General features: G+C 45.3%; 5 protein-coding genes, 2 long non-coding RNA genes, 1 other non-coding gene and 1 pseudogene across 24 annotated transcripts; 5 read left to right on the top strand and 4 right to left on the bottom strand.

Moving 5' to 3' along the window:
• The first annotated feature begins 21,204 nt into the window (after window positions 1-21,204).
• On the top strand, window positions 21,205-52,226 carry DCTN1 (dynactin subunit 1). Of its 8 annotated transcripts, none has more exons than XM_030828303.1 (32): window positions 21,206-21,750; window positions 35,151-35,396; window positions 35,665-35,743; window positions 35,922-35,956; window positions 36,624-36,644; window positions 39,047-39,064; window positions 40,450-40,470; window positions 41,668-41,859; window positions 42,235-42,432; window positions 42,590-42,794; window positions 42,871-42,949; window positions 43,070-43,229; window positions 43,346-43,450; window positions 43,926-44,117; window positions 44,203-44,319; window positions 44,531-44,683; window positions 45,280-45,440; window positions 45,548-45,716; window positions 45,992-46,060; window positions 46,305-46,367; window positions 46,480-46,629; window positions 46,791-46,952; window positions 47,036-47,167; window positions 47,394-47,519; window positions 47,755-47,897; window positions 48,172-48,338; window positions 49,751-49,765; window positions 49,952-50,085; window positions 50,202-50,385; window positions 50,654-50,733; window positions 51,244-51,333; window positions 51,743-52,226. In XM_030828303.1, exons 1-32 carry the CDS (start codon window positions 21,286-21,288, stop codon window positions 51,878-51,880), a joined length of 4,269 nt encoding a protein of 1,422 aa, XP_030684163.1. In that variant the 5' UTR covers window positions 21,206-21,285; the 3' UTR covers window positions 51,881-52,226. The 8 variants fall into 8 exon arrangements, with proteins under 8 accessions (XP_030684164.1, XP_030684163.1, XP_030684165.1 ...); XM_003268688.4 differs by lacking the exon at window positions 21,206-21,750 and adding an exon at window positions 33,045-33,390; XM_030828304.1 differs by lacking the exon at window positions 49,751-49,765 and having other exon boundaries at window positions 21,205-21,750.
• Window positions 21,463-28,268, bottom strand: LOC100585953. Its single transcript, XR_004033407.1, has 6 exons — window positions 28,004-28,268; window positions 27,055-27,166; window positions 26,725-26,932; window positions 22,317-22,402; window positions 21,945-22,082; window positions 21,463-21,555 (listed from the first exon to the last, which is right to left on the bottom strand). It is a non-coding gene; the product is annotated as an uncharacterized LOC100585953 (long non-coding RNA).
• An 18,101-nt stretch (window positions 52,227-70,327) lies between the features above and the next one.
• On the top strand, window positions 70,328-199,985 carry SLC4A5 (solute carrier family 4 member 5). Of its 6 annotated transcripts, XM_012502680.2 has the most exons (30): window positions 70,328-70,852; window positions 74,416-74,464; window positions 79,082-79,232; window positions 85,541-85,607; window positions 99,664-99,744; window positions 110,295-110,486; window positions 129,010-129,139; window positions 149,141-149,301; window positions 150,118-150,270; window positions 152,181-152,276; window positions 154,768-154,823; window positions 158,477-158,634; window positions 159,242-159,329; window positions 160,824-160,978; window positions 161,576-161,785; window positions 163,449-163,623; window positions 165,265-165,398; window positions 166,444-166,715; window positions 172,046-172,104; window positions 174,646-174,846; window positions 178,989-179,102; window positions 180,644-180,805; window positions 181,531-181,709; window positions 182,871-182,943; window positions 186,614-186,682; window positions 187,357-187,530; window positions 189,486-189,641; window positions 191,515-191,599; window positions 192,970-193,037; window positions 195,619-198,155. In XM_012502680.2, exons 5-29 carry the CDS (start codon window positions 99,666-99,668, stop codon window positions 193,002-193,004), a joined length of 3,366 nt encoding a protein of 1,121 aa, XP_012358134.2. In that variant the 5' UTR covers window positions 70,328-70,852; window positions 74,416-74,464; window positions 79,082-79,232; window positions 85,541-85,607; window positions 99,664-99,665; the 3' UTR covers window positions 193,005-193,037; window positions 195,619-198,155. The 6 variants fall into 6 exon arrangements, with proteins under 6 accessions (XP_012358134.2, XP_030683567.1, XP_030683566.1 ...); XM_030827707.1 differs by lacking the exons at window positions 191,515-191,599; window positions 195,619-198,155 and adding an exon at window positions 199,901-199,985; XM_030827706.1 differs by lacking the exon at window positions 191,515-191,599 and having other exon boundaries at window positions 172,073-172,104; window positions 195,619-196,366.
• LOC115838430 lies at window positions 94,275-94,377 on the bottom strand. The gene has a single exon (XR_004033456.1). It is a non-coding gene; the product is annotated as a U6 spliceosomal RNA (small nuclear RNA).
• Window positions 106,867-108,259, top strand: LOC100585269 (annotated as a pseudogene).
• On the bottom strand, window positions 196,863-215,714 carry MTHFD2 (methylenetetrahydrofolate dehydrogenase (NADP+ dependent) 2, methenyltetrahydrofolate cyclohydrolase). Its single transcript, XM_003268686.4, has 8 exons — window positions 215,541-215,714; window positions 208,438-208,622; window positions 206,518-206,640; window positions 205,617-205,769; window positions 204,272-204,379; window positions 203,033-203,125; window positions 202,463-202,588; window positions 196,863-200,297 (listed from the first exon to the last, which is right to left on the bottom strand). Exons 1-8 carry the CDS (start codon window positions 215,639-215,641, stop codon window positions 200,134-200,136), a joined length of 1,053 nt encoding a protein of 350 aa, XP_003268734.1. The 5' UTR covers window positions 215,642-215,714; the 3' UTR covers window positions 196,863-200,133.
• Window positions 215,715-234,933: 19,219 nt separating this feature from the next.
• MOB1A (MOB kinase activator 1A) lies at window positions 234,934-258,136 on the top strand. 2 transcript variants are annotated; one of them, XM_003268684.4, is made up of 6 exons: window positions 234,934-235,535; window positions 241,668-241,834; window positions 247,286-247,379; window positions 249,045-249,178; window positions 254,070-254,233; window positions 256,966-258,136. In XM_003268684.4, exons 1-6 carry the CDS (start codon window positions 235,522-235,524, stop codon window positions 257,041-257,043), a joined length of 651 nt encoding a protein of 216 aa, XP_003268732.1. In that variant the 5' UTR covers window positions 234,934-235,521; the 3' UTR covers window positions 257,044-258,136. The 2 variants fall into 2 exon arrangements, with proteins under 2 accessions (XP_003268732.1, XP_030683579.1); XM_030827719.1 differs by lacking the exon at window positions 234,934-235,535 and adding an exon at window positions 235,860-236,081.
• A 6,735-nt stretch (window positions 258,137-264,871) lies between these two features.
• LOC100593687 lies at window positions 264,872-266,143 on the bottom strand. Its single transcript, XR_001114796.1, has 2 exons — window positions 265,603-266,143; window positions 264,872-265,382 (listed from the first exon to the last, which is right to left on the bottom strand). It is a non-coding gene; the product is annotated as an uncharacterized LOC100593687 (long non-coding RNA).
• Window positions 266,129-278,763, top strand: BOLA3 (bolA family member 3). Of its 4 annotated transcripts, XM_030827723.1 has the most exons (5): window positions 266,219-266,303; window positions 266,892-267,881; window positions 268,831-268,945; window positions 269,077-269,199; window positions 278,523-278,763. In XM_030827723.1, exons 2-5 carry the CDS (start codon window positions 267,849-267,851, stop codon window positions 278,657-278,659), a joined length of 408 nt encoding a protein of 135 aa, XP_030683583.1. In that variant the 5' UTR covers window positions 266,219-266,303; window positions 266,892-267,848; the 3' UTR covers window positions 278,660-278,763. The 4 variants fall into 4 exon arrangements, with proteins under 4 accessions (XP_003268730.1, XP_030683582.1, XP_003268731.1 ...); XM_003268682.2 differs by lacking the exons at window positions 266,892-267,881; window positions 269,077-269,199 and adding an exon at window positions 271,742-271,830 and having other exon boundaries at window positions 266,129-266,303; XM_030827722.1 differs by lacking the exon at window positions 266,892-267,881 and having other exon boundaries at window positions 266,205-266,303.
• The last annotated feature ends 1,601 nt before the right edge of the window (window positions 278,764-280,364 follow it).

Raw genomic sequence — 280,364 nt, 5'->3', positions numbered from 1 at the left:
TTCTCCTTCTCCTTCTTAGCCATCAGTGAAATAAAACATATAAATGAGGATCAATTAAGGTAGCTCCAACTAGCAAGTAGAAGAAAAGCAAGGCAAAACTCCAAGCACTAATATGAAAGAAGAAGAAGATCATTAGGAAGGCAGCTAATAATGAAAATGAGGTCCCAGCTAACATTAAGCTCTCCTATGCCTAGCCCAGGTTTCTGGATATGGGCCCCACTGCCCCTTCTTAGAGAGCCCTGCTCCCCTATCTTCTGGAGAAGCAGGTTGGGGAGTGAGCATGGGAGTTTACTCTAGAACTTGGATTGAAGGAGTGTGGTCCCTCCCATCTCTACCCAGGGGCCCTACAACGGGCAGGGTCAGCCCCAGTGGTGAATGTGTCTTCCATTCGGCATGCACATGGGTACATTGATGAGGGGCACCTGACAGGCTGGAGGCCCTTTGACCTTTAACCAAAACTATGACTGCAGCAAACTGCTATTGACTTCATTCACTGGAGAGCTTGCCCAGAGACTTCAAGGAACAGGTAACTGCCTCTGACACCCCTTACTCCACTCCCAGCACCACCTCCCAACCTTTCACATCTCCTTCCAACATGTCCTGTCCATAAAGTACTCCCAATGTGCCCCAAACCAGCATTTTATTACACTCCAACTATCATCTGTGTACCCTCTATTTCTCTCAACCCTGTATTCACATCATTTCAACCTTTTCCCACTCTTTTCATCTCCCACAATATTTCTTTCCTGCTGGTGTTTTCCAATACCAGCATCGTCCATCATGTTCCTCCTACAGTTCACCCAACACTTCCAATACCCATCCTTCCTTACTGGCTTGGATACCATTAAGGTGAGCTATGGAGCACCAGTGTCCCCTGCACCACCCTCAAGTCACTGGTCAACACTACCCAACAGTCTTGGTAGGACCCTTCCCTTATTTGCACACTGCTGAACTACACTTATATCAGTCATCCTCCTCTCTCTTCACTTTGCACTCTCCTTGTGTCTCACCTTCTTAGGAATGACTGTGAGTGCTGTGGAGCCTGGTCTTGTATACATGGGGATTATGAGGCATTTCTCTTAGCCATACCGCTTCCTCTTCTAGCTTGTCAGCTTCTTCATGATGGTGGGTGGGGGAAAGAACTGGTTTGGCCTAGAGCAGTGGGGCAGAGCTCAACTTCTCAGTGTGTCCCAGCAGGCCAAAGTTTGCCTGGCATGACTTCTTTTTCACTTCTCCCTCCCAACAGGATCTCAAACAAGGTGTAATCCTAGTCCTCTACTTGAGCTTGGCAGAGGAGCCGGATGGTATTTCTGGAAAATATTTCAGCAGTTCCTGTGTGATAACTCTTCCCGTTAAAGCCTGTCAGGATCCTCTTGTTGCCCAGAGCCTCTGGAATGCCTCAGTCCGACTGACAAGCCTAGTCAAGATGGACTGACCCTCTGTGACCTCTGCCCTAACTTGCCACCCTGCCTCTAACTTCCAGCACTTACTCTGATTATGCCCTTTGTTTGCTGGCTTCTAGGACCAATTACTGTCCAGTATAATGACCACTTCCTCTGCCTGTTGGCTTAGTGATGACGTGAGAGCCAAGAATAGTCAGGGGCCAGCTGCGATGGCTCACAACTGTAATCCTAATGCTTTAGGAGGCTGAGGTAGGCAGATTGCTTGAGCTCAGGAGTTCACGACCAGCCTGAGCAACATGGCAAAACTTCATCTCTACAAAAAAATACAAAAATTAGCTGAGCAGGGTGGTGTGTTCCTGTGGTCCCAGTTATTTGGGAGTGTAAGGTGGGAGGATTACATTGAGACCGGGAGGTCGAGGCCGCAGTGAGCCATGATGGTGCCACGGCACTCCAGCCTGGGTGACAGAGCAAGAACCTGTCTCAAAAAGAAAAAAAAAAAAAGAATAATTCACACAGTTTAATCTTCCACTTTATTGCCAGCTAGCTGGTGGAAGTATTCATCTTTTGGGCACTAGGATCTCCCAACCTACTGAGTGCCGTGGCGGGTTATGGTGACTTGAAGTAAAACTCCTTCCAGGGAGTATTAGGGGTACCAGTAAGAAGGGAAACTTTGATTTGTACCTCTTGATTCCCAGACCTGTGCTTCTTGCCTATGGGGAAGACAGCCCCACACAGTGACCTCTGGATTAAGGCATATACCACATCCTGTAGCACAGCACCCCAACCTCACAGGGAGTTGTCTCCCAGCTAGTATTGTACTCAGCCTGCTGTGGGTGATGAGTCATAAAATCCAGTTAATTTAGGGAGTATGAGCCCATTGCTCCTTTTCTGGGATCTTTGTTCATGTATATAAATTTTAGAATCAGCTCTTTGAATTTCACACACACACACACACACACACACACACACACACGCACACCCTGTTGGGGATTGCATTGAATCTATAGATCTACTTGGGAGGATTGACATTTTTATGAGATTGAGTCTTCCTAACCATGGACAAGGTTGACTCTTATATCTATTTAAATCTTCTAAATACCTGTACAAAACTTTAAATAATTTTATCCACAAAGATCTTGTACAGAAGTTTTACTGCATTTATATTCAGGCACTTTCATTTTTATGCTATTATAAATGATATTTTAAAATGTGTATATCTGTTGATGGCTGTGTGAAACCTCAGTTCTTAGTTTAAAAGAATTTAAACAAGGGACACACAGCAAAAGAAGTGCAGCATAGAGTAATTTATTGCAAAAGAAAAAGAATATTTTGAAAGGTAGGTGCAGAACAGACAGTACACCGAGAGAGAGAGAATTTAGGGCAGGCTGCTCATAAGGATGAGACAGCAAAGACTGGCACTAGGGAGACTCTTATGGAAGCCTGACATGATTATTCATGAGGTGGGAAGAGGTATTACTAGTAAGCATGTTCTGGGTGGTCCTCTGGGTGTGGATGCACAGTAGCTGTATATGCTTGTTCATATGTCACATGTCTCATTAGCATCTTCAATATCCAGGGGTGTGCTTTTTAATAATAAAATGAGCAAAGGGTCAGTTTGAGGACAGGTAAATCAAACTGCACATGCTGTCTACAGGGGAAATTCCCTACGGAAGATAGCTTTGCTTGAATGAGCTCAGTTACAATGCATATGCTGAGGTTTATTGTGTTGATTGTACAGTCACCACTGTTGCTGCCTTGACTACTTGGTCACTTCCTTGACGACCTCTCCTGCCTCATATTGATCTTACATCAAACAACTTTATTAAGTTATCTAGTTCTAATAAGTTATCCATAGATTCTCTTGGTTTTTCTACATGGAAAATCACATCATCCAGGAATAATCACAGTTTTACTTCTTCCTTTGTAACTATTCCAACTTATATTTCTTTTTCTAGAAAACTTTAATAGATTTTCTAGTATTGAAACAACCTTACATTTCTGGAATAAACCCAACTTTGTAATAGTGTTACCTTTTTTATGCATTGCTAAACAGCCTGCTCATTTTTGTAGAACTTTTTACTATGTTCATAAAGGAGATTGGCCCAAATAAATAAAAAGAAAAAAGAAAAAATAATAAAGGAGATTGGCCTGTATTTTTCCTTATTTATGTGGAAATTGCCTAGTTTTGCTGTTATGAGTACATTTTTTTTTTTTTTTTTTTGAGACAGTTTCTCTCTGTCACCCAGGGTGGAGTGCAGTGGCGCGATCTAGGCTCACTGCAACCTCTGCCTCCCGGGCTCAAGCAATTCTCCTGCCTCAGCCTCCCGAGTAGCTGGGATTACAGGCGTGAGCCACTGCGCCCAGCCTAGAATTTTTAATCTACATATTTAACTTAATGTCTTTAATCAATATCTTCATTCGTCTTTAAAACAATTCATAGATTTTAGAGTTCTTTAACATTAATAATTCTCTTTGAATTTATACATTTTTGTAACCCTATATTTTAATTCTACTATTTTATTAATCTCACAAATCAGATATTATTATTTTTTTTTTTTTGAGACTGAGTTTCGCTCTTGTTGCCCAGCCTGGAGTGCAATGGCGCAATCTCGGCTCACTGCAACCTCCACCTCCCAGGTTCAAGCAATTCTCCTGCCTCAGTAATCTCGAGTAGTTGGGATTACAGGCATGCACCACCATGCCTGGCTAATTTTTTTTTTTTTTAGTATTTTTAGTAGAGACAGGGTTTCTCCATGTTGAGGCTGGTCTCGAACTCCTGACCTCAGGTGATCCGCCCACCTCGGCCTCCCAAAGTGCTGGGATTACAGGCGTGAGCCACCACGCCCGGCCACAAATCAGATATTATTTTAAATAGGTGATACTTGTATAGGTTTGCTCATATGTTTAATATTAATACTTAATATTGCTTGCTCTTCTTTCTTGTATCTCAGATCTTCCATCTTGGGTTATTTTCCTTCTACCTGAAGTACATCTTTAGAAGTTACTTTAGGTCAGGCTTAGTGGCTCATGCCTGTAATCCCACCACTTTGGGAGACCGAAGTGGGTGGATTGCTTGAGGACAGAAGTTTGAGATCAGCCTGGGCAACATGGTGAAACCCCATCTCTACAAAAATGCAAAAATTAGCCGAGTGTGGTGGCACGTGTGTGTAGTCCCAGCTATTCAGGAGGCTGAGGTGGGAGAATCACCTGAGCCCAGGAGGTCAAGTCTGCAGTGAGCTGTGATCACGTCATTGCACTCCAGCGTAGGCAACAGAGTGAGACCTTCTCTTTCTCTCTCAAAAAAAAGTTACTTTAGTGAGGATTTGTGGTAGACAGAATGCTAAGATGGCCTCCAAACTTCTCATCTTTTGTTTATATACCCTAGAAAATCCCCCTTCCCCTTAAGTCTGAGCAGAACTCATGAATATGATGGGATTTCTCTCCTGTGATTATGTTATTTACCTGACATAAGGGATTTTTCTGATGTAGTTAAAGTCTCTAATCAGTTAATCAAATTGGTGATTATTTTGGGTGGACCTGACTTAATGAAGTGAGCCTTTTAAAAGGCTTCGAGCCTTTACAGAAGTGAGAAAGATTCTCTCCTTTACCTTAAAGAAGCAAATTGCTACATTGTGGAGAGGGCTACATGGCAGGGATGGCAGGTGGCCTCTGGGAGCCAGGCCTCAGTTCTACAGTCACAAGAAATTGAATTCTGCCAATAACCAGTGAGCTTGAAAGAGGACCCTGAACTTCAATGAGCTTTCAGCCCTGGATGACTTCTTGATTTCAGCCTGGTGACCTCCTGAGTGGAGGACCCAGCAAACATGTACCCAGACTCCCGACCCACAGAAACTGTGAGATAATAAACGTGTTTTCTAAAAAATAAACATATTTATTATATTTTTTAGAGACAGGGTCTCTCTCTGTCACCCAAGCTGGAATGCAGTGGCATTATCATAGCTCACAGCAACCTCAAACTCCTGGGCTCAAGCAATCCTTCTGCCTCTCTGCCTCCCAAGTAACTGGGACTACAGGAGCATGCCACCACTCTGGCTAATTATTCTTTTTTTATTTTTTATTTTTTCAGAGGTAATCGAGTTAGAATTAAAAATTTTTTTCTTCTTTAGAGACGGGGATTCTTGTTATGTTGCCCAGGCTGGTCTCAAATTGCTGGCCTCACAGGATCCTCTTGTCTTGGCCTCCAAAGTGGTGGGATCACAGGCATGAGCCATCATGCCTGGCCTATGTTGCTTCACCCACTGAATTTATAGTAATTTGTTATGTAGCAATAGAAAACTAATGTAAGATCTAATATAATAAACTTCCTCAGTTTTATTTGTTGGAGGATGTATTTATTTCACCTTAATGATGGGGTATCAGTTTGCTACTGGCTAAGGAATTATAGGTTGACAGTTTTTGTTGTTGTTGTTGTTTTGTTTGTTTGTTTTGAGACGGAGTCTTGCTCTGTCGCCCAGGCTGGAGGGCAGTGGCGCGATCTCGGCTCACTGCAAGCTCCGCCTCTCGGGTTCACGCCATTCTCCTGCCTCAGCCTCCCGAGTAGCTGGGATTATAGGCGCCCGCCACCACGCCTGGCTAATTTTTTGTATTTTTTTTTTTTTTTAGTAGACACGGGGTTTCACCATGTTAGGATGGTCTCCATCTGCTGATCTCGTGATCCGCCCACCTCGGCCTCCCAAAGTGCTAGGATTACAGGCGTGAGCCACCGCGCCTGGCAGACAGTTTTTGTGTTTTTTTTAATCCTGTTAAATATAGTATTTCTTTTTTTTCTTTTTTTCTTTTTTTTTTTTTTCCCGAGACGGGAGTTTCGCTCTTGTTGCCCAGGCTAGAGTGCAACGGCGCGATCTCGGCTCACCGAAACCTCCGCCTCCCGGGTTCAAGTGATTCTTCTGCCTCCCGAGTAGCTGGGATTACAGGCATGTGCCGCCACGCCCGGCTAATTTTGGATTTTTAGTAGAGATGGGGTTTCTCCATGTTGGTCAGGCTGGTCTCGAACTCAGGTGATCCGCCCGCCTTGGCCTCCCAAAGTCCTGGGATTACAGGCGTGAGCCACTGCGCCCGGCTTTTTTTTTTTTACTTTTTATTTTATTTTATTTTATTTTATCTTATTTTTTAAGATGGAGTCTTGCTCTTGCTGCCCAGGCTGGAGTGCAATGGCGCGATTTCGTCTCACTGCAACCTCTGCCTCCTGGGTTCAAGCGATTCTCCTGCCTCAGCCTCTCGAGTAGCTGGGATTACAGGGGCCTGCCACCACGCCCAGCTAATTTTTGTATTTTTAGTAGAGACGGGGTTTCACCATGTTGGCCAGGTTGGTCTCAAACTCCTGACCTCAGGTGATCCATCGGCCTCGGCCTCCCAAAATGTTGGGATTACAGGCGTCAGCCACCACCCTCGTACAAATATAGTATTTCTATGTCTTCTGGCTTTCATTGTTATTGAGAAATTGATGTTAATCTAACAGTTATTTTGCAGGGACTTTGCCTTTTCTCTTTTGCTCCTTTTAAGATTTTATCTTTGTCATTGCTTTTCTAGTTTCATTGTAATAAACTCACGAATTTATTACATGTGAATTTCTTTTTATTTATTCTGGTGGGAATTCCTTGGATTTCCTGAATCTGAGGATATATATCTAACCTGTATTACTCTTTAAATACGATCTCTTCTTTATTACCTTCCTTTCTTTCCTTCCTTCCTTCCCTTTTTCCCTCCCTCCTTCCTTCCTTCCTTCACACCCCCCACTTTCTCTCTCTCTCTTTTTTTTTTTTTTTTGAGACAGCGTCTTCCTCTGTCATCCAGGCTGGAGTGTAGTGGCACAATCCTAGCTCACTGCAGCCTCAAACCCCTGGCTTCAAACAATCCTCCTGCCTTGGCCTCACAAAGTGCTGGGATTACAGGAGTGAGCCACTATGCCCAGACCTTTTTCTTCTCTCTTTATAGAATTGCAATTTAGATAAAAGCTAGATTTTCCCACTTTATCTTTCATGTCTCTTAATTTCTCTTTCATATTTTCCTTCTCTATATATGTTAAAGCTACATTTAAGTTCATTTTTTAAAAGCTCTATTTGGGCCCCCAATTCGAACCTTGGCCAAATTTCTGCAATAAACACTTCTAGTTCAAAAAAATCTATTTTCCAGTTTACCAATTTTTTTCTTCAACCATGGCCAATCTCTTGTTTATTCCATCTAGTAACCTTATGTTACCAATCATTATTTTTTAAAATTAATTATTATTTTTTTGAGACAGAGTCTCACTCTTGTTGGCTAGGCTGGAGTGCAATGGCACAATATCGGCTCACTGCAACCTCTGCCTCCTGGGTTCAAGTGATTCTCCTGCCTCAGCCTCCTGAGTAGCTGGGATTACAGGTATCTGCCACCATGCCTGGCTAATTTCAGTATTTTTAGTAGAGACAGAGTTTCACCATGCTGGCCAGGCTAGTCTCAAACTCCTGACCTCAGGTGATCCACCTGCTTTGCCCTCCCAAAGTGCTGGGATTATAGGTGTGAGCCACTGTGCCCAGCCCATTATTTTTTTATTACTAGATTTTATAATTGGTTATTTTCCAATCTACCTGGTCAATTTTGATACTCTCCTGTTCCTTTCTTATATTTTAAATCCTCCTACATGTTTTAAAAACATACTTAGCTTATTCATTTTATATACTGTAACTGCAAATTCCAGTATCTATAATCTTTGCAGGTTTGAACAGTTTATGGTGGCTTGTTTCCTGTGTTTTAAGTGACTGTAAACTCATCCTTCTTGGAACTATAGCTGTAGAAATTATTTAAGGGTGGAATTAAAGTGCATTCCCTCATTACATTTCATTTGGCCAGGTTCCCAGGAGTACTAACCAACTTGGTACCACTTAAAATTAAATATTTGTTTTGGGACTTTAAAATATATATATATATTCCGGTCCCAAACTTCTATGAGTACAAGTTAATTATTTGAATAATCAGAGAAGATTTCTTTTCCTCACCACTAAGATAGGCTTTTACCCTTACTGTTTCCCTCTGGAAGGGACTCTTTTTTGTTGTTTTTCACTCTCTGGAGGATGTTACTCTTTTTCCTGGCTTATGTGTGTGGCAGGGGATAGTTCTCCATTCCAACCATCCATGATTTCATTTTCTGTCCCTATCCCCACTTGGAGATAGTGTTTCGCTGTGTTGCCCAGGATGGTCTCAAACTCTGGGCTTAAATAATCCTCCCATCTTGGCCCCCCAAAGTGTTAGGATTACAGGTGTGAGCCACCATGCCCGACCTTCTATCTACTTCTTAGGGACTTTTAAACCCAGGTTCCAGACCACCAGAGGCTGATTACTTAGCAAACACTGGCTCCAGTGATCACCTGTGTTTTGGGATTCATATTTTCCTATCATCTCTATACTCTGAAGAATTTTCTTACTTTCCTACCAGTTCAGTCAGGCAATATAAATAGTTGTGTGTGTGTGTGTGTGTGTATGTGTGAGTTTGTGTGAGTGTGTGTGTGTGAATGTTTTGTTCTGCCAACCTGCAGCTGGAGTCACCCCAAGTTGACCCCAAAGCAGGGGAGTTCCCACAAGGGAGCGCCCCAAACCATCTCGAGATGGGGCTGGTTGGGATTCCAAAGAAGGAAGCACTAAAAGCCTGGGGTATCGGTTCAAAGCATTTATGTGAAGAACTTACATATAGAGTGCTGCAGCATATTTTCAAGATGGACAGAGAAAAACGGGATGTCTTACCTAGGTATGTCCACAAGGAGGGGTCAGGGTATGGAGTTTAAATGGGGGTTTAAGAAATTTGGCTCAGGGCTGGGGCCAGTTTCTTTCAATATTTTGGGCAACCTAGATACCTTTAACAGGGCCTGGAAATGTACAAGGCCCCAGTTTGGGTTAAAGCTTGCTGGGAAAAACCTGTAGCTGGCGGGGTCACAGAGTGACTCAGAAAGTTGAGGTGGTGGACTGGGGATCCCTATGGTGAAAGAGTGTGTGTGGTTGTTAAATATTATATCCAGCATTTTTAGTTGCACTGTATCAGGAGAAGTTTCCATAATATTTAGTCCACAGTAAGCACCAGAAATGGAAGCACTCAATTTGTTTCTCTCTCCCTCTCTCCTTCCCTCCCTCTTTTCCTTCTTTTATTCTTTCCTTTCTTGCTTGCTTTTGCATTTGAATACCTAATTGTCCCAGCACCATTTTTTGAATGGTGTATCATTCCCTCACTGATCAATAACACAAATTTTGTCATATATTAAGTTTTTGGACTGGTGTGGTGGCTTGCACCTGTAATTCCAGTGCTTGGGGAGGCCAAGGTACGGGAATCACTTTAGGCCAAGAGTTCAAGACCAACGTAGGCAACATGGCAAGACCCTGTATCTACAAAAATAAAAATAAAAACATTAGCCAGGTGTGGTGATGCGTGCCTGCAATCCTAGCTACTCAGGAGGCTAAGGCAGGAGGATTGCTTGAGCCCAGGAGTTAGAGGTTACAGCTATGATCACACCACTACATTCCGGCCTGGGTCACAGAGTGAGAACCTGTCTCTAAAATAATAATAATAATTTTAAAAAACGAAGTTTTTGTAGGTATATGTTTTAGTTTGTTTTTAGATCTAGACTCTTTCTATCCCTACATCAATACTACATTGCTTTACTTAATAAACTTTAAAATAAGCACACACACACACCCCCACACCCTCAACTGTCTTTTTTTTTTTTTTTTTTTTGAGATGAAGTCTTGCTCTGTCACCCAGGCTGGAGTGCAGTGGTGCAATCTCGGCTCACTGCAAGCTCCGCCTCCTGGGTTCACGCCATTCTCCTGCCTCAGCCTCCCGAATAGCTGGGACTACAGGCGCCCGCCACCATGCCCGGCTAATTTTTGTATGTTTAGTAGAGACGGGGTTTCACCGTGTCAACTGTCTTCTTTTTTTCGGAAGTTTCTTGGCTAATATTTTGCCCTTTGCTTTTCTCTACAAAATTACTAATTTGTTGTCAAGTTCCTATAATATCCTGATAGAATATTGATTGGCGTTATCTCAAATACGTATTATTAATACAGGGCAACTAACTTCTTTATGACTTTAAATTTTCCTATGCATAAGTGTGCTATATCTCTCATTCATTTAAGCTATCTTTTTTTTTTTTTTTTTTTTCAGATGGAATCTCGCTTCTTTGCCCAGGCTGGAGTATAGTGGCACGATCCCTGCTCACTGTAACCTCTGTCTCCTGGTTCAAGCGATTCTCCTGCCTCAGCCTCTCGGGTGATTACAGGCGGGTGCCAGCACACCCGGCTAATTTTTGTATTTTTAGTAGAGATGGAGTTTTGCCATGTTGGCCAGGTTGGTCTCGAACTCCTAACCTCAAGTGATCCACCGGCCTTGGCCTTGCAAAGTGTTGGGATTACAGGCATGAGCCACAGGCTATCTTTAATATATGTTTCCAAAGATAATTTTGTAATTTTGAGTTGTGCACATCTCTCAACTCTCTCTCAGTCTTTTTATTTTTTTGAGACAGAGTCTCTCTCTGTCACCCAGGCTGGAGTGCAGTGGTGCGATCACGGCTCACTGCAGCCTCCACCTCCCAGGTTCAAGCAATTCTCCTGTCTCAGCCTCCCGAGTAGCCGGGGTTACAGGCACGAGCCATCACACTCAGCTAATTTTTGTATTTTTAGTAGAGACAGGGTTTCACAATTTTGGCCAGGCTGGTCTCAAACTCCTGACCTCAAGTGATCTGCCTGCCTCAGCCTCCCAAAGTGTTAGGATTACAGGCGTGAGCCACCCTGCCTGACCACCCCTCCCGGTTTTTTTTTTTTTTTAAGACGGAGTCTCGTTCTGTCACTCAGGCTGGAGGGCAGTGGCACAATCTTGGCTCACTGCAACCTCTGCCTCCCGGGCTCAAGTGATTCTCCTGCCTCGGTATCCTGAGTAGCTGGGATTACAGGCGCGTGCCACCACGCCTGGCTAATTTTTGTATTTTTAGTAGAGACGGAGTTTTACCATGTTGGTTAGCCTGGTCTCAAACTCCTGACCTCGTGATCTGCCCGCCTCGGCCTCCCAAAGTGCTGGGATTACAGGCATGAGCCACTGAGCCTGGCCGGGTTGTGCACATATTTTGTTGTTTATTACTAGGTGCGTCAGTTTCATTTCAAAAATTATATAATTTAACTTTTCATTGTTGGTTAGAGAAATGCAATTGAGTTTTGCATGTTGATTTTATATCTAGCCACGTTGCTAAATATTTTCTAATCAATCCTAAGAATTTACAGATTATTTTGGCTTTTTTTTTTTTTTTTTTTTTTGAGATGGAGTTTTGCTTCTTCGCCCAGGCTGGAGTGCAATGGTGCAATCTCGGCTTACTGCAACCTCTGCCTCCCTCCCAGGTTCAAGCAATTCTCCTGCCTCAGCCTCCCAAGTAGCTGGGATTACAGGTACGTGCTAGCATGCCCAGCTAATTTTTGTATTTTTAGTCATGACAGGGTTTCACCATGTTGGCCAGACTGGTCTTGAACTGCTGACCTCAAGTGATCCACCCACCTTGGCCTCCCAAAGTGTTGGGATTATAGGCGTGAGCCACTGCGCCTGGCCTATTTTGGTCTTTTCCATGTAAGTCATCATATCATCTGTGAAAAATGACAGTTTAATTTCCTTCTTTCTAATCTTTATGTCTTTTATATATGTTTTTCTTGCCTTGATGCACTAGTTCAAATACAGTGTTGATCAGACTCAGAGATATTCGGCATCTTCGTATTCCTGATTTTAGAGAATCTAATGAGATCTTACTTTCTTTTCAAGGATCTGTATTTGTTTTAACAAAAAGCTTTCATCTGTAGATGATTTTCTTTATTATTTCTACAGTGATTCACTTGTTTCTTTTTACTTTTGAAAATTCTTTTACTTTTTAAAATTGCATGGTCCTAGGTCCCCATTGTACTTTTTATGGTTGTTCTGGGTTATCCTACATTGCGGATTCTTCTTATCACACAGTTTTCAAGGAACCCCCAGTGGACCACCCTCATGCTGTTCCCTACCCCACCTCAGAAGGAAATGGGGTAGAATAGGTCAGGCTCTCCCTAAGCCACCTTGTCTCCTCATACTCTACCTGTATGTTATAATGAACCAGGCAATGAACACACATGTGGTCCTTTCCTGAAGGGCCAGACCCTCTCATAAAAGTGTAACAAAGCAGGGAGAAGAAGGAGTGAAGCGCTATCTCTGTACTGACCGATATGGTAGCCCTTGGCCACATGTGGCCATTGAGCACTTGAAATATGGCTAATGTAACTGAGAAATGGAATTTTAATTTTAATTTTTAATTAATTTTATGTTTAAAAATGTATACATTTAAATATTCAGTTCAGTTATTGGAAAACATATTAAAATGTCTGAAATAAGTTGCATACCTGAATCTACTTTTTCAGGCTGAGCCTGGTGGCTCAGGCCTGTAATCTCAGCTTTGAGAAGCCAAGGCAAGAGGATCATTTGAGCCAGGAATGCAAGACCAGCCTGTCCAACATAGAAAGACCTTATCTCTGACATGAATGAATGAATAAATAAATAAATAAATAAATAAATCTACTTTTTCAATTGTAAATTTCATGCAGTCTAAACCAGATCAAGGATGTCCCATAAAAACTTAGCATCTGAATAGAGATGTACTACAAATGCAAAATACAGATTGCATTCTAAAGACAGTGCAAAAAAAGAGAATGTAAAATGCCTTATTTTTGTATTGATTACATGTTGAAATGATAATATTTTGAATATTCTGGGTAAAATAAAATATGTTGTTAAAATTAATTTCACCAGGCTGGGCAACATGGCAAAAACCCATCTCTACAAAAAATATAAAAATTAGCCAGGCATGGTGGCATATGCGTGCAGTCCCAGCTACTTAGGAAGCTGCAGTGGGAGGATCGCTTGAGCCTGGGAGGTGGAGGTTGCAGTGAGCTGAGATCATGCCATTGTACCCCAGCCCGGGCAACAGAACAAGACCCTGTCTCAAAGAAAAAAAAATTAATTTCACCTTTTTTTTTTAACTTTTACAAATTGTCGCTACTAAAAAATTTAAAATTATATGTGTGGCTGGCTAATATAAAATTTTATTTTGGCTCGCACATGTAATCTCAGCACTTTGGAAGGCCAAGGCAGGAGGATCATTTGAGCTCAAGAGTTCAAGATCAGTCTGGACAACATAGTGAGACTCTGTCTTTCCAAAACAATTTTAAAAACAGCCAGAAACGGTGGCCTTTGGTCTCTCAGCTATTCTGGAGGCTGATGTAGGAGGATCACTTGAGCCAGGGAGGTTGAGGCTGCAGTGAGCCATGATAGCGCCACTACACTCTAGCTTGGGTGGCAGAGCAAGACCCTGCCTTTAAAAATCAAGTTTTCTCCAGAAATTTTCTTTAAAATTTGTTAACCTATTTCTCAACTAAAAACAATTTTAAAATTTATATTTATGTCTATTGGGCAGTGCTGGTATAGCTAATCTAGATGCTTCTCTCTCCCACACATGTCCTCCCCCGTGGCTTTGTCACCTTTGATTTGCTCTCTATTGATTCCCGTCTCCAAGCTTTTCAGTCTGAAAACCCACCTTCTCCTGAAAAACAGCATCCCTTTCCTCAGGGGGAGGATTCTCCCATGGATTCTTCCCCACATTCTATAATGCCTAGGATTCCACCCAGGTGAGCACAGATGTTCTTCTCTGTTCAGCATCACAGGCTGGGGGGAAGGGCTCTAGTTATGTGAACAGGAGTTTGGGGGTCCTTGTTCAGGTTCCCCACTGGAGGAAGCCAAAGGCAGGCTGGGTCTCTTACAACAGCACCTATGAAGAAAAACACAGGACAAAGACAATATTAATTTTCCTTGAAGACCACTCAGCCTAATCAAATGTAAAAAAAAATCAATATTTCTCCTATTAGCATGTCCTGTCCTTACGATTCAGTAGGATCCCTTTCATGATGCTGAGAAACATTTGGGTCTTTCCTGAATCACTACCCCCATCCCACCTGAGGCCTGGCAGCTTTATACAAAAAACTTAACACACAGTTTTTTTTGTTTGTCAAGACAGAGTCTCACTCTGTCACCCAAGTTGGAGTGCAATGGCATGATCTCTGCTCACTGTGCAACCTCCGCCTCCTGGGCTCAAGTGATTCTCCTGCCTTGGCCTCCCAAGTAGCTGGGATTACAGGTGTGCGCCACCATGCCTGGCTAATTTTTTTTGTATTTTTAGTAGAGACAGGGTTTCACCATGTTGGGCAGGCTGGTCTTGAACTCCTGATGTCAAGTAAAAACTCAGCACACAGGTTAAATGTTAAAGTCACTCAGAAGGAGATACATTCAGTAGTTGCTGTGTATCCATCGGGGATTGGTTCCAGGACACCCCTTGGATACCAAAATCCATGGAATGGTATAGTGTTTATATATAACCTACACACATTCTATCATACACTTCAGTTTTTTTGTCAGATCATCATCAGTATCAGTTTCTTATAGGAGCACGAACCCTACTGTGAACTGCACATGCAAGGGATCTAGGTTGCTTATTCTTTATGAGATTCTAATTCCTGATGATCTGTCACTGTCTCCCATCACCCCCAGATGGGACTGTCTTGTTGCAGGAAAACAAGCTCAGGGCTCCCACTGATTCTACATTATGCTGAGCTGTATAATTATCTTATTATACATTACAATGTAATAATAATAGAAATCAAGTACTCAATAAGTGTAATGCACTTGAATCATCCCAAAACCATTTGCCCAACCCAGTCTGTGGAAAAATTGTCTTCTCCAAAACACGTCCCTGGTGCCAAAGAGGTTGGGAACTGTTTCTTTAAATAATCTCAGGTTATGTATAATACCTAATACAATGTAAATACTTGTTATACTGTATTGTTTAGGGAATAATGACAAGGACAAAAGTCTGTACATGTTCACTATGGACACAACCATCTATTTTTCCCCTAATATTTTCAGTCCAAGGATGGTTGAACTCACAGCTAGAGAGGGCCAACTGTATTTTATTTCATGGCAGATCAGTATGTACTAATATGGACAACTTCTAAGATATATTGTCTGTATTAGTCCGTTCTCACACTGCTATGAAGAAATACCTGAAACTCGGTGATATGGTTTGGCTGTGTCTCCACCCAAATCTCATCTTGAATTGTAGCTCCCATAATTCCCACATGTCATGGGAGGGACCCAGTGGGGGGGTAATTGAATAATGGGGGCAGGTCTTTTCCATGCTGTTCTCCTGATAGTGAATAAGTCTCATGAGAACTGATGGTTTTATAAAGGGGAATTCCCCTACACACCCTCTCTTGCCTGCCACTATGTAAGATGTGACTTTGTTCTTCCTTCACCTTCTGTCATGATTGTGATGTCTCTCCAGCCATGTGGAACTAGGAGTCAATTAAACCTCTTTCCTTTATAAATCACCCAGTCTTCGGTATGTCTTTATTAGCAGTGTTAGAACAGACTAATACAGTAAATTGGTACTAGGTAGTGGGGCACTTCTGTAAAGATACCTGAAAACGTGGAAGTGACTTTGGAGCTAGGTAACAGGCAGAGGTTGGAACAGTTTGGAGGGCTCAGAAGAAGACAGGGCAGTGTGGGAAAGTTTGGAACTTCCTAGAAACCTGGAGGGCTCAGAAGACAGGAAGATGTGGGAAAGTTTGAAACTTCCTAGAGACTTGTTGAATGGCTTTGACCAAAATGCTGATAGTGATATGGACAATAAAGTCCAGGCTGAGGTGGTCTCAGATGGAGATGAGGTACTTTTTGGGAACTGGAGTAAAGATCACTCTTGCTGTGCAAACAGACTGGCAGCATTGTGCCCTGCCCTAGGGATTTGTGGAACTTTGAACTTGAGAGAGATGATTCAGGGCATCTTGTGGAAGAAGTTTCCAAGCAGCAAAGAGTTCAAGAGGTGTCTTGGGTGCTGTTAAAGCATTCAGTTTTATATATTCACAAAGATATGGTTTAGAATTGGAACTTATACTTAAAAAAGAAGCAGAAGAGAAATTCAAGCCAGCTGGAGGAATTTGCATAAGTAATGAGGAACCAAAAGTTAGTCAACAAGACAATGGGGAAAATGTCTCCAGGGCATGTCAGAGACCTTCACAGCAGCATCCCCCATCACAGGCCAGGAAGCCGAAGAGGAAAAAATGGTTTCATGGGCTAGGCCCAGACCCCCCCTGCTGCATGCAGCCTAGGGACTTAGTGCCCTGAGTTCCAGCCTTTCCAGCTGTGGCTAAAAGGGGCCAAGGTACAGCTTAGCCCATTGCTTCAGAGGGTGGAAGCCCCAAGCCTTGGCAGCTTCCATGTGGTATTGAGCCTGCAGGTGCACAGAGGTCAAGAATTGAGGTTTGGGAACCTCTACCTAGATTTCAGAGGATATATGGAAATACCTGAATGTCCAGACAGAAGTTTGCTGCAGGAGTGGGACCCTCATGGAAAACCTCTACTAGGGCAGTGCAGAAGGAAAATATGGGATTGGAGCTCCCACACAGACTCCCCACTGGGGCACTGCCTAGTGGAGGTGTGAGAAGAGGGCCACCATCCTCCAGACCCCAGAATTGTAGATCCACCAACAGCTTGCACCATGTGCCTGGCAAAGCCACAGACACTCAACCAGCCTGTGAAAACAGCCAGGAGGTGGCTGCACCCTGCAAGGCCACAGGGGAATAGCTATCCAAGGTCATGGGTGCCCATCTCTCGCATCAGCATGTCCTGGATGTGAGACATGAAGTTGAAGGAGATCATTTCGCAGCTTGAAAATTTGACTGCTCCACTGGATTTTGTACTTGCATGGGGCCTGTAGTCCCTTCATTTTGTCCAATTTGTCCCATTTGGAATGGAGGTATTTACCCAATGCCTGTACCCGCATTGTATCTAGGAAGTAACTAACTTGCTTTTGATTTTACAGGCTCATAGGTGGAAGGAACTTGCCTTGTCTCAGATAAGACTTTGGCCTGTGGACTTTTTGAGTTAATGCTGAAATGAGTTAAGACTTTGGGGGACTGTTGGGAAGGCATGATTGGTTTTGAAATGTGAGAACATCAGATGTGGGAGGGGCCAAGAGTGGAATGATATGGTTCTTCTCTGTCCCCACCCAAATCTCATCTTGAACTGTAGCTCCCATAATTCCCATGTGTCATGGGAGGGACCCAGTGTGAGGTAACTGAATCACGTGGGCAGGTCTTTTTCATGCTCTTCTCATGATAGTGAATAAGTCTCATGAGATCTGATTTTTTTTTTTTTTCTGAGATGGAGTCTCTCTCTGTTGCCAGGCTAGAGTGCAGTGGCATGATCTTGGCTCACTGCAACCTCTGCCTCCCAGGTTCAAGCGAGTCTCCTGTCTCAGCCTCCCGAGTAGCTAGGACTACAGGTGGGCACCACCACGCCCAGCTAATTTTTTTTTTTTTTTTTTTAGAGACGGGGTTTCACCATGTTAGCCAGGATGTTATCGATTTATTGACCTTTTGATCCGCCTGCCTCGGCCTCCCAAAGTGCTGGGATTGCAGGTGTGAGCCACCATGCACGGCCTGATCTGATGGTTTTATAAAGGGAAGTTCTCCTACACACCCTCTCTTGCCTGCTGCCATGTAACACATGACTTTGATCTTCCTTCACCTTCCACCATGATCGTGAGGCCTCCCCAGCCATGAGGAAGTGTGAGTCCATTAAACCTCTTTCCTTTATAAATTACCCAGTCTTGGGTATGTCATTATTAGCAGTGTGAGAACAGACTAATATAATGGGTGATTTATAAAGGAGAGAGGTTTAATTGACTCACAGTTCCACATTGTGGGGGAGGCCTCAGGAAACTTACAATCATGGCAGAAGGCAAAGGAGAAGCAAGCACCTTCTTCACAGGGCGGCAGGATGGAGTGAGTGCAAGCAGGAGTAATACCAGATGCTTATAAAACCATGAGATCTTGTGAAAACTCACTCACTATCACTAGAATAGCATGGGGAAAACTGCTTCCATGATCCAATTACTTCCACCTCATCCTACCCTTGACACATGGGGATTATGGGGATTACAATTCAAGGTGAGATTTGGGTGGGGACACAGAGCCAAACCATATCATTGTCCAATGGGGATAAAAGCAAGATTCAGAACAATGTTTTATAGGAAGCTGCAATTTGCATTTAAAATGCTTGTGTTCAGAGCCTAATTCTGGAACAGCACATAAGAAACTGGCATCAAGAGTTGATTTGGGTAGGAATCTTGGGTATGGAATAAGTGAGAAATGCACTTGTTTCTAAAAAATATGTGCACACGTATTTGCAATGGCTAAAAGGTGTGTTAAGTAAAATTGATGGGACTCCATTGATTTGGACGGAGCTCCTGCATTAGACTCCAACAGACCAAATGGAAATGGAGTTATTCAACTAAAGTTCCATGTCACCAAACCAAAGTTAAATTGTTTATCTGATTTTCTGAGAAATCAGAAGAGAGATTATAGCCAAATCCCCAAACAGGCCAGTTTTTAACCGGCTTGATAAGGAAATCCCTTCTGCTTTAACCCTTATAAGGAAAATAACCTGAAGTAGCCTGGTGTTAACCAATTTGATTTTTAAAAAGTTATGCTGGCCAGGTATGGTGGCTCATGCCTGCAATCCCAGTACTTTGAGAGGCTGAGGTGGGAAGATCACTTGAGCCCAGGAGTTTGAGGGTAGCCCGAGCAACATGGCAAAACCTTGTCTCTACAAAAAATACAAAATTACCAGGGACAGTGTTGTGTGCCTGTAGTCCTAGCTACTCGGGAGGCAGAGGTGGGAGGATTAATTGAGCCAGGAGATTGAGACTGCAGTGAGCTGTGATTGTACTCCAGCCTTGGTGACAGAGCAAGACCCTATCTCAATATAAATAAATAAAAATAAAAAATAAAAATTAGGCTGTTTCCTTGTTTCTACTTAAGTTACTTTATGAAATTCGACTGTTCTGCCATGCCCAGTGGTATTCCTGTCTAAATCTTTAGTTGGGATGCTGTCCAATTCTTGAATCACTAATGAAAGCCAAAGAGATCTTTAAATCCAATTTGTTGAAGTTTTGTCTTTTGACTGGCGGAAACAACCCAAATGTCCTTTGATGGAAGGAATAGATAAAAGAAAATATAGCATATCCATATAATGGAATACATTTTCGCCATGCTACAACATGGATAAACCTTGAAGACACTATGCTAAGTGAAATAAGCCAGACACAAAAGGACACATATTATATGGTTCTACTTGTATGAGGTACCTAGAACAATGGAATTCATAGAGACAGAAAGTAGGATAGTGATTACCAGGGGCTGGGGAAAGTGGAGAATGGTGAGCTAGTGTTCAATGGGCACAAAGGGTTTTGTTTGCTTACTTGTTTGTTTTTGGTACGGAAAGGTGAAAAAGTTCTGGAGATGGATAGTGGTGATGATTGCACAACAATGTGAATGTTCTGAGTGCCGCTGAACTTAAACATGGTTAAAATGGTAAATTTCATGTTATGTATGCTTTACCACAATTAAAAATATGTATATGCAGTATCTTTTAAAGTCTTTATATTTACTTTTATATTTATTTTTCTTTAATTGAAGGAGATGGAAGACATTTCTACTAAAATTATAGATACATTTATTATTTGACCAAGATGTATCCTACAGATATGCCTGCTCACATATGGAATGTCATTATGTTCAAAGTGATTCATTGCAACATTGTAATACTAAACGACTGGAAATAAAGTATGTAACTAGAAGAAACCGGTTAATAAATTATGTGTATCCATGCAATAGAGTACTAAGCAGCTGAAAAACAAATGAGGAAGATCTCTAATTTATTTATTTAGAAAGATTTTCAGGATAGGTTAAGTGAAGAGAACTTATGCCAAGTGTATCTAGCACACTACATTTGGCATAAGAAATGAGAGGAGTAAGACTATATATTCATATGAGCTTATATTTGCACAAAACACTGAAAAGATAAACAAGAAGACACTAATAACAAGCGTTACCTGTAGCAGGCAAGGGGGATGGAGTCGATGGGAACCAGGGTTGAAGGGAGGTTTCTCTGTGTATATTCTAAAATAGTGTTCTGATTTTTGAACCATGTAAACGTATTATCTATTCAAAATAATAATTATACATATTTAGAAGGTGAAATAGGGAAAAGGGGGGAGTAATAAAGGGGATACTCAATGCGTCCCTTCTACTGCTTACTGCCTCTCACATCAACTTTATGAATTTTTCAGTTTGTTTTAAATCTGAGATTAACTGAAATAAATATAACATTACAATAGTTATATTTCTGGCTCTTTACATGGATTAACTTAATCCTTCTAGCAACATAATGAGATAGGTACCATCATTAACATTCTCACTTTAACAAATAAGAAAACAGAGGCACAGAGAGGGTAAATAACTAACTCTAGATTTCACACAGCTAGTAAATTGCAGTTAGAATTTGAACCTAGGCAGGTGCGGTGGCTCATGTCTGTAATTCCAGCACTTTGGGAGGCCAAAGCTGTTGGATAGCTTGAGCCCAGGGGTTCGAGACCAGTCTGGGCAACATTGTGAAACCCCGTCTTTCCAAAAAAAACGAAAATTAAAAGGGCATGGTGGTGCGCGCCTGCAGACCCAGCTACTAGGGAGGCTGAGAGGTGGGAGGATCGCCTGAGCCTGAGAAGTCAAGGCTGCAATGAGCCATGATTGTGCGTGCTACCGCACTCCAGTCTAGGCAACAGAGCGAGACCTTGTCTTAAAAAAAGAAAAAAAAGAATTTGAACCGATGTCTAAAATTTTAAAATGCCATTATGTAAATTTGTATTTTACATTCCCATCATAAGCGCATAAGAATGCCTGTATCCCCATATGACAGGTAACAACTGAGTAGCAGCAAAATTTAATGTTCTCCCCCAGGCTAATGGAGGAGATATTGTTTATCGCTATTGTTTTAATTAGCAGTTTAACACTTGCAAATGAGTCCTCCAGACCTTCTGCGCTTTCTCCCCTCTGCCGAAAGAGGGCACTCGCCACGACACGCCGATTTCTTATGGTCCTAATAGGCTTCCCAGGCACAGTGCGCGTGCGCTTATCCTGTCCCAGGTGTCCAGCTTTGTGCCTGATTGATGTAATCCCGGCTGCGGTCGGCGCGCAGTTTTCAGTCAGGGCGAAACTGCGGGAAAAGAGCGTTCACTGGACCCAGAACGCCTCTGGGCCTCCGGGCCGAAGGGTTCTGGGAGGTCCTGGAAGGGTCTGGCGGCGAGTCGGGCAGCCCACGAGGGCGGGGAGGGCGGGGCCGGACCCGCAGGGTCCTGGGCGTCGGTCGTCGGTGGGGCTGGAGCTGGGCGCGGAGCCCCTGACAGTGCAGGTACGGAGACGCGACCCTGCCAACCGTCTGCTCCGCCGGCCCCCTAAGTGTTCGTGAGGTTGCCGGCGGTGGGCTGGGGACCGAGTCCGGTGTGCGGGGCGGGGACTGGCAGGGATGGGCTGGAGCAGGGGTGGGCGCTTGCCGGGGTCTGGGGGCTCCGCCCGAGCGTTTGCCCCGAGGCCGGTCTGACCCACCTCAGCTCTCCAGCCTAGCAGTGTCCTCTTGGGATCAGAGTGACTGCGCCTTAGAGTTCCTCCAGAACTGCAAGGGTCTCCCCTCCGTTCCTGCGAGCGTCTGAGGCGCCCCTGAATCCATACTGAGCTACAGGTTTCCTGTGGGCACATGGTTGAGAAATTCGTGTCAAACGGGGAGTAAAATCGTAAAGGACTCACAGCATGGGAGTCTGGATAGGGCTTGTGTGTGTGATCCTACTCCTGGGGTCCGCCTTAGCTGGCAGGATGATCCTTGAGGTCATCTTGCGCATCCCTTGTCTTTAGACAGAACCACAGCTAAATCACACAGATAAGGATCTCTGCTGTTTTAGAGGCAGGGATTTGAAAACTTACCCACATTTATTGCAGTGAGGAGAGCAGCAAACCCATGTTGACCACTGGCTACTCAGGTATACTTAAAAGTACCGAGAGGCGAAGAGCTAGGAGGTAGAGATTGACGTCCTTTACTTAATGTATTGCCAAAGCCTAAGTAAGCTATGAGATGTTAAAAGAGATAATGATAACTTTATTTTTAAAAAAGCATTTTGTTTTCAAAAGCTGTTGGAAAATTCGTGGTTAAACTTTACTACAGAATATTGCAGAGCCTTTAATATGCTAAGAATATTTACCATGAATCTCCAACTGGGGGTATGGTTTGTAGAATTTCGAAAATTTTACTAGGATATACTGTTATTCTTGGGTGATGCCTCTGGCTAACATGTGGAACCGTTTGGGAATTGGAGTTCCAGAATTAGAAATTCAGGATTTAGAAGGGGCAGTATGGGTCAGTGCGTTTTGAGTTTTAATGGCGTGCACATGTAATGAGATCTCGTTATAGTACAGATCCTGATTGGTTCTGCATTTCTAACAAGTTCCCAGGTGATGCTAATGCTGCTGGCCCATGGAACACAACTGAGTAGCAAAAATGTAGATCACTGGATTGAAAGTTAGAGACCATGTTTTCCAGAACAGATGTGCTGCCTTGAGAGAGTCACTTTATCTGTCCAGGCCTATAAGACAGGAGTCTGGACTACAAGATCTCAAATATTTCTTTCAGATTTAAAATTCTGTGAGTCTAGTCGAGTTATCCCTGTAGTGTTGAATTCTATCTAAAATATTCTTGCCAATTTGGCAAATTTTGCAGCTTGGCTTGAACATTTAAAATAATGGGGAATTATCTACATATAGGGCATCCCATTTTATTCTTGGAATAGCTCAAGAAGGAAGTTCTTCATGTTGCTGAAATACATCTCTGCAACTTCCATGCTGTTGGTCCTAGATTATCTCTTAACAATCAAACAAAAAAAGTGTTACCTGTCTTCCTAAAAAGTTGACTCCAAGTGTTAGATGACAGCTGTGCCTACTATGATTTTTCTAAGCGGAATTGTATTTAATTCTTCCATTATGTTTAAGAAATCCCTTTCTTAAACTTGTCTTTGTTCTGTGTGGAGTGTAGTGGGGCTTTGGCTGGACTTTGAAGGATGGGTGTGGCTTGCAAGACTAGAAAAGTATCTTAAGCAGCTGACAGTGGTGCAGAGATGGGACTGCATCTGTTGAATCCAGGGTTGTTTGATTACAGTAAGAAATGAGATTATCAATGAAAGATGTCTGGCAGATGGGTGTAGGGACAAAGCAGTATTTTAGCAGATGTATGTGCTTTAATGTGATGTATAGGTGGTTGTAACTAGGGAAGGAGGGGGAGACAGGGAGCTGGATAGGCTTCACATTAGCCATATTAGAGAATTTAGGTTGATAATAATAATGCCTTATATTTATGTGTGACACTTTACAGAACTTTTCGCAGGCATGATCTCATTTGATCTAATATTCCTACGAGGTAGGCAGAGCAGCTGTTATGCTGTTTTGTAGATGATGCACCAAAGAGGGTAAATGATTTGCCTTAATTTTCAAAGCTATTACATGGCAGACTGAAGTAGTGATAGTGATAATGGAGGAGAAAGGAAAGATGCAGGAGGCAGTACTAAGGACGATTGATAAGTGGGGCCTGACTGACCATGAGGGTACAAAGGAGAAGAAATTGTTAGGAGTCAGAGTAGTTGGGTGAATCATAATACCATTGACAACTGCCATTCTAGGTTTTACTCTGCCAGCTCTATCATTGCTAGCAGCTACTTGGAGTTATAGGTTGAGAGGGATTGTAGATGATTCCCAGGTTACTTGGCCTGTCTACAGCTACTAGGTGATACTGGGGGCACTTGGGCTATCCGTCCCATACCAAGGAAAATAGGAACTCGGTCCTCAGTGTCCCCTGAAGAGGTAAGAGCTGGAATATTGCCAGATTCATATCTATATTAAGGTCCTTGCCATCCTGGAGACTCTGACTTTGGCTTTGTATCATTTTCCTTTTGAAATTCAGGCTGATGTTAGTTGAATGTGGTCAAGGGACAGGTTAGCTATTTAGTCTGGCCTCCCCAAGGGCTTCACTACAGCAGAGCATGGGCCCTTGCTGCCCCAAATCCTTCCTAATGCTGTTTCCCAGGAGATTTGCACCTCAGCTAGAGCTGTCTCTGTGGTTCTTTTACCCTGGAAGTATACGAGATTGAGATTTAGTGTCACTACCGAATTCCCCAGGACCTAGGGCTGTTCCTGCACTTTTAGTTTCTTAGGCTTCTATCTGGAGTGGAAAGAGCCATGTTTACTGAGGACTGGGGGAGAGATGTGTGTGTGTATGTATATGTGCACGAGTGGTGATTTCCCCAATGGTGGTGGTCTTCAAGAGTGGAGCTACTCTCAGGGAAAGCTGTCAGAGCCAATTTATATCCTGAGTGTGATGTTGGTACAGGCATCTATTCAACATTGAATACCTTCTCTGTGCAAAGCCCTATGTCGAGTGCTTAGATACTGAGATGGATACAATCCTCTGTCCTGGAGAAATTCATAGTAGAGTAAGAGATGATATTTTAAATAGAATGTGGTATTGAAAGGGAGATATGTCTCAAGTGCTCTGTGAGTGCAGAGGAGGGAATGATTAGCTCCACACGGAGAAGCCAGGAGAGTCTTTAGGAAAGAGGCGAGAATTGGGCTGAACCTTGAAGGATGAGGAGGAAGAATTGTCCTGGTGACATTTGTAATATTTGCAGATGCATAAAGGAAAAAGGCAGATAGATCCAAGTGGCTGGAATAAAAGAAAACTTTGGTGATTGATGTGACCAGATTCATAATGAAGCCACATTGTTTTATTTTGTTTTGTTGTTTAGAGATGGGGTATCACTATGCTGCCCAGGCTGGAGTGCAGTGGCTATTCACAGGCAAGATCATCACGCACTACAGCCTTGAACTCCTGGCCTCAAGTGATCCCCCTCAGCCTCCTGAGTATAGGTGGGTCTGCAGGCTGCTGTGCCAGTTTGAGGCCAGTTTTGTTTTGTTTTGTTTTTGAGATTGAGTCTTGCTCTGTCAGCCGGGCTGGAGTGTGGTGGTGCGATTTTGGCTCACTGCAACCTCCTGAGTAGTTGGGACTATAGCTACTACAGCTGGGACTACTCAGCCTCCTGAGTAACTGGGACTATAGGCATGCACCACCATGCCCAGCTAATTTTTGTATTTTTAGTAGAGACAGGGTTTCACCATGTTGGCCAGGCCAGGTCTCAAACTCCTGGCCTCAAGTGATCTGCCCGCCTTGGGCTCTCAGAGTGCTAGGATTACAGGTGTAGCCACCGTGCTTGGTCAAGGCCAGGTTGTTAATGGCCTGTAGTGCAGTGCTAAAAAGATTTCATTTTGTGGGCAGAGAAGCCACTGGAGACTTTTAGGCAGGAAGATGACATGATTGTATTTTGGGAAGCTAAATGTGGAAATAGACTGAAGGGGAAGAACCTGGTTCAGGGACATCAGGAGACTCTTGTAATATCATAGACATGGTTTAGGGCTGAGCTAAGGATTAGGTCAGTGGGGATAGAGAGGACAGGATGAATCTGAGAGATATTGGAGAAACAGAATTAACCAGACATAATGACTAAATTGGTTGTTGAGAACAACAGAGGGAGTTGTTGCGGATGACTCAGTTTTCTATTTTGAGTGGATGGTGGTGCCAATAGCAAAGAGAGAATATAGAAGAGGAACTTTTTTTGTTTTTTTTTTTTTTTGGTGGGGGAGATACCAAGTGTGTTTTGGGTCATATTGAACTTGAAGGCTCTGTGGCAGTTAGCAGACAGATATGAGTCTGAAGTTCAGAAGAGCTTCTGTCTAGGGGCAGTAAGTATGAGTGGTAGTTGAAGTGGGAATGGCTGAGGTCTCCCAGCCACGCTTATAGAAGGCTGAAAATAATGACAGAGGAGATGAGAAGGATTGACGTGCAAGGGTAGGAGAGAATGTTGCCCAGGAAGCTAGAAAGGAGAAAATTCCAGGAAAAGGATTGACAATCTCAGTTGCTACAGGGGAGGTCAAATTAGGATGAGCTTGGGAAATGCACCTTGAGGTTGTGTAGAACATTGGGGTCACCAGGACTCTTTTAAAGTGTGAGCAGCGGGGGGAGGGGGGAGGGACAGCATTAGGAGATACACCTAATGCTAAATGACGAGTTAATGGGTGCAGGAAATCAACATGGCACATGGATACATATGTAACAAACCTGCACATTGTGCACATGTACCCTAAAACCCTAAAGTATAATAAAAAAAAAAAGTAAAAAAAAAAAAAAAAAATAAAAAATAAAGTGTGAGCAGCTTCAGTGGAGTGGTAGGGATGGAGCCAGATAGCAATGGATCGAGAAGTAGATGGGAAGTGAAGATAGAGAATGTGTACTCACTTTGAGTAGTTCAGCAGAGAAAGGAAGAATACAGAATGGTGGCAGCTTGTGGAGGAGGTAGCAGGGACTTGTTTTTCCTAGAATGGAAGAGTCTTGTTTATGGGTTTTCTGATGCCATGTAAGATCCAGTAGAGAGGGTGCAATGAAGACACAAGAGAAAAGACGATTGCTAAATCAGGTCCTCAGAGGAGAGGGGAAGGAGTGGGCCCTGAAAAGAAGGAGATACCATTTTCTTTAAAGAGGAATGTTGGAAGAAAGGAAGGAATTTAGGAAGAAAGAGATAATGACATATGCATGCAGATATATCTAAATTTGCAAAGAAATTCTTACCTAATAGGGCCAGTTTTCTTTTTCAGCAAGGTTATCTGCTGAGAGGTGGGGATGCTGGTGTTGGCTTGGGTGGGAGTAAGGACTTGAAAATGGTAAAGGAAGTTTGAAACACCTGTTAAGAGGAAAGAGGAAGACAGTGGAATTGAAATAAGCTCCAAGAGTGTTGAGTACCCTCTGAAGTGAAATCCTACACTATAAGCCTCGCCTTCATCTTTCTCATAATAATAATGGCTGACATTTATTGAGTGCTTTATACGAGGCACTGTCCTAAGTGCTTTTCAGGCATTCTCATGTGATTTTTACAACAATCCTGTTAGAAAGTTATTGTTATTATCCCTTTCTTCCAGAAGAGGAAATTGAGGCATAGAGGATCAGTAGCACTTGTATTTGATGAATCTCTTACCTCTGCAGAAATGGATTCCTTTTCCTGAGGCATCAGAGAAGACAGAAATTTAATCCCAACTCCCAGTTTCTGGACCTTGAGAGCCTAGAGTCTAGGGTTGCTAAGGAGGGAATCTTACCATGCCAGTTTGTGGGCATGATGGTGGCATGGAGGGGGCAGGACAGTGGGATCAATGTTGCTGTCAGCTTTTGACAACTACATAGGGAAACTCGGATATTCTTGAGTGATTTTTCCAGCATCCTGACTGGAAAGACAAGTGACTGATAGTGATTTGTCAGGTATTGTGGGCTGAGATTGTGTCATCTGAGAGGTGAATAAGAAGAAAGACCTTGTCCCTGTTCCAATCGCCTAGAAAAGGATAATTTTTTTCTTGGCAGAGAGACTAGGCAGATCTAAAACCTTATATAATAACATAATGATTATTAACTCACCTTATGTGTTTTCTCAGTTTGTGTGACAGATACAATTTGTAGGTAAGCTGTATACCTGACTTGAGTGAAAGGAGAGAGTGATGGGATGGCGTGGATGGAAGAGAAACGGACTTACCTTTTCCTGCTGCAGCCACTGAAGCATCATCTCTGTGTCCTTCCTTTTGAGGTTGCCATGGATACGCCTTTGCATGGTGGTTTGAGGAGATTGATTTCCATTATGATCAGATGATGACGTGGGTTTAAAAAGAGAAAGGATGGAATGCTCTGCTTTTGGGGAGTGGCCGGCGAGCTGCCCAAAAGGCAGAGCCCAGTACAGCCGATGGGGCTGTGGCTTTGTTGGCTGCTTTGGCTTTTGCTGAAGTTGTGAAATGGTGCATCTCTCTCTTTAGAGCGCAGGCTCAGAGTTCCCTGTCTACAGGGTCCTAGTGCCAGGAACTTGCTGGTTGATTCAGGGGGAGGAATCATCAGGAACTTCAAACAGCCTAAGTAGGACTTCTGATACTGAGAGGATTGAGGTTCTTGAGTGCAGGGCTGAGTGCCTCTTGCCTTCCTGCAGAAGTTCCTATATTGAAGATAAGTGAAGCGTATAGCATAGCTTTTCTTCTTGACTCTTAGAGGTCTGGGCCCTTGGAGGTGGGCCTGGAAGTCACTGGATATTTCTGGGGAAAGGGGACATTTTGAGATGGAGTAGAGCTGCATTCAGAGTGGGAGTGGGTTTGTAGACTTTTTTTAGGGTAATGAGGAGCTGGAGAAGGGAAGGAAGTCCGTTGAGTGTGCAGGCCTTATCTATGAAATCTGTAAGGCAGATACTGAGTAGGACCTAGGAACAAAAAGCTCTGTGCATGTTGTCTTCTAGGGTCCTGTGAATATCTGGAATCCAGCTTTCCAAGCTTCCAGTCTCCCAGCCTCCATTTACCACTCAGTAAGCAGACCTTTTCCTTTCTGACTCCTGAAGGACTTAGGTCCACGCTTATCTCTTCCTTACTAGTGCTTTCAGAGATGTATAGTTTTGCCTTGCTGTCAGACTGCCTGGGTTTCGGACAAGCTCCTCTAGGAGTGGGAAAGCAGGGAAAGCAGACAGTTGGGTTAGCCCAGGATCAAGGTTTGATAAGGTGAGACAAGAGGAGATCAAGGTATCAAAGGATGCTGGGGTGCCAGTAAAAGCGAGGCAGAAATGGTTCAGACGGGAGAAATGGTAGAGATGGAAAAGAGGCTTTTCCTCCTCACTTTCTCCTTTTTCATTCTCCAAAATCTTATTTTCCTGTAATTTCCTGAAATTTCTCTAAGACTATTGGCAGCTTATTTATCAGAGATTTTTCCCCTCCTCTCTTCTCATTTTTCTAGATATTTTAGTGGTATTTAATATCATTGGAGAGGAAAATGGATTAGAAATCCAAGAGGTGTCTGTCTCCTCCCTGGCTGGGATAACATTAACCCAGGATTGTTCTATGGGATATGGGCCTGGGCCCAGTAATGCTGTGGAAGGAGCACCTACCTGTAGAGATATTCAGATGTGCCCCGCTGCCGTTTTTTGGCTGTGAGACTTGGGCAAGTCATTTGACTTCTGAGACACGGTTCTATCATCTGTGGAATGGAGAGAATGGAATCTGTTTTGGCTACATCACAGGTTCATTTTTGAAGGAGATAGTGAAGTACATGTATTCGTGTATACAATTAAGTTTTCCCCAGAGAAGGCCCTAGGAACAGGACGCATTTTCTCTCTCCTAACATGTTGTTTCCCCTCCCATTTTTTCAGTTCTGTTAATGTTTCAATTACTGCATTTCTCATTCTTGAAAACTCCTGAGTTTATTTATTCATTTACTTATTCATGCATTCATTGACCCATCCATTTATCCTTGCAGCATTTGAGTTCCTACTGTGCGCAAGTCATCATGGATAGTCCCTTAAAATAATGAATGAAGATGTTATCTACCATTTGTTGAGCACACAGACATTGTGCTAAATGCTTTACTTAAATCTTATTTAATCTTCAAAATGTCCTTGTGAGGTAACATTATTTCTTCCTTTTTGCAGTTGAGGTAACCGGGACTCAGGAAGTTAAATATCTTGCTCAGAGGAGAACCAAAGGTGTATTCAGATCTGTCTCCAGAGCCCATGTAGGCCTGCTGCCTCTTTCCTCATGTTTGATCTATTATAGGGCCTTCTCAGGGCTTTTTTGGTACTGTCTCTGAATTGGCGTCTTTCTTCTCCTCCTGATCCTGGTTCAAACCTTCCTTACCCTGTGTGAAATATTGCAGCAGCCTCCTTGCTGTTATTCCTGTCTTTGCCAGGTTGCTCCTGCCTGCACTCCATCCTGCAGGTGTCATCAGTTTGATCTTCCTAAAATAGTTTTCACTGTGCAGTCTCCTGCTCAGGAACAAGACTGCCTTCCTGTTGTTCCTGGATCAAGTCCATCTGTGTCGGCCTGATGTTAAACTCCTTGCCTACCCACAGTTACCTCCCAGTACATTGCAATGTTAAGATGTTTATTTATTCGATAAATATTTGACCATGAGCTACTTACTGGCTTTTGATCATAAGTAGGAAAAGGTGTGGGATATGCTTCAAAAGGCTTATAGTTTGATGGAATAACTCATCTAGAATTCGTTACTTCAGCTAAGCTAGTGTTCTTTACTATTCGCTAGTCAAGCAAAGTTATTTCTGCCTCTGTTCATACTGTGTTCACAACTTACAGGGCTTTGTAGGCCTTTCCACATATTTTTTAAAATCCCCATAATTCAAGGCATGCTTAGGTACTGCCTTTCTTTCTAGTTCACCTCTCTCCTGTCTATAATTTCTTATAATATTTATTGTGTAGATGTATATACCATTTTACCATTTAGTATCATGTCAGGTAATTCTTTGCACTTCTATAATTTCTGTACTTTTTACAAGGTACTTTTTTTTTGAGTCCCAGTCTGTTGCCCTGGTTGGAGTGCAGTGGTGCAAACTTGGCTCACTGCAACCTTCACCTCCTGGCTTCAAGCGATTCTCATGCCTAAAGTCTCTCAAGTAGCTGGGATTATAGGCATGCGCCACCACACCCAGCTCATTTTTGTATTTTTAGTAGAGATGGGGTTTCACCATGTCGGCCAGGCTGGTCTTGAACTCCTGGTCTCAAGTGAGCCACCGGCCTCAGCCTCCCAAAGTGTTGGGATTACAGGCATGAGCCACCACACCTGGCCTACAAGGTACCTGTATGTGCTTTAGCTTTTTTGAACCTCATGATACTGACGTAGATATGGCAGATATTATTTCCATTTCATAGGAAAATAAACAGATTCCAAGAAGTTAGGGGACTATTGATACCTATGTGGTTAGTGAGTTGTGAGGCTATTTTTAGATCTGAGCTCTTTTGAATTTTTGAAGGCAGTGTGGCCTACAGGAAGAGCAGGGCCTTGGAAGCCTAGATATGTTTGTGGTAATGGTGAAGGGTAGTAGAAAGCACAGAGGGCTCTGGGTCAGGTTGTTTCCAGTTTTGGCTCTACTCCTCACAGTCTTTGTAACTTCAGGGAAGTTGCTCAGTTCTCAAAGCCTCAGTTGCCTTGTCAGCATCATCCCTGGTCAACCTCTCAATGGGGTTATTGTAATGTCTATATATGATGACATTGTTCTTAGCTAACTTTTATTTAGCACTTATTAAATACCAGGCGGTGTCCTGGATGCTTTGTATGGATTATCTCAGCTAATCCTCATGATACCTCTCTGAGATATGTTCTTTGTTACTTCCCTATGACAGATGAGGAAATTGAGGCATAGAGATGTTAAGTAACTAGACCAAGTTTATGTAGCTACCAAGTGGTAAAGCCAGGAAAGTAGCCTGAGTCTAGAACCGGTACTCAACCGTGGTTCTATAAAATGTCTTTTTTAAAGGTGTCCTGTAGACTGTAAAGTGCCCCGAACATGTGAGGTCCAGGCTGCAAGGTTGTGCCTGGCTCTGTCCACCTGTGTAATGGTGAATAGGGAAAGGAGGGGGCAACATGGAGATTTTGCAAAGAGGAGAGAGAGGATTTCCTAGGGGGTCTGGCCAGGACTGAAGATATGGAATTGTGTTTTGGGGCCACATTTCTGAATGTTGGCTATCATTCTACTGTTGGGCTACCTGGCCTATTTTAAGAGGGTAGAGCGGGGTAAAGTCACTGTTCTGCCAGTGAAGTAAGCCCAGTGCAGAAAAGACAGGCCTCCCTAGGCTCAAGGGAACTAGATCCATACCATACTCAGTGGAGCCATAGGTCAGACCCCAGGCCAACCTTGTTGGCTGTGTAGGGGCAGGGACCCTGGTCTTTTGGTTCCTAGCCCAAGATAGATGGGCCAGTGAATGAAAGCAGTATGGTTACATAGTCCCTTGGAGACCTCTCATTAGAATGCATAATCTCATTAAATTTAAACATTTCTAATTATAAAAGTAATACATGGTTATTGAAGAATTTTTGTGAAATACAGAAGCGTAGAAAATAAACCATTTCATTGGGTCTGAGATGCTAGGAGGCAAGGCCAAGAGTACAAGGGGCAGATGACTGAGGTGGACTGGGCCTTGTGCTACAAGAAGAAAGAAGGGCTCTCTGCTTTTGACTACTGCCTTTAGTAATCCAGTTAAGTCTGATACTCTTGGGTTTTATAACCTGGCCCCTTATAACAACCATAAAGGGTGAAGGGTGACTATGGCAACCTTTGCCAGCCTTGTGGGAGGGGGCCAGGGTACTTGGCTTGCTTTGCTATGTGTGTGAAGTTGCCTCCATTAGTGCCCTTCCCTTGCTGCCTATTGGGCAGGGCCTGCGCCTCCTCTGGCTCAGTGTGAGATTGAAATCCAGGCTCTAATCACATGAATTTGGACCCTGAGTCCAGAGTTTAGAGAGGGGAGGGAGAGAGAAGAGCACCAGAAAGGTAGATGAGAGACCCTTATTTTGGCTGTGTGGAGGCCCTAGGCAGCTGATCACTTTGAAGTGTCACTTGATGCTTATGGGCCTACTGAGGCCTTACATCCTGGGGGAGAGGGAAACAGTGATGGTGAGTGGGTACAGACTAGGAGGACCTGTCAAGACTGCTTCCAGCCCTAGGACAGTGTACTGAAGAGTTCAGTGCTGAGGGTCTGTGGTGTAGGCCCAGCCCTTAGTTTCTGGCCCAGGTGAAGCAGGGGGGCACTAGGACCCAGAGGCTAGCACGGTTCCTGACAAGTCTAGAGCAGCACTAGCGCAGAGTGAGACTCATCAGCTGGCAAGCAGGATTCTGTGTCTCTGGGTTCAGGAATCCTCAGGCAGCAGAGGGGACTTGCTCCTCAGCCCCCATCACTGCCCCCACCCCTACCCTTGTAGGCCACCGAGTGAGGCCCATGGACTGGGGAGGGCTGTGCCTGACGACTCCTGTGTCCCTCTATGAGGGCCCAGCGCCCTGACCCTCCTGCCTAGGTTTCTACCTTTTCTCTCTGTCTTTGGCCAGCTGGGGGAGGGGGTAGAGGCCGGGTAAGCAACATGGCACAGAGCAAGAGGCACGTGTACAGCCGGGTAAGTGGCCCTAATCTGGGATGGCCCTGGAGGGCTGCTGGGGAAGGCCTGGGTGCCTTTGGACATCATTGCTGTGGGGGCTGGGGAGATAGGCTGGAGCTCAGCTGGGGGCACTCAGACTGTGTTTTCTAAGGAGCCCTCGAAGCCCTGGTGGTGTAAGGCTGGACAGGCTTCCCTTTACAGAGTTGATCCCTAAATGGGGACTAGCAAGGCCTGACTTCTGATTCTAATTGGCCCTCATACCAGGGGCTCCTGAGGGGATCCAGACTATCCTGGGGACTCAGAATGGGGATGATGGGTCAGAGAAGTCTTACAGTGAAGCCTTTCTTAAGAGCTGCTTTGTTATTTGTTACTTGCTTGCTTTCTCTTCTGAGATTGAATCTGTAGCTACTGTTGTGGCCCCCTGGTACTGAGAGGCTTATTGGGGTTGGAAAGTGGGGGAATCTCTGACTTTGGGTTCAGCCTTTTATATCACTGGCAATTCCTTTTATTGTCAGGTCCATGAGAGCCATCCTGCTGTTCCAGGTGTGATTTGGGGTCCTGGAACCTCTGGGAACTACATCCTCACCTTCCTGGATGAGCTGTTTGGGGAAGGGAATTAGGCAATGATAGGCTGGGAGGTGTCCTGGCTCTTCCCTGGCTCTGCCAGGGCTCCCTTCTGAAGCTATTATAAATGAGAGTATCAGAAGGGTCTCCCATAGAGTCTTTAGGATGATGGTACCACTTCATCATGCCTCATTCATCTGTTTGCTGCAAGGCCCCTGGTTCATGGAGTTGCTATTGCTAAAAATGACTTAAGTGTGATTTTCTTCTAAACCATGGGCCTATTTGGGACCTAATTTTCTATTGTGTTCAGTCATCATGGGTGTGCCAGAAGCTGAGAGCTGCCCAAGGACAGTGTCTTAGTCTGTTCTTTTGCCTTGCCCATCTGTGGAGTGATAAACCATTCATTTGGACCACTGAGCAGAGTCTTGGGGACAGAGTGAGGGGTAGATCCACCCAATTTACTTGGCCTGTGTTTTCCTTTTTATAGCAACATAGCATGGAGAAGAATCTCCAGAACTTGGGGATAGAGAGTTGACCAAACAAGACCAAACAAGAAGGGGAGTTGAATGGTTGAATGGGCTGTGGTGAAGCATCTGGGGTTTCATGGTGGGTTTGTGGATGGGGGTGGGAGGAGTCAGATCAGGAAGGAGAGGTGGTGACTTAAGGGTCTGGAAGGAGGCACAATTGTGTGCCTCTGGAAGGGTGAGGCCTAAGAAAACCATTTGAAACACAGAAGAGACAAATGACAGTGGAAGGGGAAACAGGATTCTGTAGGATCACCCACTGAATTGCCTGTCTTCCCAGCTCAGACTCCTGAGTCAGGGCATTGGGTTGTGGGGAGCCTGGTCTAAACTGAGTTATTTGCTTGAGCTTAATTCCCCTCCTGAGAAAAGAATTAAGGAGGCAGTGCTCCTGAGAAAGCAGCCATGTGGTGACATTCACAGACTGGTCAATGAATTCTGATTTGTTATAAAAAATATAAACTTAAAAATTCTAGCAGATTCCAGAGGAATTTGGAGAAATCTTAGAAGAGAATATCACTGACATTCTTTCAAAGGGGAATTTGGGGGTCCACCCAATTCTGTAAATGGGGTTTAAGAAAATGACTCTGGTTGTTTTTCAGTCCAGCGTCTTGGCTGAGGCATTTCTTATACGTAAGAATGCCACCTTTGATCTGAGGCCTCTAACTGTCTATGTTTACCTGTGTCTTTCAGACGCCCAGCGGCAGCAGGATGAGTGTGGAGGCAAGTGCCCGGCCTCTGCGGGTGGGCTCCCGTGTAGAGGTGATTGGAAAAGGCCACCGAGGCACTGTGGCCTATGTTGGAGCCACACTCTTTGCCACTGGCAAATGGGTAGGCGTGATTCTGGATGAAGCAAAGGGCAAAAATGATGGAACTGTTCAAGGCAGGAAGTACTTCACTTGTGATGAAGGGCATGGCATCTTTGTGCGCCAGTCCCAGGTATTCACGCCCTTCTTTGTGTGCATGTGTGCACATGTCTGTCGCATGTGCAGCTGATGTGTTGGTACTTCCTTTTCCTGAGCATGGGCATAAGCCTCTGGTTGGGAGAGTGGAAGGTAGTGGGGGAGGGAAGATTGGAGATGCATCCTTAGGGAAGCTGTCCTGTACTCTTGGGTTGCTTGGAGCCTGGGGAGGGGCCCATATTACAGCCATCCTTGATCTGGCTATATTGAATCTATTGATCTGGCTATATTGAATCTGGCCTCAGATCCAGGTATTTGAAGATGGAGCAGATACTACTTCCCCAGAGACACCTGATTCTTCTGCTTCAAAAGTCCTCAAAAGAGGTAACAACCACCCACTTAAAGTTGCCTCCTTATAGCCAGGAGGAGTCCCCAGGACTTCTCATAACATGGGGCCACCGTAGGTCCTACGATTTTTTTCCATCACCACCATATTCCCTTACTATATCTCCCCCTACCTCTCTATACAAGTACACACTTTGTTTCTGTTTGCTTTCTACAGAGGGAACTGATACAACTGCAAAGACTAGCAAACTGGTGAGTGGTTTGGGGGTGGGAATGGGGAGTAATAAAGGGAGGGGAAGGAGAAAGAGGGGGGATACCCAGTGCTAGGCAGGTAGAAGTAGTAGGTGAGTCTGAGTTGCCTTCTAGTCTCTCCAACTTCCCTAAGAAGGAGGCTTTCTGGGGATTAATTGCTGTGTTAGAGTTACAGTAAAGGTGGTAGAAGGGAAAAACTCATAGGCTCCAGAAGTTCAGGGTCAAATGAGATTGAGCTGAGGGTGATAGGAAGGACAGGTCTGACCCTAGTAGTGTAGCCAACTTCCTACCTTTTGGTACCCAAAGATGCCAACATCTAAAGGGTCTGAGGGTAAGGTTAAGGTAGAAGATAGAGGAAGAAGCAATCTCCTATTCACAAGTGAATGGCAAGGAGCTGGGCCCTCTGCCTCCTGTTTTAAGCTGGATGCAGAGGGTGCTTCCTAGTTCTTCTCTGCTACTCTGTGCAGGATGTGTGAGGTGGGGCTGCAGACTCTGCAGCTTCTCTGGGCCAAGGTGTGAACATCCTGGAAGCTGATCTTTGAGGGACTATTCATCTCACCCTGACTCCCCCCTACCCCCGCCTAACCTGTGTAAGCCCAAGTTGGTCTTAACACCTATGCCCAGGACATCTGTTCGCTAACTCTGCCCTTTCCTACTCCTCATGCAGCGGGGACTGAAGCCTAAGAAGGTGGTGTGTTTACTATTTGTGCCTGGGTGGATGGGGGCCATGAGCCCCTTCCCCAGCTGTCCTGCATGTCCCTGGGCTGCTGCATGCATGTGTGTGTGACCTTGGGCTGGGATGGCCAGAGGAAATGGTGACCTTGGCTTTCAGAGTTCCTTTGAAGGGTGCAAGAACATCAGGCTCAGTGTCCACACCCAGGTAGCACTCATTAGGGATGATTCTCTCTGCCCCAGGACTCCAAGTCAAAGATTCCCCAGTCAAAAACTATAAGCATTTGACTGTAAATAGCAGCAGTGTAAAATAGATCATTTCCCGGGTTACAGTGTGTTCTCACTTAGCCCGAGCTTGGACAACTGTGGAAGGATAGACTGGGGGAATGGGGCTGAGGAAGGTACCAAGTGAGGGGGTTTTGCAAGGAGATGGGAGGTCAGGGAACAGAGCATAGGAAGAACAGTCCCAAGTTGGAAAACCTAAGAGCCTTCATGTGCCTGCCTGTGGATGGGCACTGCCATAAATATCCCCAAACCCCACAACTCTGCCCCATCAGTCTGTCCCTGCCTCCTCCTTCCTCTGGTGGTGTACCTGAGGCCTACCTCCTACCCCTTGTAGCCTTTCATCAACCATCACTGGAGTGGGGCTCAATCATGTCACCTCCCCTCCCCTTCCCACCACAGACTCTTTAAACTCTTAGATCACTGCCATGACCACTTCCTCGTACCAGCCCCTGCCTTGGGCCTCTGCCAAAGCTGTTTTTGACCTGCATGTGCCTGTCTGGCCTGTATGTACTGTGCTGTATGTACAATTCTGTGATTTCCTTGTCATCAGCCTATCTCAGGCCATTCTGACATTGCATGGAGAGCTGCTGGATTGGGGCTATGGGAGGGGAGAGGAAAACATCTCCTTTTCCAGGAGGAAACCAGCTCCTGGTTGGTAATGGGTCCTTTGGAGTCCTGCCATGGTAGAGACCACATGCTGGTACTTGCTTTGGTTGGGAATGGGGATATAAGGAAAATAATGCTGTGAAGGATCCTGGGCCCATTTCAGAGTCATAGAAACTTTGCTTTGTCCTTTGATTATTGTCTCCTGGTTGGAGCTTCCATTTCACCTCAGGCCTTGAATAGAGAAGAGCATGAAACTATGGTCTGATATTTATGGAGTTCTGGCCACAGCCTGGTCTCACCCTGGGCTGGGGCCTGAGCAATGCCCAAATCCAGGGGCTTTGGCAGCTGCCTAGGGAAATGTGAGAAAGCCCAGCCTAGGCCACCCATGCTGCCCTTCTGCACTCATGTTGGAAAGTGTCAATCAGACAGTTGAGTGCCCCCACCCCGGGGCACCCCAGTCTTCCTCTCCAGTAGTTTTTTCAAAGCAGAGGGCCCCTGCTCTCACCGATGTGGATCAGGGGGCTGGTTCCAGAGCAAAAGAATGTGCTTTGAAGGGGAAGGCAGAAGAAAACTCAGATGTCTCTGCAAAGTGCTTAGTTCTTTTTGGAAACCCTTTAGAGACAGGCTTTAACCTGTCTACAACCAGGAGATGGTTGGAGAGGAGCCCAACAGTCATTAGAGCTGCTACTGCCCAGATGCGTGTTCCCCAGGGTTTCTTAGTCACTGTGTGTGCTCCTCAGAGCTGAGGCCTGTTGCTGGAGGGGCACTCTAGATGTGTGTGCCAGATGAGAAGATTGTAAGGGTGTTGCCAGGTTGTATAAGAGACAGAAGTGGAGTTAATGGGGATGTGGGTGGGTGGGTGGGGGGGGGACAGAATGTGAGTATGATGAGAGAGACTGCTGGAGCAGAGAGGCCCTATGTCCCTCCCCAGTGGTGCCCTGGCCCCATAGAATGCCATTTCTGGGATAGCCCCTGGCCCAGTTTTTTGGAGCACGCTCTTGGTGGGCAAGGGAGGGAAGAGAGGAGCCAAAACCTGTTCTTTGGAGAAAGAAGCAGGACAAGCTCTGCGCATGACTGTCATGAGGAGGAGGAGCCAGCAAAGCCCTAGACGGTTGCTAGGTGACTGAGGAGCAGTGGCTCCACCCCCATGGAGCAGAGGAGGGTGGGTGCATGACGTCAGGTGGAGCTGGTGCTGCGGCCACTGAGGCTGCCATCAGCCTAAGCTGGTGAACTGGGCCAGGCACCGCTCCGGTGCCTGCCGGAGCCTGGCGATCCAGCTGCACGTCTGCTGGGGCCTCTGTGTCAGAGCGGCAGCCGTTTGCAGGCTGGGAAGCTGCCGCACCAGGAAGCTGAGGCTGCATTGTTGGGATTTGATGCACTAATCTCCTGTCTCCGCCGCCTTTCCCTCTGTTCGGTCTCTTGCCCTCCCTCCCTTCGTCTGTCCTTCCTCCGTGTGTTTGTCTATCCTCCTCTGTCCCTCCTCTTTCCTCTCCTTGCTTTCTTTGGTTTTCTGCAATGATGAGACAGGCACCGACAGCCCGAAAGGTACTCTTGCTTGCTCTCGTCCTGCTGCTGGGTTGCCAGGGCAATGGTGGCAGCAGGCTGCTGGGGTGGGGGTGGGGGCTGATTGACTTCATCTGTCTACCTGGTCAGGGGAGGTGGGTGAGGACGAAGGTGGGTTAGGGAGAGGTGTGTGTCACCACTATGCCCTACACCCTGGGCATTTGCTTACTGCCTTGCCTGCTTTTGGCTCTGCCTATGTTCCAGGCCTTATACCCAGTGGCCTCACAGGCTTGGGCTTCAGGCAGCCTCTACTGCATACCGGATCTGGGAGGGTTTCCTGTGGTAGAACCTAGGGAAGCAGGCCCATGTATCTCAGTGCCTCTAGCGGGTCTGCCTGCCTTACCCAACCTTTGCTAGAATACCTCTTGGTTGTTCTCCCAGTATCCCCCAATCCCCAGGGTTTGTATCAGGGCACTTTACCAGAGTGGGATGGGGACCCTAGAATAGTTTTTGACCCACAGCTATGGAAGCTTAGCCCAGGGTAGGAGGGGTGGGAATTGGTTTTCTTGGCCTCAGTGTATCCTGGAAATAGGGCCCAAAACAAATCTTGTCTTGGCTAGAGCAGTGAGATGCTGGGTAGCAAGAACACTATTTGGAAATTGGAGTTAATTGTCCACTTACCATTTTGCAGTAAGCTGAAGGGGCTGTAGTTTCTCTGTGCTGCTGCCCACCCCCACCTCCTTTCCTACAGCTGGGTGGGGTTACTTTGCTGAGCTCTGGGCTTCTGCTAATGCAGTATTCATGGTCCTGACACCTGAGCCTTCTTCCCTAGTGATCGGGACTGCTGCAGGATCTGGTTCTAGGGGAAGGGGGTTGGGGGGAGGGAGGACAGCAGCATTGTTCTGCCCCAGGGACCTGATCTCCCATTTCTGGGCTTAGATTACTCTTGTCACATGGAGTTTCTAGGGAGTTCTGTATAGAGTCTAGCACTTGAAGGAAGAGGCTGACCTGGGAAAGTCCTTGGGAGTGGTGGCTAGGCGGGGCCTCTGGCTCTGGACTGGAGTAGGAGAGATGGTTCGCAGGAGGACTGGTCTCTTGGGATCTTCTCACTAGCTGCTGCTTTGTTCTGTGGCTCAGCCTAGAGATGGACTTCTGGGATTTCTGGGGTGTCTGAAGGGGTGAGGCCTGCAAGGATTGGACAAAAGTGGGAGCAGGAACCAAGGGGAACAGGAATTCTGGGTTCCTGAAGTAGGAATACAGTGATTCACTGAAGGGAGAAGGGGATGGGATGGGGGGGAGGGTGGCTAACTGTAGCCCCATTCCTGTTACTTCTTCTGCTCTCACTGCTGTCCCTTTTGCTCTCTGTCTTTCTGCCATTGTCCTTTCTTTCCTGACTACTTCTCTTCTGGCTCCTGTTGCCTGTCCAGACCACAGCTCGGCGACCCAAGGTGAGAAAACAGGCCCCTGTGTGAGCCACTGCTGAGTGTACACACACGTTTCAGGCGTGTGAATGTATGAGGGCACGTGTATGAGCAAGTGAAAGTTGGTCATAGTGCATCCTGGGTTCTCTTCAGAGGAAAGGGTGGGTTCGCAGTGCTGGCAGGCGCCTCCTAGGGAAAATGGCTTTTGGCTTTTAGGAGGTTGTCTAAGCCAGTAGCTTGAATGCAAAAGAGAAATGAATGGGGTTGTGGTGGTTAATCAAAGCAGGCTTTCTTGAACAAGGGAATTTTGACCAGTTTTGAGGGGAGGAATTGGAAGAAAGATGAACTTGGCCATGTAAAATGTCAGGGGATAAGGAGGTGAGTGCGTCTGTGACAGGCCTTGGGTGGGGATCTCTGAGGATTGCACATGGTCTCTGAGCGTCAGCTCACTGGGAGACCTTGGTCTCAGCACTTTGAGCACATTGGCAGGCTTGTCTGCTCCAGGGCTTGAACTTCAGGTCAGCTCCTCTGCCCACCTTCTCCCCTGCCCCACAGGGGCCTGGATAGTGTTGCCAGATCGGGGGAGATGACAGAAGGGTTGTTTCAAGGGGAAGTCTAGGGGTACAACTTTCACCTTGGCTCTTTTACCTGCAGGGTCCCCTGAAATAGACTGAGAGAGGGAGACTCAGCTTGACCCCCAAAGAGGGCTTAGCAGGGGTAGAGAGCCTGACACCCCCACTTTTGGCCCAGCCTTCTCTGGAAATTACGTTGTACTTTTTCCATCTAGGGGTGGAGGGCATAGACCTGGAGCAAGGATGGGACTGAGAGTATTATGAAGTTGCTAGAATGATCACAAATGGATCATAGACGGGGGTTCTAGGGAATAACGGATTCTGCTCTTAAGGGTAGTGCCAGAGCTAGGAGGAATGTGGAGTCAGTGCCAAGCGAGGAGCCTTATAATCTTATGTCTTTCTCTTATCTTTCCCTCCCTCTCTCCTCGGCCTCCATCCTCCCCCTGTCTTTTGTCACTGTCTCTCTCTGCCTCTCTGTATCGTTTTCCTTGTCCCCTTCATTCTTCTTTTCTCATTGTGCGTTGATATTCTCTTTCTGCTTTTTCCCTTTTCTGTCTCCTTCCCTTGCCATATTCTCATATTCTGTTTCTGTTCCTCTTACTACCCCTATCCTCTGCTCTCTTTCTGGTCTGCCTCTACCCTCCCTGAATAGCCCACCCGCCCAGCCAGTACTGGGGTGGCTGGGGCCAGTAGCTCCCTGGGCCCCTCTGGCTCAGCATCAGCAGGTGAGCTGAGCAGCAGTGAGCCCAGCACCCCGGCTCAGACTCCGCTGGCAGCACCCATCATCCCCACGCCGGTCCTCACCTCTCCTGGAGCAGTCCCCCCACTTCCTTCCCCATCCAAGGTAAGGCCTGGGGTAGGGGTAAAGGAGAATCAAGACACCCAGAGGCTTGTGGCTACCTGCTGTGTCTTGAAAATTTCCTGGGGTTGGCAAAGACCTAGAACTTGGATCAGAAAGGGTGAGGACGTAGCCTATGAATATCTTGCTACTGACTGAGCCACCCTTTCCTTTCTTGCCCTTATGCCATACTTTCCCCATATATACTTTCCCCATATATACTGTGCCACGGTTTCCTCTCAGATGTTCTTATGCCACTGACTTTTGGCCACCCCGGGGCTGGGTGATGTTTGCACACTTTCTTGTGTTCTTTGCGCCAGCTCAGTGTTGGTGGAGAGGAGGGGTGGGCTGTGCACAGACCATGAGGCCTCTCCTTTGCAGGAGGAGGAGGGACTAAGGGCTCAGGTGCGGGACCTGGAGGAGAAACTAGAGACCCTGAGACTAAAACGGGCAGAAGACAAAGCAAAGCTAAAAGAGCTGGAGAAACACAAAATCCAGCTGGAGCAGGTGCAGGAATGGAAGAGCAAAATGCAGGAGCAGCAGGCCGACCTGCAGCGGCGCCTCAAGGAGGCGAGAAAGGTTTGACTCTGGATGAAGGGGGTGGTTGGGGCGGCCTGAGACCTAAGGAAGCATGCTGGAAACTAGACTGGAGCTGGAGCCTGGAACACACTGTGAGAAAGGGAGGCCTGGGGCATCTCTGTGCTTGTACCCCCTCCCACCTCCACCTCTTCCTCAGGAAGCCAAGGAGGCGCTGGAGGCAAAGGAACGCTATATGGAGGAGATGGCTGATACTGCTGATGCCATTGAGATGGCCACTTTGGACAAGGAGATGGCTGAAGAGCGGGCTGAGTCCCTGCAGCAGGAGGTGGAGGCACTGAAGGAGCGGGTGGACGAGCTCACTACTGACTTAGAGATCCTCAAGGCTGAGATTGAAGAGAAGGGTAAGGGGCCCACAGCTGCTGGGGGCCAAACGGTTGGGTGAGAACCATGCCTGAAAGTGTTAATGATCTTCTCCAGGCTCAGATGGCGCTGCATCCAGTTATCAGCTCAAGCAGCTTGAGGAGCAGAATGCCCGCCTGAAGGATGCCCTGGTGAGGTAGGGTCTTCAGTGCTTGCCTCTGATGCTTACTCTTCTGTCTCCAAATGTGTTAGAGCACCCATCGCCAGAGACTCTGACACGTGCTTTCCTCCTTCTGTCTTCCTCACATCCCTGCAGGATGCGGGATCTTTCTTCCTCAGAGAAGCAGGAGCATGTGAAGCTCCAGAAGCTCATGGAAAAGAAGAACCAAGAGCTGGAAGTTGTGAGGCAACAGCGGGAGCGTCTGCAGGAGGAGCTAAGCCAGGCAGAGAGCACCATTGATGAGCTCAAGGAGCAGGTCTGGGGAGCCCAGCCCCTCACCCATAATCTCCCACCTGACTCTTCTTTCGGTTGATACCTCCTCTTTCTAGGTACCTTCTAGCAGCCCTTCTCCCCATCCTCCCCATAACACAGGTGGATGCTGCTCTGGGTGCTGAGGAGATGGTGGAGATGCTGACAGATCGGAACCTGAATCTGGAAGAGAAAGTGCGCGAGTTGAGGGAGACTGTGGGAGACTTGGTAAGAGAAGAGCAGACCCCTGACATCTGACTTGGAAGGGACCTGCTGAGAAAAAGATTGACATGTGACCCCTGGCCTTTGAGCAGGGTGTGCGGTGAGGGACCCAGCCTGGGCTTGCTACCCTGACCCTGCCCTTTTTTTTTTTTTTTTTTCCTGAGATGGAATCTCGCGCTGTTGCCAGGCTGGAGCGCAGTGGCGCAATAATCAATAATCTTGGCTCACTGTAACCTCCGCCTCCCAGGTTCAAGCGATTCTCCTGCCTGAGCCTCCTGAGTAGCTGGTACTACAGGCATGCGCCACCATACCCAGCTAATTTTTGTATTTTTAGTAGAGATGGGGTTTCACCATGTTGGCCAGCATGATCTCGACCTCGTGATCCACCTGCTTTGACCTCCCAAAGTGCTGGGATTACAGGTGTGAACCACCACCCCTGGCCGACCCTGCCTTTTGCCCCAACTATGGTGTGGTGTCCTAGGAAGCGATGAATGAGATGAATGATGAGCTGCAGGAGAATGCACGTGAGACAGAACTGGAGCTGCGGGAGCAGCTGGACATGGCGGGCGCGCGGGTTCGTGAGGCCCAGAAGCGTGTGGAGGCAGCCCAGGAGACGGTTGCAGACTACCAGCAGACCATTAAGAAGTACCGCCAGCTGACCGCCCATCTACAGGTACATGCCCACTGCTTGCTCTCTGCCCACCATCACCTCAGGGCTTCCTTATGACCCAGCTGTGCTTCACTGTCTCTCCTCCTAGGATGTGAATCGGGAACTGACAAACCAGCAGGAAGCATCTGTGGAGAGGCAACAGCAGCCACCTCCAGAGACTTTTGACTTCAAAATCAAGTTTGCTGAGACTAAGGCCCATGCCAAGGTCAGGAAAGTGTGTGGGTCTGAGGGAGCCCTGCCTGGGTTGAACTGGTATGGGGTTCTGGGCTTCAGATTCCTGGGGGAAGGGGTGCTTTGTGTGGTGTTTTGGAACTCTGGCCTGGGCTTGCCCTAGAAGCAAGGGATCTGCTGGAGCAAGGCATGGGAATTTTGGGGCTCTTTCAGCTCTGGCTAAGAGTGCTCCTCCCTGTTCACAGGCAATTGAGATGGAATTGAGGCAGATGGAGGTGGCCCAGGCCAACCGACACATGTCCCTGCTGACAGCCTTCATGCCTGACAGCTTCCTTCGGCCAGGTGGGGACCATGACTGCGTTCTGGTGCTGCTGCTCATGCCTCGTCTCATTTGCAAGGTATGGCCAATCAATCACATGTTCCACAGAAATCTAGTGAACTTGCCATGAACCAGGCATTGAAGATGCTGAGTGAAGACAACAGAGTCTCTGCCCACAAAGAGTTTATGGTGTAGTGGAGGAACACAGCAAAGTCACCGATTAATATGTATTACAAATGGTGTGTTTTCAAGGAGAGATAGGTTCTGTGAGAGAGCACAATTGGAGGTTTGATTTAGAGGTGAGCAGGATGTGACTGAGGGAATAACGTTGTCTGAGGGCCAGGAGGTGCCTAGGGGTTAACCTTGGGGATGATTGGCAGGATAGCATTCTAGGTGGAGAGATAGCAGGAGTGGCAGCTTTAAGTCAGGAAAGACCTTGATTCCACCGGTCCCACTACCCTTTCATTTTCACATCCTGACTCCTCACAACCTCCAGTAATCACATCACTACCCTTTCCTCATGCGAGATTCCCCACCCAAGTAAGAGCTATTTCTGCTTTCTCTGCCATGTGTGTCCATGCTCCCCACATAGTTAAGCTCTGAGTACTGTATTCCTGAGTCTGTATTCTCCATCCTCTGCTCTGAGGCCCAGGTTCCCAGTGTTTTTTCCCACAGGCAGAGCTGATCCGGAAGCAGGCCCAGGAAAAGTTTGAACTAAGTGAGAACTGTTCAGAGCGGCCTGGGCTGCGAGGAGCTGCTGGGGAGCAACTCAGCTTTGCTGCTGGACTGGTGTACTCGCTGAGCCTGCTGCAGGCCACGCTACACCGCTATGAGCAGTAAGTGACTCCTGACTCCCTCACCCCAGGGTCAGGGGTCCAGGATTGGCTGGAACTGAGATTACCTGGCAGACTCTAGCCTCACAGCGCCCTTCTCTGGTCTCTAGTGCCCTCTCTCAGTGCAGTGTGGATGTGTATAAGAAAGTGGGCAGCCTCTACCCTGAGATGAGTGCCCATGAGCGCTCCTTGGATTTCCTCATTGAACTGCTGCACAAGGATCAGCTGGATGAGACTGTCAATGTGGAGCCTCTCACCAAGGCCATCAAGTACTATCAGGTGTGGGGCGAGAATTTGGGCTTGGGGCAGGAGGCAGGGAAGCTTTCACTTGATGGGGGCTCTTACTAATATATTCAAGGTTGTTTGTCCCATGCTCGCTGCTTGAGGCCTGGTTTGCTCTTAGATGAACTCTCCATATGATGCAGCTGCTTGAGGGGTTTGGATTCTCTTGTACCTCTGGAGACCCATGATGACCAGGGCTCAAACTACAGTTTGGGAAGAACTCCCCACCCCCTCCAGGGCCTAAAAGTTGTCTGTTTGTTATCTCTCCTCAGCATCTGTACAGCATCCACCTTGCCGAACAGCCTGAGGACTGTACTATGCAGCTGGCTGACCACATTAAGGTGAAGTGTCTGGGCCAGTGATTGAGCCCCCGTGGAGATCAGAAATGGAGGGCATCAGGTCAAGAGATCAGGCACCCAAGAAGTGTCACATAAGACTAGGGCAGAGTTACCAAAGCCATATCAGGGAAACTAGAGGACCTACTTATGTATGGGGGTCAGCAGAGGATGGGGACTTCTTAAAGATGTTGATAAGGCTGAAGGGCTCCTGCTGGGGGCTGATGATTGCATGCTTTTATCCTCACAGTTCACACAGAGTGCTCTGGACTGCATGAGTGTGGAGGTAGGACGGCTGCGTGCCTTTTTGCAGGTGAGAACACATCTAGATCTGTGTGAGCTCCTCTTCTTTCTTAGTCCTCACTTCCTTACTCCCAGCCTTAATGCTAACTTGGTTCTCCATCCATTTTCTTTTTCCTGAGTAGGGTGGGCAGGAGGCTACAGATATTGCCCTCCTGCTCCGGGATCTGGAAACTTCATGCAGTGACATCCGCCAGTTCTGCAAGAAGATCCGAAGGCGAATGCCAGGGACAGATGCTCCTGGGATCCCAGCTGCACTGGCCTTTGGACCACAGGTTTAGGGCTGCAACTGGGGAAGGGAAGGAAACTGAGTAGAAACAGGAGGGGCATAGCACTTGAAGATCTGGATCTGGTTAGGGGACAAAAATGGTTTTGGGGTAGCTGGAAACTGTGGTGCTGAACCCAGGGTTGACTCCTGAACTGACCTGTCACACAGGTATCTGATACGCTCCTAGACTGCAGGAAACACTTGACATGGGTCGTGGCTGTGCTGCAGGAGGTGGCAGCTGCTGCTGCCCAGCTCATTGCCCCGCTGGCGGAGAATGAGGGGCTACCTGTGGCTGCTCTGGAGGAACTGGCTTTCAAAGCAAGCGAGCAGGTGGGCCTGGATGGCTGGGTAGAAGGTGTGGGGAGAGTTAGTGACCAGTGTGGGGCTTTCACTTCTGCCCTTGGCTCCTGCAGATCTATGGGATCCCCTCCAGCAGCCCCTATGAGTGTCTGCGCCAGTCATGCAACATCCTCATCAGTACCATGAACAAGCTGGCCACAGCCATGCAGGAGGGGGAGTATGATGCAGAGCGGCCCCCCAGCAAGGTGGGTGGGAGATTTCCTTGGAGAAGTTGCAGAGGCCTGTAGGAGTAAGACTTGCAGAGCTACTGCTAGTTGTGGGAGGACGGGGAGACAGGAGGAAGGCATCTGGAGAGCACCATCCTGCCTAGAAGGCAGGGTTTTCCCTGTAACTGGATCTCTCTGAAAGGAGCACAGTGATGATCTCTCCTCTCCACCCTCACTTTCTCACCCCCCACCAACCATTCCTTAGCCTCCACCAGTTGAGTTGCGGGCTGCTGCCCTTCGTGCAGAGATCACAGATGCTGAAGGCCTGGGTTTGAAGCTCGAAGATCGAGAGACAGTTATTAAGGAGTTGAAGAAGTCACTCAAGATTAAGGTGAGGGTAGTGTAGGCTCAGGATCTGGGGGCCAGGAAATTGGTAGGACTCAGGAAAGCAGTGAGTGTTGGGGATTGGGACCAAGACGGTTTGGGAGTTAAGGGGAGAAGTGGGGCCTGCAATCAATGGGAGCTCTAGTGAGCCCTCAGGGAGCCTCCTATCTCATGGTCTAGCCCCCAGTTTCCAGGGACTGTGGGGAGGATGTCAGGGATCTAGAAGTTCTGTCCTTGTCCAGGGAGAGGAGCTAAGTGAGGCCAATGTGCGTCTGAGCCTCCTGGAGAAGAAGTTGGACAGTGCTGCCAAGGATGCAGATGAGCGCATCGAGAAAGTCCAGACTCGGCTGGAGGAGACCCAGGCACTGCTGCGGAAGAAGGAGAAGTCAGGCACTTTCCCTGGGGCCTTGCTTCCTCTAATCCTCCCCACTGCTGGAGTTCTCTGCCTCCTAACCCATACCCGCACTCAGGTTCTCTTATAGTGAGACTCCCCATTTTCTTTACCCACTGCCAACCCCATTGCATCACCCCAGCCTAAGCCTGTGCTGCTCTGCCCTGGCTCCTCACTGGCAGGGCTATTCCAAGGACCTCTCAGGACTGAATAGTCAAGGGGTGCTTTGGAGAAGGGACACTGCCAAAGCCCAGATTCTCTTTCACAGAGAGTTTGAGGAGACAATGGATGCACTCCAGGCTGACATCGACCAGCTGGAGGCAGAGAAGGCAGAACTAAAGCAGCGGCTGAATAGCCAGTCCAAGCGCACGATTGAGGGGCTCCGGGGCCCTCCTCCTTCAGGCATTGCTACTCTGGTCTCTGGCATTGCTGGTGGTGAGTACTGTGGAATAGGCAGCACTAGCACAGAGGAGATTGCCTTCTCTCCTGTCCTTGGCCTCTGCACCCCCCCCTTACCCCCGGGTATTCAGCCAGGAACATACTTGCACAGTTTCACTCTGCCAGTTTTCACCAAGTTTTCTCTTCCCCTGAAGATATGTGCTGAGTTTCTCTGGGCAAAGGAGGGCATTACTAAATTGTTAATGAGGCTCAGAATAATGATGACAGTTGGTCTCTAGTAAATGTCCTTTCTGGCTCTGTAATCTGACCTTTCTGCCCAGCCCTATATCCCAGAGGGTTGTCAGCCAGCAGCAGGCTGGGCTGACTCTCCTGGGGCATCCGGCCCTGCCCGATACCTGCTCTTGATTGCTTCTCTGCTTGGACACTGTGTTTTCTCACTGAGTTCATGTGGCTTCATTCTATGATGTGGTCATATCTTCCACTGCTGAATTATCCCAGTTTGACTTGGGGCTTGTGTTTTGACCTTTGTCTAGTCACTCAGTATAGTCAGGGCTCCTCACCTAGAGTTTTTCTGGTTACCAGTTCTAGCCTCCCCAGTTTCCTGACTCAGGAGGTGGCTGCTGCTGTCTTTGTTCTCCTCTGCCCTATAGTTTGTTGTGTTTACTCTCCAGTTTCTCACTTACCCTTCTCACCTCCAGAAGACAGGCTTTTTGCCCTGGAATTAAACCCTTAGGGCCTCCAGACTTTCCGAGCTGCTCCCGGGTCTTGTCAGCTGACCTCACCTACATAGAGTCACTGACATCCCTTGATCTTGGCAGGTGACCAAGAACCTTCTTGACTTTAGGCTCTTGTGGTACAGACAGCTCTGTGTTCTTTGGAGAGAGTTTCCAGGATTACTACTTTGTGTTGTTTTTAGCACTCTTGAAACAAACATTAGCACTCTTTAAACAAACATAGTTCTGAATTTATGAAACTTCCCACCAGAAAAGAAGGTCTTTTGCCTCAGAGCAATGGGGAATCCTTAGGAGCAAGGGAGTGTGTTTGCATCCCCAACTTAAGCTTTGCTGCTGGTGAGCACTAAGGGTGCAGACATATTGGGGTCTCTGGAGCATTCTCCATGCCCTTCTTGGAGATGGCGTCTGAGACAGGGAGGCAGGAACAGCCTCATGTTCCAAGTACTTTGTACAGTGCACACTCTCTTTGCCACTGTTCTTCACACATTGTACCGTCTTGTGGCCTCACTCCTGTTTGGTGTCTTTCTTTCACACATATCTGCTCATCCCCAAAGATAGGTGGCAGAGGGTCTTGTTAGAGAAAGTATGATGATTAGGAAAAGGGTTTTCCTGCAGGTTGTGTCCAAGATTCCTCTGGTGTGTCCCCGTAACCCCCAAATCACCTAACTCCTCTCTCCTCTTTTCCTGCTCCCCCATGGGCTATCCCGAGCACAGAAGAACAGCAGCGAGGTAGAGACCCACTCTGGTTGGGGGTTACCAGGCTGGTGGGAGTTGGAGCTAAGGGAGCAGGGTAGAGGGGGAAGCCAGGACTGGAGGTGGGTGATGGAGGGATGAGGAAAGGGGAAAAGTAGGAATGGAGCCCAGTTTTCAATCCTTTCCACTTGGGGCTGATGACATTTTTTATGGTCCCCACAGGAGCCGTCCCTGGGCAGGCTCCAGGGTCTGTGCCAGGCCCAGGGCTGGTGAAGGACTCACCACTGCTGCTTCAGCAGATCTCTGCCATGAGGCTGCACATCTCCCAGCTCCAGCATGAGAATAGCATCCTCAAGGTGAGGGAGCCACAGGGAGGACTGGGATGGGGGATGGAGCATATTTGCCCCATTGATGTTAGATGACAGGGGCCTCCTAGCACCTCTTACCACTACCCTTCTTTTTTCATCCACAGGGAGCCCAGATGAAGGCATCCTTGGCATCCCTGCCCCCTCTGCATGTCGCAAAGCTATCCCATGAGGGCCCTGGCAGTGAGTTACCAGCTGGAGTGCTGTATCGTAAGACCAGCCAGCTGCTGGAGACATTGAATCAATTGAGCACACACACGCATGTAGTAGACATCACTCGCACCAGCCCTGGTATGTACCTGCCAACTCCCAAGATGAATAAAACTGCCCCCTCCACTTGGCCCAGGGATTTAGCCCCTGCTTAGGTGGTCCCCCCACCACAGAAGCTCTTCCCTGCAGTGTTCTTTGGCTTCACTGTTCAGTTTGTTTGATTCACCCACTCTCTCTCAAGTACTTGTTCTGTTAGAGAGTCTCATACCTGCACCCCTAACTCTTAATCCAGTACAACTGCCTGCCTGCCTGCGCCTTGGTGGGCCTCACCAGCTTTCTCTCCCCACAGCTGCCAAGAGCCCGTCGGCCCAACTTATGGAGCAAGTGGCTCAGCTTAAGTCCCTCAGTGACACCATCGAGAAGCTCAAGGTCAGCTCAGAGTTTGCCAGGCAGAGCTCACTTCACAGCATAAACTGGTGGAGCCAGGCACTTGTGGAGTTCCTCTGAGCCCAGCCCTACGCTAGACAGCAATTGGGGAGGAGATGGAAGGGAAGGCAGGGTTCTTGCCTTGGAAGCTCACTGTCTCAGTGCAAACAGAAGACAGATTCTCATAACAAAATGGATAAACTAGGATAATCTTTAGAGTGACTGGTTCAGGCTTTAGCTTCCATCAGAGCTGAGATCATTGTGGGGTAGAATGGTTGGGCATGGCTTGCCAAGGGTGGTAGAATGTGAGTTGGGCCTTACAGGATGAGGACTTGCAAAGTAAGGAGGAGTGCTGGGGTGGGGATGGGGTTGGAGATGAGAGCAAAAGTATGGTGATATAGAGGACTAAGTCCCTGCCCCCTTGGTATTAGTGTCTCTGTGAAACCAGGTGATCTTGTGCTAGCCTGTGGGGGTCCCATAAATGAACCCTTGTCTTCCTCTCCCCTTCCCTAGGATGAGGTCCTCAAGGAGACAGTATCTCAGCGCCCTGGAGCCACAGTACCCACTGACTTTGCCACCTTCCCTTCATCAGCCTTCCTCAGGGTGAGGGGGAGCATGGGGTGGACGATGGGACAGTGTGGAGAGCTCAGGTGGGCCCCCTCTCCTCCAGAATTGGAAGAGGCCTTTGGAGTCTCAGGTCTAACAACTGCATACCTTGGGTTATCTGGCCAAATCTTACAAGTAACTCAGAAGTCCTTACAGTGCTTTGAAATTCCAATATTTTAGCACCTAAACACCTTCCGTGACTTTTGACACCAGGAGGGCCTCAAAACTCCCTTGTCAGATTATGTATCCCATTCTAATTTGAAAAATGTGGTCACAATAGCCTAGGATCTCAGAAGCCCTAGTCACCCAGGAGCTGCCTTGGTGTCAGTGCTCAGGGACCCCTTCAGTGGCCCACAGCTCAAGTGAGCCCCTGACCTAGAGTCTTTTTCTCCTCATCAACCACCAGGCCAAGGAGGAGCAGCAGGATGACACAGTCTACATGGGCAAAGTGACCTTCTCGTGTGCGGCTGGTCTTGGACAGCGACACCGGCTGGTGCTGACCCAGGAGCAGCTGCACCAGCTTCACAGTCGCCTCATCTCCTAAGCACTCCTTTCCCCTGCTGTCCCCTTCGACCCTCAGCCCTCTGGTGCCGCTCTGCCCGATGCACAGCCACCTCAGCCAGCCCCCAGGTAGAAACATGTGGGTTAAGCTCTTCCTACCCTGTTCAGCTTCACTCCCACCCTTTCAGTGTCCTGCCCCTTCACCTTGACCCGGGTTCCCCCACTCCCATTCCCTGGCCTCTGCTATAATTTGCTGTTCAACTGCTCCCTCCTTCCTGAGGGGCCTCAGGGCTTGTGGGGGGTAGGCTGAGACCCCACCACCAAAGGTTAAGTGAGGTCCCCTTGATTGAGGACGTCACCCCTTGATTAAAGCAACTTCTGCTTCAGTGCTTCCTGTGTGGTGTTGAGAGTGGGACTTGGGCCATTAAGCTCACAGCAGGAGTGGAGGAGAAGCGATGCTGAGGAAGCTTTGGCTGTATCAAATTTGAGGGCTCCTCTTCATAGTGACCAGCAGAATGCTGTTTCTAAAATTCATGTGCAGTAAGTTACTCTAACCAAGGAGGAAAGGGCTAGACTTAGGACTAGGTACCTAAGTTCATTTATGGAGTTAGGAGGGCTGGGAGGGTGTAGCCTCTGCCAACCCTGCCTCTGCTTCCTGTAGCTTCCACTGCTCTTTAGTCCAATTTTTGGAGCTGGAGTAATGATATGATCACCACCCCAGCCAATTTTCTGATGTACTGGCCAGTCTTCCCATAAGACCTGGGGCCTCTCAGAGGGAATATTTACTAAATAAGGGAAAACTAAAGTGGCATACTAGTAAAGGATAGAAGGTACAAAAGCTACTCCCAAACCCCACTATAAATTAGTATCACCTGGGGAGTGTCTTTTAAAATGTAACAGATTTCTGGTCTTGACCCAGACCTGCTGAAAATACTTCCAGAGTTGGGACTCATTAGGCTGGTAAACAGCACCCCAGCATTGTAGATATTAGCCCCAGTTTAGATTAGTTGGCTAGCTCCTTTATATTCTCTTTTTTCCCCACTTGGGGAGAGAAATCCAGTTCAGACTCCCAAAAGGCTCTGATCTAGATGCAGAAAGAGACCCTTGGCTCTGCAGAGTGCTAGGCCTAAACTAAGCCAGACCCTCTGCTCTTGTGCTTTCTGTCTTGAGGGGAAGGGCAGACAGGAGGAGGGGTGCTCGAAGGTGGGCACCCAGGGGCCATATTCTCAATGACTATACTGTCTGGGAGGTCAGTGGGTTGTGGCGTTTGAATGCCTGCTCTGTACCTTGGCTCTTCTCACCTGGGATTCTGAGAGAAAATGATTTGATGACTTTTCCTCAATACTCTCAATGATGGTACACAACCAGTATCATTCTAGATGCATAGGATATAATGCATTACATATGAAGGATTAATTCTCACAGAACTGGTTGAGAAGGGTTATTATTGTGTCTTGAACCAGAGAGTCTTCACCTCACGTCTCCAAATTGGGCTCTGCTAGGGCTAAGGAAATCACAGACCACACTGTCCTTTCCTTGGGATTGGATTCTACCCAAGCTGCTGACCTGCCTTCTGATTGGCGTGGTTAAGACACTGAGGCCAAGCAACTTCTGGTGGCACTTTGAAAGGAGAACGGGGCTTTTTGTTCCATCCTTTTCCCTTGGCAGTTTCTCACTGCTTAAACTGCTGCTCTCTTGAATGCCGAATTCATTCACCCAATTATTTGTTGGCTATCACCCTGTGAGTGCCCCACGGGTATCTAAGAGTCTGCATGTCCAAAACTGAAATCATCTCTTCTGTGTCCTACATGTGACAGGCCACAAACCTGGATATCCTTGACTCCTTCTTCGATCTCCTTAGCTAATTTAGTTATCCAGTCCTGTTCAGTTTGTCCTTCATTACTGTCTCTCAAATTTGTCCACTTTTTTACATCCACAAACTTTGTCTATAAATAACTTCTTGCTCTGGGCACTTCAGCAGTTTTTAAACTGGTTACCCTACCTCCATTGCCTCTCTTCAACCAGTTCTACACATTGATATGAGGGACCTTTCCAAAATGCATACTGGGCCATGTCACTCCCCAGTTTAAATCCTGAAATGATTTCTTTAGCTAGATTTAAAATTTACATAAGATCCTGAAATGGTTCCTCTATGTGTCTAGTTTTTAAAATTTAAATTCACTATGGCACATGAGACCATCAATGATTTGGGTCCTGTCCACCTCTCTAGCCTCTCCCCACGTGCCAGGTGGTTCAGCTTTAGTGAACCCCTGCAGTTTCCTTGCAACCCTGTGCTCTCTTAGGCCTCTTCCCACCACCTAGAATGCCATCTACTTCCTTCCCTCCACTCTACCTCCCTGCCCCCACCCCATCCCCATTCCTCAGCTGACATCCTGTCCATTTATTAAGATAGCTCTGACAATGCCATCTCAGGAAGTCTCCAATCCCTATGGCCTGTTAGGTGCTCCTCTTCTTGAGGCAGCAAAAGATATAGACCTTTTTTTCAGGTGTGCTTGGATTCAGTTGCTTTGTGACTTTGGCAAGGTTTCTAATCTCTGATCTGTTTTCTTACCTGCAGAATGGAAAAATGATATCTTACAGGGTTGTTACGAAGGTCAAATGAGATAGTGCATGCAAGCATCAAGCACTGTGCTGGCACACAGTAGGCTTGCTTTTCTACTCCAGTATGTGCTCCTACTACGGTACTTTATGCCAGTAAGCATCTGTTTCTATTTTAAGTGTTAACTCCTCTCCCACTTTAGACAGGAGTTCTTTTAGGGTGTCTTCCATCTCTGCATCCTGCCAAATACAAGTAAAGGGTACGTATTTGAGGAGGAGGAAGATGAGTTTTATTTTGGACATGAGTTTGAGGTGCTTGTGAGAATGTACAAGCAGAGATGTCCATTTGGCAGTTGGAACCTGCTGGGTCTGGAGCTCAGCAGAGATGTCCAGATTGAAGATAGAGTTTGGGGAGTGAGTTGTGAGTGTGTCAATGGTGGTTGAAGGCATGGTTTGTGTGAGGTTACTGTCTGTATTCAAGTTACTAACAAAACCGAATCTGAGGCAAAGCTAGTGTTAGCCCTTTATTGGAGGGTGAAGTCTCAGAGCAGCGAGAGTGAGGGAAAGGAGGAAAAGAAAATCAAAGGTTAGTGTTAGTGAGTTGGTTCCTGCCTCACAAAGACAGCTAGTCACTTGCCCATGTTGGAGGTCTCTGGATAGACTACACAGAAACACCATGACTGGCTAGAACATTGAATTTGGATTGATGGAGGAGAAATTCACCTGTTCTGCTTCTTGCCCATGCTTTACTGCTCAAAGTTTGCCATGGAGCCAGTGTTAGCTCCCCACTTTCTTGCTGGGATGATATTTCTTGGCCACTGTGAAAGCCAGATCCCATGCCTTGAGGCATGGCATTTAATCTAAGTCCTGCAATGGCAAGGGGAACAGAATGTGGTCACCGGCCTGTGGGAGTTAGTCAGCACAGAGCAAGCAGCTGGAGACCTGGGAGTCAGGTGAGGCTGAGAGAATCTGAAGCAGCAAGTTACCTCAGGAGAGTATTCAGAGGGAAGGGAAGGTAGAGCCCTGGGAAGCCCTGAGAGCTAAAGAGCCTGCAGCCTGAAGGGGCATCCACTGCAAGCAGAGGGCCCCTGTAGAAAGCATTGTCACAGAGCCAAGGGAGGAGAGAGATTGAGCAGCTCAGACGCAATCAAGTTCTGGGAAGTGGCCATTGTGATTCAGAGATGCCTGATGAGCTGGCCAGGGCAGTCTCCATGGAACAGAGGAAACAAACTGGGTTGTGGTGGCAAGAAAGGGGAGACAGCAGCTCATGCTCACTGTGTGTCCTGGGTGGCATCCATTCATGGGGATTGTGGAGAATGGATAGCCAGGCAGATGACCAGGGGAATGATTTCTGGAAACTGGGGATGTGATGGTGGGGGAGAGGCCTGGCGAGGTGCTCTGTGTACCAAGGATGGAGCATAGCATAGTAACAGCCACCTTTGATTCATCCAAAGCCGGAAATGCCAGTGTGACAAAACCAAGCAGACCAGCAGTTGGCAGGGGCAGGATATGAACATTCTCAACTCTGTTCCCTAGGAGCTTCTCTCTTTTGGTGGGTTTTGGGCAGTTTCCTAGGGTTAACGTTACCTGCCCCAGCATGGAGGCAGCTTTGTGAAATAAGAATAGGGCTTATATTCATCTCTTCCACTATTGAGCTGTCTGAACGTGGGGAAGGTGCTTAACCTTTCAGCTTCAGTTTTTCTATTTGTAATAGGTCAATAGCACCTTCCTCAGGTGATATTCTTAGGTAATCTTCAGGGAGAAAATTAAATAACGTAGCATGCTTGATACAGGTACTTAAAAAAGGATACCTGGGAGAAGCTGATACTAAACAAATGAAAAGGAAACGAAATAGAAGCACATTCCCAAGACGTACACTGTGACACACGTAACCATCTTTTGAGCCCCAAAGGATTGGTAGCCCTGGCTAGTCGTGGTGGCTCACGCCTGTAATCCCAGCACTTTGGGAGGCCAAGGTGGGTGGATCACGAGGTCAAGAGATCGAGACCATCCCGGCCAACATGGTGAAACCCCGTCTCTACTAAAATACAAAAATTAGCTGGGCGTTGTGGTGCGTGCCTGTAGTCCCAGCTACTTGGGAGGCTAAGGCAGGAGAATCACTTGAACCCCAGGAGGCGGAGGTTGTAGTGAGCCGAGATCACACCACTGCACTCCAGCCTGGCGACTGGGTGAGACTCCGTCTCAAAAAAAAAAAAAAAAAAAAAAAGAAGGATAGGTAGTCCTTAGTGCCCCAGCTTTCAGCTTGTTTCTGTCGGTGGCTACTGTCTTATTTTCTACCATCCAGGCACTGTTTTCTCCTCCTTTTAGCAGGCCAAGGCTGAGAGAGAGAGTCTAAATGTGATGGCACCTCCCTCACGCCACTCCCACAATTTGCATTCACTTGTTCGGTTCACATTTTCAGTGCTCTACCTCAGTGGGGAGCAGGGGTGGGGCAACCCAAAGACCCAAATAGGCTGCTGGGTAATTCTAGGGAATGTACAAGGATGTACAAGGCCCCAGAGCTGAGTCTACCCTACACAGCCATGAGGCAAAAAGTGAATTAGGAACAGGTATGCTCTATAGCCCAGGTACTGTGGAAGTTTTATAGCACAGGTGACCTTGGCCCCTGTCAAGTAGGCCCAGGGCACCTGGAGAACACTTAAGTCTGAGGGTGAGTGGTCCCTCCTGCTTCTCTGTGGTTATTGTTTCATGTAGCCAGATTTTCTATTTGTATGGGTAGCATGACCATTAATCTAGCCTCCCTCCATCTCTATCATCTGTGCCACCTGAAACAGGTATCACTACTCCCAGGGACAGAGGTCCTCAGAGGGGCAGCCTGGGACGTTTGGCCTACATTCCTTTTCTGAAGGCTGGGGAGTTGGGATGTGGGAATTGGATTCTTCTTGCTCAAATAACGGGTACCAGTGTAAATAGATGTCTCTCACCCTGTGTTTTGTTACTTTTTATTATGGAAAATTTTAACATACAAATGAGAGGAGAGTGTAATGACTTACACATACAATATATGTTCATTTCATGGTTCGTCTCGTTTCATCTATATCCCTTTCCTCTCCCTTCTTCTCCCAGAATGTTTTGAAGCAAATCTCAGACATCTTATCACCTTATTATTTCATCCAAAAGTATTTTAGTATCCCTAAAAGATGCAGCTCTTCAAAAAAGAAAACTACAATACCATTATCACACCTGAAAAGTTAATTCATCAACTATCCAGCATTCAAGTTACCTTGGTTGTCTTATAAACATTTTGTTTTGTTTTACAGTATGTTTATTTGGATGAGATTTAAGACAAAGACAATACACTACAAATAGATGTCTTTTGAGTCTCCTTCCCCCTATTTTCTAATTATTGTACTAATACAGTGTTTGCTTTATATACATTCTTCTTATTCAAATACATAACATTATCACCTTGATAATGCAAATAACACAATATGGAGGAAGATTGAGAACATAGGCTCCCAGTACTTAGTCACTGGGATTATAGAGATTTTCCTTTTAGTATTTTCTATTAAAATTTAAAGATGTCCTGCCATGGCTGTGCAAGAATAGAGCTGTCTGGAATGGGAGTGCAATGAAAAAAAAAATGTACTCAAAGTTAGGAAAAGATGAAAAGATGTAAGTCAAGAAGAGAGAATTTATTTTGAAACTAAATAGAATTTCCTGGCCTGGCGTGGTGGCTCATGCCTGTAATCCCAACCCTTTGGGAGGCTGAAGTGGGCGGATCACAAGGTCAGGAGTTTGAGACCAGCCTGACCAACATGGTGAAACCCCGTCTCTACTAAAAATACAAAAATTAGCTGGGCGTGGTGGCATGCGCCTGTGATCTCAGCTACTCAGGAGGCTGAGGCAGGAGAATTGCTTGAACCTGGAAGGTCGAGGTTGCAGTGAGTCGAGATCGCACCACTGCACTCCAGCCTGGGCGAAAGAGCGAGACTCCATCTCAAAAAAAAAAAAAATTTCTTTCATTCAGAGTGTAAGCATCCAAACAGGTGCTAAGGAGAGAAGTTGTATCATCTTATTTCTTCCTCAGATTGCCCTTAACAAACCAAATAGGTAATGCCCATTGACCTAGAAAAGGGAGCTCTCTTCAAGCAATGTATAAGAAAAAGCAGGGCAGAGGGAAAGTGGTGAGAGGGTCACTTGCTTTGAGGTACTGTAGGTCAGGGGTCCCCGATCCCTGGGCTATGGACTGGTACTGGGTCCATGGCCTGTTAGGAACTTGGCTGCACAGCAGGAGGTGAGCAACGGGCAAGGGAGCATTACTGCCTGAGCTCTGCCTCCTGTCAGATCAGCAGTGGCATTAGATTCTCATAGAAGTGTGAACCCTATTGTGAACTGCAATGCAAGGGATCTTGTGGGCTCCTTGTGAGGATCTAACTAATAACTGGTGGTCTGAGGTAGAACAGTTTCATCTCAAAACCATCCTCCCCCTCCTCCCCATTCCGTGGGAAAATTGTCTTTCATGATCAGTCCCTGGTGCCAAAAAGGTGGGGGACCACTGCTCTAGGTGATGGATATCAAAGCCTTCACTTTGGGAAACCTGTCAAATGGCTGAAGCTGTGACTCTCCATCATTACAAATGATTAAAAATGTAGCAGATTTTTACTGAGGTGCTAATGGATTGAAAAAACCTATCTATTAAAGGTGGCCAGACAGATACCCAGGCAGCAAGTCAACATGGGTACTGAATGAGAGTTAAGTGCTTGCAACCTCTCTGCTCCACAAATCAGGTTAAATTGTAAACTTTTTAATTTTAGATTAAATAATGGACCAAATACAAAGCAAAGCCTTCCATCAGTTGCAGCAGCTGGATGGAGAAAATAAACACTTCTAGAATATAACTTAGAACATCCCCTTGAACTTCCTTCATCTAAGCCACACCCAGTGGCTGAAGATGTTGCACTTTTTGACAAACAAAAGAATGGAGGTGCTACCAACACCTTTGTATCATAGGAAGAGACATGTAAACGCACGAGGGCAGTGGAGCTGCACTCAGCACTGGATGTGGTGAAGAAGGGTATATAAGAGATATTTCTCCATACCCATCAAAATTTTGGATCTATAAACACTGAAGGCAAGTCTATCCATTTTTCAGAGAATTGGCTTAGTGGAGTAGGAAGTAGCAAGGGTTTTTTTGTTTTGTTTTGTGTTTTTGTCCCCTGAAATTGCTAAATAGGACTTCACAAAGGGTACATGAGAGCCATGAGATGACTGAAATAAGTTATGGAATTTAAAAGGTGGAGAAAAATTTTACAACGTTAGAGGTTGTTTCCTCATAGTCAGCTGCAGGTATGGTAAGACCCATTAGTTCCTGGCTTGTTAGTGAGCAGGGGATGGCAGACACTCTTGGCTGCACAGCAAGTAACTGCAAAGGGGAATGACATAAATCAGCTTGAATATAATGGGGAAGCTAAGAAAAAGGTTGTTTAGTAATTGTAGTTCTGGGAAGGGAAGGGGTTTCTAGCCTCTTAAAGATTCCTGCTCCCAAGGTCATTTTATTTCTGTTTAATTTTTCAGACATTATTCCTGGTATCAATAGGTTAAGAAAGTAGAATTTTCCCAAGTACCGGCCAGGCGCAGTGGCTCACACCTGTAATCCCAGCACTTTGGGAGGCCGAGGCGGACAGATCACGAAGTCAGGAGATCGAGACCATCCTGGCTAACACGGTGAAACCCTGTCTCTACTAAAAATACAAAAAATTAGCCGGGTGTGGTGGCGGGCGCCTGTAGTCCCAGCTACTCGGGAGGCTGAGGCAGGAGAATGGTGTGAACCTGGGAGGTAGAGCTTGCAGTTAGCCGAGATTGCACCACTGCACTCCAGCCTGGGCAAAAGAGCAAGACCCTGTCTCAAAAAAAAAAAAAAAAAAAAAAAGAATTTTCCCAAGTACTGATTTATAGATAATGTTTCTAAGTGGCACAGAAAACTTTCCATTTCACAAACAGTAGCATTCATTGATCCCTTTAAATGCAAGTTCAATCCTTATAAGCTAAGTGCAGTGATGATTTCATGTAACGTAGCTAAATGCACACAAAATCTGTATATTCTGAACTACAAAAGTGGTTTCCATAGCCACATATGGTTTTAGATAAGAATTCATTTTCATAATGAATAGTACTAACAAATATGTTAATAAAACAATACTTGTTTAATACCAAATGCTTGTTCTACCACCAAATTTTAAAGCAACACCATTCCAACTACTATTAAAAGCATTTATTTTTAGAAGCTTTGATCTGTGAAAACAAATTCTCCAAAAACTTGACAAATAGTATTGATAAACCTCAAAGCTTTTAAATTTAAAAAGCCTTCCAAAGGCTGGGCACGATGGCTCATGCCTGTAATCCCAGCACTTTGGGAGACCAAGGCACGCGGCTCACTTGAGTCAACAAGTTTGAGACAAGACGAACCTGGGCAACATGGGGAAACCCCATCTCTACAAAAGAATACAAAAATTTGCTGGGTGTGGTAGGTTGCACCTGTGGTCCCAGCTACTTGAGAGGCTGAGGCTGGAGAATTGCTTGAGCCCAGGCAGCAGAGGTTGCAGTGAGCTGAGATCCCACCACTGCACTCCAGTCTGGGTGACAGAATAAGACTCTGTTTCAAAAAATAAATAAAAATAAAAAGTCTTCCAGGCCAGGCGTGGTAGCTCACGCCTGTAATCCCAGCACTTTGGGAGGCTGAGGCGGGTGGATCACAAGGTCAGGAGATCAAGACCATCCTGGCTAACACGGTGAAACCCCATCTCTACTAAAAAGACAAAAAATTGGCCGGGCGTGGTGGCGGGCGCCTGTAGTCCCAGCTACTCCGGAGGCTGAGGCAAGAGAATGGCATGAACCTGGAAGGTGGAGCTTGCAGTGAGCCAAGATCGCACCACTGCACTCCAGCCTGGGTGACAGAGCGAGACTCTGTCTCAGAAAAAAAAAAAAAAAAGGCTTCCGACACTGAAGCCTTCACGTGAAACTTAGTTTCTCCAAAAAATCACTTGCTATCTGAAGAAAAGGATATTAAAACAAATTATCTTTTAATACAAACATTCTTAAAAGAGACTTTTCCTATATCTACTTAAGAGAAACATAAAACAGCTCACTATCTTTAATAATTTGTCTGATATTGTCTAGAAACTAAAGAATACATGACACAGCTGTGTTTCAGTTATGGTGAGTCAAAGGTACCATCTGGATTTCACATATTGAACAGCTGTAGAGTAGCTTACAGCGGCACAAACACTCAACACAAATATTGTGTTTCATCATTTAGGTAGTCAAAAGTCAGAAGGAACTGCACAGTTTGCAAAGTCCTTTACATGTGGTCATTAAAACTGAATAATTCAAGTACGGTAATATAAATACAGGTGTTAAAGTCTCATTCTAAAATTGAAAATATGAAAACTTTGTTTCTTCATCTTTCATTTACATGGTTAAATATTGGGACCTTACTGTAGAAATATTTAGTTACTATATATGGTTGTCCCAGAAAATAATGGAGCTTCAGAAAGTACAAAAGGTGTCAAAATCTATAGTTGACTTTGTCAGATGCTTTTGTAGCTCATTTCAATTATTCATTCATAGTAACCAAGTCTTTTAACTCTAGCAAACTTTCTTGGATCCTTTCAAATTAAGAAGACAGTATCATCAACTTGTACTTGATCTGATCTTCTAACTGGCATTGGAAGTTCATAATTTCATTGATGAACTCTATAACAAGATCTTCAAGAATATCCATTGGCTCAGTGTAAGGGTTCTGATAATCCCCAAACCCATACATCAGACATCATAATTCTTTAGGAAACAGTCTTTCTTTTACAAGATCTGCCCTTTGCTCCTTCTTCATTTTCTTCCTCAGAGACGTGATTTTCTGCCCCATTTTCTCAAGGTCATTTTGTTCTCCAAGTCTGTCCTTGATGTCTTGCCAGTACTATTCAGATCTGGAGTCAGTTAGATGGCTCTGATGCTAGGTTTGGGACAGAATGGTTATAATGTCTCCCCAAGTTGTTGCTCACAGAGACTGCAGCTGGTGCTGGTGTCGTGACAGGAGCAGAAGAATCACAGCCTAAAAGGATATCTGCATCACTCCCTCCATGGTTAGAATTGGAACAGCTGGTGAGGCAACATCCTTGGAGGATGGAGGGGAAGAGTAACTTGCCTCCAGATGGGGTTGGGAGTAAATTGAGGCCTCCAGTCCAGTGTCTTGCAGTCCTGAGCTTAGAAACGTCTCCTCCTTCTCCTCCTCCTCATCATCATCTCTTTCTCTCTTTTAGAGAAGGGCCTCGCTATGTTGCCAAGGCTGGAGTATAGTGGCCATTCACAGGCATGGTCATAACACACTACAGTCCCCAACTTCTGGGCTCAAGTGGTCCTTCTGCCTCAGCCCTCAGCTGGGACTACAGGTGCTTGCCACTGTACCTGGCTGAAGCACATCATTCCTTGGTTGTAATGTTCCCATTACTCACCTTGATGGTCTGTCTTTCCTTAGAGCCCAGATCCAACCTGGGATGAGTGTTCATTTCAAGAGATCCTTTGGCCATCTCAGATACCTGTTTTATCCATTTGAGGTGCTTTTTCAGAAGTTATCAAAGTCAAAGGCATCACCCTCATCTGTGAAGCCAATGCCGATGAAAGCACTATACCTGCTCGGTGTCATCCTAGAACCACATTACAAAGTAGAAGCTGTAATCTTTCACTGTCACAGCAGTGTCAGCATATTGTTCTACTGGTGCCCGAGCAAAGAGCTCTCCTGATATTTTATACTTGAGTTGACATAGGCAGTCTTCACTTTTGAAAACTAAGCAGGCTCGTCCACATTCCAGCCTGTAGCCATTGTTGGAGGCCTGGGGCAGAATCTAGTAGACATTGACACCAGCTAGGATAGGCTTGTACTGTGCCTTGGGCTGCCATCTTGGCTCTGCCCTTTGTGACCTCCAGATGATGTTGGGAGTAAATTGAGGCCTCCAGTCCAGTCTCTTGCTTAGAAACATCACCTCCTCCTCCTTCTCATCATCATCTCTTTCTCTCTTTCAGAGAAGGGCTTTGCTATATTGCCAAGGCTGAAATGCAGTGGCCATTCACAGGCAGTCTAGTTCGTTCTTGCTTGATTTTTCCTTATAATTTATTTGTTGAAAGAACTATTTCTCAGAATCTGAATTTTCTTAAAATGCATCCTTATGGTGTTAATAAGTTCCTCTGTCTTCTCCATTTTCTGTAAATTGTTAGTTGGGTTTGGAACAGTGATTTCCTGACTAACAGCATCAGCATCATCTGGGAATTGTAGGAAATGCTAATTCCTACTCATCCCAGAGAAGCTGGCCATAAAAGTCACCATCTTGGTGAGACCTAGCATCTCAATTCTGTGAAGTCACCCATTGAAAGAGATCAAAACAATTGGAGTGGAGAGGGGTGAAATATTGGATGAGGTAGTGGTTGGTCTCTTGATGGCATGGCATGCCTGTTATTTCTACGTTTTCATTTCATATCAATGAAAAATTGGGGTTTTTGCATAACAGATGGAATGCAAAAAAGAAAGGAATGGTGAACTTATGGTTAAACAGTTAACTTAGCTGATTCAATGTACTTTAAAAACTACATTATTACTAATGGTTTAGTGTTCCCTGCCCTTGACAGAGACACGAGGAGAAAAGTGTTCACTCTCCCCCAGTGCTTAGACTACTATTTGACTCTTTCTAGAAGACAAGGGAGTTCAGATAGGGCAGACTGTCCTCCCTCAGAGATTGGAGTTTTAGTTACCTACATATTTGACAGCCAAAGGCACTTGATTTGGAAAGATCCTTGGCTTGGCCTTCTAGCTGCAGCCATGGCTAGTTAAGTTTCCACAGAGAGTACAAGCCAGGCTTGCCTTGCCAGAAGAGACCCTTCTGATCTTAGTAGAAAAGATCAGCCCAGGACTGGCCATCTGGCAGGTAATCAGGACCTACTCAAACAATTGAGCAAGGAACAATAGGTGGAACTGAACCCTCATGAACTCATGGAGTAAACTCTAAGCCTCAGTGAACAAAATCTGAGATAAATCACTTTTAACTCATCTTGGTACTCCTTTGTAAAAAGCAAAAAGCAAAGGATAGACTATGCATTTGACAACGTAGAACTGAAAACCTAGATATATATTTAAATTTTAAAACATATAAACACACATTTTAAGAAGTGAATTTTTAAAAACACAAAAAGAAACACTTAGATTAACAAATGATAAAACATGACCACACCATTTTACAAAATTTTTATACTTTTTTTTTTTTGAGACAGAGTCTTGCACTGTTGCCTAGGCTGGAGTGCAATGACGCGATCTTGGCTCACTGCAACCTCCACCTCCCAGGTTCACGTGATTGTCCTGCCTCAGCCTCCCGAGTAGCTGGGTTACAGGCTCACACCACCATCCCCGGCTAATTTTTTATATTTTTAGTAGAGACGGGGTTTCACTATGTTGGCCAGACTGATCTTGAACTCCTGACCTTGTGATCCACCCGCCTTGGCCTCCCAAAGTGCTGGGATTACAGGCGTGAGCCACTGTGCCTGGCCAGTTTTTATACATATTAACATAGTGATATTGGAAATTCATTTTTCAGTGGAAAAAAATGCTCTCTATTTTGGAAAGTAGGTAGTTGGGCTCCTGTTTTAAATGAAGACATGTTATCTGAAAAATTAACATGCCGTGTAAGTTCAGTGAGGAGGCAAGGGGAGTGAAGAAGGGTGAAGAGACCAGAACGTACCCATTCCACTACCAGTGGACCTTTGGGTTGCTTCCGAGTTCAGGTACCTCCAAACCATGGTATATAAATGTCCTCCCTTGTTCATGTGCTTTGGCACACATATGCAAAAGTTTCTCTAAGGAGTTAAATTGCTTGGTCATTCCTTATGAGTATTTTCATCTTTATTAAATATTGCCACATTGTTTTTGCAGAGTTGCTGTACCGGTTTACAGCCTCATCAGCAGGATGGGTCCCCTTGGCAGGATTCCAGTCTGCCCCTTTGGGAAGGAGGGTGTAGCGGGGAGAGAACTAAGGCTGGCAAGGAATGAGGAAGCCAGGCAGGAGAACACCATTAGTGCCAATCCAAGGAGTTCAGACTGTATTTGACTGCACTGGGAAGCTACTGGCAATTCTGGAACAGGGAACAAAATGCAAAAACAGGGTTTGGGGAAGGTTAGTCTTTAAAGCTGTCTCTTGGTTTGTGCTGGTAGTTGGCAGTGATAGTGGTGGGGTTGACTTAGGCCAGCAGCAGGACTCAAGCTCACAGGAGAGAGATCTGTGGGGTGACAGCACAAAGGGGACACTGAGCACATGCCTGGGAGCAGAAAACCAGAGCATCCCAGATCTCCCAACCCTTATCCTTAAATAATCCAGTTAGATACACACACTGCTGGTAGGTGTGTGAAGTGCTACAGCCACTCTGGAAAACAATGTGGCCTTATTTAACAAAGATAAATATGCACATACTGAATGGCCCGCAAGTTGTAAAATATACCAAGCAAACAGGAAAAAAAAAAAGAGGAAAGAATCGTCAATAACACCAGATGTAACAGAGAGGTCTATCAAGCAAAGATCTGAAAAGTGTCCACTGTCTAATTGTCCACTTGGCCATTAGAAGTCTGATGATGAGCTTTGCCACAGAAATGTCTGTGACCAGTAAGGAGCAGAAATCAGAACACAGTGGTTTGAGGGATGAGTGAGTGGTAAGAAAGGGAAACTGGGCAAGGGGCCTACTGTCAAGATGGTTGGCTGAGAACAGACTCAAGCACACAGAAACATTAGTATGTGATCAAACAGGATGGGTCCCCTCGGCTGGATTTCAGTCTGCCCCTTTGGGAAGGAGGGTGTAGGATGGTGGGTACAGGCTACATAATTTTACAAATGGTGATTTAACACTTGGGAAAAACAAGTTAAATCCTCATATTACACCATATACCAAAGTCCAGATGGATTGAATATTTAAATATACAAAGCAATACCGGAAAAGAACTGGAAGAAAATTTAGAACATATAGATTTTCTATATAAAGAAAATTTATTTTGTATATAAATTTGGAGATGGCTAAAACTTTTCTAAGATTGACAACAAAACTAGAAACCTTAAAGGATAGTATGGATAAATTTGTCTTTATTAAAATACGCACACACACACATCGTATTAAACCTTTCTGTAAGAAAAAGAAAAAGACTGCAAACAAAATTGAATGACAAATGACAAACAGAAAAATATTTATAATTGGGAGGCCAAGGCGGGAGGATTGCTTGAGCCTAGGAGTTTGAAGTTTTAGTGAGCTATGATCGTGCCACTGTGTTCCAGCCTGGGTGACAGAGCAAGACCCTTTCTCTAAAAACAAAGAAAAAGAAAAATATTTATAACATATATAAGTAACTTTTACAAATAAATAGGAAAAAGAAGCTGGGCATGGTGGCTCATGCCTGTAATTCCAGCACTTTGGGAGGCTGAGGCAGGTGGATCACTTGAGGCCAGAAGTTTGAGACCGGCCTGGCCAACATGGCAAAACCCCGTCTCTATTAAAAATACAAAAATTAGCCTGACATGATGGTGCACGCCTGTAATCCCAGCTACCTGGGAGGCTGAGGCATGAGAATCACTTGAACCTGAGGGGCAGAGGTCACAGTGAGCTGAGATGGTGGCCAGTGCACTCCAGCCTGGGTGATAGAGTGAGACTCCATCTCAAAAATAAATAAATAAATAGGAAAAAGAAACACATCAATAGAAACATAGATATGAATAGGAAATTCACAAAAAGCACAATTACCAAGTTAAATCAACCTTAAGTAAAAAACTCATTCAAGATGGTAAAGTGAACTGTTACATTTACTTCTCTTTCCTCCCTAAGTCCAACTGGAATTACATTTTTTAAATGAAAAAAAGTAAAGTATGCAACCTCATGAGAGAACTTGAAAAAAAAAAGGAAAAAGGAAAAATATCCAAAGCAAAAAAAAAAAAAAAAAAAAAAAGCATTCCAAAGCAGTGCTGGAATAAGAGGAAGCGTTTACGGTATACTTCTTTGGACCTGATGCCTAGCACTTTCCCTTCTGGGAGAAAATCTGCCATCCCCACTTTAGTCCCCTGGTTCATGTGAGAAACTGAGGCTCAGAGACAGCAGAACTGGGGAGTGGCAGCAGGATATTGTGGCAGATGGTGGCAATCAGGGGACTTCAGGCTGTGGTCTCACACCGCCACACTGCCTTTCCCTTTGCTCACAGAGAACATTCAAATGGCTGCCTTTCTCTAGCAAGGTAGAAAGCCTCTCAAATAAGTAAGGAACATGCTTTGGTTAACAGCTATCAAGGCATTAGGGCTGGACAGGGAGACAGGCAGTGCACCAGCCAAATCCCAGTGGACACTAGACACGAGGAAGAAAGCACAGTGCTGCCAGGGCAGGTCCTTCTCCCTCTTTCCTCCATTAGGAGGATTCCTGAGCCTGCAAACCTGTTCCCTTTGTGCATCCTGGAGGGACAGCCCCTGCCCCATACCTTCCAATACCCTCACCAAACCAGATGAAGCTCACCCTCAAATTCCTGTGTGAAGTGAGAAACAAACCCCAAACCTAAAGTATCTGAAATAAATGTCCAAATTATTTGAACAAAACCTTGGTAGGTAGAAACCAAAGGGTTTCACTTGAATGCTTGGCAGTAACATCTCAACTGGTCTTTCCACCTGTGCTGCAATCCACTTGAAGCCCATTATTCCATTCTTGTACCAAGTCCCATTCCACATTCCTTTCACTTCAGACATGTTTGCTGATGTTTACACCTCTCCATAGAATACCCAGCCTATCTTCGCATGCCCAAACCTTTATTTCCCCAAACCTGCCCTGTGCCAGGGAAACTGCTCGCCAGTTCTCAGGATATTTACACTATGTTCTCCCACCTCTTACGTCTTTATTTTTTGTGGCTTCTTCCCTCTGCCTCAGATACCCCTTGGTAGTTCTGCTGTTCTAAATCCTACCCCTATCCTACCCCTTCACTGCATCTCCAAGGCCATTTTCTCCACAAAGCTTTTCTTTAACACATGGGGCGGTAGGTAAGCCATGAACATTTGTGGAACAAAGTAATCCTCCAAACAAGGGTGATTTTTCTTTCACTGAACCCTTCCCTCCCTTTGTGCTTCTTTTTGGAGCCTCACACTCTTCTGAATTTGTTGAATCCCCAACCAGCTGGAAATTCCCTAAGGCCCGAAACTGTTTCTGGCCTAGGCTGTGCTGATCTTCCTGGGACTAAGGGGTTTCCTGGGTCACAGATCTTCTGTGCTAAAACCAGGAAAGCCTCTGGTGACCCAGCATGTGTTGATCTCCCTAATCTTGCCTGTCTTTGATTCCATGGATTATTAACAGAAACTATAATGTTGGGTTAATGTGTTGGCTTGGGCATGGCCTCCGAAACATGTTTTTTACACGTCTGCTACCAGCAGGCTCTAGATCCAGGAATGAGGCTTTTCCACTAAGGGAAAACTCCACGTGATCTAGGAAGAAAGTGAGGATATTCAAGCAGATGATTAATTTCCTATCTGAAAGAGAAGGTCAACCCTGAAATAAGGAGGCTGATAGACCTTTAGAGAAGCCACAGAAGAGACTGGAAGAAGAGGGGCAGAGTTGCTTTTTTAATGGGGCTTCCAGCTCCTACTTTTCTTCCTGTCTGTAAGTCTCCGAGCTTCTGTTCCAGCTCTGTAAGGTTGGGGACGAGAATGCTCTCCCCACTGGACGGTTGAGAGTTCAATGAGGGGAAATGTGGGCATATACCAGGCTCCATGCTGGGTGCCGAGAGACGCTGCGCCTTCCTGGCATGCTTCTCTTCCCCATCCCTCAGCACTGCGTCCCTCACTCCCTCCACTCCCGATTCTCACTTCCTACTCACTGACTTCTTCCTTCCCATCTTCCTCCAAACTTCCCATTTTCCACTATGTCTCTCTCACCATATCTTTTTCACTTAAACAAAAATGGAATTCATAAAAAAAGAGGCCAAAAGTCAGGATAAACCTAGAAAAATCACTAAGTATGCAAAGTTTTTCTTGCAAGGTTTGGTTTGTTCAAATGCCTTCTTTGTTTTCCTTGCCCATATCCTTCTTCGGAGAGTCAGGATTTGGGGTTTGCAGAGCTGTGTGGCAGTGGAATGCGGAATGTTCTCCTGAATCTCAGGCCCATGAAGAAAAGAGGCAAAAGTCCTGACATCTTTCCTGAGGATTGTCTGATTTAAAAGAGCTGATTCTCCCCAGGCAAATGACTTAGCTTTATTGTGCTGGGACAAGCTGAACAGGCAAGGAATAAACCTCCCTAGAACACACTGATTAGATTAGCCAGTGAGAACCACTGAAGACGCAGACATTAGATTAAAAAACAGAAAAATGAATGTTACTTTTACAGTGGCTATGAATAGACAAAGACTTTTTGGTTTGAAAATAGTGGGTGAGGCAATAGAGGAGGGGCTATGTTAATAGCAGAGGTAGAAAAAACAAGAGGTGGATGGTTCCAACTGCAAGGTCCACCCTAAAGGAATTGGAGTCAGGGCCCAGGAGCCACAGGCCACTGCACTGGGGTGAGTAGAGTGGATTTTACATAAATAAAGTTACAGAGTGGTTGTAGGTTCTGGTTTGGAGATGTGAGTGAACCAACTGAATAGAATAGGCAGATTCCCCAGCCCACCGAGAGTCAGATGAGAATTTTATTGCTTTTTGCTAAAGGCCTGTACAAGGCTTAGAGCAAAGATAAGGAGTAACCTGATTGTTGAAACTAATCTATAACTATTCTAACATAGCAAAGGACAAGTAATGGAATGACGAGGTTGTCCTGTAGTAGTGTTGCGATTTTGTTCTGCTCTGTCCCCCTACTCCAGTTTCGTCTGTGAGGGGAGTGTGTAGTGTGTGCACATCTGTGGAATGTCAGACTTCTAAAGTCAGGGGCTGAGACCTATATCTAGTTAGACCTCTGTGCATGTTCTTGAGCCATGGACGTCACAGTGGTTGATAGTACTTCACACTTCTTCCAATTCAATAACGGTTACTTATGGTGTCTCCTCTGAGTCTCCTAGGAGTCCAGAAAACATGAGACTTGTATAAGAATCCACACTTCAACTAAGTTTTCTGGCCCAAAGAAGGCATCATTACCAAGGATCTGTTTCTTGAGGTCTTTAGGGAGTGAGAGGGAAGAACACATGAGGAACCAGAGCTAGTCCCCATCTCTCTCCCTAGAAGTGACAGACTGCATAGTTCTTATGTATCAGGAGTCCTGGAGATCAGCTGGCTTTCCTTAAAAAAGGGTCATCCAGCTGTGATGAAATCCTGACTTAGAAACCCAGTGCCCTTAGCTTTGTGGGCTTCTGTCCCTGAGAAATGGTGTTTTACCCTCCTTCCAAGCAGGCATCCCAGGATTTGGAATTCAGCTGTGAGCTCATGAGCTGATGGATGTTTCCAGGAGTACCCTGAAGACCACCCAGGTATGCTGTCCCCACCGCCTTTATTTTGGATGGACCAGTCTAAGGAGAGTCATCTTTTCCCACTCCATTGGTGGCACTTAGTGAGTGGCTTGTTGCTTGACTGAATGCCTGCCCACACCCCTCCAGTCAAGTTTATCTCCCAGGAGGGAGTAACTAAACAGCAATGGAGACACTCATACATCTCCACTGCACTAGAAATAGGGATGGTGGCCATGCCAACAAAGGAGATAACTTCAGCACAAAGGATGTCACAAGAAACAGATAGTAGAATGTGTTCTCCAATGTTATCATTTCCCAAACCAGAATCAACTGGTCTTGGGTTTCCTTCCCTCATCCTTCATCTGTAGAAGACTTTGTTTCTTGAGCTACTTCAGATCTACTTCCCTATCTTAAGAGGTGGGCTATGTGCTTCTTCTGCTAATTTATTATCTCAGAAGTACATAATTTGGACAATTTTATATAGTTTTGAGGACAGGAGCCCTGTAAGAGTCTCTTACTCAAAAATGGATTCAGCTTGGTTTGAGGTTTAATAGGTCATTGCAATGCTCTCTTCTGGTATCATAGGACATAAGCTGGGTTGGGCTGAGTCCCCCTTTTGTGTCTTAGCCTTCCTCTCCTTACTCCAGAGTAAGAGCAGCCCTGATGGAAAAACAAAATTACCATCCATGCCTACTTCATTTCTGCCCCTCTTACTCTAAGTCTTGGCAATCCGCAACATCTTTTTATATTGGACTTCCTAGATCACAGGCTCTTTTTTTAGGAAGAGTCAATTCAAGCCACCCAGGACTTATGATTCCTTGCTCTGTGTCGGGCACGGTGTGAGCACAGTAATGGCATGGGCTGCCTGATGTGGGGCAGTCCCTCTTGGTCAGCAATTCACTCAGCAGTCATCTAAGTGCCCCCTGTGTAAATTTGAGGCACTTTGCCAGGCTGTGGGAACAGTGTGGGGTTAAACAGCACATGGTCCTTGCCCTCAGAAAGCTTAAAATCCAAAGTCAGATATAAGGTTATTTAACAGATGCATGTTAATTTAACAATTAAAGCTAATGTGCACTGTTCCATTGAACAAACATGACTTAGGTGGTAAAATCAGAAAGCAGCTTGACTTTGTCTCTTACTGCTCTTTTACATTTACTCCTCTTTTTTTTTTTTTTTTTTTTTTTTTGAGATGGAGTCTCGCTCTGTCGCCAGGCTGGAGTGCAGTGGCACAATAATTGGCTCGCTGCAACCTCCACCTCCTGGGTTCAAGCGATTCTCCTGCCTCAGCCTCCTGTGTAGCTGTGGTTATAGGCACCCACCACCATGCCCAACTAATTTTTGTATTTTTAGTAGAGATGGGGTTTCACCATGTTGACCAGGCTGGTCTCGAACTCCTGACCTCAGGTGATCCACCCACCTTGGCCTCCCAAAGTGTTGAGATTATAGGCGTGAGCCACCGCATCCAGCCTCTTTTACATTTATTCGGTGGGACTAGCTCTTGCTTTGCCCCTGAATGAAATTTAGGCAAGTCACAAGATTGTTCCAGCCACCCTTGGTCTCAGTCTCATTTTAATAATTATAATTTCCAGTCCTACCTAATGATACCACTTCAATCTTGACTTGGAGTGGAGCCTCTTCTGGTGCTGCTAAAGAACAGAGGCCTGTGGTGGATAGTGGTCTGGATGGGGAGTCCCTGGTTTCCACTCTTCCTCGCTTATTTAGCTAACCAGGGTCCTCAACCCCTTCAGGGTTGTTGCCTGGAAGAGAAGAGGTGAGAAGAATATGAAAACTATACATTTGTGATCTCCAGCTCACCAGTGGAACATGGTGATTCTTTTACAGGTTCCTGCTATAACTCCTCTGTTACTCCCCTCAAAGGCCAGCTTTTTCCACCCCTGTAGGAAATCCCTTTCCTACACCCACCCCATTTATCTCATCCTCATGGCCCCATGGGAATTTCTCTGCTTCTGCCCCCACCCATCATCTCTTTCCCACCCATTTCTCCTCCATCTTGGATGAAGCTACCCTTTTCCCCTGGTCCTGGTTCAGCCTTTCATCGCTGCTCAGAAACATGAACCCCCAAAAAGCCAGCCAGCAAAGCAGAGCAGGCCTGCCTAGCATAGAAAATGCCAGAATTTGGAGAACAAAAGCCCTTTTTTGGATAGGACTGTTCTTTGTTGTTGCTCATACAACACAGCTCTTTGTTGATTAATCTACATTTAACATAGCTCCAATCAAAGTGATAAAGGAATATTTTTATTAAAATGATTTCCTTTTATGGCAAAATAAGCATAAGATTGACCATTTTAACTATTTTTGAATGTACAATTCAGTGGCATTAGTTATATTCACATTGTTCTGTAATACAACCATCACCACCATCCATTTCCAGAACTTTTTCATCATTCCCAACTGAAACTTTGTACCCATTAAACACTAACTCCCCATTTCTCACTGCTCCAGGCCCTGGTAGCCATTAATCTACTTTCTGTATCTATAAATCTGACAGTTCTAGGTACCTCTGTAAGTGGACTCATACGGTATTTGTCCTTTTGTGTCTGGCTTATTTCACTTAGCGTGATGTCCTTAAGTTCATTCATGTTGTAGCATGTGTCCAAATTTCATTCCTTTTTAAGGCTGAATCACGATTGTATGTATTTACCACATTTTATTTATCCATCTGTTGATGAATATTTAGGTTGTTTCTACCTTTTAGCTATTGTGAAGAATGCTGATATGCACATTGGGATATAACTATCTGTTTGAATCCTGGTTTTCAATTTTCTTGGGTATATACCCAGAAGTGGAATTTATTTAATTGTTCTTGAATAGGGAATACCTGTGTATGGTGGACAATATAAAAGGTACAAGAAGTCATAGAGTTCCCTAAGCCCCGACCTCCAAGTTCCCCTCCCAAGAAGCATCACTGTAACCAGTTTCTGTGACCTCTTCCCTGGAGAGACCATACTGTACCCATAGGCACCCTCTACACAGGCATGATTACAGCCATAAGCACTCTTCTACACTTTCCCTTTTTCCTACTTAACAATATTTCTTTTTAGAAAGTTTAAAAATCTATTTTTTCCTTCAACTTTTATTTTAAGTTCAGGCGTACATATGCCAGATGTGCAGGTTTGTTACATAGGTAAATGTATGCCATGGTGGTTTGCTGCACAGATCATCCCATCACTTAGATATTAAGCCCAGCAAATATTAGCTGTTCTTCCTGATGCTCTCCCTCCCTTAACAATCTTTCTAAAAAAATCATTCCATAGCACCAGTTACAGAATATCCTCATTCTATTTAAAAGGTTCATGGTTTTCCAAAGTGGAGACAAAACTTGGTTTTCTTTCTTTCTTTTTTAAAATCAGTCCTTTATTCATGGACATTCAGGTTGTTTCCAATGTTTTGCCACCGTGAACAATGCTCTGATGATAACAGCCAGCATTTCCTGAATGCTTACCATGTGCCAGGCCCTTGTTAAAATCCTTCCCATGTATCATATTTAATTCTTACTACAACTGTGACATAAGCACAGGGAGGTGAGTAACTGTCCCAAACCACATCTCTGTTTTTGTCCACAGGTGGGAGTGTAAGATAACCTTCCAGATAAAGAGTTGCTGCTACCAAAAGGTATGTCCATTTTATTTATTTATTTTTATTTATTTTTTGAGATGGAGTCTTGCTCTGTCACCTAGGCTGGAGTGCAGTGGCACGATCTGGGCTCACCACAACCTCTGCCTACTGGGTTCAAGCAGTTCTCATGGCTTTGCTTCCCAAGTAGCTGGGACTACAGCCACCACACCTGGCTAACTTTTGTATTTTTTTAGTAGACACGGGGTTTCACCATGTTGGCCAGACTGGTCTTGAACTCCTGGCCTCAAGTGATCCACCCGCCTCAGCCTCCCAAAGTGCTGGGATTACAGGCGTGAGCCACTGCACCTGGCCAGGTATGTCCATTTTAAAGTTATATAAATACAGCCAAACCAGCCCCATTGAGGCTGTGCTTATCTGCATCTCACTGGCAAGTAGATGTATGAGGGCCCATTGCCCTCCTCTCTCACTGTTGAAAAATTTCTTGATATCTGCCAATCTTAAAGGTGAAAAATGGCATTTCATTGTGGCTCTGATTTGCATTTTAATTTTGCTTGTAGATTTTTAAAATAACACAGTTACAAGATTCAAAATTTGAAAAGAGTACAAAAGTAGAGACAAACCCCCATCCATGTGTCTCCCCAGTGCCCAATTCCTGTCCCCAAACGCAATCAGGCCTTCATTTGCCTCCATTTCTCCCTCCTGTGCCTATGGTCAAAACCTGGGCCATACCATTATCCTTAGCTGCTCCATCTCTGAAATATTAAATTCAAGCATTCCACTCTGATCTCGCCACTGTCCTATTAACTACCAAGCACCTGACCCTCTCTTGACGCCCCACCTGCCCTTTACCTTACCTTCCTTTCCCATCCAGCTGAGGTTCTCTGCCCTCCAGAGGCTCCATGTCAGGCCCCACTGGCCTCCAGCCACACCTGCCTGGAAAGCCTTACTTTCTGTTTCACAATACCTAGTTCAGAGTCAGCCCATCCATGGGATCACTCTCATTTAAAGATCTTAAGCAGAGTAACCACATAATTTACTGCTCAAACTGGGACCCTTTTGAGAATGAAAGGAGCACAACTAATTATGAAGCCAAGACAATAGGGGCAGATGGTTACTGTCCAAGGCAGATCGGGATGCAAATTCAAGCTCAATCTTAAGGAACAATTACATTTAATTTCAGAGCAGAGATCAATAATATGTGCTGCGCCCCACGAATGATTTAAGTTGCTGTCTTTGTCTGCTGCCCAAGCTTCTCTTCTAAATGGATTTTTTAAACAGTGCATTTCCCCAACACTATTTTCTTAAAAATTTATCCTTTAGAATACCAGTTTCAGCCCATAAACTCAAGTGTATAAAAAAATTACTTTGTTTATAAAATTCTCCTTAATCTATACTTGAGCCCCACTCTTTAAAAAGGGGCTGACCCTTAATCCCAGTCAGTTCTGAGTTTCTTTGCAGTTTCCATTTTGGGTTTGGGATGGGGTGGAGTGCAGGGTTCTAGACTCTCAGTGACCTACAAAGGGTCCTGCTCTTGATGTCATCTATCCTTGTCCTACTGGTCCTGGGTCATTGGTGCCTGCAGGTTATTGTGGAGGTCAAAGTCTCTCTCCACCTCTTCAAGCAGCCTCAGGGAGCTTGCCTGGGGTCCTCTTGGCCTAGATACACCCAGCAGCTGTTCTGTTCTCTGCTCTCAGATCCACAGATTGTGAGGAATGCTGCTTTCTCTGTGGGGCTCAGTCCAGGGAGCAGGGATTGGGACCTCAGCCTCCAGGACCTAGCAAAGTCAATGTTTCTCAACTTCCCTCCAGCCCTTGTCCTTGCCCTGGGGAATTATTCTTGGATATGAGGGGCAGGGAACACCTTGATCTTTCTCCTGACCATTTTCTCCCACACTTTGGTCTAGGTCTAGGCCAGAAGTCTTTTCTATTCCCCTAAGGAAAGAGGCTCCTTACCTCTTCTTTCTGTTTTCACACACCTTCCCTGCAGCAATGAGCATAGAATGGCCTGGCTATTTGAGGCAGGGAAGGGAGAGAGGTAAAGGGAATATCAGGCTGGAGAAGGCATTGGCTAATATTTCAGAACATGATCTTGCAAGGCATATAAAAATATCTTATACAAGATGTGCTTCCTGTTTTAACTATTATGATTTTATAATTTTTCAGATCTTGTAGGCAAGACTCCCTACTCCCATCCCCCAGGCCAGGGCAGCGAGTTATCAGCTGTGTGAATTTGGGCAAATTATGTTATCCTCTCTAAGCTTTAGTTTCTTCGTCTGTTAATGAGGATAATAGTAGTTCATATCAGTGCTTCTACTTGCGAAGCACTGTTCTCAATGTTTCATGTATGTTACCTCATTTAATACTCATCATAAACCTATGGGATAGCTGCTATCATTCCCATTTTACAGATGAGGAAACCACTTCTCACAGTTGTAAGTAACTTGCCCAAAGTCATGTGATCTCCTGCTCTTCATCACTTCCCCAACCTGTCTTTCATACATATTAATAATGACCTCAGCCAGGCATGGTGGCTTACTCCTGTAATCCCAGCACTTTGGGAGGCTGAGGTGGGAGGACTGCTTGAGCTCAGGAGTTCGAGACCAGCCTGGGCAACATATTGAGACCTCATTTCTACAAAAAATTAAAAAGTAGCCTGGTATGGTGTGGCACCTGCCTATAGTCCCAGATATTTGGGAGGCTGAGGTGGGAAAATCGCTTGAGCCTGGGAGGTCAAGGCTATAGTGAGCTGTGATAGTGCCACTGCACTCTAGCTTGGGTGACAGAGTGAGATCCTGTCTCCACAATAAAGAAAGAAAGAAGAAAGAAAGAAAGAAAGAAAGAAAGAAAGAAAGAAAGAAAGAAAGAAAGAAAGAAAGAAAGAAACCTCTTGAGGTTGCTGTGAGGATTAATTGAGGTAAAGTATGTAAAGCTGTCATCCTCGAGCCTAGCACATAGTAAAAACTCAATACATTCTAAGCTCGTACTTTAGCCATGATTTTTTGGTCATTTTCATTCAAAATGCCCTTGGAATTGTATTTAAAATATATATAAATGTCTGAACTTAAGCATATTTGCCCTATTCAGTTTTCCCATCCAGAAATATGATGTCATATTATATGTTTCTTAGCAAAGTTTTGCCATGTGTCCTCATATAAAACATGCATTTCTAGGCAAGTTTATTTCTAGATGTTTTAGGATTTTTGTTTCTATTGAAAATGAAATCTTTTCCTCCATTGTATCTTTTGATCAGACAGTGCTGGTGTCTCCAGGTTCTTACTAGTTAATCAGCTCCCAGATGTCTCTAGAGGGATGTCTTTCCATAGCCCTCTTATTTTAGGTTGACATGAAGATCATTTGGCCCAGCCAGTGACATATGCTCTGACAGAGAGGCACAGGGGCACAGGGTGAGAAGTAGCTTTCCAGGGTAGCTCAGGTTGGCTGAGGTGATCAGAGATCTGTCCCTTGGCTAAGGAAGTACAGCCTGGGGAGAGGGGAAGGAAGGGGCCAGCCCTTGCTTGGCTGCATGCTGGTTCTGGGTCCATTTGGGGATCTGTCTGAAGAACGAGTTCCTAGGTACCCATATTTCCTCTGTGGCCTCAATGATTCCCAATTGTGTTTGCCAAATGATGGCTCCAGTGGCAGCTCTGCCAAGGCCCAAGATGCCTCTGTGGGCTCTGGCTCGCTTAAGTAGAGGGACTGTCATCCAGCAATGTCTCATTCTTCTCCGTGGAGGATACGTAATCTGTGGCGTACCTGTTATCAGCTCCCTGCCTGACTCCGCTGCAGACCTCCAGAGGGCAGCAGAGAACAGGCAAGAGAGGAGAACAGGACTTTGTTCCTGGAGAAGCAAAAAAGACGCTCCGCTCCTGCAAGCTGCTAGGAATACTGCTCATCCCCCTCCCCGCCTCCTCAGGATACACATGTGAGCTTCTTCCTGAGGGTGTAATAATTATAATAATATTATTAGTTAATAGTAACTATTCCCTGTGGGCCAGACATTGACCTAAGGTTTCACATTGATTCAGATAACCATTGAGGAAGATATGATTATTATTCGCATTTTTTTTTCAGTTGAAGAAATTGCAGTGAAAAAAAAGAGAAGTTGTCCAAGATGCCACAGTTATTTGAGTCAGGATTTGGACCCAATCATTTATGAGCCAGGCTCTATTCTAGGTATCAGAGATACATCAGTGAATAAGACAAACTTTCTGCCATATTAGAGGAACAGACAAAAAGTGAACAAATGAATAAACACATACTGTGGTTTTGGATAGAAATGCCATTTAGACAAATAAAGTAGAGTTAATGACCAGAGAGGGGCATTTTAGATGGGCCGGTCAGGGAAGGTTTCCTTGGGTAGATGGCATTTGACTAAATAGTTGAATACACGAGGCAGCAAGTCAGGCTGAAGATTGGGGAAACAGTAAGCGCAAAGGTCCTGAGGTGGGAATGAGCCTGGGGTGTTAGAGGAACAGCAAGACTTGCGTCGTGGCTGTTGTAGAGTGAGCTGAGTCCATAGGCCACAGCAGCGATTGGGAAGTAGATAGGGATGGTGAAGAAAGAGAACTCCTCCACAGCATCACCTGGGCTTGGCCTCTTACAATGTCTCAGCTTCTCTTTAACATATCTCTCACCCTTTTTCACCTTCCTGCAGAGTGCTGACACCATCACAGTATGTTCCCTTCTCAACCCTGGACACGGTTCAAAAGCAGCTAAACTAGACAAGAATCTGGGGCAGCCAATATTGTACCACCTGCCAAAGCTTGGCACAAACAATCTGGAAGCCAAAAATTGCACATATTGTGGTGAGTACTGCCCAGCCTGTGGGGAACTTCTTGTGGGTAAAGGTTCTAGATAAGCCTGCCAGGGCCCCCAAATGAATCCTTAGTCCCATTAACAAGGGCCTAAGTCCCACAGGCCTCTCCAGGGTAGGAAGCTGCTATTTTCTTCACAGAATTTTGCCCCAATGCCATGGTCCTAGGTCAGACCTACCTAAATCCTTCCAGATGTCAAACCCAGGTGGGATTCAGATGGCATTTAGCCAGGAGATGGAAGGGAATCCATCCCAGTGAGCAGCCATCACTGTCCGCCAGGTATCTGAAGAAAATGGAGGCACAGAAGTCAAACAGTCACCCCTCAGCATCTGCAAGGGTTTGGTGCCGGGACCACCCGCAGATACCATAATCTGAAGATGCTGAAGTCCTTCACATAAAATGTGACCTATGCAATCCTCTGTTTATCTTAAATCATCTCTAGATTACTTCTAATACCTAATACAATGTAAATGCTATGTAAATAGTTTTTTATACTGTATTTTGGGAGTATTTGTATTATTTTTTATTGTTGTGTTGTTATTTATTTTTATTTTTTCAAAATTTTTGATCTGCTGTTGGTTGACTCCTTGGATTAGGAACCTGTGGATATAGAGGGCCAACTGTACTAAGAATCTTTAGCTTGCTCTCCTGGCAGATCCCTGGTGAGTGAGGTGGGCCTATGTTGAGTGCTCCTTTTGCCTGAGTGAGAGCCTAGAACCGGAGACTGAATGCCCTAATCCAGGATTTCTTGACCATGGCACCATTGATAGTTGGGGTCAGATAATTTTTTTTGTTATGGGGGCCATCTTTGTAGGCTGTTAGCAGCATTTCTGGCCACTACCCACTAGAGGCCAGAAGTACCCTCCCTCCAGTAGTGACCTTCCCTCCAGTGTAACCAAAATAGATCCAGACATTGCCAGATGTGCCCAGGGGAAGACACCTGTGGCTGAGGACCACTGGGGCCAATTCTTTCACTTTCCCCAAGACCAGTGCATGAGCCTCAGCTGTTACCACTCTGGTGGTGAGGAAGAGTTGACAGTATCCCTCAAGCATTTACTCCAGTGCCACAGCTGAGTGGCTGGCTTGGCATGTCCTTGGCTATAACATGGAAGGAGGCCAGAGGACAGGGAGCAGAGAGAAAAGGGGTAGCCATATCTTCTCTCAACATTTTTTGGCTCACAAAACTAAACCACAGGGAAGGGCAGGGATGAAGTTGGCCATACACATCACAGGACTAGGTCTTTCTCTCCCTCCTCATCTCTCTCTCTATTTCATGCACATACATGCGCACACACACACGCACACGCACACACAAATGGACACCCCTCTGCCATTCTGTGTATTGGCTTTGTTCTCTCCCACTGAAGACAGGCTTTCTCCGGAGACAAAAGAGTACTTAGTGCAGGAGGAAAAAGTTAACGAATGGACTGATTTTGCCCAAGAGATTGGCAGGGCAGGACTAAGAGGTTATGAGTATCAATAAGAGAAGAGAGGAAAGGATTCATCATGATGTCCAGACCAGAAGGGGATGTAAATGAAGCCATGAGGAGCTGGTATATGGGGTGAAGAGGAAGATGCCTGAAGATCAGAGGTCTTCATCCAGTTGAAAAGCAGGAAAGAAGGGAGTCAGAACTTGGGAAGTTATCCATTAAGAGTCCCAACATCTGACCCAGAACTGTCAATATATGTTTATTTTGCTTCAGTGATAATTTCACTTAGACACATAGAATCATAGGGCAGTAGAGTTTGAAAGAAACTTAAGAGATCCTTGAGTCCAACCCAGTCTATGTGGACTCTTTTATTAATTCTTCAGTGCTGGACTTTGAGAATGAGACTTGTTCACAACCCCTCTGTGCTTGGAATCAAATGAGAAATAAGATATAGAAGTCCAGCAGCTGGAACTTAAATTTATGACGGCTAAAGCTGATTGGAGAATGTAGTTTTGAATGTACAATTGGGCTTCTAATTCTTTCCCTCAGAATGAAACTTATCTACCCAGAACTGGATGACTCCCCTATCCCACAAGGCAAGAACCTGCCCTTCCTAGGGCAGGTTGAAAAGAAGAGGAGAGGAGGGAAGCACAGGCCTTCTCTGGGGAGGCTGTTCCCAGAAGGAGGAAACCCAGAAGAACCTGAGTCATGACATATGCCAATTTTATGTGCTCCAGTTCTCCAAGCACACGAACCACTCATCCTCTGCTAGATAGCATGAGTTAGGAGGTAGAGCAGTAAGTGGAGAGTACTTTTCTCAAGGCTGTAGCACGGACAGAAGTTCCCACTTTATAAGGTGAGGCAAACATGCTTGGAGGGAGAGAGGTAGATTTCCCCCTAACAAATGCCATTTAACAGAGCAAACTCTGCTCCAAGAACACTGAGGCCCAGAGAGGTGAAGTGATTTCCCGAAGGTACCATGGCCCTGAAAGAATAAGGTTCTCCAGACTCCTAATGGTGAAGTTTCACCATTTCACATGTATTATCAAAGGAGGACAGGTTCTTCCACGTTTATCAGCATAATAGCAACAAGAATCTTCTATTCCATCATGCACAAGGACTTCTAACTCCTTCCTTCATCACTATCACTGCCTACACATCCTCCATCTACACCTTGCCACCTCTATCTACACATCACACCCTCATCCACATCTCACCACTACCATCTACACCTCACTACCCTCACCTATACCTTACCACCTACACCTAAACCACACACCTCCATCTAGACCTCACCACCTCCATCTAGACATAACCACCTCCATCTAGACCTCACCACCACCATCTAGACCTCACCACTCTCACCTATACCTCACCACCTACACCTATACCTCACCACCTACACCTAAACCACACACCTCCATCTAGACCTCACCGCCTCCATCTAGACCTCACTGCCTCCATCTAGACCTCACCACCTCCATCTAGACCTCACCACCACCATCTACACCTCACCACCCTCACCTATATCTCACCACCTACACCTAAACCACACACCTCCATCTAGACCTCACCACCTCCATCTAGACCTCACCTCTTCTATCTACACCTCACCACCACCATCTACACGTCACCGTCACCATCTACACCTCACCACCCTCACCTATACCTCACCACCTACACCTAAACCACACACCTCCATCTAGACCTCACCACCTCCATCTAGACATCACCACCTCCATCTAGACCTCATAACCACCATCTACACCTCACCACCCTCACCTATACCTCACCACCTACACCTACATCATACACCTCCATCTAGACCTCACCACCTCCATCTAGACATCAGCACTTCCATATAGACCTCACTGCCACCACCATCTAGACCTCACCACCCTCACCTATACCTCACCACCTACACCTAAACCACATACCTCCATCTAGACCTCACCACCCCCATCTAGACCTCATCACCCTCACCTATACCTCACCACCTACACCTACACCATACACCTCCATCTCGACCTCATCATCACCATCTAGACCTCACCATGACCAACTACACCTTACCACCCTCACCTATATCTCAGCACCTACACCTACACCACACTGCTCCATCTAGACCTCATCACCTCCATCTAGACATCACCATCACCATCTACACCTCACCACCCTCACCTATACCTCATCACCTACACCTATACCACACACGTCCATCTAGACCTCGCTACCTCCATCTAGATATCACCACCTCCATCTATACCTCAGACCACCATCTACACCTCACCACTACCATCTACACCTCACCACCCTCACCTATATCTCACCACCTACACCTACACCACACACCTCCATCTATACCTCACCATCACCATCTACACCTCACCACCCTTGTCCACACCTCACTACCCCCATGTATACCTCATACCTCCATCTGTACCTCACACCACCATATACTACCTCACCATCTCCATCTCCACCTCACACCTCTGTCTACAACTTACCACTTCCATCTACATCTCATCACTTCCATGTACACCTCACCACCTCCATTCACATATCACATTTCCATCTACACTTCACACCCCATCTATACCTCACACCTCCATCTACATTTGATCACTTCCATATACACCTCACCATCTCCATCTATACCTTACACCACCATCTATACCTCAGAACCTGCATCTACACCCCACACCACCATATACACCTTACTACCTCTCTCTACATACACCTCATCATCTCTGTCTACACCTCACACCTCTATTTACACCTCACACCAGCTCCATCTACACCTCACCATGTTTTTTTTGTTTGTTTGTTTTTTTGAGATGGAGTCTCACCCTGTCGCCCAGGCTGGAGTGCAGTGGTACGATCTCGGCTCACTGCAACCTCCGCCTCCTGGGTTCAAGCAATTCCCCTGCCTCAGCCTCCCGAGTAGCTGAGATTATAGGCATGTGCCACCACACTGGCTAATTTTTTTTTTTTTTTACACCTCACCATCTCTATCTACACCTTACACCACCATCTATACCTCAACACTTCCATCTACACCTCACACTTCCATCTACACCTCACCATCTATCTATCTGTCTACATCTCCTCACCTCCATCTACAACTTACCATCTTTTTTTTTTTTTTTTTTTTTTTTTGAGATGGAGTTTCGCTCTTATTGCCCAGGATGGAGTGCAATGGCACGATCTCGGCGCACTGCAACCTCCGCCTCCCAGGTTCAAGTGATTCTCCTGTCTCAGCCTCCTGAGTAGCTGGGATTACAGGCATGTACTACCACATCCGGCTAATTTTGTATTTTTAGTAGAGATGGGGTTTCTCCATGTTGGTCAGGCTGGTCTCGAACTCCTGACCTCAGGTGATCTGCCCGCCTCAGCCTCCCAAAGTGCTGGGATTACAGGCGTGAGCCACCACACCTGGCCAATTTACCATCTTTATCTACATCTCATTACCTCCATCTACACCTCACACCTCTATGTATACCCCACATCTCCATTTATACCTCATCACCTGCATCTGTACTTCACAACTTCACCTACACTTTACACCTTCATCTACATTGCCACCATTTTACTGCTACTTCTACAACCAACACCTCTGCCTCTATCATTTTCTCCATCATTCCTACCACCTCTCCTTTTGTCAGCAGAGAGCCAGCAGCCATCCTTTTGGCTGGAGAGACAGGTGTGAACTAGGAGCCTACCTGCATGGCTGTAGTCTAGAGAGGTCTTCAAGTTTTTTGAGGTTAAAAAAATATATATATCTCTAGCTTTTGGTGTCACCTGATCTCTCCAAAAAGATCACCTTGGAGCATTTTACAAGGATTGAGTTAGAGATGCCTAAAAAGGCCGGGCGCGGTGGCTCACGCTTGTAATCCCAGCACTTTGGGAGGCCGAGGCGGGCGGATCACGAGGTCAGGAGATCGAGACCACGGTGAAACCCCATCTCTACTAAAAATACAAAAAAATTAGCCGGGCGTGGTGGCGGGCGCCTGTAGTCCCAGCTACTTGGAGAGGCTGAGGCAGGAGAATGGCGTGAACCCGGGAGGCGGAGCTCGCAGTGAGCCGAGATTGCGCCACTGCACTCCAGCCTGGGCGACAGAGCGAGACTCTGTCTCAAAAAAAAAAAAAAAAAAAAAGAGATGCCTAAAAATAAGTACACATTTATATAAACTCATTGACCACAAGCACAGACTGCCACTATTTCCAAGCCATGCCCTAATCTGACAGCTGAACATTTAGGTACTTGCAATGTGATAAGATCCTTTATTGACATCTCAGCAGTCCTCAAAGCTCTAACAACTTAAAAGTTGGAGACATTAAAGTGAGCTGTAATTTTGAGCCAACCGGGGTCATCCCAGTACGTAACAACAGGCCCACGTATCTGTAGGTTCCTGGAAATGCCACTGCCCCTCTCTGGGCCCCAATTTTTCGTTGTATAAAATGGGCAACCTTGAGATAGGGATGGATTCTCCAAGTTCTCTTCCAGCTCTAACATCCCTCCAAGACAGAATCCAAAAAGAATCTGGGTTAAAAACTATGCAGGGAGATAAAATAGCATTTCAGAATCAAGGCTGGAATTTACCACTACCATAAAAAGGTCACCAAGTTAAAATTCAAGAAGAAATTTAGAGCAAAGGCATCTGCCTATGATCATGGCCAGCTCTACTCAGACCCTGCTATACCCTGGTCTGTCAGTCAACCAGGCATCCATCCCTGACCCTGCAGGAGCGTCCCTCCCCCCACCTTGGTCACATGGCTGGCCGCCACTGAGCCTCAGAAGTCAATCTCCAATGCCCCAAATACTGTTCAGCCTGGAAACCACAGAGAGCCCTTCTTGCCACCCAACAGGAACAGGGGAAGTGGTTCTGGCCTCCCTGGGATTTGGATCCTGGTTTCCAGAGCTAAGAACACGAAGGTAAGTTTGCAGCTGGAAGCTTCAGAGAAAGTAGACAGAGCTATGCAGATAAGGGAAAATGTGCTTCATGGCATGAACACAGAGTATTTAAAAGTAAGCGTCACACACACTGAAGAGGAGAATACTAGAAAGGCTGGGCAAATCTTCCAAATGAGTATAGAATATTTGATTTTCCTTTAAAAATTATACTGTTTTTATCACCCTGGCCTTGAGGTTTTTGGGTGCAAAACCACTCCAAATTAACAGAAATGACAGGAAATTTGTTCTGTCTGACACCGTGGTAAGTTAGTTCTATCTTGTTCTCATCTAATAGAACTGAATCTTTCTCTTCTAGGCATGTAAATTTCTGTTGTCTTTGTCAAATGTGTTAGACTGGCTGAAATATTTATGAAGTAGCAAAAACCCTGAGACTTACCTCTTTCCCAGAAAACCATTGGAAAATAAATTATATCTGCTAATGTAACATCTCAGGATAGAAACAGAATAATGGCTAGTCTCCTTTCATTACACATTTTTGTTTTTAGGTTTTGGATACGGTACCTGGTTTTGCTACTGCTAGTTTTCTTAGGGATATTTGTTTGTTTTGTCCTTTCTCTCCTGGAGCATGCATGGGTGTTTCAGTCTGCAGGGCCCCGAGGCAATGGACAAGCTACCGGTTGAGAGGGTAGCCTTTCCCTGGCTTCTAGCTTAGCTTTCTAAAGCCCAGCATGACCGCATGTCATTCTTGTCGATTCAGTTCACAAAATAATCCCAGATAAGCCCTTGGGGAAGTCCTTTTCTGAAATACTCTGGGCTGTTAGAAGAGTGCATCAGACACCATGTTGGCTGGTCTAGAGTTCTTAGATATCAAGGTCAAGTGGCTTAAAATATGGGGTGGAAAGAAAAGCTCCCCAAAAGCTGACCAGTGAATGTGGCACAACCTTTTCACTAGTTACCTTTTTTCCCAGAGACACGGATGTCTAATCTTAAGGATTCATTATTATGCTTTACCCTTCTTCCCTAGTAATTAAACTATTTTGTTCTGTTCCCAGTGTCTAGTGCAAATATCAGGAACAAAGTGGATACTCAATAAGGATTTGTTGCATTGAATTGATGTGCCCTTGTGGATAGGGAAGGAATGGGCACCTAAACACCAAATGATTCTATTACGAGGGCTCTGATGACTAAAACATGTCATTCATCTTTAAAGCTAGCTGTGTCACCACCTCCTTGCTGCTTTGGGTATGCAGGCTACTTGGGCAAGGACCCCTGTGTGTCTGTTTGCTAGGATAGCACTCTGATCCTTGGTCTTACAGGCTTAAGGTGTTGTTTTTGTTTTTGTTTTTGAGTGCAGTGGTGCCATCTCAGCTCACTGCGACCTCCGCCTCCTGGATTCAAGCAATTGCCCTGCCTCAGCCTCCCGAGTAGCTAGGATTACAGGCGTGTACTACCACACCCGGCTAATTTTTGTATTTTTAGTAGAGACAGGGTTTCACCATGTTGGCCAGGCTGGTCTCGAACTCCTGACCTCGTGATCTGCCCGCCTCGGCCTCCCCAAAGTGCTGGGATTACAGGCGTGAGCCACTGCACGTGGCCCAGGTGTTGATTTTGTCAGTAGGGTTTTGGATTCTCAGGGATCCCAGATGTGATTCCAGGCTAGTGGTAGGGGCAATGAAATGGAAAGTGACTTTTGACTCAGGACAGAAGAGAATTTTGTGTGTTTCCTTGCTGCAAAGCCATGCTCAACACCAAGGCGATCTATGATCTAAAGATGGATGGGGGAATAACAGTGAGCTAGTTGAGCAGGGGAGAAACTGGTGTTACAAGTCCTTTCATTTGCTGCATGCCAGAGGCTGATGTGTTGCTAGCACAATTCCTTTGGCAAGATATTGTAGTGGATGATTGTACTGGTTAGTACTCTTTGGATACAAGTAACTCAAATCAGCTGAAGCTAGTTGAAGAGAAAAGAGGGTTTTTAAAAAATTTTTATTTTTTTAAACATCAAATTCCTTTTTACCAAGGAGGAACTTATTATAATACCAGGGAAGTCTTGTGGACAGGAGTTCAGCCAGGCCTCAGGAAGGGCCTGGAACCCAGAAGTGAAAGACTATCAGTAACCCATACCAGGCCCCCTCTGTTTCTCACATCTTTACTTCTCTTTCGTCTCTCTCCCTCCTTCCTTCTCCCTTCCTCCGCCCCTCCCCTCCTTTCCTTTCCTTTCCTTTCCTTTCCTTTCCTTTCCTTTCCTTTCCTTTCCTTTCCTTCTCCTTCCCCTTCCCTTTCCCCTTCCCCTTCCCCTTCTCCTTCCCCTTTCCCCCTCCCCTCCCCTCCTCTCCCCTCCCCTCCCCTCCCCTCACTTCCTTCTTGCTTCTTTCCTTAGGTTTGAGAATCAAAAAGAATCCAGTTTGAACCCTGGCTCCACCATGGCTGGTTATGTGACCCAGGACAAATCACTTAACTCTTAGTTTTCATTTACTCATCTATAAAATGGGGGTGAAAATTATATACCTCACTGAATTACAGTGAGGATTAAATAAGATGATGAAAGCAAAATACCTGACATTCAACTAATACACATTATATGAAATGCTGGAGGTAGAAATTCTGTTTCATGAATTAGGTTGGGACTTTTATGGTGGGCAGAGTATAGTTGCCAATCAGAGCAGAGCTAATCCAAACACTTCCCCAGGGCCAACACTCAGCTTCAGATGGATGGACTCCTTTGAAGATCATCTCAGGGAGTTTGGGTTCTTCTCCTACTTCTGCATATTCCTGGGAGGCAGCTTCTCTCAAGTTGTGAGAAGTTGGGACCTAGCACAGAGGAGATGAGGCAGGAATGGTCTTAGCTAGTCCAGAACTGGAAGGTATGCATCTACCTGAATATGATAGCTACATTACAGCTCCATACTTCTATAGTTTGTAGAGTTCTCATCTAAGTTTGCATACGTATTGTCATTTGTCAGTGACAACCAGGCATTTCATCATTTTTCCAACAAACTTTCATTTGTTTTCCAATCTGAGAATCCATAGTACTTCAAATAGGAAATAACACATTTTAAAAACATGTTGGAAAGCTCTATTTCGTTTTCATTAGTCAGGCACTTGTGACTGCAAAATGAGAAACCTAACTCAAACATGAGAGAAAAATAAAGTGAATTTAACAGCTCAACACAATTGAGAAGGACAGTTCAAAATTAACTGACTCAGGGAGTCACAGTGTTATCTGGACTCTGTTTCTCTACTTTTCTTGAATGCTTCCCTCCATGTGACAGGCAAAATAGTAACTTCCAAGCTTATCAGCTTAGCGGTGCCAGAGTGAGCAGAGTTTTTGGATGAATCAAGCAGAAATGTCCTGGGAAGAATTCTGATTGGCCCAGTTAAGGACATGGGATCATTCCTGAACCAATCTCTGTGGCTGGAATGGGGTGTGTTTGGCCAGGCTGGGTCACATGGCCTTTCCTGCAGAGGCTTGGGGAGACATGGAGTCACCCCCTAAGACATTTGAAGGTGGTTCTCTATGGGAAAAGAAATCTGTTACTCAGCTTCTCTGTACTCTTCACACCATACTGGAGTAGGAAGATACCAGCTTTTTAAAAATCACCAACTGACCCAATTTAATAAAAAATATAAATTGGGAGTTACTTTCTTAAAATAGAGGTTTTAAATGTGGTCCCTGGATCAGCATCATCAGCAGCAACTGGGAACTTGTTGGAAATGTACATTTCCAGGCCCCAACCTAGAGCTATGGAATCAGGCACTCTGGGGATGAGACCCAGCAATCTATTTTAACAAGCTTTCTGGAGCTGCTCACACGTGTAATCCCAGCTACTTTGGAGACTGAGATGGAAGGATTGCTTGAGCCCAGAGGTTGGAGGCTGCAGTAAGCTGTGATTGCGCCATTGAACTCCAGCCTGGGTGACAAAGCGAGACCCCAACTCCAAGAAAACAAACAGAAAGCAGCCTTCTAGGTATTATGATGCATGCTCAAGTTTGAGAACCACTGCCTTGAAGGGTCTTTGTTGTGTAATTCTGCTAAGTATTTTAAACATGATTCACTTTGAACAAATAGATTTAACCATTAATTTTCAAGGATACAATTATCACATAAAGTAGGAACATATGGCATATTAAATTATTTACTTTAAAATGTTTAAAATAAAAAAGCTATAATTTAAAAATCAATTAACACATGTAAGAGCTTTCCATAAAAAGCAATGGAACTCCATTCCAGCTTCCTCCATATGCCACAGTTCCACTTCCCAAAGATAACCACTAGGAATTCTTTTAGCTTTTTCTGTTGGCTACCTTTTAATAATAATGATAGTAATAATTATTCCTGCTGTTTATTGAAGTTAGACATTAGTCACTTACAAGTGAATATTTAACTATCTTACAACCACAGACATCTCTTTTTTATCCTCCCAATGTAGAATATCATCACCGTTTTTAGTTCATGCAAAAATCAGTGTTTATACTTATGATTACATGCCATGATCACATTTTATTCCTTGCAGAGTTTTAATTTTTCCCTGGTATTTCTAATTGCTATCTTTTTCCTTTGCATTTTCTGTCACTTTCTTGAGTTGTTACAAAATCTCCAAGAGTGTATCAAATCTTTTACATTTCATTTTTTCCCTGGGTGGCTCCTTCCGAAGCCTCATTTTCTAGCTCTTTTGAGGACTGATTGATTTTTGAGGACACAGCTGTCATCTGGGGACTGCTCTTCATTATTCTGATTTTATCCACTCTCTCCTGCATCTCATTGTCTTCCCCTTCTTGATTAACGATGGGTAACTTTTTAAAGGAACTTCCTAGGAAGTTATGAAAGAGAAGTAAAATGATTTTTTACATGTCTAGAAATGTCTTCTACCCCTACTCTGGACTGATAGTTTGGCTGGGTGGAGAATGTTAGGTTGGAAACATTCTCCCTTGGATTTTGGGTGGCTTTGCTCATTATCTTCTCGCTCTCTTTTTTTTTTTTTTGAGACAGAGTCTCACTCTGTCACCTAGGTGGAGTGCAGTGGCATAATCTCAGCTCACTGCAACCTCCACCTCTCGGGTTCAAATGATTGTTGTGTCTTAGCCTCCCAAGTAGCTGGGATTACAGGCATGTGCCACCACACCCGGCTAAGTTTTGTATTTTTAATAGAGACGGGGATTCACCATGTTGGCCAGGCTGGTCTTGAACTCCTGACCTCAAGTGATCCACCCACCTCAGCCTCCCAAAGTGCTGGGATTACAGGTGTGAGACACCGCACCCTGCCCATTATCTTCTCTTATTTAACTTGCTGAGGAGGAGTCTTCTGCTAGTCTGATTTCTATTCATTGACAGGTGACCTGTTTCTGATTGTTTTACTCTAGAAGTTTTTAGGATCTTTCTTTTCTTCATAGTCACTGTTCTAAAATTTCATAATGATCTAGCAAAGTGTGAGGAGTTTTTTTCCCAGTCATTTTCTGTGCAGACTGCTCAGTTGACCCATTTTGCCTGAGACTATTATCTCATAGTGTTGGGGAGACCTCTTAGTTATTTTTAAAAATACTTTAAAAAATTTAATAATAAAATACCTCAAATGTGTACAATATGACAGATATTGATATATTACTGTCCAGAATTAACAGATGTTAACATTTTATCATATTCGTTTCATAACTACATGTATATCTATCATCTATCCAAAATACCAAAGATCATCAAACATCATTAACTTTATCCCTCCCTAGAAGTAACCTGAAGTTAGTGTGTATCATTCCTCTGCATAATTTTACATAATTTTTGTTTTAAAGTTTTATGTAAGTAATATCATTTTCTTTTACAACGTCCTTTTTTTCTCATTATGTTTTTGAGATTTATACATGTTAATACATAAAAATCTAGTTCATTAATTTCAGTTGTCCATAGTCATCCATTATGTGTCAGTTAGGAAGGCCTCAGCTAAAAGTAACATAAAACTGGCTAGCAGTTTAAACATAGAGTTGTTTTTTTTTTTTTTTTTTTTTCAGATAACAGGAAATCCAGGGATAAGCAGTCCAGAGCTCAGTGATATTCTCAGGAACCCAGATTTGTCTTATCCTTCTGCCTTGTCCTTAGCTTGTGCCTTTGGACTTCATACCTGTCACTTCATTTTTGCAAGATGGCTGCTTTATCTCAAAGTCTCAAGGTCCGTGCAAGAAAGCAGGAGGGTAAAGGACAAACTGTGCATTCCAACTGTGTAACTTTCAATCAGGAAAATAAAAGCTTTCCTGGAAGTCTTACCCAATGGACTTCCACCTAAATCTCATTGGCTAGAATAGGGTCACATGACTATTCCTAAAATCAGTGACTGGCTAAGGGCAACCAGAATACCGTGAATGGTTTATATAGATCCCAGCTCATGCCTGAGCCTAGGGAAGGTGACTACTGGCAATCAAGGGCCCTGTGTCTCTACCTGAACAAAATGGAGTTCTGTAAATAGGCAAGCAGAAGAGGGAATGGATGTTGGACAGTGTAGGAGACATGCTAGATGACCACCCAATGCCCATTCTCCCTTTTTCCCTTACTGACAGACTCAATATTATTTTCCCAGTAAAAATTTACTTTCCCAGAGTCCTTTGTCATATGACCTAGGTGTGGTTTTCAGTAACCACATCTGGGTCACCTTTGTCAACACGTAATTTTTAGTAGAAGTATATCCCAAATACTGTGCTGAACATGTACTCAAAGTTATTTGTTGTTATCTGAAATTCAAATTTAACTGGGCAAACTGTAGTTTCATTTGCTAAACCTGGCAACTCTATGCAGGAAGGAAGAAGAAGGAAAAGTAAAGAGGCTTTCTTCTGAAATTGCTCTTTTATCTAGGAAGGGACTCCTTCCTCAGGTTCTTTCTCCTGTAGCTCTTCAGCCAGAGACAGCTGAAGAGCGTCTGAGAGAAGTGTTTCTTTTTAGTTGGCCATAGTGCTACTGTGGCTGGAGCAGAAGTCAGAAAGTCGGAGCAGAAGTCAGAAAGTCAGAGCAGAAAGGGGAATGGGCATCAGGGAAGTAGCTAGCAGCATGCTCCACAGGTGTTTTATACTCCCCAAATAGTTACATCCAGTGGTGATATTCAAAATATTTAACAACCAACATGGCACTGACACTGACCAACCAAAATGAATATCTGATCACTAAAAATGGACACCAATCATAAATAGCAGCCATACCAATGCATATCGATGGAATACCAACCCTGTTTCTATTGCTATTTTCAGGAAAATTAACTCACTTGATTTATTATGACTGTGTAAATATTGCTCACAGTTGAGTATAGTGTACCGTAATTACTTTTCCTTTCTATGACTATTCTTGACAAACCTTTTGTATCCTCTTGCAACAGTCAAACACATCAAGACCATTTTTCAGATCCAAGTTTTTTCCTGAAGACATCCTGTCCAGAGCCTGCTCTATGATGTGCCTGTTGCTCTCTGGACTGCTGCAGGGTTATTCTCCGGTGACTTTCCTTTGCCTGTCTTTTGCGGTGAATCCCGTTTCCCAGACTTAATTTCTTTCTTAGTGTAAGTCCTTCATCTTGCTAGAGTTCCTCCTTCAGTCACTTCCTGAAAAAAAGGTGCATCGAAGGTAAATTTTTGAGATAGTTTATGTCTGAAAATGCCCCTATTCTACCCTCCCACTTGATTGATAGCTTGATTGGGACTGGAATTCTAGGTTGGAAATAATTTTGTCTCACTTTTGGAAGCATGACTTCATTGTCTTGTAGCTTCCACTGTAGTGATTGAGAAATCTGATGTCAATTCTTGTTTCGGATTCTTGGTAGGTGACTTATTTTTTTCTGGAAGGTTTTAAGATTTCTTTATCCATGAAGTCCTAATGCTTCATAATGATGTGACTTGGAGTGGATTTTTTAAAAATTATTTTTTTCTGAGCTGATTGAAAGTTCTTTCAATCAGAAAATTCAAATCTTTCAGTTCTGGAAAGTATTCTCATGTTATTTCATTGATAATTTTCTCTCCACTATTTTTTTATCTCCCTTTTGGGAACTCCTATTATTTTGATGTTTGGGCCTCCTGGATTGATCCTCTGGTTTTCTTGTTTTGTCATAGTATTTGTTTAATCTCTTTTTATTTGTGTTCTATTATCTGATATACTCCTTCAAATTTATGTTCCAAGTCTTTTATTGAAAATTTTCTTCTAAAGTATTTTTAATTTCCAAAAGTTCTGTCTTATTCTTTAAAAACTTATAGGTTCATAGGTTTATAGCATTCTGCTTTTCTTGTTGTCATGAATACAATGTCTTTTCTTGTCTCTGTTGTGATTTCCTCTAATTTGGTCTTGAGAGCTGTCTCTGGAGAGTAGCCGGAAACCAAGATAGCCACTTTCTAGGAGAGCTCTAACCAGGAGGAGAGTAAGGTTTAGGTGGTCAGGTGAGACAAAATGAAACCAAAATGCTTAAAACAGAAGAAATTTATTACTTACAGATCTCAGAGAGGTTAGGGGTGGCTGATGGGAAGTCAAGAGGCAGTAGGATGTTCAATCAGTGAATGGGGAGAGAGAGAGAGAGAATGCACTATATTGCAAACAATCACATGGGGAGGGGAAGTTTTAACTAGGCCAAAGGAGTACAACTAATTGGGTTTCAAACAACTTATGTCAGGCCAAAAACTGGATGCCAAGAAAGCAACTATATTAAACAAACCCATGACAATCTCCTTGAAGATATTAACTATCTTTGTTTTTGTCTTTGTTTTGTAATCTTTGCACAGGGGTCATGCTTATCTTTTATTATTCCAATTTTAGTATATGTGCTACTAAAGCGAGCACCAGCTACATAGTTTTTTAAAGAACCTAAACATTTTTAAATATATATTTAGAGAGTACAAATGCAGGTTTCTTACATGCATGTATTTCATTGTGGTGAAGTTTCAGTTTAGTGTACTCATCACCCCAATAGTGAACAGTGTACCAACAGGTCACTTTTCAACCCTCACCCCTCTCCTACCCTCCTACCTTTTGGAGTCTCCAGTGTCTGTTATTTCACTCTACATGTCCATGTGTACGAATTGTTAGCTCCCACTTGTAAGTGAGAACATATAGAATTTGTCTTTCTGTTTCTGAGTTATTTCACTGAGGGTAATGGCCTCCAGTTTCATCCATGTTGTTGCAAAAGACATGATTTCATTTTCTATGGCTGAGTAGCCTTCCATTATATATATATACGTATATATATATATACGTATATATATGTGTGTATATATATATATGTGTGTATATATATAATGTAATATATATATTACATTTTCCTTATCCAATCCTCCATTGATTACACTTAAGATGATTCCATATCTTTGCTATTGTGAATAGTGCTGCAATAAACATACAAGTGCTGGTATCTTTTTTAATATAATGATTCTTTTCCTTTAGGCATATACCAGTAGTGGGATTGCTGGATCAAATGGTAGTTTTATTTTTAGTTCTTTGAGAATCCTCCATACTGTTTTCCATAAAGGTTGTACTAATTTACGTTCCCACCAACAGTGCATGTTTCCTCTGCGGCCTGGCCAGTATCTGTTATTTTTAGACATTTTTTTTTTTTTTGTGAGACAGAGTCTCACTCTGTCACCCAGGCTGGAGTGCAGTGGCACAATCTCAGTCTGCAACCTCCGCCTCCTGGGTTCAAGCGATTCTCGTGCCTCAGCCTCTTGAGTATCTGGGATTACAGGCATGCACCACCACACCCGGCTAATTTTTGTATTTTTAGTAGAGACGGGGTTTCACCATGTTAGCCAAGCTGGTCTTGAACTCGTGACCTCAGGCCATCCCCCCACCTCTGCCTCCCAAAGTGCTGAGATTACAGGCATGAGCTACCTCGCCAGGCCTAGACTTTTTAATAATAGCCATTCTGGCTGGTGTAAGATGGTATCTCATTGTGGTTTTAATTTGTATTTCTCTGATGATTAGCAATATTGAGCATTTTTTATATGTTTGTTGGCCATTTATATGTCTTCTTTTGTCAAATACTGTTCATGTCCTTTGCTCACTTTTTAATGGGGTTATTTGTTTTTTTCTTTTTGAGTTGTTTGAGTTCCTCACAGATTCTAGATATTAGCTCTTTGTCACATGCACAGTGTGCAATATTTTTTTTTCATTCTGTAGGTTGTCTGTTTACTTTGTTCATTGTTTATTTTGCTGTAGAAGCTTTTTAGTTTAATTAAGTGCCATTTGTCTATTTTTGCTTTTGTGACATTTGCTATTACATAGTTTTAATGGTTTCTTTGGCTGCCTACATTGCTCCTGTTTCCTTGGACTTTTTCTTTTCCTGTTTGTTTTGGTATCTGTCATTCTGGTGATTCTTGCCTGGCTGTTCAGGTTTTAAAGTGGAGCTGCCAAACAGCTGCCATGTGGCCAGGCTGGACTTGTTGAATGATAGACTTACAGTGGGCAATTGGATGCAGCCCTTGCCATTTTGTCAGAGGTCCCCAAATTGTTGGAATCTGGAAGTTCTCCAGTGTCCTGCCTGGAGGGCCTAAACTTCATTAGGGTTCTAGGAGTCCAGCAGGCAAAGGGCTGAGGGGCTAACTGCATTTACCTAACTCCTTTTTGTTTCCCCAGTGAAATTACTCCTTTTTGCCCTCAGCTATCCAGGGATCTTCTGTCCTAGGCTTTAGTCTCCTACAGGGCCCCTCCATATTCTGAGTAGAAAGGGCATTATAGGAGATTAGAGCCTAGAAGAGAGACCTGAGGATTTAACCTCAGAACTCCTTATGAAGATTTTCCACCATCTCCCCTGTGTTCAGCCTGCTCTGCATCATGGTCTTGAGATGTCCCTATTGCCTCTGATGTCCTATTTCTATCTTTGAGAAACATTTTGTATATGTAGAGGCTGTCTAATCCTTGAAGGTTCAGATAAAACGTTTAAAAAAACTGTCTGTTCATGGTGTTTATTTTTCCTTGCATTATAGAAAAATTTTCAAACACAACAAAAGTAAAATAAATGATGATGACCCTATTAACTTAAAAATCACATGATCTATGCATTTGGAGAGAAGACTTTATATCTTGTAAATGGTTACAGCCTGCAAGGTGGGCCATGTTACAGGCTGGGAACCATAGCCTCAGGGTTAGATCAGAGACAGGCACTTCGAAGGAGGAGGTGTAAGGCAGGAATTTAAGTTGACAGAGTTGGCTAAACATGCATATTCAATAGGTTACAGGAGGATCTATGAATATTCATGAAGGTGGTCCTGATGCATGTGTATTGAACAAACATGCATATCACACACGCCCATGTTCACCTTGAGATGGAGCCATAACATTTAAATGTATTACATTAGGCATTACATGTTAGAAGGTCTTTGTAGGACACAAATGCGTTCAAGTGCACAGCCTCTGTAAACTGACCAGAACCAGTCCATGGTTCATGATCTTCTTATCAGGAGGAAGTTATTTAAGTCAGTCTTTTGTCCAATCAAAGCTATAGTTATGGCTTATGGAGCAGGGGGTTGGTTAGTCAGCATCTGTTGGTAGATGTGCTGCAAATTGTTCTAATATTGCTTGTCTCAAGGCCAGTGCTTGCTTAGCTGCTGGAGGAAAAGAAAAACCGTGTGGCAGTTAGGACACAGTTTATTCTTCAAGTGTAGGTGTGCATGACTTAACCCTTGCCTGGCCTGGCTTTAGGTCTTGTTTACAGTTTAGTACCTTATTGCCATAAAGGGTCTGTTCTGTCAGTCTTATTCTCAATTTTAACATAAATGCTGGTGAGTTATGTCTACACTGCAAAAGGGAGAGGATATAACAAGGTGTGTCTGACCTCCTATCCTGTCTTGGCCAGGATTTTGGTTTTTAATGTATCTCTGGGATCCCCTTGGCCAAGAGGGAGTCTGTTCAGTTGGTGGGGAGGCTTAGGATTTTATTTTTAGTTTACAACTCTTTTTTTTTTTTTTTTACAACTCTTTTGTAGCATAACCTAGCTTCAATAATTATCAATACATGACTGATTTTGGTGTCTTTCCTACAATCATTTTAATTGTTATTGGTTAATTTAGGTTTTCTAAATTTTTAAAAGTCAATTTTGATACTTCTATTATTTTTGTAGTGAAGTATCCTTGTATTAGCCTTGTGGCTGAGGGCTATGGTTCCAGAAACAGATTGTCTGGATTTGTTTTTCCATGTGGGTAGTCATTTAAGCTGTGTCTGGGTTTCCTCGTTTGTAAAATGGGAATAATAATGTTACTTATGTCATAGGATTGTTGATAAGATTCAATTAAATCATACATGCAAAGCACTTAAAACAGTGTCTGGCACATAGCAATGTTAACTATTCTTATTATTTAAGTTTTAAAATTAATTGGCATGAATTTTTTAATGGAATTATAATTTTTAAATTCTCAACTATATTTTAAGTTATGTCCCTTTTTCAGTCCTAGTGTTGTTTACTTAAAAATATTCTCTTTTCTTCTGATTAGTCTTACATAGATTGCTTTTGTTTTTTCTTTTTCATAGAGATAGAGTCTCACTCTGTCACCCAGGCTGTAATGCAGTGGCCCAATCATATATGGCTCACTGCAGCCTCAAACTTCTGGGCTCATATGATCCTCCCGCCTCAGCCTCCCAAGTAGCTTAGGACTACAGCACACCATCACACCTGGTGCATATATATATATATGGTGCATATATATATATATATATATATATATGGTGCATATATATATATATATATATGGTGCATATATATATATATATATGGTGCATATATATATATATATATATATGGCTCAACTGCCTATCTTAATAATCTTTTAAAATAATTGCCTTTTGAATTTGTTAACCATCTTATGCTTGATTTTCTTTTTTCTTTCTTTCTTTCTTTCTTTCTTTCTTTCTTTCTTTCTTTTTTTTTTTTTTTTTGGAGACAGAGTCTCACTCTGTCACCCAGGCTGGAGTATGGCACTATCTTGGCTCACTGCAACCTCTTTCTCCCAGGTTCAAGCAATTTTCATGCCTCAGCCTCCCAAGTAGCTGGGACTACAGGCATGTGCCACGACGCCCAGCTAATTTTTTGTATTTTAGTAGAGACAGGGTTTCACCATGTTGCCCAGGCTGGTCTTGAACTCCTGAACTCAGGCAATCCACCTGCCTTGGCCTCCCAGAGTGTTAGTATTACAGGTGTGAGCCACCACACCTGGCCTGCTTAGTGATTTTCTATTTCATTGTTTTCTGCTTTTATCTTTTATATTTACATTCTTCTAGTTTCTTTGAGTTTTCTGTCTTGTTCTTTTTCTAGCTTCTTTAGTTGAATGGTTGTCTTTTTTTTTCTTCTTCCCTCCTTCCTTCCTTCCTTCTTTCCTTGTTCCCTCTAAGTATGCTGCATCCCACAAGTTGCAATATGTTGTAGTTACAAATGTTGAGTTCTAAATATTTAATAATTTCTATTGTGGTTTCCTGTTAAACCCATGATTAGAAATTATTATGTATACAAGTATATTTATATGAAATAATTTTGAATGATGGGTTTAATAGGAAACCACAATAGAAATTTGGCTTATGTATATATAAACTATAGAAGCATAATAAATTTACTTTTCTGAGGCTTTTCTGTGACCTAGTATATGTGCTCTCTTTGTAAATGTGTCATTTGTACTTGAAAAGGAAGTGTGTTCTCTACTTGTTGGAAATTATTCTTCAATTTGTTTATATGTCCTTTTTTTTTTTTTAACACAGAGTCTTGCTCTGTTCCCCAGGCTGGTATGCAGTGGTGCAATCTCAGTTCACTGTAACCTCCACCTCTCGGGTTCAAGAGATTCTCTTGCCTCAGCCTCCCTAGCAGCTGGGATTATAGGCGCATGACACCACACCTGGCTAATTTTTGCATTTTTATTAGAGATGGAGTTTCACTGTGTTGGCCAGACTGGTCTCGAACTCCTGACCTCAGGTGATCCACCTGCCTCAGCCTTCCAAAGTGCTGGGATTACAGGTGTGAGCCACCGCACCTGGCTATATGTCCTTTTGTATTAAAATCTCCCATTATGACTGTGGATTTGACCATTTCTCCTTGAAATCCTACCCTTTTTAATGTATACATTTTGAGGCTGTGTTCCTTTTACTTTATAGTCATGAAGGTGAAGGAGGAGAAGGCTGGGGTAGGAAAGCTGGACCACACTAACCACAGGAGGAGATTTCCGGATCAGAAAGGTGAGGTCACTTTGAGGACTTGATGCAAATCTCAGGAGGCACTGAGAATTCTCTGGATGTCTTTATGACAGCTCTTTCAGCAGGAGAGTCTAGGGAGCAGGTCCCTTTTCCTGACTCATCCACAGTGTCTCTTTGAGTCTGGTGGGACCAGCCTCCATGGTATCCCCAGGTGACTGCATGGTGAGGCTGGAGACAGGAAAATGCCACTTTGCCTATGTGGATTAGAATATAGCTTCCCCAACACAAAATGTAACTCACCTAATTTTACAAGATCTGCAAACCATAATAAATCCAAATATCAACATTTTATATTAATAGATTCCCAAACTGACAGCTCAGTTAAAACCAGTGCAAGAGGATGTCGGGATGGCAGGTATTTCTGTTGCTCCAAAATTGCTGACTTTAGAGGCCCAAAGCCTCCTACACACTACAGAGAAGAAGCCACGGGGCTTATGAAAAGGCAATCAGATGGGTGGCTACTGCCGTTGTTACCCGAGCCCCACTTGAAGGAAAATACCAACCTCGCTGCCCACCTAGAGGCTCGGTGAGCTGCAGAATGTGTAGAGCCACTCTGGAGCTGTCAAGCAAGAAAAATGCCCTGAAGAGTTGCTAGGAGAACTTGGCACATGTCCTGAGCCAAACTGCAAGATACTTACAGTGAGAGGAGAGGTCCTGCAGAGCCACAAAGGAGAATGTAGACTTGGGGGAGGGCAAGCCACTCCCCACAGTTCACTAGCTAAATCAGCGTGCTCTTTTGATTATGATAGAAGCCAAGAAAAGATGGGACAATTTAGATTCAGAACAGAAAGTAAAATTTTTTTTTGACAGCCATCTCCTCTGATTTCTTTAATAAGTATACTCTTCCTGTGTATAGCCCCTTACAATTTGCATACTTATGTTCTTATACATGATCCCATTCTATCTTTTCAGAAGCCAGTTTGGTAGAGAAAGGATTTTCATTCCCACATTACAGATGAGTTCACCGAGTCCCAGAGAAGCAGGATGGCCGCAGATCAAGTAAAGGACAAGCCAGGGAGCACCCAGGGCAGCTGCCTCTTGGGTTGGGGCCTTTCTGATATACCTGCTTCTTTTCATTTCCATTCCCGGCCTCAAGGGTGGAGAATAGGAACTTGCTGTTGGAAGACCCAAATATGCTAAGCCCTTAGAGTGGAACTACTTACCTCTAAGTGCTAGTGTCTACTGCTTATCTCAAATTGCAGCTTGCTTAAACAATGCAGTGTAGGGAAGGGAAGTTCCACCATGATGTGGGGAGGTGAGAGGAGGAAGAAGGGAAACTAGTCATTCTGACACCCGTGCCCTAGGAAGTGAGGCCACACTTCATAAGAATCTCCACTTCGTTTTCTTCATCCCTGTTACATCCAGGAGAGAATGGGATCCAGAAGAGCATGCAGTGGGGTGAGCTGGGACTTTAGACAGATTTGGACACTGACATCCAAGTAACCTGACCCCTAGTACCTAGGAATGCACCAACCAGAGTAGACTCATAAAACATCTCTCTAAAGCATATTCAACATCTCTCTAAAAGGCTTAGACATGCTTCTCCATAGTTCAGCTGAGAAACAGTATAGCGTTATTTGAAAGTGGACATAGATTAGTTCTAACTGTATATTGCGAAGTCTAGGGCAAACGCTAGAATTTTTTAAGGGATATAATTGATACACTCAGAGATGAGAGAAAACAGAATCATATAAAGTGCTCAGTTAAAACCAGAGGAGGAGCTGGGCATAGTGGCATGTGCCTGTAGTCCCAGCTACCCAGGAGACAGAGGCAGGAGGATTGCTTGAGGCTAAGAGTTTGAGGCCAGCCTGGGCAACACAGCAAGACCCTGTTTCTTTTTATTTTTATTTATTTATTTATTTATTTTTTGAGACGGAGTCTCGCTTTGTCGCCCAGGCCAGAGTGCAGTGGCGCAATCTCAGCTCACTGCAAGCTCCGCCTCCTGGGTTCACGCCATTCTCCTGCCTCAGCCTCTCCGAGTAGCTGGGACTACAGGCGCCCGCCACTACACCCGGCTAATTTTTTGTATTTTTAGTAGAGACGGGGTTTCACCGTGGTCTCGATCTCCTGACCTCGTGATCCACCCGCCTCGGCCTCCCAAAGTGCTGGGATTACAAGCGTGAGCCACCGCGCCCGGCCCCCTGTTTCTTAAAAAAAAAAAAAAAAAAGACCAAAAAGAGCGAAGATTAAAAAAAAAAAGGACAAGTGCCACAAACACAAAATTGTTGTAAACATGGTAGATATTAATCCACTGATATCAATAATCACTTTATTTATTTATTTAGAGATGAAGTGTTGCTCTGTCACTCAGGCTGGAGTGCAGTGGTGCATCTTAGCTCACTGCAACCTCTGCCTCCCAGGTTCAAGCAATTCTCGTGCCTCAGCCTCCCGAGTAGCTGGGACTACAGGTGCACACCACCACGCTGGTTTATTTTTTAGATTTTTAGTAGAGATGGGGTTTCGCCATGTTGGCCAAGCTGGTCTTGAACTCCTGGCCTCAAGTGATCCACTCACCTCAGCCTCCCAAAGTGCTGAGATTACAGGCGTGAGCCACTGCGCCCGGCCAATAATTACTTCAAATATGAATGGTCTAAACATATCAATTAAAAGGCAGAGGATGTTAGACAGGATCAAAAAACAAGACCCAACCATGTGACAAGAAACCTACATTAAATATAAAGACACAGGCCAGGTGTGATGACTCACACCTGTAATCCCCGTACTTTGGGAGGCTGAGGTGGGAAGATCACTTGAGGTCAGGAGTTCAAGACCAGCCTGGCCAACATGGTGAAACCCTGTCTCTACTAAAAATACATAAGTTAGCCAGGCATGGTGGCACGCATCTGTAATCCCAGCTACTCGGGAGGCTAAGGCAGGAAATCACTTGAACCTAGCAGGTGGAGGCTGCACAGAGCAAGACTCCGTCTCCAAAAAAATGCATGTATATATATATATATATACACACACACACACACACACAAACATATATATATACACACACACACATATATATATATATATATAGATACAGATAGATTAGAAGTAAAGGGAGGGAGAAAGATATACCATGATAACACTAATCAAAAGAAAGCAAGAATAGGTATCTTAATTTCAGACAAAGAAGAATTCAGAGCAAAGAACATCTCTTTAACAGGGATAAGGGAGGGCACTGCATCATGATAAAAGGGTCAATTCTTCAGGAAAACATAATAGTCCTTAACATGTATGTACCTAACAGCAGAGCATCAAAATACATGAGGCAAAAAAATGACAAAACTGAAGACGAACAGACAAATCCGTGATTATAGTTGTAGACTTCAACGCCCATCTACCAGTAATTGACAGATCCAGCAGGCAGAAAATCAGTAATGATACAGTTGAAAGGAACAGCATATAAATCACCTGGATTTAATTGACATTTATAGAATACTTCGTCCAACAATAGCAGAATACACATTCTTCTCAAGCTCATGTGGAATATCCACCAAGACAGACCACATTCTGGGACATAAAACACATCTGAACAAATTTAAAGGAACAGAAGTCATGCAGAGTATGCTGTAACACCACATTGGAATTAAACTAAAAATCAATAACAGAAAGATTACTGGAAAATCCCAACATATTTAGAGATTAAACAATACACTTCTAAATAATATATGAGTAGTCAAAGAAGAAGTCTTAAGAAATTTTTAAAAATATTTTGGACTAAATGAAAATGAAAATTCAACTTATCAAAATTTGTGGGATGCAGCAAAAGCAGTGCTTAGACGAAAATGAATAACATTAAATGCATATATTAGAAAAGAAGAAAGATCTAAAAGCAACAACCTAAGCTCCCATTTTAGGAAACAAGAGAAGGAATTGCAAAATAATCCTAAAGCAAGAAGAAAAAAGGGATAATACCAAATAGAGCGGAAATCAGTGAAATTAGAAATAGGAAACAATAGAGAAAATCAATGAAACTGGAGCTATCTCTTAAAAAGATTAATAAAATTGATGAATCTCTAGCCAGGCTAACCAATGAAAAAAGGGAGAAGACATACATTAGTATCAGAAATGAAAGGTGATCATTATTGATTCCATGGACATTAAAAGGATAATAAAGGAATATTATGAGCAACTCTATGCCTACAAATTTGACAACTTAGGTGAAATGGACTAATTTATTGAAAGACACCAACTACTAAAACTCACACAGGAGAAATAAATAATTTGGACAGGCCTATTACTATTAAAGAAGTAATAGATAATAATAATAATTAACAACTTACCAAAAAAAAAAAAAAGAGCAACAGGCCTTCATGATTTCACTAGTGAATTCTACCAAACATTTAAGGAAGAAAGGATATCAATTGTCTACAATCTCTTCCAGAAAATAGAAGCAGAAAGAATACTTTCTAACTAATCTAACTAATGAAGTCAGCATTATCCCAATACAAAATCAGATAAAGACATGACAAGAAGAGAAACTACAGACCAATGTCCCTTATGAATATATATTCAAAAATCCTCAACAAAATGCTAGCAGATCAAATTCAACAATGTATAAAAATAATTATACACCATGACCCAAAAGGATTTATCCCAGGTATTTAAGGCTGGTTTAGTATTCAAAAGTCAATTAAGATAATTCATTGTATCAATAGGCCAAAGAAGAAAAATCACACAGTAATGTCAATAGATGCAGAAAAAGCATTTGACAAAATCCAACACCTATTCATAATAAAAACTTGCAGTAAACTAGGAACAGAGGGAAATTTCCTCAACTTGATTTTTAAAAAATCTACAAAAAACCTATAGCTAACATCATACTTAATGATGAGAAACTGAAAACTTTCCTACTAAGATCAGGAACAAAGCAAAGAGATCCCCTTTCACCAGCCCTTTTCAATATTGTACTGGAAATTCTAGCTAATGCAATAAGACAAGAAAAGGAAATAAATGTATATAGTTTGGGAAAGAAGAAATAAAGCTATCTTTGTTCACAGATGATATAACTGTCTATGCAGAAAATCCCAAAGAATTTATCAAACAACTCCCATAACTAATAAGTGACTATAACAAGGTCTCAGGATGTAAAGTCTTAGGATACAAAAGACAGTTGCTTTTCTATATACCAGCCATTGGAATTTGAAATTTAAGACATGATACACTAGCACCAAAAATTTTAGACATAAATCTAACAAAATGTATACAGGATCTACATGAGAAAAACTATAAAAGAAATGAAAGAAATCAAAGATCTAAGTAAATGAAAAAATATTTCAGCTGGGCACGGTGGCTCACACCTGTAATCAGCACTTTGGGAGGCCAAGGCAGGCAGATCACGAGGTCAGGAGATCAAGACCATCCTGGCTAACATGGTGAAACCCCGTCTCTACTAAAAAAATACAAAAAAAAAATTAGCTGGGCATGGTGGTGGGCGCCTGTAGTCCCAACTACTCGGGAGCCTGAGGCAGGAGAATGGCGTCAACCCAGGAGGCAGAGCTTGCAGTGAGCTGAGATGGTGCCACTGCACTTCAGCCTGGGTAACAGAGCGAGACTCTGTCTCAAAAAAAATAAAAAATTCATGTTCATGCATAGGAAAATTCAACATTGTTGTCAGTTCTCCCCAACTTGATCTATAGATGCAATATAATCCCAATAAAAATCTTAGCAAGTTATTTTTTTGGATGCTGACATATTGATTCTAAAGTGTATATGGTAAGGCAAAAGACCCAGAATAGCCAACATAACACTGAAAAAGTACAAAGTTGAAGAACTGACACTACTCAACTTCAAGACTTACTGTAAAGCTACTACAATCAAGTGTGATATTGTCAAAAGAGCAGACAAATTGATCAGTGGAACAGAATAAATAGCCCAGAAATGGACCCACACAAATATAATCAGCTGATCTTTGACAAAGACACAAAGGCAATTTAATGGGAGAAGAATAGTATTTTCAGCAAATAGTGATGGAATAACTGGACATTCATATGTTTTAAAAAAACTGAATCCAGGCCAGGTGTAATGACTCATGCCTGTAATCCCAGCACTTTGGGAGGCCAAGGCGGGTGGATTGTTTGAGCCCAGGAGTTCAAGACCAGCCTGGGCGACATAGAGATTTTGAGACTAATAAAAATAAAAAAAAAATAGCTGGGTGTGGTGATGCATGCCTGTGATCTCAGCTATTCTGGAGGCTGAGGTGGGAGGATTGCTTGAGCACAGGAGGTCAAAGCTGCAGTGAGCCATGATCATGCCACTGCACTCCAGTCTGGATGACAGAGTAAGACTGTCTCAAAAAAAAAAAAAAATTCAGACATAGTCCTTATACCTTTCAAAAAATCATTTCAGAGTGGATCTTAAACCTAAATGTATAACGCAGAACTACAAAACTTCTAGAAGATAACATATGAGAAAATCTAGGTGACCTTAGGTCTGGTGATGAGTTTTTAGATACAACCCTAAAAGCACAATTGATGAAAGAAAAAAATGATAATCTGGACTCTGTTAAAATTAAAAACTTCTGCTCTGTGAAAGACATTTAACAGAATGAGAAGAAAACCCACAGACCAGGGGAAAATATTTGCAAAAGGTATCTATCTGATAAAAGACTTGCATCTGAAAATACCAAAAGAACTTTTAAAACTCAATAAGGAAACAATCCAGTTTAAAAATGGACAAAAGATATGAGCAAACACCTCATCAAAGAAGATATATAGATGGCAAATAAGCATATAAAAAGATTCTAAATGTCATATGTCATTCGGGAATTTAAAATTAAAACAATGAGATCCACTAACGCCTATTAGAATGGTTATTTTTTTAAAAACTGACAATACCAAATGCTGATGAGGATGCAAAGCAATAGGAAATACTCTTCCATTGCTGGTGGGAATGCAAACAGTATAACCACTTTGGAAGATGGTGTGGCAGTTTCTTACAAAGCTGAACATAGTCTTGTCCAAACCAGCGATCATGTTCCTAGGTATTTACCCAATTGAGTTGAAAATTGTATTCACATAGAAGCCTACATATGACTGTTTAGAGATGCACTATTCATTATCACCAAAACTGGAGGCACAAAACAAGATGTCCTTCAATAGGAGAATGGATGAACAAACTACAGTACATTCATCGGTGGAATATTGTTCAGAGATAGAAAGAAATGAGGTCATCAGCAAAGTCTGAGTCCTTTCCTGTCACTCTCCTCCCCAGACAGCATGAGCTTCACCACTCGTTCCACCTTCTCCTTCAACTACTGGTCCCTGGACTCTGTCCAGTTGCCCAGCTACAGTGCCTGGCTGGTCAGCAGCATGGCCAGTGTCTATGCAGGTGCCGGGGGCTCTGGTTCCCGGATCTCCGTGTCCTGCTCCACCAGCTTCCAGGGTGGCGTGGGGTCTGGGGGCCTGGCCACAGGGATGGCTGGGGGTCTGGCAGGAATGGGAGTCATCCAGAACGAGAAGGAGATCATGCAAAGCCTGAACGACTGCCTGGCTTCCTACCTGGACAGTGAGGAGCCTGGAGACTGAGAACAGGAAGCTGGAGAGAAAAATCCAGGAGCACTTGGAGAAGAAGGGACCCCAGGTCAGAGACTGGAGCCATTACTTCAAGACCATTGAAGACATGAGCGCTCAGATCTTCGCAAATACTGTGGACAATGCCCACGTTGTTGTGCAGATCGACAATGCCCGTCTTGCTGCTGATGACTTTAGAGTCAACTATGAGACAGAGCTGGCCATGTGCTAGTCTGTAGAGAGAGACATCCGTGGGCTCCACAAGGTCATTGATGACACCAGTGTCACTTGGCTGCAGCTGGAGACAGAGATTGAGGCTCTCAAGGAGGAGCTGCTCTTCATGAAGAAGAACCATGAAGAGGAAGTAAAAGGCCTACAAGCCCAGATTACCAGCTCTGGGTTGACCGTGGAGGTAGATGCCCCCAAATCTTAGGACGTTGACAAGATCATGGCAGACATCTGGGCCCAATATGACTAGCTGGCTCAGAAGAGCTGAGAGGAGCCGGACGTACTAGTCTCAGCAGATGGAGGAGAGCACCACAGTGGTCACCATGCAGTCGTCCAAGGTTGGAGCTGCTGAGATGATGCTCATGAAACTGAGATGTACAGTCCAGTCCTTGGAGATTGACCTGGACTCCATGAGAAATCTGAAGGCCAGCTTGGAAAACAGCCTGAGGGAGGTGGAGGCCCACTACACCCTGCAGATGGAGCAGCTCAGTGGGATCCTGCTGCACCTGGAGTCAGAGCTGGCATAGACCCAGGCAGAGGGACAGTGCCAGGCCCAGGAGTACAAGGCCCTGCTGAACATCAAGCTCAAGCTGGAGGCTGAGATCGCCACCTACCACTGCCTGCTGGAAGATGGTGAGGACTTCAATCTTGGTGATGCCCCGGACAGCAGCAACTCCATGCAAATCATCCAAAAGACCACTACCCACTGGATAGTGGATGGCAAAGTGGTGTCTGAGAATAATGACACCAAAGTTATGAGACATTAAGCCAGCAGAAGCAGGGTACCCTTTGGGGAGCAGGAGGCCAATAAAAAGTTCAGAGGTTAAAAAAAAAAAAAGAAATGAACTATCAAACCTTGAAAACACATGGAGGAAGCTTAAATGTATATTGCTAATAGAAAGAGCCAATATGAAAAGGCTTCATAATATATGATTCCTGTAAGAGTTAAAGAAAGGAAAGAAACACGAAAAGTAGCTCAACAGTCAAAGACAGGTTTATTTTGGAGAATAAACCTGAGAGGGGCTTCTGGCCGATTTGGGTCAGAAGCGTTCTCTCTTACAGACTAAGACTATTTATTTTAGGGTAAGAGAACTTACCACAAGCTTGGAATGTTTCTATGTGGGGAAGAAGTTTATGGTGGTATTGGAATGTCTCTGGTCAGAGAGGCAGTTATCCTGGGGCTAACATCTCTCTGGCCAGAGGGGAGGTTATCTCAGGGCTGGCATGTCTCTGGTCAGGGAGGGGTTTTGAATGTTTCTAGTTGGAGATGTTATTTGTGGTTTATGTTCATGCTCACCTTAGCCATTAGGCTTATGCCCTTTGGATTTAGGCGGTTTTTGATCAAGGTGAACTTTAGAATGGCAATGCTTGTCCAACAAGATGGCAATGCTCCTGCTCTGTCAATTCCAACTCTGTGATATTTTGGAAAAGGCAAAATTGTAGAGATAGTAAATAAAAAGGGGGTTGGAGCCAGGCACGGTGGCTCACGCCTATAATACCGGCACTTTGGGAGGCCAAGGCAGGTGGATCACAAGGTCAGGAGTTCGAGACCAGCCTGGCTAACATGGCGAAACTCCGTTTCTACTAAAGATACAAAAAAATTAGCCAGGCATGGTGGTGCATGCCTGTAATCCCAGCTACTTGGGAGGCTGAAGCAGGAAAATCGCTTGAACCTGGGAAGGGGAGGTTGCAGTGAGCCAAGATTGTGCCATTGCATTCCAGCCTGGGCAACAGGGCAAAACTCCATCTCAAAAAAAAAAAAAAAAGAAAAGGGGGTTGGAGGGAGTAAGGGGTGGGATGAAGAGGTGAAACACAGGATATTTAGAGTAGTGAAGCTATTCTATATGATATATAATTGTAGATGCATGTCCTTATGCATTTGTCAAAACCCATAGAAGTATCTATACAATAGAAGAGTAAACTTTAATGTAAACTATATAGTTAATAATAATGCATCAGTATTGGCTCATTAATTATAACAAATGCACCACACTAATGCAAGATGTTAATAATAGGGAAAACTGTAGGGGTAGAGGCAAGGTTAGGGTCAAGGTAGGTACATTGAACTCTGTGTACTGTCTGCTCAATAATTCTGTAAATCTTAAACTGTTCTAAAAGCCTATTAATTATTTTAAAAATTGTTGACTTAAGACAACACTGATGTTAAACTGATAGCAATGTCCTATCTGCGAGGTGAGGGAATTCCAGCTGCCTCTGTGTGCTTTGCCCATTACCCTGGGTTTCAATAGTAATCAGGCTTATTAGTGGGATTCTGAATTAGGGCTCTTGGTAACTTTAGTTCTTAGAAATTTTAGTTTACAAAGCCAGCTTTGTGAAACCCTCAATAACTCACTTTTCTGATAAGTAGTCTATGTAGTCCTTGATTGTTAGTAAAAATGACTCTCAGTAGAAATGCATATGACTTTCCCATAACGATCAAAGAGGGCACTTGGCATTTTGAACTACATCTGTGACCCACTGAGGGACTTTCCCCTTAACCACGTGTCATAAGCCATATCCAGTAATCACTGTTCCGGACAAGCAAGAACGAGGGAATGGGAGTTCTGCTCATTCTAACAGAATTCTAATTATAGCACTGAGGGTGTTCCCTCCAGCAACTGTTGATTTGGTTCATTAATGGAACTCTGTCAAACCCAAGCCTCAGGGCAATGACCCCATCCTGGCACTCCATGTCTTCCATTTTGCTTCTGCAGCCCAATCTCTTTGTAACTGATGGATATTATGGAAAAATGCCAATTTTCAGTAACCCTGCCTCCCCTGTCTTTTATGCCGTGTCCACAGAATGCCCTCCTATCCACATTGGGCTTCCGGTACCCAGTTACCCTCGAAGAAAAACTGACCAGAAGGGACATCTTTCAGGCCTGCAAAAAGTCCACTGGGGCCTGCGGCCAGACCAGCCACAGCAGGAACTGACTGGCCCAGGGAGTGGGGCAAGCAGCCAGGACAGCAGCATGGATCTTATCAGCAGGACTCGTGAGTTCCTTGAGGGGCACGTTCTGGGGAGCCATCCTGCTGGTGTGTCCAGATGGGACCCAGCAGGGCAGGGGGGATTTTCTGGAGAATGTGGGTAACGCTCCACATGGCTCAGCCTAGCCTCTCTGGCCCCTTCTGCTCTGCTTCCATTGTTGGCCAATCTTTCTGCTCATTGACACTTTTGGTCAGACTGAAGCCTTCTGTCTTTCTCTGGGGACTTTGAGACCTCCACTCTGATCCATTCTATGTTGATTTCATGGTTTAATTCTCAGAATTATTTCCCTCATTTCCAAATTCCAAGGACCATACAGTCATTGCCCTAAGAACCAATAATGGACATGCTTGTTTTGTATGAGGCATTGTGCTCAGTAAACTGAAGTTCTTGTTACATTAGTTCCACCCTCTCTCCTCACTGGAGCTGAAAGGCCTGGTACAGAATTGTGTAGTCACCCTGCACTGTAGCTTGCAAGACACCTAGGAAGCTTTCTTCCAGGACAACAAAGCCCCCAGGCCTTCCTCTGCTCCTTCAGAAAATAGTTCTGGGCTAATTAAAAATCAGTCTTTTGCTCTTTCCTTTGGAAAGAAAATGATCCATCTTAAGAGGAGTAAAAAGGACTGGAATCCTTAGAGCACAAATGTGACATTTTATTTTCTAGACTCTACTGATGTTTCTGGGGACGTGATTTCACTCTCAGCATATCCCAAACCTGCCTAATAAACAGTATTAATTTGGTTTCTGCTATATATAGCTCACTGTCTTGAGCATGGAAGAGTTGGTTTATTATACTATCTATACCTTCCAAGGAGTGTCAGAGGCAGTGACTGCATCTTAGTATCCTGGCAGGAGACCTGATGCACCTGCACTCACAGGCCATGGGAGCTACCCCCAACCCCGCAGAGCCCTCTACAACCCCCATCATTGGCATTAGGTCAACCAGGGCCTGTGGCTTTTACAGAGTAAATGTGCCTTTCTAGGATGGGGTAATGGTAAATCCTTTGGAGGAGTCCAGTGTAAGAGATGGGCTATAGTTAAAATACAACATACACACACGCACACACACACAACACATGCACATGCATACACAGACATACACCACACACACACACACAAACCACGTGCACATGCACACACACACACACACACACACAGAGTCCTTCTCAGGAGTAGGAACATCAGAGACCAAGAGGAAAGCAAGCCTACTGGGAAGACCTCTTGCCCTCGTGTTGGTTCTGGATGCCTCCCATGTACTGACATGGTCTCTGAGATGTTCCCCTGTCACCCCACCACCTCTCCTACATTCAGGATCGAGGTCGTCCTTGGAAAGTGGAGTCTGCTGGGTCCCTCCTGAGCCAGAGAAGAAGAAAGCAGTTTAGATTTGGTGCCTTCTGCTCAAAGAATTTTGAAGAGGTGACATAGAACATCACAGAAGTAGTTATAGATGGTGGATTTGACATTGCTTTGGTGGTGTCTTGTTCAGTTAAGTGGACACTGATTTTAAATGCAAACCAAAGGAAAAAGAATGTAGAACCCTTTGGCATATATATATTTTTGAGATCCAGTCTCATTCTGTTGCCCAGTCTGGAGTTAAATGGCACGATCTCGGCTCACTGCAACCTCTGCCTCCCAGATTCAAGTGATTATCATGCCTCAGCCTCGCGAGTAGCTGGGATTACAGGCATGTACCACCACGCCCAGCCAATTTTTGTATTTTTAGTAGAGATAGGGTTTCACCATGTTGGGCAGGTTGGTCTCGAACTCCTGACCTCAAGTGATCTACCTGCTTCAGCCTCCCAAATTGCTGGGATTACAGGCATGAGCCACCATGTCCAGCCCCTTTGGCATATTTGTACCAAATATATTGGTGCATTTCCTTCACTGTCTGCTCTTCCTATACGATGTGTGTGTGTTACTGGCTTGTTCCTGACAGGGCTGTGGAGTAGGAAAGGGAAAATGGGAGAGCCTGGGAGGACAGGGAATTTTAGGCCATGTCTCATAAGCTGGAGTAAAGACAAGACCCCTTTTAAAGGGAAAATAAAGTCTTGTGGACCCATGAAAATCCATTTGTATATTTGTAGGGCCCCAGGAAGCCATATATTCCAATGTGAGAAATAATCTAACTAATTAGGGTTTTATTCCATAAAAGTATCTTCCAATTATGAATTATAACCCAAGTTTTGCTATTCCATCTAATAAAAGGAATATTTTTAAGATTATCAAAATGGAAGCAAAATTTAAAAGTTCAAGTAAAACCTTTCTACCCCTGAGAATACATTCCAGACCCCAGTTCCAGACGCTTTGGTTTAAGGAAGCTGCAAAGCCTGGTAACAAAGTCACCAACCACAGTGATTTTTCTGCAGCCCATAGGCATTGAGTTGGTTTCTGCTGTTCTTCATGGAGTGGAAGTCTCAACCCTCAGCCTTTCACTTCTAAGCAAAATGGGCATTGTATGTGTGATATAGATATAAACCTAGCTCTTGCCACATCTCAGGGATAGTGTCAGTGCCCTGCGGAAGTGAAAATAAAACAGCGCCAGAATCATTTTACCTGCCTCGTCTGGATAATTGAATCTCCCACTTCTCTTTGCTGTAGGACACCAGACCACATATGTTTTTCCTCTCTGAGTGTCCTGTCTGTCCTGTAAATCCCTCCAGACACCTAGGCAGGGGGGCCAGCTGGTCTGGCTGCATAGCCCAGCAGGAACTCCCACTTCAGAGGACAGGGGCATCATGCAGAGTATGAGGGGCCTGGGCCAGGCAGGGTGGCTAGATGTGTCTGGACCTGAGGGTCAGGCACACTATGCAGATGGAAGATTGAGCAGAGACCCCTTCAGTTCCTGCCTTACAGAATAATGGCAAAGATCCAATAAGACAGTATATGTGAAGGGGCTTGGTACCTGTGAAAGCCCCCTGAGAATGATAGTTCAATATCATTTTTAACTTAATGTATAATATTAATAATCATAACTATAAAGTTGAAACAAACGCCAGGTAGCTGACTTTTATTCCTTTCACAGAGACCCACGAGGGTGCCTTTAATGTATGCTGCAAAGTTCCTAACCTCCAGGACAGTTTTGAAATACACAATCCAGCTGCCTGATGTGTTAGATGTGAATGGGGCTTGGGTGTCTGTACTTTTCTATTAAGTTCCAGTGTACCTGGTTAAAAGATACACTATCCTAAAGAAATTTGATGCTTCCTTGAACTACATTTAACTTACAGAACCCTGTGAAGTCCCTGCTTTAACTCTAGTTGAGGCCCAAGTAACTGCTGGTCCTCATTCCCACAGCAGGTCAGGGGCAGGAAAGAGGCCAGCCCAGGCATCCTTGTCCTTCTTGTACTGGCTCCATGCCCTACGTGAAAAGCAGCCCCTTGCTTCAAAGTTGCCCTCTGGATCATGTCAGAGCCCCTTGGAGAAAATATCTTGCACCTGGAGATGACAGATCCACAAACAGATGAGCATAAATTGGTGGGAGGTGCATTGATGGAGGTCTGCACAGGAAACTGTAGGAGGAGAAACAGGAGCACATAGGCCCAGGTGGTGAGTGGTGGCAGAGGGGACAGCACAGGGCTTCCTGGAGCAGGTGACACCTGTCATGAGTCTTAAATGATAGGTAAAAATTAGCTAGAAAAGGCAGCTGGGAGAATTAAGGAAAAGGAAATTCAGACATTTTTCTAGCCTTATTGAGGTATAATTGACAAAATTATATATGTTTAAGGTATAAAACATGATTTGATATACATACACATTGTGAGATGATTACCACAATCAAATTAGTTAACACCTTCATCACCACTCATAGTTACCTTTGTGTGTGTGTATGGTAAGAACACTTAAGATCTCTCTAAACAAATTTCAAGTATGCAGTACAGTATTATTAACTATAGTCACCATGCAGTACATTAGATCCCTGGAAAATTTTCATCTTTGACCAACATCTCCCCATCTTCCACATCCAACCCCTGGTAAATACTGTTCTGCCCTCTGTTTCTGTGAATTCAGCTTTTTCAGATTCCACATATAAGCCAGAACATGCAATAGTTCTGGCTTATTTCACTGCCAAGTGAAATTGCAGGTTCTTCCATGTTGAAACAAATGGCAGAATTTCCTTCTTTTTTATGGCTGAATAATATTCCATTGTATATATTTATATATGCCGCATTTTCTTTATCCCTTCATCTGTCAGTGGACATGCAGGTTGTTTCTGTTTTGGCTATTGTGAATAATGCTGCAGTGAATATGGGCACGTGGATATCTTTTCAAGGTACTGATTTGGATTCCTTTGGATGTATATACCCAGAGATGGGATTGTTGGATCATATACTAGTTCTACGTTTTATGTTTTGAGGAACTTCCATATTATTTTCCATAATGGCTGTACCAATTTACATTCGCACCAACAGTGCACAAGTGTTCCCTTTTCTCCACATTCTTGCCAATACTAGTTATCTTTTGCTTTTTGTAGCCATTCTAACAGGTATAAGGTGACATCTCACTATGGTTTTGGTTTTAATTTGCATTTCCCTGATGATTAGTGATGGTGAGTACTTTTTCATGTACCTACTGGCCATTTCTATGTTGTATTAGTCCGTTCTCATGCTGCTAACAAAGACATAACTGAGACTGGGTAATTTATAAAGAAAAAGAGGCTTAATGGACTCACAGTTTCACATGGTTGGGGAAGGCTCACAATCATGGCAGAAGGTGAAGGAGGAGCAAAGGCATGTTTTACATGGTGGCACGCAAGAGAGCATGTGCAGGGGAACTGCTCTTTATAAAACTATCAGGTCTCATGAAATTTATTTATTTATTGAGATGGAGTTTCACTCTTATTGCCCAGGATGGAGTGCAATGGCGCAATCTCAGCTCACCACAACCTCTGCCTCCCGGGTTCCAGCAATTCTCCTGCATCAGCCTCCCGAGTATCTGGGATTACATGCATGTGCCACCATACCCAGCTAATTTTTGTGTTTTTAGTAGAGATGGGGTTTCTCCATGTTGGTCAGGCTGGTCTTGAACTCCCAACCTCAGGTGATCTGCCTTCCTCGGCCTCCCAAATTGCTGGGATTACAGGCGTGAGCCACTGCACCTGGCAAGATTTATTCACTATCATGAGAACAACATGGGAAAAGCCCGCCCACATGATTAAATTACCTCCCACCAGGTCCCTCCCATGACACATGGGGATTATGGGAGCTACAATTCAAGATGAGATTTGGATGGTGACACAGCCAAACCATATAATATGTTTTCTTTAGAAAAACATCTATTCAGATCCTTGGCCTTTTTTTAAGGGTCTCACTGTGTTGCCCAGGCTGGACTTGAACTCCTGGGATCAAGCTATCCTCTTGCCTCAGCCTCCTGAGGCACTGGGACAACAGGCACATGCCACTGTACCTGGCTTCCTTTGCCCATTTAAAAATAGGATTTTTTTTTTTTTTTTTTTTGCTGTTGAGTTGTATGAGTTCCTTATATATTTTGGGTATTAAGCCCTTATCAGATATATGGCTTGCAAATCTTTTCTCCCATTCTATAGGTTGCCTTTTCATTTTGTTGATTGTTTCCTTTGCCATGCAGAAGCCTTTTCATATGATATTGTTGCACTAGTTTATTTTTGCTTTTGTTACCTATGCTTTTGGTGCCATATCCAAAAGAAATCACGCCAAGACCAATGTAAAATAACTTTTCTCCTGTATTCCTTTAGCACTTTCATGTTTTGAGGTCTTACATTTAAGCCTTTAATCCATTTCAAGTTAATTTTTTGTCAGTGGTATAAGCTGGGGTCCAATTTTATTCTTCCACATGTGGATATCCAGTCTTCTCAACACCATTTATTGAAGAGACTAATCTTTTCACTTTGTGTATTCTTACCACCCTTGTCAGATACTAGCTGACCATGTATGTGTGCATTTGTTTCTGTGCTTTCTATTATATTCCCTTGGTCCATGTGCCTGTTTTTATGCCAGTACCATACTGTTTAGATTACTATAGCTTTGTAATATAGTTTGAAATCTGGAATTACATCTTCTCAATTAATCCTCACACCAACAGTAAAAGGGAGATATCGTTATCCCCATCTTCAGATTGAGAAACTAAGATTCAAAGAGATGTAGCATAATGTAGATGTTAATCAGTGAACGTGGGAAATAAAAACAGATCTATTGACTCCAAAGACTGTGCTTGCCCTTTCACTACATTGCTTTCCTTTATAAGATGTCATTGGTCAGTCACCATATTGGACCCAGGCTGATAATGATGTCCTTTCAAGTAGCCAAATTGCCTTATGTTGAAAGGAAGAGATAGGTAGGAAATAAACCAACTGCTATGGCCTATTATTTATTTTCTCTCTCCCTTACCACACTTTCCCCCAATGTGAATATATTAATAATTTAGGAAGTCAGTACTTAGTAGCCAATCAATTTTGACTCAAGCAGAACTCACATGATGAATAGAATCATCAAGCTGTGGTGAAAGTCAGTAGGAGCCAGGGTTTCTACCCTGCGGGGGAAAAATGTGTTTTCTGGCTGTGAAAACCTCTTGAGAGGCCATTAGGAGAAAGAGGATTAGAAGCAGCTTTAGAAATGTGGTTGCACTTCCACTTTTCTAGGCTGCTAATAAGAACTGGAGCCAAGATTTAAGAGAAACAAGGTCGGTCAATCCCAACCGGGGTGTGTAGACCCTGGAGTCTCAGTATTCTCATCTGGAGAGTGAAAGATTGTTGCAGGGTGGCCAATTGTCTCAGTCTGCCCAGGACTGAGACTTGTCCCAGGATGAGGGAGGGAGGACTTTCAGTGCTAAAACCAGGTCAGTCCTAGGCAAACTGCATGGTTGTTCATGCCAAATTGCTATGAGTTGTTAAACGAGAGATAAATAGATATTAGATACCTCACATGGTGCATGGTGCATGGTAGGCACTTAACATATGGTTGGTTCACTTTATACACATTAACCCAATTTAAGAGCACCACGCCCAAATCTTTTTTCTCTACAAGTGGGCATTTGTTTGATTTGGCTGCCCTCATTGGTACTGAGAAGCTTATGAGATCCTTCTGATGGAAGGAGTGTGAAAAATATTCAAGCCTTCATCTATTTGCCAGGTATTGAGCAACGCTGGCGTCACCAAAAGATCAAAATTACCCTTAGATGAGAAGTAAAGGAGAGAAAGGCTTTCTATTAAGACACTGGAACCTCACAAGGTTCCAAAGCCTTAGGACCAAAGACATGTTTCATGTTGTCTTTCTTTTCTGATAAGGAAGGAGCAAGGGTTAGGATAGAAAATAAGTTTATGTCTAAAACATCTCCTGTGCTAAGGAATCCCTGAGGCAGGCCACGTTTCAAACATAGGAGCAAAGACAATTGGCTTTCTTTTTTTTTTTTTTTTTCGAGACAGAGTCTTGCCCCGTCACCCAAGCTGGAGTGCAGTGGCACGATCTTGGCTCACTACAACCTCTGCTCCAGGTTCAAGCAATTCTCCTGCCTCAGCTTCCCGAGTAGCTGGGATTACAGGCATGTGCCACCACACCTAGCTAATTTTTTTGTGTGTGTTTTTAGTAGAGACTAGTTTCACCATGTTGGCCAGGCTGGTTTCAAACTCCTGACCTCAAGTGACTCAAGTGATCCACCCGCCTTGGCCTCCCAAAGTGCTAGGATTACATATGTGAGCCACAGTGCCTGGCCGACAATTGGCTTTCTTTTAGGGTTTGAAACTTTAAAATGGGGGTGGCTTCCTCACCTTTGTCTACTTAATTTGGATCTTGAAGGCAGTGGTGAAGAGGGGAGAAGTGAGAAAACAGAAAAGGAGGAAGAAAAAGGAGAAAGGATAAAAATCATTCTAGACCTTTTATGCTCCCCGCAACCCTGGGGCTGGGGAAGGAAGGCAAATTAAAATTACCTCAAAGAAGTCTCTTTCTATTCCACTCTCTTCTTGCCCTTTAACACCTTAAAACCAAGATCTCCCCGAATTTTCAACATATACTGCATTCCCTCCCTAGCCAAGAGGGCTCTTCTCCTAAAAAACAAAAACAAAACTCAAGCAAAAAACCCTACCAGGAGAGAATCTTGAGTTAATGACCTTAAGACCTTAAGGGGAAATGGGTTGAGAGCCTGAACTTGCAAGTGAACCAATGAAAGTCCTAATATAAACTTTTTATAACCTTATTCCATATGGTTAACTAAAATAGACTCCAGCCTCCTCACCACATTCTAGAGTAGGCCCACACCTTTGCTTAAATGTCTGTGAATTTCCAAAGGCTTCTAGTCTCACTGTTGCCCTCGCTCCAAGTCCCTGCTTGGTGGACTCAGTCTCACTGTGCTTCACCTTTGGCATCTGTTCTCTGCTTTCACCTCCAAGAAAGCCCAGGTATGGAGTTCTGTCCTGCTGTGGTTTCCTCAAAATTGGTCATTTAAGGCATATAGGTGAGCAGCAGGCTTTGTTGAAGGTTCAGAACCATGGAGGGGGTTTACTTTGCAGAGATACTCAGTTTTTTCTTTTCTTTTCTTTTCTTTTTTTGTTTGTTTTTGAGAAGGAGTCTCCCTCTATTGCCCAGGCTGGAGTGCAGTGGTATGATCTCTGCTCACTGCAACCTCTGCCTCCCAGATTCAAGCAATTCTCTTGCCTCTGCCTCCAGAGTAGCCGGGACTACAGGCACCCACCACCACGCCCGGCTAATTTTTGTATTTTTATTAGAGGCGGGGTTTCACCATGTTGGCCAGGCTGGTCTTGAACTCCTGACCTCAAATAATCCACCCACTTTGGCCTCCCAAAGTGCTGGAATTATAGACATGAGCCACTGCACCTGGCCGAGATACTCAATTTTTAAAATGAGTTATTAGATATCCGTGTTCTTAAAAATCCTCTGGCCACTGAAGATTTCCCCTTGGCCACCTTCCTCTGTAGTTTCACCTTCCTACCATATTTTTGGCAACTCCCACCCCCCATCACTGCCCTCCTGAGTCTCCTCATATCTCCTTGCTTCTCGGTTTCTGAGCCCCCTGTCCTCAGCGCCCCCTCTCCAACACACACACACACTCACTCCACTCAATTTACCTGTCATATGATTTACCTCGGTCTGTCTCACCTTAGCTCAGAGCCCATTTTCATCCAACTGGACACATAATGTGTTGAACTAAACACAAAGACTATCTCTCAGTCTAGCCCTTATGCAGCATAAAAGAACTGAAAGAGGGCCAGGCATGGTGGCTCACGCATGTAATCCCAGCACTTCGGGAGGCTGAGGCAGGTGGATCACTTGAGGCCAGGAGTTTGAGGCCAGCCTGGCCAACATGGCGAACCCAGTTTCTACTAAAAATATAACAATTAGCCGGGCATGGTGGCAGACACCTGTAATCCCAGGTACCCGGGAGGCTGAGGCACGAGAATTGCTTGAACCCCGGAGGCAGAGAATGCAGTTAGCCGAGATTGCGCCACTGCACCCCAGACCGGGCGACAGAGCAAGACTGTGTCTCAAAAAAAAAAAAAAAAAAAAAAAAAGCCCAAAAAACTGAAAGAGGCCTTTAAATTTTCTTCTCTCCTTTCTCCCTCCCCACTGGCCTCTGTCAGGTGAAAGAAGCAGGATCAAGATTCAACTTCCTACTGATATAATTAGGCTCCATACCCCTCTTGGCTTGGAAGGAAAAAGCAGAGCAACTGTTTAGTTTGGTTTTAAATGACAGCTTCTTCATTATACTGCATTTATATCTACCAAAACAGAACAATAAGGACAACATGCAAATTGAAGACTCTTGGTGACATTTTTAAATCTTAAATCATGAGTAATAATTGCCTTTTACCCTTTTGGCTTTCCAGAAACGTCTGACTCTCCTTCCCTTGTGCTCCAATGAGATGGATGTCGTTGTTCTCCTTTTGCTGTTGGGTCTTATAAATGCTCAGGGCCTTTCTGATTTCACACTGAGGTTGTTGCTCTTCCCAGGCCTGATAGGTTCAGAGTGGCGTAGGGGACTCAGATGGGAAAGACGGAGGGATCTCTTATCTGAATTTCTCAGCTAGCCTTGACTGAGTCTCTCCTGACCCCCAACATACTTAGACCTTCTCCAGCCTTGGCTCCATCCACAAGCACTTTTGAGGGGCCGGCCATGCACGTGCCAGGCTCTGCCAGCCCCTGTGACCCAGCTGAGCTTCCTCCCTTATCCAGGGTCACGGCATGTTTCCTTGACCTCTCTTTCTTTCTTTAGGCCTGTCCTGCCTTTGTTTACTCCCTGTTCTTTTACTTTTCACATGACTAGACTTAATCTAACTATTCTTATGACAGTGACTCAACTTTCTTTTCTAACCTTTACACTTATGGTTTTCAAGAAGGTACTCAGAAAAAAATCTCCACACTCTAGAATTTCATACAAAGGGGGCTCGTGATTAAGAAGGTAATTTTAGGCCGGGCGCTGTGGATCACGCTTGTAATCCCAGCACTTTGGGAGGCCGAGGCGGGTGGATCACAAGGTCAGGAGATCGAGACCACGGTGAAACCCCGTCTCTACTAAAAATACAAAAAATTAGCCGGGCGTGGTGGCGGGCGCCTGTAGTCCCAGCTACTCGGAGAGGCTGAGGCAGGAGAATGGCGTGAACCCGGGAGGTGGAGCTTGCAGTGAGCCGAGATCGCGCCACTGCACTCCAGCCTGGGTGACAGCACGAGACTCTGTCGCAAAAAAAAAAAAAAAGAAGGTAATTTTATCACAATGCCAGAAACCTATTTGAACTGGCTTAGGGAAGGAGAGAGAGAAGGAGTGTGGGGAGAGATTGTTTATATTACAAGAGCAAAGGAGTTTCTTACAGTCCCAAAGCAAAACGAAGAGCCGGGCTCAAGTGGGTGAGCCCAGTGCCTTCTCAGCCCCCTCTCTGGGTGTACACAGCCCTTTCCCACAGCTTTGCCTCTAGGCTGCTTCCTCTCTTTGCAGCCCAGCCCTTTCTGCCTCTTCCATTTACCAGCTCTGTCTCCCAGAAACCATCAGGAAAGGCCCAGCTAACTCAGAGACCCAGTTCAAAATTCACAGGCTTGGGTCAGGTGTCCAGTGAACCATTCCTGCTCCAACTCATTGTGGCCAGGAGCACGGGTCACATGTCACACAAACACGGCTGCCCAGGGTCATCCTTATGAGAGGGGGGACATGGGCTGGGCAGACATCCCAAAGCCACCCACCCCAGGAAGGATTCCCGTGAACAAAGCAAGTCAGCAGATTCTCTCCTCTTCCTCTCTCAGAGGGCACACTTGGAGTTTGTATACAGCCTTCTAGAAAAAGAACGTTATTGCCCATGAAACTAGGACTCAGGGCCTCCAAGACCCACTTCACACAGTTGGCAAGAATGGCTTTGGCTCCTTTGGGTTCTCTCTCCTGCTCCCCAATAGTCAGTGGCCTAGAGTCACCTGAACCCCCCATCCCTGCTCGCTCTGCTTCGCCCTGAGCTCCATTTCCTTGTTCTTGGCTCTTGTCTTGCTGAGGCCAGCCTCAGCAAATACACTCTTGAGTGTCAGGCAGTCAAATACATTAACCCCCAGCAAATATGCATTGAGTACACATGCTGTGTGAATGCATGTCAGGGGCCAGCAGTGCGATGTGAACAAGATAGGCCCTGACCTTACAAAGCTGACCGTGTAGCCACCCATAAGGGAGCCGATGAGAGAGAGAATGTCTGAAAGGACTTGCCCAGAGCTGAGGACTCCAGGATTGATTGTGTCCTGATGTTGACTTCCAGATGGCCATAATGGCTCCCAGATCTTTACTAAGAGTTGAAGCCCACACTGCTTGCTAGTTTGCAGGCCACTAGATCATTTTGTGCTAAGTCAGTCCCCACCCAGTAAAAGCATGATTCTTTGTGTGGCTTTAGTGTGCCTCCTGAAGTGGTCCCAACCAAGGTTGTGTTTCTCCCAGCAATTGCTGTTAGAATCCATTCCTATAGTTGGGCTGGCACTTTGTGACTCTTGCTGTTAGCTATAGAACAGAGGGGCTATTACCTGTGGCATTTCTCATTATGTGGATTAACTTCTGACGTGCTGCACACATGTGGGATCCGCAGGGCATTAGAGAAACCCTGACCCAGTGGCCCAGCATGTGGTGAGCTAAACCTTCTGTGGGCAGAAGGGAGGGGCAGAGACAGCGTAGGGGCCTGGGGTGGAGGGCCAGAGGTAGCATGGGAGGAGCATGGAGTCTAGAAGCTGAGAAGGATTGGGCCCTTGGAATGTTTGGAGGGAACAGGCTGGTGACTGGCAGTAACAGAGGAAGCGTCTCACCTGCTGGCATCAACAATAATAGCAATATCACCTATTGAGCGACTGGTGTACACGAGTGCTGTGCCAGCCAGTCACATTACATATATTATCTCATTGAATCCCTGCCACAGTCCAGTGAGGGGGGCGTGATTATTACCACTTCATAGATGAGGAAACTAAGGTTCAGTGGGAGCTTGATGCCTTGCCAGGATCCTACTGCTAGTAATAGCAGAGTCCGGAGTTGAGCCCAGGTCTGGGCTCTTAAAGCACCACATGAATAAAGAGGATCTTTTTGGGATCCTTGGCCATCTTTTTTTTGGTATTGAGGCCACCCACAGGGCCTGACTTGGTGTGGCCTGCTGTGGCCACTCAGAAGGAGCTGGGTCAACCTCAGCCACAGTGCAGTGGAAGCTGCAGAGCCTGGGACCCTCAGGCAGGGCCTGGTGTCCTCTGCTTCTGTTTTCTCAGCTTTAAAACGGGCATACTTGTGGCCAGGTGTGATGGCTCACACCTGTAATCCCAACACTATGGGAGGCTGAGGCGGGAGGATTGTCTGAGCACAGGAGTTCGAAACCAGCCTTGCAAAACATAGCGAGACCCTGTCTCTAAAAATAAAAAAATAAAATGGGCATACTTGATCCTCGAGCCTCAGGTCTGAAAATGTCACCAGTGGAGCCAGCCTCAATGGGGCAGTGTAGGGGGAGGATGTCAGATGTCTGCTCTCCCCCAGGCTCTGCTAACCTGTGTTGGGGCCTAGGGGGCCTATGGGGTAAACTGGGTCTTGGTTTTCTCATCCGTGAAATGAAGGGTTTGGACTTGACCATCACTAAGCTCCCTCCCAGCTCTAAGACTTAGTGAATCCAGGGTTTGTAACTCCCTGGAGCAGCCACCACTCAGTGACCTCTAATCAACCTTGGCACATTCTAAGTACTCAGTAAGCACTTGTTAAACCAAACCCAGCAGATTAGGAGTTTCTCAGAAGAGCAAAATAATTTCCCAGTGGAGTTTACCTCACACTCTGAAGTGACCAGCTTCCACTGTCCGTGGGCTCTCAGAAAACACCTGCTGAGTGGTGACACTTGGCACATTGCCTGAGAGGTGGAGGAACAGGAAGAGTATCAGGAGTTTGGGTTTAAAGTTGGGGAGGAAAGAAACCAGCTACATAGCACATTATCGAAGCACTGCTTGGTCAGTGTGAGACCCCACAGCAAACACTCCCCTCCAGCAACCCCACTCCACCCTTGGGGCTGTGCGGTGGAGAGGAAGGGCCCTGCTAGGTTTCTCTCCAGCCAGCTCACCTGCCACCAAGGCTCCTAAGGAGGCCCCGGGGATTCTCACAGCAAATCCTACCCCTGCCTTTATAAAGGGGCCTGCAGAGAGGAGCCTGGGCTCTCCTAGAGACCCCAGGCACATGGGAAACACTCATGGGGAAGGGGGTAAAGGGGCAGTTTTGCCAGTCCTCTCACAGATCCTCAGCTGCCACCATCCCTGCTGCTGTGGAGACCCGGCTTCCTGCTTGAGGTTCTGCTGCAGCCACTGAGCCTTTCTCTCTCCAGTGCACCTGAGATTTCTCTCTCACTCTCTCACTTCTCTCTCTCTCTCTCTCGCTCACTTCTCTCTCTCTGTCTTACTCACTTCTCTGTCTCTCTCTCTGTCTCTCTGTCTCTCTCTCAGATCTTTAATTAACTCAGTGTAGCCTTTCTCTCTCAGTTTTGCATAATCTTTCTCACACTTACACTTACCACATCTATATTCTCTCTACACATAGCCTCTCTCCACCTCCCCAGTCCTTCACACATTCCTTTTCTCTCTCTCTTTTTCTCCCCCCAAACCCCCCTTCTTCTCTCCCCACACCTCCCCTGGTGCTTAACTGGAAACAAAAGTGAGTTTGTTGTGTGAAGAAGAGGACCTGTGGAAGTAGCAGCCAGGGAGGCAGCAGCGGAAGCAGGCTGGGGCCAGAGGCAGCATCGACAGCCAGGGACCCCAGCGCTCAGCTGTTCCAGGGAGCAGGTAATGCGCCAGGCAGGACTGGTTTGCATCCTGCTCTCTGCCTGTCTCCTCTCTCCAGGACCCATCCATTTATTTGCCTTCTTGTCTGGCCTTGAAGGGGAAAGGGGATTCCAGACTTATGGAATGGCAGGCACAGGGGCCCAAGGAGTGGCATGCCCCCCTCTTCAGGGATGTGGTCTGCTGTGGCTGGGGTCAGCGTGGCTGGGTGAGGGACATGCTAGAACCTAGAAAGGCAGGTTAGGGCTAGATTATGAGGGATGGCTTGAGCCATGTCACTGACCCCTAGGCTTTAGGCAATAGAGAGACATTGAAAGTTTTTCAACTGGTGAATAACATAATCAAATCTACATTTTATTTTATTTTATATTTTATTTTCTTTTTCATGCCATCCTCCACGGTACATCAAATCTACATTTTAAAAGAGTAGTTACTGATTTCTGATCCCAGGGAGAATTGGTGTGGCCCCTCAGAATCAAGCAGTCACAAATTTCTCAATTTGAAGAAAAAATAAGGTTATTTTCTCAATTGTTGGTTTTTTGTCTATAAAATTTATTTAAACATTTGGTGTCTGCTGGCAAGTGCCAGCAATCAATAAGACAATGGAAAGGATGTAAGTTAAAAGTAATAGGCTGGGTCCAGTGGCTCATACCTTTAATCCTGGCACTTTAGGAGGCTGAAGCAGGTGGATTTCTTGAGCTCAGGAGTTCGAAACCAGCCAGGGAAACATGGTGAAACCTCGTCTCTACAGAAAATACAAAAATTAGCCAGGTGTGGTGACATGAGCTAGTACTCCCAGCTACTCTGGAGGCTGAAGTGGGAAGATCACTTGAACCCAGGTGGTGGAGGTTGCAGTGAGCCAAGATTCTGCCACTGCACTCCAGCCTAAGCAAAAGAGTGAGACTCTGTCTCAAAAAAAAAAAAGTAATAGAAAAATTCAGAAATTTAAAATTCGTTTAAATACATGAGTCCATTGAGTTCTGTAGATAATAGTGTGTTCTGCTAGTAAAATGATTTCTAACTCATATGTATAGTGTTTTATGGTGCTATTTAAAGAGAACCATGACTCCCAGGAGCCCATTGTGTGAACATGTTTGAAATGTTTTAAAAGCACACTCTACTGCTACATAGGGAATGGGATTAAATGGGACAACGAGAGGCAATGGCAACAGTAGGTGGCTATGGCAGTGATAGGAGCAGATAATGAGAGCCAGAACCAAGATGGTGGCAATGGGTGGGGAAAAAAGGAGAGAGCCAAAAAATGTTTATGAAGCAAATGAAAGACGTTAGTATCCAGTTGGACATGGATTGTGAAAAAGAAGGAGCTTCAGGAATGAGTCCAGCATTGTCTAGATTGGTAGGTGGCTAGAGGTGCTATGAATCAAAACAGAGGAGAGCAGGGCTGGGTTGATGGAAGAAGGGATGCAGAGCTGTTTTGAATATGTTGAGGGTGACTTGAGAAGGCTGCCGAGCTCCCAGAAGGAGCAGTCCAGTTGTCGGTTGGAATGTTCAATACACATGGGTGTATTGCCTGAACACAAGGGTGACCTCATTTCATTTATAAAATGACACCACAAATAACATGAGCTAGCCCAGAAGGAGTGTGGAGAGAGAAGAGAGAACAAGATGAAGCAGAATCCTGGTGAAGATCAAGATTTAAGTGTTAGCCAGACAAGAGGAACTAGGGAAAGATATTGAGAGAGAATCTTCAAAGAGGGAAAATATCAAGAAACTGCCACGTTATAAGAGCCATAAGTCACATTTCAGTTCAGAGGGGCGATCATCACCTCTGAAGTTCCAGAGAGATAAGCCAGACCATAGCTTCTCAGTGCTGTTGGTTTGATTGATTTTATTAGCTTATTGGTTTGACAATTAAAATAACAAGAGGGATCTGAGGGCAGAGGTTGTGAATTTGGGTGCATGGCAATAAATGAGATTAATGGGACACCAGTTTACCTAAGAAGGCACCATCATCAACTCTCATAGATTGCCAAGCAGGAACATGGGCAGAGTGATCAGAACGTCTGACTTTTCAAGAAAAGTCAGAGATCTGGATTTCTATGTGAAATCTTACAATTCTTTATCTTAGCAATACTTTCAAAAAATTTCATACTCTGCGAGGCCTGCATTAAACACAACTTTGAACTGTCAGTTTGAAACCTCTGCCTTTCTCAATGTCCTTAGCATGGTGGGGGCTGAGCCAGTGGCAGCAGGCCGGGAAGTGATTGGGCAAGGAGGAGATGGAGACCATGAGCACAGACCACTACTTTAGGAAGTATGGGTAAAAGAAAGAAGAAGGCAAGCAGGAGAGCTAAGGAGACAGGCAGGGTCAGGGAGGGTGTCTTGGGTAGGAAGAGCTGTTTCTAGGCTGAGAGAAAGAGAGTGGAGAGAGGGAAGTTGAAGATCCAGGTAAAGAAAGACTAGCTGATGAAATAAGGATCTGAAAGAGTTGAGGGGATGGAAGAAAGGATGTTGATGGATTTCGTGCCTGGAGGCCTTTATTCTCTTGGTGAAGTGGGGTAGGAGTTGAATCAAGAAGCTTGAAGAGAGGAGCAAAGGTTAGGGACAGCCTCGAGGGACACAGGAAGGGCGCTGACAAGGATGCACGGAAGGTTGCTGCACTTGAGACTTGCTGAGGGGAAACCCTTACAGTGGGGCTCATGGGCCTGGGTGTGGGTGTTGGTGGTGAGGGCCTAAGCAGCTGTTACCTTCCAAGCCCTGTGTCAGGCATTTCATTCTCTTACCTGTTGTATTCCTCCCAGCAGTCCTGCTCACTCAACTGAGTTCACTTGTGAATAAGTGGCAGCCCCGAGACTCACACCCTTGTCTAGCTGGATTGGGATTCTATTTGATTCCACCACACTACCACTCCATGCTGCCATCCCCACCCCAGCCACCCCCAGCCCAAGCCCTTAGACACACCTGCAGAGGAGACTGGGCCAGTGAATTCTTGTTTGGGCATTGCCTGGCTGGTTTGATTGGGAAGTCAAGGGGAAAGAATGGAGGATGTGATGAAGAAAAGAGTAGAGGTCCATGAAGAAATAAGTGAGGACAGAAGGGAATGATGAACTGAGGGAACAGGCTGGAAGAAGGGAAGACCTGATGAGGCCTAGGAGACAGTGAATGAGAGATTGCATCAGGGCAGGGCAGTGGGGTTCCTGAAAATTTCAATATGAGTGTGAAGATGAGGGGAAGGGAGGTGAGGTAAGGATGATTCCAGGGTGTCTAGCCTGTGCAGTGGGGTGGGCAGGGATGCCTTTAGTCATGGCATTGGTCACCACTTTGACATCATGCCATCTCTCTGTCCCTTGCTCACATGCTGAACCACACTCACCAGCACGTTTCCACCACAGGGTGTCTGGAACATGTAGAACTTCTTCCAGATCTGCAGAGTGGCTCGGTCCCATTTTTCAAGTCACAGCTCCAGTGTCCCCTCCTCAGAGAGTCCTTTTGTGACCATGCTATCTACTGTAGCTCCCCTGGTCATTTTGTTTATTTTAGACAACTTATCATTGAAATGGTCATTTATGGATTTGTTGACTTGTTTATTCTCTGTCTCTGTCACTAGAGCACATGCTCAAGAGAGCAAGGACACATAGGTCTTCTTCGTAGCTTTATTTGGCACATAGTAGGTATTCACTGGAGAAAGAGAGAGGAAGAAAAGGAAGGAAAGAAGGAAAAGAAAGAAAAAGAGAGAAGGAACACAGGTGAAGTGTGTTTGGGAGAGGAATGTCGAGTTTTGAGGTGCCTGGGAGACACCCAGGAAGTGACTTCCAATGGGCAGTTGGAAAGCAGGCTGGGGCCTCAGGAAATGGACTGCCATCTTGCCCAGGAAGAAAGTGGGCCCACATGGTACAAGGGTGTGCAAGCTGTCCTTTTGCATGGCCGACTGCCTTTTCAAGACCAGTGTTGGGAGTTGGCTTGTTTGGGGCCCGGTGGGAAGAAGAACCCCTCAGGTGGTAAGCTGAAGTTGGGTCAGAGTGCTTCTCACTTCTCTCTTCAGTTCTGGTTCTTGCTGCTGCCCTGGCTTTGACCATTTCCCATCATTCTTCATGGCCAGCTACAAGACCCTGGATCGGAATGCAGACTAAATCTTTTCATCTCTTTTATCTTAAAGAGTATCTCGCCCACCTCCGATTCATGGTTACAGGAGTCCAGCTTCACCCTGGAGCTGGACTTAGTTTTACAGAATTAGAAAATACTTTTCCCTTGTGCTTGCCTCCTACTCCATTTCTGTTGGCCTTGTGGTCCTCCTGCCTTCCATGGGACACTCAGCAGACCTGCTGCTCCTCTTTTGCAGGGTCCCCAGCTGCTGAGCAGCTCCAGGACATCCTGGGGGAGGAAGATGAGGCTCCCAACCCCACCCTCTTCACAGAGATGGACACTCTGCAGCATGACGGAGACCAGATGGAATGGAAGGAGTCAGCCAGGTAAGGCAGGGCCCCACGAGGGAGGTGGGCACTTCAGTCTCGCACAGCCTGGGCTTGCCTGACCCTCCTCGTGGGAAGTGGCATCTTGTACCTTGAGAGCTTCCTGGTCCACAAAGACCCTCCCACCTGCCTTCCTTGGTGTCCAGAACTAAGGAGCAAACAGAACCTTATGACTTCTTCTTCATCCTCAAAGAAGTTAAAGTTCAAGTGGGAAGATAGAACAGTCACCCATGAAACTCTGAGAGTAATACAAGGGCATATACCATTGTCCCTCCATATCCATAGGGCACTGGTTCCAGGACCCCCTGCTGATGCCAAAATCCACATATATTCAGGTCTCCCAGTTGGCCCTGTGGAACTACCTATATGAGACATTGGCCCATATATGCAGGTTTTGCATCCCATGAATACTGTATTTTTGACCCCATTTGGTTGAAGAAAACCTGTGTATAAGTGGGCCCATGCAGTTCAAAATCCATGTTGTTCAGGGGTCAACTGCATTCTTCTTGTTGTTGTTTTTCCAGAGACAGGGTCTCATTATGTCGCCCAGTCTTCAGTGCAGTAGGGTAATCATAGCTTACTGCATGCAGGCTCAAACTCCTGGGCTCAAGCGATCCTCCTGCTTCAGCCTCCCAAGTAGCTGGTACTTCAGGCACATGCCACTGCATCCAGCTAATTATTTTTATTTTTTGTAGCGATAAGGTCTCACTGTTTTACCCAGGATGTTCTTTAATATAAAATGGTTCAAGGTAAATGCTGTAAAAGGGAAAGTAACAAGCAGGCTGGGGTAGACAGTGAGGGCTTCCTGGAGGAAGGAGAAGGTGTGCCAGGCACATCAAGTCTGAATGGTGAGAAAAATCCAGATGGAGAGGGCTATCTGGCAGAGTTTGGGGCTGCAGAGTTGGAGCCACGGAGAAAAGCATGGGGAGCAGAGAGCACTCCATATATAGGGAGAGCAGAAGCTGGAGAGGAGCTGCACGGAGAAGTCACAGGAGCCAAGGGAGGAGCAGGGTAAGAGTGGTTGGCACTGCTCATATCCCCAGTGCCTGGGACAAAGGGGTCTTGGGACTTAACTGGACTGTTCAGCAGTGCCCAATGCTCCCAAGAGCCCAAGGGGAAGGAAGGCTATGGTAAGAGGCAGCAGGAGGGACCTTCGGACAGGAAGACAGACTGCCAGTGTTTCTCCACCTTCTTTACATGATGCCACTCTGCCCCCAGGAGAAGAATTTAATTCTATTTAAATCAACTTTATTAAATTAATATTTAATTTCTTTTATTAGAAATAAGGAATAAGGGCTAGGCACAGTGGCTCATACCTGTAATGCCAACACTTTGAGAGGCTAAGACAGGCCGATTGCTTGAGCCCAGGAGTTCAAGACCAGCCTGAACAACATAGGAAGACCTCGTCTCTACAAAAAAATAATAAAAATAGAAAATTAGCTAGGCGTGGTGGCACACACCTGTAGTCTCAGCTACTTGAAAAGATGAGGTGGGAGATCACCTGAGCCAGGGGAAGTTGAGGCTGCAGTGAGTCATGATTGTGCCATTGCACTCCAACCTGGGAAACAGAGTGAGACTCTGTTTCAAAAAAAAAAAAAAAAAGGAATAAGATTTGTCAGGTTGAGTGTAGCTGTAGAGTACCACAAACCATTGTAATATCTAAAATATTTTCACCCTCCAAGAACCATTTTTTGCCCCCTTGGGGGCAATTATGCCCAAGTTGAGAGTGCATAGACTCAACTGTGCCCAGGTCTGTCTCTGCATGGGGGCCACCGTGACACCCAGAGCCTGACAGCTGCCCCCAACCATGGCCTGGGCTCTTCTCTCGCTCATCTCCCTCACTAGCCTGGGTAGTTGCTGTGCAGAGCCAGAAGGCACAGGTTTGAACACCCCCAGGTTTTCCCCACTCCACGTACCATGTATCTGGAAGAAAGGCCACTGGGTGGACTAGCAAATAAATCCCTGCGGGCCTCAGAGAGGAACAAATCCCCAGCTCCACATCTGGGCCCGGTCCCTGTGTGGAAGCCATTGAATCTCTTCCTATGATCCCATTCTTTGAACACTTACTGTGCTGATCGATTTACAGGCTTGTCTCCTGCAAGTTGCACAGTGACCCTGGGTGAGTGGAACTTTCATTATCCCTGTTTTATAGATAGGAAACTGAGGTGAAGGGGAGCAAGTAGCTCACCAGGTGTCAGAGCATGTAGGTGGCTGAATATGGATTCCAGTCCAGGCCTGTCTGACTCTCCACTTGAGGGATAATGGACTTTGTCTTCCCTTCCTCATTTTCTCAGCCCTTTCTCTTTCTGTCTCTAACTTCCAGTGACTGTTTTGACTTCCAGGGAAGGACATAGGTCTGGAAGCAATTCTGTTGGGGTCAGAGATACATAGGGAGAGCTGCAGAGCCCAGGATGCCTATCCAAGATTGACAGGGAAGGGGGACATTTCAAATGACCAGGACCTACCCTGGGCTATTATGTCTTAACACCTCTGAGGGTCCAGGGCGTGAAGCCACTGCCTGCCCTGAACGAGCGCCTCTCCTGCCCAAAATGAGCAAATAGAGAGGAGGAAATCTGGGCAGGGCCTTCTCAGAGGCCCAGGAAGGAGAAGGTGCCTTCTCCACACCCTGGACAGGGTCTACATCCAGAAGCCCTAGCCATGGTTGCCAGGACCGGACCCTCCACGAGGGCCTATCACACACACCCGTGGAGCCCTTGCCAAGAGGGCCTTATGGCCCCCAGAGACCTGACTATCACCAAAGGCAAATCACACTGTCTCTATTCTCTCAGAGTGTGGATTCACAAAGCCCTCTGCACTCCAGACCCAGTGAAGGAACCAAGAAACTGTAGATGAAGATGTTTCTAGAAGGGGGCTTCTCCTAAAACATAAAGGGGTCTGGCAGTTACCATCTGCAAAGTGGTAGGTTTCCCTGCAAAGCAGGCTTTCTGAAGATGGCATCTGAGAAGGCCCTGGAAGAAAGGCCATCAGGACCTCAAGATAACCTGGCTCCAACCAGCAGTGAAAAGAAAGCGATGACTAGAAGTTAAAGTGGTCGAACCCAATTCTAGGCAGATCCCAAAGAGGAGTAGCTTGAAGGCCAGCTTGGGGACAGGAAAATGTGGGAGGAGAGTAGTTTTCTCAACTTCTGCTCCACCCTTTTCTACTCTCTACAGCTAACCCCATCTGGTTTCCAGATAACCGTCCAAGGTATGACCAGCAAGCCCCTAGTGAAGTCAGAAGAAGGGTTTGACCATTGGCCAAGAAGCCCACCATGGGCCTGAACAGTTTTGCTGGGCTCTCCTCCAGGCAAACTACAAGGTTAGAGGTGCTTGGGTCAGAGCTGTTTGAGGCCTGTCACCCCCACAAAAAAATAGCAGTTTCTTCAGTTGACAGGCCAGTGGAGCCACTCAGGGAAGCTAGAGATCTCAGATGTTTCGAGAATCTAAGAATCAGCAAATCATAATGGGTTCTGGGCCTTCTTAGAGTAACAGGAGAAAATGATGGGGTGTAGGGGACAGCCCCTCACACAGACACTCAGGCTCCAAGAGGGTTATGGTCCACAATACCCATGTCAAACAGAATCATCGGGGAGGGGACCCTTTAATAAAAGTATTTAATTTGCTGCAGGGAGTGTTTGCTTTATTGAGTTAGGAGATTAACAGAGTGAAAATCTCAAATCCGCAAGGAATTTTCCCTGGCGGTGCTTTGTCAGGAGTTATTAGTTTGGGGGATGTTTCAGGCCCTTGGAGGAGTCACTCCTGGAGGGATTTAAATGGCTTTTTGAGCTCTGCTGAGCCTTGTGCCATGCACATAATGGGGACTGTGTGTGCAGCGTCATTTCTAATGTGATCAATGCTGGTAGGTCAGGCTGTTAATAAGATAGATTTTTATTAACTCTGTCTCTAGCATTCTCATGAGGGAAATGCAGCTGGCTGTTTGCTGATAATGACCTTGCCTGAAGGGAGGGCTGGATCAGATTGGGTGGGGGCGACCACCTGACTGTGAGCAAACTATTTACCCAGAATTCCATCCTCTCTCATGCCCACCTCTGCCTGACTGCAAGTGGAGGGCTGGGAAGGAGAATGACCTGGGTTGGAACCCACCCAAGTGTGGAGGGCTCTTTGGGGTTACTCAGAAATAACCAGAACTTAGCGCCTCCCAAGAGCTGTGAAAGCAAATTCCAAATCCAAGCTGCTTCTGGTCTCAACTCAGAGCAGACCACAAACACGAACTTGCCAGAAGATTCTTATGAGACACATGCTCTGAGAACATTCCTGCAGTGACCGGGAAGGGCAGGAGAAGTCGGTCAGTTGTTGGGTCAAACCAGATCAGTATGTTTTCAAAAGCCCTGAATGGTTCTATGCACATAGGCAGGGATGCTCTCACTCCATGCAGGATGGAGAAAGCTGAACTTTCTGTGTCAACCCTGAAATCACCCTCATTAAGATCCTGTATAGTCCAGGCACAGTGGCTCATGCCTGTAATCCCAGCACTTTGGGAGGCTGAAGCAGGTGGATCACCTGAGGTCAGGAGTTCAAGACCAGCCTGGCCAGTATGGTGAAACCCCATCTCTACTAAAAATACAAAAAAAATTAGCCAGGCATGGTGGTGGGCGCCTGTAATCCCAGCTACTCAGGAGGCTGAGGCAGGAGAATTGCTTGAACCTGGGAGGCGGAGGTTGCAGGGAGCCAAGATCGTGCCATTGCACTCCAGCCTGGGCAACAGGAGTGAAACTCTGTCTCAAAAAAAAAAAAAAGAAATCCTGTATAATGCCCTCTTAACATCATTTCCCATCTTAGTGTAGGGCAGTAGGCTCCCTAGCCCTCTGGTCTCACCACCCATCTGGAATCAACCTTCCAGTGGAGCCAGAGCTGCCCACTCAATTTAAAGGAGAGTAGGATGCTGAGCTCCCAGTGCAGAAATCAACAAACTTGGTTCATTCATTCCATTAATATTTATTATCTGCAAGCCCTGAGCCTGCTAGAGATATAAAAATGGAACATCGCAGATGCTGTCCCTGCTCTCTTGGGCTCTCAGTCTAATTGGACACAGAGGCAAGTAAGGGGCATTTCGTAATGGGGGCACTGTGAAAGCAGAGCATAGGGGCATCTAATCCAGGCAGGAGGGGTCCAGGAAGCCTTCTAGGAGGAAGAGATGTTCACATTGAGACCTGAAGGATGGGTCAGAGTTAGCCAGGAGAGGATAGGGAAGGGAGAAGAGGCCTCTGGAATAGGGCAAACAGACACATAGAGGAACAGGCACAGGTTCCCTGTGGCTGGACTGTAGAATAAGAGGCAGAGAATGGCAGGGCTGATGATGCAGATTCTATGCCAGCCATGTTGTAGTGTTGGAACTTGGGAGCTTCAGAGGACCACTGAAGGGTTCTAGGTGGGAAAAGGACAGAATCATGCATATCCTTAAGAGAGATCATCTCACTTTAGTGTGGAGAATGGGTAAAAGGGGGCAAGACTTGGCCAGTTAAGAAGCTGGTCCAAGGGAGAGATGCTGGCAGTAGGGATAGAGAGAAGGGGTAGATTGAGACAAAATTTAAAAGGTAGAATTGACAGGACTTGATAACAGATGGCACATGGGGGCAGAGAGTCAGGGAGACACCCAGAATTCCAACCTGAGCTAGTGAGTACCTCGTGGTAGCAGCTTAGAAAACACAAATGTAGTAGTAAAGTTTTATTACATTGGGTATTTTTAAATTTTGTTTTGGGGGGCAGTTGATAATGAGTTCCATTTTGGACAGATTCTATTTGAGGAAACTCCAAGTGGAGATGTCCAGAGGTCATCATGTGGCCACCATGTCTGGAGTTCAGTAGAGAAGCATAAATTTGTGAGGCATCAGCATCTAGGTGGAAATCAAGCCCACAGAAAAGGATAAGGTTGCCCCTGAGGTCTGTGAAGTGAGAAGAGAGCCCAGAACAGAGTCCCCAGGAACTTCAGTATTTGCAGGATGGGCAGAGGAAGAGGAACCCACAAAAGATACTGAGAAGGGGCAACTAGGAGGTTAGGAGGGGAATGGAAGGAGGGCTTTGTCCTGGAAATCAAGGGCTGAGAGACATTCAAGATGAAGGGAGGGGATAACAAGTACCGCAAGAACTGAAGCGCATCCGCAGGATGGACCCGCTCCCGCAGGATGGACCCACTCCCACAGTCTGAGGAGGGGTAGGGCGGAAGCCAGAGGGCAGTAAGTTGAGAAGAGTTAAAAGTAAAAAGCTGGGTTCACTTGACATTTCTTCCAAGATGCTTGTCCATGAAGGGCAGGAGTGAAGGAAGCCTCTTGAGGGGAACATGGGCCAAGGGAGATCCTTTTGTTTTTGAGGGTCAGCGAAGTCTGAGCATATTGTAGGCTTACAAGAAGGGTCCAGGGAAAAGAGAGTGATTTAAAGGGAAAAGAAGCTGAGGGAGGCTGCTGGATGGAGCAAGGCGGCCCTGGGCACAGGTGGAGGGGCTCCTAGCAGGGAGTTGAGGGAATTCCAGGCCGGTCTCTGGTTTGAGGAGACAGGTGGGGTGGAAAAGTGACTGTAGGAGCTGCGGATGGCTGGTATACATGAGCCAGGTAAGCAGCTGCAGGCTAGCAGCCATCGCTGTCTTGTTTTATTGCAGTGGAGTCACGCATGGAGATTTATGGTCAGATGAAGATTTTTAAGGTTGTTTGACTTCCACCTTCTGCTGATCTACTGTTCTGAACAATTATACTCTTTGTCATTATCAAGCTGCTTTTATGTCCAGTATCTAACTTGGTCCTTCCCTCTCTCTACGCTAGTCCAACACTGATACTTGAGGCTTATGTTGGTGAAGTAGGAAAAAGGGATTTTTATATGAATCAGAACCTGGATCAAGCCCCGGGTAAAAGGTTCCCTGAAGTCTCAGAGGCCCTGGGTTCCATCCAGTGCTCTCACAACTGGCAGTGTAACACAAAATGAGGGCTATGCTAGGGGCTTTCATCCCTCAGGGACTTAGGATAACTTACAGTTATCCCACGGTGGAGCTGCAAAAGAGACCTTCAAAGTCCTGCAATCAGACAGGGGAAGCACAAGTCCACACCCATGGGGACAGCCAGGCAGTGACACAAGGCCAGGCAGTGACACAAGGCCATCACGCGGTTGAACCAGCTTCTTCTGCTTGTCCCTGCCTTTGGCCAATCCTCAGCTTCCATGTTCACATCCACCCTACTCAAGGGACCATCCCACAGCAATTCCAGATTCTTCATGGAGAATCTGATCTGTCCAACTTTGATTGCCCTATCACTGGGACCCAGATCAGAGGTATGAGGAGGTATGGGGAGGACTCGCTCTATCCTAGAGAGCACATCCCCATGGAAGACAGGCAGAGCAGACACCCGAAATATGTCTTTCATACATCTGTAGTAATGAAGATATGCACTTAATGTAAGCAATCCTTTGGCCACGGTTCTGCCTGTAATACCAACCAGAACTTTCAGAATTCTTCAAGTTGCCTATGAGAGTATAGGTGGTGCAATTTTACAAACTCATCCTCCTCTTGAAGGACAGAGAGACCACACCCCATCTCTGTCCATGGAGATCTGCTGATGTAACTGCAGCACTACATCAATCCCTAGAGCAGTGGAAAGGTGGAAGCTCTAACTCCTGAGTCTAGTAGAGCTTTGGAGAGGCTGTTTTATCCACACCTTTCTTCTTTCATTCTGAAAATAGTTGAGGGGATGTTGTGTTAGGTCCTGTGGGAGAATTAAAATGAGTAAAATATGAATCTGTTCTTAAAGTGCTTATGATCTAGTACAGGTATCAGCAAACATGTTCAGTTAATGGCCAGACAGAAAATATTTTAGGCTTTTTGTGCACAGATGATCTCTTCCCCCGCCCTTTTATTTCCCCTCCTTTCCTCCCTCCTCTTCTTCTCTTTTTCTCTCCTTCTCCTCTCCTTTCTGTCTTCTGCCTACTCTTTCTCCTTCTTTACAATGCTTTAAATATATAAAAACCATGCTTAGCTGGCTGGCCATACAAAAACAGGCGGTGGGGTGCTTGGAGCCCATGAGACATGATATTTCATAGTTTTTTTTTATTATTATACTTTAGGTTTTAGGGTACATGTGCACAATGTACAGGTTTGTTACATATGTATCCATGTGCCGTGTTGATTTCCTGCACCCATTAACTCGTCTTTTAGCATTAGGTATACCTCCTAATGCTGTCCCTCCCCCTTCCCCCAACCCCACAACAGTCCCGGAGTGTGATGTTCCCCTTCCTGTGTCCATGAGTTCCCATTGTTCAATTCCCACCTATGAGTGAGAACATGCGGTGTTTGGTTTTTTGTCCTTGCGATAGTTTACTGAGAATGATGTTTTCCAGTTTCATCCATGTCCCTATAAAGGACATGAACTCATCATTTTTTATGGCTGCGTAGTATTCCATGGTGTATATGTGCCACATTTTCTTAATCCAGTCTATCGTTGTTGGACATTTGGGTTGGTTCCAACTGTTTGCTATTGTGATTAGTGCCGCAATAAACATACATGTGCATGTGTCTTTATAGCAGCATGATTTATAGTCCTTTGGGTATATACCCAGTAATGGGATGGCTGGGTCAAATGGTATTTCTAGTTCTAGATCCCTGAGGAATCGCCACACTGACTTCCACAATGGTTGAATTAGTTTACAGTCCCACCAACAGTGTAAAAGTGTTCCTATTTCTCCACATCCTCTCCAGCACCTGTTGTTTCCTGATTTTTTAATGATGGCCATTCTAACTGGTGTGAGATGGTATCTCACTGTGGTTTTGATTTGCATTTCTCTGATGGCCAGTGATGATGAGCATTTCTTTATGTGTTTTTTGGCTGCATAAATGTCTTCTTTTGAGAAGTGTCTGTTCATGTCCTTTGCCCACTTTTTGATGGGGTTGTTTGTTTTTTTCTTGTAAATTTGTTTGAGTTCATTGTAGATTCTGGATATTAGCCCTTTGTCAGATGAGTAGGTTGCAAAAATTTTCTCCCATTCTATAGATTGCCTGTTCACTCTGATGGTAGTTTCTTCTGCTGTGCAGAAGCTCTTTAGTTTAATTAGATCCCATTTGTCAATTTTGGCTTTTGTTGCCATTGCTTTTGGTGTTTTAGACATGAAGTCCTTGCCCACGCCTATGTCCTGAATGGTATTGCCTAGGTTTTCCTGTAGGATTTTAATGGTTTTAGGTCTAACATTTAAGTCTTTAATCCATCTTGAATTAATTTGACATGATATTTCAACCCCAATCTGGTATAAAGCAGGCATGTGCTCATACACACAGATAACTAAAACCCAGGGTGGTATGTGCAAAGTGGTGAGAACAGGCTCTAGAATCTAAAGACATGCCTTAAAACCCTGTCTTTTATAAGCTGCATGACCTTGGGCAGGCTCTCATACTCTAAGGGTCTCAGTCTCCTCACCTGTACAATGAAATAGTCACAGACCTACCTCATGAGATAGATTTAAGAGTTAAATGAGATAATACCTGTTAAGTGCTTAGCATAGTGCCTGGCACATAGAAAGCCCTTAGTAAGCTTTAGCTGTTGTCGTGATTAGGAAGTGTTATGTGATAAATGATAAAAAGTGTGATGGGAGTCAGAGGAAAGAGAGGTCTCCTCAACCTTGGCCCTTGGGAAGGCATTGTCTTGGAAGAGGTGGCTTTTGAACTTGGCACAGAATAGCAGAAGTGGAAGAGAGCACCTAGGTAAGGAGAGGGCCTCTCCTGAGAGGCAGCGAAGGGAGGTACCAGCAGACTCTGAGGGAGGCAGACAACTGCGTAGATGACAGTCCCATGGGGCAATTACAGGGACTTCCTGGATACACAGACAAGTGGCCCTCAGAGAGGTTTTGGCTCCAGAAGCCTCTCCCTGAAGGAGCCCGTTCAGAATTTTTCAGTAACTTTGTCTGATGGCATTCACTTAGCTGTGGGCTCCCCTTCAACCCTGAATGAGGACGTGGTGTGCAGGAGGATGGACCCTTCACCAAATGCATGAGCTTGGGAGCAGAGGCCACCCCCATTCCATTCACCACAGCTCCCTGGAATGCCACACCTCTGCCCCATCACCACCAGCTGTGCCACTGCAGTTCATCACTGTCTGGGAAGGAGTGGTTCTCCTGTAATGCCCAAACTGTACTGCATCACCAAAGGCCCTCAGCGGAGGTTCCTAGGCCGCCAAAAGGAAAGACTTTCATTCAAAGGGAATCAGTCAGCCATGGGAGGAAGTGGGGTTCATTACAGAACAATCTAAGGCAGAAGGCCCTATCTATCTGATCCCAGTCCCAGACATATCTCATGTGTAGAGATGAAAGCTCATCCTGAGTCTATTAAACACTGGAATCACTTAACTAATGATTAACTCATTCTGATTCTATATTCAGCAACTTTTTGGTGATAATTTGGCTTACCCTGTATATCTGCCCATAAGGAGAGAATGCAAAGGCTAGAGGATAAGCATAACAAACCCCTATAATGATTGTAAATCTCACTGTAAGTTAAATAAATTGGCCTTTGGGTTTATACGTCAGCCTTTGTGTTTATACATCAGCCTTTGTGATCTTGGTTAGCATTAGACAGTGTCACTGGACCTAATCATCTTTGGGACACTAAAAAGATAAAATTTCTGAGCCTGGACTGGGGTGGGTGCCCCAAGAGGCCTGTGAGGCCTTTCTGGTGCTTATCAGCTCCTTCTGGTAGCTTCTGAACTTCTCCATATGTGTGCTGACCCTTGACCCATGCCTGCCCACTCAGTCTTTTATACTTTATAATCTTTCAAATTTACTGCCAAGTTTGGTTTATTAACATATACATGGTATGCGAAGTCATAATCAGTTGTAGAAACAACTTGTTGTACTATCTCACATACATATTTTCATGCACATGATTTTATGTAGCATGAATTGGCCAAACAAATTGTAAGAATGGGCCAGAATTTGCTTAGGTGTTTCTCCCATTTTTTTGAGGTGGAGTCTTGCTCTGTTGCCCAGGCTAGAGTGCAGTGGCACCATCTCAGCTCACTGCAACTTCTGCCTCCTGGGCTCAAGTGATTCTCCTGCCTCAGCCACCTTGGGCAGGCTCCTCATCCTCTAAGGGTCTCAGTCTCCTCACCTGTACAGTGAGAATAGTCACAGACCTACCTCGTGAGATAGATTTAAGGATTAGATGAGATAATACATGTTAAGTGCTTAGCATAGTGCTTGGCTGTGAGTAGCTGGGATTATAGGCATGCACAACCACGCCCAGCTAATCTTTGTTTTTTTAGTAGAGACAGGGTTTCGCCATGTTGGCCAGGCTGGTCTCAAAACTCCTGACCTCAAGGGATCTGCCTGCCTTGGCCTCCCAAAGTGCTGGGATTATAGGCGTGACCAACCAGGCCTGGCCTCAGGTGTTCCCCTTTTGAAAAATCTTCCTTCCACAGATCATTTTTTAGTGCCTCTGTCAAAGACTGAACCAGGGGAGTATCTGATGATTCCTCAGACATCACTAGGAAGATTCTAAACGGGCTTGTAAGTGAATTAATACTGGTCTTCAGTATCTGTTGGGAAATTCAGTATCCTGATATGACTCATATGAAGTTAAAAAGCTTTGCTGGATAATGAAGAAAAACTTACATTTCTTACTTTTAAGAAATGAATTTGTTGGAGTTACAAAATATATTACACACAGGCCTTAGGCAGAAAGCACAAACATGTCTTGATGCTTTGTAACTAATACACAGAGGTCAAGCTTTTGGGTAATGGGGCGGGGTGGGAGAGTTACAGAATAAAGTTGGTGAGGCCACATAGATAGAGTGACCACAGGGATATATACTTTACAAATTTTAGCTGAGTAAACTTCATGAAAGAAACAAATTCACACAAATATAATTCTTAAATCAAATGTTTAGAGGCAACATAGCCTTAGCATTAAAGGTTACATACATTGGGAGATTACATTTTTTAAATTAGAATGTCCTAAGGGGGATTTTGCAAACAAACTAACCAGGACACAATTTAATTATAATGATATTTAAAATAAGTATAGATAGAAGCTTCTCTTCTATCACAATGTTTATGTATATTCTCCAGATTTTACTCTTATCTAACCACACATAATGGGCAGCCTGTTGTTTTATCATCTCAAGGATCTGTGTCTTCCTTTTAAAAAATATTGATATCTGATTCTCAGTCCCATGAGATTCTGATGTAATTAGTCTGAGATTCAGCCTGGGCTTTAGAATTTGTAAAAAGCCCCCAGATGATCCTAATGCAGCCACTGAAAACTGCTGATATTCTAGCCCAGCAGGATCAGTGGGAGTTACGAAGTTTCCATTTGAGGAGAGAACTAGAATTGAGGTCTCTTGGTTTTCAGCCCTTTCCAGATCCTCCTTGAAGGAGAACCTCCTCTTCTCCCATCCTGTGGTTTGAGCATTGTAAGCCTTGGCTGCACCTGGTAGCTAGTGCCATGATGCTTTCTCCTGCTCTTGTTATTAATTGAACAGCAATGTCCTCTAATTATATCTCTGACCGAGTTACTAGGCACAGAAAAGGCCTCAGTTCTGGCCCTGCTTTGTGTGACAGAGAGCTGCTTTCTGTGACAAGTGACATTTCAAGGTTCCTTTTAGCTCCATTCCAGTCAGGAGCGGGGCACCTGGTGCCCACCCTGGCATGAAGAGTTGGGAGTCTACACCCAGGCTTGGGCAAAATCCCTAAAAGTTAAAGCTTTGCTGGATAATGAAGGAGAATGTGGAGATTTTCTTTCCACTTGACCTGCTTCCCCAACTCTAATTTCCCACTTTTTGAAGCCAACCATGGTATACAGTTCACTTTGCAATGAGTTGTTTGGGATTACACATGAACCTTATTATCAGGCTTCCACAAGTTTTTAAACTTGGCTTTGACCAGAGGCTTTTTACAGAGGCCATTCCTTTATTCATTCTGGAGAATGTTTAAGGATTTTATTACGGAAAATTCAAATTTATACAAAAGTAGTATATAGCAGAATGAACCCCCACCTGCCCATCACCCAGCTTCAGCAGTTAACAGCTAACTCATAGCAAATCTTGGTTTCTCTGTCCCCCACCTACTACCCCAGACACACAGACACACACGCTAGATCAGGTTGACACAAATCCCAGACACCACACCATTCCATCTGTAAATATTTCATTACATCTCTAAAAGATAAGGCCTCTTTCTTTCTTTTTAGAGATAGGGTCTTTCTCTGTTGCTTAAGCTTCATTGCAGTGGTGCGATCACAGCTCACTGCAGCCTCAAACTCCTGGACTTAATCCTCCTACCTCAGCCTCCTGAGTAGCTGGGACTACAGGCATATGACACCACACCTGGCTAATTATTTTATTTTTTGTATAATGGAGTCTTGCTTTGTTTCCTAGGCAGGTCTCAAGCAATCCTCCCACCTCAGCCTCCCAAAGCGCTGGGATTACAAATGTGAGCCACCATGCCCGGCTTCTGAGTATTTTTAAATATACTTAAACAAAATGGGTTTTAAGCTTTTTTTTCTCAGTCATTTCCTCATAGCGAGATCTCACCCAAAGTGATCAGTGAGGTCTTGCTACCCTCAAGCAGGAGGGAGCAAGCATTTAATGCAGTTGATCTGGGCAGGAGACCATAAGGGGACACCAGAGAGGAAGCAATGGCACCTGTCTTCAAAAAGCTTAATGTATATTTGGCATTTGTTATATACCAAAACAATCATAAAACATGATTGGCTACAATTAATTATTAATTTAGGCAATGAACCTGAATTAATTAATTATTTAGGCTCTGAGCCTAAGAAGTTAGAAACTTTACCTAGAATAGTCTGGAGCACAGAGTTGCCTGGATCCCACCCGTTTTTATTCTGATGTCAACTGGTCTAGGATATGACTGACACATGAAGATTTTAAAGGCATCTAGGGTATTCCTATATGCAACCAAGCTTAAGAATCACTGTCCTAAAACAGTGCTTCAGGTTGAGAACCATCCTAGGGTGTTATAGGAGAAATAAGCAGAATAACTGGCAGAGGCTTTGTGGAGGAAGGGGCACTCTTGCTGGGCAGTGGAAAACAGAGGAAAGAGGACATTCTACGTGATCTCAGAGGTGATCTGCAGACCAGCAGCACAAGCACACCTGGGAGCTTATTAGAAATGTAGAATCTTTGACCTCATTTCAGACCTGCTGAATGAGGATCTGCATTTTGACAAGATCTCCATGCACATTAGAGTTTGAGGCACACTGGTGTAGTAGAATATGTACTGTAAATGGACTTCAGTTATAAAATCGGAGAAACTAAAGCATAGCATGACTGTACTAGAAAGGAGACCCTTTCAGCTGGTGTTCTTGGAGCTATTCTAAGGGAAAGAGGCCATGTCCTGCTATATAATGAGAATCAGACCCATGTGAGCTACGTTTTCCTGCGTTGGGACCCCATATAAGTTGAACTATCCCTAAGTCACACCATCCTATGTGCCTACAGAGCAGGGGCTCCTGAACCCACAGGGTGCAGTCAAATAACCTGGGAGTTTCCATGGCAGGGTCACCCTCCTGGTGAGGTAACCATCCAGGCATTGGTTTTTGTTTTGTTTTGTTTTGAGACGGAGTCTCGCTCTGTCACCCAGGTTGGAGTGCAGTGGCATGATCTCTGTTCACTGCAAGCTCCGCCTCCCAGGTTCACGCCATTCTCCTGCCTCAGCCTCCTGAGTAGCTGGGACTACAGGCACCTGCCACCATGCCTGGCTAATTTTTTGTATTTTTAGTAGAGACATGTTAGCCACCATGTTAGCCAGGATGGTCTCGATCTCCTGACCTCGTGATCCACCTGCCTCGGCCTCCCAAAGTGCTGGGATTACAGGCATGAGCCACTGCGCCCAGCCCCAGGCATTGGTATTTTTATAAATCTCTCCAAGTTATTCTAATGGACAGCCAAGGTTGGAAACCACTGCTATGGATCTTTGGTCCTCCAAGTTTCCTTTTCCATTCTAGGTGAAAGTGAGCTAAATTTCTAGGTGTAGCCATTGAAAACACAAAATTAAGTTCCAGGTAGCAGGCTTAATGGTTCAACATCTGGATTCCCAAAATAGTTATAGAGGGGACTAGAGAGGTGTACCTAGTTAAATGGTCTCATATCCTGGAATTTCTTAAATCAGATTTTCTGGATTCTGGTAGCAGAGTCTAGTTCTAGCAATTGGCTTAAAACTGGAGACAAGTAATTTAGTGTTTCTGCAGGCTGTTCTCATGTGGGTTATCGCCCTTGTCTGTGTGTCTATGGGGTTAATGTTTGGTGTATGCCTAACACAATACAAATAGTTGAAGTCCTGAGAGGTGGAGAGGACTGCATGTCTTTGCTATCTGCTATCTGGAGTTAATAATGGATGTTTCAAAGAGGAAGCATTGCTCTTATCACTCCTTCAGGTGGAGTTGCATTTGTATGGGCAGAAGACTGAAGAATGGGATGTCAGGGGTGAGAGCTGTCTGAGACTGTCTGGCCTAGGATGTTTATGAGACAGTGAAGAGAGCAACCCACTCAAGTGGCCCCGTGCACACTGGGCCACATCACACCTTTAGGTGGGTGGATAAGACCATGGAGTAGCAAAAGAGTCTTTGGGAGCAGGGTGACAGTTCAGTTTATCTTTTGTATTATTTTTGAGCAAAACAAAAACAAAAACAAAAACAATAAAAGGCAATCTGAATAGGAGGTCGATCCTCAGGAAGAAAAGTTGAGCATCCTCTCAACTAAAACATTTGGACTGGCCGGGCGCAGTGGCTCACGCCTATAATCCCCGCACTTTGAGAGGCGGAGGTGGGTGGACCACCTGAGGTCAGGAATTTGAGACCAGCCTGAACAACATGATGAAACCCTGTCTCTACTAAAAAAAAAACCAACAACAAAAACAAATAGCCGGGCCTGGTGGCAGGCACCTGTAATCCCAGCTACTCAGGAGGCTGAAACAGGAGATCACTTGAACCACGGAGGCAGAGGTTGCAGTGAGCCAAGGTTGCACCATTGCACTCCAGCCTGGGCGACGAGAGTGAAACTCCGTCTCAAAAAAAAAAAAAAAAATTTGAACTTATCCTTTGGTCTATTCCTTGTAAACTCTTATGTTAATATACCTTTTAGAAACATCTTACTTTCGATATCACATAGCCTTGGATCTGCCATAATTTAAATGAAATTTCCCAAACAGATTTCTCCACGAAGAGGTCAGTTACAACTTGTCTGCCTGGTCTCTGGCTCCAGCCCCCATGTTTCAGGTCTTCACCTCCCAGTCCTTCTCTAATCATATCTCCCCATCCTGTGTCCATCTGATTCCCCAGGATCCCACCAGGTGCCTGGTTAATTTGTCTCAAATAAATGTATGGAATGAAGGTGTTAAACGTTGATAATGCAAAATATACAGTTACGTGAAGAGGAAATCTGATGAAGGAAAAGATGTTCAATCTCACTAGTAATCAGAAGAGTGCAAATGTGAGACAATTTTTCAATTACCAAATGAACAAAGGTGAAAAAGAATGAAAATACCGAAGTCCGGGAGACTTTAGGGAAATGTAAGATCTCATTGGTGGCAGTGGGCACTGACATAAGCTTTCTGAAAAACAGTTTGGTAATGCTTGTTATAAATGTAAAAATGTGCAGACATAGTAATTCCACTTCTGAGAGTTTATCCTAAAGAAATTATGGAGCAGGGACCAAGGATGTTCCAACCAGCCTTAATTAATAATAAAGAATAATTAGAAATAATCTGAATGTCCACCAATTGAGAACTGTTCCTATCAATTATGGTACATTCAGACAGTGGAATACTAGAAAGACTTCAGAATGATGTTAATACTAATAGAGATGAAAGGATGTCCATTAGATACTATACCCTTAAGGTCCTTGTGGTGCCATTAATGTAAAGTTAATGCAAACATGGGCATATGTGCATGCATGCACAGGGAGATCTAGAATGGCAGTTACCAAAATATCAACCATCAAGACATCAATATGATGTCTCCTGGTTGGAGGAGCTTTGAATGACTTTGCTTTCTTCTTTTTTTTATTGTTGCTAAAATTACAAAAGTAATATTCTTTATTTTTAACTTAATAGCTAACATTAACAGAGTGTATCTTGTGTGCTAGGCACTGCTCTAATTGCTGTACATTATTATTATTACTGAAGAAATCAAAGATGATGAGAGATTAAGTAAGTTACTCGAGATTCTCAGCTAGTAAATGATGGAGCTGTTATTCAAAACCTGATAGTGTTGCCTCATAGACTGTGCTCTTTTTACAAAAAAAAATGTAGACGGACTCTCACTCTGTCACCCAGGCTGGAGTGCAGTGGTGCCATCTCGGCTCACTGCAACCTCTGCCTTCCAGGCTCAAGTGATCCTCCCACCTCAGCCTCCCAAGAAGCTGGGACCACAGCTGTGCGCCACCATGCCCAGCTAATTTTTCGGGTTTTTTTGGTAGAGTCAGGGTTTCACCATGTTGCCCAGGTCGGTCTCAAACTCCTGAGCCCAGGTGATCCACCCACCTGGGCCTCCCAAAGTGCTGGGATCACAGGTGTGAGCCACCTCACCCAGCCTAACCAGACTGCACTCTTGCTACACTAATTAGCCCCAATAGAGTGAAAGTCTTAAATCCCGCCCCAACAACAATCCTACTCCTCTGCTCAAAATAATCATTGTTAACCATTTGACATGGATCCCTCCAAAACTTTTGCTTTCTCCAGACACATGTGCGTGCACACACAGGTGTGTTTTTCTTTTTTATAAAATGGGATGGTAGTCTCCATCCTGTCAGTATGTGAGTTCACCCTCATATTTTTTATTTATTTCTGGGGGATATTCCACAGCATGGACATACAGAATTGATGTAATCATGCTTCTACTGAAAACCTGGTGGTTTCCAGTTCTTCGGCCTAACAGATAAAGCTTCATCGAGCGTCCTTGTATACATATTACAGGGTGTGGCAGTGTAATTATATTCCTGTGATCGTTTCCTAGAAATGGAACCACTGGGTCAAAAAGCATGCACACTGAATGCTGAAAGAGGCTGCCCACACCAGGAAGGCTGTGTCATTACACCTGCAGCAGATGAGAGGCCGCCTCCCCATGTTTTCACTGACACAGAAAGTTGTCAATCTTTTTAACCTTTGCCAGTATAAGAAATGAAGAATGTTATTTCATTTGTAGTAATTTAAAAGTCCATGATTACTGGTAAAGTTGAGCATCTTTTCATATGTTTATTGGCCATCTTCATTTCTTCTCAGGATTCTTTACTTTCTATTGGATAATTTGAGTTAATTGGTTAATTTCTTATTAATTCAAAGGAGCATTGTTATATTATAAATATTAGTCTTTTGATGCTTTCTTAATGTTGCGGATATTTTTCTCAGTACATTACTTTTCTTTGAACTTGATTGATACGTTATTTTACTATATAGAAGTTTTCATTTATTTTAGTTTTGTGCAATCAAATCTGTCCATTTTTTTCGTTTATGGTTTTATACCTTGTTTAGGAAGTCTTTCTCCACAATATTCTCCAAGAATATAAGAATACTCTCCTATATTCCCTTCTAGTACATTTGCATTTTTGCTTATAGATTTATTTTTATGTTTAGACTTTATGAAGAATTTAGTATTCTGTTTGGTGAAAACTAGGGATTTAACTTTCTATTTTTAGGTTGGTTGTCTTTTAAACAACTCCTTCATCAAAATCCTAATTCCGTGACTGGGCATGGTGGCTCACGAGTGTAACTCTAGAACTTTGGGAGGCCAAGGTGGGCTGATTGCTTAAGCCCAGGAGTTCGAGACCAGCCTGGGCAACATAATGAAACCCCATCTCTACAAAAAATACAAAAATTAGCCAAGCATGATGGTGCATGCCTGTAGTCCCAGCTACTTGGGAGGCTGAGTTGGGAAGATCACCTGAGCCCAGGTGGTCGAGGCTGCAGTAAGCCGAAATCATGCCACTGCACTCCAGCCTGGGTGAGACTCTGTCTCAAAAAAAAAAAAACAAAAAAAAACAAAAAACAAAAAACCTGAATTCCCGTGGATATACAGGTCTGTTTCTGTACTGTTGTGCCATTGATCCCTTGTCTATATCTGGCCTGGAATCACACTGCTTTAATTACTGAAGCTTCTCCGCAAGTTTTTATATGTGCTAAGGCATGCCCCATCCCCATTTCTCTTCATTTTTGAACTTTCCCCAACCATTCTTATACATTTACTTTTTTAAGAGGAACTTTAGAATTAGATAGTCAGAGTCCAAAAGTCCTCCCTTGGGATTTCAGTTGTAATAGATTGGAGCTACCCATGCATTTGTGGTTGACATCCTACAAAAGGGAGCTAGGTGTCTCCGGCCAGGACTCCTTGCTCCCCTGGCACTGTCTGAGGCCTTTCTACTTGAACACATAGCCCATGATTCCAAGTCTTCTAGAAAGGACAGATCTCTACACATCCTTGGTTTAATTTATTTCCTTCCCCAGATGGCATGTGAATTTTTACCTGAACTTTCAGAGGCAAAAAGAGTGAAAAGCATGGAAACCTCAGACCTTGAAGGGGAACTCAGGGAGAAATACTTTTCGTCAGGGAACATTTTTCCTGCTCCCAGCAAACCACACTGAACACTCATGTGTGAATAGCCTGAGATAATCAGGTTCCAGTTAAGGCTTTTAAAAAAAACAGCTTTATTGTTCTAGAATAACTTAAAATTCTCTAATTGTAAGTGTACTGGTAAATGATTTTTAGAAAATGTATGGAATTGTGCAACCGTCACCATAATCCAATTTTAGAACATTTCCATCACTCCCAGAAGATCCCTCATGCTGCTGTATACTTCTCTGGATGCCACTTTCCTTAACATGACAGTATCAGGAGGAGTGGGGGACAAATGAGGGGATCCCCAAGAGATCCTCTGCCTGTGAGTCTAGGACCAACACCACAACCACATACATAGCATGACCCCACATGACACCCCTCTTTTGGGGAGACCCAGGTGGGGCCTCCTCCTGAGGGCCCTGGCCACACTGAGCCCCATCCTTACCCTTCCAGGTGGATAAAGTTTGAAGAAAAGGTAGAGGAAGGCGGCGAACGCTGGAGCAAGCCCCACGTGTCCACACTATCCCTGCACAGCCTCTTCGAGCTCCGTACCTGCCTGCAGACGGGGACAGTGCTGCTGGATTTGGACAGTGGCTCCTTACCACAGATCATAGGTGAGGCAGGGGCCACTGTGTGCATCTCTCCTGTGGTCCCTGCAAACCAGGGCAGCTCCCCCGACCTCATGCCCGCCCTCGAGTCTGTGTGACGGCCCGTCTCTGTCACCTGATTCTGCAGAGACCAGCTTTGACTCTGGTGCTCCCAGGGCAGGATCATAGTCACTCCAAGTTTCAGTTCCATGTAGACCTCCAGCAGAGAGGAAAAGACCATCCTCCAAAATGCCATCCAGAAATGTGATAAAAGGGGAGAGGGCCTCTTGCATAGTCAGAGATACCTCTTGCCATGACAACCTATTTCTTTTCAGGGTAAAATGGGTCATCATTCATCTTTAGAAAATTAGCTGTCATTTAGTGGTGTGTCAAAGGGAGGAGGTGGCTTGCCTTAACACCCCTAAAAATTTTTGTGAGTTTTGTTCTAGCACATTGGATTTTGCCAGAAGTATTTTGCCCAAAATACTTTTCTAAAAAGAGTTCATTTTAGGACTAAAACCATTGAACACAGTACTTTTGTGCCTCCTGGGGCAGTTTCATATGTACTGTTCATTTCACTTTTCATAAGAACATTGACAGAAAGAGCAGACACACACACACACACACACACACACACACACACACACACACACGTGCCCTTGAACAGGAGGAGGCCAAGAGTTGGTGATGTGCCCAGTTTTCCACAGCTAGTGGCAAAGCCAGGAGTACTTCCACACACCCCCTGCCACATTTAATCCCACTAATAACAGGTGAAACTGAGGACTCCCATACCCTGAGGCTGTTCTGTCCCACAGCGATGAGGTGTGTATGTTTTCCACACAGATGATGTCATTGAGAAGCAGATTGAGGATGGTCTCCTGCGGCCAGAGCTCCGGGAGAGGGTCAGTTACGTCCTCCTGAGGAGGCACCGCCACCAAACCAAGAAGCCCATCCACCGCTCCTTAGTCGACATTGGGAAGTCAGTCTCCACCACAAGTGAGTCAGGCCTTATGCTGGTAGGCATGGGATATGCAGGGCCAGTATCAGGCCCTGGTACCTGGGTGAGCCCACCTTAGGGGCTGCAAGTTTCTGGAGAAATTCTGATGTACTGGGGATCCCTCAGCCTCCTTCTCTGGCAGGCCTGTGGGGACCCCAGCCACACTCCCATGTTGTTCCCACCACCAGAGCAGAACAATTTCTAGGGAGAGAGTTGGTTCTCAGCCAGGGCTGTACATGGCGAATCACTTTGGGGCTTGAGATGTGTCCTAATGCCTGGGCCCCACCTTGGAGAGTTGGAGTCGATTGTTCTGGGGTATGGCCTGGAAAAAGAGAGGTTAGAATGCACCCCAAGAGATTCTCATGTCACACAGCATTGGGAAATGCTGGTAGAGATGGCTTGCTATGGAAAGGACCCAAAAGTTTCACATCAAACCCCCTGGAGAGGTCAAGAGCCTCAGCAGAAAATGGAGCACATCAGGGTGGTAGAAGGGGCTGGGCTTATCTCAAGAGTGCCAGGGCTTGTAGATCTGGTGGCTGATGTCACTCTGATTAGCAGGACCTGGGGCCATTCAGAGAGAGTGGCTTGTTCCATGCACACATCTCAAATCTCCAACACTCCACTATCAATATCCCAGCCTAGATGCCCAGAGACACTAGCCCTACTGAGCCTGTCAGACAAACACAGTAACCAGAGCAAAGTTGCTACATTAAAAACATTGAGGAACCTCTTTAAATGAATTACTTAAAAATGGGAAGTGGGCCAGGCATGGTGGCCCACACCTGTAATCCCAGTACTTTGAGAGTCCAAGGTGGGCAGATTGCTTGAGCTCAGGAGTTTGCGACCAGCCTGGGCGACATGGCGTAAACCCCATCTCTACAAGAAATACATAAACCTCATGGTTTAAACCCCATGGCATAAACCCCGCCTGACAAAAAATTAGCCAAGTGTGGTGGTACACACCTGTAGTCCCAGCTAATCAGGAGGCTGAGGTGGGAGGATCACTTGAACCCAGGAGACAGAGGTTGCAGTGAGCAGAGATCATGCCATTGCACTCCAGCCTGGGCAACAGAGCAAGTCCTTGTCTCAAAAAATCCCTCCCAAAACAACGGGAAGTGTTTAACATACCATAATAGCAACAGATACATACTCAGCTCTTAACTACGTTCTGGGCACTATTCTGAGTGCTCTTCCTTTTTAACTCACTTCGTTCTCATAAAAATGCTGTAGTGTGTAGGTACAGTTCTTGTCTCCATTTTACAGATGAGACGCCTGAGGCACAGAAAGTTTAACTTGCCTAAGGTCACAAAGCCAGTAAGTGGTGGAATCAGGGATGAACCCAAGCAGTCTACTACACCTTGTGCCCATTTAATGAACTGTGTATCTCTCTCACTTTCAACAGTACAGCTATTCTCTCTAATCTTATTCTTTTTTTTTTTTTTGAGACGGAGTCTCACTCTATCACCCAGGCTGGAGTGCAATGGTGCAATCTCAGCTCACTGCAAACTCTGCCTCCTGGATTCAAGTGATTCTCCTGCCTCAGCCTCCCAAGTAGCTGGGATTACAGGTGCCCACCACCATGCCTGGCTATTTTTTTTTTTACTAGATACAGGGTTTCACCATGTTGGCCAGGCTGGTCTCAAACTCCTGACCTCAGGTGATCCGCCCACCTCAGCCTCCCAAAGTGCTGGGATTACAGGCATGAGCCATCACGCCCGGCCTGTAATCTTGTTCAGACTATTGACTTGCTTAAATTAAAAAAAAAAAAAAAAAAAAAAGAATTTCTTCCCAGAAGGGGAAGAGATATGTCTTGCTACCCAGTTTTATTTAGTTAAAGTGAACTAACCCAAGAGGCTTTGGTACACCAGCAAGGCTGTCGAAGCCAAGTCCCTTCTGATTCTCCTCCCAGATCGCAGTCCTGCCCGGAGCCCTGGTGCTGGCCCAAGTCTACACCACTCCACGGAAGACCTGCGGATGCGGCAGAGTGCAAATTACGGACGTCTGTGTGAGTGTGTGCTCTGCCGCTCTGTGGCAGCTTTATTCAGGCTGTGGCAGCTGTGACATGGCCATATTGCCATAGGTGAGGGAGACAAAGCCCGGGATCTGCCAAGAATTCTCAGGGCATGCATCAGGAGGAGCCTAACTTTCACTCTAAACCCAGGCTGCTCTCAGGGCCTCATTTACTACCATAATATTCAAGTCATTCCTCTGAAAAATGAGGCTCTCAGTCACATCCTGGTGTAACCAATACCCACTCCCATATTCTAGGTGTTTTTATCTTAGTCTGTATTTTCATCTTCATCAAACTGACATTAACCTTGTTTTTTGGTGAAAAGCTTTCCTGGAAATGGAATCAAAAACAGGCAAGGTCCTTTCCTTCAGTTCAGTCAGGCAGCGTTCTCATCACTGGGTGGCAGTCTCATGCCACCATGGAGAAGAAATGTGGGCAGAGTCGTGGCCCCTTTTTTCTGGGAATGGCCCGTCGGGGGCGGGGTGTGGGTTTGAGGTGAGAAGTGACAGACAGGGTTTACATGCACCTCATCAGGGATACACAGACAGGCGAGCTGGGGGAAAGAAAGGAGTGAACTTAGAAAATGAAGCGGAAAAGAAAAAGCAGTGAAGGACTATTTTCCTTCAGGTACTTTTACTAAAATGCCAAGATGTTAACAAGTTCAGCCCAGTGCTGTGCCCCTGTCCAGGCCCAAGAAGTGACTTGGGGGCAATGCAGCCCCTGCCCATGGCCTTGGGCACAGCAGGCGTTTGCTGCAGTCTTCTCCCTCTGTCCTGATGACCCAAGTCTTCTTAGTCTCCCCAGCCTTGTTATGCCACATAGGGATGCCCAGTGGCAGTGTTCAGTGGGTAGAGAGTGGCTTCGGGAAGACCTTCCACTCAGTTACCATTGTATATGAGGTCACCTCCCTACTGACACTGCTTGGGGGTGGGAACCACTGGGACAAGAGGCATGAATGGATGATTACAGCTTTGTGTGAACCAGGTCATATTCAAGGTGGGCACCCGCCGTGAGGTGGCCCAGCATGCAGAACACAGCGCACAAGGGAAGGATCGGAGAGGAGGAGATGCTGACTGAGTCTTGGAGCATAAATAGAAGTTTTCCAGGAGCAAGGAGGAGGAAGAGGGGGTTCTAAACAAAGGAAACAAATAGGAGGTTGGGGGATGGAAGACAAGGAGCTGGAGCTATGAAAGTAAAAACATCGGTCCAGTTCACAGGAAGTGCAGGAGTTAAGGGGAAGAGAGGGTCAAATCAAAGAGGGCCTTGTGCACCCAGCAAAAGAACCTGGGTTTTATTCTGAAGATAATGGGAACCCCTGGGAAGCTTGAAGCAGGAGCATGCTGTGATTGGATTTCTGTCTGAGTAGGAGTAATCTAGAAGGGGCAACATTGGAAGGCAGAGACTGAGCCTGCATTCCAGAATGGAGAGGAAGGGACAGAGGTGGAATTGAAGGACTGGTGGGAAGTAGGTGAGGAAGAGGGAGGGCCCAAGGCTGCTCCTAGATTTCTGTCTGAAGGGCTGGTGGATGGGAAGGAGGGGCATTGAGTGGAATGTGTCCATGAGGAAAGTGATTTGTTGGAAGGTAAAGAGTTGCATTTGAGGTGCCAGAGGGGACTGCTCCAAGGAGTCTGCACCTCAGAAGAGGGGTCAGACTAAAGATCCATCCTGGGCATCCTCAGCTCAAATGGGTGTTGGAAACAACAGGAGTGGGAGCGATTGGCCAGAGGAGAGGCTGAGGCACCTGGAAGGGATGAGAGCAAAAACAAGGCCCTGGGATGTCCAAGCAGGAGAGGATCCTGGGACAGAAATGAGAGGAAGAGAGCCAAGAGGAGCAGCATTCCGGACACCAGGAGTGGCACAGGCCAATAGCCAAGACACGATAGGTCTGAGGGTGTCCACCAGATTGGGCTAGTGGGAGAGGAGAGCTGGCTTTCTCTCTCTTAACAGAGGAAGGAACTATTGGGCAGTTCAAATAATTGACTATCACTGTTCTCATAGGAAGCCCACCTTCCTTCCCTCTGCCAGCCTAAATCCCCAGCCCACATTTAAAGACTCTCACTGGTCATGGAGGACAGAGGTGAAACTGCTCCCCTCTCCAGCAAATTCCAAGCTAAGTGACACATGGAACCTCACGTAATAATGCATCTGTGTCCCTCCTCCTATCTGGGCCTGGTGCAGAGCCACACCCAGAGTAGACAGCCTGGTGACATCCAAGAAGGCGGGGTAGAGGACTAGAGACTAGAGTGTAGTAGATTGAGGAGGGAGAAGGAAACAGTGGAACCTGCAGTCTGACACCTCTTTCAGGAAAGCGGCCATTGAACAGAAGGAAAGTGAGAGGATGCTAGTTCAAGGGGACTGCAGAATTAAGGGGGAGGGAGTTTGCTTTGGTTATGAACATGGGAGAGGTACATGAGTAGGGCCCATAGGAAAGGGACCTGCGAGAGCGTGGCTTCCCCTGATGGATCTTCTTTTCCTTTTCTCCTAGGTCATGCCCAGAGCAGAAGCATGAATGACATTTCTCTCACCCCAAACACAGACCAGGTAGTAAAACCCCTGCACTTAACTGCAATGGAGGGCCAGGGCGGGAAAAAGTCTTTGGTTTCAGGAGCAGGGATCCCCTATGGGCAGAATTCCACTCCTACGAAGGAGTGGGAGTTCCAGGAAGGTCCCCAGTGGGGACTCTGGGCTGCCTGGGGGACTCTGCCAAGGCCAGTAGTTGGGGAATGACGGAGTCCCAAGTGCTGGCTCTGTGTCAGGCCCTGGGGGTGTGGGACAGAGAACACGATTAAATGAGGCGCCAGCTGTCTTTGAGCTTGGGATTTGTTGGAGAGAGAAGACCAGCACACATGGCTTCATCTATCCTGTGATCCACAAACACCTTTAAAGATGGGATAGGGATTGCGGCTGGCAGAGAGACAGAAAAGAATCTCCCTGTGGGGAAAACAGTGGTAGTTAATTAATTAGACTGTCCAATAGTGCATCTTCTTCCTGTGGTCTCCTATGAGCTGGGCTGAAACCCTCTTGATGAGATCAGAATTCTGCAAACAAATTGGGTCCAGTTCTAAGGCCCACAGCCCCAGAATCCTGTGACTGTGCACCTTGGGGAAGCCCAGAGGAGGCCCCCTTTATTCCAACTCCTGCACACATCAAGGACAGGAGGCCCCATGGTCCCCTTGTCTATCTCCCCAGGAGTAGGAAGAGAGATGACAAAGGAAACCTGAGACTTGGTGAGGAGCCTTCAGGAGCTTGGGTGACCTCCAGGCCTTCCAGCCACCCCTAAGTTTGGTGGAAGGCAAAAACAAAGTCAGCCCCTCATGTCAGTGTCCCGGGCACAAATAAATTAATAACAACAGTAACAAAATCAATCAATATTTAAGGTCCACATCACATGCACTACACTGTGCCGGGCATTTTCTGTGAATCACAAAGGTACTATTTTCATTCCCATTTTACTCATGAGAGAACACTGAGGCTTACAGGAGTTAAATAACACACCCAAGTCTATACAGCTGAAAGACAGGACTTTGATTTGACCTAGGCAGTCTAACTCCAGAGCCCTTAATTTAGAAGTAATTTAGGAAGTAGTCAGTATTCTGGAACATTATTTGGAGAGGAAAACCACTTTTACTCATGCATACAGACAGCGCAACTGTGATAAGAAAGCATTACCTAGTAAAAGTTTTTTATAACCTGTTTTAATGAATGTGTGAGTGGTAATAATAATACTAGCTGCCCCTTTCACCAGGCAGTGCTTCCTTGATTTGGGGACTGGAACCCATCACCTAGCGCCAGCATCTAGTTCTTGCTGATGCTGCTTCTCGGTATTTGCAGCATCAGTGGTCTAAGCTAGTGGGCGCTCTTCAGGTGCAAGCCCAGAGGCATTTGCTCTGCAGGCTCTTTCTTCATCATTGGTTTGTGCAAAGCTAAACTCCATGCCTGCCCTCAGCTGGCAGATTCCCAGTGAACAGAGAGTAGATTCAGACAGCATCATTGTGCTGCAGTGACTCTGCAGTGCAGAGCCAGATTGGAGTCCCCAAGGGTTCAGGAAGTGGAGTCAGCAGGGCCCTGGTTATACAAGCCCACATCCAGGCTTTGGGCAAGCCAGGGTTGGTTGGAACACTAGCATGCTCCTATTTCTGGGATGCCACAACCCTGGCCTTCTTACCAAACATGTCACAACGTGTAAGGAAGGACCAACTCCGTGTTTCAATTTCTATTCTCTTCTGTATTACAAGTGGGTTGGTTGGATGGCCAGGTGTGGTGGCACACACCTATAATTCCAGCAGTTTGGGAGGCTGAGGCTGATGTATCACTCGAGGCCAGGAGTTTGAGACCAGCCTGGCCAACATGGAGAAACCCTATCTCGATCAAAAATACAAAAATTAGCCGGGCGTGGTGGCACATGCCTGTAGTCCCAGGCATGTGCCAGACAGGCACGAGAAGTGCTTGAACCCAAGAGGAGGAGGTTGCAGTGAGCCAAGATGGTGCCACTGCATTCCAGCCTTTACGACAGAGTGAGACTCTTGTCTCAAAACAAAACAACAAAAACAAGTGGGTTTGTTGGGACACCCTGAAGCATTGCTGCTTCCGAAGACTCTTTCTCCAGAGTGCTCCTGCCCAGCCCGTATCTCCTCCCCTTCCCTGGACCCCCCTCCCTGCCTGATGCTCGGAGATGGTGGCTGCCCTGTTACACCCAGCCCTCCACCCTGAAGAACGCTGCTTAGTAATCAGCTGACCATGCCTGAGACAAAGGGACTTTTTGAGTCTTGGGGACTCTGGTGTTCCTGTCAATTCCTGCTTTTTCTCACTATATTAGGATCCTTGGGGCTGCTGATGGTTGCCCAGGTGGTTGTGGAGGGTTATTTTTTTTTTTGTCTGATTGGATTTAAATGATTATAAGGGTAGTGCCATTGCTCATGAGCCCCTCCTCGTGCTGGTAGGCCACCCAGCCCAGTGTGTATGATGCCCCCACATGAGTCGAATTGGGAAACAGCTGTGGGGACAAAAGGGCAGGACCTGTTGACCATATCCATGCCCACAGCTGACCCCTCCACAAGGACAGGAAGAGGTACAAGGAAACTGTGTCTTCACTGAGGCTGTGAGAAACAGGCCTGTGCCCGCAGGAAAGACTGCAGCAGAATGGGGATTGGTGGGAAAATTGTGATGTTCACAGGCGCTCTCTTCAGAGCTGTCCTCTACCCCCAGGCTCTTTCCCACTGTGTCAGCCACCGTGGACTGCACCCAGCCCTGCCGCTACCCCAACCGCTCCTCTCCGTCTTCCTACAAAATTATCTCTGTCTCTTGTCTGTCCGTGCCCTTGCTGCCCAGAGGGAAAGCAATCTGAAAAAGGAATTCATTCTAAGATGTTAAGGACTAAGAAGAGCTTGAAAGTAACCATCCCTGGGGTATCTTCAGCATAAAAGAGGACTCAGGAAGAATGAAGTTATAAACGCAGAGAGTGGGAATATGTTTGGGTGGAGGGCTTGTCTCCAATACCTCTCACATCAGACCCCACTGGCTTTGCCTGTGTGACCTTTCTCCCTTGAAGAGACACTAGCCAGAGGGACTGGAGAGAGGCCATCTTGATAGTCTCTGCTGGAAAATTCCAGAAGTGATGAATTTCCTGGGAGGTCCCCTGGGGGTAATTTGGGGGCATGGAAGTCTCCCACAGACTTGGAGACTGGTCCAGGAATTCCTGTGAGCCAGGAAGCTGGTGGCAAAGGGAAAATAAGGCCTGTCTACTCTGACCATCAGAACAGACCTCCTCCTCCCCACAGCCACCAAAAGTGAAGGTGGAGAGGGGAGGTCTGGGTGGCTGAGGTAGAAGCACTGAGACTCCCATCTGCTCAGCCTGAAGGAGGCCATCCAGGCCTGATGTCCGGCAACCCCGGGGCTCTTCTCTGACCCCTCAACCCACATCTCAGTGGAGCCGTTTTCATCCATCAAGGAATGTCTTAGTCAAGGAAAGCCGTTGCCAGTTCCTTCCCATCTACAAGGCTTAATGGTGCCTGGAGTTAACCTATATTCAGTCTCCCCATCTGCAGAATCGGAGGAGCACTTGTTTATTCTTTCCGTCTCTTGGCAACATTGGGAGAATTTTTTTCAAGTTAGGCCTCAGAGCAGTCTGAAGGGGAGTGAAGGAGTGAGAGCAGGTGGGAGTCTCCTTGGCTATCTCGTTTCCTCTCCCTGTCCAGCGGAAAAACAAATTCATGAAGAAGATCCCCAAGGACTCAGAAGCCTCTAACGTGCTCGTGGGCGAGGTGGACTTCCTAGACCAGCCATTCATCGCGTTCGTGCGCCTCATCCAGTCGGCCATGCTGGGAGGAGTGACCGAGGTGCCTGTCCCCACCAGGTGAGAGCCATTGAAACCTGTCCCCATGCCACTCTCTGGGAGCCAGTCAGCAGTACAGTCAGCAAGCAGTGCTGTTGACTGTTAGTGCTCTCAAAGACACCTCTAAACGTGGAGGCTGCTGGGAAGGGAAATCTTCTGACTAGGGAAGAGTTTTAGAGTTTATTAAAAATAATAATAAAAGAGGCTGGGTGCGGTGGCTCACACCTGTAATCCCAGCACTTTGGGAGGCCAAGGCGGGTGAATTGCTCGAGCCCTGGAGTTGGAGACCAGCCTGGGCAGCATGGTGAAACCCTGTATCTACTGAAAATACAAAAAATTAGCCGGGCTTGGTGGTACACGCCTGTAGTCCCAGCTACTCAGGAGGCTGAGGTGGGAGGATCGCTTGAACCTAGGAGATGGAGGTTGCAGTGAGCCAAGATTGCGCCACTGCACTCCATCCAGCCTGGGTGATGGAACAAGACCCTGTCTCAAAAAAAAAAAAAAAAAAAAAAAAAAATGCATACTGTTCAGGGCCAAAGAATTCTCTTCACTTGCTTCTATTTTTCCTTCTCACTTTCATGCTCCTCTTCCTTCATCTTCTCTGTCTTCTCCTCCATCTTCTTTGCAGATTTCTGTTTATACTGCTGGGACCTTCTGGGAGAGCAAAATCCTACAATGAAATTGGCCGTGCCATTGCAACCCTCATGGTAGATGATGTAAGTGGTAACCAGAAGCTTGTACTCCTGAATTTTACAGCTCCTGCACCAGGCACTGCACCTTCATTCATTAACTTATCCAGCTAGCACATTTGAGCACCTACTGTGTACCAGGCACTACATAGGATGCTAAAGATTATGAGAATCAGGGAATAGTCATTGTCCTCTAGGAGAACCAATCAAGTGTGAGGGACAGATTGATAATTATAAAACTAACCATGTGCTAGCTGCCCAGGGGGTCAAGGAGGTCTTCACAGATGAGGGGGCTTTAAAGCTCAGGAGGAGCAGGAGGAAGGTAGACCCAGCACCAGGCTATGAGGCAAGCATTCCAAACAAAGGAAATGGATCAGGCTCAGAGAAGCTGGATGGAGGTGGTTTGATGTAGGCTCAGTGTAAGAACTTCAAGGGCAGGAGGTAACACTGGAGAGGTGAGCCAGGGACTACACAGAGGCTATAAGCAGAGCTGAGTCACACTCTGTCCCCAGAGTGATGGGGAGCTTAGAGGACTTTAACTGTTTTCCCATTTGTGCCAAGAATACTCACTGGCGGTGCTTGCGGCTGCAGGCTTTACCCCGAGATAACTTTTCCCCACGAAATGTCTCACTTTTATTATTATTTTTACATTGCTCTTGTATGTTGACTTTGGAAACAAAAGACATCATTCTACTTATAGCATTCTGTTTTTAGTTGTGGCATTTCCATTTACAAAATATACTAACTCTCAATCATTGAAAATATCAAATCCTAGAAAACTAGCATTCCTACGAGTGATGCTAACATCATTCTTGAACAGTTTTTGGCCTAAGATTCATTTGATGAATCCAGTTTTTCCAAAATAGATGATTCTGATCATTCCAATGATTCTGATGTTAGTTCTTTTTAGAAATAATTCTAAGAATAATTTTTATATTTCATTTTCACATTGAAAATCAATCAGATTTGCTTCGGCCTCAAAGAGTGTGTTTATGTAAAATTAAATGAGTTTTGGCAGTGAGCTGCACTTTTTTTTTTTTTTTCCTAAATGGGAAAGGGTTAAACGTGAGCATAGTCCCATAGAATCTGTAAGTCAGAAAGCACACTTTGGAGACAGTGTGAAGAACACGGCCTGAGCCTCCAAGGGCGAAGGGCTGGAAGCAAAAAATGGATGTGAAATATCTGAGCTCCTTGGACTGGGCTCTACAGAGGTTTTCTAATATGTGTGATGTGTGGAAAACTGAAAACAGAAAGGTTAAGTAACTTAACCAAAGTCCTACAAGCAAGCATATGGAGACCTGGCCTTCAGATCCAAGACAGGCTGTCTTCCCCCAGTGCCTGGTGTGTCCCGTTGTGCCATATTTTTACCAACGTGCTATAGTCTCATTCCAAAAACTGAGAGTGAGTTGGCAGTGGGAGATGTGGTTCAAAGTGATTTCTTTAAAAACTAGATGTGATATGCTCTGAGGCACGTCAGAAACAGACCCGATTTTTCTTTTCTCCCTCCTCTCTCCTCGCCAGCTCTTCAGCGACGTGGCCTACAAAGCCCGCAATCGGGAAGATCTGATTGCAGGAATTGATGAATTTCTGGATGAGGTCATCGTCCTTCCTCCTGGAGAATGGGACCCAAATATCCGAATTGAGCCCCCCAAGAAGGTGCCCTCTGCTGACAAGAGGTGTGTATGAGAATGGGCAGTAGGGGGAGAAAAAGGAGGTTTCAACTCTGTCAGTATCATTTTATTTCTCTTTAAAATACATCTGAGGTTCGGCATAGTGGCTCATGCCTGTAATCTCAACACTTTGGGATGCTGAGGCAGGTGGATCACTTGAGCCCAGGAGTTTGAAACCAGCCTGGGCAACATAGTGAGATCTTGTCTCTACAAAAAAAAAAAAAAAAAAAAAATCAAATTAGCTGGGCATGGTGGCATGCACCTGTAGTCCCTGCTACTCTGGAGGCTGAGGCAGGAGGATTGATTGAGCCTAGGAGGTCAAGGCTGCAGTGAGCTGTGATCATGCCACTATACTTCAGCCTGGGCAACAGAGTTTGACCCTGTCTCAAAATAATGTTTAAAATAAGTTTAAAAATAATAAGATATATCAGAAACAAATATGGCTAAATGTGAACATTTGTAAAATCTAGGTGACCTGCATGTGGATATTGTTAGATAATTTTCTGCATTTTTGTCTGTCTTTTAAGATATTTCATAATTTCGGTTGGAGAGGTGAGGGGTGCTCTGGGGGACCCACTCTCCTTCATCCCCCTTCTCTTCCAGGAAATCTGTGTTTTCCCTAGCAGAGCTGGGCCAGATGAATGGCTCTGTGGGAGGAGGCGGCGGAGCTCCTGGAGGAGGCAATGGAGGTGGTGGTGGTGGTGGCAGTGGCGGCGGGGCTGGCGGTAGCGGGGCCGGCGGAACGAGCAGCGGGGATGATGGAGAAATGCCAGCCATGCATGAAATCGGGGAGGAACTTATCTGGACAGGAAGGTGCCCACCCCAGGCCTCCCAGTGACCCTGCTGTCCTTTAGACTTCTCCCTTCTCAGCTGCCCTCTAGGGACCTTTCCCAACCATGGTCTGTAGTGCCCACTCGAGGTCACCCCTGCCTTCTTTCCCTCTCAGAGCCCTTGAACCCCATCATGGATCCCCAAAAAGGGTTGCCTCAGGAGAGGGGAATTTGAGACCCATACAAGAGGAGAGGAACCCAAACTTTTCTCTTAGATATCCTTTGGTGGCTGTTTCCTGGGTCTGCTGTAACAAAGTACCACAAACTATGTGGCTTAAAACCACAGAAGGTTACTCTCCTGCAGTTCTGGAGGCCAGGAGTTCCACAGCAGGTGTTGGCAGGACCACCGTGCTCCCTGAGGCTCCAGGTGGAATCCTTCCTGGCCTCCTCCTGGCTTCTGGTGGTGGCCAGCAGACCTTGGTGTTCCTGGCTGGCAGCCGCATCACCCCCAGCTCTGCCTCTCCACCACATGGCCTCCTATGTGTCTGTCTTCACAGAGCACTTTCCTCTTTGTGTATGGACTCCAGTCATATTGGAATAGGGCCCGCCATAATGACTTAATCTAAACTGGATTACGTTTGCATAGATGTTACATAGATGTTAGCACCTTAATATATCTTTTGGGGGGACACAACTCAATAACAGTACCTTTTTTTAAACTTAATTTACCTATTCAAAAACTTTTTTTTTTTTTAAAGAAAATAAGAGAAAGTTCTCCTGGCCTGGGTTTCTTTTCCAGCTCTTGGAGTCATTCAGGTTGATCTAGATTTAGGAAAGGATGTGGCCTTGCAAATCTACATATAAATCATGACTTTGAGAATGAAGTCATGTTTTATATGCCCTTGGCTTTATACCAGTGGTTCTCACTGTAAGCAGCTTTGGCCCTCCTTAGTCCCCCTACCCCTGAGCCCAGGGAATTTGGCAATGTCCAGAGACATTTTTCTTTGTCACAACCGGAGAGGGGAGATGCTACTCGCATCTAGTAGGTAGCTGCTAAACATCCTGCAGTGCACGGGACAGCCCCTACAGCAAAGGAGTATCCAGTCCAAAATATCAGCAGAACTGAGGCTGAGAAACTCTGCTCCATGCTAAGGACTGCATTAGAGGCTATGGGAATAGCAATCCCAGTAAACAATGTCTCCAAACCTAAAATCTCCCACTCAGCTGTTCCAGATAGCAAAATCAAAAAACAAACATATACCAACCAGTTATAAAGTTTAGGATCTGTCCTTAATGAATCTGTTATAATCTGGGATGCTTCTGTCACTGAAAGTCAGACACTCCTATGTTCACCAAGAGCAGGCACCCTGCAGATGGTCAGGGATGTGAGGAGGACCACCATCTGTGGACCCCAGGACTTCCATTCTCCATGGAATGTTAGGTCTACCCCAGGACATATTCCCATCAGACTTTCCCTCTCCAAAACCCTCTATGTCCACCCTTCCCAATGTGGGTGGTGCCAACCACAAACTTCGTCCTACAGGAATTCATCCCTGGCCCTAAATGTTCTGGTGGAAAGATCTTTGCCCCATCCACCCTGCTCAAGTTCCTTTCCTCGCCCCAGACTCTGCAAGTTCTTGTAAATATCCCTGCCTCTGCACTGGTGTTAGTGGTGAGAAAGCAGCCCCTGGGCCTGTCTTGAGCAGGTTCTTCGGTGGCCTGTGTCTGGATATCAAGAGGAAGTTGCCCTGGTTCCCAAGTGACTTCTATGATGGCTTCCACATTCAGTCCATCTCTGCCATCCTATTCATCTACCTCGGCTGTATCACCAACGCGATCACCTTTGGTGGGCTTCTGGGGGATGCCACCGACAATTATCAGGTGTGTGTGTGAGCTGGGGCCCTGAGTGTAAAAGTAAGATCTGCCGCCACCTGGTGGCAGCAGGAAGCTTCATCCTGTAATCCCAAAACCAAGGTTTCATCTACCATCCAGGTTGAGGCCATCACTATTTGTAATCCTTTATGTTTCAAGTAATAATAATATAATAAGACAATATTAAAAGATCTGAAGCTAAATCTCATTACTAAAGACCAAATTTAACGATTATTTAAATAGGTCAAACCGTTAAGGGGAATTATCTGCTGTGTTATTTGGTACTTTTCCCACTGATGCTGGAGGGAATTTAATCAGCACAATTAATGGAGCGCTAATTGTGGCCTTCGCCCCACACTTTTTGAAAACTAACCTTGAATTCTTAGTTTGGAGTTAAGACATTTTTAGAAGGATGGTAAGCTGTTACCATGACAACAACTCAGGCCTCCCTGGGGAAAACAGCTCAGCAGAGACACCTGCCAATCTCCTAGGCAAGGGTCTTCTCCGATGGAGGCCTTCAAAGTAGAGCCATTGGAAAGCTCAGTACACCAAGAAGACCCATTTGTCCAGCTGCCTTTTGGGCATGTCCACATGGCTGCCCCTCCGGATTCCCCATGGCTGTCCCTCAGGATCCCCCAATTCACACAGCTGACATCATGTCCCTTATCTTCCCTCCTGACGTGCTGCTCCCTGCCCTTCCCCAGCACAGCAGGTGATACCGTGGTTCACCCAGCTGTCTACACCAGAAACTAAGCATTATCCTTGACTCATAAGTCCCAGCTGCCCCATGTGGCCCTCACCACATGGCCCTACCTGGCTCTCACACCTCATCTCCCAGCATTCTCTTTCTCAGCATTCCTACCCTCCCCAACCATTCTACATTCTGTTTTCCATCAATCCTGATCATCTTTTGGTTCTTCAAGTACCTGCTGTTTTTCAGCTCCAGACCTTTTAGACACTACTCCCTCTTCGTGGGACACTGTTTCTTGTCACTCCACTTAACCCTATTCCCCTGACCAATTCTCTGCTCATTTTTTGGATCTCAGCTTCCACTTATCTACTTCTAGGGAGGCCTTCCTGACTACATCTTTACCCCTACTGTGTGCTCCTGTGGCACCCTAAACCTATCCCAGCTTAGAAAAGCCCTGCTATATGGAAATTGCCTAGTTACTTACCTGTGTCTCCCACTAGAATGAAGATATGTTATCTTGTTCAGTGATGGGTCCTCAGTACCTTTCACAATGCCTGGTACATAGCAGACACTCAGTGGACTTTGAGTAAATGAATGATCTGACCTCTAAAAGCACCAAACAGATGTTTAGATGAATGAATAATCAGATGGATAAATGGGCTGTCCTCTGGGAGTAGAATGGACACAGAGAAAAGCACATCCACTGTTTTCTAGGCCCTGGGTGCCAAAAGGAAGTCACGTGGTACCTTTATCTAGATGGAATTAAACAGAGTGACACTGGCCATGGTGGCAAGTTGTGGATGGTGTAGGAGATGGAGAACAGGATTTAGGGAGGAAAGGGCCCAGAATGAAGGATAAACACTATGGCCTGGGCCTGTGGAGAGATCACTGGGCTGCAGCCTGTGTGGAGAGACCCCTTCTCCTTCCTATGCTGAACCACACATTCCTTGTGCCCCCAGGGAGTGATGGAGAGCTTCCTGGGCACTGCCATGGCTGGCTCCTTATTCTGCCTCTTCTCGGGACAGCCTCTCATCATTCTCAGCAGCACGGGGCCCATCCTCATCTTTGAGAAGCTCCTCTTCGACTTCAGCAAGTAGGTGTCCCTTGGTGGCCCCCAGTGCCTGCTCTCGCACTTGGGGCAGTATGCTGGGGCTAGGGCAGGGGAATAGGCCCAAAGGGTAGGTGATGGTACGGTGGTGCCAAAGCCATCTTTAACTATGGGAAGGGCTACCAGGTGGCCCCTCCTGACTCCTGCCAGCTACCTGCCTTTAAGACATCTTAGTGTATATTGGCACAGCCCACAGGGACCAGCCACGACAAGAGGAGAAAATTCACACCACTCAGTGCGTGAGCAGTGGTGACTTGATAGGCAGTATAGTGTGTGAAGTCTTGGGCTGAAGGTCAGAAGGTTACACCCAGACCCAGGCAGCTCCCATCACTACTCTAGGCTCAGTTGCCTCCTCTACAACATGAGGGTTTGGACCAGACCATTTCCAAGGGCTGCTCCAACCCTGTTCTTCCAAAATTCCCTGTTTTTCACTCACTCTGGTGTCTGTTACCAACTGTGAACACTGAGATGTCTTAGCACCTTCCTGCCTCCTCCATAAGATCTTTTAAAAAAATTTCTTTTTTGGCTGGGCGTGGTGGCTCACACCTGCAATCCCAGCACTTTGGGAGGCTGAGGCAGGTGGATCACCTGAGGTCAGGAGTTTGAGACCAGCCTGGCCAACATGGTAAAACCCCGTCTCTACTAAAAATACAAAAATCAGCCAGGCGTGGCGGTGGGCGCCTGTAATCCCAGATACTTAGGAGGCCGAGGCAGGAGAATCACTTGAACCAGGGAGGCAGAGGTTGCAGTGAGCCAAGATCACGCCATTGCACTCCAGACTGGGCGACAGAGAGAGACTCTTTCTCAAAAAAAAAAAAATTTCTTATAAAGACAAACACTGGACCCCCATGAGATCTCAAAGATCAGACAACTGTGCCCAAGAATTGTCCCTGTCCCCAGTCTTTCACAGTCCCTGGGAGGGCATCAGTGCCACAGGAGGACAGATAAGCCACTTAAGGATGAGTCTGAGGAGTCAAGCACAGCCAGGAGCCCTGGGCTGGAGGCCCCTCACCTCCCCTCTGCCTTCCAGAGGCAATGGCCTGGACTACATGGAGTTCCGCCTCTGGATTGGCCTACACTCAGCTGTCCAGTGCCTTATCCTAGTGGCCACAGATGCCAGCTTTATCATCAAATATATCACCCGCTTCACCGAGGAGGGCTTCTCCACCCTCATCAGCTTCATCTTCATCTACGATGCTATCAAGAAGATGATTGGTGCCTTCAAGTACTACCCTATCAATATGGACTTCAAGCCGAACTTCATCACTACCTACAAGTGCGAGTGTATCGCCCCTGACACAGGTGACCGGTAACCCCAGACGTGCCGTGGGCCCTCACCTACCCCACCGGCCCCCTGATCCTTCACCACAGCTCTCTACTCCTACTGCTGGGGAGGGGCCATTCAGCCAAGGGCTTACGGTTCCAAGGGAGCAAATACAGGGTCTTGAATCCAGTGTTTGCAAGGAAACCAAGGGGACAGTAGCTCTAATAAGAGTCACAGGGTTGTCATCAGGAGGGCACAGGGATATCCTAGGAAGGAGTAAGGCATACTTTGCCTCAGTGTGGGGTACAGGGATATCCTAGGAAGGAGTAAGGCATACTTTGCCTCAGTGTGGGGTAATGTGGAGGCCACACCTATCAGGAGTGCCACTCAGGGGTTCCTGCTGCAGGCCAGAGATAGACCTGATGGTGCCTGAAGTCCCTCCCAGCTCCATCAAGTCATGATACGATGAGCTTTCCCCAAGACAGACCTGCCTGTGTGGCCACATACCGTGTTAGGTGAGACCACACCTGAGGGATGGACATCCACACAGATGGAAACATGTCCAGAGTGGAGGCTCTGTCGACCATGCCATCTGAGAACAGTTGGAGAACCGGGGCTTATTCAGCCTCTTAGGGATATGAGAGTTATGTCACAAAGGAGCTGCGTTCACCCTCTGAAACCACAGGATGTAGAGCTGAATGAGGAACAGGGAGCAGAAGCTCCAGGAAGCCAGATGCTGGCTGAATTTAGGAAAGAACCTACAATGGTGGGAGTTAACCACCATGGGAGTTCTCGGCCCCCTTGGTTGGTAGCAAGTTACTTGGACACTCTCTGGATGTCCATCTGCCAAGGATGTTGTAAAAAGGATCCCAGTGCCACTCCTGTGGAGTTACTTTCTGGCCCAAACACCTGTCATCTATAAGTTAGGGCTTCCCATAGCATCTGAGCCTCCTTCATAGTCATGATCATGCCCCTAAGAGCCTTCAGTGGGATGTGCCCAGAGTGCCCAGGGTGCTGCAGAGCAGGAGCAGGAGGTCTATGCACACATCTCCAAGCACCAAGGCTGGACTCACAGAGAGAAAACTGAGGTCCAGAGACCACCCAAGGTCATGCCAAGCCTCAGTTTCCCTGGCTGTAAAAGAGGGCTCTCAGTGCGGGCCCTGGTGGTCTCCTGGGACTCCTGTGGGGTTTCCAAATCTATACCCTGATTGAGTTGAAGGAAATAAGTGGATAGTGGGTTGTTCAGCCCCTTAATACATTACTATGGGTAAAAAAAAATCAGTCGTAAGTCAATCGAAAGTATTTGCTGCACAATTATTGTGTGCCCTACTTTTAGGCCTTGTGGAAGATAAAGATGTCCTGCCTTCAAAGAGTTCAGTTTTGATTATAACCCCTTCCCTCTGTGACTGCACTGATTTTGTAAAGAAGTCCAGACTTATTTTTTCTTTCTTTTTTTCTGTCATTAATTTTGAGTTATTTCACTAAAATCTAATGACAGGTTATGCTACCCTTTGTCCTGAGCCAAGGCATGTTGCTTGCCCAGAGGGGATCCTACCTGCAGGCAGGCCCTTTTCATTCTGCCCTGGAGCAAATCCTGCCTCTGTGGGGAAGCCCCATCAAGGCCCTCCTACGTGCTTGTATCTTCTAGACTGTAGATTCAGTGTTGCATTGACGTAAATTTTACACAAACATAGCTTCTAGAAGCACACATCCTTGATCTCTTCAAGAAAAAATCCAAATTCTGTTTATTTTTATTTTATTATTTTTTTTTTGAGACAGAGTCTGACTCTGTCGCCCAGGCTGGAGTGCAATGGTGTGATCTCAGCTCACTGCAACCTCGGCCTCCTGAGTTCAAGTGATTCTCCTGCCTCAGCCTCCCAAGTAGCTGGGATTACAAGTGTGCACCACCACACCCAGCTAATTTTTGTATTTTTAGTAGAGACAGGGTTTCACCATTTTGGCGAGGATAGTTTCGATCTCTTGACCTTGTGATCCACCTGCCTTGTCCTCCCAAAGTGCTGGAATTACAGGCATTAGCCACCATGCCTGGCCGCTTTGGCCATTCTGAGAATCATCTATCTACAGGAAAAAACAAATCCAGGGGTGCTCTAGGAACAAGGGCCACAGGAGCATATAAGGTGCATTATGAGGGACATAATGAAGCCACCTGTTCCCAAATAGCTTCCCCTCTGGCTTTGCCCAGGTGCCTGATGTACCTCATTCTTTGGGGTCATGCTGTTGTCGTGGTTCTCAAAATGTGGTCCCTGGACCAGCAGCATCAGGGAACTTGTTAGAAATACAAATTCTTAGCCTCCTACCCCAGACCTGCTGAATCAGAAACTCTGGCTGGGCACAGTGGTGCACACCTGTAGTCCCAGCTAGTCAAAAAGCTGAGACAGGAAGATCACTTGAGCCCACGAGTTTGAGACCAGCCTGGACAACATAGCCAGACCCTGTCTCTATTTCTAAGAAAGAAAGAAAAGGAGAGCGAGAGCAAGGAGGAGGAGGAGGAAGAAGAAGAGAGAAGAGAAGAGGAGGAAAGAAAGAAAGAAAGAGAAAGAAAGAAAGAAAGAAAAGAAAAGAAAAAAGAAAAGAAAAGGAAGGAAGGGAGAGAGAAAGAAGGAGAAGAAAGAAAAAGAGAAGGAAAGAGAAAAAGAGAAGGAAAGAAAGAAAAGAAAGGAAAGAAAAAAGGGAAGGAGGGAGGGAAGGAAGGAGGGAGGGAGGGAAGGAAGGATGGAAGGAAGGAAGGAAGGAAGGAAGGAAGGAAGGAAGGAAGGAAGGAAGGAAGAAACAAGTGAAAGAACTCTGGAGTAGGGTCCAACCAGACATATTAAGTCTTCCAATTGATTCTGATGCACTCTCAAGTTTGAGAACCATTGCTCTATTGAACTGATAGTAATAATGGGCCGTTATTGACCACTAGACCCTAGTAAGATTAAAATTTCAGTTTCTTCACAGAAAGTAAAGGAACTAGAACTAGGACAAGTTAGTTTTGATTACGATAACATGGAAAGGAAAATTCTACACATTTAGGAGACTGGGATGAAGGGGACGAACTGTGGAGGGTTTCTTTCCCAGTCCATGGGCCATCTACTTAGTAATGGGCCCATATTCCTAGTTTTACTGCGAAGCCCAGTCTTACTATAGCATACTCTCACTCTTTGTCACTCTTCATCATAAAAGCTTGTTTGGGGGCACTCTCTTTCTATTTGCTTTTGCTTCCATTGTAACTGATTTGTATTCTATTTATGAATGCTGCACACACTGATTTGGCTGCTTTCAATCCCAAGTGAGTACCGCTTTGTAAACACTGGAATTTTAAAATGTTTGATACTTGGACCCTTTCTGAAATTTTCCATGTTATATTTCTTTCATATTAATCTCAAGTGGCTTTCAGACAAACCCTACAGAGTTCTCGATATAAAAGAATTGATAAGCATAAGCAGAAGACATCAAAGGTGGTCTGAAGACATTGGGTAGTGAAAAAGACATCTGAACTCCCCAGGCTCAAGCGTCAGCCAGGAGTTCTCTAGCATTTGAGCGAGGAGCCCTGAGCCAGCCTTCCTGCCCGGCTTCTCTGTCTCCATCATTAATTGCACATCATGTTCTTTTGGTCACTGATGTGAGGAAAGGCAATAGAACCCCAATTTCTAATAAATGAAGCCTTCTTCAGAACAATCCTAACAAACCTCTGGGTTTGTAGAGCTTGTAGGAATATTCTGCCTAAGGATGAAATTCCTTAGCTACCCAGTGTCAGCAGGCCTGGGAGTGAGCAACATAGCAGGGCCCTGTGATCACATCAGCCCTGTGGACAGCTTGTTGGAGGTTGGGAGAGGCCCCAAGATACACCTCTTCTTCTTTCTGGGTTTCTAACCAACTGTGGTCAGCCAGCAGGAGCCACATCGGGCTTACACTGCATTTCAGACATATTGCCGGCAAGCTGGCTGGCGGGCCCGCTCACTCTCTCCCCAGACCTGCTGCAGAGGGACTGCTTGGTCTGCCTTCACTAGAGGAGGATGGTGAGGTGGGCCTGGCCTTTGCCTCCACCCTTGCAGTTCAGGAAGAAGAGAGAGGGCAGCAGGCCTCCAAAGCCTGACTTCCTATGGGTGCCTACATCCCAGGGGAGCCTGGCCCTGTGAATGAGGAGCAAAGAAAGGACAGACTGCAGAACGGGAGAGCAGAAAGGTTCACATGGAAAGGAGAGACAGGTGACAGTGGTTCCTTGAAACTTTCCCTGTAGACCCTCATGTGATCCACATACAGTTAGGGACACTGAGGCCGGGGTAGGGAAGTACCCAGCAAGGAATGCAGAGAGCCGCTGAGAGCAGCACCTTTGGCTTCCCGATTCTGCTTCAGGATCTGGACCTTGGTTTAACTTTCCTCAACTTGCATTTGGCAGATTAGAAAAGATATCAAAGCAACAAGTTCTTTCAGGCCTAGCTGACCTTTAATAAAAAACACATATGGGCTGGGCGCAGTGACTCACGCCTGTAATCCCAGCACTTTGGGAGGCTGAGATAGGCAAATTACTTGAGGTCAGGAGTTCAAGACCAGCCTGGCCAACATGGTGAAACCCTGTCTCTACAAAAAATACAAAAAATTAACCAGGCATGGTGGCATGCATCTGTAGTCCCCGCTACTCGGGAGGGTGAGGCACGAGAATCGCTTGAACCTGGGAGGTGGAGGTTGCAGTGAGCTAAGATCACGCCACTGCACTCCAGCCTGGGCAAAAAAAGAGGGCTGGAAGGGAAGGGATGTATCTATGGAGGTGAACAGGGCAGGGAAGTTCATGGTGTAGAGCTAGGAAGTTTATAGGCTCTGGGCCAGACTTCCTGGGATGGGATCATGGCTCCAAGTATGAACTGTGTGACCTTGGGCGAATTACATAACCTCTCTGGGCCTCAGTTACCTCATCTGTAAAGTGGGCATACTTGGTGAAGATCTGGGAATGAAACAAATGAGTATATGTAAAGGCTTGACATAGGGCATGGCATAGAGTAAGTTCTTTGAACATTTTTAAGTCTAAAAGACCAGTGGCCAGTGGGGATTTACAAGGCACGTTATCCTCCAGTTTGTCTTAGCACTTTGTCTTGGCCCCAGATTCCTTATTTCAGTTTTTAAAACCAGCTGTTCGTCGTCAGGCAGGTGCTGTCCTGGCCCAGCTGGTCTGTCAGAGCTGTGGCCCAGGCTCTGTCCCACCAGCCCTTCCCTAACTGGGGCAAAGTGAGGAAGGTGGAGAGGGAGCTGCCCTCACAATGGAAGCCAGGCCTTGGCTCTAAGGAACTGGAAGGAGATGGGAAGGGGTTGGGAATGCAGCTCCCAGCCCCACAGCTGCTGACCCTGCCCCATGTCATGTGCTCATCCACAGTGAATACAACCGTGTTCAATGCTTCAGCCCCATTGGCACCAGACACCAACGCTTCTCTGGTAAGTCCTTTCCTCTTATGTCAGACATTTGAGTGCTTTTGTTTGTAGGAGGAGGGAGAAAAGATTTTGGAAATGAGACCAACTTATGGCCTCCCAGACTTGCAGAGGTCAACTCCAGCTGCACGTCAGGGTCACCTGTAGAGCTTTGTAAATGCACACTTTTTTCTTAGGTATATCCTGTAAACATCCCACTTAAAAACATGCCTCATTCTGTTAAATCCATGTTTTTTTGTGCGTTTTTTTTTTTTTTTTTTTTTTTGAGACAGGGTCTCACTCTGTCGCCCAGGCTGGAGTGCAGTGGCGCGATCTTGGCTCACCACAACCTCCACCTCCCAGGTTCAAGCAATTCTCCTGCCACAGCCTCCTGAGTAGCTGGGATTACAGGCACGCACCATCACGCCCAGCTAATTTTTTGTATTTTTAGTAGAGACAGGGTTTCACCATGTTGGCCTCCCAAAGTGCTGGGATTACAGGCGTGAGCCACCACGCCCAGCCCCCCATGTGTATTAATAATATGATACAAGCCGGTTGTAGTGGTACACGCCTGTAATCCCAGCTACTCAAGAGGCTGAGGCACAAGAATTGTTTGAACCCAGGAGGCAGAGGTTGTGGTGAGCCAAGATCACACCACTGCACTCCAGCCTGGGTGACAGAGCGAGACCCTGTCTCAATAATAATAATAATAATAATAATAATAATAATAAGACACGCACACAAAGGAAGGGGAAGCAGAGGTGAGGGATAGTAAATAGGGCTTCACAAAGCTGTAAGCAAAGCCTCCCATTCATTTTTCTGCCTTCTTCCTTCTCTTTCTGCCTAGGACCCCCAATTTCCAGCAGTGCCACTCTCCAGCCCCAGAGAGTTTATTAGTGTTTCTTCCTCAATGAATCTAATGTGTCCTTTGCACACCTTAGTCTCTGGGGCCTAAGGTATGGTCTGCCTTTCCCAATAATGACAGCGATCTTCAGGAGCCAGCATCCCAGCCTAAGTGGCTTAATGATAGAAGTTCAATTCCAGATGAAGGTAGCACCTGGTAGGACTTGGGGGACGTTCGTGAGCTTTTACTGTGTCCAAGGTTGCTGCTTAAGTTATTCCTGCCTAGGCAATTGACTGCTCTGATTACACACATCCTAGTTGGCAATTTAACTTAATATTTTTCAAAGATCAGGGTTTTTTTTTTCTTTTTGAGATGGGGTCTTGCTCTGTTGCCCAGGCTGGAATGTAGTGGTGTGATCATATCATCACTGCAGCCTCAGATTCCTGAGCTCAAGTGATCTTCCTGCCTCAGCCTCCCGAGTAGCTGGGACTACAGGCATCAGCCACTGTGCCTGACTAATTTTTAAATTTTTTGTAGAGACAGGGTCTCACTATGTTGCCCAGGCTGGCCAGCTATCAATTTTGAGAGAGAAAGAACAGAATCAGTCAGTGCCTATTTCTGAATCCCTATTATATGCAAGGGGCCATGTGCACTGAAGGCTAAAAAAGACATCTAAGAAACCAACGCAGAACCCATCCTCAAATTTGTTTTTAATATATTTGTGGAGAAGAACCTGAAAAGTTATGGGACAGCATAAGCAGAATGCACCATGCATTAAATATAGGCCAAATGTGTACATCAATCTTGAAGGCAGGAAAGGAGGCTGCTGGAGAGGCTAAGGAAAGCCTCAAAGAGGAAGTAGAATGCGATCTGGTCTTCAAGGTTGGGAAAAAGTTGGCTCAGCAGAGAAAAGCACATTCCAGACTGAAGGAACAGCATAGACAGAAGGGCAAGAGAGGAAAAGCACAAAACCTGTGCAGAGGCTAGTGGGTGAGCTAGGCCAGCTAAGATGGGGTAAGTGTGGGGCTCAGACAGGGAACCACAAGAGACAAACTGGGAAAGAGATGTGGGGCCAGACCAGTGAGGGCAGCAGAGGAATGCCACCTTGGAGGGGACATTTTAAGTTGCTTTAGTGATTGACTTCTTTGTGTGTGTATATATATATATAAATTTATATATACATATATATAACATATATGTAATTTATATATAAAAATTCACTGTTGTGTATGCCTTGGATTTTAGGCATCTGAGACACCAAGGTGGGGAATGGCTGAAATGACCCAAGAGGGGACTGACAAGGGAGGTGATCCCCCATATGTGAAAGGGTGTGACAGAGGGGATGGAGGGGAGAGAATAAAGATGAGACACTCCAGGAAGGAGGCATCCACAGGACCTGTGGTTGGTTGATGGGAGCCAGGCCTGCTGAGGGAAAAGGCATCCTGCCTCTGCACTTTTCCTCCTTGCTAGCACAGCAGTGCATCCTAGAACACAATGAAGAAACACATGTGAGCTCCTAATCTTCCTAGGGAGCCTGTCATTCCTTGAACCAGCCAGTCCCCAGGAACATCACTCTGTTGCTGAGTGCACCATCATGGACAGGAGGGCTGGGGTCCCTCAGAGGGTGGGAAGGTATGCCGGCTGCCTGGGGACTGCAGTGGGAAGGACACAGCTGACTCATCAGGAAGATGCTGACCCATTCTCTCTTGTGCTTGGTCTCCAAGTACAACCCCCTTAACCTCACAGCGTTGGACTGGTCCTTGCTGAGCAAGAAGGAGTGTCTGAGCTATGGCGGGCGCCTGCTTGGGAATTCCTGCAAGTTTATCCCAGACCTGGCACTCATGTCCTTCATCCTTTTCTTTGGGACATACTCCATGACCCTGACCCTGAAGAAGTTCAAATTCAGCCGCTATTTTCCTACCAAGGTAAGCTCACCCTGCAGTTAGGAGGGGACCTGCAGTCAGACTGCTGCTGAGTCCCCCAGAGAGGGTTCTGGTCCACCAACAGGATGGACTCCATGCGAGCACTGGCCCACTGGGGTTTTTCAAGTTAAGTCAGAGAGAACTGTGTTCCCTTGTTAGTCGGTCCCCTTGACAACACTTGGTATAGTCAGGCTTTTATCTTTAGTCTTTGTCTATAGTAGTATCTCATTGTTTTTTTAAAATTTTTCATTTCCCTGATGACTAATGAAGTTGAAAACACAGCTATTCCTGTGTTTATTGGCCACGTGGCCAGTTGACTTTCTTTTTGGAAGTGTCTGTTGAAATCTCTTGCACGTTTTGGGTTGTCTGCCTTTCTGATTTGCAAGAGTTTTTTATATATTCTGGGTAGAAATGTTTTTGTGATTATAAGTGTTGCAAAATCTTCTCCCACTCTGTGACTGTTTTTTTCTTTTTACATCCTTAATGGATGTTAATCTTTTGATTAACAGAAATTCTTAGTTTTATTGTAATTGAATATATCAAACTCTCCTCAAGGCAAATATTGGACAGCAGATATTCTTGTATGTTACCTTCTAAAAGCTTCATTGTTTTTCCTTTCATGTTAGATCTACAATCCATCAGAATTTATTTTGATGTGTACTGTGAGACAGTGTTTCTTTGTGATTTTATATAGTCAATTGTTCCAGTATTTTTTAAAGACTATTCTTTCTCCATTGCTTTGCAATACTTCCTTTGCCATATATCAAATATTCCTATATGACAGGGTCTGTTTCTGGGTTCTTTATTCTGTTTCACTAGTTTATTTATATATCAGTATCACAGTCTTCATTTCTGTAGCTTATAAGTCTTTATATCTTTGTCTCCCAAACTCTCCCCTTTTGTCCTTTTTATATAATATTTTCTTGGCCCTTTGCATTTCCACATGAATTTTAGAATCATCTTAAATTTCACCAAAATGAAAACTTGTTGGAATTTTGATGGGATTATCTTTGCCTCTGTTTGGGAAGAATTGACATCTTTCAAATTTTGAGTTTTTCTGATTTATGAATACAGTATACTTCATTTATTTTGGTCTTCTTTCTCTCCATCTGTTTTATACATTTTGATCTTTAAGTCTTGAACATTTTTTGTTAGACTTATTCCTAGGTACTTGATTTTTTTATACTGTCGTAAATGCTAACTGCTATGTTATTATTATTTTATTATTATTATTATTATTTTTGAGACAGAGTCTCACTCTGCCACCCAGGCGGGAGTGAAATGGCATGATCTCGGCTCACTGCAACCTCCACCTCCCGGGTTCAAGTGATTCTCCTGCCTCAGCCTCCCAAATAGCTGGGACTACAGGTGCCTGCCACCACACCTGGCTAATTTTTGTAATTTTAGTTGAGACGGGGTTTCACCATGTTGGCCAGGCTGGTCTTGAACTCCTGACCTCAGGTGACTGCCTCAGCCTCCCAAAGTGCTGGGATTACAGGTGTGAGCCACCGCACCCGGCCCTAACTGCTGTTTTAAATTTTATTTTCTACCTGTTTGTGGCTGGAATAAAACATATATTAAAACAGCACTTGCATATGTAAGCAGTAACTGTGCTGTGGGGTGGGGGGTACTCGGAAGAATTTAAGCAACTCTTTCCCACCATAAACTCCATTAGCACTCTCCTAAAGCCATCTTAACTAAGTATTACAGCTGCTACTGCTACTAATCATAATGATAAAATCTTTGATATAAATAGTTGAATTTTTCCCAAATTTTCTAAAGACTGAATAAAAGGTGCTTTAGGAAGATTTGCAGTATATAAACTGAGTAAAAAAATAGTTTGCTTACAACACAAGTGCATCCTCAAGACAAGTTCTGTTCCTTCCTGCCCACTTCCAGTCCAGAGCACATCCCTAAATCTCTTCTCATGTAAAAATTCTCAAGCAGTCACTGTATCTGAGAGTATCTATCTGTTGCCTACAGGATGAAAAGTAATTCATGTGGCATGAAGTTCTTGTACCACCAATATTTTTTCCCTCACATTACTTAAAAATTGCTCAGTTGGGCCAGGCACGGTGGCTCACGTCTGTAATCCCAGCACTTTGGGAGCTGAGGCAGGCAGATCACGAAGGCAGGAGATCGAGACCATCCTGGCTAACACAGTGAAACCCCATCTCTACTAAAAATACAAAAAATTAGCTGGGCATGGTGGTGGGCACCTGTAGTCCCAGCTACTCGGGAGGCTGAGGCAGGAGAATGGCATGAACCTGGGAGGTGGAGCTTGCAGTGAGCCAAGACCGCACCACTGCACTCCAGCCTGGGCAACAGAGAGAGACTCTGTCTCAAAAAAAAAAACAAAAAACAAAACAAACAAACAAAAAAATTGCTCAGTTGCCTTCTGGAATTTCCGGTTGCAGAGAGGAATGAGGCCACATCATTTTATACTCATCAGATTGGTAGACAGATGAAGGTCTTGGGACACCAGATGTTGGAGGTGGAAAGCAGTAGGTGGGAGTGTAAACAGATACATCCAATTTGGAGAGCAACTGACACTCTCTGATTAGGTTGGACCATGTGAAGTTGCCCATATTTGACTGTTTCAACCTACAAAAAAAGGCAAATTCATGTGGTTTAACTTAATAAGCATTCATATGGTTTTGATGTATATGCTAGGAATATTATAGAAAAGGAAGTATAAACCCAGCACACTACTTGGTTCTGCTGTGACTAATATTTATATGATCATGATAATATAAAGCTGTTACCAATTTTCAACTTTTGGAATTGACTTACAGATAAAACACACAAGCCATGTGTTTACGGAACAAGATATGAGTGTTCTCAGCTTCGACAATGGAAAGGTCAAAGTGGAGGTGTCACAGGAAGGAAGAGGGGAGGAGGAGAGAGGTGGTAGGAGGATAGAGGCAGTGGGCCTCACCTGGCAAGATGGGGAATGAGAGATATTAGCCAAAGCTAATGGAAGGAGAGGTTTAATTATTATCACTTGAATGTACAAAGGAAACCCATAGGAGCTTAAAATTAACTATCAAAGATTAGGAATAAGGAAAGGACAGGAGGCATAGTGTAAGTAAGGTAAATTCTTATCAATGGATAATCCCTTAAATTAGTAAATGAAAATATTAAAGTATATGCATATTAGTTAATGACATGGAGGGAACCTCTGGTACAAGTAAAATCAAGCAGACATAGTGGATGGATCTGGAAGGTGGGGCTGGATTGAGAAAAGGGGAGGTGGGAGACTTTGCTTTTCCCTGTAAGTCTTTCCCACTATGCGGGTTTTTAACCAATTACATATGTTATGTTAATAACAAATTTAAAGAGAAAAGGGGGATGCAGGGAATGAAGTCAATGTACTGTCACCTGCCCCTGCCCTTCAAATTGCCTTCTTTGAAAAGATATTAAAAAGGCCACAGGGTAGACATTGGGGGACCATCTGTCCTGAGACTTCTGGACATAGAGTTGGTTTGGAGGGGAGGTCGGAGGACATTGATTCAGAATGGGCAGGAAGGTCAGGTTCAGAACTTGGTCTAGGAAGGGCCTCCAGGTTCAGAACCTGGCCTAGGAAGGGCCTCCTGAGAAACAGAGGAACAAGAGGCTCTTGGTGGACAAAAGGTCTGAGAGTAGCCAATGGTCCCCAGGGGAATTGGGGAGCCTCCCTCTCAGCCCAGGTGGGGTACAACAACCTGTCACAGGTTTGTAGGAACTAAGGTTTGCTTCAAAGTTCAGCCCTTGCGCTCATCATACCTGCTGGGTGCCCCAGTTCAGACTGTCATACCAGAACACATCTTCAGCAGTGGCTGCCATGGCCATATGGATCATAACAGCTCCCACACTGACCACCATATGCCAAGCACTCTAAATGTGTCACAGTTCACTTACACCTTTGAGGGAGATACTACCATGATCTCCATCTTACAGAGAAGGAAATTGAGTCTTGGAGAGATGACACTCTTCCCCAAGCTCACACAGTTAGCAAGGAGCAGAGCCTGGATTTGAGCCTAGTTCTGCTGCCTTCAGAGCCCAGACTGTAATAGTTCACCTCTTTGCTGCCTGAGGAATGGGGCTGCCTGGAGCTGGGTGGGTGCTTTACTCACTTCTTTTACTTGCTCATCTCCTGTCTACAGGTCCGGGCCCTTGTGGCTGACTTTTCCATTGTTTTCTCCATCCTGATGTTCTGTGGAGTCGATGCCTGTTTCGGCCTGGAAACCCCCAAGCTGCATGTGCCCAGTGTCATCAAGGTTTGCCCCTTTCCCCCACTCTGGGCATCCAGTCTGCCTGTCTACCAGCTGCAGATTCTTTCCCCTCTGTGCTGATCAAACTCTCTTCTCCTCTCGGCCAAGAGACCATTTTAGTTCTCTGTGTGCCACCTTTCCTGAACACAGGCTCCCAGGAGCCAGTCCTTTGAGGTAGGGCGGGGAGGGGTAACATATTCACCAGGAAATCCTGATCTATAGTCATGAGGTGAGGAAGGCACTGGAATTCACCCTCCAACCCAGCAGAAGCCTCTTGATTCCTGTTTGAGTGTCTCCAGTTCCCTGACCTCTGGCAATCTATAAGCTGGGCCAAATGGGATCCATTGAAACTGATCCCTTAGAACAGTGATTCTCAAAGTGTGGTCCTCAGACCAATATCATGGCATCACAGTCACGGAGAACTCGTTAGAAATGCAATTTCTCGGCCCCACCTGTGGAATCAGAAAAGCTGGAGGGTGGGACCAGCAATCTGCATTTTAACAAGCCCTTCAGGTGACTTGGAGTATGCTCAAGTTTGAGAACCACTGCTTAGAAATTACCCACTAATTAGAATTGGTGACATATGCTTGTAGCTAAACTCAGCCCTACTCCCTCATAAGAGCACCAACCGGCCGGGTGCGGTGGCTCACGCCTGTAATCCCAGAACTTTGGGAGGCCGAGGTGGGCGGATCACAAGGTGAGGAGATTGAGACCATCTTGGGTAACTTGGTGAAACCCTATCTCTACTAAAGATACAAAAAAATTAGCTGGGCGTGGTGGTGGGTGCCTGTAGTCCCGGCTACTCGGGAGGCTGAGGCAGGAGAATGGCGTGAATCTGGGAGGCAGAGCTTGCAGTGAGCTGAGATCACACCACTGCACTCCAGCCTGGGTGACAGAACAAGACTCTGTCTCAAAAACAAAACAAAACAAAACAAAAAAAAGAAAGAAAAAAAAAAAGAGCACCAACCATCTCACCAGAGTAGGGAGTCCAGATTCTAGAACTTACCCTCCCTGTCTTTAAGGTTTTTTTTGTTGTTTGTTTGTTTGTTTTTTGAGACAAAGTCTTTTTATATATTCTCCTCATTCTTAACATGCAGGACTGAACTGATGTTCAGTATTTTACAGACAATTCTATAATGCTCCCAGACAGGCGACTCAGGAGAGGCAGAAGCAGCTGGCCCTTGGCCCACCCATTTCTTTATTCTTTTCTGCTGGGCCTCATTCCTGCTGTTTGTTATTTGCAGTGGGTGACTGTGCTCTCTCTCCTGGCTGCCCTCTGACTTTCACCTCCATGTTTCCTAACCAACCCCAGGGCTGTTGCAGCAAATTACCTCCTTGGTTTTACAGACACTGTCTGCATGCATGCTCCTTCCCATGTCTGAATTTAGTCTAAAGTTGCAGGTACCTAAGGTGTTTAAGGGAAAAGATTGCACTTGAAAAGTACCCAAAGTCAGGGAAAGTTGAGGAGGTGGGACAGCAGGCCAGGCAGCAAGTGCCCTGGGACAAAGGAGAAAGGAAAGGGCCCCTCTCTGTTTGCTCCCACTCAGCCCACGCGGCCTGACCGAGGCTGGTTCGTGGCCCCCTTTGGGAAGAACCCGTGGTGGGTATACCCAGCAAGCATCCTGCCCGCCCTGCTGGTGACCATCCTGATCTTCATGGACCAGCAGATCACTGCTGTCATTGTCAACCGGAAGGAGAACAAACTGAAGGTAAGGCCGGTACTAGGAGCAGAGGCATAACCTCTTCCCACAAAGGAGCGAAGGAAGGACTTTGGGCCAGGAAAATATGAGGACAGAGACTGGAGTTCCCACTTGGTGTGTTGAGGGGGAAATGTGACCTCCAGATGTGGGTAAGGCCACCAGGGCTGGAGTGACTTTCTGAGGACCAGGACCAAACTAGGCTGGGCCACTGGGCACAGGCTCTGTCTTTCCCAAAGTGACCTCGAGTTCTTATGAGAATCAGCAGATCCTGACAGGGACTCAGCCTGGAACACTGAGGCAGAGGAACTTCCTTAGCCTTCCTGGTCTCTGCAACTCCCCACCCAGCCTGTGAGCCTGAGAAGACTCGGGTCACCCCCTCCCCGATCCAGGTCTGGACCACTTTAGGTGTGGCCTGTCCCAGCTGGGGCCCATCAGGAACAGCAGAGACCCTGTGGCCACCTTCTGGGCCCTTCTCCCCAGAGACCCAAACCCAGGGCCTCTCCAAGCTTGAACATCCCTCTCTTCTATGACCCATGCCCCTTAGGCAGTTCACTCTTTCAGATGGGGTGGCAGGACCCGCCCACCTCTGCAATCCTTGCAAGGAGCACCTCAGGCCCCTTCAGTATCTTCTGGAAGGCAGGGGGAGCCTTGAACCATGTTCCACAGAACGGTCGTTTCCAGGAGGAACTAGCTCCCCAGAAACTTCTCCCTCCCCCCCAACCCCGCTCCTGCAGAAGGCTGCCGGCTACCATCTGGACCTGTTCTGGGTGGGCATCCTCATGGCTTTGTGCTCCTTTATGGGGCTCCCCTGGTACGTGGCTGCCACGGTCATCTCCATCGCCCACATCGACAGCCTCAAGATGGAGACAGAGACCAGTGCCCCTGGGGAGCAGCCCCAGTTTCTGGGAGTCAGGTAGGAGGGGTCAGGGCCTAGGGATCACCCAATGGGGAGGGGCCACTTGGGGAGGGGAAGCTGGCTTTGCCTGCCACAAAATGATTTGGACAAAAAGGGCCCCTGCTCTGACGGCCCAAGAACCACAGGGACAGGAGTGCTATCCCTGGAGGGAGGGAAGGAGAGAGACAGAAGTCCAGCTCTAAGTGGGGCTTTTTACCTACTGGGCTCCAAGCAGTATGCATACCCCATCCATAAACATGCACACATGCCAGACATTCATCTTCATCAGCCACCCAAGTTCCCCACAAGGCTTCGTGCTGTCCTGCCCCTTTTCTCCCCTCAAGACCCTCCAGGCCCCTACTGCCCTGATGTCCCTCCTGCGGGTTCAGGTCCTGCTCAGTCTCCATTCCTCCAGAAGGCTGTCCTGGGATCACCCCCGTTCCCCAGTCTGTGGCCCTGCCTGTCACTCCTGTTCCTTAACTTGCCCCTTCTCTCACGCCCCATGGTAGGCAGAGAAGTACATCTTCAGCCCCTTAGGGCCTCCAGGGCGAGACCACACCAAACCCTGGCATTCTCCTACGTGGCTGCCCTAAGAACTTCTCCCACTATCTTGGGATACTTGGGCTGCCCAGCCTGCCCGAATGAGGCTTCTCTGCCCGACTGCGGGGCTCACCTGCCTCCCACCCCTGATACCTGTTCTGCTGGTGTCCCCTTCCCCAGATCCTCATTCATTGTGCCCCACAAAAGCGAAATCTTAAAATCAAAGGGCAGGGTAATAGCATTTTATCTCGCATATATCCTCACAACAATAGGTGCCATTATTATCTGCATATACTGAGGCTCAAGATGGGCAGGCTCTTGCCCAATGCCACATAACTAGCAAGTGGCAGAGCCAGGATCCAGTCCACATCAATCCTGCTCAAACATCCCAGCTACGAGCCACTACACTAAGTGGCCTCCCTCAATGCCCCTGCAAGATGCCCTTGCCCCAGTCAGGGGCTGCCTGTCTTCCCACATAAGGTTCATCTGGGCCTCAGGCAACCAGGCAGAGCTCCACGCAGAAGCCCTCAAGGCCATGGCCTTGGACACAAGCTTCAGGTGCCCACAGAGGGGCAGGAGGGCCGGAGTGGTCACCAGGCATTTCCTGGTACACCCAGACCAAGTGTTCTTCTCTGCCAGGGAACAGAGAGTGACCGGCATCATCGTCTTCATCCTGACGGGAATCTCTGTCTTCCTGGCTCCCATCCTAAAGGTGAGGTCCTGCACTCTCACCTAGGGCCTCGTCGCCTGAGAAAGCAGAGCGGATGCCTTAGGCAGGGAGGGGGTCCCCACATGGCTAGGGATCACTGGCCTATCAGCCCCCTAAGAAAGGCACAGTCTTGGCTGGGCATGGTGGCTCATACCTGTAATCCCAGCACTTTGGGAGGCCGAGGCAGGCGGATCACCTGAGGTCAGGAGTTCAAGACCAGCCTAACCAACATGGTGAAACCCTGTCTCTACTAAAAATAAAAAAATTAACCGGGAATGGTGGCTAAGGCCTGTAATCACAGCTACTTGGGAGGCTAAGGCAGGAGAATCGCTTGAACCCGGGAGGTGGAGGTTGCAGTGAGCCAAGATCGCGCCACTGCACTCCAGCCTGGGCAACAAGAGCGAAACTCCTTCTCAAAAAAAAAAAAGAAAAGAAAAAGAAAGGCACAGTCTTACTAGGCCAAAGCAATGTTTCCACACTGTCACTGCTGTTTTCTGTGATACTGCAGTTTTTTTTATCATCACCAATCCTCTCTCCCACCCATCCCAGGGCCACTCTCACCTTTCTGGAGGATACTCTTCCCTCTGAAAGTTCTGCCAAGTTCTAGCCCTGCTTAGATCAGGAACTTCCTGAATGGGGTGTGTGTCCACATTGCCAGGGTTTGGGGCTCATGAAGTTTAAAACTTGCAGCAGGAGGCCAAACATGGTGGTACATCCCTGTAGTCTGGCTACTCAGGAGGCTGAGGCAGGAGGATCACCTGAGCTCAGGAAGTCTTGGGACAAGGGTGACTTTTTCCCACACAGCTTGAAGCTCCTCTTGCTTATGTCCTACCACAACAGCTAAGAGACTAAGTCAAGTAGGGGTACAATGGAGGCAGGCGTCCCCCACAAGGGTCTCTTTCTGGAGAGACTCCAGAAAGCAAGGTGTTCCCACCAGGCTTCCCTGCTCTCCACTCCAGCCAATCGCCCATCAATCTCCCTTTCCCTTGATCAGTGCCCGCATAAGACTTTCCTTTCCTGAATTAAGTTTACCTGTAATTGCCTAAACCTTTTGCCAATATTATTTTTCCTCTTTGAATATCTCAAAACAGCTCATGACCAGGCATGGTGGCTCATGCCTGTAATCCTAGGACTTTGGGAGGCCAAGGTGGGAGGATCACTTGAGACCAGACTGGGCAACATAGCGAGACCCCCATCTCTACAAAAAATACAAAAATTAGCCAGGCACGATGGTACATGTGAGCATGATCACTTGAGCCCAAGAGGTCATGGCTGCAGTGAGCCATGATCATGCCACTGCACTCCAGCCTGGGCAACGGAGTGAGGCCTCTTCTCAAAAAAAAACAAAAAACCTCATTCAGAGGTGACCTTGTAAGAAACAAAGGCTAAAGAATCATGATTCTGGCTGATGTATTTACAATGGAAAATATTTCTGGCTTGAGAATTGGTGCTGGGCATACCTGAGCAGTAGGTAGGAGGCTGGCATTTTTTAAGGGATATTTCCCTTGTGGGGGAAACAAATTACACACAGGAGGGCAAGCATTTTGTTATTGAAAAATATATTTTAAATGGCCAGGGACTATTTACTTTTGTAGAGAGGGTTCTAAGGTGCCATTGTGTATGTCAATTTTGACACGGTTTAACATACAAGTATTTGCATTAAAAAGCTCGAATCGGGCTGGGTGTGGTGGCTCAAGCCTGTAATCCCAGCACTTTGGGAGGCTGAGGCAGGTGGATCACCTAAGGTCAGGAGTTCAAGACCGGCCTGGCCAACATGGTGAAACCCCGTGTCTACTAAAAGTACAAAAATAGCCGGGTATGGTGGCACATGCTTACAGTCCCAGCTACTCAGAAGGCTGAGACAGGAGAATTGGTTGAGGCCAGGAGGTGGAGGCTGCAGTGAGCTGAGATTGCACCACTGCACTCCAGCCTGGGCAAGACAGAGTAAGACTCTGTCCCAAAAAAAAACAAAACAAAACAAAAAAAAAACACCTTCGAATCGGCCAGGCATGGTGGCCCATGTCTGTAATCCTAACACTTTGGGAGGCTGAGGCGGGAGGATCACTTGAGAACAATAGTTTGAGACCAGAATGGCCAACATATCGAGACTCTGTCTCAAAAAAAAAAAAAAAAAAAAAAGCTCAAATCTAAGAACAGCCTTCTTTAGGGGCCAAAAATTCCTCTAAAGCCCTTCTAGTGTTGGCATAGTGCTCTGTGCTCTCCAGAGTGCTCTAACATGACCACAAGGAGGAGCAGCCTCTGCTCACCATGGGGAGCCACAGCTGCAGGTGAAAGAGAGAAGGTAAGGGGCAGAAACAGTTGAGAGAGACAGTGGAAGAATGCTTTGAAAGGCTGTGAAGATTTGGAATCATTCTTTTTTTTTTTTTTTTTTTTTTTTTTGAGACGGAGTCTCGCTCTGTCACCCAGGTTGGAGTGCGGTGGCGCGGTCTCGGCTCACTGCAAGCTCCGCCTCCCGGGTTCACGCCATTCTCCTGCCTCAGCCTCTCCGAGTAGCTGGGACTACAGGCGCCCGCCACCACGCCCGGCTAATTTTTTTGTATTTTTAGTAGAGACGGAGTTTCACCGTGGTCTCGATCTCCTGACCTCGTGATCTGCCCGCCTCGGCCTCCCAAAGTGCTGGGATTACAAGCGTGAGCCACCGCGCCCGGCTGGAATCATTCTTGTAGAGTGGGACGAATTCTATGATCCCATTTTTGAAAAAGCAAACAAACTGCCTGTGTGCAAGTTTGGAGGGAAGGATACCCGCCAAACTATTGGTGGTTAGTTGGTGATGAGTGCTGATTAGTTTACACACTTTTGTTCTGCTTCTTTTGTATGTGATTGTGTATGAGGCATGATTTCTGTTTTTTTGGTTTTGTTTTTTTGGGGTTTTGTTTGTTTGTTTGGTTGGTTGGTTTGGTTTTTTTGAGACAGTCTCTGTCGCCCAGGCTGGAGTTCAGTGGCATGATCTCAGCTCACTGCAACCTCCATCTCCCGGATTCAAGCGATTCTTCTGCCTCAGCCTCCTGAGTTGCTGGGATTACAGGCATGCGCCACCACACCTGGCTAATTTTTTTGTATTTTTAGTAGAGACGGGGTTTCACCATATTGGCCAGGCTGGTCTCAAAGTCCTGACCTCAGGTCATCCACCTGCCTCGGCCTCCCAAAGTGCTAGGACTACAGGTGTGAGCCACCACGCCCGGCCGGATGCGTGATTTCTGTTAAGTGTCCCGGGTACTCCCTGCTGATGTAGGTCAGCTCATTAAAGGTCCCCATGCCCCTGCAGGCTGAGCAGTTTTAGGAGACCCACAGCTGAGGCTGGAGGTAGGAAGAAGCTGGGCAGGAATGAGGAGCGGGCAGTCTATGGAGTCTTCTCACTTTCCAGAAGGCATTTCTTCAGCCAGACCACATGGCTTCCGCACAGTGCAGTGAGGGGCCAGGCCAGGAGAGCAGCTGCATGCTGGGCCAGCTACCCCAGCCAGAGAAGGGGCAGTACAGCCCCAGTGACCCTCATCTTCACCCCTGCCCACATCCCAGTTCTGCTGACTCTCGGTTCCCCCAAACATCCAGTTTCCCAGCTGCCTCTGTGGTCAGGAGACACTGTCATCCAGAACAACGTGGCCAAGGGCCCGCCCCAGGCAGAGGCCAATCCAAAGCTCTGCTCTCATTTTAGTGTATCCCCCTGCCGGTGCTGTACGGAGTCTTCCTCTACATGGGCGTGGCCTCCCTGAATGGCATCCAGGTAAGTGTTTCCCTCCCCAGGCTGCATGATCTGGAGTCAACATTCCATGTCTGGTTCCATGTCACCAAGACCCCCAATTCAGTTGTCCCAATTGTCCCCAATTGTCCTGATTCAATGAAAGAACAATAGTAATAATGATACTACCACTTACTGATACTACCAGGCAAAATAAATATGCTAGGCACTTTGTAGGCCTCATATAATTGAATCTATGTAATTAGGTCCTCTGATCCCCATTTTACAGATGGGGACTGGAGGGTCAGAATTCAAAATCCAGAAGAAGCTGACTCCAGTGAGCATTTCACTATACCTCTCTCTCTTCCCTAAGGCAACTATGCAGAAGAAAAAATTTTTGTTCTGTATTTACTGTGAAATCCCAGAATTCTGAAACAGTTTGTGTTACAATTAACTTGCACTTTCCCTGAATATGGACAATGTCCATTTTGTGGCCAGCTCCAGGGCTCCTCCCCTCACCCAGGGCTCAGGACCCCTTCTCTAAGACCCCATTATGCATCCGCCTAGACACCTCCGGCCCCCGCTCCCGTGCATCCTTAAGGCCTGAGCAGGGGGCTTCCCCTCTCTGAGACCCCACCCAGGCACCCCTTCCCCTAGTCCCAGGACCCAGCGGGCCCTCGGGGTCCGGCTGCCTAGCTGAGCCGCCGCTGTCCCCCTAGTTCTGGGAACGCTGCAAGCTCTTCCTGATGCCGGCCAAGCACCAGCCGGACCACGCCTTCCTGCGGCATGTGCCGCTGCGCCGGATCCACCTCTTCACCCTGGTGCAGATCCTCTGCCTGGCGGTGCTCTGGATCCTCAAATCCACGGTGGCTGCCATCATCTTCCCGGTCATGGTAAAGTGGGCGCGGGCCTCCCCCTCCTGCCCAGCAGTTTGGCCTGGGCAACCCAGAGGTGCAGCGCAACCTCCCCTCCCGCCACCTTCTGCCTTCCCGTCAGCTGTGTCCTGGCTCCCTCGGGTCGCGGAGGCTGGCACAGAATGATCTGATTTGAGTTGTGAGTCCAGGCCAGATGGTGTGGGGTGGGGCAGAGAGGAGGCGGAGGAAGGAATGTCAGAGCCGCTCAGCGAGAACCCAGGAGCCACCCAACCTCCTGGCTCCGGGGAGGGACGGAGAAAGCAAATCAGATCAACCAGGAGACCGAGTTCCCACTGCCAAAATTCCAACCAGTCTCAGAAGTCGATGCGTACTAAATATAGATCTTTCTACCATTCAAGATAGCTAAATTTGAAAAGCTAAATAGTGAAGTAGGGGGGCAGGAGAAGAACGAGGGTCAGAGATCAAGAACAAAACCCAATGACAGTATATATAAAGCTTGAGCAAGGGAAAGGTTACAGTTCTTTGACTATTCTTGCAAATATTGTATAAGTTTGAAATTACTCCAAAATAAGAAGTGAAAAGAACGCAAAGCCAACAACATGTTGCATCTGGCCCCCTAGATAACTCACTGAGGGCAGTGACCCAGGCCCTTGCCAGGAGCCTGGAGTGTGTCAGCAAATGCCTGGGGAAAGCCTGAGGGCTCTGGGGTAGGGGCCAAAGTAAGGACACTGAGGAGAACTTGAAGTGCACACTCCTGGGAGGGGTCTAGTCCATGGTTCTTGACCCAGGCTGCCCATGAAAATCAACCCAGATCAATCAAATCAGAATCTCTGGGGAAACCCAGACTTTGGTATTTTTATGAGGTCCACAGGTGAGCATAGACCTGCAGCCAGGGTTGAGAACCCCCACTGCAGGGAAAGGGAGATAGAGCCTCCCTTCAGTGCCCTCAGGGGCCTCAGAGCTGGCGAAGGTAAAGGCAGTAGTAGTCATGATTAGCATTTACTGAGTACTGTTCCACTGAGTCCACACCAGCCCCCAAAGCACTAGTAACCCCGCTTTACAGATGAGAAAATGAGGCTCAGAGAGCATGAGCAGAGTAACCCTGGGCACACAGCCAGATAGGGCAGGGCAAGACCCACACCCTCCACCTATTGATTTTTTTGTTTAATTTGCATACAGTAAAATTCAATGTGTGGGTCTAAGAGTTTTGGCAAATGTACAGAGTGGTTAGAGACATAAATTCTCGGGCGTTACCTGACGTGCTAAATCAGAAACTGAGGAAATCCAGTGATTTGTGTATTAACAAGCCCTCCAGGTCCTGGTGCATGCTCAAGTTTGAGAGCCACTAATTTATGTATTTATTTTATTTGTTTGAGATGGAGTCTTGCTCTGTCGCCTAGGCTGGAATGCAGTGGCACAATCTTGGCTCACTGCAACCTCCACCTCCCGGGTTCTAGCAATTCTTCTGCCTCAGTCTCCTGAGCAGCTGGCACTACAGGCACTCACCACCATGCCCGGCTAATTTTTGTATTTTTAGTAGGGACAGGGTTTCACCATGTTGGCCAGGCTGGTCTTAAACTCCTGACCTCAGGCGATCCACCCACCTCGGCCTCCCAAAGTGCTGGGATTACAGGTGTGAGCCACCACGCCTGGCTGAGAACCACTAATTTAAAGAATAACTGTAGTTCTCCAGCCCATGGCCTTTCTGAGGCTCCCCACTTCGGCTGTCACAGGCTCTGTCCCTCTTGGTCACTGGTAGGCATGGTCACTCACCTGAGGGGCCAGACGAGAGGAACCACGGTGGAGGGAAGGTGAATAATGGCTTATGGGAGCTTCGAGATGGCTCCAAAGATATCACAAAAAGTCCCTGAACTCAGGTGACTGAGGGAGAAAAAAATCTATGCCTGAGTTTGGGCGTTGAGACCACAGTTTTCTCCAAATTCTCACAAAACTTTAGTCTCTCTCCACCACAGATCCTGGGCCTCATCATTGTTCGAAGGCTTCTGGATTTCATCTTTTCCCAGCACGACCTGGCCTGGATTGACAACATCCTCCCAGAGAAGGAAAAAAAGGAGACAGACAAGAAGAGGAAGAGAAAGAAAGGGGCCCACGAGGACCGTGATGAGGAGGTGGGGAAGATGTGAGGCCGGGGCACAGAGGAGAAATCGAGAGACCTTCTCTCCACTTTTGCCAGGGCTAGGGAGAGGGTGGCTTCTTGGGTGGCCTGCAGCAGTGCCTCGGCCCAGTCCAGGATGGGCTGGGGCATCTGCTTGTCTTGGTCTGGGGTGTTGAGGGCTCTTCTGTTTATGTGAATATCCTCAGGGTGGGCCAGAGTGAATGAGACTCCCTGTCCAGGGAAAAGGTGACTGGCCATGCCCACTCTTCCCATCACTGTGGGCTTTACGGCCGTGATCACAGCAAGTGGGTTCCTGTGGGAAGGGCCGGGAGGCAGCTCCAGCATGGAAGGAGGTTATGAAGACTGACCTCCAAAGAGTGGAGCAGACTCAGGGAGAGGTGTCTAATGGGGCCTTATAAGTAGACTGGACTCCAGTCAGGCAGGAGGGGCTGGGAACAAGTTTTGCTTGCGCCTTTGCCTAGGGTATTGAGGACAAAGATGGGGAAAGAGGCAGGTATCCTCGCCGAAAGGAGACTGGCTACATTTCCCAGATGCCTGGGACAACGTGGTTGCCCCATCTGCCCCTCTTCTCCCATGCTCCCTTCTCATTTCATCCCCAAAACACTGAGGGAGTCAACAGACAAGGGACCAGCCCAGAAATTATAGTGAATCACAAAACATGAGGTAGAAAGATTCTTAATTTACATGTTCATTACTTATGATGAAACTGTCCCCGCAAAAGGAAGTGACTTACCCAAAATGGACATGTAGCTACATTTCTAAGAAGGAATTAAGAAAATAATTCCTGACTTTGCTAGTTTCTGATACGCTAAGCTGCCTGTGCCATCTCCTAATGCCGTGCTTGGCTCCCAATCTCCCAATTTGACACAAACTCACGTCCCTGCATCCACCCTGTCCTGTTCTCGTGATTTTGCCTTGTGCAGATGAAACCTGTTCAAGGCAAATCCCTTCTGACTGGCTGGTGGTGATTAAACCATCTTCTGATCAGTCAGAACTCCCCTGGTCCTTAATTACTGTGCTCTTCCAGGAAGAGTCCCATAATGCATGTGTTTGTAGATGATTTGTAAAGGTGGGTTCTGAAAACAAAGAAACAGAGACTAAGTGCCTTTTAAAGACAAATACTTCTTTTGTTGATACTTTCAATAAATATCTGAGTGGCTACTACATGCCAAGAACTATTACAGGGTTGGGAAAAAGAATCTCTGAATTATGATATATCAATGGAAAAACAGGATTCAATTTATACAAATTCATTTTACTTGTCTTTATAGCAACACAGTTATTGTGTGAGGTTCATTCCCAAGTGACTGGTTGCTGTGACAGATAAAACTGTTTTGATGAGTAACATTCCTGGAAGAGTTCCAGTCTGTCCAATGGTGTGTATAGGACAGCAGGCTAACTGTGCCCATTCCCCCTCAATGGACCCCAGGGTATTTGCAGCACCCCCTAACTGTTTAGGGGTGAACAAAATGGTGGTTTGCAAAGTGCATGCATGCATTTTCCATCTTGGCAAGAAAGCCAAGTTGTTGGCCGCACGGTATCTCACACCTGTAATCCCAGCACTTTGGGAGGCCGAGGTGGGGGGATCACGAGGTCAGGAGTTTGAGACCAGCCTGGCCAGCATGGTGAAACCCCATCTCTACTGAAAATACAAAAAATTAGCCAGGCATGGTGGTGCACACCTGTAATCCCAGCTACTCGGGAGGCTGAGGCAGGAGAATCACTTGAACCCAGGAGGCAGAGGTTACAGTAAGCCGAGATCGCACCACTGCACTCCAGCCTGGGCAATAGAGCGAGACTCCGTCTCAAAAAAAGCCAAGTTGTTGTGTTGGTGTTTATCCTCTTTTCCCACTGTTTTTCTCCAGCCCCAGTTCCCTCCTCCCTCAGTTATAAAGATTCCCATGGAAAGTGTCCAATCAGATCCCCAAAATGGTATCCACTGCATTGCCAGTAAGTAAAACACATGATGTCTCTCCCTTCTTACTACTAATCCTCCATGTCTTTCCCCTAGGAACTTTCATCTGTAACTCAGGGGGATCTAATCATTTTGGATGCTAGAGCAGCAGTCCCCAACTTTTTTGTCTTAAGGGACAAGTTTTATGGAAGATAGTTTTTCCACAGACCAGTAGGGGAGTGGGGAATGGTTTTGGGATGAGGCTGTTCCACCTCAGATTCTCTTAAGGAATATGCAACCTAGATCCCGCATATGGACAGTTCACAATAGGGTTCTCACCCTTGTGAGAATCTATTGCTGCCACTGATCCCACCAGAGATGGAGCACAGGGGTTAAGGCTTGCTCGCCCACGCTCACCTCCTGCTGTGCGGCCTGGTTCTGCTACTGTTCCATGGCCTGGGGGCTGAGGACCCCTGCGCTAGAAGACCTTTGTCCTAGGCAGAGATCAAAGAGAACTGGGCCACCAGGACTGGTACTCCAACCAGATGGAAACCCCAGAGCAAAGCCTGCAGACTCGAATGACTAATCCTCACTTTAGTTGAGGCAAAATCCCTAATTCCCTCCTTTCCCCAGGTGTCCCCAGATCCCTGTGGCATCTCCTGGCCCTCTTCTGTGTTGTTTCAGACCACATCAGTCCAAACATGGCCCACCAGGCCTCCCATGTTTTCCAGTGGCTGTTGAAATGGTTGAGGGCTCAGAACCAAGCTTTCCCCTTTAAAGAAATAGGTAGCATAGCACTTGGGTTATAAGTCAGGCATAATTGGAGGTCCCCTGTGGTGGTTGTGCTGTGCCTCTGTGTGAATCCTCAGCACCTTCTCAGCAGACAGCTGAGAGGTAGGCTGCCTGGGAGGGATTGGGCATTGCTTACGGAAATCCTGCGAGATTATATTACTACCTTTAACCCCTCCCAGCCTCAGCTCCCTACAGGTGGCCAGTCCTGTCATCCAGGCAACATAGCCTGTTCCGAGTCTTCTGAAAGATCCCTACCTTAGTCCCGAGCCCGGTGCTTCTAATACAGGGCTTGCCACCCTCAAAGGCAGATTAGGGGTGGGTAGCCAGGGCATCCTTCCCATCAGCACTGTCCATCATAGGTACCTCAAGATCTTGAGTTTCTCTGACTCCTCCCCCACTCCCATTTCTCTCTTCCCTGGCCCTCCCATGCCTCACACCCCCTAGCGCCGGCTGAGCACCTTCTGGGTGAAGGAGTAACTAAGCCCAAAGCCACACATCTCTGAGGCCCCGTATTCCTCTTGCATAGTGTTGGCTCTAGGGTTAGAGAAGGAAAAGAAAGGAAATGGTGGGGGAAGCCCGGAGAAATATGGTGCTCAAACCTGCTCCACATGTGACATTTTCATTTTCCTGCCAGGAAAAAGATCTTCCAGTTGGAGTTACTCACTCTGATTCTTCCTTCAGTGACACAGAACTTGACCGAAGGTAAACACTGTTAGGCAGACTCCTTGTGTATTAAGTAAGAGACTAGGAAGTGGCCGGGAAGGCGGAGGATCTAGGATTTCCCAGGCTAGCTGTCCTCTCAGTAGAAGGCCCTTGCTGGCCCCCAACTGGGAGTCAAAGGCTGACAAACCTGACTCATCATTCAGGGCCAAGAAACAAATATGTCTTCTTACTGACATAACATGGTTACAACACACAAAGGTATTCAACTTTAGTAAAGGAAATTCTTATAAAAGATTAGGTAGAACAAAAATTGAAAGTAAATGTTGTGGCCGGGCGCGGTGGCTCACGCCTGTAATCCCAGCACTTTCGGAGGCCGAGGCGGGCGGATCACGAGGTCAGGAGATCGAGACCATCCTGACTAACATGGTGAAACCCCGTCTTTACTAAAAAAATACAAAAAAATTAGCTGGGCGTGGTGGTGGGCGCCTGTAGTCCCAGCTACTAGGGAGGCTGAGGCAGGAGAATGGCGTGAACCCAGGAGGCGGAGCTTGCAATGAGCCGAGATTGCGCCACTGCACTCCAGCCTGGGCGACAGAGTGAGACTCTATCTCAAAAAAAAAAAAAAAGTAAATATTCTTTACAGAAGCCAGGCGCGGTGGCTCACGCCTGTAGTCCCAGCACGTTGGGAGGCTGAGGTGGGCGGATCACGAGGTCAGGAGATTGAGACCATCCTGGCTAACACGGTGAAACCCCGTCTCTACTAAAAATACAAAAAATTAGCTGGTCGTGGGCGCCTGTGGTCCCAGCTACTAGGGAGGCTGAGGCAGGAGAATGGCGTGAACCCGGGAGGCGGAGCTTGCAGGGAGCCGAGATCAGGCCACTGCACTCCAGCCTGGGAGACAGAGCGAGACTCCATCTCAAAAAAAAAAAAAAAAAAAAAACCAGAAAAACTAGGCATGGCTTAAGTGTGATATCACTGAAAGCCAAGATAAATGAACGCTAAGGATCGACACTCCAGGGTACTCTGTAGAATGAATTAACAGCAGGCTGTTAATTAGCAAAGGTCAGAAAGGATATGGAGGAAAGCCAACATCAGAGATCAACATCAAAGCTAACATCAGAGATCAACTGGAGATGGGAACTGTTAAGAATAGGTTCAAGGCCAGTTGCCAGGAGCCCCCATGCCAACAATGTGATTCTGTTCTTCATGAGAAGCCACCCGTGAAAAAGGTGAGACTCCCTGATGATGACATAGTGGGCGCAAACACAGAAAAGAGGAATTTAGAGGCAAGAAAGGCTTTACTTCATTGTTACTTGGGAAGATGCCAGGGGCAGTCCCACTCCTACCTTGTGCCCTAGAATGGACAGGGATCAAACTAATTACAGCACAGGCTATCCCAAGCCTAGAAGATCAATCTCCAGGCACAGAGGGCACTCATCCAAGAGATTTTTGGGGAAACGGGGCAGGGGATCTTCTGAATTATAAGGCAAAGCTGCTATCCCAATGCCAGGGTGAAACGACACACTTTTCCCTAGTTCAACCCTCCCTAAGCAGCAGTCCCAAGGATGCTCTAGCCCAAAGTGTCACCTGTCCCAGTTAATCTCCACCTTCCTTCTCATCCCACCTCCCCAGTCAGGCTCCTATATATGTGATGCCATTGGTCTTTATACATTAGTATACACCGGTATTAGGAGAAAATCAGTCTGTCTTATTTTCATTTATAAAATAATCTACATGAAATTGACTAACTGCTCCCAATTTCAGGCAGTAGAGAGAAAATTTGGACCAGGTTAGGGGTTTCCAAAACGCTGTTAAATTACACAAGGCCCTAAGACAGGGTCAGAAATGAAGAAACTTTGGTAACTGGAGATGGCATCTCCCAACCTCATTGGTGTTTTACTGAATTTATGAAAACAGATGGAGGCAAAGACCACTAAATAGCAAGATTCTGTTTCAGTGAAAGGCTCTGCAACATGATCTGGTTTAACAAAGACTAAGCATCAATGATCTACCAGGTGCGATGCTTAATCCCTGGGGATGTGGAAAGAAAGGCATGCAAACAAAGACAGAGCACCCTGTGCAAGAATATCGGAGCACACAGGGAGGGACTAGCCTCGTTTTGAGAATCTAGGAAAGAGAAACTGGAATCTGCCAGACATAGAGCGGAGCAGAGAAAAGAAAAGGCATTTCAGGCAGTGGACACAGGCCCGAAGTGCCATTTGAAAACACACACACACCCCCCCAAAGAGCAAAGAACACTGCAATGGATGGGGCAAACTAAGCAGGCAGGACTACAAACACAGAAGACTGTGTTTATGAGAAGACAGACACTCCTGTCTTCTCACACTAAGGAGCTTAGATTCTTTGAACCCAATGAGGAATCACAAATTTGTGATTTCAAAAGTTCACCTTGGCAGCAATGTGAAGATAGGTGTACAGGGCGAGACCAGGTGCAACGACAATGGCTGAAGGCCAAGCCAATAGGAAACTGCTCATTCTGGCATGTGCTGAGAGTTCAGAAGTGAAGATGATGGAAGTATTTGCATTAGAGCCCTGCTCTAGGGGTTGGGTTCAAAACACCAAGAACTACATAATCCTTCTTTCCTACTTCTCGTTCAGCATCACCTTGCACTTCAAAATCTCCTGTCCAGCTTCACCTGCTTTCAACTACTCACGGAACCCAGTGTTCATGGTGCCACAGGTGAAGATAGAGATGGAGTCAGACTATGACTTCACAGACATGGATAAATACCGAAGAGAAACTGACAGCGAGACCACCCTCTAGGATGAAGCAGCTTCTCCCAGATAGGAGATGGAGAGCCTTGCTTAGTCTTCACTGGGAGGGTCTTAACTTCTCTGTGCCTGTTTCCTTCTTTATCAAACAGAGGGAGTCCGTCTGCCTATAGAAAACTGGAGATCTATTGATGAAAAGTACTGCTTAGATGCAAAGCTCTCCCCTTCCCTTTGTAGTACTTAAAATACCTAAAGCTAAATACTATATTTTATTTTAAAATGCAGTTCAGCATAGAAATTCTAACATTTCTTTGGAAATAAAAAAAATGCTTGTTTCCCCAAACCATAGCTAAGATAAAGGGGCAATAGTCAATTCATATTTAAAACAAATATCAATTTAAAATTGTTTAAAGGTTAGATTTAAATATAGATGTTCTCGAACAAACTCGTAATATACTTTTATGTCACTAGACCATCTTGGGAATATTTGGCAATTCTGCATATTAAGAAATGCTGAAAAGGTCCTATCTTTTCTCCCTGTCACATCCAATTTCCTAAGGGTTATAGGAAAAGTTTGAACCAGCTGGACACAGTGGCGCACGCCTGTAATCCTAGCACTTTGGGAGGCCGAGGCAGGTGAATTGCCTGAGCTCAGGAGTTCGAGACCAGCCTAGGCAACACGGTGAAACCCCGTCTCTACTAAAATACAAAAAATTAGCCGGGTGTGGTGGCATGCACCTGTAATCCCAGCTATTCGGGAGGCTGAAGCAGGAGAATCCCTTGAACCTGGGAGGCAGAAGTTGCAGTGAGCCGAGATGGCACCACTGCACTCCAGCCTGGGCAACAGAGTGAGACTCCATCCCCCAACAAAAAAAAAGTTTGAACCATCTGCATTATGGGCCTTGCTCCAGAAGTGTGACTGGGGCTTTCCCAGATTGAAAAGCCAGTTCCAAAACTCTGTTAATGAAAGAACCAATGCATCTGAGTGGATAAATGTTTCTAAAATAAAATAGTTCTTGTTAAAGTGAAATTTGAAACCACACGTTAAATCAAAATGATCCTTTAAATTAGTATCACTGGTTTTTCATACCTGGAATCACATTTCATTATACATTTGGGTGGGTCCTCCCTGCAAATTTTCAATGTTTATTCCCAAACTCCCATTCATGTGAACAATACAGGTTAGACAGAGGTAATGTCACATTTTACATTACAACTTTGCAATATTAATCAACCTAGTACTTTAAAGGAATGACTGAAAACTATTTGGGAAGATAAAAACCAGTTTCAATGAAGCAAACCTATTCCTCATGAAACTTAAGATCAGTCATTTTACCTTCAATCCACATTTAATGAACACCAACCATGTTGATTTAATGCCTACTATGACCCTGACAGCCACAGTGCATCTGACACTTACTTTCTCCAAAACAACTATGATTTGAACCTTGAGTAAATCCCTTGAACCTTGAGGTTAGAGTTACTATATTTGCTCAAGATGACAAATGCAGGTGCTTTCTTTTTTAAAGAAAAATGACACTAGATCATTAACACCTTGAGTATAGGACAGGTAACTGCCTCTGTAATTCCCAGAGTCTAGTGTAGTGCCTGGTCCATAGAAAGCTCTCAATAAGTGTTTGATTACATTTAATCATCTCAGAGCTCCCTTCCAAGGGATACTGCCAAGAGGTAAAGCTCTAAACCTCTACTCTTACTGAGAGCAGAATTTCTTAGCTAATCCAGAACCATCTCCTATGCTTAAGTATAAATTCTTGCCAGACACAGTGGCTCACACCTGTAATCCCGCTACTTGGGAGGCAGAGCTGGGGGGACCAGTAGAAGTCAGGAGGTCAAGACCAGCCTGGGCAACATAGTGAGACCCATCTCTAAACAAATGTTTAAAAATTAGCCAGGCATGCTGGCACACACCTGTAGTCCCAGCCATTTCGGAGGCTGACGCAGGAGGATCGTTTAAGCCCAGGAGTTCAAGGCTGCAGTGAGCTATGATCATGCCACTGCACTCCAGCCAGGGAGACAGCTGGAACCCATGTCTTATAAACAATTTTTAAAAAAAGTATCATCCGCACCAATCCTAGGGAAGCTAACAATCCACCCTTAACACATTTCAGTTTTAAAACCTGGCTGATCTGGAATAGAACTCTGTCTAAATTGAATTGTAGAAATGCTATGGATTCAAGAGTAAACCTGCTTGATTAATCAAACAAGCTGGAAAACTACTGTTAATTTCTTTGTTGTAAATTGATCACTGTAATTTTACCTTACATGTCATTTATTTTGTATATACATGAACATTTTAATTTCCATAGCTTTTAACAGGTTGACATAATACTTCGCCATGCAGTAAGTCAGTCATTTTTTCCACTTGTAACTGTAATTCAATAAAATTTAATCCTGTCTGGTCATCTTGCTGCATGTTTAATAATCTAGGTAAGCAGGCATGGCTTATAGACATAAGCTATAAGTCACTTACAAAAACATCTCCAGCAAACTATCTAAACTTCTTTAAACTCCAGAGAACTATCCAAAGAATAACGCCAGCTGGCAGAAGAACAAGGACGGAGGAAAGCCAACTCAACTGTTCTTTCTCTTTCTGCCTCAAGCTGCCTAGAGGAGGAGCTACTTCTGCTCGCATGAAAGCCAAAAGTCGAAACAGACAAACCTATCCCTGCCTCAAGTATTTTACAGATTAAGCTCCTAGCTTGGCACAACCTGTTGCGATATAAGACTATAGGACAGGCCGGGTGCAGTGGCTCACGCCTGTAATCCTAGCATTTTGGGAGGCCGAGGCAGGTGGATCACTTGAGGTCAGGAGTTTGAGACCAGCCTGGCCAACGTGATGAAACCCCATCTCTACTAAAAACACAAAAATTAGCCAGGCATGGTGGCATGCACCTGTAATCCCAGCTACTCAGGAGGCTGACGCACAAGAATTGTTTGAACCCGAGAGGCAGAGGTTGCAGTGACCCGAGATCATGCCACTGCACTCCAGCCTGGGCAACAGAGTGAGACAGTCTCAAAACAAACAAACAAAAAGACTGGAGGACGAGGCTGGTTTCTCCAAAGCTCTTTAAACCTGTTTGGGCGTGGGTGGCCCAGGCCTGTAATCCCAGCCCTCTGGGAGGCTGAGGCAAGAGGATTGATTGCTTGAGGCCAGGAGTTCAATACCAGCCCAGGCAACATAGCAAGACCCCATCTCTACAAAAAAAAGAAAAAAAAATTATCCATTTAAGGCTATAGAAGTGTTACTGAATATAGGAATATCTACACTGATTAAATGAGAAAAAAACTCTGGTTAGGTCACAACTAGGAGTCATAGGAAGACAGAATTTCAGAAATTCATACCACACCAGACAGATGTGTTTTATTAAAAAAGAAAGAAAACCCTTTAAAATCAGAAAGTCTGATTAAATTCAATATTAACTCAAACTCTTAAAAAATTTCTGGAAAAGTCAACAGGGTACATACATCACAGAAAAGCAGGCAGCTGCTGACAGTTCTTTGGTGGAAAAGTAAGTTGCATACTTACCCAAGCTGCCCAAATGATTATCAAGCCAAGTTTGTTTTTCAAAAATTGGTTTTAAGATACACCAAAGAAACTATACAATACAAAAATTTAACAATGAAGTTAAAGTATATAGCAAAAGCCAAATATGACAACACACATGTATAATGTAGAGAAGAATCCTTTCAATCCTAGAAAATTAAAATGGGGAGAACTTACTGAAGGGTAACATACATAAAATGAGTACTAATAGCAAGGAATAATCCTAAACATTTTCCCAATAACTGACTAAGCCTCAAAAAGACAGCTTAGGAAAATGATTAACACGTAGTTTTTTTTCCTAGCCAATTCAGTTCTACTTAGATAAATCTGGTTACCAATCAATACATATATAAATTAATTTTTTTTCTGCTCAATTACTACCATTTTTTCTTTTTCACCTTTTCCCTAATTTTCTCTAGCAACACTTTTCCTTTGGTTTGATCAGTTGAATTCAAAAGGTTTGGTACCTAAAATGAGTATCAACTGTTATTGCAATAGCACTTGGGAAATGCAGTCCTAGAAAAGGCGAATGTGTAACTGAGGTGCTTGACAAAGTGAAGCATCCATCCTCCATATGGTAATGTCTCCCATATTAATCACTAGGTTAATGGCTGCGCCTGGCTAGATCACAGGACCCTGCATGATACTGGAATGCTCCCTGGTGAGGTACTGCAGAGGTATGTGCAGAAACACCCACCCATTTAAGCTTTCAATAAATACAAGGCATCATTTTAAACCATTTCAGTAGAATAAATTTAAAATATTGCATTTCTATTGGCCTGCTTTGCTTCTTGAGCTGGCCTGGAGTGCTGTTTGTAACACAGAAGACACAATAGTTAATTAGTGGCTACCCCAAGCTCTTTAGACTTCAGCACTTCTCGCTCTTCAAGCCTCAGCACCTTTTTGGCAGCAATAATGGTATTCTTCATTAGCATTGCCACTGTCATGGGGCCAACACCTCCAGGAACTGGAGTGATATACCCGGCTTTTTGTCTGACTCCTACATAGAAACAAGACAGGCAGGCTGCTTTAGTTATGGCAAAGGACATGTGTGTACTTTAATATATTATTAAACAAGCATGCAAGGAAAAAGTAACATACATAAGCATAAAACTCAAAAATCACATCTACATCATTCAAGGTTTTGTGAACACACTAGTAAAATAACATGCGCATACAGAGTTGTTCAAGGAATATTTATACATCTAAGTAACCTATAAAGAAATCTATTAAAGAAACATCTAGTAGGTTAACTGTGTGGGAGTTGCAAGTATAATCATAATAAGCATTACCTCAATACTTGCCTACAGCATTTTCCTAATTTAAGTATAATTTGTCCAAAGCAGAAAGCACAGTAATTTTTTAAAAGTGAGAAGTTAAAAAAAAAAATTAACCTAATGTTAAAGTGAAAATCCTTACATACCTAGGCATGGGTTTGACTGTCCTTACATACCTAGGCATGGGTTTGACTGCTTTAATAAAAACAGAAAGCTAGGAATAGGATTATCAGCATAGGCCGGGTGCAGTGGTTCATGCCAGTAATCCCGGCACTCTGGGGGGCTGAGGCAGGATGTGAGGTGGGGGAGATTGTTTGAGGCCAGGAGTTTGAAACCAGCCTGGGCAACATGGTGAAACCCCATCTCTACCAAAAGTACAAAAATTACCCTAGCAAGGTGACATGTGCCTATAGTCCCAGCTACTCAGGAGGCTGAGGCAGGAGAATTGCTCAAGCCCAGGAGGCAGAGGTTGCAGTAAGCTGAGATCGTGCCACTGTACTCCAGCCTGGGCAACAGAGAAGGACCCTGTCTCAAAAAAAAAAAAAAAAAAAAAAAGAAAAGAAAAAAAAAGGATTATCAGCATAAAACTCAGATAAAAGAACTGAAAGGAGAGGCCAGGTGCAGTGGCTCACACCTGTAATCCTAGCACTGTTAAAGGCTGAGGCAGGTGAATCACTTGAGGCCAGGAGTTCAAGACCAACCTGGCCAACAGAGCCAAACTCATCTCTACTGAAAATACAAAAAATTAGCTGGCATGGTGGTTCATGTCTATAATCCCAGCTACTTGGGTGGCTAAGGCAGAAGAATCACTTGAACCTGGGAGGTGGAGGTTGCAGTGAGCACAGATCACGCCATTGCCTGGGCAACAGAGTGAGACTCTGCCTCTTAAAAAAAAAAAACAAAAAACAGAACTGAAAGGAGAAATCTACTAATATATTCTAGTATTTCAGGGGTATGGTTTTTTCCTGGACCATTTTAACTTTCTAGGCCTGTGATCTCTCAGTGTGAAAACGAGAAATCTCTAACACTTTTTGGGAAACTCCATGGTTTAGAAAAATCACTTCATCAAATTTTCAAACTTGTTAAAAGTCAAGAAATTGCTTGAATTATGAACTGCTCTCCATCACTATGATAAAACACCTAAAATCATTCTAGAAAAGCTATAATTTTAAAAAGGTTTCTCTAATTCTTATGAAAAGCCTACTAAGGCCAGGTGCAGTGGCTCATACCTATAATCTCAGCACTTTGGGAGGCCGAGGCGGGTGGATCACTTGAGGCCAGGAGTTCCAGACCAGCCTGGCCAACATGGTGAAACCCCATCTCTACTAAAAACACAAAAAATTAGTTGGGCGTGGTGGCACATGCCTGTAGTCCTGGCTACTGGGGAGGCTTGAAGCACAAGAATCACTTGAAGCTGTGAGGTGGAGGCTGCAGTGAGCCAAGATGGTGCCACTGCACTCCAGCCTGGGTGACAGAACGAGACTGTCTCAAAAAAAAAAAAAGGAGAGAGAGAGAAAGGAAGGAAGGAAGAGGGGGAGAGGAGGGGAGGGGAGGGAAGGAAGGGAGAGAGATGGAGGGAGGGAAGGAAGCAAAGAAAGAAGGGAATAAGAGAGGGAGGGAAAAGCATACTGACTGGGCGCAGTGGCTCACACCTATAATCCCAACCCTCTGGGAGTCCCAGCTACTCGGGAGGCTGAGGCAGAAGAATCACTTGAACCCGGGAGGCAGAGGTTGCAGTGAGCCGAGATCATGCCACTGCACTCCAGCCTGGACAACAGAGTGAGACTCCCATCTCAAAAAAAAAAAAAAAGTAAATAATCTATCCTAAATGTCTATGAAAGGTAGTATTTATTGATTTCATTTTTAAAAATAAAATTTTACCACTTACCTTCAAAATCCACATCTCCAACCAACTTGGGTTTGGCAGTTACAGGATCGTGAACTCTATTTATTCCCACATCAATGACTGCTGCTCCTTCCTTAATCATATCTGCTGTGATCAGATTTGGAATACCTGGAAATGGAGAAAGATCAACTTAGTACTGAAAACAGTCTACCTGTCAGATTCTTGTCTAATTTCAATTTCAAGAGACCCTGAAGAACTAATCAACATGTTTTATTAAAACCTGTTAAAAATATTAACTAAGGAACCATTTACTTTTATTATTTATTTATTTTGGCTCCTGACAGGAAACAAAAGGAACCATTTAAACTTTATACAGTAAATATTAATATAAATATTTTGAAGCTTTAGGAATAACATTCACCCATCCAGACTATAATGGACTGCCAGAAACCGGTACTCCAATCACAACTCTATCCTCATCTTTGTAGGCAGCTCAAAGAATCATTACGAGGGCAATGATGAATGGCAGCTAGGCAGGCGAATTCTAAGATGAGGGGTACAACCTCCTCTTCTGAGGTGAAGTCCTTCCCTCCATCCCCCTTGTGTTCTTACCTGCAGCAGATATTACAATATCTGCAAGAATTGTATGTTTCTTCAACTGCTCTTTGGGAGTATATCGATGAGATATTGTAACAGTGGCATCACCTAGAAAGAAAAAAATAGATGTCTTGATTTCTGACACAAAGCTGGGATTGGATTAGGTCTCAACTAGTCAAGTCATTGTAGAAACTCAACATCTCTGAAAAATAATTGACTTACAGCCAGGTGCAGTGGCTCACGCCTGTAATCCCAGCACTTTGGGAGGCCGAGGTGGGCAGATCACCAGGTCAGGAGTTCAAGGCCAACCTGGCCAACACAGTGAAACTCCGTCTCTACTAAAAATACAAAAATTAGCTAGGCGTGGTGGCGCATGCCTGTAATCCCAGCTACTTGGGAGGCTGAGGCACGAGAATCACTTGAACCTGGGAGGTGGAGTTTGCACTGAGCCAAGATTGTGCCACTGCACTCCAGCCTGGGCAACAGAGCAAGACTCCGTCTCCAAAAAACAAAAAAAAAAACTGACTTAATGGCTTGTGCCATATTTTCTGGACAGCTAATTGTCATTTACTTTTTTAAAATTAATACCTAATTTCATATAGCTTTAACCCATTGGTCCCAGCTCGACTGTTTTGAGTCATATAATTAAATTTATTCATCCTATTTTTAAAGCCTTTCAAGAATTTTACCTTTTCTAAGCAAAATATCACTAAAATTACTCAAGGTTGTTTTAAGTATGTTGATAGTTGAAAGTATATAGTTTTGCCTTTATTTCTGATATCATCATGTAAGGTCATTATTACAATAATTATGTGATAACTGATTGACGAGGCTTTACCTTAGAACCAATTAACAGAACTTGACAGGACACATTACAGTCATATCAATTCAATCCTTTGCAATAGGCTTAAGATTTTTTTCCACTAAATGACACAGTATCTTTGAATAAGAATTGCTCCTTGGCTCCAGCTATCAAAGCTATAGCTGAAATTTTCTAATTGCCTACAACCATGCTTATACTCAAAACTTAAATTTATTTCTGAAGCTAGTTACATGATAAATGAATAATAAAGAAACTCAGGTGACACTGGGTGCAGCTTCTCTACAAAGGTTACTCCCTGAATTGTCTGTTAACAAAATTTCAACAAATATAAAGTATAACAGAGGTAATACTTCCAAACATGCACAGGATGGCTTCTGAAAGTTCTTACATGGGGAAAAAAGGACAGTATTCCCTGAAAGCAATTTCCTTACCTCCGGGACGTTCATGTGCCCCATCTGTGTGCAGTAACATTGCAATGGGCATTCCAACATTTTTTGACCTTCCAGCCACAACCACATTCTTCCCTAGGGTTGGAATGCCTATAAAAATATATGTATTTACATTAAAAGTAGTGCCAGTCCAAAGGAAAACAAAGTCAGATGGCCTAGAACATGAACCCAATTTTGGTAGTGAAGTCACTGAGCTTACTGCCTCATCAGTCAACTGGAGCTGTAACTTGCTACACATAATAAGGGCTAAAAGAAAACAGGAGAAAGCATACTATAGGCTACAAAATGTTACAGGAATGTGCACTGTCACCACTATTAAATCTTAAATTTCCTTCACTGAAGGCTGGAGTGGTGGCTCACACCTGTAATCCTAGCAGGAGGGAGGATTGCTTGAGGCCAGGGAGGCTAAGGTAGAATTGCTTGAGGCCAGGAGTTTGAGACCAGCCTGGGCAGCATGGTGAAACCTCTGACTCTTAAAGAAAAAATTAAAAAGAAAAATAGAGGCCGGGCGCAGTGGCTCACACCTGTAATCCCAGCACTTTGGGAGGCCAAGGCAGGTGGATCACAATGTCAAGAGATCGAGACCATCCTGGCTAACACGGTGAAACCCCATCTGTACTAAAAATACAAAAAAAAAAAAAAAGTTAGCCGGGCATGGTGGTGGGCGCCTGTAGTCCCAGCTACTCAGGAGGCTGAGGCAGGAGAATGGCGTGAACTCAGGAGGTGGAGCTTGCAGTGAGCCGAGATCACGCCACTGCACTCCAGCCTGGGCAACAGAGCAAGACTCCGTCTCAAAAAAAAAAAAAGACAGAAAAGAAAAAGAAAAATAGAAAATTTCCTTCACTGAGACTTCTGGATTAAAAAGCAAAAACTGTCATAGGCAACTGTTAAGGGCAGGCACGATGGCTCATGCCTATAATCCCAGCACTTTGGGAGGCTGAGGGGGCGGATCACTTGAGGTTAGTTCGAAACCAGCTTGGCCAATATGGTGAAACCTGTCTCTACTAGAAATAAAAAAATTAGCTGGGCATGGTGGCACGTGCCTGTAATCCCAGCTACTCAGGAGGCTGAGGCATGAGAATCGCTTGAACTCAGGAGTCAGAGGCTGCAGTGAGCCAAGATCGCGCCACTGCACTCCAGCCTGGGTGACAGAGCAAGACCCTGTCTCAAAAAAAAAAAAAAACTGTTAAGAGAGGTAAACTTTGGGGAGTAAGACAAGAGGATATGCAGTAGGGTTTCCACTCTTTGGGACTGTATGAGTTTTTACCACTTGCAGGTACTACTTTTATAATATTAACACAGACATGCAATTCTGGGATATACCTACCAGTTCGCTTAATTATTTCCCACACACCCCATGGGGTAGCTGGTAACATGGAATACTGATCCAAACACATTCGTCCTACATTAATTACATGAAAGCCATCAACATCCTTGTCTGGAGAAACAGCATTGCAGATCCTTCTCTCATCAATATGCTCTGAAAAAGAAGTCGGCACAGTTGCCTTAAATCACCACCGCATAGTCAGCACTGCCTGACTCTAGCTTATCTGCTTCGCAAGGAAATCTGTTCTTCTACAGCTTGCCTCTGAGATGTACTTCATCTGCATGGAAGGAACTCGCATAAGCAAAGCCAAACACCAATAGCAAAGCCAATATCGTCTATCACAGCTGCTTCACTCCACTGTCCTTTGTATCAAGACCACAATACTAAATCAAGGGGTAATTGGTATTCTGAGTTGGTCTGTCCTATTTCTAATAAAATATTCACTCTTTTGAGTTTACTTTGCCTTTAAGCCAAATCCACATGAAGAGCCAGGTGTATAAAGTAACAAGGCCTTTTTACCCCTCAGAAATCATTTTAGGTAGGGCATGGTAGTTCACGCCTGTAATCCCAGCACTTTGGGAAGCACGGAGTCCAAGACCAGCCCAGGCAACACAGACAGACTTCCATTTCTAGGAAAAATATAAAAATTAGCTGGGCATGGTGGACATGCCTATAGTCCTAGCTATTTGGGAGGCTGAGGCAGGAGGATCCCTTGAACCCAGGAGCTTGAGCATGCAATAAGCTGATTGTACCATTGCACCATTGCACTCCAGCCTGGGTGACAGAGTGAGACAAGGAAAGGAGAGGGAGGAGGAGGGGGATGGGGAGGGAGAGAGAGAGGGAGGGAGAGGGAAAGGAGCAGAAGCAGCCGCAATCATGTTAAATGGAGTCCAAAACTCACCTGGAAGAGGCAGCTGAACAAGGAGGCCATCTACATTATCATCATTATTCAGTTTATTGATTAAATTCAACAATTCTTCCTCTGAAATTGAAGCTGGTTTCACAATTGTCTCACTGTTGATTCCTATTATAAGAAATTTTGAGGTTAAAAAAATTTTTGAGGCATTTAAGGAGCACCGCTATGTTGCCTACCATACTTGGCTACCAAACGGGTTTTGTATCATCACACCCATCCCTAAAAGCTGAAGTAGCTCAAGGAACCTAAAAAAGTAACTTCACAAATATATACACTAGAGAATACTAGCTTAACACATCCTGTATACCTCATTCTATGCAATCTTCATTAACCTTATTTTACAGACAGACTGAGGCTCAGAGAGGTTTAAAAATAAGCGAGCTAGGCCAGGCACAGTAGCTCACGCCTGTAATCCCAGCACTTTGGGAGGCCAAGGCCAGCGGATCACGAGGTCAGGAGATGGAGACCATCCTGGCTAACATGGTGAAACCCCGTCTCTACTAAAAGTACAAAAAATTAGCCAGGCATGGTGGCACGGGCCTGTAGTCCCAGCTACTCGGGAGGCTGAGGCAGGAGAATCACTTGAACCTGGGAGGCAGGGGGTTGCAGTGAGCTGAGATCGCACCACTGCATTCCAGCCTGCGCAACAGAGCGAGACTCCGTCTCTAAATAAATAAATAAATAAATAAGCGAGCTAATAATACAGCCAGTCTTTCTGGTTCCAAAATCCATGTTCTTTTTTTCTGCACCACACTACCTCCCAATGTCTTAAAATGCCATGGCTTGGCCAGGCGCAGTGGCTCACGCCTGTAATCCCAGCACTTTGGGAGGCTGAGGCAGGTGGATCACCTGAGGTCGGGTGACCAGCCTGACCAACATGGAGAAACCCCATCTCTACTAAAAATACAAAATTAGCCAGGCATGGTGGCGCATGCCTGTAATCCCAGCTACTCGGTAGGCTCAGTAGGCAGGAGAATCACTTGAACCCAGGAGGCGGAGGTTGTGGAGAGCCGAGATCACGCCGTTGCACTCCAGCCTGGGCAACAAGAGTGAAACGCCGTCTCAAAAAAAAGAAAAAAAAAAAAAATGCCATGGCTTGCCATTATCTAGAGGTTTCTGAAGGCTTTCAATTAAAAGAGCAGGAGGCCTCAATCCTCAATGATAAAGAACAGAGAAAACCACAGGCTCACAGGCCAGTAACCCCACCCAGCCATACCAGTGGTTTCAAAGGAAAGGCCACCTGCTGCTCAGACCGCAGGCCCACAGATAGGCAGGCAGAGGCATATCTGAGCCTGCCCACCCACCTCTTGTCCACAGACACACAGTAATCTGTGGTACCATGAGGCCTAGAACACAAACCCCATCTTCCAGACCTGAACTGCTTCTAAACTGCATGTTTGGCTTTAGAACCAATCGCTGAAGAACTTGAAAGCTATTTCCCAGAAGTCAGAGTCATTTCCTTCAAATCTATGACTGTGTTCCTGACCTCATCACTGAGGTCTCCTAATACTGCATTGCTCAATCATGCCCCCTAAGCCTCTAAGGCTTTAAGCTGCAAACACTCAAACACCCAAACACCTCCACTGGAGACCCATTATTGCTGAAGGAAAGCAAATGTAAAATGTATTCAGGGTCACCTATCAAATGTAAAGACTAAGAACAGAACGTAGCTTATATTCTTTCCAGAAGCCACAGAGAATACCAACCAGTATCTCCTGTCCTAGTCTATAACCCCTGAAAGATATAGTCTGATTTCCTATGACAAAGTTTTGGGATACAGTTCAATCACATTAGCCTCCTCTGCTTGGGTTTCCTAATTAGAAAAAAGAAATCATAAATTAGAATGGACTTTGCCTCATATAAACCTCAACTGAACAGCAGTCGAGGTCTCAGAAGAACACATACCCACATCTGCAGCTGCCCTGGTTTTGTTGAGGACGTAGGAGTGACTTGCAGGATTCTCGCCAACCAGGATCACGCTCAGGTGTGGCCGTTTGTTGCCTGAGGCCACCCACTCTTCTACCTCCTGCCGCACTTCCTGCTTGATCTGCTGGGCCAGTTTCCTTCCAGAAATGACAACAGCTTCATTTCTGCAGAAGGCAACAGAGTCACAAAACCAAATAACTTGAATTTTTATAAAAACTAAAACTCTGCCAGGTGTAGTGGCTTATGCCTGTAATCCCAGCACTTCGGGAGGCCGGGGCAGGAGGATGGCTTGAGCCCAGGAGTTTGAGACGGGCCTGGGCAATATGGCAAAACCGTGTCTCTGCTAAATAAATAAATAAATGAATGAATATATCCAGCTACATATGGAGGGGGATAAAGTTGATAGAAATCATTATTATCATTAATTTGAAGCTCAGAGAGTTTAAGTGACTGAGAGCTAGTGCTTGGTCAAGCTGAGTCTCACATCAGTCTGGGCTCTTAACTGCTACATCATCCTGCGCCCTGATCATTACTAAGTTTTTTACAGTTTTAATTTGCAATTGTTTGACCCCTCACCATGAGGTTAAATAGTTTTTCTTATCTGCTTATATGCCATTTGTAGTTCATGTTTTGTCCCTGTTGTTAGCAGCCAGGCATGTATTTCAAATCATTTCCCAGTCAACTGACTTCATTTTTATGGTGGTTTAAATCGATAAATTATATTCTGTAGTTGAATAAACAAACAATATAGGCTGGGCACGATGGCTCACGTTTGTAATCCCAGCACTTTGGGAGGCCAAGGAGGGCAGATCATGAGGTAAGGAGTTCCAGACCAGCTTGGCCAACACAGTGAAACCCTGTCTCTACTAAAAATACAAAAATTAGCTGGGCATGGTGGTGGGCTCCTGTAATCCCAGCTACTCAGGAGGCTGAGGCAGGAGAATCACTTGAAACCAGGAGGCAGAGGTTGTGGTGAGCTGAGATTGTGCCACTGCACTCCAGCCTGGGCGACAGAGCTAGACTCCGTCTCAAAAATAAATAAATAAATAAACAAACCAACAATATACTGGACAGGTCAAACATCAAAATGACTACCACTCCCCACAGTCCCTTCTGGGGAAGACTTTCCTGGTAAGAATAGAGGCAGGGCAGGGGACTGGAGGAAGCTCCTTCTCACAGTTGGCAATGTGCTCTTCCCAGGGCCCCACCACATCATCCAAAGCTGACAGACCAGGAGTGAGTATCTGATGCCAAGGGCAACAATCTCTAGGCTGGCCAGTGGTCCAGTTGGTGCAAAAGCTTAGCTCAACAGAGCAGTGAGAGTTAACTGAACCAGTAAGAGCTCATCCCTGAGGCAGTTCAAACTGGAACCACAGAACAAAGACAGAAAGAAGAGACAGAATAATAGTCACACCAATGGGAGACAACAGGGCAAGAAATCAGAAAACTGTTGCTGAGGTGAGGAGCAAGGAGAAAAATCGGATCTAGAAGAACCTCCAGTTCCCAAAACCATGTTCAGCTGCCCGAAAGGCTGTCTCTTCCCAAAGAGAACTGCTTATGCAGCTCTTCCTGGGTTCCATGAAGCGCAAATGTGGAAGAGTCCCAGTTTTCCTATTTTCACACACGTTCTTACGATAAAGTGCCCATTACTTAAAGATGAGTATCTGGCCCAGCACGGTGGCTCACGCCTGTAATCCCAGCACTTTAGGAGGCCAAGGAGGGTGGATTGCTTGAGGTCAGGAGTTCCAGACCAGCCTGGTCAACATGGCAAAACCCCCTCTCTGCTAAAAATACAAAAATTAGCCAGGCATGGTGGCGCGCGCCTATAATCCCAGCTACTCAGGAGGCTGAGGCAGGAGAATCGCTTGAACCCAGGAGGCAGAGGTTATAGTAAGCTGATATCACCCCACAGCACTCTAGGCGTTATGTTATGTTATGTTATGTTATGTTATGTTATGTTATGTTATGTTATGTTAGAGATGGAGTCTTGCTCGACAGAGCAAATAAAATAAAATAAAATAAATGAGCATCTCTTCCTTAAGTAAAATGATCCCATTAAAAAAAGCCTTTCCCTTTAGATCTCTGTCCTTGGTGTCATGAAGATTGCTCTAACCTCAAGACCAATGAAGCAATCTCCTCTTATATTCTAAAACCTAACATCAAGGTACTGAATATCCTGTAGGGTCAGATAAAATTAATTATCAAGATAACTGCTAATTTATTTATTTATTTATTTTGAGACAGAGTCTTGCTCTGTTGCCCAGGCTGGAGCAATCTCAGCTCACTGCAGCCTCCCAGGTTCATGCAATTCTCTAGCTTTTGCCTCCATAGCTGAGAATACAGGCACCCACCACTGCACCCGGCCAGTAACTGCTAATTTAAATGGGATTTTAAAGCTTTCACAATCTTTAGGCCTTCAATAAGTGTTTTTTATTGCATTATGATTAAATACCAACTTTAAACCAAATCTCAACATCTTAGATATAATGCAATAATCTTATATATAAACTTTATCTTAATCTGTACTGCATCTTGTGAAGTATTAAGTCACTATAATCTGGCCGGGCACAGTGGCTCATGCCTGTAATCCTAGCATTTTGGGAGGCCAAGGTGGGCAGATCACTTGAGGTCAGGGGCTTGAGACCAGCCTGGCCAACATGGCGAAACCCCGCCTCTACTAAAAATACAAAAATTTGCCAGGTATGGTGGCAGGACCCTGTAATTGTAATCTCAGCTACTCGGGAGCTGAGGTAGGAGAATATCTTGAACCCAGGAGGCATAGGTTGCAGTGAGCCAAGATCACGCCACTGCACTCCAGCCTGTGTAACAGAGCAAGACTCCATCTCAAAAAAAGAAAAAAGTTACAATCTTATAGCAAATCAAATACTTTTACCTAGATTTTACATAATACTAGCATGGTACAACATATAATAGCATTTAATTATACCCATGGTATATGAAGAAATTGAAAACATATTAATATTCACAATTCCATTTCAGAATTAGAATCGAAGAGGACTTCATTAAAAGGGTTTTGCAGGCCGGGCGTGGTGGCTCATGTCTGTAATTCCAACACTTCGGGAAGCCAAGGTAGGCAGATCATGAGGTCAGGAGATTGAGACCATCCTGGCTCACATGGTGAAACCCCATCTCTATTAAAAATACAAAAAATTAGCTGGGCATGGTGGCACACACCTGTAGTCCCAGCTACTTGGGAGGCTGAGGCAGGAGAATGGATTGAATCCGGGAGGCAGAGGTTGCAGTGAGCAGAGATTGCTGTGAGCGGAGATCTTGCCACTGCACTCCAGCCTGGGCAACAGAGTGAGACTCCATCTCAAAAAAAAATAGGGGGGTTTTGCTGATACAAATACACCTGGCAACATTCCTCATTCCTGATTTATATTAGTACCTGAATGCCCACCGCAGGCCAAAAATACATTCCTAATCCTGGAACACTACAGAGCGAAAGACTACTTTAAAAGGGCTTAGAACAGTCATTTATATTGAATGAAATAACAAACATATATAACGTGCCAGGCATATATGTTCAATAAAACTAATTTCTTACTCTTTTCTCTTGGTTTTATATATATATATGTATATATATATACACACACACACACGTATCCTTAAAATAGATATACTTACACATACTCATAAGGAGATATATATAAGTATATACACTATATGTATATATACTCAGTGAGAATGACAGCTTGCACCTCATAAAAAGTTTCTTTTGAAAGCAGTAAACTTAGAGAAAATGGTATTAGCACATTCAGATAAAATCATATACTAAAGTTAAGGACACAGGATTCTGGGAAAAGCCAGTGTTCCAAGGCCCAAACTTTGCTTCCAAAAGCAGGTTCTGGATGTTATGCCAATTTGCTTAAAAAAGAAAGAAAGAAAGAAAAACAGTCAAAGAGTAACAAGAACCAAAAACAAAGTCACATGCAATGACTATCTTTCATAGTATAACTGTCAGCCCTCCTCTGCTTCCCACAACTCTGCAAAATGTGAAATACAGCCTTAGGAGTGAGTCATTAACTAATTTAGCATCATCTCTTTTGCCAAGGGGGAGATTAACTGCTGCCCCAAAATAAACAGGGAAATGGAGAGTCAGCTAAGTCCCACGGGGAATCCAAAATTGTAACTATATTAGCTAACATTTACCCCAGAATTAAATGCGTCCACAGATGTGTTTAGAAAAAATTCCCAGGGCTGGGCATGGTGGCACAGGCCTTGTAATCCCAGCATTTTGGGAGGCCAAGTTCAAGACTAGCGTGGGCAACATGGTGAGACCCCATCTCTACTAAAAGTTTAAAAAAAAAAAAAATTAGCCAGGCATGGTGGTATGCTCCTGTGGTCCCAGTTACTCAGGAAGCTGAGGTGGGAGGATCACTTGAGCCCAGGAGGTCAAGGCTGCAGTAAGCCGTGATTGCACCACTGCACTCCAACCTGACCTAGGGAGAGATTCCCCTGCCAAAAAAAAAAAAAAGGAAAGAAAAATTCCCATTAAGATAAGTAATCAACAGAATAGGAAGAAGTCAAGAGGACTGTTCAAATAAAATCCAAAACTGTGGCTCACGCCTGTAATCCCTGCATTTTGGGAGGCCAACGTGGGTGGATCATTTGAGGTCAGGAGGTCGAGACCAGCCTGGCCAACATGCTGAAACCCTGTCTCTACCAAAAATACAAAAATTAGCAGGGCATGGTAGTGTGCGCCTATAGTCTCAGCTGTTTGGGAGGCTGAGGTAGGAGAACAGCTTGAACCCAGGAGGCAGAGGTTGCAGTGAGCCAAGATTGCACCATTGCACTCCACCCTGGGCAACAAAGTGAGACTCTGTCTCAAAAAATAAAATAAAATAAAATTCAAAACTAAAATCCAAGTGAGTAGAATCTTCACTTTCCTTTTAATTCAACAGCTTACAGTACTGTAATTTTCCATGAGAAATTAGCATCAGGGCATTTTACAATTCATAATCAAGTGATTTAGGGAAGAGTTATCAATTATTAATGGGAAAAGTAATGAGTGAAGGAAGACATAACGGAGAATGGAACAAACATCTATTAAACACTAGGTGTTTTGCTTAGACTTTAACATATATTACTCTGTTACCTTGGGATTATTATAATAACACTGTTATACAGAAGATGAAACTGAGGATAGTAGAAACAAGATTCAAAGGCAAACTTCTGCCTCTAAAGTCCACTGACTTCCTAACCCCACTGTATCCTAGGCTACTATTTCTCCAACCATAGGTTTATGTTCCTGAAACTCTCATACCATCCAACGAAGAAAAAAAAAAAGAATGCAGACATATTTTTAAAAAGATACAACTTTTTAAAAATAAGCAGTATTTTTAAAAATCAGCAGTAAGAAAGCAATATATAGGAACTGTAAATAGCAAATGTGCAGTACAGATAATATGGATTGCTTTCAGAGATGTGGATGAAGCTTACTTGTTCTTTCAGAAAGGTAGTGAAAAGAGCATTTGTTATTCGAGAGTGCAGGCAAACTAGCCCAGTTCTGTAGGTAACGAATGAGAGCATCTTTATAAATCTCTTTTGGACCATGGAAGCCTAGGAAAGGTCTGGTCCACAGTCACACGAGGCCAGCACTCAGGAAGAGGGAGACGGGGAGAAAACACACAGTAATGAAACATGGGGGAGGTCAAGAGTCAGACCAGGGAAAACCCTGAAAGTCCCCTCCCACGTCTTCCTTCAAGAACTCATTGCTCCAACAAGCAGCGCCTTTGAAATATTTCTAACAGCATTTCTGTACTGACTGGAAATTACACGCGTGTTCTGCCCCTTGTCAGGAATATGAGCTCCATTAAGAACAGTTTTTCTCATCTCCGAATTCGCACAGCTTGGCATAGTGTCTGGTACACAGTGAACGTTAGATGAAAAAAAGAAGGGGCTGATGTTGTAAGGTGCAGGGCTCTAACAATGCCAACAAGGCCAGCGCTCTAATGACCGACCAAATCACCTTCCCAAGGAAATCCAAAAATGCAAACAGAGCTTTTCCTTTCCTCCTCCCCGGTATATTTTTCCCAATTATGTTATTGTGGTAAAATTCACATAACATAAACCTTATCAACTTTTTTTTTTTTTTGAGACAGGGTCTCGCTCTGTCGCCTAGACTAGAGTGCAGTGGTGCAATCACGGCTCACTGCAGCCTCGAACTCCCGGGCTCAAGCGATTCTCGTGCCTCAGCCTCGGCGCGTGTCACCACGCCCGGCCCATCTTAATCATTTTTAAGTGCAGTTCAGTGGCATTAAATACGTTCATACGTCGTGCAACCATCACCACCATCCATCTCCAGAACTCTTCATCTTGTAAAACTGAAATTCTGCAAGTACCACTGAAACGTGGGTACTTGTCACTCTCCATTCCCCCTTTCCCTAAGGCCCTGGGAGCCTCCCGGATGTTTGCCACCTCTATGTAAGCAGCCCGGCACAGACCGGCTCAGGTGGGCTGCAGCCAAAGCTAGTGTGCTCAGAGTCCGTTCATGTTCCAGGCGGAGCGGATGCAGCGCGGGCCACTCCCACCAGCGGAGGGAGGAGGGCGGCGCGGAGACCCCGAGCAAGTCAGCTCCGCGATTTCATCAGCTGCAGCAGCGCCCTCCGCCGCTAGGGTCCCCGCAAGGGACAGCTCGCCCAGGGCTGCTCTTTTGGAACCCTCGCCTGCTCTCCCCCAGACGACTCTCAGCATCCCAGCCAGGGGCGGCCGGCGCTGTCGGAAGGCCCCGCGTAAACTGGCGCCTTCGCGCTCCGCATGCCACCCCCGTCCCGCCCGCCGACTGGCCAGGGGCCCCAGCGACGCCCCGAGTCGCAGGAGAGCGGCTCCCTCCGAAAGGCAGGCTTCGGGTACCAGCCCTCCGCGCCGAGGAGGCGCCCCAGTCGAGGGCTGCGGCGGCGCTCGTGCCACGTCGCCCCGCCACACCCCTCAGCGGCCACCACCGCCAGGGCGGAGATGTTCGGGAAGGACTTCCCTCGGTGTCCCTCGGGGCCCGGCGTGCCCCTCGCCCTCCGTTCCCCTCAGCTTTCCGCGCTGACGGAGCTCCGTGACCCTCTTACCGAACTGCCGCGAGGTGGAAGGAGCGAAGGCGAAGGGAGCAGCTGTGCGTGGGCTGCAGCAGCCGGGCAGCCAAAGCCGACATGAGAGAAGTCGCAGCCATAGCCCGCGCCGGTGACCGCGCCGGGAGGGAAGCGCGCGCGCTGGCCACGCGGTTATACTGCGGCCTCGTGGCAGGCCCCGCCTCCCTCCGCCACCCATTGGTCCCTGCCGCACACCACTGGCTGTCTGTTGAGCCAGCTGGAGCCGAAGGGGCCAACCGGTTTTCTTTATTAAACGTAAGCGAAGTCCGAAAGAGCCCTGCTTTTGATTGGAGCAAGAAGAGCCTGGAGCGAGGTCCTGTAAGGCTCTGAAGCCTTGGCAACGTGCCATGATTGGCTGAGGAAGTCAAGCTCCTGCCTGACGCTGCTAGTGTCACCGAAGCCCGGACAAAACAAGAGAAAAGTTCATTCATTCATTCGTTGAACAATTATATGAGCGCCTATTGTGTGCCAAGCACTGTAAAGGGTGGATGAAAAGACAAGCTGATAGAATGCCAACGAATAGAAGTAAAAGGAATGATGGAGTTAGAAAAAATCACCATTTTGCAAAATCAGTACATGGTGGCGCGTGACTACAGTGCCAGCTACTGGGGAGGCTGAGGTGGAAGAATCACCTGAGTCCAGGAGGTTGAGGCTGCAGTGAGCTGAAGGCGAGCCATTGCACTCCAGCCTGGGCGACGAGAGTGAGACCATGTCTCAAAACAACAAAAAAGGTAAAATAATAAAAGATATTCAGAGAGAGAGACGTCAGGGTTGCATGTGCAACCCTGATTCAGAAGCAGCAATAGATGTCAAAACAACTGGGTGAAAGTTGGATGAGGAGCAAGATATTTACATATAGGGTTGCCAGATCTAGCAAATAAAAACACAAGATGCCCAATCAAATTAGAATTTTAGATAAACACTTGGGGAGGTCATATTTATACTTTATTTATGGCTTATCTGGAATTCAGATTCAACTGGGCTTCCTGTATTTTTTCCCGCAAACTTTTTGGATAGTCTCAAAGTGTCTCTCCCGCAAAGAAACTTAAGGAGGGCAGGGCGCGGTGGCTCACGCCTGTAATCTCCAGCACTTTGGGAGGCCAAGGCGGACGGATCACCTGAGGCCAGGAGTTCGAGACCAGCCTGGCCAACGTGTTGAAAACCCCGTCTCTACTAAAAACACAAAAAATTATCTGAGCATCGTGGCGGACGCTGTAATCCCAGCTACTGGGGACACTGAGGCATGAGAATCGCTTGAATCTGGGAGGCAGAGGTTGCAGTGAGCCGAGATTGCGCCACTGCACTTCGGCCTGGGCGACAAAGAGACTCTGTCTCAAAAAACAAAATAAACAAAAAAAAAACAGGGGAAACCAATCCTGTCAACACCTTGACCTTTACTTCTAGCCTCCAGGAAGGAAAGGAAAATGGTAAATTTACAGTGAAGTAACATGACAGTTACTGCCTCAACCACGTGATCAAAGTTAGCACCACCCAGTAAGGGAACACACATATGTGCCTTCTGATAGGATCCATTGAGGAGACACATCACTTCTTAGCTCTTAACAAGTCTGTAAATTTAATAAGGTGATTTTCCTAAACCAATGAGTCTCCTAAAAACGGTTACAGATTCCTCATTTCACATTGAGAAGAAAGATCACAGACCTAGAATGTTAAAACTGTCCAGAAAAAAAAAACAGTTCTAAAGCTTTGGAACACACTAGCAGATCTTAATCTATTCATAAGGAAATATCAGACAAGCCCAAAGTGAGAGATATTCTACAAGATAAATTGCTTGTACTCTTGACAGCTCCAAGGCCACGAAAGACAAAGAATGAGAAACTGTTCTCCGTTAAAGGAGCCTAGACATGACAGCTAAATGCTGTTTGATTCTGGATTGGATTCTGGACCGGATTCTGGACCCAAAACTTTTTGTCTTTCTTTTTTTCTCTTTCTTTCTTCTTTTTTTCTCTCTTTTGCTATAGATGACATTATAGGACAATTGGCAAAATATGAATAAAGTCTGCAACTAGCTAATAGCATTGTATCAGTGTTAGCTAATCGCATGCGGTAACGTAAGAGAATATATTGCACTTGCTTCTAGAACTAAAGGACCATGCCTGCAACTTACTTTTGAATAGTTCAGAAAAAAAATAATGCTTTGTGTGTATGAGTTGGCTAGGGCTGCCATAACAAAATAACACAGACTGAGTCATTTAAACAACAGAAATGGGCTGAGTGCAAGTGGCTCACGCCTGTAATCCCAGCACTTTGGGAGGCTGAGGCGGGCAGATCACCTGAGATCAGGATTTCGAGACCACCCTGGCCAACATGGCGAAACCCTGTCTCTACTAAAAATACAAAAATTAGCCAGGTGTGGTTTCACATGCCTGTAATTCCAGCTACTTGAGAGACTGAGGCAGGACAATTGCTAGAATCCAGGAGGCGGACGTTGCAGTGAGCTGAGATTGCATCACTGCACTTTAGCCTGGGCAATAGTGAGACTCGACCTAAAAAAAAAAAAAGAAAGAAAGAAATGTATTTTCTAACAGTTCTGGGGGCTAGAAGCAAAGGTCAAGGTGTTGGCAGGATTGGTTTCTCCTGAGGCTTGCAGTCCTTGGCTTGCAGAGGGCTGCATGCTTGCTGTGTTATGGCCTTTTCTGTGTGCACATGCAACCCTGACGTCTCTCTCTGAATATCTTTTATTATTTTACTTTTTTTGTTGTTGTTTTGAGACATGGTCTCACTCTCGTCGCCCAGGCTGGAGTGCAATGGCGCGCCTTCAGCTCACTACAGCCTCAACCTCCTGGATTCAGGTGATCCTTCCACCTCAGCCTCCCCAGCAGCTGGTACTGTAGTCATGCGCCACCACATCAGCCTAATTTTTGTATTTTTAATAGAGACCGGGCTTTGCCATGTTGTCCAAGTAGGCCTTGAACTCTTGGGCTCAAGGAATTCACCTGTCTTGGCCTCCCAAAGTGCTGGGATTATAGGCATGAGCCACCATGCCTGGCCTCTCCGAATGTCTTAATCTCCTCTTATAAAGAAACCAGTCAGATTAATTTAGAGCCCACCCTAACAGCCCCATTTTAACCTAATCATTATTTTAAAGGCCTTATTTCCAAATACAGTCACATTCCAAGGTCAGAGTGTCAACACTGAATTTTGGAGCGGATACAATTCAGTCCATAACAATGTATATACATTAAAAAAAAAGAATAAAACAAGTGGCAAATGTAAAATATTAACAAGTGGGGAAGAGTATACAAGTATTCTTTGAACTTTCCTGTAACCTTTCTGTATGTCTGAAATAATGTCAAAAAGTTTTTAAAAGACTGGTAATATTTTTTTTTCTTTTTTTTTCTTTTTTTTCTTTCTTTCTTTTTTTTTTTTTTTTTTTCTGAGATGGAGTCTCGCTGTGTCACCCAGGCTGGAATGCAATGGCACGATCTTGGCTCACTGCAACCTCCGCATCCTGGGTTCAAGTGATTCTCGTGCCTCAGCCTACCAAGTAGCTGGGATTACAGGCGTCTGCCACTATGCCTGACTAATTTTTGTATTTTTAGTAAAGATGGGGTTTCCCCAGGTTGGCCAGGCTAAAAAGATCAGTAATATTTATGCCCTTATGGGGCATGGAGTGGGACAGGCATACAATGAATAAGAGACTAAGAAAAAGAATGTGATGCTGAGAGCCCACAAAACAATGGATATGGAAGGTTTAGAGGTCAGAGAATGGCCTACAGGTTGTATGACTGGTGATAAGACTGGGTGTGATAATTTGCAGATCCTGTCCCCAGCACACTGTGGGGAGGAGGCACCTTAGAGTTACTTGAACCTAGCAACAGTGATTGAAGAGGGAAAGGAAATACACATTGCCCATCTTTTAAGGAAACTAACCCTCTATCCCTCTGCAAAATTTTGGAAATTTTCTTTTCCCAAAATGTGAACTTTCAGGAATGAATTGAAACCGCCTTTGCAAACATTGTTAACAGCGATCTAACAGTTAGTTAAATCACTTTCATTAATGATCTGATCTAACCAACTTCATCTTGCCTTTAACTTCCAAACTGCCCTTGGTCATTCCTGGGCATGGACGAAACCATCCTTGAAACACCCAAACTTTCCGGGAGGCTGATTTGAGTAATAATAAAACTCTGGCCCAGCGCAGTGGCTCACGCCTGTAATCCCAGCACTTTGGGAGGCCGAGGTGGGTGGATCACGAGGTCAGGAGTCTGATACCAGCCGGGCCAACATGGTGACCAAAAATACAAAAAAAAAAATTAAAAAAATTAGCCAGGCATGGTGCCATGCACCTGTAATCCCAACCACTCGGGAGACTGAGACAGGAGAATTGCTTGAACCCGGGAGGTGGGAGGTCGCAGTGAGCCACTGCACTTCAGCCTGGGCGACAGAGCTAGACTCTGTCTCAAAAAAAAAAAAAAAAAAAAAAAAAAATTCCAGTCTTAGGTTTAGCCAGCTCTCTGTGTATTAAACGCTCTCTGTATTATAATTCCTGTGTCTTGATAAATGGGCTGTATCTAGGCAGCAGGCAAGAGGAGCCCACTGGGCAGTTATGAAACCCATGTGTGAACATTATTATATATTTTTAATATGCTTCACAAAAGGACCTGCTTCTATGCTCCCACTCTCCTAAAATATCATTTATTTAGACTAGGCAGGGTGACTCATGCCTGTAATCCCAGTACTTTGAGAGGCTGAGGTGGGAGAATTGCTTGAGCCCAGGAGTTCAAGACCAGCCCAGGCAACATAGTGAGACCCCATCTCTACAAAAAATAAAAAGCTTAGCCAGGCGTTGTGGTGCACACCTGTGGTCCCAGCTATTCGGGAGTCTGAGATGGAAGGATCACTTGACCCCGGAGGTTGAGGCAGCAGTGAGCTATGATTGGATTACTGCACTCCAGTGTGGGTGACAGAGATTCTGTCTCAGCTGGGCACAGGGGCTCACGCCTGTAATCCCAGCACTTTGGGAGGCAGAGGCGGGCGGATCACGAGGTCAAGAGATCAAGACCATCCTGGCCAACATGGTGAAACCCTGTCTCTACTAAAAATATAAAAATTAGCTGGGCATGGTGGCACATGCCTGTAGTCCCAGCTACTCAGGAGGCTGAGGCAGGAGAATCGCTTGAACTCAGGAGGCAGAGGTTGCAGTGAGCCGAGATCATGCCACTGCACTCCAGCCTGGCAACAGAAAGAGATTCTGTCTCAAAAATAAACATAAATAAAATAATAATAATAATGAAATAGGCTGGGCATGGTGGCTCACACCTGTAATCCTTGAACTTTGGGAGGCCAAGGTGGGAGGATCACTTCAGCCCAGTAGTTTGAGACCAGCCTGGGCAACATAGTGACACCCTGCGAAAGGAAAATGAATCTCAGACCCTAAAATCACTAAACCAAGGGGAAAGTCAAGCTGGGAAGTATGTCAGGAAAATCTGCCTTCCAATTTATTCCCCAATAAGATAGCTACAAAGATTAAAAAAAAAAAAAAAGCTGCATATCTTCCTCACAATTTGCCCACAAGGAAATTCCTTGTGGGTCTCAAGATCTTTACCTGAAAACAGTTCTGTTGAATTTCACCCTGGCAATGTAAATTGATAGATGATCTTCACAGATGCAGGACAGAAAGTCATCCCTCTGCTTACCTGAGACAAATGCATCTCTGATTGCTTCCTCTGCCCTATTGTTTTGTTTTGTTTGTTTTTGTTTTTTTGAGAGAGAGTTTCGCTCTTGTTGCCCAGACTGGAGTGCAATGGCGCGATCTCAGCTCACTGCAACCTCTGCCCCCTGGGTTCAAGTGATTCTCCTACCTCAGCCTCCCGAGTAGCTGGGATTACAGGTGCCCGCCACTATGCCCAGCTAATTTTTATATTTTACTAGAGATAGGGTATCACCCTGTTGGCCAGGCTGGTCTCGAGCTCCTGACCTCAGGATATCTGCTCGCCTCGGCCTCCAAAGTGCTGGGATTTCAGGCATGAGCCACTGTGCCCGGCCTCCCCTATTGTTTATGTAAAAATGCAGATTCACTGAGTCAGACTAAATTGTGTAGTCAGTGAAATGCTGATCAAGGACTCAAAAGAATGCAGCCTTTTGTATCTTATCTACCTATGACATAAAAGCCTCCCCACACCACTCCCCACTTTGAATTGTCCCATCTTTTGGGACTGAATCAGTGTACTTATTACACATATTGATTGATGTCTCATGTCTCCCTAAAATGAATAAAAGTAAGCTGTACCCTGACCACCTTGGGCACATGTAATCAGGACCTTCTGATGTGGCTGTATCATGGGTGCGTGCTTAAGCTTGGCAAACTAAACTTTCTAAATTGATTGAGACCTATCTCAAATATTTTGAGTTCACATTCTGTCTCTAAAAAATATTTTAAAATTAGCTGGCTGTGGTGGCATGCACCTGTAGTCTTGAAGCAGCCTCATTGTCTAGGGTAAAACCCGAGGTTCATTGTCTCACAGCCACAGAGATCAAGGACGTGGACACACAAAGAGTGAGGTTAAGAGTGGGAAGTTTAATAGGCAAAAGAAAGAGAACAGCTCTCTGCTACAGAGAGGGGTCCCAGAAAAATGGGTTGTTGACACATGGTGAAATGCAGAAGGTTTTATAGATGAGCTGGTTGGGAAGTTGTGTCTGATCTACGTAGGGCACAAAAAACTGGTTAGGACCAGGTGTGCCATTTGCATGGGGCACGATTTTCTGGCAGCCCTCACCCCAGTCTTTTATTATGCAGGTGGGTTTTCAGCCTAAGCTGTGCCATGTTACCCACTCTTTCTTACTGTACACATGCTAACAAAAAGGAAGATGAAGCTTCCATGATGGACATGCCTGGCCCCCAGGTACCCCTTTTCTATTGGCACAGCTGCCAGCATTCCCCTGTGCAGTGTTCCAGCTTGCTTACCTATGTTTGCAGCTAGATTTTTCAGGCTACTTTTTGTTAGGAGAAAAATAATTTCTTGGGCTGCTTTTTGTTAGAAAGGAAGCTCTGCCTGAGGACTCATTTGCCCTCACTATCTGCCTAAATAATTTCTTTCTACCTCCTGTATCGGTCTCAGTTACTGGGGAGGCTGAGACAGGAGGATGGCTTGAGCCCAGGATGCACCTTGTGCTACTGCACTCCACCCTGGGTGACAGAGCAATAACCTGTTTCAAAATAATGATAAAAATAAAATAAAATCTCCTTTGTTTAACAAAATTATTTTTTGCCCCAATTTTAGTCCAAATTCTGTGAGGTGGAGGTGCTCAAGCCTGTCTATATCCCACCCCAGCTAGTCTTTCTGCCTCATCTTTCTTTGCTCTGCCCTCTGTACTCTAAGCATACACTGCATTTCTGCATGGTGTTCGATTGTGCTCCTTTCTCTTCTCCCTGTACCCCTACCCTGCCTGACTTAAAAGCCTGGCCCCTAGACCTCCACTTTAAGTGAGCCGGAATGCTTCATAGACAAATAACCAGGAATCAGGACTGCACACAGGCAAAATAAACTTTTTGCTCCAACACAAAACAGACAGAGAGAATGAATTGCATTTTCCTCTGGGCTATTGTAGCATGTAGGAATACTCCTATTTCAACCCTCAGAACATCTTGATGTTGTTTGTGCACCTGTCTATCTTCAACAATAGAGGATGCAGGCTTATTTAACCAAGGCGATTTATATCTCATGATTCATCTCATTCATCTTCAGCGTGCAAGCAGACAGCACATTAACGACCAAACGTATTTTTTTTTTTTTGAGATGGAGTATTGCTCTGTCACTCAGGCTAGAGTGCAGTGGCATGATCTCAGCTCACTGCAACCTCCGCCTCCCAGGTTCACGTGATTCTCCTGCCTCAGCCTCCTGAGTAGCTGGGATTACAGGCGCATGCCACCACACCCAGCTAATTTTTATACTTTTAGTAGAGACGGGGTTTCACCATGTTGGTCAGGCTGGTCTCGAACTCCTGACCTTGTGATCTGCTCACCTGAGCCTCCAAAGTGCTGGGATTACAGGCGTGAGCCACCGCGCCCAGACTTTTTTTTTTTAGATGGAGATTGAGGTCTCACTCTGTCACCCAGGCTGGAGTACAGTGGCGCGATCTCAGCTCACTGCAACCTCCACTTCCTGGGTTCAAGCAATTATCCTGCCAGCGACAGGGCCCCTCTGTACATCTTCATGAACCAAGGGGGATGAAAGGCAGCTGCTTAAGGATCCCGTGTTTGGAGAACTCTGACCTGAGAATTTGGGCTTAGGTGCCTCTTCAACTCTTGTTTGTTGCCTTGAACTAAGGGTGCCTTCAGTTTAAGGGGCACTTCTGGATTTGGGAGGAGTCAATGGGGCACCTAAGTAGATGCAGAGATTTTCTTCTAATTTCAAGGAAAAGTAAGGAAATCTTACTTATTTAATAGGATAGAAAAGGGGATAGGGAGTCAAAGGGTGAGGAAGAAGGGCACTACGTTTATGGACCATTAATCATGCATCAGGCACTGTGCTAGATTCTTCCCCTACATTTATTCATAATGCTAACATTATGTGAGGTCAATACTGTATCATATTATCTCTATATTAAAAAAGAAGAGACAGATTCACAAAGTTAAAGTAATTTGCCCATGGTCACCAGCTAGTAATGGCAGTGCCAGGATTAAATGTAAGCCTGTCTTCATCCAAAATCCATGTTCATCCACAAAACCTAACTAGTACTGTTAGTTCTGGTTGAAGACAGGGCATTTGGCAGAACACATCGGCCAGAATGCAGGAGAAGGAACCCCTGACGAGGTCACAGAAGACTTAAGGAAATGATTCGCACTGAAGGTTACACTCTAACAGACCTTTTTCTTTTCCTCTCCCTCCCCTTCTCCTTTCCCCTCTCCTTCCCTTCCCTCCCCATCCTTTTCCTTCTTTTCCAACTTCTTTGTTTTCTTCCTCCTTTTTCTTCTTTTTTGCCTGCTAAAACAACTCTTGGCTGGGCCCAATGGCTCACACCTGTAATCCCAGCACTTTGGGAGGCTGAGGCCAGCAGATCGCTTGAGCCCAGGAGTTCAAGACCAGCCTGGGCAACATGGGAAAAACCTGTCTCTACTAAAAATAGAAATATGTGCTGAGTGTGGTGGCGTGCACCTGTAGTCTCAGCTACTCAGGAGGCCGAGGTGGGAGGATCACCTGAGCTCAGGAGGTGGAGGTGGCAGTGTGCCAAGATCATACCACTGCACTCCAGCCTGGGTGACAGAGTGAATTTAATTTCACTCTGTGAAATTAAGGAGGTGACAGAATAAATTTAATTTATTCATTAATTTTTAAAAACCAAACAACTCTTATTAAATTTTTACAATCTATGAAAATTTTGGGCTGGGTGTGGTGGCTTATGCCTGTAATCCTAGCACTTTGGGAGGTCAAGGCAAGAGGATTGCTTGAGCCCAAGAGTTCAAGACCAGCCTGGGCAACATAGCGGGACCTTCAAAAAATACAAAAATCAGCCAGGCGTGGTGGTGTGTGCCTATAATCCTGGCAACTTGGCCAAGGCGGGAAGATGGCTTGAGTGTGGGAGGTTGAGGCTGCAGTGAGCCATGATTGCATCACTGCAGTCCAGCCTGGTTGACAGAGTGAGACACAAATAAAAATTTTGTATGATTGTTTTATGAAATAGAGATGATGTTCACCAATGTGCTTAAAAATATTCTGACAGTAGCACCAAAAGTTGTTTTGGAGATTATTGTCTGACTTCCTTCAGTACTTAGATGCCAATTCATCATGTTTTTGCTTATCATCTCCTTACAATTAATTATAAGTGAATTGTAGCCATAATTATCATGAAAAAAGTTCTACACAGTTATTAGTTCTGATTTTATTAAATTGAACTTTTTTTTTTTTTTTTTTTGAGACAGGGTCTTGTTCTGTTGCCCAAGCTAGAATGTAGTGGTCCCAACATGGCTCACTGCAGCCTCGACCTCTTGGGCTCAAGTGATCCTCCCACCTTGGCCTCTCAAAGTGCTGAAATGACAGTGATGCAGGATTTTTCTTGGTCACTTTGCCAGCCAGGGACCTCCGTGGCCAGTGTCATCCCCACCTGGGCCTCAGTTGGCCCCAGGCCTGCCACAGGAGTTGCCCTGTCCACTTGGCCAGCTGGGCCGCACCTGGCTTGCACACTGGCCCAGATCCTGTGCTGGCTGCAGGATCCGTGCTCATCCCACAGCTATGCTGGGCATGCCCCAGCCCGCCTGTGTCACAGCTCATATCCACATTTGGCAATTCCTGAGTTCTTGTCCCGCATCCAGGAAGAATGAGGTTATGCTGACAGTGGAAGGGTGAGGAGGGTGGAGAAGAATTTTACTGAGTGACAGAACAGCTCTTAGTGGAGAGGAGATGAGAGGGTGATCCTCCACCCAAAGTCAGATGGTCTCCCTCCCAGTATGGCTGGTTGCAGGGCTTTTATGGGCTCAGAATGGGGAGTGTGTGCTGATTCGTTTGTGAGTAGGCAAAAAGGCTAAAACAAAGGCACCACTCAAAGGTGGGCGTGACAGTGTAAAAAACCAATTAGGGAAAGGTAAGTATATGTAAAATAGGTGAAGGGTGGGAATCAATCAGAGGAAAGCATACCAAACAGGAAGAGAGGCTCTCAATCCAGTCCATGGATTTATCCAGGACTCGTAGCTTGACTTTCAGGCTTTAAAACTGTCTTTGGTTTGAAGGTTGGGTTTCACCAGGGACCTGCCCCTGTCTTCCTAGGCATTTGTCTGCCTCCTGCCGCTATCAATGATCCACATTCAGCATTTTAAAGTTAGTTAACAATATTGGGAGAAATGATTTGCTGCAGAGAACGACATAACTAACAGGTAGCCCTTACTATGTGCTAGTCACTGTACCAACTGCTTTATGCTTAGTAATTCACTTAATCCTCACAATGACCCTATGAAGCAGTATACTACTATTATTCCCATTCTACAGAAGAGGAAATTGAGGCACAAAGAGGTTAGTAACCTCACACAGATAGTAAATGGCCAATCTAATTTTCAAATCCATTTTCTTTCTTTTTTAAGATACAAGAGAAATAATCATTTTTGAACTTTAAGAGAAAAGGAAAGAAGTCAACAACACAAACCTTAGCTTCTGACTAATAATAATAGCCAGTATGAGGGGAAGCAGGGAAAAAGTACATTAACAAAATAATAATAATAACCAACATATACCAGTTACCGTTCTGAGCATTTTACATGCATTATTTAATCTTCACATCGGTCCTACTCTTATTCCTATTTTGCAGATGAGGAAACTGAGGCACAAAGAGGTTAAATAACTTACGTTAGTTACACAACTAGTGAGTTAGAGTTAAGACAACAAAGGAAAATGACAAAAATATAAAAGTAGAGGCATTTTGGCTGGGCGCAGTGGCTCTCGCCTATAATCCCAGCACTTTGGGAGGCCGAGGCAGGTGGATCACCTGAGGTCAGGAGTTCAAGACAAGCCTGGCCAATGTGGTGAAACCCTGTCTCCACTAAAAAATACAAATATTAGCCAGGGGTGGTGGCACACACCTGTAGTCTCAGCTACTTGGGAGGCTGAGGCAGGAGAATTGCTTGAACCTGGGAGGCCGCAGTTACAGTGAGCCAAGATCGCGCCATTGCATTCCAGTCTGGGCGACAGAGCAAGACTTCGTCTCAAGAAAAAAAAAAAAAAGAGTAGAAGCATTTTAAAACCTCAGAGTGGGCCAGACGCGGTGGCTCATGCCTATAATCCCAGCACTTTGGGAGGCCGAGGTGGGCAGATTGCCTGAGGTCAGAAGTTCAAGACCAGCCTGGCCAACATGGTGAAACTCCATTCCTACTAAACCCCATTTCTACTTTAGCCGGGCATGGTGGTGCATGCCTGTAATCCCAGCTACTCAGGAGCCTGAGGTGGGAGAATTGCTTGAATCCAGGAGGCAGAGGTTGCAGTGAGCCAAGATCGCGCTATTGCACTCCAGCCTGGGCGACAAGAGCAAAACTCCGTCTCAAAAAAATAAAAAACTTCAGGGTGATTGGGGTCTCTCCATGGTTGAAAACAATATTAGCCAAATTTTTGTCAACAATATGAGCCTAAATTTTGTCATCATATCTCACACAAAAGTGCACCTTCAGGCCAGGCGCAGTGACTCACGCCTGTAATCCCAGCACTTTGGGAGGCCGAGGCGGGCGGATCACCTAAGGTCAGGAGTTTGAGACCAGCCTGTTTAACATGGTGAAACCCCGTCTCTACTAAAAATGCAAAAATCAGCCGGGTGTGATGGCATGCGCGTGTAATCCCAGCTACTCGGGAGGCTGAGACAGGATAATCGGGCAGAGGTTGCAATGAGCTAATATCGCACCACTGCACTCCAGCCTGGGTGACAGAGTGAGACTCTTATCACAGAAAAAAAAAAAAATGCACCTTCAGAGAAGGCTACTCTGTAGTCAGAGAACTGCAGGCCATGCCTGGTAACACAGATTGTCATCTGTACCCTTGATTCCTACCTGAATCCCTCCCCCTACACCAATGTCTTTTGTGGGTGTTCACTCCTGAACCACTGCAGTGGAGCGTGACAATGAGAATGCTGTCAGAGGACTTTTCGAACGTCACCACATTTATCAACTTCCCCCTTCTGTCCTCCTCTAACAGGAACTTTCAAGATCACTGAATAGATCATTCTTTTTTTTTTTTTTTTTTTTTTTTTTTTTTTTTTGAGACAGAGTCTCGCTCTGTCGCCCAGGCTGGAGTGCAGTGGTGTGATCTCGGCTCACTGCAAGCTCCGACTCTCGGGCTCACACCATTCTCCTGCCTCAGACTCCCGTGTAGCTGGGACTACAAGCGCCCACCAGCACGCCCAGCTAATTTTTTTTATTTTTAGTAGAGATGGGGTTTCACTGTGTTAGCCAGGATGGTCTCGATCTCCTGACCTTGTGATCTGCCCTCCTCGGCCTCCCAAAGTGCTGGGATTACAGGCGTGAGCCACCGCACCCGGCCGAATAGATCATTCTTAAACACTCTTCTCTTGCTTTTGTAATACTCCCTCTTAGTTTCCCTTCCGTTTCTCTGACTGCATCTTCTCAACCTCCTTTGTCAATTTCTTCCCTTTGTGGTCTTTAAATGTCAGAAGTCTGGGCCAGGTGCGGTGGCTTATGCCTGTAATCCCAGCACTTTGTGAGGCCAAAGCGGGCAGATCACGAGGTCAGGAGTTTGAGACCAGCCTGACCAACATGGTGAAACCCTGTCTCTACTAAAAATACAAAAATTAGCCAGGCATAATGGTGCGCGTCTGTAATCCCAGCTACTCAGGAGGCTGAGGCAGGAGAATTGCTTGAACGTGGGAGGCTGAGGTTGCAGTGAGCCGAGATGGCACCACTGCACTCCAGCCTGGGTGACAAAGTGAGACTCCATCTCAAAAAAAAAAAGAAAAATAAAAAGGTTCGAGACGACCAGCCTGGCCAACATGGTGAAACCTGTCTCCACTAAGAATACAAAAATTAGCCGGGCGTGGTGGCATATACCTGTAATCCCAGCTACTCGGGAGGCTGAGGTACGAGAATTGCTTGAACCCAGGAGGCAGAGGTTGCAGTGAGCCAAGATCGCACCACTGCACTCCAGCCTGGATGACAGATCAAGACTCTGTCTCGAAAAAAAATATATATATGTATATATAAACATATATTATAAATATATATATCAGACGTCCTCAAGGCTCCGTTTTGGCACCTCTTCCTCTTTACCCTCCCCTCAGCTATTTTACGCACTTCCATGGCTGTAAATATCTATATGCTGATAATTCCCAAGTTTATATCCATCCATCCAGGCCTCTTCTTTGAGTTCCAAATCTGTATATATCTATATAGTCTAACATTTCAGAGTTAATGCATCCAAAACAGACTCCTGATGTACCCCTAAAGCTGCTTTCTTCCCAGTCTTTTCCATCTCAGTAAATGGGAACAACCAGCTACCAGTTGCTTGTGCCAAAGACACAGGAATCAGCCTTGACTCCACATCCAGCTCTTCATTGAGATTTGTGTATTTTTTTCTCTAAAATAAATCTCAATTCCATCTACCTCTCTCCATTGACCTAGGCCAGGTCAACTCCATCTCCTACTGAGACAAACACAATAACCTCTTAACTGCTTCGCTTTTTTTTTTTTTTTTTTTTTTTTTTTGACAGGGGCTTACTGTATCACCCTGGCTAGAGTGCGGTGGATTGATTACAGCCAACAGCATCCTCAACCTCTCAGGCTCAAGCAATCCTCTCACCTTAGCCTCCCGAGTAGCTGGGACTACAGGCACATCACCACACCTGGCTAATTCTTGTATTTTTTATAGAGATGGAGTCTCCCTATGTTTCCCAGGCTGATCTTGAACTCCTAGGCTCAAGGATCCTCCCCGCTTAGTCTCCCAAAATGCTGGGATTACAGGTGTGAGTCACCACCGCTGGCCACTGTCTCGGTTTTTTAAAGAGTAGATGGTGTCATGCTTGTCCTGAAACCCTTTCAATGGCTGGCCACCTTGCTTCGAATAAGATCCAAGATTCTTGGTGGCTGGTTTCATCTCCCTTCACTTTCCGCCTTGTCTGTCACACATTCCCACATCCTTGTCACACTGGCTTTTTTCAGTTCCTTGAACACAACAAACTCTTTCTTGCTTCAGAATCTTTGCACATGCTGTGGACTCTGAGCAGATCTCTTTTTTCTCTCCATTCAGCTAACTCATCTTCTGGAGACTAGGCTTAAATGACATCTCCTAAGACTCCTCAGTGTCTCTTAGGTGTCTCCTGTAACATGCTTTAAAAAAAAATGTTGCCAGGCACAGTGGCTCACTCATGCCTGTAATCCCAGAAATTTGGGAGACTAAGGAGGGAGGATCCTTGAGCCCAGGAGTTCAAAACCAGCCTGGGCAACATAGTGAGACTCCATCTCTAAAAAAAAAAAAAAATTTAGCCAGGTGTGGTGGAGTAAGCCTGTAGTCCCAACTACTTGGGAGACTGAGGTGGGAGGATCACTTGACCCTGGGAGGTTGAGGCTGCAATGAGCTACGATCACACTACTGCATTCCAGCCTGGGTGACAGAGCCAGATCCTGTCTCAAAAAAATTTTTTTTTAATTACTGTTAAAAAAAATTTTTAAGCCAGTTAAATTTACCAGTAGGGGATTGTATATCAACTTTAGTGACACTAATGTTTGTTTGTTGAGACAGGGTCTCACTCTGTTGCCCAGGCTGCAGTGCAGTGGCACGATCTTGGCTCACTGCAACCTCTGCCTCTCAAGTTCAAGCAATTCTCCTGCCTCAGCCTCTCAAGTAGCTGGGATTACAGTCGTGCACCACCACACCCAGCTAATTTTTGTATTTATTTAATTTTGAGTTTTGCTCTTATTGCCCAGGCTAGAGTGCAATGGCTCACCACAACCTCCACCTCCCAGGTTCAAGCGATTCTCCTGCCACAGCCTTCCCAAGTAGCTGGGATTATAGGCATGTGCCACCAAGCCCGGCTAATTTTGTATTTTTAGTAGCGATGGGGTTCTCCATGTGAGTCAGGCTGGTCTCGAACTCCTGACCTCAGGTGATCCGCCCACCTTGGCCTCCCAAAGTGCTGAGATTACAGGCGTGAGCCACCGCACCCAGCCTATTTTATTTCATTTTTGAGTCAGAGTCTTGTTCAGTCACCCAGGCTGGAGTGCAGTGGCATGATCTCAGCTCACTACAGCCTCTACCTCCTGGGTTCAAGTGATTCTCGTGCCTCAGCCTCCCAGCCTCAGCTGGGACTACAGGCACACACCACTATGCCTGGCTAATTTTTTTTTTTTTTTCTGTTTTTTTTTTGAGACAGAGTCTGGCTCTGTCACCCAGGTTGGAATGCAGTGGTGCGATTTCGGCTCACTGCAATCTCCGCCTCCCGGGTTCAAGTGATTCTGCTGCCTCAGCCTCCCTAGTAGCTGGGACCACAGGCGCATGCCACCATGCCCGGCTAATTTTTGTATTTTTAGTAGAGATGGGGTTTCACCATGTTGGCCAGGCTGGTCTCGAACTCTTGGCTTCAAGTGATCTGCCGACCTTGGCCTCCCAAAGTGCTGGGATTACAGGCGTGAGCGACCATGCCCAGCCGCTGAGTGAGTTTTTGATTTCTGATAAATTGAGATTTCTCCTTCACAGTGTGCAAAGTCTGCAACCTGAGTACTGAGATAATGGACAGGGACAGCTTACCAACTTATTTTATTTTATTTTAATTTTTTTGAGGCAGGGTCTCTCTCTGATGCCCAGGCTGGAGTGCAGGCGCAGTCTCCATTGACTGCAGCCTGGACTTCCTAGGATCAAGGCATCCTCCCACCTCAGCCTCCAGAGTAGCTGGGACTACAGGCTCAAGTCACCATGCCCAGCTAATTTGTGTATTTTTTGTAGAGAAGGAGTTTCGCCATGTTGCCCAGGCTGGTTAGCAACTTTACTGTTTGTTTCTCTTCACCTATTTGTGACAAAGATTAAAATTCCTTAATCTGTCACAGGAGTAGAGTTTTTTGTTTGTTTTTGTTTTTGTTTTTTTTTAAAAAAAAAAAAAGCTTGAGCTCCCAACAGCACCAACTGGCTGGGAGGGGCAGAAACCTTACTGCAACCAAAGTGGGAAGATGCCCTGTGTGGGTGAGGTTGTTAGGGTAAAACAGGAGTTTTGCAAATGATAGAATGGGCACTTACACAGAATGAAAATGCAGAGTTGCAAATCCTGCCTCAGGGAGCTAGAAAGGGGAACTGTGTGATGAAAAGGGGGGTGGGGAGAGGTTCAGAAGAGCTAGTCCTGGAGGCTTCATAATTTGCCGCTTAGCTTCTGCTTTCAGCATCTGCTGTGACCAGATGGTGTGCAGTGATCTCTGGCCGGCTAAGCCAAGAAGTGAATAAAACTTCTTCAGTCTTTGTATAGACCTTGTCTGGTGGGGAACAAATTGTCCTGTAGCAATTAGCAATGAACAATTTCTTTTTCTCTCTTTTACTGGAAAATCTTATCTTTGATCTCTAAGTGAATTATGTTGATATTCTTCTTAAATATTGGTTGAGGATTTTTCCCTAATCCTGAAATCCTCCCTCCCCACTACTGCAACCAAATTTAGCCATCCTGAAAGGTTTTTCTTATAAATAGCTGGCCTTCTATCCTCAGTGATTCTTCAACTGGAAGAAAAATGCCATTGAAAGAGGGAAAACTTTCATGAATTTCTTTTTTCCCATGTTATTTGGAAATTGTTTTTATGATATTATTTAAGTAATATAAATTACCACAGAAGTATAAATAGATGTACTTTTTTTTTTTTTGAGACAGGGCCTCACTTGTGTCACCCGGGCTGGAGTACAGTCGTGTGATCTCGGCTCGTTGCAGCCTCTACCTCCAGGGCTCAACCCATCCTCCCGCCTCAGCTTCCCAAGTAGCTGGGACTATAGGCGTGCACCCCCATGCCTGGCTTTTTTTTTTTTTTTTTTGTAGAGATGGGGGTTTGCCATGTTGCCTAGGCTGGTCCCAAACCCCTGAGCTCAAGTGATCTGCCCACTTTAGCCTCACAAAGTGCTGGGATTACAGGTGTGAGCCACCTCGCCCGGCCTAAATCTGTGTTCCTATATTTGTAACTTCCATATAGCGATATCAAATCGCATATATTTATAAATCAAATTCCAAAAAACTACAAAAGTTTAAAAAATTAAAATTAAAATTATTAATTTTTTTTTTCAGGGGAGGAAAGAGTATGTAAATTTGCTTTACATAACTGACTGAAAAATATATTCAAGAAATAGTAAATATAATTTAATAAGTCTCATGTGCCCTAACATCATTAACTTAATGTGACAAGTGATATATGAATGAAATAAAATTACTGGAAACATGAACATTGTGCAGTCAGGTACAGGGCAAACTCCTTTACATTGAGCACCCTGCACCACCATTTGCTGAGCTGTGACTCAAGTCTCCCATTATTTTCCTTTTGTTTTCTTCGTTCCACCATGGTGGAATGAAGGCGTTGCTTGGCTGTCACTTGGCATTAATACCACACAAAAGCCTGTATATGAATGTTCATGATAGCATTATTAACAATAGACAAAAAGTGGAAACAACCCAAATGTTCCTCAACAGATGAATGGATAAACAGAATGTGGTATATTCACATAATGGAATATTACTCATCCATAGAAAGAAATAAAGTTTTTTTCTTTTTTCTTTTTGTTTTAGAGACAGGGTCTGGCTCTGTCACCCAGGCTGGAGTGCAGTAGCGCCATCTTGGCTCACTGCAGCCTCCATCTCCTGGACTCAAGGGATCCTCCTGCCTCAGCCTCCCGAATAGCTGTGACCACTGGCACACACCATTACGCCTGGCTCTTTTTTGTATTTTTGTAGAGACGGGGTTTCACCATGTTGCCCAGGCTGGTCTCGAACTCCTGAGCTCAAGTGATCCGCCAGCCTCAGACTCCCAAAGTGTTGGGATTACAGGCGTAAGCCACAATTGTGCCTGGCCAGTAATGAAGCTTTGATACATGCTACAATATGGGTGAGTTTTAAAACATTAGGCTAAGTGAAAGAAGTCAGTCACAAAAGACCACATAATGTGTGCTTCCATTCACAGTGTATATGAAATGTCCAGATTAGGTAAATACATGGAAATAGAAAGTAGAGTAGTGGTCGCCAGGGGTTGGGAGGAGGGAGGTGGGTAATAAAGAGTGACTGCTAATAGGTATGGGGTTTCTTTTCGGGGTGATGAAAATAGCCTAAAATTATGGTTAGGCTGGGCACGGTGGCTCATGCCTGTAATCCGAGCTTTGGGAGGCCGAGGCGGGTGGACCACTTGAGGTCAGGAGTTCAAGACTGAGACCAGCCTGGCCAACATGGTGAAACCCCGTCTTTACCAAAACAAAACAAAACAAAAACAAAAATTAGACGGGTGTGGCGGCGCACGACTGATCTCAGCTACTCGGGAGGCTGAGGCATGAGAATCACTTGAATCTGGAAGGCAGAGGTTGCAACGGACCGAGATTGCACCACTGCACTCCAGCCTGGGTTACAAAGTGAGACTCTGTCAAAAAAAAAAAAAAAAAAAAAAAAATAGTGCTGATGGTTGGCACACTTTGAAAACATAAACAAAGTCGGAGGCATTGGCTCACACCTGTGATCCCAGCATTTTGGGAGGTCAAACCAGGAGTAGCCCTTGAGCTCAGGAGTCCAAGACCAGCTTGGGCAACACAGTGAGACGCCCGTCTCGCAAAAACTTTGAGAAAATTAGCCGGGCGTGGTGGCACGCACCTGTGGTCTGAGCTACTCGAGAGGCTGATGCGAGAGGATCACTTAAGCCCAGGAAGTCCAGGCTGCAGTGAACTGTGAACTCCAGTTTGGGCGACAGAGCGAGACACCTCAGAAAAAAAAACGAAACAAACAAAAAAAAAAACGAAAAAGACCACTACAGGGTACATGTTTAAAGGATAGATTTTATGCTGTGTGAATATATTTCAAGTAAAAATTAAACTAACAATTTTAAAAATTGCAGGGGTACGCAGCGCTTATAGAGGTCCCTGCATAACCTAGGGAGCGGGGTCGAAACGCAGCAGCATCAAGATAGACTAAGAGCAGGACCAGCCACTGCCCCTTCCGCAGGACCGCCGTCCTCGCCACGCCTCCGGGGGAGGGAGGTCCTGGCTTGGAGAGCGATGATTGGCCGAGTTCTAGGACGAGGCGGAGCGAAAGGGGGCGCGTCCAGTCCCTCCCGGCTCAGCGAAACCTTAGCTCGCGAGATTTTGTTGGTTCCGCATTTCGGGTCTGCGAGGTGGGGTAGGCGGGCAAGGCGGGCGCCGAGGTTTGCTAGGGCTCGCAGCGGCCAGAAACCCAGCTCCGAGCGGCGGCGGCGCGGCTTCCGCTGCCCGTGAGCTAAGGACGGTCCGCTCCCTCTCGCCAGCTCCGAATCCTGATCCAGGCGGGGGCCAGAGGCCCCTCGCCTCCCCTCTGAGGACCGAAGATGAGCTTCCTCTTGTGAGTGGGGCCGGGCCGCGGGCGCCGGGGCTGCGGGCCGAGGTTGTTGGGGAGGCCTCCCCGGACCTGAGGCGAGGGCTGGGCCTGGGGGCCGGGGCGGGGGCGGGGTAGCTGGCGTTTGTTTTGCCTCTGTTCGGGTCCGCGGGGGAGGCGGAGACGTTGGGAGAGGCTGACAGAGATGAAGGTCGAGGTAAAGGAAACGGAGTGTGAAGCCTGGGGAGTAGAAAGGCCCCGGGGCCGTCGCGCCTCCAAACTTTTCCGCCCGAGCGCCCCCGAGGGCGGGGAGACGATCTGGGGGCGGAGCCGCGAGCTGCCAGTTTCTCTCGTCTCAAGCCTCTAGAAACCGTCCTTGCCGACTTAACTCGTTGCTCGGTTATAGGTCCAGTTTCATTATTGTCGGTGTTAAATGCCGCCCCAGGAGAATGTGCGTTGCCGCAGTTTGAGAAGCTTGAAATTAAGATGCTGGCCTTGGAGTCGGATCGTTCTGGCCAATTCTGATTCTGCCCACTTACTGGCTTTGATTTTAACCAACTTCTCTTGTCCTCGGTAGAATCGTGTGTTTTTAATCATTATGTAATATACCATACAACAGTATTACATAGTACATTGCAGTATTATTATAAATAATTTGGAAAGTTAAAATTAAAACAAATTCATAGTCCCATTACAGAAACACAATATTGCCATTTTAGTGCACTACAGCAATTAACTTGATAGGCATACCTTAGAATCTCATTTTAGAGATAATGCCTTAGCCCAACCAAACAAGGCTAAATGAAAAAGCTTGTAAATTCCCTGATGATTCTTATGCACATTAAGGTTTGAGAAGCATTGCTCTGGCGCAGTATTTTTTATTCTCAGGTAGCTCTCTCTACCTTGTATATTGCTTAAATGTGTGTTTTGTGATTGAATAATTATCCAATTTTAGTTATGGATGTAATCCACATGCTTGACATTTTTATTAAATACAATATAAAAACACTATATAGTTTCTTTTTTATTTTTATTATTATTTATTTTTTTTTTTTTTTGAGACGGAGTCTCGCTCTGTCGCCCAGGCTGGAGTGCAGTGGCTCGATCTCGGCTCACTGCAAGCTCCGCCTCCCGGGTTCACGCCATTCTCCTGCCTCAGCCTCTCCGAGTAGCTGGGACTACAGGCGCCCGCCACCACGCCCGGCTAATTTTTTGTATTTTTAGTAGAGACGGGGTTTCACCGTGGTCTCGATCTCCTGACCTCGTGATCCGCCCGCCTCGGCCTCCCAAAGTGCTGGGATTACAAGCGTGAGCTACGGCGCCCGGCCCTTTTTTATTTTTTATAACCAGAGTTTACCCACTTTATTGTGAGAAACTGGGATTCCTTCCATTATTTACTATTTTTAAATAGCACTACTCAGAATATGTTTATCTGCGTCTCGTTTTCCCTCCCTTGGGTTATTCTCGTAAATAAATGGTCTCTAAAATACGATTACCTTGTCAAAAAGCCTGTATGATTTAGATTTAATTTCCATATTAATAGAAGTATTCCTCCCTCCTCCACTTTTTTCTTACGAGTTGATATTTAGTTAGTGAATGCACAGTTGCTTTGTGGACCTTAATACAAGACTTTTTCTTTTTTTTTATTTTTTGAGACGGAGTTTCGCTCTGTCTCCCAGGCTAGAGTGCAATGGCACAGTCTTGGCTCACTGCAACCTCTTCCTCCCGGGTTCAAGCGACTCTCCTGCCTCAGCCTCCCGAGTAGCTGAGATTACAGGCGCCAGCCACCACACCTGGCTCATTTTTGTATTTTTAGTGGAGACTGGGTTTCATCATGTTGGCCAGGCTGGTCTCGAACTCCTGACCTCAGATGATCACTCCTGCACCCGGCCGAGACTTCTTTTTTTTAAACTTGGCTTTCTTGATGGATGCTTGAGTTGTTCCCGCTTTTTGGCCATTATGAATAATGCTGCTGTGAACATATGTGACAGGTTTTTGCATGGATGTATGTGTTCATATCTCTTGGGTATATACTTAGGAGCAGAATTGCTGGCTTATGTGGTAACTATGTTTAACCTTTTGAGGAACTGCCAAACTTTCAAAGTGCTGCACCATTTTACATTCCCATAAGCAGTCTATGAGGGGTCCAATTTCCCCACACCTCTCATAGCACTTGTTAATTTTCTTTTTTTTAATAGTCATCCTAAGTGGATGTGGAGTGGTATCTCCTGATTTTGATTTGCATTTCCCTAATGACTAATAATGTTCAGCATTTTTTTTGTGTACTTATTGGTCATTTGTATATATTCCTTGGAGTAAAGTCTATTCAGATCTTTTGCCTTTTTGTTTGTTTGTTTTTGTTTTTATTAATTAATTTATTTATTTTGAGACGGAGTCTCGCCCTGTTGCCCAGGCTGGAGTGCAGTGGCGCAATCTCGGCTCACTGCAAGCTCCGCCCCCCCGGGTTCACGCCATTCTCCTGCCTCAGCCTCCCAAGTAGCTGGGACTACAGGCCCCGCCACCACGCCTGGCTAATATTTTGTGTTTTTAGTAGAGATGGGGTTTCACCGTGTTAGCCAAGATGGTCTCAATATCCTGACCTAGTGATCCGCCCACCTTGCCCTCCCAAAGTGCAGGGATTAAGGGCGTGAACCACCGCGCCTGGCCTTGCCTGCTTTTAAATTGGGCTTTTTGTTTTTGAGTTGTAAGAGTTCTTTATACATTCTAGATACAAGTCCTTATCACATCTATGATTTGCGAATATTTTCTTCCGTGTTCGATACAGTTTTTTATCATGTTAAAAACTTTTCAGATTTGATTTTCAGTGTTTTCATCATTCTTTTTTACTTCCCTTTTTTTTTTTTGAGACAGGGTCTCACTCTGTTGCCTAGGCTAGAGTGCAGTGGTGCGATCTCAGCTCACTGCAACCTCCGCATCCCGGGTTCAGGCAATTCTCCTGCCTCAGCCTCCCAAGTAGCTGGGATTACAGGCACTTGCCACCACGTCCGGCTAATTTTTTTTTTTTTTTTGTATTTTTAGTAGAGGCGGGGTTTCACCATATTGGTCAGGGTGGTCTCAATTCCTGACCTTAAGTGATCCACCCGCCTCAGCCTCCCAGAATGCTGGGATTACAGGCGTGAGCCACTTCGCCTGGCTCTTTTTTACTTCTTAATCAGTCTTATTACCAAATTACTCAGGTAAAGTAAAAATCCATAGTTCTATTCCATTCCTCTTCCTAGAAGTAATCACCAGTTTTGATGAGTTTAGTTTTTGATATTTTCTATGCATTTACAAAATGGGCTCCTGCTGTACATTTGGTTGTGTATTATGTTTAACCATGTATTAGATCTTTCCCTGTGAATACGTGTACTCTGTCTGGTTTTCTTAACTTCTATACAATATTCCATGATATGGATGTATCATAGTTTAATTCAATCCTCTACTGATAAACTTGAGGATTGCTTCTAGGTTTCTCCCTATTAAAAACAGTCTTGGAAAACAAATCCTTATCCATATCTAGAGGAGATATTTAGAAGTAGAATGGATGGCTTGAGGAGCTTTTCAGTGTTAATAGATACTACCATATTGCCCTCCCAAAATGTTACACTTTATACTTTCACCAGTAGTGTATTAAAATACTAGTTTCTCTGTACCCTAGTCCAGTGGTCCCCAACCTTTTTAGCACCAGGGACCAGTTTTGTGGAAGACAGTTTTTCCACAGATCTGGTTGGGGAGATGGTTTTTGGATGATTCAAATGCATTACATTGATTGTGCACTTTATTTCTATTATGACATTGGAATATATAATGAAATAATTCTACCACTCATCATAATGTATAATCAGTGGGAGCTCTGAGCAACTAGACAGTCCCATCTGGGGGTAATGGGAGAGAGTGACAGATCATCAGGCATTAGATTCTCATAGGGCACATGCAATTTAGATCCCTTGCATGCACAGTTCACAATAGGGTTCATGCTCCTGTGAGAACCTAATGCCTCTGCTGATATGACAGGAGGTGGAGCTCAGGTGGTAATGCCAGCAATGGGGAGCGGCTGTAAATACAGATGAAACTTTGCTGCTTGCTCACTGCTCATCTCCGTCTGTGGGGCCCAGTCTGTGGCCTTGGGGTTGGGGGCCCTACCCTAGTCCACATTTAATGTAATCATTTAAACTTTTGACATTCAGATTAGGGAAAAAATAAATCTTACTTTAATTGAACAGTTTTCACATACTCATTGATTGTCATACTTCTGAATTGCCTATTCATCTCCTTAGCCTGTTTTTCTAAAGGATTCCTTATATTCTTAACGAGTTACAGAAGCCCTCTATTATCCAGTTCATCCTTTGTAATATATATTACAAGTACTTTTATTTGGTTACTTGTCTTTTTGCTCTGTTATGGAAGTTTTAATTGGTACTATTTGAAATCTGTCCACTTTTTCTTTGAGGTTTCTGAGTTTTGTATAGGAAGACTTTATGGATGATGTGATATAGGAATAAAAACATTTTTTCCTCAACAACGAGTTGTGCCTGTCTCGTTTATTTTCCCTATTATAAATGTAAAGATGTTAGTGTTTCTTTTACTGTGGTTTGCTTTCAAGGCGTCCTAAATAGTTGATACAGAAAACTGGATTTTTGAACTAAAAAAATTGGGATTACAGGTGCCTGCCACCACGCCTGGCTAATTTTTGCATTTTTAGTAGAGACGAGGTTTTGCCATGTTGGCCAGGCTGGTCTCGAACTCCTGACCTGCACTATTTTCTTTTTATCTTCCCCACCCCCCATGCCACCTTACTATGTTGTCCTGGCTGGTCTCAAACTCCTGGGCTCAAGAAATCCTCCCACCTTGGTCTCTCAAATGGCTGGGATTACAGATGTGAGCGACTGCACTTGGCCCCACCATTTTCTTTTTTCTTTTCTTTGTTTTGTTTTTGAGACGGAATCTCACTCTCTTGCCAAGCTGGAGTGAAGTGGTGCAAGCTTGGCTCACTGCAACCTCCGCCTCCTGGGTTCAAGCCATTCTCCTGCCTCAGCTTCCCGAGTAGCTGGGACTACAGGCGTGCGCCACCACGCCCAGCTAATTTTTGTATTTTTTTTCAGTGGAGACGGGGTTTCACCATGTTGGGCAGGATAGTCTCCATCTCTTGACCTCGTGATCCACTGCCTCGGCCTCCCAAAGTGCCGGGATTACAGGTGTGAGCCACTGCACCTAGCCATGGCCCCATCATTTTCTATAGCACTTTGGGAGGCTGAGGCGGGTGGATCACTTGAGGTCAGGAGTTCGAGACCAGCCTGGCAAACGTGGCAAAATCCCATCTCTACTAAAAGAAAAAAAAATTAGCTGAGCGTGGTGGTGCATGCCTGTAATCCCAGCTACTCGGGAGGCTGAGGCAGGAGAAACGCTTGAACCCAGGAGGTGGAGATTGCAGTGAGCCGAGATTGTGCCACTACATTCCAGCCTGGGTGACAGAGTAAGACTACATCTCAAAAAAAAAAAAAAAACCCACCAAAATTAAGGCCAAAAGAAGGTTCAGTTTCTCAAGAAGACACAGTTAGTGTCAGATCAAGAACTAAAATCCAGAATCTTTCTCTGTACCAGCCTTCTTCAGAGGGCATAGTAAAATTGCCTTATTTGTGGAATTGTGCTGCTAATCTTGCTTTTACGTGCAGGGGAAAAAAAGCATTCTTGTATTGTGATCAGCATCTTCCTATCTTGGCATTTTTCAGAGAGTATTTTTTTTTCTTTTCTTTTCTTTTTTTTTTTTTTTTTTTTGAGACTGAGTCTTGCTCTGTCGCCCTGGCTGGAGTGCAGTGATGCGATTTCAGCTTACTGCAACCTCTGCCTCCCAGGTTCAAGCCATTCTCCTGCCTCAGCCTCCCAAGTAGCTGGGACTACAGGTGTGTGGCCACCATGCTTGGCTAATTTTTGTATTTTTAGTAGACGTGTGGTTTCACCATGTTGGTCAGGCTGGTCTTGAACTCCTGACCTCAGGTGATCCCAAAGTGCTGGGATTACAGGCATGAGCCACTGTGCCTGGCCCAGAGAGTATTTTTTATTTTATTTTTACGGGCTACTTTATATACCTAAAATTATGTTGTTCTACCTGTTCTACTTCCAGTCTTAAAAATTCATATACTTGCACTTTTAATCTTACAGCAGCAGCCGCTCTTCTAAAACATTCAAACCAAAGAAGAATATCCCGGAAGGATCTCATCAGTATGAACTCTTAAAACATGCAGAAGCAACTCTAGGAAGTGGGAATCTGAGACAAGCTGTTATGTTGCCTGAGGGAGAGGATCTCAATGAATGGATTGCTGTAAACAGTAAGTTTTAAAATGCAACTTTGCTGTTTTATAGAAAGGTTTTGCTAAAATCTCTTTGTTAGTGAATTTTCTTTTACAGATAGAACTGTTTTAATATAACAAATTATCTGTAAAGAGACATTAAGTACAAATACATCCAAAGCTATGTTGCTCTTTTCAGAGTACTAGGTAGTAGTTTGTGAGGTTGAGTAGAGGGAGCTGAGGAGAAATGATGAGAGCTTTTGGGCAATTTCTGAGGAGAACAGTATGAAAAGCTGAGTAAGGTCAAATAAAAGATTGATAAATGAAAAGATTATGCCTGTTGTGGTCTGTGACTTTGTAGCAAATCCATCTACACAGTTTTACTTCCACTCCCAGCAGTACTCATCAGCCTGCATATCCAGAAAAGTCAATTGCAGTTCATATGGACAGTTGATTGTTGTGACTTAGAGTGTCAGAGGGAATTGAGAGATTGGGAGAAAATGGAGGGATCTGAGCTGAAAGTCACTTTAAGTTCAAGAGAACAAGGGCATGACATGGGACAATATGCTAAGTCTAGAGATTTGAATGTGAGAGTCTCTCATTTCTGAGATGAGATCATTTCTGGGTAATAAAGTTTAAATTAGATATTTCAGATGTTCCAGGAATAAAAAGTTTAAAACTTTTTGTTTATTTATTTAATTTTTTTTGAGATAGAGCCTTGCTCTGTCGCCCAGGCTGGAGTGCCATGGCTCAATCTTGGCTCACTGCAACCTCCGCCTCCCGGGTTCAAGCCATTCTCCTGTCTCAGTTTCCTGAGTAGCTGGGATTACGGCGCACGCCACCACACCCAGCTCAATTTTTATATTTTAGTAGAGATGAGGTTTCACCGAGTTGCGCGGGCTGGTCTCGAACTCCTGAGCTCAGGCAATCTGCCTGCTTTGGCTTCCCAAAGTGCTAGGATTACAGGCGTGAGCCACCACGCCCAGCCTAAAACTTTTTAATGGAAAATTTCAAACATATAAAAGTAGAGAGACTAAGTACAGTGAATTCCAGGTATTCATTCCATTACCCAGCTCCAACAAATATCAGTTTGTGACCAATTATTCTTCTTCTGTATGTCACCCTGATTATTTTAAGCAAATCCCAGACATGATGTTTCATCTATAAATATTTCAGTAAGGTATGTCTAAAAGACAAGAACTTGTAAAGATAATGACAATGCCATCATCCTTTAACTTATCAAATATCTGGTCAGTGTTCACATTTTTCATGACTGTCCCATAAATGTTTCTTTTTTTTTTTTCTTTTTTATTTGAGATGGAGTCTTGCTCTGTCACCCAAGCTGGAGTGCAGTGGCGAGATCTCGGCTCACTGCAACCTCCACCTCCTGGGTTTAAGCGATTCTCCTGCCTCAGCCTCCCGAGTAGCTGGGATTACAGGTGCCCGCCACCATGCCCAGCTAATTTTTGTATTTTTAGTAAAGACGAGGTTTTGCCATGTTGGCCAGGCTGGTCTCAAACTCCTGACCTCAAGTGATCTGCCCGCCTCAGCCTCCCAAAGTGCTGGGATTACAGGTGCGAGTCACCGCACCTGGCCAAATGTTTTCTTTCTAAAATTTTTTTGCTTTAAAAATTTGTGCTTTGTTTAAATCAGGATCCAAGGAGGCCTGTGTGTATGCTTCTTGAATCTTTTTTTTTTCTTCAGAGATAGGGTCTTGCTTTGTTGCCCAGGCTGGAGTACAGTGACACGATCATAGCTCACTGCAGCCTCAACTTCTGGGCTCAAGTGATCCTCCCACCTCACCCTTCCAAGTAGCTGGGACTACAGGCTCACACCACCATGCCCTGCTAATTTTTTTTTTGAGACGGAGTCTTGCTCTGTCACACAGGCTGGCGCGATCTCAGCTCACTGCAACCTCCTCTTCCTGTGTACAAGCTATTCTTCTGCCTCAGCCTCCCGAGTAGCTGGGATTACAGGTGCCCGCCACCACACCTGGCTAATTTTTCTATTTTTAGTAGAGACGAGGTTTTGCCATGTTAGCCAGGCTGGTCTCGAACTCCTGACTTCAGGTAATCCACCCACCATGGCCTCCCAAAGTGCTGAAAAAAAACCAGCCGAAAAAAAACCCTTTTAAAAAAACTTTATTCAGGGCCGGGCGTGGTGGCTCACGCCTGTAATCCCAGCACTTTGGGAGGCCGAGGCAGGCAGATCACGAGGTCAGGAGATCGAGACCATCCTGGCCAACATGGTGAAACCCCATCACTACTAAAAATACAAAAATTAGCTGGGCATGGTGGCGCACCCCTGTAGTCCCAGCTACTTGGAGGTTGAAGCAGGAGAATCACTTCCCGGGAGGTGGAGGTTGCAGTGAGCTGAGGTTGTGCCACTGCTCTATAGCCTGGGCGACAGAGCGAGACTCCGTCTTAAAAAACACACACACACACACACACACAAAAACAAACAAACAAAACTTTATTCAGATTATCATCTGTTATTCTGAAGGCATTTATTGACCTTCAGCCTTAGATTTTTCTTTGAGACTTAACTGCTATAGATCAGCAGTTCTCAAAATTTTTTGGTCTCAGATCCACTTATCCTCTTAAAAAATTATTGATTTCCATAAATATGTACCATTCTGTGTTAATTAAAAAAGTAAAATACAAGCTGGGCATGATGGCTCACGTCTGTAATCCCAGCACTTTGGGAGGCTGAGGTTGGCAGATCACTTGAGGTCAGGAGTTCGAGACCAGCCTAGGCAATATGGCGCAACACCATCTCTACTAAAGATACAAAAATTAGCTGGGTGTGGTGGCACACACTGTAATCCCAGCTACTCAGGAGGCTGAGGCAGGAGAATTGCTTGAACCTGGGAGATGGAGGTTGCAGTGAGTCAAGATCGCGCCACTGCACTCCAGCCTGGGCGACAGAGTGAGACCCAGTCGGGGGAAAAAAGAGGTAAAATACAAAAAATACAAAAAAATTATTGAGAACCCCAAAGAGCTTTTAATTATATTGGGTATATCTAGTGATACTCTGTTAGCAATTAAAACTGAGAGATGTAAATACTTATTTTTATTTTTTATTTTCTCTTGAGACAGTATCACTCTGTCGCCCAGGCTGGAGTGCAGTGTCACGATCTTGGCTCACTGCAGCCGCCTCCTGGCTTCAAGCAGTTCTCCCACCTCAGTCTCCAGAGTAGCTGGGATTACAGGCATGTGCTACCATGCCCGGTTAATTTTTGTATTTTCAGTAGAGACGGGGTTTTGGCATGTTGGCCAGGTTGGTCTTGAACTCCTGGCCTCAAGTGATCCTCCTGCCTCATCCTCCCAAAGTGCTGGGATTACAGGCGTGAGCCACTGCATCGGGCCCAAATTCATTTTAAAATAACAATAATAAACCCATTACATGTTAACATAAATACGTTTTTATGAAAAATGACTATTTTCCATAACAAATTTTAGTGAGAAGTATGGCATTGTTTTGTATTTTTGCAAATCTTATTTAATATCTGGCTTAATAGACACCTGGATTCTTATATCCGTTTCTGTATTCAGTCTGTTGTGATATTACACGTCATGAAGCCTCTGGAAAACACCATTGTGCCCTCTTGAGAGAATAAGAGTGAAAAGAACAATTAAAATGGTTTGACCTTACAGATCCTCCCTCAGATAGGGGATTCCTGGACCACATTTTGAGAATAGCTCTTCTAGACCAAACCAACTTCCACCTGGGCATATTTTTTGTTTTGAGTGAATATTGAATACCTAAGTGTTACTTTCTTAGAAACATGGCTAAGAGGAAGATTTATAAGTGAGGGAGTTTTGTATAAAATTCCTTTTACAAGATAGCATTTAAAAAAAAATCTATTTGTTTTTTAAGAAACTCGGAAAGTCCCTAGTTGTTTTTAGGTACTTCTTTAGACAGGAGACTAAAACTTTTTTATTTATTTATTTTTTTGAGACAGGGTTGTCCAGGCTGGAGTGCAGTGGTACCCTCACAGCTCACTGCAACCTTGAACTCCGAGGCTCAAGGGATCCTTCCACTTCAGCATCCTGAGTAGCTGGGACTATAGGCGTGTGCCACCATGCCTAACTAATTTTTTAAAATTTTCAATAGAGACCGGGGTCTAGCTGTGTTGCCCAGACTGGTCTCAAATCCTGGCCCCTTAAAGTGCTGTGATAATAGGCGTGAGCCGCTGCACCTAGCCTAAAACATTTTTTAAAACTTTCCAAGGCTTATATGGTTCTCTTTGCATAGAGTATACTCACTCAGTTTATTTACTGAGTGAGTTTACTCACCCCCTTCCTCTTCCATTTTATTCTGGATCTAGCTGAAGCTCCTTCAGGAAGTACCCCCTGACTACTTCCAACTCTTCATGACTTTGCCTTTTCTCTGTAGCGTTTATCATTGGCCTTTGGATCCTGTCTTCTTATATCTTGTCCTATTATTGCTATTTTTATTTTGAGACAGTGTCTCTGTCACCCAGGCTGGAGTGCAGTAGCGCCATCACAGCTCACGGCAACCTCAACCTCCTGGGCTCAAGCAGTCCTCTCGCCTCAGCCTCCTACATAGCTGGGACTATAGGTGCGCACCACCATGCCTGGCTAATTTTTAAAAAATTTTTGTAGAGCTGGAATCTCACTCTGTTGCCCAGGCTGGTCTTGAATTCCTGGGCTCAACCAGTCCTCCCACCTCAGCCTTCCAAAGTGCTGGGATTACAGGCATGAGCCACCATGCCGGGCTATATCTTATATTATTCATCTCTTTTAATTTTGTCCTTTCTGTTAGCTAGAGACTCCAGGGCAAGGAACTTTATCTGAAGTATTTTGTCCTCAGTATGCTGTAGACCTCAAAAACAAATGTTTATGATTAATTAGATCTTTTAAATGCCTCTGGATACAGCTGGTGCACTTTCTCCCTCACAGTATATTCCACAACACGTTTTGTCTCTTTCCTAACACAAATGGTATTATCTGGTCCAAATTGGTAAACTATGGATTTTTCATTCCCTTGGATGTAATCATATTGTATATTCAAATGATATAATAGTCGTCATTAAGTTAGAGTTATCTCCAGTATCTTATTTTCCTGCTGTTCTATGCGAGTGGATCACGAGGTCAAGAGTTCAAGACCAGCCTGGCCAACATGGTGAAACCCTGTCTCTACTAAAAATACCAAAACAAAATTAGCCGGGTGTGGTGGCATGCACCTGTAATCCCAACTACTTGGGAGGCTGAGGCAGGAGAATTGCTTGAACCCGGGAAGCAGAGGTTGCAGTGAGCCAAGATTGCACCAGCCTGGGCAACAGAGCAAGACTGTTTCAGAGAAAAAAAAAAGTGTAGTATGCTAAAGTTACAGTATCATTGGATTATTGAATGTCTCAAGGGTTCAGCTAAGAACCTAAATGTATTCTCTGTTTTTCTTTCAACTGAGAGGTCTCATATTTTGTGTTTACACAGACATTTTAACACAATTCTATTATCTCTGCAGCTGTGGATTTCTTTAACCAGATCAACATGTTATATGGAACTATTACAGAATTCTGCACTGAAGCAAGCTGTCCAGTCATGTCTGCAGGTCCGAGGTACATATACTGCTTATTATATAGGTGTTTGGATTAGTTTTACTTTATCACCAATTGATATAAATTAAACAGTTAAGATTTGTTATCCGTTTGTGTGAAGGTGATTCAATATTATTGGTTCTTGACTACTCACCTGTAAGCTTTTAGTTATTGTGTAATTTTTAAATTTTATTTATTTTGAGACAGAGTCTCGCTCTGTTGCCAGGCTGGATTGCAGTGTGTTATCTTGGCTCACTAACAACCTCTGCCTTCCGGGTTCAAGCGGTTCTCATGCCTCAGCCTCCCGAGTGGCTGGGATTACAGGCCTGTGCCACCACTCCCAGCTAATTTGTGCATTTTTAGTAGAAATGGGGTTTTGCCATGTTCCCCAGGGCCGGTCTCAAACTCCTGGCCTCAAGTGATCTGCCTACCTCGACCTCGCAAAGTGCTGGGATTAAAGGTGTGAGCCACTGCACCTGGCCAGCTATTAGTTATTATTAAATACTTTAGTATGTGGGTACTCCCTGTTTTCATTTTTATATTGCATCATAGTAAGTCTGAATGTTTTATTATAGGAGTAAACAGAAATTTGAGTTATGTTTGTCTTGAATTGCAAACATTTTATTTTTTCAATTTTATTAATAACATTTATGTTTCCTGTTTCTAGTTTTTAAATGAATTTCTTGGAAGAGTTTTTAGTTGATCTTTTAATATTTGATTATTTTTTCTTATGCTTATTTAGTATTTAAAGCAGCACAATTTAGAAGTAATGATCTGGCTTGAAGATGCTAGATTTAAAAATGTTTTGAATTTAATAAATTTCAAGAAATACTGAAAAAGATGGAACTCTGTCACTCATAATATTAATAAGTCCATCATATGGGATTAATGTTTGCTGTGTTTCCTTCCAGTTTCTTTTTTTTTTTTTCTTACAATGAATGACTGATTTTATGTGATGATAGATGTTATCAAGATGTTTGCTTCTTGGAAAAGATTGTCCTTTCTGACTTCGCTACAAGTGTAAAGGAAAAAAGATCCCTAATGAGTTTGTAGTCCTATTTTTATTATAATATTTTAGGAAGAATGTTTTTATTTTATATTGTGTTAAGTTTTATTCTTCAAGCTTTGAAAGAAATGAAAATAAACAGGAAAATTAAACTTACCTATGGCTCAAATGCTTTACACAGTGATGTTTTGTATAACTCTTGTTAATCCTTCTAGCTCAGCAAAGGTAGCGGGGGAAAATATGCATGCCTAATGTGTATCTCTAACACCTGGCCCCCAAAACAGAGTTTTATAATCTTGGCTCCATTGATGATAATAAATTGATGACCAAGAATCTCAGAAGAATGTAGTGGATCCATCGGCTCCATACCCAGCCCTCAGCAACCTTCTGCTTTACAGGAATGCAGTTCCTTCAAGTTTCCTAGGGCTGTGTTGTTAATAAAACATGTATCCTGGCATTGCCTCCTGCCACATTATCTCCCTTTTTTCTTCCAGTTATAACCGTCACTTTCAGGATAATTCTATAGGGAGCTCACAGTAATCTTCAGTAGAACTTAAGGTGATTTATTAAAGTTAAATGTAACTTCTGTTGACAAAATGTGAATGAACCTGTTTTAATTACAACTTGCACATTTGTTAATATTTTTGAAAAATTTATCAGTAAAACATTTTTCTCTCTAGATATGAATATCATTGGGCAGATGGTACTAATATTAAAAAGCCAATCAAATGTTCTGCACCAAAATACATTGACTATTTGATGACTTGGGTTCAGGATCAGCTTGATGATGAAACTCTTTTTCCTTCTAAGATTGGTGAGTTAACATTGTGGAAGTATTCTTTCTTTTTTTTAAATTTTATTTTATTAATATAAATAGAGATGGTGGGGGTTTGCTATGTTGTCCAGGTTGGTCTCAAACTCCTGGCCTCAAGTGATCCTCCTGCCTTGGCCTCCCACAGTGCTGGGATTACAGGCTTGAGCCACCGTATCCAGCCTGTTTCTCTTTTTGAATGATAAATCTGCTCTTTTTAACATTGTTATACTTGTAGAGACTGCCAAATTCACCTCCAAAAAGTTTGTACCAACATATACTCCCCCCAACCCTGTTTGTGTTTGCCTGTATTTCTTCACCAACACTGGTTATTACTCATTTTTTAATCTTTTCTAATTTGGTTAAATTTCTGTTTTAATGTACATTTTAAAAATGTTGATGAGATTGAGCATTTTAGCCTTTTTTTTGTTTGTTTTATTGATCATTATGTGTTTTCTGTTTATATCTTTCATCTATTTCTGTGTAAAGGATATTAGCACTTTGTCGTACATGTTGTATATATTTTTCCCCGGGTTACCTTTTGTCTCATTTTGTTCATGGAGTATTTTTGCTATACACAACCTTAATATTTTGTCCTATTTTATCTTTTATGGCTTGATTTTAATATAACAGTTAGAAAGCTTTTCCCTGCTTCAAGATTATAAAAATATTTATTCATGTTGTCTTTTTTTTTATTTTTATTTTTTGAGACAGAGTCTCACTCTGTTGCCCAGGCTGGAGTGCATCAGCACAATCTTGGCTCACTGCAATCTCCACCTCCCAGGTTCAAGCAATTCTTATGCCTCAGTCCCTGGGTAGCTGGGACTACAGGCACATGCCACCACGTCCAGCTAATTTTTGTATTTTTAGTAGAGACAGGGTTTCACCATGCTGGCCAGGCTGGTCTTAAACGCCTGACCTCAAGTGATCTACCTGCCTTGGCATCCCAAAGTGTTGGGATTACAGGCATGAGTCACCACGCCTGGCCGGGAAGGTTTTTTTCCCTGAATGCTACATTAATTTTTTTCCAAATGGAAATACTAGTCAGTTTGTCCCATTACCATTTATTAAACACATTTGCCTTTTCTCCCCTGATTATCTTATGTGCACAACAAATTGCCATATATTTTTGCATGTTTTAGTCTCGTTATCTGTTCCTATAGAAATTCCACACATCGGTGACTGTGGCCCTGCATCTGTTAGCATCTTGTAAGGCTGGTCTCCCTTCCTTGCTCTTTTTCAGAATATTCACAGCTATTCTGGGATATTTGTTTTTGCAAAGAACTTAGAAACATTTTGTCAAGGTAAAAAAAAAAATTAGATTTTAATTATGACTATATTTAATTTTTATAGATAGAGATTCTTTTTACTGAATCTTCCTAGCCAAGAACAAGATATTACTCATTTATTCATGTCTTTAGCTTTATTTTCTCTTGTAAAATTCTGTAGTTTAATCAATTGTTAAAGTTTCTTAATTTTATTCTAGGGATTTTATGTCTTTTATTGATAATCTGGTTTCCGGCTGGTTATTTAGTATATAGGAAAGCTGTTGGTTTTTATTTTTTAATTTATTTTTAATTTTTTTTGAGACAGGGTCTCACTCTCTTCCCCAGGCTGGAGTGCAGGGGTGTGATCACAGCTCTCTGCAGCCTTGGTCTCCTGGGCTCCAGTGATCCTCCCACCTTAGCTTCCCAAGTAGCTGGGACTACAGGCATGCACCGCTACACCTGGCTAATTTTGTTTATTTTTTGTAGAGATGAGGTCTCATGTTGCCCAGGCTGGTCTCAAACTCCTGGGCTCAAGCAACACTCCTTCCTCGGCCTTCCAAAAGTGTTGGAATTAAAAGTGTTGGTCTCAAACTCCTGACCTCAAGTGATTCACCCACTTTGACCTCCCAAAGTGCTGGAATTACAGGCATGAGCCACCACGCCTGGCTTTTTTCTCACTTTCTTGTTCTTAAATCATTCATTCTGATCCACCACCTCTCACTCCCACTCCCCTGCCATTAGGCTATTATCTGCATCTTACTTTTGCCAGTTATTTAGTCTCAGACAGAACTGTTTATCATTAATTTTTTACTAATATATGCAAATTAGTAATATCCTTTTATTAGAAAGATGCCCATTTATACATTCTGATAAAAAAGATGTTTGATTTTGAAATCTACTTTTTATTTTGAGACAGAGTCTCACTCTGTTGCCCAGGCTAGAGTGCAGTGGTGCAGTTACAGCTCACTGTAGCCTTGACCTCCCAGGTGCAAGTAGTCTTCCTACATCAGCCACTTGAGTAGCTGAGACCACAGGCATATGTGCCACCACGCCCAGCTAATTTTTTAATTTTTTGTAGACATGAGGTCTCACTATGTTGCCCAGGCTGGTCTCAAACTTCTAGGCCCAAGCAACCTTTCTGCTTCAGTCTCCCAAAGAGCTTGAGATTACAGGCATGAGCCACTGCACCTGGCCAGAAATCTGCTTTTTTTTTTTTTTTTTTTTTTTTTTTGAGGCAGAGTCTCGCTCTGTTGCCCAGGCTGGAGTGCAGTGGCACGATCTCAGCTCACTGCAAGCTCCACCTCCCGGGTTCACACCATTCTGCCATTCTCCTGCCTCAGCCTCCCGAGTAGCTGGGACTACAGGCGCCACCACCACGCCTGGCTAATTTTTTGTATTTTTAGTAGAGACGGGGTTTCACCGTGTTAGCCAGTATGGTCTCGATCTCCTGACCTCATGATCCTCCCGCCTCGGCCTCCCAAAGTGCTGGGATTACAGGCATGAGCCACTGTGCCCGGCCAGAAATCTGCTTTTTCAATACATGAATAATAAAAATCCTGCCCAGGAAAACATGCCTATAAGCTCCAGGATAATATCTGAAAAGTCAGGTTAATGAGGACTGGGGTAGTGGTTGGGAATAACCACAAACATCAGCAAAATATACTAAGTTTCAGGTTATTGAGAACTGGCTGGGAAAAAATGCAAGGAAAGAATGTTTTAAGCCTTTGTTTTCTGAAAGATTGAAAAAAGAATATGTTTCAAGAGTAGCGTTGTGGAACAGGCCTTTAAGGCCAACTAATGTAGGTTTATTTTTATTTTTATTTTTTGAGATGGAGTCTCACTCTGCCGCCCAGACTGGAGTGCAGTGGCGGCGATCTTGGCTCACTGCAACCTCCACCTCCTGGGTTCAAGCAATTCTTCTGCCTCAGCCATCTGAGTAGCTAGGATTACAGGCCTTAGCCACCACGTCTGGCTAATTTTTGTATTTTTAGTAGAGACAGGGTTTCACCATGTTGATCAGGCTGGTCTCGAGCTCCCGACCTGCCTGTCCCTGTTTTCTAATGGACTTTGATATTGTCAGCCAAAATTCTCGGGAATGTAACCAGTTGGATCCCCACCTCCACTGCTTGGAAAGATACCAAACTCTACCCCAGTTGTTTCTAAAAAGATATTTCTTTTTTTTTTTTTTTTTGAGACGGAGTCTCGCTCTGTCACCCAGGCTGGAGTGCAGTGGCGCGATCTCGGCTCACTGCAACCTCGGCCTCCCAGGTTCAGGCAATTCTCTGCCTCAGCCTCCCGAGTAGCTGGGATTACAGGTGCCCACCACCACCCCTGGCCAATTTTTGTATTTTTAGTAGAGACGGAGTTTCACCATGTTGGCCAAGCTGGTCTCTTTGGCCAGGCTGGTCTTGACCTCCTGACCTCGTGATCTGCCCGCCTCGGCCTCCCAAAGTGCTGGGATTACAGGCGTGAGCCACTGTGCCCGGCTGCCTTTTTATTTTGCTTAGGAGAGTTTCCAGTTCTCATTGAGAGAGTGCGTATGTATGTAATTTCTTCTTTTTTTTCCTAAGGGATGAGGTTTTACCTTGTTGCTCAGGCTTATCTTGAACTCATGAGCTCAGGCAGTCTGTCCACTATGGCCTCTCAACGTGCTGGATTACAGGCACGAGCCACCACACCGAGCCAGTGTAATTTCTTTAGAGTTACAAATTACAAAGTAAAAATATTTATAATCAAAATACTTACTCTTGTTGCATTTAATTTCAGAAAGAAACTCTCTAATATTAAAGAACTAAATCCCAGTACTTTGGGAGGCCAAGGCAGGCAGATCACTTGAGGCCAGGAATTCGAGACCAGGCTGGCCAACATGGCAAAAACCCATCTCTACTAAAAATACAAAAATCAGCCAGGCGTAGTAGTGCACGCCTGTAGTCCCAGCTACTTTGGAGGCTGAGGTGGGCAGATTGCTCGAGCCTGGGAGGTGGAGGTTACAATGAACCATGATCATGCTACTGAACTCCAGTCTGGGTGACAGTTAGACTCAGTCTCCGGAAAAAAAAAAAAAAGAAAACTAGAACTACAGGATTTTTGAACTTTGATTCAGCAGCATCTTACATAATTTGATACCTGTGCCTGAGGCAGTCAGAAAAAAGTGTGGTACTTTGTGAGGATTTGGGTTTGGGTTTTCATTTCCTTGGCTTTAAAAAATATATACAGAGGTAGGTTTGTGTGTATTTATGAATGTGTGTGTTTATATGTTGCAGGTGCTCATGGCAGTGTGTAAACTTTCTGCTGTTAGGCTGGGCATGCCTGTAATCCTAGCACTTCAAGAGGTTGAGGTGGGCAGATTGCTTGAGCTCAGGAGTTCAAGACCAGCCTGGGCAACATGGCGAAACCACATCTCTACAAAAAATACAAAAAATTAGCTGGGCGTGGTGGCGTGTACCTGTAGTTCAGGTTATTTGGGGGGTCAAGGTGGGAGGATCACTTGAGCCCAGGAGGTTGAGGCTGCAGTGAGCTGAAATTGCACCACTGCCTGAGTGACGAAGTGAGACCCTGTCACAAACAACTTTCTACTGTTAAATTAGGTAACAGACTAATTGTTTCATATGTGTATTTAATTGCAGGTGTCCCATTTCCCAAAAACTTTATGTCTGTGGCAAAGACTATTCTAAAGCGTCTGTTCAGGGTTTATGCCCATATTTATCACCAGCACTTTGATTCTGTGATGCAGCTGCAAGAGGAGGCCCACCTCAACACCTCCTTTAAGCACTTTATTTTCTTTGTTCAGGTAAGTTGATCCATGTCGATTTCTGTGTCCTGTGACTTTGACTTACTTGGATTGGGAACATCAACAAAGAGCAGTGTGTCTTAGTTATAGATGTAGAGCCAATTACAGGCAAGCTTCTCTTTTCTGTTTTGTTCTCTTTTCCACATTATTTATTTTATTGATGTGTGCAGCAGTATAAAAAGGTATCACCCCCATTTGGGCTTTCTGCCTCTGGCCTCCCTAGGTCTGTGGTTAGGATTATCCATTCAGGGTTATGGCCTGTTGCTTTGTGGACCCTTAGTCAGAACTGGAACTTTTTTTTTTTTTTGAGACAGAGTCTCACTCTGTGGCCCAGGCTAGAGTGCAGTGGCGTGATCTTGGCTCACTGCAACCTCCGCCTCCTGGGTTCAGGTGATTCTCCTGCCTCAGCCTCCTGAATAGCTGTGATTACAGGTGCCCACCACCACCCCCAACAAATTTTTGTATTTTTAGTAGAGACGGGGTTTCTCATGTTGGCCAGGCTGGTCTCGAACTCCTGACCTCAGGTGATCCACCCACCTCAGCCTCCCAGAGTGCTGAAATTACAGGCCTGGGCCACAGCACCCAGCCAGAATTGGAACTTTAAAAAAATCAAAATAATTCACATTGTTTGAAAAAGATATCAAAGAATTGGCACGCCTTTAGCCTAACTTTAGAGATACTTATATTTTGCATATTGAATTACATATACATGTCTGTCTAGATATTTTATGATGAAAAAACCTGGTAGCTTTATAGTAGATACTGTGTATTATAGTTTTGTGTACTGTACCATGCTCTTCCTGATCTTCCTTCTCAGATTGGTGCATAAAAGGTCTACTGGCCCTTTATCAAAAATTCAGTTTGTAGTTTTCAGATAGTTTCTTTTTTTTTTTTTTTTTTTTTTTGAGACGGAGTCTTGCTCTGTTGCCCAGGCTGGAGTGCAGTGGCGCAATCTCGGCTCGCTACAAGCTCCGCCTCCCGGGTTCATGCCATTCTCCTGCCTCAGCCTCTCTGAGTAGCTGGGACTACAGGCGCCCGCCACCACGCCCGGCTAATTTTTTTTTGTATTTTTAGTAGAGACGGGGTTTTACCGTGGTCTTGATCTCCTGACCTCGTGATCTGCCTGCCTCGGCCTCCCAAAGTGCTGGGATTACAAGCGTGAGCCACCGTGCCCGGCCTTTTTTTTTTTTTTGAGACAAGAGTCTTGCTCTGTCACCCAGACTGGAGTGCAGTGACACGATCTCTGCTAACTGCAACCTTTGCATCCTGGGTTCAAGCAGTTCTCCTGCCTCAGCCTCCTGAGTAGCTGGGATTACAGGCGCCTGCCACCACGCCCAGCTAATTTTTATATTTTTACTAGAAATGGGGTTTCACCACGTTGGCTAGGCTGGTCTCGAACACCTGACCTCAAGTGATCCATCCACCTCATCCTCCCAAAGTGCTGGGATTACAGGCGTGAGCCACCATGCCCGGACTTTTTCGGGCACTTTTAATGTAAATTTAAATATGTATACAGTTTTGATTTCAATGTTTAACACAGTGAGGATCATACTGATACCTAGAGTTACTTCTTTAATAAGTCTCCCATTGTAAGAATATAGGAAAAAACAAACTCCCTTTATCCTACTATACTCTCACCACACAGAACGCTTCTGTGACCAAACATGGGGACTGTCCCTCACACACCAAGCAAGTGATCATTTCTACAGTGGACACCAGATGAATGTCCTATAATTCGATTCAATTTTGATAATGTCTATCTGGAGGTAGCATCAGATCCTACAAATTTGAGAGCTCAGTCCCTCAAGACTGCCCCCCACTTGGGATATCAATCAAAAGTAATACATTGTCACCTATACCTCTGACTATAAACCAGGGTTCCCACAACCTTCTCCTTGGATTTGATTAGTTTGCTGGAGCAGCTTATAGAACTCAGGGAAATACTTATCTCTACCCGTTGATTATGAAAGATGTTAACAAAAGATACAGATGAACAGCCAGATGGAAGCGATGTGTAGGGCCAGAGGAGAAGGGGCTTCCATGCTGTCTCCAGGCATGCCATGCTCCAGGAACCTCCACGTGTTCAGCTATCTGGAAGCTCTCCTGAGCCCTGTTTTTTGTGTTTTTATGGAGGCTTCATTACTTGCCCATGATTGATTAAATAATTGGCCATTGATGATCAACTCAACCTTCAGCCAGCCCTTTCCCCTCCCCCTCCCCAGAGGTTGTGATCTGGGAAGGGGAGAGGGCTGGCTGAAGGTTGACCAGTTCCCATCCTGAAGCTTTATAGGAGCCTCAGCCATCAGTCATCTCATTAGCATACAAGATACTCTTAGCACTCTGGTGATTCCAACAAGGGTTTTAGGAGCTGTGTGTGAAGAAACAGGAAGACCAAATACTTATATCACAATATCATACCTATATTTTTAAAAAGAGAGGGCCGGACGTGGTGGCTTACCCCTGTAATCCTAGCACTTTGAGATTTGGGATGCCAAGGTGGGCAGATCACTTGAAGCCAAAGTTCAGTACCAGCCTGGGCAACATAGACCACATCTGTGCAAAAAAAAAAAAAAAGAAAAAGAGTAAATGCCTATTTTAAAATGTTCACAGAGGTTATTTCATCATTCTTTTGGACTTCAGAAAACTAGAGTTGAGAATCCTTTCTCCAAAAGACATTTACAGAGTTTCAGTTTTAGATCCATTTTTAATTGTTATTTTTCTTCTTTTTTTAGGAGTTTAATCTGATTGATAGGCGTGAGCTGGCACCTCTTCAAGAATTAATAGAGAAACTTGGATCAAAAGACAGATAAATGTTTCTTCTAGAACACAGTTACCCTCTTGCTTCATCTATTGCTAGAACTATCTCATTGCTATCTGTTATAGACTAGTGATACAGACTTTAAGAAAACAGGATAAAAAGATACCCATTGCCTGTGTCTACTGATAAAATTATCCCAAAGGTAGGTTGGTGTGATAGTTTCCGAGTAAGACCTTAAGGACACAGCCAAATCTTAAGTACTGTGTGACCACTCCTGTTATTATCACAGTCATACTTGGTTGTAATATGTGATGGTTAACCTGTAGCTTATAAATTTACTTATTATTCTTTTACTCATTTACTCAGTCATTTCTTTACAAGAAAATGATTGAATCTGTTTTAGGTGACAGCATAATGGACATTAAGAATTTCCATCAATAATTTATGAATAAGTTTCCAGAACAAATTTCCTAATAACACAATCAGATTGGTTTTATTCTTTTATTTTACAAAATAAAAAATGTATTTTTCAGTATCCTTGAGATTTAGAACATCTACGTCACTTCAGATAACATTCTAGTTTCAAGTTTGTATGGTAGTGTTTTTATAGATAAGATAACGTATATTTTTTCAGAATTCATGATTGCAGTTTAAATCATCATATGACATGTGGGTGGGAGCAGCAAAAGTTATTTTTACAGGGACTTCATTTTTTTATCTTTATTTGAGACTGTTTTCATATCTATCTAAATTATTAGGAATGTGTGTATCAGAAGTAATTTTTTAATGTCTTCTAAGGATGGTCTTCCAGGCTTTTAGACTGAAAAGCTTAATTCAGATAGTAGCTTTTGGCTGAGAAAAGGATTCCAAAATATTAACAACAAATTTAGATCTCAAAACCACTATTTTTATTATTTCATTATTTTTCAGAGGCCTTGAAATTCTGGATAAGAGAATGGAGGAAAATACTCAGAGTACTTGATTATTTTATTTCCTTTTATTAAAAAATTACTTCTATGTTTTTATTGTCTCTTGAGCCTTAGTTAAGAGTAGTGTAGAAATGCATGAACTTCATCCTAATAAGGATAAAACTTAAGGAAAACCACAATAAACCATGAAGGTGTACACATCTTATAACACAGATAGTTTTGGTGTGCTACCTATTCTTGAGAGAGTGAGTGAGTGTATGTGTTTAAAGGAAACAAAATGGGAGAAATAAGTTTTAAAAAAATCCTCATTCTGTTAATATTCAAAAGATGGACTGAGCTCCCACTTGGGTTTTATCTTGTTTTAATTGTTTTTGTATCAAAACTTGAAATTCCTCTATTTCTATTGGGATATAAAAACCTTCCCCTTTAATGAAGAAAACATTTATTTTTTATTTGGTTCCTAGGATTTAGTAAACTCTAGCTGTCTGTTTAAAATGTACTGAGGCACAACAAGTATTATACTGGAAGACTTGCCAAACTGGCAAAGCTTTAAGTTCATCAGCATTTTATGTGGTTCAGACCTGTGATTTTTGCAAAGTGTTTTACCAACCTCCTTAATGGCTTTGATAAAGGTTAGATTTGATGGGCTTTTTTAAAGTTTCTTTTTCTTTTTTTTTTTTTGAGACGGAGTCTCGCTCTGTCACCCAGGCTGGAGTGCAGTGGCGCAATCTCGGCTCACTGCAAGCTCTGCCTCCCGGGTTCACGCCATTCTCCTGCCTCTCAGCCTCTCTGAGTAGCTGGGACTACAGGCGCCCGCCACCACACCCGGCTAATTTTTTTGTATTTTTAGTAGAGATGGGGTTTCACCATGGTCTCGATCTCCTGACCTTGTGATCCGCCCGCCTCGGCCTCCCAAAGTGCTGGGATTACAAGCGTGAGCCACCGCGCCCGGCCCCACAATCCATGTTTTAAGCTTATCCAAAGGTCCAGATGTCAGCCATTCTGTATGTTCATGTTGATCATTTGCGAACAAGAAAGCAGGTTTCTAGATGTCACTTAGGATGTGAACTGCCTCTCAACTTTAAACCCTGTTGGCTTTACTTTTTTAAGTCCACAAGTGATGAAACTAGTTTCTCAGCTAGGCTTGTACTTTTCTCATTATTTCTAGTATTTCAAATATTCTCAAACAAAAGAGTTTCACTTTTCTCCATTTATTTTCAGTTGTGGAAATGTTCCCTCTCTTCACCACTAAGCTCCAAAGCAAATGAAAGACAATCACGTCAGGACAGTAGTAAAGGCAGCTTATAAATGGGACATAAATCAGAGATGTGTTGGTATTTTGAGACTCAGTCTGTCCTTTTTTAAAATAAAAACATTACGAGGTTCCCAAGCCAATCTGGCTTAACCAACAGTGCACCAAAATATTAGTGTTTACCTCCAAGGCTGGGGAGCCAAGGGGAGGAGGAGAATTGGAGAAGAGGAGATAATGGGAAGAGGATGGCGCCTTCCTGAGTTGGCTAGAGGGTTAACCTTTGATAACAGTTTGACAAAATCAATCTTTTTTTTTTTTTTTTTTTTTTTTTTTTTTTTTTTTTTTTTTTTTTTGAGACAGAGTCTCACTCTGTCGCCCAGGCTGGAGTACAGTGGCGGGATCTCGGCTCACTGCAAGCTCTGCCTCCTGGGTTCACGCCATTCTCCTGCCCCAGCCTCTCCTGAGTAGCTGGAACGACAGGTGCCCGCCACCATGCCCAGCTAATATTTGTATTTTTAGTCACGCCTGGCTAATTTTTTGTATTTTTAGTAGAGATGGGGTTTCACCGTGTTAGCCAGGATGGTCTCCATCTCCTGACCTCGCAATCCGCCCGTCTCAGCCTCCCAAAGTGCTGGGATTATAGGCATGAGCCACTGCGCCTAGCCTATAGAAATCAATCTTTTTGACTCTTCTCACTTTTATCTCTCCATGCCCAAGGTTTGCCTGTTCCATAACACTCACTCCCTTCCCCCTTGCTAATCAGAAGCCATCTCCTCTCAGTGTCTGATCTCTGCTCTTCATACATGATTACGGTCATGGGGTGGAGAGTGCTTGCTAAATTATGCAGTTAATCCTATGGTGCTTTAATTTTCAGGCCTTCAAAAAACACTTGGACAGTGATGTGCAGATTTTTAAACAGTTGAACTTCCTTGTAATACAGTTTTTGTATTGACAGCCAAATTTGTCTTTCATTCCTCAGATTGTGAATAAAGTGATTTTTACAGGGCTTCCAGCAAAGTATTTCCTTTCATCTAAGGCTTGTAGAACCCTAGCTTATATAGCTGCTTACATGAGAAATGCAAAATCTGTATTCACCATGACTTTAGTAACAAAGGTAAAGTTTTTTAGTAGTGCCAAGGCAAGAGGAACAATCTTGGTGGTAATACTAAGTTTTGTCAATATTGTGGTTTCCTGATTGTGTTGTTGGCTTTCTCTCTGAGCATTGAGGTTATACTAGAAGTAGAGCTTCTCAAACATAATATCATTACCTCATAAGCATTAACAAATCAGGCCCAAAGAGTATAAGTCCTAGAAATTTGTTGTTAAGCAGCCCTAGTCGTGGTGCTGGTGCTACTGCCTTGTTTTAGGATCCTGCCTCCTGTCAGTATGAAACCCTCACATGAAAAATGCCAGCCTGGACACCAAACACTGAGCACCTTCAACAGTCACATTATTTCCCCCTGAGATCCATAAGGGGATTTAGTTTCTACTATTGTAGAGTTCTGAAAAGAGGTAAAATAGTAGTCCTTTGGTCATCCTATTTTTGCTTTCAATTTTGATATTTCAGACTGTAAAAGGCCTTGGGGGATGATACTACATGTGGTAGCAGTAATTTTTTTGAAGCAACTTCACTGACATTCATTTGGGTTTTCTCTCATTATCAGATTCTATTCCAAACAAGTATTCTGTAGATCCAAATGGATTACCAGTGTGCTATAGACTTCTTATTATAGAACAGCATTCTATTCTACATCAAAAATAGTTTGTGTAAGTTAGTTTTGGTTACCATCTAAAATATTTTTAAATGTTCTTTACATAAAAATTTATGTTGTGTTTTAAAATCCTTAGGGGCTTTATCTATTTTTCTAAGTCAGTTAACTGTACTTTAAAAAAAAGTATCTTGTATCTACTTTTGTAACTTCATCAGAATAAAATATATTGAAAGCAAGAAATGACTGATTAAAGTATGTATATCAACACACATTTCTATTTAAATATAGAAACTTGAGAGTTTTGCAGATTCTGTGGATTTTTGAGTACAGCTTAAATTTGGAAAGTTATCTTTGCATATCATTTAGTAGCTAAAATGTTTTCTTAGCCATTAAAAAAGGAAGTTCCTAAATGAACTAAGTATCATACTACTAGGACTGAACCCCTAAGAAACAAACCATGTCTCTGATAGTGGCTAAAACCCATCCCAAACAAAAATACGTGGTCTCCTTCCTGCCATGCGAATCAGGCTCCAGATCTCTTGTACATTCCTGGTTGTGCAATAGTAGAGTTAAAATTAAAAACTTAATGCATGTGGCTAAACAGTACAAGTTAACACTAATTTTATTTTTTTGAGCTGGGGTCTCTGTTGCCCAGGTTGGAGTGCAGTGGCACAGTTTTGGCTCACTGCAACCTCCGCCTCCCAGGCTCAAGTGATCTTCTGTCTGAGCCTCCCGAGTAGCTGGGACAACAGGCACGCACCATCATGCCCGGCTAATTTTTTGTATTTTTTGTAAATATGGAGTTTTGCCATGTTGCCCAGGCTGGTCTTGAACTCCTGAGCTCAAGCAATCCGCCTGCCCCTGGCCCCAAAGTGCTGGGATTACAGGTGTGACCCACCACACCTGGCCTGGTTAATACTAATTTTGTATAAGCTATGGGTAAACTAGCGATCAGTTTTGGATTTCTTTTGACATTTTCAGTAGGCTTAAAATCAGTCACAAAAATGATGTTTGTAAGGGTATCTAATGGCTATTTCAAACTTTGTAAAATAATAGAATAACTCAGATAATCTTTGGGAGAGCCAGACTCTGGGTTTGAACCTGCACTGCCAGAAACAATGTGCAAACTATGCCATGGAGCTTCTCTGCCAAGTACCCCATTGATGTCCCCACTAGGTATGGACATTACAGCCTGCACTGTCCCCACTTAGGTGTGGACACTAGCCTGCACCTTTATCGCTGGCCACTAGATGCCAGTCTGCCACAGCACCTCAAAAGCTAGCTACCTTTTTAGCTTTTTACTGGAGTCCTTTAGTAGATTATCTCATTTAATCCATAAAGCAACCTGGAGAAAGTGATTACAATTAAGAGGTATGCCAGAAATATTTCAGTTTTCTTTAGACCATGCCACATGAGCTCAGACAAGTTCAGATAGCTAGTATATAGCAAGTCTGTTTCTCTGGATTGCATTTGCAAAAATTCTGCATGCTCAACAGTGCTAGGAAGCTCTATAAAATGATGGTGCAATGAAAAATCATCCCGATGAGGTTAAAAAAGGAGATGCATCCAAAGAGTTCCTACCTAATGAATTTTCTGAGTTTCAGATGTATATATATATATGTATGAAAGCTATGAGTGATCATGGACCAATACAACTGAAGAGAACAAGAGAATCTCGAGGTCACAGCAAAAAAAAAGTAAGATGCAGAAAGGATTGACATTTCCTGGGACTACATGCATTTCACTTTTGTTTTAATCACAAAGTAAAACTTACTTATTTGCTTCTGTCAAAAAAAAAAAAAAATGCTAGAACTGTTGGAACTAATTTGGAAGCCCAAGATTGGTCAGATCGTCCTGCAAATCCTTTTCTAGAAAAGTTCAAACTTAGATCTATGGAGCGCAAATTGCTGAGCCTTTATCAGTTCTGTTCAGTAATCACAATGCATGCACTTTTTGTCCCATATTGGGCTGCTGACAGATGACTCAAGCAAGGCTCTGTCCTCAGGGAGCTTATAAACCAGTGAGAACAGACACATACATAAATTGATAGTTGTAAAAGGCCGTTAAGTGCAACAAAAGTTACAGGTAAGTTGCGGGCCCTAAGCTTACTGTGAGGCAGAAGTGGCTCTTTGGAGAAGACAAGTCTTGAACCTTAAAAGGTGGGCAACTGCATAACCAAACTTGTAGCATAGTTTATGCAGGGAGGTGCAAGTATAATATTACTGAAGGGTAGATTTAAGTTGGACAGGTAGATAGTGGTTAAATCATACAAAAGAACTTGAGAGTTTTGCCTGTAGGTAGGTGATGGGGAGTCTGAAGGATTTCAAGTAGTAAATGTTTTCATTTCATTTTATTTTATTTATGTTTTTTAGACAAAGTCTCACTCTGTCGCCCAGGCTAGAGTGCGGTGGTTCAATCTCTGCTCACTGCAACCCCTGCCTCCTAGGTTCAAGCGATTCTCCTGCCTCAGCCTCCCAAGTAGCTGGGAGTAGAGGCATGTGCCACCATGTCTGGCTAATTTTTGTATTTTTAGTAGAGATGGGGTTTCACCATGTTGGCCAGGGTGGTCTCGAACTCCTGACCTCAGGTGATCCGCCCGCCTCAGCCTCCCAAAGTGCTGGGATTACAGGCATGAACCACTATGCCCGGCCTAAATGTTTTCATTTCAGATGGCTCTGACAGCCTGGGGGGAACTGAGGATAAGAGGAGAATGGGGCAGAGAGTAGCTCAGAGTAACAGATAGTATGGGCAATTGTTAAATTATGGGGAAGAGGAAGGTTAGAGATAAGCAAAAGTACCTTTCTTTTTTTTTTTTTTTTTGGAGACAAAAAGCTGGTAGAAAGGCCGCCGCAACCAGCTAATGGTTTGTATTTTTAGTAGAGACGGGGTTTCACCACATTGGCCAGGCTGTTCTCGAACTTCTGACTTTGGGTGATCAGCACGCCTCAGCCTCCCAAAGTCTTTGGATTACAGGTGTGAGCCACCTTGCCTGGCCAAAAGTACCATTTTAAATAAAAGGAGGAATTCTGCCAATACAAATCTGTGAGCTTGCCATGGGTCACTTGGTTACAAGTGACAAACCCATTAAACTGCCTTCAGTGCTCATTTCCAGCATTGCTGGTTTCCAGCTGTACAAACAAAGTCAAACATTTGTCTCCTTTTATCTGTTTTCTTGTCTTGCTTCATTTCCAAGGTAGCTCTCCCTGCATGGTTGCAAAGATGGTTGCCAGCAACTCCAGCCTTTCTACCAGCTTAGCAACACAGCGGAAAAAGATCAATGTCTGGGAACAACAGACACTGGGGAATACAAGAGCGGGGAAGGAGGAAGGGGGCAAGGGTTGAAACTACCTATTGGGTATTATGCTCATTACCTGAAGGACGGATTCGTTCATACTCCAAACCTCAGCACCATGCAATATACCTCTGTAACAAGCCTGCATATGTACCCCCGATTCTAAAATAGAAGTTGCAAAAAAAAAAAATCCATTTCTTTTTTTTTTTTTTTTTGAGACGGAGTTTCGCTCTGTCGCCCAGGCTGGAGTGCAATGGCGCGGTCTTGGCTCTCTGCAACCGCCGCCTTCCGGGTTCAAGCGATTCTCCTGCCTCCGCCTCCTGAGTAGCTGGGATTAGAGACATGCGCCGCCACGCCCGGCTAATTTTGTATTTTTAGCAGAGACGGGGTTTCACCATGTTGGTCAGGCTGGTCCCGAACTCCTGACCTCGGATGATCCACCCGCCTCGGCCTCCCAGAGTACTGGGATTACAGGCATGAACCACCACGCCCAGCCAGGATCCATTTATTTAGTTCCAGAAAAGTCCCTCTACCAATTCTCACTGGTCTGGCTCAGACCATGGGGCCGACCCTAAACCAATTTCTGGTTAGCCAGACTTGGGTCCTGTTTCCATTCCTAGAGCTGGGGATAGGTGCGCCTCATCTAAACCATGCTGTCTGAATAGCAAGAGAATGGTTCACCATTACTACCCTGCTTGAGAAAAAAATTTTTTGACAGTTTAAATTGCATCATTGACAGCAATGAAGAAAACTTAGAAGTTAGCAAATCATCTCTAAACATTTTAAAAGAATGAAGCAGAAAATTTAAGACAGGCTAGTAATTGATCCAAGGGAGAAATTCTGAAGGCCAGAACATAGGAGTCAGTTAATATTGTCATAAATAATTTAGACAATATCCATATATAACAACTATAGGTCCAATCCATCCAAGTGCAACGCTGAAGGGACGTATTGATTGCATAGGCCAGAATGTTGGCAAAAAGCTGGTAAATCCTGCAGGATGCCACCAGACCACGTGCTGCAAACAACAGCTAGAGGAGAGGCTTGGTTGAATTTCGGCCTTGACTGGTCTGAAGACTTCAGAGGCGGGACGAATTTGCGGACGGTTCTACCCCATCCCACATGGCGTCAGCTTCCCTTCCATTCTCATGACTCCATGGTCCATGGCTCCAACCTGGGCCTCTGTTAGGCTGTGTCCTGTGGCACCTTAAACTCAGGCAAATTAAAAACTGTTCGTGGACTCTGCTCAGCCCCCACCTAACCCTCCATCCAAGTCATTGTCCAAGCCAGAAACTGGAGTCATCTCAGATATCTTTCCCACCCTCACCTCCACGTGCAGTCGCTCGATTCCATTCACCTCCTAAGTGTCTCAGTTCATTCTCCCATCCCTCCCGCCGCTGGTTTAGTTAGGCCCCTCCATTCTCACCTGGACCATCGCAGTAGCCTCGGAGCTTCTGACTGTGTCTCTGGTTGCAGCCCCTACACCCCGTCCTCCTCAGAGGAGCAGAGCGATCTTTCTAAGCGCGAATCAAAGCGTTCCACGAGTCCCCGCACCTGGAGCGAAGGCCAAGCTCCTCAGCTTAGAAGCTAGGCTGCCAGAGTAGGGAGTGGGAATGGAAAAGTACATCAGGGGCACGAGGGGTATTCGGATGAGGGAAGGCCAGTATCGGGCGCCGAGACCTTGGAGTGTTTCTGAGCTGAGGAGGAAGGAGATTTTCACGCGGACAAGGGGACCCTATCCATGAAACAGGCCCTGGGGAGACCGAAGAAGCGCGGCGCGAGCGAAGGCAGAGGGCGGGGCCCCGAGGCCGGCAGGCGCTGCAGTGTCGGGGGTGGCGAGTTAGCCAGGGCCAGGGGATGCCGGGGTGGGGCCGGGAGGCCGGCAGCCTCCGGGGGCTGAGCCAGGCGACCGGAGGCCTCAGGGGCGGGGCCTTGAGGACTGGGGCGGGGCCAGGAGGCTGACGGCCTCCGGGCGGCAGGGGGCGGCCTCTCCCACGGCGGCTGTTCTCGGTCCCCCGCTCCGCGTCTTTCGGGCATACAGTGACCTCGGGCGGCGGGTCGCGTCGGCCGGGCATGGCTGCATGGAGCCCGGCCGCGGCAGCGCCTCTGCTCCGCGGGATCCGCGGGGTGAGCGCGGGCAGGGTCGGGGCTGCTCTCCCCGGGACGGGGGCTGCGGAGGGACCGCGGGGCAGGCGGCTGTAGGGGCTTGAGGACCGGCTCCCGGAGGGCGCGCGCGGCACCGGCGATGGGGGGCTCCTCTTCCTTTGTCTCATTCATTCTTTCATTCATTCATTCACTCAGCGACAACGGCATTCGAAATTTCAAGCTCTGGCGCGCTCTGGGGGAGCTCCCGAGCTGGGTGGAGGTTGGAGGTCAGGCGGACAGACACATGAACAGCCATAATACTGCGGGCACAGGAAAAAAAAGGATTGATTTACCGAGCAGAAGACAGGAGTCATAGCCAAGAGTCAAGGCGTGGGTGCAGGGGACTGCAGCGGGGCCGGGGCCTTGAGAAGGTCGACTGGGCCTCTGACCTTGATCCTCCTCTAAATCCCACACTACAGGAGCAGAACCCAAGCAGGGGGCACTTCCCACGCGCTCTCCTAATCTCTCCCCCTTTCTGATCCATCCTTTGCTTCAGCTCATACCATTCTTTCTCTTAATTTTCATTTTCCTTCTCCCCTGGTTCTGAACCTGCCTGCCCTGTGCATGAAGAGAAGTTCTTCCACTGCGGTGACTTTCAGCGTGGACAGTGATCATCCGGGGATGTCAGTTGATTGTTCCACTAAACGCCGCTGCCCACAGATCCGCTAAGATGAAAGGCTTCTCCCAAGGATTCTGCAACGCTCACCACTCTCATCCCTTAGTAGCTGCCGATTCTGTCTGCCGTCTGGTTACTCTCTGCCTTTACCCCCAAGATTCTGTCCCCAGAAGCAGCTCCACCCCACCCTCACTCCCGGCAATCCTGTCCAGCCTCTCAACATCGAGTTTCTGTCCCTCCATACAGCAGGCAGACAATCACACTCTGGACCTTTCTCCTGTCCTGCATTTCTGTCCCTAATTGAATAGTTCTTCCCCTGCTCATTCATTCATCCAGCACCAAGTGCCTCTGAGGGCCTGCCCTGGGGTCAGCACTGGGATGCTGCTGGACTCATTCCTGGCCTATAAGACCAGTGGTGAGAGAGCCAGTGCACAGCTCATTTTAAAGGAGGTGCTCTGAGATTGTGTGACACAGGACCCCACTCTGAGCTATCAGGAAGGACTGAGGGGTAGACGGGTGGGACCTTCAGCACCAGCACCCATGAACGGCCCTAGTGTCCTCCAACCTGTCATCCACATCTAGTCAGGGACCAGTGCCCGGTGCTTCCGTCATTGTAATGCCTCTTACTTGGGCATCTCTCCTGACTCACTCCAGAAGGCACTGTTTCCTGCAGGTTACTTTGGTACCATGAGCCTGGGTTCCATCACCTGGAGTCCCATCTCCTGTCCGATACAGTCCACAATCTTTAGCCTGGCATTCAAGGCCTGCCACACTCCATTCCCAGTCTGCCTTTTCAGCATGCCCTCAGCCCAGCCAAGTGACTGCCAACCTACCTTTCTGCTCCTTCACTACTAACTGTTGAGACGTGTTCCATCAGAAACACGGGCTCCCCTGGCCGGGCGCGGTGGCTCATGCCTGTAATCCTAGGATTTTGGGAGGTTGAGGTTGGTGGATCACCTGAGGTCAGGGGTTTGAGACCAGCCTGGTCAACATGGTGAAACCTCGTCTCTACTAAAAATACAAAAATTTGCCGAGCGTGGTGGTGGGTGCCTGGAATCCCAGCTACTCAGGAGGCTGGGGCAGGAGAATCGCTTGAACCCGGAAGGTGGAAGTTGCAGTGAGCTGAGATTGTGCCACTGCACTCCAGCCTGGGTAACAGAGAAAAACTCTGTCTCAAAAAAAAAAAAAAAAGAAACACAAACACAGGTTCCCCCATGGTAGCCATTGGGGAAGGGGTGTTGTTGCCAATGGTAAACAACCTACAGATGTTCCTTCTTCAGGTTCTTTCATAGAATTCTGACTTTGCTCCCCAGTGAGAAGGAGTGCATGATGAAGGATAGCTGGCTAATTGAGCAGTGGGCTGTGAAGTCACATCCCACTGGGGAGGGCGAGACATGTTAATCAGGCCTAAAGGCGGGGGAGTGTGGAATTTGGCCCCACCATCCAGGGCAGTGGATGCTGAATGGCCTAGTGGTGTGGATCTGAGGCAGGCTGCCCAGCTTTTCTGGCTCTGTATCTTCTTAACAAATTCAACCTTGGGCACATTACTGTGTGCCTCAGTTTCCTTACCTATAAAACCATCGGCATAATAGTGTCACACAACATTATGAGGAATCAAACATTTCTTGAATTAGGTTTGGGGCCTCTTTTCTCGGAGTCAAATTGAGTTATTAACAATCATCCTCTCCCCGCCAATAAAAGTTTATTCTGTGTTCTGGGGCACTTAAATGGACTCCTGATACCACAGAGCCCCTCTGACATAACCCATGGCTGTGCTGGCAAGGGCTCAGGGGCCTGCCTTGCAGGGGAATGGCAGGCGGGCCTGCACAGTGGCCCAGCTCGGGGGCAATAGCATCTCCCTCTGCCCTGACCTTCCTCTCTGTTCTGTGGCAGCTTCCACTTCACCATCGGATGTTTGCCACCCAGACTGAGGGGGAGCTCAGAGTGACCCAAATTCTCAAAGAAAAGTTCCCACGAGCTACAGCTATAAAAGTCACTGACATTTCAGGTAAGGTTTCTCTATTCTTCCCACGGCACTTTGATAAGATTTTGCCCTTTGGAAGGATAGAGGGTCAGGGGCTTGGAGGAGGGGGCTTGCTGCTGGTGAGTGGCTTCTCAAGATGTGTTGCTGCTGCACAGGTGGAGCTCGGCTGCCCCCACCTCATGGGATGGCAGTCAGGATTCAGAAATATCAGCGGGAAACTGAGGACAAGGCGCAGCTGGGAGGACTCAAGGTTGCCAGCCTGGCTCAGCTCAGACAAGGTCTCTCTCAGTCACCCTAGAGCTCAGGTCCACAGTCTGTCATTTGACTTTGCTTTAATTTTCCCCCATTCTTCTGACACCCTAAGATATCAGAGCTGGAGTGGCCCCCAGAAAGGTTTTCTTCAGCTGCCTTACTTTCGCCAAGAGGAAACGAGCCCAGAGAAGCCAAAGGAATTGCCCAGCTCCTCATAGGGAAGAGACAGTGGAACTGGAACCAGAACCGGGACTCAGGGGAGACTCTGTCCTAAGCCCAGTTACCAGCCCCAGCCAAGCGCTGTCCTTCTCAGGCGGCCACTGGCACCTAGAAGTTCAGGCTGGCAGTGTGTTAGGAGCAGGCTGGAGAAGCAACTTCTGCACCCACAGGATGGGGAAGATAGGCCCTTTATCCACACACACACACACACATACACACAGAACGGCCGCTGGATAGGCATCAGCCTGAATCTCTCCACACCCAGAGGCAGCCTTTGCCACTCAGCATTGCCATGAGGGCTCACTGACTTTACTGAGAACATAAAATTTCCAAGGATTGAGGAGAAAGTTTAGAAAGTAGATTTTATTCTGGAAACCACAGGAAATAAATCAATCTAAAGATCTGCTGGGGTTTGGGAGCAGTGGCTCACACCTGTAATCCCAGCAGTTTGGGAGGCTGAGGCAGGTGGATCACGAGGTCAGGAGTTCAAGACCAGCCTGGCCAACATGGTGAAACCCCCCATCTCTACTAAAAATACAAAAATTAACCGGGCGTGGTGGCATGCGCCTGTAGTCCTGGCTACTCAAGAGTCTGAGGCAGGAGACTTGCTTGAACCCAGGAGGCGGAGGCTGCAGTGAGCCAAGATCATGCCACTGCACTCCAGCCTGGGTGACAGAGCGAGACTGTGTCTCAAAAAAAAAAAAAAAAAAAAAAAAAAAATCTGCTCGGGCCAGGCGCAGTGGCTCATGTCTGTAATCCCAGCACTTTGGGAGGCTGAGGCAGGTGGAGCACCTGAGGTCAGGAGTTCGAGACCAGCCTGGCCAACATGGTGAAACCCCATCTCAACCAGAAATACAAAAAAAAAAAAATTAGCCGGGCATAGCAGCGGGCGCCTGTAATCCCAGCTACTTGGGAGGCTGAGGCAGGAGAATCGCTTGAACCTGGGAGGCAGAGGTTGCAGTGAGCTGAGATTGCACCACTACACTCCAGCCTAGGCGACAAGAGCGAAACTGTCTCAAAAAAAAAAAAAAATCTGCTGGAATGGTACGTCAGGCGAGAGCTCTGCAGGAGTCTTGGGGCAATGCTGAGGCCTTGATGTTATCAGGTCCTGAACTTGCCCCAGGCCCAGGGCAGAGTTAGAGCTTGACTCAGCTCTGGCTCTGCGCAGTCCTGGACAGAGTGCAGAAGGGGAGTTGAGGCTGAGAACCTGGGTTTAACCAAAACTTGGACTCCTAGAGCACATTATAAGAAAAACAGAACAGGCCAGGCGCGGTGGCTCACGCCTGTAATCCCAGCACTTTGGGAGGCCGAGGCGGGTGGATCACGAAGTCGAGAGATCGAGACCATCCTGGCTAACACAGTGAAACCCCGTCTCTACTAAAAATACAAAAAAAAATTTAGCCGGGCATGATGGTGGGCGCCTATAGTCCCAGCTACTCAGGAGGCTGAGGCAGGAGAATGGTGTGAACCTGGGAGGCAGAGCTTGCAGTGAGCCCAGATCGTGCCACTGCACTCCAGCCTGGGCGACAGAGCAAGACTCCATCTCAAAAAAAAAAAGAAGCAGAGCAAAGCCTGTTGAGTACGTTGCACCTCTCATGGCTGTGTTAATCATGCAGGGGACATATTCTTGCCCATGTTATTTCATGCTAGAGCTGTGCGTTTGTCATCAGTCATCAGCACCAGCTCTCCAGCCAGGTGGTGGAAAGCTCAGGCAGGGGGTGGATGGTCCACCAAGCTCTGCCTCAAGGGCTTCACCAAAAAGTTCTCCCCCCAAAACCCAGGATGAAATCCTGGATGCTGTGCTGTGGACCCAGCAGTGCCGGAGACAGCCCCGAGCAGCTCCATGCATAGCATGTTTGCTGTGTCCCTGGCTCTCATGCTCCCCTGGTTCTTTCCTTTCTTTAGATAGTATTACACAGTTTTCAAACCAAATTGTAGTGTATTTTTGCACTTCAAAAACACTGATTGTTGGTCCTTTGGAAGGTGGAACACTGAAATTTCGTTCTTCTCATACTCTTCCGTGGCATTTATTGGCCTAGTGAAAGGAAACACTCTGCACTCCCTAGGCTGTCCATGCTTTGTGCCTTATCTTTCCTGCCCACAAGTGGTAACCCTGGGTGGTGCAGCTGCCTCGCAAAAGGAAGAGCACATTTTGGATTGTGGCAGCCTGTCAGGAGGAGCATGTGGTCAGACTGGAAGCCATGATCTTTTCCTAATGGTCTTAGCAACTTTCCTTTGTGCTGAATGATAATATTCAGACCTTTGGATTGTACAGTACTTCAAGGACATATGGGACCATGGCTGCCATGACTTAATAATTGAAATGCTTTTGAATCATGTTTATTTTAGGAGGTTGTGGGGCGATGTATGAAATTAAAATTGAATCAGAAGAATTTAAGGAGAAGAGAACTGTCCAGCAGCACCAGATGGTTAATCAGGTCAGTAGAGGCAACAGTGCCCCTTGCCACTGGCCTTCAGCCTCCAAAAGGGCCTGCCAAGCAGGGATGGTGGTTTTTGCTGTCAGTTGCAGGAAAGAATAATGCAGTACTGCAATCACGAAACAGGACTCAAGACCTGAGAAAAATCGAATCTGGGAGTATCTGCATTGTGGCAAATAAGAATTTTATTCATAATTGAAGACAGGCTTCCCAATAGTGATTTTGTATGTCCTCGTATAATGCTACCAATGTTTACTGTTATTGTCACATATTGATGAGTATTATCTAAACACAGACAGTGCTAAAAGATACATGTTTTTGTAGATCTGAAGAGGGGTTTTTTGGCCTCTCTTTGGGACTGCTTTACAGATGGGTCAGTTGATGCATGGCATGAGTGAGAATGGCTACAGCTGCCCCAGACCCAATGACAGAACATTTGGGTTCTGAAACATCACGTTCAACCAGCCTAAGGCTCAGTTTGAATATTATCCATATTTATTTTAATTGGAATTTATACCAACTTTGACCCTTGTACCTGTACCTATGAATTTGCCCCTTGTACCTGTACCTATGAATTTGCCCCTTGTACCTGTACCTATGAATTTGCCCCTTGTACTTGTACCTATGAATTTGCCCCCTCACTGGGTGTGTTTGGCATCGTTCTGGAAGGTCTTGCCATTGTGAACTAGAGTTATTTTTGTAAAGCACAGCACTGGTAATGAGCGTCTCTTTGGTGGCCTCTCATGCATTGAGTTCAGGTGTTCTAGACTGCTGTTGACGCATTTCCCCCCACTTCTCTGCGTGCACCCTCCCAGCCGGCCTCTGCCCACTGGTCTCTCTCTTTCTCTATCTGGGCCTTTGCCCAGATTGGACCTTCTGCCTGGGTTGCCCTGCCTCCCGTCCTCCACTCAGCTCAAATGCTGCCTCCCCTCCCTCCCCAGCAGGGAATGAATGCCCTTCCCCCGCACTCCCCAGCCCCCTTTTTTGGCTGTCGGTGTTTTCCATCTTGTGTCCTGAAAACTGACATCTCTGCTGTCTGACCCTGCAACCTGTCAGCCCTTTGTGGACCAGTGCGCTTTGGGATCCATCTTTGTGTTTCTCATGGAAGCTAGCCCTTTGCAGCGGATGTGACCCCTACAGCCCTAAGGCATGCTGGTGGTCTGCTGGGTGCTCCAATCACTGAGCCCTCCCGGAAACTCTTCCAGTCCCATGTGATCTCTGGGGTCAGAATCAAGGTAGAAGACAAGACAGGGAAGACCTGGCTGGCTAGATGATCCCCAACCCGTGGCACTTTGGGTTTTATTCTCAGATCTGTACAAGCCACTTGGTGTGACTGGACCCATAGGTGCTGGTAATTTGAGTGTGTCCCTTGGCCTGAAACCACAGTTACAAGTGGTTAAGGAAGCAGTTTCTGGAACTGGACTTTCCACTTTCAAATCTGGGCTTTGCTACTTTCTAGCCATGTGACCTTGAGCAAGTTTTTCAACCTCACCCTTTGCCTCAGTTTCCTAATTGAGAGTAACAGTACTTGCTTCAAAGGGTTGCTGTGAGGATTCGTGATAAAGTACACGTTGACCACTGACAACACTGCGTGACACATAGTAAGCCTTCCATAAATGTGACCGCCATCACCATCATTGTCATCTCCAACACTGGAAGGAACCTGCACCAGTCTGGGGTGGGGAAGGGCTGTGATTCCCACAGTTTGGGGGAGTGTCACCTCACGGTCTTAGGATTAAGGTGTCCTCTGGCCCCCTATAGCAACATGTGCCTCTCCTCACACTTCCTGAGTAGACAGTCCAGTCACTTGTCTTTCATTCCCCCTCGAAAGCAGGCTCACTGCAGGGCGGGGCTGTGTCCCCCCCACCTAACAAAGGACCTGGCACATGGAAGGAGCCCAGTCAGTATTTCTTGAGAGTTTGCAGACAGTGAGGAGAGTTGGCTTGTGTTTTCTTATTGGCTTACCCATAGAAATTAAGTTTTAGTATCTGAAAGGCATTCTGTTTCAGAGAACTCACATCCTGACATTGGGACACTTTTTAAAAAATATACTTCTTTTTTTTTCCCCACAGAGTCTCACTCTGTCGCCCAGGCTGGAGTGCAGTGGCACTATCTTGGCTCACTGCAACCTCCGCCTCCTGGGTTCAAGCAATTCTCCTGCCTCAGCCTCCCAAGTAGCTGGGACTACAGGCACCCGCCACCACACCTGGCTAATTTTAGTATTTTTAGTAGAGATGGGGTTTCACCATGTTGGCCAGGCTGGTCTCGAACTCCTGACTTCAGGTGATCCACCTGCCTCGACCTCCCAAAGTGCTGGGATTACAGGCATAAGCCACCACGCCCGATCTTAAAAATATAAATTTTTATATTTATATAGAGATGGGGTTCCACTATGCTGCCCAGGCTGGTCTTGAACTCCTTGGCGATCCTCCTGCCTTGGCCTCCCTAAGTGTTGGGATTACAGACGTGAGCCACTGCACCCGGAGCAGCTGCATCCTGAGTTATTCTAGAGGCCTCTCCTCTGCCCCCAGCCAGAACAGCCCTTCTGGCTCAGGACGTGGGGGGTCATGCAGCTCCACAATGGGTGTCTGCAGGCAGCTGACATGAGGGGGTCCCCTGAGCCTGGCCACAGTACATTCTTAGGGGGCTGACACTTGTGTTAAAATATATGGACTTGGTCATAGGCAATTTTAGATGATTTAAGTCTGGGGATGTTGGCTTTGACAGTCGCATGAGAAGAATGAAAATGAAAATCTTCAGGAACAAGTCTGTTGGCCGGCAGGGTCTGAGCCAGGACCTGGAGCTGCCCTGCTCGGGACAGCTATTGGGAATGGGGTTCTGACAGGCACTGCCCTAGGATGAGGCAGAGACCTGGAATCAAGGGGAAGGCAAGGTGGTCACTGGACTCCACTCCCAGGGCCAGCTGGTCTCTTCAGGAGTGAGGTGGGGGTGGGGTAGGTGCCCCATCCAGATGCTCTCATGCCCAGGCTGTTTGGGTGGGGGCCTGGTGTCCTGCTGGGGTGAAGCTTGCCTCATCTATTTTGCCTACTCACCCTGTGCATAGTAATGTTCATCCTGGTGCTGTAGAGTCAGAATTTTCTGCCCAAAAGGCCTGAAAAGGTCACCCAACCCATCCGATACTGGCATCCCTCCTGAGCTTCCCATCAGACTGTCCCTGCGGGATTCCCTGGAGGGGGTGCCCCCTGTCAGCACCCTCAGGAATGGACTCGCTCCTCTGGGACGCTTCTGCGCCAGGCTCGGCCTCTCCCAGGGCCCAGTGCGTCAGCCTTCTCTTGGGAAATATTTACCGGGCATTTGCTGTGGGCCACGCCATAGGAGGCCTAGGTGTTGAGGGTTTTGTACCAGGAGCACCTCCCTACCTGTCCTCCTGCCATCCTGGGGAGGCGGCAGCAAGGGTAGAGTAGGTAGTCACGGTGAGCACTGAGTTGCCTTTTGAGGTGGACAGAGGTGAGATCTGAGCCTCATATTGGGAAATATTGTATGAGGCATTGACCACAGGTGCCCAGCGTCGTGCCTGCCACGTGGAAGGCAGTTGCTAAACAGCTGTTGCCATCTCCCCACCTCCGGCCTCTTTCCAGCTTAGGGGATTGCCCTCCCCTAAGGCGCCTCCACCAATGTCTTTCCCCTGCTCAGAGCCTTTATGTGGCTCCCCTGGTTGCCCAGAATCCAGTCCAGTCTTCCTAGCCTGGGATTGACCATCCTCCATGTGATCTTCCTAAGTCTCCCTGACATGTGCCTACCTCAGTGAATCACAGGAGCTTCCCAGCCTCTCCTCACTTTGCTGTCCTGGGGCAGATGCCCTGTCACTCTTGCCTGCTCCACTTCTGGCTGTCCAGCTCCAGGGCTGCCTCCTGTGTGCGGTCCTTGTGCGTCCACTGCAGTCACCAGTGCAGTAGCTCACCTCGAACACCAGAAGCAGGGCTGTGCCGGCTTGAGTCTGGCAGTCCACTGCTGCCTGCATTCAGTCCATTTGTGTTGGACTTGTGCTACTTTCTCTTACCTTTTTCATTACTTTCCCATGCCTTTTCCTCTGTGTTCCCAGCACCTACTATAGTGCTGTGGGCATAGCAGGTGCTTAAGAATGTTTATCCAAGCTGCATCTTATTACCCATGGGACTTCGGCCAAGTCACTTCCCCCAGCAGGGCCCCAGTTTCCTTAACTGTAGAGTGACCCAGGTGATCTCTAAGACCCTGTGTGGCTGTAAGGGGCTGTAATGTGTATTGGGAAGCCCTCAGGGGTTGCACAGAGAGCAGGAAGAAGGCATCAGGGATGGGGAGTGCACAGGGCCTGAGGGGGTGAAGCCCAGAGGGTTCCTCTGTCCAGGGTCAATCACATGAAGGTGTGACTGGGCCCTCACCCAGCCAAGGTGGACGTAAGAAGGAGAGGCTGGTTGTGGTCCAGGCACAGACACAGTCTCTAGTGAGCATTCCACGCCTGCAGAGAGCAAGTGGCCCAGGGACCTTCGCCCAGTGATTGTATGAGGTTTTTTCCAGGGACATTTCTGCCTGTCTGCAGAGTTGAGGGCCCTGCACTTGATTGTGGAGCTGGAGGGTATGCAGTGTAGGCCAAGTGGGGCAGCTCATTGTCCCCCAACACAACAGGAGCTCCTGGATCAGGGCAAGTCAGGAACATGATGGAAACCAGGTGTGGCCAGGACCTCGGGATACCTGGGTTCATATCCTGATTCCATTACTCACTTGTTTTCTGACTTTGGACAAGGAGTAGACTCTATTTTTTTTTTTTTAATAAAATAAGGGGATGAGACTAGATTGTGTCTAAGGATCTATAAACCTGACACATATATTAGGGTTCTTTATATTGTAAGTGACAGAGACCGAATTAAAATTAGCATAAGCAAACAAAGGGAATTAATTGGCCCATGTAACAAAATTATCTGGTTTCTGGCATATCTAAATTCCTCTCTCTCTCTCTCTCTCTCTCTGAGCTTTCAGCTTCTTTCCCTGTGTTGGTCTCCTTTTCTCCTGCTAAAGATGAGCTTTCTCTCCTTGGTGGGAAACACGGTCCATGGCCACCTCCAATTGATACCATAGCATATTGGCCCAAGAAACAAGGCTCCACTCTCAGAAATCCCAAGGGAGATTCTAAGTGGCCCAATTTGGGTCATGTTCCACCTCAGTCCAATCATAGGCTGGGCCAGTGGCACATAATGACCTCAATATCAGACCAATTGGTAGTTCCACCAGAAGTATACAATAAAGTGGAAAAGGAATTAATTCCCCAAGAGAAGGAGATCACGAAACAGACTAGAAAAGAAAAATGTCCACTCTACTATGATTATCAGATTTTGGCCTAGTATAAAAGGACCTTATTTCTTCCTCTATACTGATTATAAACTTGAGAGGTCCAAGCCCCACTCTGATTCTGTAACCTCTCTTTCTCCCAGCACTACAGGGGCCAAATATCTATTTGACTCTGGTGGTTCCTTCAGATTTGGGCTCTGACACCATTTGTAGCCTTAAAACAAGTCCCATAATTCCTTTGAAACTTTATTTCCTGCTCTGAACCATTGGGGAATTTGTGCTAATTGGTATGATTTTAAAGAACAGCTCATTTTAAAGAATGCTTGATGCTCGAAATAACAAAATACAGGAAACAGCCTAAAAGTTCGCTAGCGGACAGGTTGAAAAGTTATAATACATTCATATAATGGAATACTATGCTGACGCAGAAAAGACTCAGGACACCCATATATGCCTAACATAGAAAGATCTCCAAGATAGATGTTTGGGGGAAGAGCAAAATGTGGAGCAGGAGTGTCCAATCCTTTGGCCTCCTTGGGCCACAATGGAAGAAGAATTCTCTTGGGCCACACATAAAATATACTAACACTAATGATAGCTGATGAGTTTTAAAAAAATTAAAAAAAAATCTCAAAATGTTTTATGAAAGTTTACAAATTTGTATTAGGCCACATTCAAAGCTGTCATGGGCCGTGGGTTGGACAAGCTTGGTGTAATGTGTTTGAAATGTTAACCATTTGCGTTTTAAAGGGTCATGGGGTGAACTATATTAGCTTGAATATGCCTGGTGAATATGCATTTTCAAGGCCCTGTAAAGTACACAAGAAACTGGCCAGGTGCGGTGGCTCACGCTTGTAATTCCAGCACTTTGGGAAGCCAAGACAGGCAGATTGCTCCAGTCCAGGAGTTCACAACCAGCCTGGGCAATATAGTGAGACCCTGTCTACAAAAAATAAAAAAGTTAGGCATGGTGGCATGTGCCTGAAGTCCCAGCTACCCGGGAGGCTGAAGCAGGAAGATTGTTTGAGCCCAGGAGGCGGAGTTTGCAGTAAGCCGATATCGCGCCAGTGCACTCCAACTTGGGCGCTAGAGCGAGACCCTGACAAAAAAAAAAAAAAGATACACACAAAAAAAAGGAGCCACGTTCTTTTGGGAATGAGGGTGGAAACTGGGGAGATGGACAGGTGTAGCAGGGAGACTTCCCTGTATGCCTTTTTGTACCTTTGAATCTATAAATCATGTTAGATATTATTGATTAAAAAAATTGTTTCTCAAAAAAAGGAAAAATTGCTTAAACAAAGCACATACAAAGTCTCCTTCAGATGCAGAGCTGTATAAAAATACTCTCAGAGAATTACTGTAATCAACGTCAAATACACAAAAACTGATGATGCTGTTTTCTTACTTAGGCACTAAAAGAAGAAATCAAAGGAATGCATGGATTGCGGATATTTACCTCTGTCCCCAAACACTGACCACGCCCTGGCTGCATAGATGCTGCTGCTTACGACCTTGGATGAACTTCACTGACATCATTCTTCCCTAAGCAGTCACCAAAAAATTTATATATTTTGGTCATATACATTTCCATATTATAATTATAGAAGATGTATAATCTATTTAGATGTTAATTAAAGGAAACAACTGAAACTTTTGAAGGGTCATTAGTAATGTTTCAGGTTCCTTTATTTTGGCCAAAGGGGTCTCGTCTTTAGACAGTTCTGTCCTGCTGCTACAGAGAGAGAATGCAGTGCCAGCTTTTTGTCTTGTGAAGAGGTTTTCCTGTTTCTTCCCCTCCACGAAACTGCTCAGGCCTCTTCATCTTACTGAAACAAAGAAAAGATCCTTTACTATTGCTGTTCTTTTCCTTTATCATTCTTTTCTTCCCCCTCTAAACTTCTTACGTGAATGACCTTGGACCCTCAATTTCTTATGCTCTGAAATGGACTCTGAAGATTTGGGGGTGCCAGGATCTGGGTTCTTTTCCTGTGTTTGAAGATCCTCCACCCTTTGATTCTTGGTAGGAAGCAGAGCCCACCTCCCACGACAGAAGCTGAAAAGGCTTACTTTCCCTGCCTCCCTCACAGCTGAGGCACAGGCAGACGTTCCAGACTCAGCCAATCAGATGGACCTGCCCTGAACTTGGGAGCAAGTGACACTGAGGAGCAGGGACAGTGGGACATCCATTCCTGCTGCAGCCATGGCCACAACATCTGGTGTTCTGGATGGTGTTGGTGGCAGCTGATTGAGTGCTATAAGCTGCTCTCTCTGGAGTCCATGGCGGTGGTCAGTGTCTGGGTCTGCTGTGTGATTTGGGCTCCAGCCACGGAGCCTTCCTTGTCCCTGTTTTCAGCAGCTGGTTCGCCAGTGTTCCCAGACATCTTGTGACTGTCCCCACAGACTTTCACTAAATTATTTTCTGCTCCCATCAGCCAGCACCTGTGTTACCATGGTAGTGGAAGGTTGACCATCCACTCCTCTCTCATACTCCTTTGCCTTTCATGGAACCGACCACCAGAGAAGTTAGGGGTCACTATTGGTTCTGAAGGTACCTCGCTAAGAAATGAGGACATGAAGATATAACAACCTTGGGCCCCAGGTTTTTGGGGGCAGAAAAAAATTTCAAATATTCTGTTCATACACTGTGCCCCCGTTTTGTAATTTTAAAATATTCTCTATCTGCACAGTGGGGTTGGGAAGAATTGGTACCTGCCAGGGCAGAACTGCCTCTTACAAGCAGTAGAATCACTCAGTAGTATCAGAGCTGAGAAGGATGGGACAAAACAGACAACTGCCTGAAGGCCCGAGCCACCTCTGAAACAGCTAGACACCCCAGGGACGGCTTCCAGGTGATATGGTGAGGAAACACCCAAGCTTGGAATCCCAGAGGCCAGCAGGACAGCAGTGGTCAATGAGAATGGAGAGACCTCAAAATTAGACACACTGATTCCCTGCGTGGAACCGATCTGTCTTTCTCTTAAGAGTGGGCTCAACAGTGATCTTCTAAAGAACAGAATAGGCCAGCTGTGGTGGCTCACACCTGTAATCCTGGCACTTTGAGAGGCTGAGGGGGGCGGATCACAAGGTCAGGAGTTTGAGACCAGCCTGACCAACATGGTGAAACCCCGTCTCTACTAAAAATACAAAAATTAGCCAGGCATGGTGGCATGTGCCTGTAATCCCAGCTACTCAAGAGGCTGAGGCAGGAGAATCGCTTGAACCTGGGAGGGATAAGTTGCAGTGAGCCAAGA

This window comes from Nomascus leucogenys, chromosome 14 (genome assembly GCF_006542625.1).
Source record: "Nomascus leucogenys isolate Asia chromosome 14, Asia_NLE_v1, whole genome shotgun sequence".
Taxonomy (NCBI): Eukaryota; Metazoa; Chordata; class Mammalia; order Primates; family Hylobatidae; genus Nomascus; species Nomascus leucogenys.
Note: the sequence above shows the minus strand (reverse complement) of the source record. Positions and strands in the feature narration are given on the sequence as shown.

Bases quoted from the DNA above. Each gene is read 5' to 3' on its own strand.
- DCTN1 (XM_030828303.1), top strand. From the start codon at position 21,286: ATGTTCTCCCCCAGGCTAATGGAGGAGATATTGTTTATCGCTATTGTT. The intron at 45,717-45,991 runs GTGTGGGGCGAG...ATCTCTCCTCAG, and splicing joins AGGCCATCAAGTACTATCAG to CATCTGTACAGCATCCACCT. The intron at 51,334-51,742 runs GTGAGGGGGAGC...ATCAACCACCAG, and splicing joins CTTCATCAGCCTTCCTCAGG to GCCAAGGAGGAGCAGCAGGA.
- SLC4A5 (XM_030827705.1), top strand. From the start codon at position 99,666: ATGAAGGTGAAGGAGGAGAAGGCTGGGGTAGGAAAGCTGGACCACACT. The intron at 159,330-160,823 runs GTAAGTGGTAAC...TCTCCTCGCCAG, and splicing joins CAACCCTCATGGTAGATGAT to CTCTTCAGCGACGTGGCCTA. The intron at 160,979-161,575 runs GTGTGTATGAGA...CTTCTCTTCCAG, and splicing joins GTGCCCTCTGCTGACAAGAG to GAAATCTGTGTTTTCCCTAG.
- MTHFD2 (XM_003268686.4), bottom strand. From the start codon at position 215,641: ATGGCTGCGACTTCTCTCATGTCGGCTTTGGCTGCCCGGCTGCTGCAG. The intron at 205,770-206,517 runs GTGAGTTTTGGA...CTTCTTTTTCAG, and splicing joins TGTTCAGCTGCCTCTTCCAG to AGCATATTGATGAGAGAAGG. The intron at 200,298-202,462 runs GTAAGTGGTAAA...GTTTCTATGTAG, and splicing joins TGGAGATGTGGATTTTGAAG to GAGTCAGACAAAAAGCCGGG.
- MOB1A (XM_030827719.1), top strand. From the start codon at position 235,942: ATGCCGCCCCAGGAGAATGTGCGTTGCCGCAGTTTGAGAAGCTTGAAA. The intron at 236,082-241,667 runs GTAGAATCGTGT...TTAATCTTACAG, and splicing joins ACCAACTTCTCTTGTCCTCG to CAGCAGCCGCTCTTCTAAAA. The intron at 254,234-256,965 runs GTAAGTTGATCC...TTCTTTTTTTAG, and splicing joins ACTTTATTTTCTTTGTTCAG to GAGTTTAATCTGATTGATAG.
- BOLA3 (XM_030827722.1), top strand. From the start codon at position 266,250: ATGGCTGCATGGAGCCCGGCCGCGGCAGCGCCTCTGCTCCGCGGGATC. The intron at 268,946-269,076 runs GTAAGGTTTCTC...GCTGCTGCACAG, and splicing joins AAAAGTCACTGACATTTCAG to GTGGAGCTCGGCTGCCCCCA. The intron at 269,200-278,522 runs GTCTCTCTCAGT...TTTCTTACTTAG, and splicing joins CCTGGCTCAGCTCAGACAAG to GCACTAAAAGAAGAAATCAA.